The 249,692-nt window shown below is 49.3% G+C and overlaps 3 protein-coding genes across 11 annotated transcripts; 2 read left to right on the forward strand and 1 right to left on the reverse strand.

Moving 5' to 3' along the window:
• The first annotated feature begins 1,781 nt into the window (after nt 1–1,781).
• On the forward strand, nt 1,782–136,863 carry LOC108398545 (guanylate cyclase D-like). The gene is made up of 19 exons (XM_037010621.2): nt 1,782–1,919; nt 100,604–101,362; nt 104,499–104,794; nt 106,617–106,971; nt 111,035–111,119; nt 111,784–111,880; nt 111,972–112,100; nt 113,381–113,461; nt 115,718–115,894; nt 116,126–116,282; nt 116,578–116,727; nt 120,083–120,231; nt 123,105–123,268; nt 123,680–123,872; nt 129,874–130,048; nt 130,822–130,920; nt 131,758–131,852; nt 133,466–133,551; nt 136,548–136,863. Exons 1-19 carry the CDS (start codon nt 1,910–1,912, stop codon nt 136,654–136,656), a joined length of 3,366 nt encoding a protein of 1,121 aa, XP_036866516.1. The 5' UTR covers nt 1,782–1,909; the 3' UTR covers nt 136,657–136,863.
• TSKU (tsukushi, small leucine rich proteoglycan) lies at nt 30,128–44,790 on the reverse strand. 4 transcript variants are annotated; one of them, XM_017662633.3, is made up of 3 exons: nt 43,965–44,790; nt 36,208–36,302; nt 30,128–32,661 (listed from the first exon to the last, which is right to left on the reverse strand). In XM_017662633.3, the coding sequence occupies exon 3, from the start codon at nt 32,651–32,653 to the stop codon at nt 31,592–31,594; it is 1,062 nt and encodes a 353-aa protein (XP_017518122.1). In that variant the 5' UTR covers nt 32,654–32,661; nt 36,208–36,302; nt 43,965–44,790; the 3' UTR covers nt 30,128–31,591. The 4 variants fall into 4 exon arrangements, with proteins under 4 accessions (XP_017518122.1, XP_017518123.1, XP_036866517.1 ...); XM_017662634.3 differs by lacking the exon at nt 36,208–36,302 and having other exon boundaries at nt 43,965–44,786; XM_037010622.2 differs by lacking the exons at nt 36,208–36,302; nt 43,965–44,790 and adding an exon at nt 43,174–43,934.
• Nucleotides 136,864–152,203: 15,340 nt separating the features above from the next.
• LRRC32 (leucine rich repeat containing 32) lies at nt 152,204–165,822 on the forward strand. 6 transcript variants are annotated; one of them, XM_037010702.2, is made up of 4 exons: nt 152,286–152,427; nt 152,586–152,826; nt 157,079–157,169; nt 161,432–165,822. In XM_037010702.2, exons 2-4 carry the CDS (start codon nt 152,774–152,776, stop codon nt 163,334–163,336), a joined length of 2,049 nt encoding a protein of 682 aa, XP_036866597.2. In that variant the 5' UTR covers nt 152,286–152,427; nt 152,586–152,773; the 3' UTR covers nt 163,337–165,822. The 6 variants fall into 6 exon arrangements, with proteins under 6 accessions (XP_017518120.2, XP_036866597.2, XP_073072092.1 ...); XM_017662631.3 differs by lacking the exon at nt 152,586–152,826 and having other exon boundaries at nt 152,204–152,427; XM_073215991.1 differs by having other exon boundaries at nt 152,287–152,826.
• Nucleotides 165,823–249,692: the final 83,870 nt, after the last annotated feature.

Genomic DNA, 249,692 nt, shown 5'->3' on the forward strand with positions numbered 1-249,692 from the left:
AGCTTCTCCATTTTGGAACCAGTCAGGTTTTTTTTTTTCACCAGCAATTCTGAAGTATACCCTGGGCCAGAGGAAGGTCAGTTACTTTTTTAACAAATGTTTTTATTAAAGTATCATTTATATACAATCTTATGAAGGTTTCATATGAACAACATTGTGGTTTCAACATTCACCCACATTATCAAGTCCTGAGCCGCCCCCCCCGCCATTGCAGTCACTGTCTAGCAGCATAGTAAGATGCTATAGAGTCATTATTTGTCTTCTCAGTGCTGTACTGCCTTCTCCTACCAGTGCTATGACCTACCTATATTGTGATTGCAAATCACAGTGCCCCTTATCCCCTTCTCCCTCCCTCCCCACCCACCTCCCCAATCTCTTCTCTTTGGCAACCACTAGTCCCTTCTCAGAGTCTGTGAATCTGCTTGGAACCAGTCAGTTTTGGCAGGTCTGTTATCTATACCCTCCCTCCCCACATTCCACAGAACAGTTTACATGGAATGTTTAGAATATAAACAAGCATCTAACCAAATGTAAACACTGGCCAAAGTCCCCAGCCTCCTCCCTGCTAATGTCTGGATATCTACTTACTATAACCAGGGCAAATTACTGGATAAGGATTTTGGTCTCATCTGCAAAATGTGGATCCTGACACCTGTAGCACTGAATGGTTACAGATCCAATGGCTTCGACAGCACCACTTAAACTTGAAAGAGTGATGTGATTACTAGTGCATGTTGATAGGGGCTAAAATTTTAGGATGTCTCTGAAGGAGATTGTGCCCAGCAAGGTACCAGATACAGGACTGGCCTTCTGCTTGAGCCTAGAAAGGAGTTGGAAGGAGTGGCTTGGCTTGCCAAGAGCAGAGGCTGTGCACAGTATTTAGCATTTTAAAGTGAAAAGTAAACATTAACTGAAATTAATCCAAGCATGGCATGGGAAGTAGTTTGAGTGAAAATTGATATTTTCATTAAGTATTTGTTACACATTCTGTGAAAGGCCCTGATCTGAGCCCTAGGGAGATGAAGGAGAATAAAACAGGTCTTTTGTAACATGAGGTAAAGGATGCTAGAGAAGTTCTCTGGAACTGCTGTGAAAATAGATATGGAAGACCCAGATCCTTGCCCAAAGAGCTCCCATCTGGGAACGGGAACAGGATATGCTGCATCCAGGGAACAGTAATCAGGGTCACAGAGTGAGGCAGAGCTGTGGGCGGTCAGCGGGGGAGGGGAGACGCCTGCCTTGGGGAAAAGGGCTGAGAGAGAGAAGGCGAGAAGCAGTGGATGGAGGATTAAGATCCTTGGTTCTTGGTTCTAACTCAGTGGGTGACCAGCATCAATTTGAAACATGGACAATGGTGGGTTTTGGGGATGGAGAGGAAGGGGACAGGGACAAACGAGGCTGGGAGGGGGTACTTGTGGGATGCTGTGAGAAATGGGATGGGGGTCTTTGGGGGGAGATAGGAATTGTCCAGGGAGGAACTCTCCATTTAGAGAATGGTCAGAGGGTAGATTTTGTGGGGGACCGGCCTATGGCCGAGGCTGAGCCCCACTCTAGCTGGACAATGCCCTAAAGATGGCGCCTGCTTCCTGCTCATCACCCTTTCCCCTCTTCCCTGTTGGGGATTGGCCCAGCAGACTTCTGTACCCGTGCACAGCTCGTGCTGCCCGCTTAGAGTGGCGCGTGACACCTATCCGCTTAAAGGTCACGCATGATACTGTCCCGGATTGGTTGGGTGACTGAATATAAGGGAGCCCGCAGGGAGGGAGAAGAGCTGCCCGACAACTGCTGTAACCGCCGCGAGAGATTAGACAATAAAGCCTAGAGAAGAATCAAGACCTTGGGCGTGTTGCCTCGGCCCCTGAAGGGTCGCGACAGATTTCTCTTCTGAAGGACCACTTCATGACATGGGATGATTCAAGGTATAAAAATCTTGCACTTCTTATTGAACTCTTATCTTTAGTCATTTAAACTTCTCTGGCTTCAATTACTTTATCTATAAAATGAGACTAATTATTTGTACCTCATACAATTGTTATAAAGAATGAATTAGATCAATTCCATAGCATGTGTACCCTAAGAAACATATCCAAGAATGTTTCTAGCAGCACTATGTGTAATGTGAAAACACTGGAACCACCTTAATTGACCCTCAACCCAATGGATAAATAAATTATAATGTATTCCTAAAACAGAATACTATACAGCCAAGAAAATGAATGAGTTCAAATGCTACACATCAACAAGAATGAATCTTAGGAACATAATGTTGAATAAAAGAAAAAGTCTTAGAAAAATACAGGTACTCTAGTTCCTTTTATATAAAGTTCAAAAACACACAATACTAAAACCAAATACTCTTTGAGGATACAAATATGTAACTAGAAAGAAAAGCAAGGGCAAAAGGCAGAAAATTTAGAAGGGTGATTGTGGTGTGAAAGGATAGAGGGGGGAGAGGGAAAGACAGGAGGTTCCCAAGTTAAGGGTGATGTTCATTTTTAAAGACTGGTTTTGGGTAGAGGAGTTTTGTTGTATCATTGTTTTTATACCTTATGCAAACTTTCTAAGTATTCTTTTTTACCTAGTTAATGTTAATACGGTTTTTAAAACCTTTCCCATCTAATACCAACTACTATAAATAGCCAAACAGTTTTAAAAAGAAACAAATTTAGGGAATTCACTTTGAATGATTTGGCTTTTGGTGAATTAGCTTTTGGCTTATAAGCCATTTGGTTTGAGGAATTATTCACTTGGACATCTGGATTTCTGTGATTTAAAACTTTGCTTGCTGGAAAATTAACTTAGAAGCTGATGTTTGGTAAGATCAGGGCTACTAGAAGGAAGCAAGGCTTGGGCAAACCAGAGAAGGGCCCCACACCCTGCCTAGAGGAAAAGGGTAGGTTTATTGGAGGCCTGGGCTGAATCCAGAAGAATGAGTAGGCGCCAACCAAGTTCTGTCAGCTCCCTTAATAGCTCTCAGATATGTTCACTTTTCTCCACCACTGCAGCCACCCCCACATCCAAGCTCCTGGCAGCTTGCCTCGGACCACTACTTTTGAGGCCTCCCAGTAGGTCCCTGTGTCCTCATCTACTCTGACCCCCTTCAGTGCTCCACACGAGAGCCAAAGGGAAATTTCTCATATATTAAGTCTGATCGTTTTTCTCTACTTGACACCATTCAGTAGCTTCCCATGGATCATCATATAATAATCATTGTTATTAACCTCATAGGTTATTGGGACATTAAAGGACTTAACTCACATGAAATATCTGAAAGTGTGCCTGGAACATAGTAAGCTCCACGCAAATTCCAGCTGCTGTTAGAGGGCTGCACCTCTCGCCCCAGGTTCACCTTGGGTCTATTCCCATATCTCCGGTACTCCTCACTTGTCTTCTTTCTGTTCCTAGAATGCACTGTGGTCCGTCTTCTTTCAGGAACTTGCTCGCTGGGACTTAGCCACACGCTGACTTACTCCTTGAGGGAAGTGTCTTTGGAGAACACTGCCTGCTTCCCCAGAGAAGGTGCTTCTCCAGGGCAGGAACGGTCTAATTTCTCTCTCTGTCCTTGTGCCAGGCACAAAGCAGGCCTCAGCAAGCTTTGTTAAAGAGAGGAATGGACACATGGAGGGCCTGAACAGTTGAAGCCCTGATGGTTTCCTGCCACCCTGATGGTAACAAAGCCACATTTCTCCCTGTGCTAGTCTGTCAGCAGCGTGTATGACCTGTTCGCTGGCCCTGCATTTGGTGAGTTGCAGGGTAGTTTGGAGGACTTTGCCGCTGAGAACCCCTCAAACAAAGCCTGAGCAGGAGCCCCAGGACAGCCAAAGCTGAACCATCTTTTTGCTACTGATCAGCAGGGTCCTGGATTCTAAATTAAGATGCAAGAGACCCTGTCAGCCTAGGGTCAGACCTTCACAGTTGTCCTGCTCTATCCCCCACTTGACTTCCTCCCCTTCCACACCCTCCCCTGCATGCAGTGCAGCTCATTTATGAGTCTCCTTATTGTGCTGGCACTGAGTGAGCTCTTGGGGAGAGAGCCAGGAGTAGCCTGGACCTCAGGCTCCAGGTGAGCAAGTGAGGCAGGTAGGTGCACATTTCATGTCAACACAAGGTGATGACTACAACCACGGGAATGTGACCAGCACGGCAGCTGCCTAGAGGGTGTCTGGCGCCCAGTGAATGCCCAGTGCTTGAGGGGTATGTGTGTGTGTGTGTGTGTATGGTTAGTTGGGGGGGGTCAGCCATTTCATCTCACAGAGGAAACTTCTGGCAAAGCTGAGTTTGGAGGCATGGGAAGTTCTTTATCAGATGCTGGGGGTCCAGGAGTGGAGGCAGGGTGTCGTCTGAAGAAAAGGAAACAGCATAGGCCAAGACAGAGGCCTGAGATAACACAGGCCTGCTGTGGTATTATAAGTAGCTCTGGAGCCTTGTCAGGAAATATGTGTAGGGGGAGGGGGATATGGGGAGCAGATTAGGCTGAAAGGGGAGGCAGCCAAGCCTTTATCCTGTGGCAATGGGGAGTAAGGAAAGGTTTTCAGCAGAGGAAAGGCATAGTGAGATTTCCATTTTAGAAAGACGTCTCTGGTAATCTGTGTGGGGCTTAGAAGGGAAGAAGGGAAGCTGCTAGGAGGCTGTTGTAAATGTCCAAGTGAGAAATGATGAGGTCTGACTTAGGGCAGTCGGTGGGACCGAGGAAAAGAGAGTGGACAGGCAAGGCTGGGTGACTCATCTAGGAAACATGTATTATGCTCCTGCTGTGCTCCAGGAAACATGTACGTGTGTGAGAGAGGGGAGGTACAGGGATGAAGGAGACAGACCTCCACCCGTACAGCAGGGAGGCCAGCATGCATTCGTCCACCATGCTGAGTGCCCACTTGGCTCAGCACACAGGTAAACACAAGAAGGTATCCCCGTGTTTTGAAAGTTTGGGTTATCCCACTTTGCTTTTACAAAAGACCAATATAAGTACCTATTTTCACTAACTGAAAGAAAACCCAAGAGGATTTTGCTTTTACAAGAAAAGGCAGAAAGCAAAAATGGGTTCAGCTTTTGTGTTGCACTCAACCCATAGGGGCAGCATGCACTCCAAGCAGTGAAACTGGTGCTGCCAAGCTCCTGCCCCAGGAACCACGCTCAACATCTCAGCATCAACCACCAGAGCTTTGAACTGTGAGCATCTGTGCTTTGTCTCAAGTTATTTGTGCATCCGTTAGCAAGGTGTGTCCTAAGGTATCAGGAAAGCCTAGAGAGGTAATTTTGGGGGGCTGAGAACACTCAGAAAAATTTCTGTATAAATTAATGGTAGTCACTTTTTTACTTTCTATCATTTCCCTTATGAAAGGTTTCCTAGGAATGCTCTACTTTCAAATGGGGGGAAACATGTGCAAGGTCCACAGCAGCAAGTGTGCAGGGAGCAGTACCCTGAACCACTGTGGAAACTTGGGTGCAGGAGGGACACTTCCAGTTTGTGGACTTGGGTGACTCCAACTGGCAACAGAGTGGGACCTGGGGATATGGGGTATGTTATGCTTTGAGATGTCACTCCAGGCAGAGGGAACAGTGTAAGCAAGGACACAACTATAGCAAGGCCCAAGGAACTGTGATTCAGATTAGTGTCCATGTATGGATGCATGTAAGTTAGAAGGGGGGAGAAAAAGAATATGGCAAGGGCAGCCAGGGATGGACTGTGGGAGCCTCAAACACGAGCTTAAAGAACAGCCATTGAGGGTCACAAAGACTTCTGTGCAAGGCAAAGAGTATGGCCTGAGCTGTGCTTTAGAAAGACAAACCTTGTACTGTGTTCAGTAGTACTGGCAGACAAGCCATTCCCTGAATGGGGAGATCTGTGGGTCATTGGCAGAGCCACTGTGAGAGATGATGATGCTCTGGATAGGATTTCTGGTAGAAAATGATGAAACTGAGGGAACAGATATGTGAAGGCAGCCTAATTAGCAGTCTGCAAGTGCCTATTGTTTATTCACTGTTTATTGTCTGCTCACTGGGCCAGGCTCTGTGCTAGGCACTAGGGTGTGGGCAGATTTCAGACACAGAGAACAGGATTCTGTGCTTGGCGAGCTCACAGGCCAGTGAAGAGAGAAGGGAACATTTGTTGCCTTTGAATTAGGTGCCAGAAGCCTGATACACATGATCTCACTTCACCTCAAAGCTGCAATCAAATGGGGTAAGATTATCTCCATTTTTCAGATAGACTTTGAAGGGTGAATGACTTGCCCAGGGTTTTGCAGCAAATTAGGGAGCCCTCCAAAGGCGGTGCTTTGTCTCCCTCACCAGGAGTCCCCACTGAAGGTATCCGGGCCTTCCTTACATTCATGTTCCTCACTGCATCTATAGTCATCAGCAATGGTATCAATGATAACAGCTGAAAGGTACCAAGAATTGTTCCAGGCACATTGTGCATATTAACTAATTTAATACTTGTGACAATCTGAGTTAAATACTATTATTATTCTCATTATATAGACAAAGAAACTAAGACACAGAGAGGCTAATAACTTATCCAAGGTTAAACCACTGGTAAGTGGAAGAGACAGGATTTGAATTTAGGCAACCTGGCTCAAAGCCCGTGCTCTTAACCATTGTGCTATACATAAATAATAACCAGATAGCTACATGTACATACACATAAATGAAATCACCTAGTCTACTTGTTTTTCAGGATTTTATATATGCACACGTTTATTTACTCAATCAGCAGTTGTTGCGCTCCATGTAAGTGCCAAAGCTTATGTTTGGCACACTAAGTATCCAAGGCTATCTGAGACCATGGCCTGCCCTCAAGTCTGATGGGGAGTCACAGCAATGACCAGGTACAGTGAGATATAGGGAAGCCATTGGAGGGGTTGAGTAGAGGTGTGACCTGATGTACATCAGGTTTTAACACAATCATTCTGCCTAATGTGTAGACAGTAAACCTTAAAAGAGTAAGAGTGGAAGTCGGAAGCCAGTGAAGTTTGGTGCATTTGATCAGGAGAGAGACACAGTGGTGACCTGGGCAGCTGCCTTATAGCCTGGGTGTCACTGGCTAGGCTGAGTTCGGTTTTGACACCATGGGGAATAGGGAGACAGGGTCTTCCACTAACTCTTGGCTCCACCACTAACTGACCTTGTTGGGTCTCTGGACCAATGTGAGGTACTTGGGTCAGAGTGTCTCTGAAGTCCTTGTCATCTCTATGGTTCATTGTCATTACCCTGCTTACTTCTGCCCATGACTTTCTCTAGCTATCTGAGCTCCATACCATGGCTTCCTGATCCCATCTCGCAGGGTGGGTAGTTTTCTGCCACTTTCTTTATCATTAATCTACTCCAGCCACACTGACTTCCTTTCTGTTCCTTGGATAATCAAGCTTGTCCCTACCTCAGTGCTTTTTCACCTGCTGTTCCCTTATCCTAAGAACAACTTTCCCTAGATCATCACATGCCTAGGTCCTTCTCAACCTGATCTCAACCCAAACTTCATCCCCTCACAGAGACCATTTCTGACTACCTTGCTTAGATGGACCCCCTGTCTGCCATATCAAATCTCCTAATTTACATTTCTCCTAGAACTTATAATAAACTGAAATCATCTTATATAGTTGTTTGTCTTTATCATCTGTCTTCCCAATACATTGCCAGTTTCATAAGCATAGAGATCTTGTCTGTCTTTGTTCATTATGATTATCCAGAACTTAGAACAGTGTGTGGTCAGTACATAGTAGGCAGTGAGTGAATAACTGAATGGATAAACGCACCATCTTTCAGCTTTTTGTAACATAATAATCTAGAAGAGGACATTATCCATTTCATGAATCAGTAAAAAAATTGTTTAATTTAAATGATTAAAAGCACAGACCTAAGGAAGAAAATGAAAATGCATCTTCCTGAATTAATTATTTTCTTTTTTAGACATCATGGAGTCACAGACTGTTCAGGCTGGGTGGGAACCGTCTCAGTCTTTAGAGTCAGGCAGACTTGGGTTTAAATGCCAGCTCTGTTGCTAACTAGTTCCACAGACACATAGGTCACTTCACCTCTTGAAACTTAGTTTCTGTAGCTATAAAATGGGGGTAGTAGTGCCTACCTTAGGGGAGGCATTAAATTAGATATTAAAATATCTGGGACACATCTGGTGCTTAGTACATGTTAATTCCTCCTTCCTCTTTCCAGAGGGGCTACATGGGTGTGAGCCTGTTCTGCTATCTAGGCTGTGACCTCCCGAGGGCAGCCTGTCTTCATCATTTCCTCCATGGAATGACACAGGTCCTAAAGATCAATACATGTTGAACAAATGGTGGAACTGATTCTAAGGCCCTCGTTCTACAGGTGAGGAATCTGTAGCCCAGAGAGGCAAAGTGACTCTACCAGTCACACAGCACGTGAGTGGGAGAGTGTGGCTTAGAGCATGACTTAATTTACTGCCCAGTGCTTTTCTTTATCCTCCCTATACTCTGTGGCTTCAGTTTTACTCATTGTTCACACAGCATTCTGTGTCCCGTCCTAGGTGTTGTATGTATCCATGCAGCTCCTCAAGCCTCAGGGGGACTTTCAGGCTGCGAGGAAGCTGTGCCAGAGCTAGTAAACAAAACTGAAACACTTCACAAGCTTTATAAAAGTGTTTACATACAGATTTGCCACCAGCTTACAGTGATAAACTGTCTCTGAAATAAGTTCTCAGTGACTGGAAGTATAGGCAGAGAGTCCTCCTGTGGTCAGGCAGCTGCGTCTGGGGAGGTCTCTCCCTGTGTACTAGGTGAGACTTCAACCCAGACAGGGGAGGATTTTTGACTCTGACAGAGAAAGAATTCTCAACCAAGTAGTTGAGTGTAGGTAAGGAAGGAGTTCATTAAAGCAAGAGTAGAAGTGGATGTCAGCAGGCGTGCAGGCTGCAGAGAACAGGAAGAGCAGAGGGAGGAAAGAAAGTTCATTGAACTTCTGCTCAGCATAGGGCAGATCCCTTGCCAGCTCCTAAAGCCAGGGTCATCTGGTGTCCAGTGTCTGCTTGAATCTACACAGTGTGGGAACTAAGGCCCTACCACCCCAGGATTTGGGGGAGCTGCAGAGCACTGGATGGAGGTTCAATGTCATTATTATTCTCATTATATAGACTTCCTGCTGATCTGAAATAAAACAGTGAGAGAGAAAAGGATTGTGTTAAGACTAGAAAACATAATGAAATAACAAAGTGACAGACACTGACCACCAGAGGTGGAGGTTGGAGAGTTCTTGTCTTTATCATGGAGAAGAGTTCAGAGACAAGTGCAATCAGCTTATGCAACAAGAAACTTTATTTGATATAAGACAGTACACACTCAGATGGGAGTGCAGGTGACCTCAGAGGACATGTGCTTAAGGGTTTAGGGTTTGGGGCTTTATAGGGTCTTTTGGGTAGGGATCAGCATAAGGTATGATGTATACAGGTGGTTCATAATTCCTTGGAAGTTTTGTCTTAAGAATAGTGTCATTTAGGAGACTGTGTTGATGGAGATCTCGGCATTCTTTATCTACATAGGTTCATTTATATTTCAGAGGTCTATCTCTTGTCTGGTTACAAAGTTACATAACTGATTAAGGGGTTGGAAGAAGAGGAAGAACAGCATATAGATTAAGTTAAAGAATAAGCTGGGCCTTTTTCACAGGCTAAGTAGATTTTACAATGGCATGACTCTTGTTGCATTTCCATGCCTTATCTCACTACTCTTATATTTACCAGCCCCCAAATGTGCTTCTGTATCATTCTGTTCAGCTCACAATGCTTGATGATACCCCAGTGCCTTGCTTTGTGCTGGGCCCTGGGCCCCAGAAAGACCAGTGAGACCAGTTTGGGGGATGGGAGCAGACATAGACATAGCCACATATGATGTAATCTGAGTTGAGACAAAGAAATGCAGGGAGGTGGGGGAGACCAGAGCTGGGAGGCCTAGCCCAACCTGGTAAAAGTCTGCAGGGAGGGCTTCCTAGAGGAAGTAATATTTAAATTTTATTTTATTTTTCTATGTGAGGAGTATTCTCTTATTCTGGTAATGTGGCTTTCACCAAACCTGTGAAACATGTGGTTGAGGGGGAAATGAACTACCCCTAAAACACTTTAATTTTGCTTCTTGGAGGCTTGGGTAATCCTGATTTGCCCATGGGACCCTGATGTGGTCATTTCTGCCATAATGACATTTGTATAAACCTGAAAACAAAACAAAACAAAGTAACAAAATCCTCTTGCAAGGTCTTGGGGTATAAAAATTATAGGGCCTAACCCCCCCAAAAAATAATGTTTGGAGCAGATCACTTAAAACCTATCAGTTTTGTAAGCAGGACTCTAACAAGGACAGAACCGATACTAATAAAACAGCAGCATGGCTAAGTCACCACCAGCGTCTCCACCCAGCTTCATGGTTACTCAGGGGCACTCCGTCCTAGCAGGCTTCCACCTGAGGCTTTGTGCTCCTTTCCAGATGTAGGACCTTTACAGCATCACCTTTACCAGAGACTGAACTGGCCAAAGTGAAAAATATGATCTAAGGTTTAGATTTCTTCAAAAACAAACAAAAAGTTTTTTTGTAAGTACAGAGGAAGTATGTCTACAGCTTCGTCATCTGTATTCTCTGCTTCCCCAGAGAGCCTCACACAGTTGAAAGAATAGTGGTTCTTGAAATCACTAAATCAGTGATGACTTGCACCAGAGAAAGGCACTTCTGGAGGATTTTCAGCCGTTTTGTAAGGTCTTCACAAAATGCCACAGTTTCCTTTTTAGTTGTGAGAAAGCTTACTCCTAATTGCTTCAAGGCATGAACATGTTGGAATATATTGCCTATGAATCAATATGACTTCCACATAATATGGACCCTGTGCCCCTCTATCCATGTGTGTGAGCTAGTCCCATAAGAGAAACACACATTTCAGCAGAAATATTTTGAATCTTCCTTGAGGGAAAGAAAGTGGCTTCTTCAGGAAGTTTTCCCAGAACTTCTTGCCTCTCTTTTCTTCCTGCTAATGGTCAGAATCCACTGACCCTATACATGCATGCAATCCTTTACAGTGGACACTCTTGCACACTCATTTCTTCAACTGTCACAGCAGTTTAGTGGATTAAGACATGTAGATGAAAGACACCACCCCCACAGTTCCCTCTCAGTGGGGAGGATGAGGGAATTAAGCACTGCTGAGGCGCCACAAGGCTTGTGCCAGCCATCTGCCATATGCCACCTTATTTCACCCTCATTAACAGTCCAATGAGGCCAATGAAGGGTTATATCTGAGACAGTTTGATTTTGTCTTCACTTTTCAGGGGAGGAATAAGCTGAGCGATGGTTAAAGTCACCTAGCTGAGAAGTGACAGGGCAGGAAGGGAAAGCCACCTACTGTGCCTAGTGCCCTGTAATACCCTCTCTCCAAACTTCTCTCAAGCTCTGCAAAATGAAAACTTTAAAACCTGGCTTGCAAGGGATAAGCCTGAGGCCAAGTTCAACAACTTGCCCAAAGGCTTCTTAAGCAAAGGGTAAGGATCTGAATCCACATCCCACTGACTCCTTGTGGATCTAGCTGGTGTTGGAATGAGTGAAGCCTGGCAGAGCTGAGACAAACTGCCTGTTTGTCTTACAGTGTCCACAGAGGTATCAAAACCCAAGGGCCAGGCGACCTACATGAGACATGCTAAGAGACTAGACCCCCCACTGTGAAGGTACAAGAAAGGCTGAGACTTTGGCAGAGAAAGAAGGGGGTGGTGTGGGTTTCCCTGGGGAGTAGACAGTGTTGTCCATCCCCCTGCCCACCTGCATCCCACCCTGACCCCAGTGTGGGGTTAACAGGAGCTTCTTCCTTACTTAAGCAAACTGAGGAGGGCTTCCAGGAAACCAGAGAATGTGGCCTGTGTGCCTTTACATTTAATGGGTGTAGGGACTGGTCCAACACCTGAAAATGTGTATGGGCCAGAGGCTCGGATAGAGCGCCCACTGGTGGCCAAGTCATGAAATGGGTGTGTTTTTGGTTGCAGCCCAGATTGTGGCTGTGGCCAGGATGCCTGAGGTTTTCCCATGGGCCAAAGGTGTCCCCACAGACAGAAGCTGGATTAATAAGACCATTGAAAAGGGCAGGTGACCCTTCAAAGGAGATGAATGGGAGCTGAGCTGAGGGAAAAGGCATAGCTTTCAGCCAGAGAAGGTAAAGGCAAGTCAAGGGATTTCCCTGGGGGAAGGGCTGCGAGGGCCCCACAGATCCTCCCATAAGACAAATGCCAGGGATTTCACACAGTTATCTTGAAGATGACTCAGTGCCAGGCTGTATCTTGTCTGCCCCTTATCTCTCCTCCTGTCCACTTGCACCTAAAAGGGGATTAAAGGGCAGGACAACAGAGCTGGAGAATGGCGATGGGGTGCCCAGCCCACCAAGGGGACCCACTCAGGGACCACTGAGCTAGCTGTCACACCCCTTTGAACACTGGACTCAGTTACTCACTTCTCTCTTTTTTTGTACTTGAATAACAGTTATCTACATTATTACATGCTTACCCCAGTAAGAGTCACTCCCTTCTGAGGCCAAGGGGATAATTGCTCAAAACAGTTAATTTTCTTGTAGTGAGGAAACACTCCACATCTGGAATGAATCATTTTATTTTTTTTTACATTAGTAAGGTTCAGTCTAATATCCCTTTAAAGACCATCATTCCTTTGCCCTGGAATAGGAGTGGGAGGGGCCTGTTGCTTTAAATTAACATCTAGTTACACTGTAGCCACTCAGTTCCATCCTTCACCTTCTGTGAGCACAGGTTTCCTGAAGAAAAAGCCCAGCACTGGACAAGAATCTGCATCTGCCACAGAGGGAGGAGGCGATGGCACAGTGGAACCCAGCACTGCACATCGGCTTTATGCACTGAGTAGGGACTTCCCCTGGCTTCCAAGGAGATGGCTGAGGACTGCTGTGGGCATGAAGGCAGGAGGGAAAATACCTGCCCTTCAGGCAGGGCTCATGGGTAGCTGACCCCTACCAGGTACTCAAAGGAACTGTGCCAAGCTAACTAAGACCAAGGGGACCCCAAAAGAAACGTCACTTACTTTAGGATGAGTGGGAGGCATATTGCTCTTACAAAAAGAGTTTTTTTTCCTATCTCATATCTGTATTCATTTATTAATGGACATTTATTGGTATCTGCTATAAGCTAGGCCCTGTGCTCCATTCTGTGTACAACTTGCAGATTTAATAAAAGCCTTTAGGGAGAACAATCATTATGAGTACCGGTGAATTTCCAGATACCTCTCAACTTCAAAAAACAAAACAAGAAGGACAAAGCATGACATGGAGTGGAGGGCTATGGCAGCTGTCTCAGGTGGGACTGCTCTGTGCCATCCTGGCTCTCAACAGGCCTCTCTCCGGAGCTGGACTCTGCACCTGGTCCCCCCACGCTGGCCAGGCTCCAGTTCCAAAGCTGCCCGGAACCCTGGGAATCAAATGCTCAGGACTCTGCCAAGGCCCTGCCAGGCCGTCTGGGCAAGCCCTGGATGACAGTACAGGGTGGGGACCGTGTCTCCAGATGACGCCTGTGAACAGCTCAGTCTCTGAAAGCAGCCCGTAGGCACTGCCCCACTGACACACCAGGCAAGGACTGCTGGGCACGACAGGATTTGCTGGGACTATGAGATTCAAGATGGATGATAATGAACTACAATGAATTCCTCTTAGAATTCTTTCTTTTTATTACTAAGTCATTCTTTTGCTTGTTGAAAAGTTGAAAATACAGAGAAGGCAAAAGAAAAATATTACTAACCCCATCAGCCAGAAATAAGCACTTTTATTATTTTGGTGTGGAATATGAAAAACTGATCCACCTTCTCCCTCCCTGCCTGTTGTCCTCCCAACACACACACACACACACACACACACACACACACACACACACACACACACCATATATGCACACACACATTACAGACCTCTTCCCCCGCCCCCCCCCCCCCCCAACACCATGAGGAGAACTAAAGAATTTGATGAAATCCTTCCAGAGCTGTCAATCTAAGTCCTTCCTTCACTGGAGGGGCCAAATTTCCCAAAACTTAAAAAGCCTAAAAGCCTCCTGGGACTCTGTTTAAAGCACAGATTGCTGGCCTCACCTGCAAGGATTCTGATTCAGCGGATCTGAGGTAAGGCTTGGGCATCTTCGTAAGGACCCTGGTGACACTGACACAGGATTTAGGGGACCTTCCCTAAAGAGACACTGTGTTAAAGGGTGACAGACAGGGTACATTTTGGTTCTGATAGACTCCCAGATATGACAGGAAATAAACTAACCCTTCCCAGCAAGACCAGGGGTGGAGGCTTGCCAGCTGGGCCTGCTACTTAAATAAGAACCATTTCCTCTCAATATGTGTTTAGACTGTGCTGACAGTTTCTCCCTTTGGGATGTTGTGCTGAATACAGAAAATTCCATGGTTAAAGACAAATGAGTATCAAAGAGGAAGTCCACCTGAACCCAGGCCTCGGGTTTCTGAGGTTGTCTATTCTCCTCACTGTTCTCAGGCAAAAACCAGCTGACTGAGGGCTGCCACATGCAGGTGTGTGTTTCCCATGTGACAGCGCTTAGAGTTGGGCACTTAGAGTAGGAAAGCCCTGCGCGACCTGCCTGTTGGGGACAGGACACTGCTTCTGAATGAATGGGGCTGACTTGGGGAGAAGTACGGGAGGGTGCTGGCTGGCTGGATCCAGGCTGTGAGACCTCCCTTCCTGTGGTGGGGACTGCGTTTCTGTTGGGCCTGCAGTAGAGGTGAATGGAGGCTTGTGAAAAGGAGAAAGAGAGAGATGACTCTCAGGGCAAGAGAAGGCATGTCAGAAACTGGGGTGTGCCCTGAGGGAACCTCTCCCTTTATGAAAGAGCCTGAGTGCTTCCTTTTCCATATGCTGGGAAATGTCAAGAGAGTGAGAGCTTTAACCTTCCTCTCAGACATCGTTGTGCCTTTTAGGATTGTCCCAATCCTTCCATGCAGAAAGGTTTATCCCCTGCCTGATTAGTGGGTATGTAATCTTAGGGGGCGGAAGGGACAGAGTATGTGGAGGAAGGGGCCCTGCTCCTGCTCATTGCCCCATGGTTTCTGTGGAGAAGGGTGGTCACCAACCCAGTGAGGGGGCTGCAGCCCAGATCCCCAGGCAGAGGCCTGTGGCCCAGTGGGCAGTCGCCCAAACAGGCAGGAGGGCTTCTGGGTGGACAACTGAAGAGATGCAAGAAAACTGAAGCTCCTCCGCCCCCTGCCTGTTAGCAAGAGTTTTACGTTTGAAAGAAAAAGAGAATGCCGTGGGTACCAGATCACCTATAGCCCACTTAGTACCTTTGTGAAATTCAAAAAAGGGCAATCTTCCTCAAGACACTTAACTTCTATCTGTCACAAATTGTCATCATAGTTTGAGAAAGCAAGCACTTGATTAGACCATACACTGGAAACTGTTGTAACAAGTGTACAACTCTAAGTTCATGCTTAGGAGGTGCACCGTAGCACGCTGCCCCGCTGCGTACGACAGCCTTGCTCACAGTGCCTGAATTTCACAGATGAGGAAGCTGAGTTGAGAGAGGATGAGTAACTTGTCTAGGATCACAAAGCCAGTTATAGGTGGATTTAAACTCAGCCATCTGACTCCAGAGCCCAAGCTCTGTACAATTAGGCCACTTTGTTTTTGTTGGAATGTTTGTTACCCCCTCATCTCCCTTACACACCCTTGACTATCATCCTTGAATTGTCAAATTGTGAATTCCAAATATCACCTTGTCTTATGATGCTTTCTTTGATCTGACCAAGTACAATTGGCCATTCTCTCCTCTGTTCCATGCTCCCCACTCCTGGACTTTATCCAGCCCTCTATTGTGGTCTTATCTTACTAAATGAATTAGTAAGTTTATAGTCTGATTCTGCCTTGAAGCCATGAGCAAATTCTTCAAGGGTTTCTGGGGAGACTGAGGAGTACCAGCTTTGTGCTCTCAGAATGTGGCACTGGGCCTGGTACAGAGGAGCAACTCAGTAAGTGGCTGAGAAGAACTGAAATGAATTCACACATGAGAGGACTGGACCCCATCCTCTCCCAGGACCTCTCCAGCTCTAACCTTCATGAGGTCATGACTCAGCATTTGACCTCTGCCAGTGCTGGGGGCAGACACCATAGTAGTACAGAAGAGAGGGAGGCAGAGTGAACAATAATTGCCAAGAAATAGCAACCATGTCTGTGCAGAAGATGTTAGACTGACTTGATGGGGACTGGTCCAGAAGCTGTGGGGCTTTTTGGAAGGCTCATGTGAACCCAGGAAAAACCACTGAATGCCTGAGGGCTTCCCAAGCAGAGTGACAGGAGAAGCTGTCAAGGTCATCACCAGCTGTGAAATCCCCCAGATGCTCTACATTAATAGGTTTTCAGAAAAGGAAGAAAAAAAACAACGAGTTGTCATTCTGGAGTCAGAGAACATTAATAATGCTCTTGCTAAGAAAAGGTCAGGGACTTTCTGCCAATTTCAGTCAAGTGTCTAAGGACATTCCATGTGTGCAGAATTTCTGGAGAAAAGTGTTAGAAACTAATGAGCTCAGAGGGTGACACAGTTAATGAGACCCCTGGTTCCATCCCCTTCTTTTTACTTAGTGGAATGTAATTGAGCTGCCCCCGTGGACTGGGCCCTGCCACAAGGGAAGAACAGCACCTGGCTGAATATCAAGGGGTCGATGATGTCTCTCTCCCATTGGATCTTACTAGGACTGAGCTCTACTAATTCTGAGGCAGCTGATATACAGTGACTAGCATTTGGTGTTGGAATTAATTTCTTTATAATTCTGTTAAATTCACTTGTCAATTGAAAAAAAGAATTCCCAATATATCCAAAAGATTCACCAAGTTGCTCTTGCCCCTTCATTAATTCATTCAATAAATTTTTATTGAACATTTATCATGTGCTCCTGCACCAGCTCAACAGCACCTTATTTTTGTCCTTTTCCTATTCTAGAATCTGGGCTTTGTCAGGTTGGCGTCACCTGGCTTGGAGCGAGCTCCTGGGGGCTCTCCTAGGCCAGAGATCCTGGTGTAATTTATTGGTGGCCTCTCTCCAACCTGAACCAGAAACCAAGAATCAAAGGGGATTGTGCCACTTGAAGCAATATTCAGCAGCTGCTGGGCCCAAGGGGCTGCTTTCCCCTGTAACACCCAGAGTAGGGTGCATACACCTGGGGGCAGAAGAGTCCTCAGACCTTTTGTCATTGCTCTAAGGGACTGTCAGTCCAGACTCCACATCTTCTTCATAGCAGAATAACATTTGTTGTTTTATGAAAGAATGGGGGAAAATACACAAAAATGGTAGTTAAAGAATCCCCTGTGATTCATCACCAAGAGCCAACTACTTTTAACATTTTGATGTTATTAAGTTAAAAAAAATTCATGTATAGACATATACATCTATTTTACAAAAATAGGATAATTCTGCAATACTATTTTATGACCCATTTTCAAAACATAAATTATTGTGACTATTTCCCCATGTTTCATATTTTATAATATAGCCCAATATGGATGAAACAGTTGATTTAACTGACTTCCCTATTGACTAAGTTATTTACAATTTTTGTCCTATTATGCAAAAAGTGAATTTTTAAAAGAGATGATGGGTATTTCCTGTGAACTCATTATGTATCCCTTCCCCTGGTTTTTCCCTCTGAGTTCCTACCACCAACTTATCAGCCAAGCCAGAATCTGGAGTCAACCCTGAGACCTCCCTGTCATTTGCCTCGCATTCCAACCAGTCAAGTCTTGCGGTCTCTTCCTTGTCTCAGATCTCATCGCCTCTCTCTGGACCGTCACGAAGGCCCAGCCTCCTAGATGTCTCACTCAATTCCTCCTTCTCTCCACTCTGAATTGCCTTAGAACCAGGACGATATTCAGTTTACTCCCTGCCCCAAATCCTCGTCTTGGCAGAGGAAGAGAACTGTGTTTCATTGGGATCCCTGTACCTCTGTTTTGAGGGGCAGGTCTCCAGGGGATGAGGAAGAAATTGGTGACTGGGCATCAGAATGAGAAAGGACCTCTGTATCACCTGGGTGCCTGTTGGAAGTCCTGGGGGTCTGGGCGCAGGCTGGGCTGGCTCTGCTGCTGGGAGCTCAGCCTCTGGCTGTGGCCAGCAGCCCTTCCCTGGCCCTTTCCCTGTGCACATGCTCTTTCCCAGGTCCTCACTCTGGCAGCAGGTGAGGAGCCCAGGCCCTCCCTGGAGAAGCTCAGAATGGGATGCTGAAAGCTGGGTTCTGGGAAGGCTAAAGTCCTCAAGGCAGGAAAGACTGCGCATGTTTTAAGTTGCCTGCAATGCACCCAAAATCCCACTTGTGAGTTTTGTGATTGTGTAACTTTGGCTCAAGATCCTTCTTCAGTCCTGAGATGTGACATTACCTCTTGAGGGCAGAGGGGAAATGACCTTATGTTTTCCTTCTGATCTGTGTCCTCTCAGGTCTTAGAAAGACCTGAAAGGCCTTTTATTCCAGCCTCTGTTCTCTTCTTAATGTTGTCTCTCCAGAGCATTGCAAGGGAAGCCACTCCTGCTTGTGACCTTCTTTCCCAGGAAGACTTCTCCATCTTTGTTAGACTCTACAAGGCTCTTTTGGACCAGGTGGAGAGGCCCTTTCTCACATCCACGTCTTTCAGTAGCTCCTGTAACACCTTCATTATCCCAGGTCCCTGATTTTCGTCAGCTCTCCCTACCTGGTCCTCCTAGAGCCTCACAGCAGCCCTGACAAGGCTGAGGGTAGGGACCCACACCCAGCTGGCAGATGAGGAAGCTAAGGTCCTAAGACGAGAAGTAACTTGCCTAAGGACACCTCAGAACCCCTGTGGGAAACCAGGAACCCTTTCTTTCCTTCCTCACCTTCTCTTCCTCACCTTCTCTTCCTCAGCCCCTCCCACCTGACTCATTTCTCTCAGGGCCTTAAGAGCAGAGCTGGGATTCTGGTGGGATCTGAGGGATTTTGGAGGCCTGGAAGTAGTTCTGCACAATGACGTATGTGGATGGAGTACATGCAGACTACCTTGTTTGTGTTTGTGTGTGGGTTGAGGGGGAAATGTGGAGGTGATTATGGCTTCTAGAGGACCCCAGGACAGGTTTGGCACCGAGATATCTCCTATGTCTTCTTTCCACTCCCTATTCCTGAAAGGGGGATCCCAGGTGGGCCCCCAGTGTCCAGGTAGCTCCAGCCGTATCAGCAGAGTGAACAGAGTGCTGTGCCATGGCAGACACTCAGTAATTATCTGTTGAAATTGCTTTGTGACCTTAGGTAAGTCACCTGATTTCTCTGATCCTCAGAGTTGGGATCTAAAAAATTAGAAGCTTGGAATCCTATCCCTAGGAACTAGGGTCCTAGGGGCAGTGACAAGCTTGTCATCTCCCAAATTCTACAGCACTGCCCCCAGGAAAGGAGGCAGACTTGCTTGTGTAGCCTGAGGGGCAAAAGTCAGATAGGTGAAGGAAGGTGGAAGAGTAGGTGTAGGTTTGGGGTCAGTGGAAATGCTGGGCAATTTACTGAGCACTAGAGCAGCTCTAGAATGGAAGGAGTGGCCTTAGCAGACAATGAGCTCCTTGCTGCTAGAGGAATGCAAGTAGGGAAGCAGGCAGCCATTTGGGGGCATGATATAGAAGATGGAAGGATGGGACGGGATGACAGATGAGGCCCAGCTCAGAGAGCTGGGATTACGGTTCCCACTGAAGTCCCCTTTGTGCCCAGCATAGTCTTTGGCCCATGTTAGCAGGGTAGTGATGGCAAAAACTCAGGCTCAGAGCTGGGAGACCTGAGTGCTAGGGTCACTCAGATATGTAACTGTGGTGAGACTTTCGGTAAGCGGCTCCCCCATCCTGGGCTACCGGTCTTTGATCTTTAAAATTGGGATAATAATCTCTGTCCTGCCAATCTTTCTAGGAACATGGTTATTAAAAAATACTCGAAAGCTAGGAAATCCCATACAAATATCAAAGATTATCATTTAAAACAACTTTTTTGTGTTTGTTTTTTAGAAAGGTAATATATATTTATCAAAGCAAATACAGAAAACACAGATAAGGCAAAGAAGAAAATTTAGAATTACCCATGTCCACCACTCAAGCACAGCCCTTGATAATAATTTGGTGTATCTTCCTTTAGTCACTTTTCTTTGCATATATACATTTATATAAATTTAAACCAAATATGTGTCAACTAATATATACTATTCTGTATGCTATTTTTGTTTCTGCTTAAGATATATATATATATATATATAAAACATATATATAACATCATCTCACATCCCTAAGTATTCCTCTGCAGGTTTAACCTTAGAAAAATCTTTTTATGGAAGTATAATATTGGTATAGAAGAGCACGTGTATCATAAAGGCCAGAAGCCAAACTCAATTGTGTAACAAGCACTCAGATCAACAGAACAGAATATTACCGGTCCCCCAGAGGGTGCCCTCAGGTCCCCTCCCAGTCACAGACAACTCTCCTGTCAGGCTTACAGCTTTATTCAAACTTTTTATTTTGAAATAACTGTAGAGTCACAGGAAGTTGCAAAAAAACTATGTACAGGGAGTTCCAGGGTACTTCCTGCCCAGTTTCCTCCAATGGCAACTTTTGAATATCTATAGTGCAATATGAAAACCAACAAACAGACATTGGTATCCTCAGTTGAGTACTCAGATTTTGCCAGCTTTAAGTGTATTCATTTGTGTGTGTGTGTGTGTATGTTCAGTTCTAGGTAATGTTATCACTGGTGTAGGTTCATGTAACCAGCAGTTCAATAAAAATACATACTTGTTCTATTACCACAAGGCTCCCTCCTGCTACCCCTTCATAACCACACCCACTCCCCTCCCCCAACTCCCAGCCCCTAGCAACCACTAATCTGTTCTCCATCTCTATAATTTTTTATGTCAAGAATATTACATAAATAGAATAATATGGTCTGTAAACTTTTGTGATTGCCTTTTATTACTTAGCAAACTGCCTTGAAATCCATCCAAGTTAATGCATGTATCAATAATTTATTCCATTTTATTGCTGTGTAGCACTCTGTAGTATGGATATACCATAGTTTATTTAACCAGTCACCTGTTGAAGAACACGTGTTTCGACTTTTTGACTATTATGAATTACTATTGCAAATATTCGTGTACAGGTTTTGTGTGAACATAAGTTTTCATTTCTCGGGAATACATGCCCAAAAGTGTGGTTGTTGGACCATATGGTGGGTGCATTGTTTAGTTTTATAACAGATCATCAAACGGTTTTTCCAGAATAGCTGTCCCCTTGTGTGTTCCCACCAACCATGCATGAGTGATTCAGTTTCTTCACATCCTTACCAGTATTTGTGTTGTCACTACTTTTTATTTTAGCCATTCTAGTAGGTGTGTAGTGATATCTCACTGTAGTTTTAATTTGTGTTTTACTGATGGTCATTGATTTTGGACATCTTTTCATGTCTTTATTCTTAAGTGAAATGTCTATTTATGTTCTTGTTCATTTTCTACTTGGGGTGTCTGTCCTTTTTACTGCTGGGGTTTGCCAGTTCATTGTATATTCTAGATAATAAGTTCTTTGTCAGATATGTGTTTTCCAATGATTTTCTCCCAGTCTAAATCTTGTCTTTTCATCTTCTTCACAGTGTCTTTCATAGAGCAAAAATTAAAATTCTGATGAGGTCTAGTTTATCAATATTTAATTTTATGAATTGTGCTTTTGATATCAAGTCTAAAACTCCATGCCTAGCTCTTGATCTTGAAGGTTTTCTCATGTTTTTTATTTTTTTCCTTGGAAGTTGTATAAATACCAAATGTTTTACATTTGGGTATGTGATCCATTTTGAGTTTATTTTGTAAAAAGTGTAAAATTTGGATTAAGGGTTTTTTTGTGGTTTTTGTTTTGCCTATATGCAGCTTATTTTTTTATAGTAGGCTAATATTCTATCTTTAAATATATCGTAAACTACTTAAACAGCCACCCTATTGTTTAATCTTTAGATCTTTTTGCTATGTTCAGTAAAAAGTGAATATCGTTGTATCTAAACTTTTTACTTCTCTGTGTTTCCTAAGAAGAGCATTTCAGAAGTAGAATCACTGGCAATTTTTAGGGCACCGGGTATGTATTGCCAAACTACTCTTCAGTAGAGTTTGTGCCAATGTTCTCTTTTTCAAGCTGGGCATGAGACAACCAACTTAGCCAGCCTTTCCTCTAAGGAGAGACCACCTCCTAGAAATAAAACAAATGGTGCACATGGGATCTCCATGGTGACTTAATCTATATTCCTTTGGTTACCAAGGGCAATTTTTGGGAGCAGATATAGGTGGATTCTATGGTCCCACGTCCTTACCACCTTCCAGAGTCTCCCCACTTACTAGTTCTCATCAGGCCAGAGCACCAGGACCACAGTTTATGCTCCTCTCCGTCACTGGATGTCTGGCCCTGGATAAACCACAGACCTCCTGTCTGATCCCCCGTTTCCTCTTTTGTAAAGGGAGCTAACATTGTCATTCTAGCTCCTCACAAGATTTTTGTCAACTCTGCAACAAGGCAGGAAGAAATGGGGCAAATGGGTGGAGAAAGGTCATGCCCGCTCGTGGAGATGGCTCTAGGCAGCTCAGAGACCTGGCCTCTGCTTTGAGCTCTGCCTGCAGCTCAGTTCTCGCAGGGGCCCCATTTGTCCTCTGTCAGAGAGGAACTCTAGCTCCAGTGCGGCTTACGGAGCTGCTTGCCACCTTGCACTGCAGTTGGCAGGGAGCTACCAGGGCTGAGGCTGGGTTTGGTGCCCTGTGGCCTGGACTGTGGGGTCTTTCTGACAGATGTAGAGCTGGAAGTGTGAGTGTGGGCTGATGCTGAGCACACAGCCCTGGGCTGCCCTAATCCTCTGAGTCACTCTCTCAGCATCCTGTTGCCTTTGCCCCAGGGGTTTATTATTCTTGTCATCTTGCCCCCATCTCCTAGAGAATGGGCTCCCCACCAAATGGTTTAGTACCCTGCCAGGGCTAAGTGAGCTCTTTGGGCAGCCAAGGAATTATAGTCATTCTTTCTTTTTCTTTTCTTTCTTTTTGAAATTTAAACACTCTGTGGAGGAGTGGGGAAAGGACAAGAGTTTGGAATAGAGCATCTGTGTACAAGTCCCAGGTTCTGCCCCCTACACTCTGGGCATCAATTTCCCCATCTGTGAAATGGTTATTGATAAGCCCTGCCCTCCTTTCTTCATGAGAAGGTGGTGCAGAGCAAACGAGGTATGTGTGTGAACTTCAAACTATTGCCCAAACCCGATCATGCAGTAGAACCATCTGGATTTGTTTTTGAAACCTGCAAATTATCACCACCACCATCCATGTGCACACATGTGTACACACACACAATAGTAAAAGTTCACACACACAAAAGTAAAAACATGTGTAAAGTTGAAGTAAATTCTGGTACATTTGGAAAAAAAATGAGATTTCTGGACTTCTGTGGTGCTTGGTGAAGGTATGTGCTTTGTGCCACACTGTAAGTGCCTGGAGCACATGCACCAGCCCTTTTCATTCTTTTCATAGGGGTTCACAGACCCTCAGTTAGAATGAGCCTCACTGTCTCTTAGGCAGACTCATCTTACAGCTGGGGAAGCAGGCTCAGAGGGGTGGAACTCTCCTTTCCATAGCCAGTGGGGCTGCTGTGGGGGTGAAGTGTCAGACTTAGTCACTGGGAGGAAGTCAGAGCAGCGGTGGGTCCCTGCCAAAGACCTGGAGAGGAGGAGGTGGAACCTCACAGGGGAGGCCTGTCCCCTCCCAGCTTCAGGCCTGTTGGTGCACACACTAGTCCTGCCACCTGAGCAAGATAGGAGGGGGCAGAGAAGGAGATTCCTACTGATGAGGAACCACAAGTCTCAAGAGCTGGTTTCTGCCATGAGCTTGCTGTGTAGACTTTGGAAAATCATTTAACCTCTCTGAACCTTCATTTAGCTGTCAGTAAAATGGATGTAACAGAGCAATTTATTCATTTACTGGGTATGTATTAACTATCACCTATGTCCCAGATGCCAGCCTGGGTGCTAGGGACCCTTCGGGGGGCAAGGAAGGCATAGTTCTTGCCCACAGTGTAAAGTGGAAGTTGGAAAAATATACAGAAAATAAATGATCAGTGCCACTCTGGAGGGAAGATGAGGTATTGGGTTAGCACAGAAGAGGAGCATCTAACCTTGCCTGGGGTAAGATGGGGAAAGGTAGTCAGGGGAGACTGCACAGAGGAGGTGGCATGGACCCTGAGACAGAAAGGGTAAGTGGGAGGTAATCAGACTGGGGGGTGTGAGGACAGGGAAGCATTCACTGCCTCCTCTCCTACTTCCTTTAGATCATGTTAGCAAAGGGAAGTTCTGTGTAATCACTCCTGAGAGGTCTGCGCAGAACCTGAGACCACTCCATCCCAGTCCCTCCCCGAGCCCCAACATGCCCCATACCATGTTGGATTTTACTGGTGGGCGGGGCAGGTCAAGGGAATTACAGTGTCTGTGTCTGTGTATGGGGAGAGTATTTTTAAAGTTTGCACTAAGTATGACTTTGTCCACAGTCTGCAGAAAGCACCAAAATGCGAAGCCTTCCCCAGGGTCCGCTGGGACTGCCGCTGTGTTCTAGACCAGCTTTCCTCTTGCCCCCTCTCCTCTGGGCAGCTCCCACCTGTCCCCACCTGACACTGGCCCCATCCCAGCCTCAGTGCCCCTCAGTCTGGAGGAAAACTGCTGAGGGAAGGGGAAGGCCCCTCGCAGGTCTTTATCCCTCCATTTCCCAGCTGCGCCCAGGGGGAGAGACCAGGGAAGTCCCAACACGAGAGGTGACTCTGTCTGGGGACTTGCAAGTCATTGGTCAGGGCAGGAGAGGGGTTTGGTAGGAGAGTGTGAGGCTGAGGGAAGACAGGCCAAGCCTGTGAGACAAAAGTATAACCAGAGATGAGCTCACAAGCGAGGCAGCACCTCAGAAACTTTAAAACACGAGGTCCATTTGTCTCCTTTCAAATGTGTCACCTGCCCAGCCCCTTCAGACTGGCCATCCTCAAGGAGGCTGTGGCTCTCTGGCTTTGCCATCTGGTATCTTTGCATCTTTTGCTGCTCATGTCCTATGTCCAGGTTAGCAGTTCTTTGACCAGGGAAGCCAGAAAGGGTGGAACCGGGTAACAGGGCTGCGGGGACATGGGACTGCGGCTTGTTGTTTTGGCTCTCTATTGCCATGTACAAAGTCATTCTAAAACACAGTGGCTTAGCACAACAATCATTTATTTGCTCATGATTCTGCCATCAGGGCTGGAATCCGCTGGTTGGTTCCTTTGCTGGTTTTATTGCCCTCACTCAAGTGTGTTAAAGATTGGCCTGGTTCTGAGATCTGCTGGGACACTGGATGGTTGAGCTTTTCTCTCTCCATATAGCCTTAGGGCTTCTCCATACAGACTCACCAGACTCTGTACCTGACACCTCTGGTCTCCCGAGATCGAAAAAGTGAAAGGCCTTCTTAAGACGTAGGTGTAGAACTAGCCCAGAGCCACATCTATGCATTCTATTGATTCAAGCAAATCAAAGGCTCAGCCCCGATGCAAGAGGAAGGTCCTACACAGGCTGAAAATACCAGGAGTTTGGGTCACTGGGGGCCACCGATATAACAGGGTATCACGTTGTTTGGCAGAGAAGGCAGTATATGTAAAGGACCGCTGTTCTTCATAGGTCTCAGAATCTTGCCTCTGGCATCAGTCTCAGCAATGGTCATACCTCACATTTGAGGACGTAGCCAGGTCCCCCTTGTTCCCCACTGATGAATGGCCTACTCCCACAGACCCTAGTCTCCACGCCCCAATCACACTCCTGGGGCCCCAAGTCCCTGCCTATCTAGAAACGACATCAGGCAACAATCATGGCTTAAGCTGAAGAGAAATGGAATTTCAGACTGAGTGACGCTGTCAGGGAGAGTGGGGAGAGTGGGAATGGTGGAAGGTCTTCCCTGCATCTCAAATCACAGCAAGTGGGTCATGTCATCTGTGACTGCCAGGCCTGGGGAGGGCAGTCACGAGGTTATTTCCTAAGCCTTACTGCTATTTCCTGTGTCCTTATGAGTATTGGGTCAGAAGGAAGCTGTATGGAGATGCGATTTTGAAATGTACTGGTGCAGGGAGTAGAACATCTTAAAATTCCTAAGCATAACAGCTTCTATGAGATCAGCTGCTGATAGCTCCTGAAGAAACTCTGCCTGAGAATATTTTGAATCACAGCATGCTTGGAAGTTTGACAAAAGAATTTTCAAAAAAAAAGGGGAGGGATTTTCATATTATTTATTGTATGGCACTTATCATATGCCAGGCACTGTTCTAAGGATTTTATGTACATTGACTTACCACCCACAAGAACCCTGTGAGGTGGCTACTGTTGCCATTTTGCAGATGTGGAAACTGAGGCTTGAAGAGAGGTTGAGTGGCTTACCCCAGGCCACTTAGCTATAAGTAGAAGAGCAGGCAGCCTCCCTTTGGAGCCTCTGCCCTTATCACTGGTTGTGCTGCCTTAAGGAGCCCTTATGTCATAACTTACCTGAATTAGGGAACCTGGCTTCTTTCAGTCCAATGTAGGACTCTTTGTCCTATTCTCCAGAGCAGGAAGCCTGCTCCCTCAAATTATCACCAGCTTTGGAAATGTTGCTGCTTCTAAGACTCAACAAATTAGAAAATTTTTCCTGGCTTGACACTTCTAGCCTCAAACCTGTTTCTCTTTTTCTCTGTCTTCCTGTATCATGTATATAATTTTTTATACATGTTACCTATTCATATGTGTACATGTTACAGAACTTAAATGTATGTTTGTATTCCTCATTGAGAGTATTTGACTAATGGGTAAGTAAAATAAAATAATAAAGAGCTTTTGGAATTAAACAGGAAGAATTTCCCACCTCGCTCAAAAAACACAATAATCTCCCTAAATAAAACTGTTGGTACTTAAATAAATATGAGAAGAATAAACTCAAGGCGCATGACTGAACTGGATAGCTATTAGTGTTGCTAGATGGTGAGCAATGGATTGACATTGGGCTTTGATGCACAGAGCAATTGTAACTGTTAGCTACCTACAAACCCTGGGCATTGGTATCTACTGGGCAGCAGTAGATATTGCCACCACTGGACATTTTCCCTTTGTGGACACCAGCCATTGTGAGGGCTTCCTTAATGGATGTTATGTACTGATTAATGTTAGATACCAATGGACATTTGCTCCCTGATGAACATCAGCCAACATGCAACATTGATGGGCAAGGCCCTATTAGCCTGCGATGACCTCTGTTGTCTTGGTGGGCATTAGGTTTGAGCAGAGGGTAGGCCTCTGTCACTCATATGCCTGAAAGTCTTGTCCAGAGAAACCTCCTTTCAGCTAGTTTGGAGGCAGTCGGTAGGTGCTAGTATCCACACCTCCATCTGCCTTCTCTGAGACCCTTCAGCCATGACAATCTGGAGAAATTGGGGGGTGGTTCAATAACACCCACGAAGGGCATTATCTTGGGTTTGAAAGAGTCTAATTGGCTCCTTGAGCTGCAGAGAGATTGGGTTACACACAATCCACATGGACTCCCCTGCCATCCTGACCAGCACTGGGTGTTTGCCCCTTCCTGCTCTGTAAATGGTAGGATCAAAGCACAGCTGGCTCCATGGGACCTAAGAAGGGTCTCTGCTTGGTTTAATGCTGTGCTCTTACCATCTTGAAGTTCTTAATCATTCTGAACAATTATTTTCATTTTATGCTGAGTCTCACAAACTACATAGCTGACTCTGAAGCACAGAATCCTGGCCACCTGCCATGTGACCTTAGGCTGTTTCTCTCTGGGCATGTCTGTGCATCTGTGAAATGGGGCCAGGAGGGGAAGGGCTTTGGTTTGATCTTTGGCTTCTCATGTTCTAGGATCTAAAATCAATGGTCTGATTGGAGATATTTAGAGCTGCCTAACATCTCCAGTTTATTTTCAACACAAAAATGAGTGGAATCCTGGTGGTTTTGGTTTCTCAGAGTAGCTCTGCCCTCTCAGACACATGGGATCTGCACAGCAGGCTCTGCCACTGAGGTGGAATGGGCAAGAATGAAAGACTCACCATCTGATGGATTAAGCCAGGCCCAGGCTGGTTTCCTCACCTATATGGTGACAATACTACCTGGGGCAGCTGTTGCGAGGAGGAAATGACAGCACGTACACCAAGCCCAAGGGACAGGGGACCCAGCAAATGGCAACTGTATTATTACTGGCATGCAAGGAGACATTTATGACCCAGCTTATGCCATGGCGGCAAACTGTGCCTTAGTTGTCTCACATCTCTAACACTCCACTGCCGTGAGCACTGAAGGCCTGTTCCACGCGAGGCACACAGTGAAGATCCTCTGGACTAGAGTACTGTTCCACACTTCTCCATCCTAAACCTCTAGGAAATTCTTCAGTTCCGAGGAAGTTACCAAAAAATGAGTCTAAGGCTAACGTTCTGTAGCCTATTTCATAATTCTACAGCTGAACGAGGGAGGAAACAAGCATTTATAGGGCGTCTGTTTTGTGCCAGGCCCTGCACTCGATTCTTTACCAAACTTAGTTCATTTACTCTCCAGGCAGTCCTGTGGAGGGAGATATTTTCATCCCCATTTTCCAGGCTCAGAGAGGTGTAGTGACTTGGCCAAAGTCACACAACTGGTTCATGATGAACCCAGGATTTTAACCCTCACCTATGAACTCCAGAATGGAATCTTTGCATTCATCTCTGTAATTCTGTTAAGTTTCTCATTCTTGGCCCCATGATTCCAAGAGGGAGAAGTGTGGCAGCATGAAGGTAGTATGGCTAGGGGAAGAAGCGGCTGGCCCCACAAACTGCAAATGGGCTGCACTTCGGGCCTGTAGGAGTCCAGGGCCTTGTTCTGGGACCTCTAGAACAGGGTGGGTCTGGCCATGCGCACCACTAGGTGGCACTGCGGGCTGGGAGCTTCTGGAGTGGCTGTCTGGGTGCGAGGCCTGCTGCCTCCATGGGCTTCTGCTATCCTTAAGGCATGCAGGCCAGGGCACCCTGCCTTCAGCACTGCTTTGCCCCCTATCTTTAAGACCCCTATGCTCTATGGCCTTCCCCAAGGACTCCTTCTTCAAGCAGGGCTGTAGGCTGGCCCAGCGCCCCAGGTGAAAGTCCATGGAATCCCTCTCCTACCCCTGCATTTGAAGCCTCCCTTGTCCAAGGGATTTTAGGAGGGTGGAGAACCAACTCGAGGACTGTGAGGACTGGGGTCTCACCCTGACCCCCACCCCCACACCTGTCTCTACCCCTTCCCATTCTGACCCTTCATTGCTCAGGGAGCCCAAGCCCTGGGAGGGGCCTAAGTTACACAATGGGCGAGCTCTCAGCCATACCTAACTGCTTATCCAGGACCCTTCCAAGCGCTAGCCCCCTCTGTCTGGGTCTAATTGTCCCCTCAGCTCTGTGGTGAGCCTTCTCCAGGAAGCCTTCCTACCACCATATGGCTCTCACTGTCCCCTGTGCTGCTCTTACATGCAGGCATCCTCCATGTGTCCTGTCCACTCCCATCACAGAAACGTAAGTCCCTGGGCACAGAGCAGGTATCAGGAAAAGCTTGTCACTGTTGGTGATGGTGACGGATATTGCTGCAGACCTCGGCCAGTTAGAAGAACCTGCTGACAGCAGAGCCATTCAGATGACTGGAAGTGACTTGCCTGTCCCTGGAAGTATCCAAACAGGAGTTAGGGTACTACAGCTGTCACAATGCCAAGAAGGAACCGAGTGCTGTCGGAGTTCAGAGGAGGTGAAAGGGGACCTCAGCGAAAGCTTCCGAGGACATGAAGCAGGAACTGGGTCTATTACAAGGAGGAGCTGAGAGGCAGGGTGAGGACAAGGTCCCAGAGAAACAGCCAGAGTCAAGGCAGAGATGTGCAAGGGCCTGCCAAGTTCATGGAGGTGAGGGGTGGCAGAGAGAGGGGAGGTAAGGAAGGTGAGTGGTGCAACCTGCTCCTGAGTAACTCCATCCCTCCTGTCATCTCACTCCCCAAATCATTGGCGGTTAATGGTTAATGCCCAGGGAAGGGTTTCTCTCGATTCATTCCTGTGACCCCAGGGCCCAGCCCAGGGAACATCAGTGGATGCTGGCTGAAAGATGGAAAGAGGGACTCTTTGTATAGTGTTTATTAAACCAAGGACCAATTAGGTGCTGGGTGGGGCTCGCGGCGAGGACAGAGCTCTCACTGTCCTGTGGGCGTCTCTTTGGGACAAGCCTCTGATGCTCACATGGCCACATATGGCTGGCTTCCACCCAACACCTCCTCCCTCAACACATTTCTGGGACACAATATTATAAAAGTGAACAAATGCAGTTTTTCTTCTTTTACAAAAGACACATTTCAATCCCCTGCCAGCAGGGGTGAGGGGGTGGTTGAAAGTGACAGTCCATTACAAAGACAACAACTTTTATAAAACTAATACTAAGGAAAGAGCCCAGGCTGGGAAGCTGAGATGTCACCCCTGTGGTGGAGCATAAAGATGGGTGGGGGCTACCCTGACTCCCTCTGTGCATTCTCAGCAGGATGAGGAGGGCTGTTGGACTCAAGGCCTGTGGGGGTTGAATCCAGGAGGCCTCTTGGAGCTCATGGCCAGATGGGGTTGCAGAAATGCCTTATCTTATTGGGGAGCATCTAGAGGCAGTACCTCAGGGCTCAGTGGGCACATTTCCAGTCTGGATGCTGGGAACCCCACCCCAAATGGGAAACTAGCAGGGCTGGAACTGGCATTCCTGAAGCTTCCAGAGGCTCCAAGGTTAACTCATTTAAGCCCATGCTATACAGCTGATTACTGGTCCAGCATCCCGCCTCTGTGGCCCCTGCCTGTCCTCCTGGGGGGTAACAGGGGAAGAGCATAAATGGCAGGATGGGAGAGCCCAGGAAGGGGAGAGGACGGCATGATTTACAGAAGACAGGAAAGTGCAAAGGGACCCAGCTAGGAGGACCCTGGGGGCCAGTCATGTCCCCAGTAGTACCTCAGATTAGCGATTTTTCCTTCTCTAGGCCTGTTTCCCCCTCTGTCACATGAGCAGTTACACTTGATTTTTTCTCCAGTCCCTTCTATAACTAGTTTTACCCAGGGTTCTAGGGGAAGAGAAAAAAATGCAGTGGGTCTCATGTGCCCAGAGCAAAGAAGGGACCACCTTGTAAAAGAAACCCATGCCCCTGAGTGACTAGGTGGTGGCCCAAGGGGACACTCAGCCGTGGACCTGACCTCTGCCTGGCAGTGAATCTCCCTCCACCTTCCTCCTGTCACAGGCCAGGTTGGCCCAGGCCCGAGGAAAGGCACTTTAGGAAACAAGTGGGGAAGGACAGCAGAGGACTGTTGTTTAATCTGGCATCAAAGACCCTCTGCTTATGGTTGGAAGGGCAACCTAGACAAAGGGGCAAGACTCTGCTCCTGGGTGTTGGTCGCAGGTCCAAAGCCTCTTCTCAGGCCCTTGGATCTCTCCTGATGCTGCTACCACATAGGCCTGAACAGTCCCCACTGGCACTGGCACACGGAAATATAAATTACCCAAGACCTGAGTAAGCCCAGGGCAGCAGTCTGTTATGTGGCCCTAGGCTACATCATTCGTCACAAAGTGTTGGGGCCCTTGACAGCCGATGCCCGCGTGTCTGCACAGTGCAGGGCCACCTTGGGGCTGGAGCCAGGCTGGCGGGGGTAAGCACCCTCCCGCACCAGACGCCGGCACAACACACCCTGGCCCACGCTCATACTCTGCAGCGCTGGGAGGTGGAAGAGCAGTATCTCAGGCAGGGGCATCAGGCCTGTGCCTGACAGGTCCAGCTCCTGCAGAGAGCCCAGGCCAGAGAACACCTCGGCCCCTGCCCACTGGAGCTTGGGGTTGCCTGACAAGTCCAAGACCTGCAGGCTCTGCAGCTCATGGAAGCCATAGGGTGCCAGCTTGGGGAGGCTCTGCAGACTGCCCAGCGACAGGTGTGTAAGTCCTGGCAGCCCCCTGAAGGCACCTGGGCTGATGGCAGTCAGCGGGTTTCCGTCCAGGTTCAGGTAGCGCAGGGGTAAGTCCCGGAGGTCCGGTATGGTGCGCAACTGGTTCCAGGCCAGGTTCAGGCTCTGAATGGGGGGTGTGGGCAGGCTGGCCAGCACGGGGTGTGGCATAAGGCGATGGATGAGGTTGTGGGAGAGGTCCACGTGCAGCGCCCTGCCCTGGCTGTGGGTAGTGAAGGCAGACACTGAGACCACGTGGAGCCGGTTGTGGCTAAGGTTCACGTCATTCAGGGGTGAGCTGGTGAAGCCCTTGGCTGGCAGAGCTGCCAGGCCATTGTGGCTGAGGTCGAGAGACTCCAGGTAGCGAAGGCGGGAGAAGGCGGTGGGTGAGATGCTGGTGAGCAGATTGTGACTGAGATCCAGGCCAGTCAGCGTGGTGTAGCCCGGCCCTGCCAGCACTGACTCATTCACCGTCTCCAGCCGGTTGGAGGACAAGTCCAGGTGGGCTGTGTCCAGAGGGATGGGCACGGGCATGATGTGGGGGCCCAGGCTGCTGCAGTCCACTCGTGTCAGGCTGAAGCTGTCAAAGAGGCCGAAGGTCTCCACTTCACACTGGCACCCGGGGAAGCACGGCCGGGTTGTCTGGGCAACGCTCACAGCCAGCAATAGCAGCAGGGGCCACGGCATGGTGGGGACTAGAAAGAGAGCCACAGGTGAGGGTTGGCAGCACGGACCCATTCCAGATGGTTCTATCCCACCACAAGCCATGTGCGGAGGCACAGCTGAAAGTTGCACCAGCCTCACACTCTTCCTGGAACGCTTCCCCTGAGCACTCCTCCTCAGATAACTCCTAGTCCCTGTTCCTCTCTGGCCTCAGTCTCCCCATCTGTACATTTGGTAGAGTGGATTTCAAATTGGAAGCAGCTGAACCCTTTCCTAGATAAGATAAGCAGATGAAAGTGGGCCTGTTCTGGCTGAAGGGAGGGTAGGAGCCTAGAGCCCTCCATGCCAGCCCACCATCCCTGCCATGGGTTGTAAGGAACCCAGGAGGAACCCCACTGGACTAGATGGATTTTGGTTGGCCTCTCCAGCTCTGAAGGTCTAGAGTCCATGAGCTGGCCTTGACCCAGGCCCTATAAGGGAGGGCTCACAGCTCAGGGGTTAGGGTTAGCGTGCTCCATTCACCTGTGCTGAGCATGTGCTATGTACTTGCTGGGTGCTGGGCACACTGCCTTACTGCCTGGTTTCACTTAACCCTCACAACCACAAAACTCTCAAGGCAACAATTTCTGTTGCCACTTTATGAACAGGGAACTGAGACATAGAAGGTTCAGAAAGTTATACATGGTCTCAATACGCAGGGACGGAACCAGGTGGAGTACAGAGCAGGCATGGCTCACTGTGGTGCTCTGGCTGTGGCGGAGCCAACCCTGAGACCCACACTTCAGCCTCCCAGACAGAGGCATCTCCCTGCAAGGGGGCCCTGCAGTGACTGTCTCCACCTCACCGCCTTCATGAGTGACAATGACTGAGCCCACAGTCCTAAGCCCCCTCACCTCATCTGCCTCCAGAGGCAGGATCCTTCATTCTAGTTGGGGACTGGGTGTCTAGACTCCCAGACAGGCTCTGGGGACAAGCCCCTTCCCCTTGCCTTGCCCCAGCTGACACAGCTATGACACCTCTTTGGCCCTTTCTTTAACCTTGCACAGGCAGCTGGGCTGGTTCCCCCATTATATAAACGAAGAAAGAGAGGCTCAGAGTGAAGAAGGGTTTTACCCTGAACTAGTAAAAAGCAGGGCAGGATTAGAGTGCAGGCCTGCTCAATTCCAGTTCCTGTTTTCATCTCCCATCTCTTGCAGGACTGGCAGGGTGGCCCACGGGGAGGCAGGGTCCAAGGGGGCTTTTCCCACTGATACATGCTAGGATGAAAGCCACTTCCCCTCCCCCGGCCTCAGTTTCCCTCCCTGCACAATTATAACTAGTGACAACACAGGAGTTGTCACTAGTGCTGGGCACAACATATGCAGTCACATTCAGTCCTCATACCCACTCACATCTTTCTGACCCAAAGCCTGTGTTCGTGCCCATTATGTGGCCACAGCCCGGGAGATGGAGGGCACCACACCTCACTTGACCAAGTCTTCATCCGGGATGGCCCTGCTCTGCACGCCGGCCTTGTCTCCCACTACCCACCTCTTCTCTAGGCTGGGGGTGGGTGCGGAGGGTGCAGCAGGATAGGATTACCAGCCCTACATGAAACTTGAAAGGGTAGCCACTCGATCTGCACTCTGGCTCTGTGCAGGGGCAGGGAGAAGTGGGGCTTTTCTCCCCGCTCCCCTGTGGGGGCCCCTCCTCCTCCACCCCTTTCTTCTGTAGAGTCCAATTTGAGGATTAAGCCAGGCCCAGGTGCATCCTGGGCTTGGTCCCAACTGAGGCAGGACAGAGTGTTCCAATATCTGGAACCAAAAGGAAAATATTAAGTTGCTTCAGGCTCCCTTTGTTCCCCAGGGTGAGCTTCTCACCGCAGGGGTTCATTACCACTTAGGGCCCCACCTTCTCCGCTAAGCCGATCTGCTCACACTCACCCTTCCTGGGGTTAAAACAAACACCATACACACACACAAAGGCCCCGAGATTACATTTTTGGTTCCCAAAGGTTATTATACAACATGCCTATTAAATGCCAAGTGGCCCCTCATGAGCTCCTGCTTATGTAACAGGCAGTGGGGACGCAGCCCAGATGCTCCCCCTCCAGAGACAGGGCCTCTTGCCAGCCCTCTCCAGGCCTCAGCCTTGTCCTATGTACCACAGGGCAGTAATTCTTGCCCTGACCTCATCATGTAAGTTGATTTGACTTTCACAGAAGTCCAAACTGTGAAGAACTGTGCACATATGCAGGGTGGCCATCACCAGGCCGCTGGAGCTATGGAACTGAGGCAGTGGTGATGTAAAGGGAGCAGGAGCATAGACTGAGACCCAGCTGGATGGCTGTGCTGGTGAATGCTCCCAGGGCACTCTGGGCAAGGTCCGTGCTCGGCCCTGCAGAGCAGCCACCCCTCCCTGGGTCCCTGTTCTGTGCCAGGCCTGGACACTTGCGATGGAAAGGGCTCACAGTGACAGTCAGAGCCAGTCCTCGCTCTGTGCTAGTGCCGGACACGTGTTCTCTCACACATCCTCAGCAACCCAAAGAGGTCAGCAGCCTTATGTCCACTTGGGTTTGGGGGGACAGGGCGAGTAAAGAAGGTGGCAGAGTCAGGAACTGAACTCAGGCCTTTGAAACCTCATAATTGGTCTGGTTCAAGAGGAGCATGCATTTCTGTGTGTTGCTGAGAAAAGAAGAGCTGAGCTCCCAAAGTCTCAGGGCCAAGGCCCAGCTGCCATTGACGGCTGTGATCAGGTAGATGTCTGTTTTTTAAACACTCATTGGTTCTGGGGTTTTCCTGAGGTCACAGCAAGAGCTCAGAGGCCTCTCAGGGGTGTCCCAGGCTGATGGGGAAAGAAAAGGGAGAGAACCCTGAGAGGCCTCACAACTTGGACCAGGAGGTGAGGGTGGGTAGTCTTTGAGAGTCAGTCAGTGCCCGTTCTGCTCAGAGGAAGTGTCCCCTTGGGGCAACATGAGGGATGCCTTTGTGTGAGCTGCCTAGGCATAGCACAACTGCTCCCAGCCCCAATGGAGGACAGCGCTTTCCCAGGAGACTGAGGGAAGGTAAGGAAAGCTCCTGCAGGGGGCACCGCCCTTCACAGTTCACAAAAGACCTTTGCTCAGAGAGGGCTATGGAGCAGGGTGTGCAATCCGCACGAGAGCGATGAGGAAGCTGAAGTCCAGAGGGATGGCAGGGACTGGTCCTCGGATCTCCAGTGAGTGGTGGCAGCCCGTGCACAGGCCCTGGCCCCTTGACTTCAGGCCTAGGGCTTTCCAGCCCCTCAGATGGCTGTTGAGCTCTCCTTAGGAGCCAATAAGAATAATGCCGAGGAGAGTCTGCAACCTCACAGATGGGGCTGATGCCATAATGGTAGATACCACGAGGCTAAGTCACCTGTCTAGGAAAATGATGACTGCATTAAAAAAAATCCAGATCTTAATTTTGGAAAGTCCAGAAGAAAATGCATCAACACATCAGTGATTTTTCTTTAGCTGGTACAACTTGGAGGGATTTAAACAGGTCTTAATCTCCTCCACCCCCCCACCATTTATATATACATAAAACACACTGAGCAACAGGAGCTCCTAATAAGAATACCTGGTGGCCATCTCTGCTTTCTCTGATCTTGGCTCGCCACAATCTCTGCTTTAGTTTCCCCATCTGTAAAATGGACATAGCCACCTCAGAGGAGACTGCGGTGGAGACAAAACAGTGGTAGAAGTCAGGCCCTAGCAGGGCTCCCAGCACGTGGTACGGTGCACTGCCGGCTGTCCTGCCTTTCTCCGTAGACAAGAGCAATGGGGTGGGGATCAGCGGGTGGGCCTGACCCCATCTCCCTCCCGCCTGCCTTCAGCAAGCATGTACAAAACACATCAAAACTCTTACTCTCCTGGAGAATAGTTCTTTCCTGGGAGGCCATACTATGCTGTTTCTCAACAGGGTTGCTAGATCTGGGAAAGGATGAGTAATGTGAGTTCCTCTTCACAAGAACCACCAGCCTCAGCTCTACAGTGAAGGCCTTGGACACCAACCTGCATTGTGAACCGGGCAAGTCACCACCTCTCTGGACTGGTTCCTTCAGCTGTGAATCTGGGAGGGTGGTGATGACCCCATCAGCCTCAGAGAGGATGTTTGTGAAGAGAGACAGAAGCTGAACACTCCTACAGAGAAACAAGGCCCCAGGTGGTGGAAGCCACATGCCGGAAAAACTGTGCCTTTTCCCTGTACCTAAAACCTTGCCCACTGTAGGCATAATTCATCAAACTCAGAGCCACTTCCTGGGGAATCTGCACAGGACCTCAGAGCTCTTCTCAATACGGACCTCTAGGAGGCCTCTACCCATTGATCAGAGGTGGCCCTTGAGATAGAAATGGTCATTCTGTGACCAATTCTCTGATGTGAAAGAGTTCCAAAACTGGAAACAGGAGTCACCTGCTAACCTGGGTAACTTTGGGAAGCAGACTTCCTCTCTCTCTCAGTCCATTTTCTCATGGAGACAACCACCCCTTCCTCCAACGGAGGACTGGAGATGGCAGTGCCAGGACATTGACAGCTGTGCAGTGGATGGCTGCCTGTCTCTCCAAGGTTACATGGTGGGAGTCCCCCCAGGAGGCTGGCCAAGGGCCACCCCACCCCCTTCACCACTCTGCAGGGGGCCAAAGGGGAGGTGGCAGGCAACTGTGCATGGGACACAGGTCAGGAGCCCCAGCCCCAGTCCCTGCTCTGCATGGCCTATTTACATCTTTGGACAAGTCCCCTTGCCTCTCTGAGCCTCAGTTTCTTCAGCTTCATAGTAAGAGGTTTAGTCTAGACAATCCAGCCCCAGCATTTCAGGATTTCAAAATTTATTAAAAGCATTTACTAAATTTCTACTAAATGCCAGGCACCGTGCTAGGCCATATGACACGTTTATCAGGATTGGGGTGGGGCGCCAGGGCCCCTCTCCTCATGGGGCTCACAGACCAGCAATTGTTACAAAGACCAATTCATAACACGATCATCAACCCCTGCCTGGGACCCAGGAGACCAGGACTCTAGTACTAGGTCTGCCACTATCCATGTGACCTTCGCAGTTTTCTTCATTTCTTTGAGCCTTAGTTGTCTGATCTGTTTAACAGTATCAACTCTGCCTCCTTCTGGGTCTGGGATCTACCCGCAGGAGAAAGGGAAAGGCCGACAGGTGGCCACCATGGAAGGCTGAGGGAGGAACAGGATCTTTGGCCCAAAACACATCACTTCTTTTCCAAATTCCAACCTGCAGTTAAGATACCCACTGAATAGCCAGGTTACAGACCACAGGGTGGGAGGGCAAGGGCTTGGAAACCGCTCCCCCCCGTGACCTGGGGGACAGAGCAAAAGGTCCTCTGGGCAGAGGCCATGAGTCATTTCTTGTTGGGCCCACTGTGCCTCTAAGAACAGTTTGTTGACAGCCTGTGAGGTCAGAAGAGTAACTGGAGTAAATGGTGTGGCTATTTACTAACAGGCTCCATGCAAGTCACACCACAGAGACCCCCAGGCCCTGCTAGGAGAGTCTCTAAAACAGATTTGGCCACATCACTCCCCTTCTCAAAAACCTCTTGACTTCACTTAACCTACAGAGAAAGTAAGTTCTCTCTGGCATGGAGGCATCTGCAAGGGATCCTCACCTTCCTCCCTCTCCTGGCTAGAGAAGTCAAACCCCCACCCCCATCTTGATTTGAACCCACAGTGATGGCCTCTGACCAGCTCTCTGCCTCTGCTCACACTTCCCTAAACTCAGGAACCCCGGGGCTGGAGAGCTGCCCCAGACAGGGGCAGTGGTGGCAGGGACACGGCAGAGTGGATGCAGGACCTGGGTCCTGATGCTTCACATGCTGTCAGCACTGCCTGCATCCACCGGGCCAGCCCTGGCCCCACCAGCGGAACAAGGCCTGTTCTGTCCACTCAGGCTCCTGCCCCCAACCCCCACTCCTGGCCCCTCTTCCTTGCTCCCTGGGCCTCACACCATACCATGGGCACACCTCCTTCAGACACAGGAGTCAGTTCTCTACCGTTATTTACCCGCCCAGTTCCTGACTTGAAGTGTGAGCAGCTCGAGGCAGTGACCCTGCCTTCTCCACCTGTTCACCCTTTCCCTGACCTGGGGCCGGAGCCAGGCCTGCTGGCACGGCAAACATTGCTAGACGAGTGAGGAGCCCAGCAGGTAAGTGTCAACAGGGCACTCAGGTGGGACACAGACCAGGTGTGAATCCAGCACTGTACCTGCTAGCCTCAGGCAAGGGTCCACCTTGTGGATTCTCAGTGTCCTCAACAGGGACAAGGCAGGGTTGGCAAAAGCAGAGAGGGACAGTGTGGGAAACACGCAGCTCATTATCTGCCACATGTTAAGTGCCTGATTCATGATAGACCGTGGTGGTTATGATTTTTAAGCTTCCTGAAGGCAATGATCATGTTATTCTCTTTGTTCCACCCACATAAATACCCAACACAGTGCCAGGCACCCAGCAGGTCAGTGCCTTCTTGTGCTAACATTCTCTGTCATTGTGCTTGTGTCTGTTGGCAAGGCTCCGATCTCTCTCCTCCTCTGAGAAGACCTCTCTGGTTACGGGTTCCAGCTCAGGCCCTCTTGGCGCCAGCTGCCTGCCCCTGGTGCCCCACCACAGCATCTCTAGCCCATGGATTTGCCAGCTGCTTCCCACAACTTCAAGAGGGAGCCTCTGGCATAGGGGGGTGGGCAGGGGGCTGAGCCTCAGGCTGGACGAGGGCCCTGCACCTGAGACAGGCCTTTGCCTCCACCAGCTGCTCAATGTTGAGCCTCCCACCCTGTTCCCCTCATCATGAGCTCACTTAAACTCATGCCAACGAAATCCCCAGGTGGAAATTCCATTAATGTCCTGCCTCCAACCACAGTCAGCTCTGAAAACGCAAGGCGAAAAGAATTTCATGGCCAAACTCCCAGAGCCTTGAGGGCCAACTCTCCCAAGAGAATCGCTCATGCTGCACATCTGTACAAGCATGTCAGCTCGCTGTGCACTTCCCCACTGCCATCTCATTCCTGCCTCCCTGCGGTCCTTCACTGGGGGTTACTACCCCTACTTTGCAGACAAGGAGCCTGACATTATTCAGCTGGTAGTAAAGGAACCCAAATCCCAATGTCTGAGCTCCAAACCCAATGTTCTTTACACCACTGTGTCTCAACTTACAAATGGGCACATGTAAGGATGACATCCAGAGCTGAACTGTGGTGAACTATACTTACATTTAGTTGTCTGTCCTCTCATGGGCAGGGATGGGGTAAGATTCATTTTTCCGTCCCTGGACCTAAGAACTGGGCCTGACACAGAGCAGCTACTATGTGAAGATCTCCTAGGCAGTTAGAACACTACCACATCAATAAAGGACACTTCTCAACCTTTCCAATGCCTTCTCAAATATTACCTGTTCAGTCGCCCTGCAAGATCAGCAAGTTGGGTGGCATTGTGTCTATTTTAGAGCTGCATAAATCGACCCAGACAGGTTTGGTGATCTGTCCAGTCACATAGCTGAGGAGGACAGGGAGTGGGCTTGGGGTCCAGGTGTACTTACACCCGGTGCTTAGCCTCCTCCATTCCAGGTACTAGTGGGCCTTGGGCTCAGTAATCTTGCCCATGCAAGATAATCTACAGGGAAATAGGCAAGGTTCCCTACCATTTACTCCTTCCAATGTAGCTTCTTCCAGAAGCTTTTCAGGTTCCCTTCGATGGGAGGCTGCCTGTGGGGACACATGGGGAAGAAGTGTGTTCTGGGCAGGCAGGCTGGGATCCATCACCACAATGCCTCACGCATTATGAGGCTTGCATGCGCCCCCACTCTTCTGAGTCTGAGACTTCATCTGTAATTGGTGAGAATCCCAGCATTGCTCCCAGGTCACTGGGATGATTACACAGGTCAAGTGAAGACTCAGCCCCGGCCAGGCACACACTGGTGCTCACTGCATGTGGGTTCCTGCCCCCTAATGGGTAAGTTCAGGGGCCAAGAAAGGGAAAGTTTCTGTGACACCAGCAGATCCAAAGGCAAGGCAGCAGCAGAGGATAGAGAAGACTCCAAAATGCATCCCCTGAGGCCTTGCCTTCTCTCCCAGTGCACCGCCAGGGCCCCACCTCGGCCCCAGGTGCTCCCCAGCCTCTACCAGAAAATTGGTAAGGGGGTTCGGAAAGGTTGCAGAGGCCAAAGCAGGCTGCAGTTGTGTCACCTGTGACAGAGGACAGGACAGCAGCTCCCCCTGGGCAGGTGTGTCTCTGTCTTCCCATGTCACTAACCATCCCAACCCCAAGCTGGGCAGTCACCTCACACTGCCCAGGTGGAGCTCAGGAGGCCTCCCAGCCTGGATTGCTGTACCAGCCTTGTTCCTGGCCACTGCCTCCAACTGCCAGCCTTGCTGGGCACCAGAGTACAATCCCAGCAGAAAACTAGGACCCCACCACTCCTCCCTGTTTAAAACCCACCACACAAAGACAGCTTGCTAGTCTGGGGGCTTATCTTGCTCCTAGGGCCCCACGCCTTTGCACAGGATATTCCCTCTGACAAAGATGACCAAGAGGCCCTCCTTTTCTTTGTCTACCATGCAAACTCCAATCATTCAATTCCAAAGACATCTCCTCTGTGAGGCCTTCCCAGTTGAACCTGCCTCTCATCCAGCAAAAGCTTACTCTTCCCCTCAGATCCTGTGGCCCCTGGGCCACCCCTGTTAAGGTACAGCTCTATGGTCTGTGGCCATCTGGATCTGGTTGTGTCCAGCTCCTCTCCTGTGTGGGACCAGGCCAGAGAAATGAAATGTCCTAGACAAAAAGCTTCCCTCCCCTGGCAAGGATAACAATTGGGCCAAGGCTGCAGGAGACTTAGGGCTTTGCCACATGGTGAAATCAAGTTTAGGACCATAGTTAAGTGCTGTCTCTGCCTGCCTTCTATTATCAGTGCAATCCGATCAATGTCTGCATAGTGTATGACAGACTACAAACCTCATCTCATTTTATTCAAAGCATGTGTAATTCATTATCCTATTTAACATTCACAACAGATCAGCAAGACTGGAATTAACTCTTCTCATTTGAAGGATGAGGAGAGAGGATCAGAGAGGTAAAGTTACTTGCCCAAGGCCACAGAGCTGGGAAGTTGTGGAGTGGGAGTAAAATCCAGGTCCTTCTGACTTTTAAGAGGCAGTTGGCTTCCAGATTGGTCTCCAGTCTCCAGCACTACCCATAAGCCAGAGCCTCATATACCTGCATAACCCCCCCACCCCCACACAGCACCTCTCCACTGCCTACAGGTGCAAATCCCAGCTCTAGGCCTGGCATTCAAGGCCCTCATATTTGGCCCCTGCCTTCTCTCCCAGCCTCAAGTGGAATTCCAATACCCCCTTCCCCACCACCTCGCATCTGACAGTCCACAATGTTGACCCTCTCTGTGCTGTTGTCAGAACACACAAAGCCATACAGCTTTGTTTCTTCTGTGCGAGACACTTCATACCTCCTGGGTGTATTCTCCTGGCCTCCCCAGGCTCCTGCATTCCAGCCCTCCCTTCCTGGGTAGCAGGGACTCCAGGCCCACCAAACTTCATCCCTCCCTAACTTCAAAGCCACTTCCCCTCCCCCTCCTTCGAAAGAGCAAATAGCGCCTGGGAATTGGTCGAGTCAGAATGGTGGGCTGTGTTAAACATCAAAGTGTTCTCAGGTTCTGGTTTCCCAACCAGTCAGCCAAAACAGGAAGGGATGAGATTGGCTGTCAACACCTCCATTTCCAGAAGGGAAACTGAGGCCCAGAGAGGGAAAGGCAAAGTGCCCACAGTTGCCTCCTTCCCAGATGAGTGGCCTGTGCCTCTCATTCACTTTAGCAGCGTCTGGTAAAGTTCTCCGTGAAAGGGCAGGGTCGGAGGTGGGGGTAAGGGAGAGAAGATGTTAGGGTTATCCTTGCAATTCCGGATCAAAGGCCCAACAGGCTCCCGCCCCCAGTCCTGCCGCTCAGGTCAGTGCTGGGCTCTGCAAGTCTGGACTTATAGGAAGCACAGAGCAGGCAGGAAGAATGGAAGAAGCTCCTTGAGTCACCTCCTCATCCTGGCCAAGTGTGGGCGGGCACTGCCCTTGCCCAGCGGGTTATCTTCACCGCACGCTCTGCGCAGAGAGGGAGTTCTCACCCTGGTCCATAACGTGGTACAGGGTGACAGCGACTCCGGGAGGCTGATCGACCTGGCCGGTGCCTCACTGCGGGCCAGTGGCCTTCCTATCCATAACCACTATGTGCAAAGGTTCCTACTTCCCGCAACCCAGCTCGGGGTCCTGGCGCCGGCACCGTGGGCAGGCCCGGATCCGAGAAGCCGTTACCTTGTCACCTACGGGACCGGAGGGCTGGTCCTCCCCACCCAGGGGGTGGGATGCAAACTTAAAGTGGATGTCAAAGCGGAGCGTGGGGCTGGAGCCGGCCTCTCCGCCGAGCAGACACGTCTCTCTCGGTCACATACTCTCTTTCTGAGAAGCGCGGGGCGGGTAACACCCGCTGCCCTCTCCCCTCCGCTCTTCAGCCCGGGGCCGGTGTCCCGAACCAGTCGCTTACCTCTGTCCTAGCTGGTTCAGCTAGGGTATCCGACACGCTCCGCCCAACTTTGGCTGGGGCCAGTCCCCAGGCGCTGCCGATCCCCCAACCCCCCACCAATTCTATCCCACCCCTCGCAGCGCTAAGGACCACACGAGGTGGAAAAGGGGCGGACTGCCAGCGCCCCCCGCTCGGGCTGCAGCGGGAGGACGAGGGTTTTGCCCAAGGAACCGGGAGAAAAGTTTGAAGCCAAGTAGGGGGCCGGTGGACAAGGCAGCGAGGAGTTGGGGCGGTGTCTGGCTCTCGGCGCGCACACACTCCCCGGACACCCAACCCAGACACGTCGACAGGGACAGACCACGTACGCGGACACATAACGATACGCCCACCAACAACCAAGCACGGGCCCACAAAACATGGACACAGGCGCGAAATGGACACGCAAAGTCACGGACACACAAAGGCGCAGGCAGAAGCTAGTCCTCGGACCGAAATCCACAAAGACCCGCAAACTCGCGATGCACGTGTCTGCACAAAGACCCCAGAGGCACCGGCCCACGCCCACGGCCCCGGCCAAAGCCTTTGTCTCCTGGAAGCCCTCTCCCCCTGGTCCAGCTACTCCACCCCGGCCGAGCCCCGGGCGCCCAGAGGCCGCTGTCGATGCCCTGAGTCCAGCAAAAGTTGAGGGGCGCAGGGTCCGCCCCTGCCTCCAGCGCCGTCCGCCCGCCGGATGGGGCAGCAAGGCTGGAGTTGGGGGCTCCGGACGTTCGCCGGCGGCGCGGACTCCCGCTCAGCCCGAAACCCGAACCTACCTAGAAGCCTGCGCCACAGCCGCCTCGGCACTCTCAGCCTGGCGGCCCAGCCACCGGCCCTCCGGCCGGCGCTTTTCTCAGCGCGGCGCGGCCCGCCCCCCGGTCCCCGCCCGCGGCTGGGCGCACCACCGCCTGCTCAGCGCCCAGTGGCGGATCGGGCTGGCAGCCGGCGACCTAGGGAGTGTCGCTAAAGTGCGGGCCTCTCCTGGCGCGGTCCCCGCCCCTCGCCCTCTCGCCGGGCCCGCGCCTAGGGTTCCTCCCTAGGGAGCGTCTCAAAAGTGCGCACGCAGCTCCCTCCCACTCCAGCCGGCCTCGCTGCTTCCTGCCACCGGGATCCCTGCCCCCCTCCCCCGGAGTGCCTGAGCCATCTCAGCAGATGGCCGCACGGTCGGGAACATCTGGAGGTCGCTGGAGTGTGTTTGTGTGTGTGTGTGTGGTGTTGGATTGGGTGGGCGAGGATTCCCTCTTCTCGAGGTCAGCCCTCTCCCCCCAGTTTTTTTTGGATGGGTGAAAGAGGTTCAGAGACGTTAACAAGAGGGAGACCAAGAATCTGAAGCAGAGGAAGACTGGCAGGAAGACTGGCTGAAAGATGAACCCGCAGAGAGGAGAGAGAGCTGGTTTTAAGCAGAAAAGCTGGCAGGAGAGGAGAGAAAGCAACAGACTTATTTTTTTCTGGAGGGAACCATGACTTCTGGTTGGATTTCTAAGACAGAAAACTGCCAGGGTGACTAGGCAGGAGTTTACATCTACTGCTCCCTCTGCAGCTCATCCTCTCTCACCCCTCTTTATTGTGTAAAGGGCAGGAAACCATCCAAAAAAACTTTTTAAAATGGGGGCTGAGGGAGAAATTGCCTGCCTGGTGGATGCATTCTCTACAAGAGTTTGTGGGGGGTGGGGGGTGGGGTGTTGTGAGTTTGAGTCTCACAGTCTACACACTCAGACAATGGGGGCCAGGTGAAGGAGGGTGCAGTTAGGCACCCCAGAGGCATCTGGCCAGGGGGTTGAAGGAGAGTTTGGTCTTAAACCCTGGACCTCCCAGAAGCTTCCTGCTGTGGACAGGGCCCCTGGGTGCAGAGACGGGGCAATGTTCCCCTTGCAATAGCCCAAATTTGCATACCCAGTCTTTTTGCTTCTCCTTTCCTTATTACTTTTTATTTTTAATTAAAAAAATAAATGTTGCTTGGGCTTGTGTGTGTCTGCCTGTCTGTCTGTCTGCCTGGGGAAGGAGGAAGGCAAGTTGGGAGAGGGGGATGGAGGAGGAGAAGCCAATACCCCAGGCCTCAGGGCAGCTAAATCATATCTGCTCCCCAGGGAACAAAGTGCTCCTGCAAGTTCCCCCCCCCATCCCCCCCTGCACTCAAAGTCTGTGTGTGGTCCTGGTGACTCTGCTCCACTGGCTGAGTGAGCTGAGACCTGAAGACCCTGCCAGTCAGAGAGGGGAGAGGAGAGGGGAGGGCTGGGAGCCCAGTCTTACCAGGGTAACACAGGGAGAGCTCCCATTCTCTCATCTCTGCCCACTGTCCTCCCCGTCAGAATCCCAGCTTCTAGAACTGGGAAGTCGGTGGGGCAGACCAGCTCAGACTTCTCATGAATCAGTCTTTGAAATTGTGCTAGACCTTTTTTGCAACTAGTCATCTATCTCCTCACAGTCAAGCTTAAAATAAATGGGCTGCTGAGATTCAATTCCGAGTACCTTAATCTGGGGCCCTCAGGAGGAGTCAGGGCCCTTCTGGAGCCACCTGGCTCCTGGAAGGGAGGGATAACCAAAGACCTGTTTGGTGAGGGCCCCACGTAAGCCTGAACAGGGTTCAGACTCCAGCCCTGCCACTTACTAGTTCTGGGTAATCTTAGACAAGTTGCCTAACCTCTCTGAGGTTCTGCAACTGTTGAAGAGGCTATTGTGAGGCGTAAAAGCAACAGTGAAGCATTAGTCTGGCTCTCCAGCTAAGCCCAGCAGGCCTGCGAGAGGAGGAGACAGGAATAGTTACCTGACCCTTCCAGCCCACCAACGGAGGAGGGGCTTTCTTTCAAAGCACTCCCATCTCTGCCCTAGCGGAGAGACTCTCACCCTTGCCTCCTTTGATGTGGAGCTGTTGGGTGAAGCTCAGGTCAGCATCTGAGAAATGGAGACGAATACTCAAAGTCCCAGGGAACTGGGGGATGCTAACTCCTACTGCGCTTTGTATGCAGCATTAGGCCAGCTGGGTGTGGGGCTCCAGGCCCTTTTGGAGGGCCTCTCCTTTAACATAAGCTTGACAAACAGCCCTTCACACCTTGGCTGGTGGCTGTGGCAGTTTCTGAGCACTTGCTACATTCATCACTTCCCTTGATCTTCCCGAACTAGGAAGTGGCCTCCAGGGGCTTTGGATAGGGACTCTATTAACCCTGCCCACCTTCCCTGTCTGCTGTCCTCACTACAGCAAAAATGACCTTTCTACACTGCAAATCTGCAGAATGTATCATGACACTTGCCTGCTTAAAAACCTTTCAATGGCAGAAGCCAAACTCCTTGGCTTGGCATTATCCCCCAACCCCTACCTCGTCATCCTCATTTCTGGCCACCCCCTCACATGTCCCAAGCTCGAGCCTTCTAGTCACATGGAACTAGGGGCAGGGAGGTGAGGGAGGGATGTGCCTCTGAATTCTTCAAGTTTCTGTCCAAATTCCTCTCCCTGCAAGAGCCCTCTGCCTGGCAAAGTCGGTCCCTCCTATGATGTTGCCATATCTTTGTACACATGCACTATCCACCCTTGTGTTCATCTTGTGGCCTCTACCACATGCCAGGATTGTTCTGGATACTTTTAAGGCCTTTACATCATTTAAGCCCTATAACAACAACCCTAGACTGATAGTGGTGAGGTCCAGAATGGGCAAGAGATCTGCTCAGAGTTACACCACATGTTTTCTGCATAGCTGGAATGGCAGCTAAGGCTCTGGGGCTCTTGCTGCTACCTTAGAATCAACAGAAGCAGTAGAATATAGTACAGTAGAGAGGCCTTGGAGCCTAAGAGCCCCAAATGCAAATCATTGCTCTATCCCTGTTTACCCATGGACTTTAGTCTTGTTGCTTCCTCCCTTGAGCCTTAGATTCCTGACATGTAAAATGGGAGTAAATAAGAACCTACTTTTAGCGATATAGGAAGGATCTAATAAGTTAATACAAATTAATACAGATCTAATGAATTGATGCAAACAGATCATAAGCTGTAGGGTGCTGTGTACTTTTAATTGGTTTACTTGACTAGCCATACTGCAATGGAGGGTGATTGGTTGAGGTTTGTTTTCCCTCAAAACTCTTCAGCCTCGAAGTCAAAGGCATCTTTAGTCCCTTTGGCTGCCTTGCTCATTTCCCATGTTTTGAAAAAGCTAAAAAGGTCTTTCTTTTTCTTTCCTTTATCATAACTGTCAAGCCCTGATCAGAAAACTCTCCAAATTCAATGTATTTCTATGAACCTCCAGGTTCCCTAACCATTTTTCTTACTGTATTTTCTACTTTCCAATGGTCAGAAACCGGCAGATCTCAAGTTAATAGAGCATCAGGACCACTTGAGGAAATAATAGAAAAAAAGAGCTGGAAGAGAATGGATGTCTATAAAAGTCCCCTTCTGATTCTGCAGATTGGAGTTGGCCTGTGCTGTGTCAGTACAGGGATTGAGGGGCATGGCTGAACACCTTACGGCTTACAAAGTCCCTCCACACACCTTTGCACTTTTAAACCACTGAGCAAGCTTCTTCGGTAGTGACTTATCACCTCCACTTTACAGATGTGGAAATTAAGACTCAAGTGACTAATCTAGGGTCACACAGCTAGAACTGAAAACTGGCTCTTTGAGAGAACTCTGGCTATTCCTCCACAGGGCAGAATTCTGTGCATGGGCTTTGCTGGTGTCTCAGCAGTCAGTGTACAGTGAACATTCCTCTTCTCCTGCCAAAGCAGATGTTTCCCTAAATACTTCTCTCCCACTCTCCCACCTCCATGCTTTTTCCCCTGCCTGAAATGACTTTCTCAGCCCAATCTACCAGCTACAGTCTTCACTATCACCTAAGCCCTGATGCCTCCTCCACAGTCATTTCCATTTCCCACACTTTCTTTTCCTTTGAGCCTGAAATCTCTCTGTGCAAATCCCTGTCCAGTCCTGCCTTGAAGCCCAGCATCCCTAGCTGTTGGGGTTCCCTACAGATCCTGGTAGTTCCTTGCTGCCTCCATGTCTTTATTCCTGCTGTCCTCTCTACAGAAGCGCCCCTTGCCCCTCCCCACTTCTCACTTATTCACAATCAGTTCAATTATCATCACCTCCAGGAAGCCTCCCCTGATTTTTCCAGACCTTACTACTACCACTGGAGGCCCTTCCTTCATGCTTCTAGGTACAGTGAGGATATTTCTGTCATGAACAGATTGCTCATTCATTCATTTGTTGCCTATGGCAAGGTGCAGATTTCAAGCTAAATTGCCCAGGTCTGAATCCAGCTTCAGAGTTGTCAAGTTCTTAAACTTCGTTTTCTGCCTTACATTTCTTATCTGTAAAATGAGGAAAATAGTCCCTACCTCAGAGGTTGTTGTAAGGACTAAATGAATTGATCCATGTAGAATTCATAAAACAGTGCTCAATATAGTGAGCACTTGATGAATATTGGCTACTACTATTATGATTAATTAATTTATTCTACAGCATAGGAAAAACATTTGTAAAACTGGACAGGGAAACAGTCAGGAGCCTAATTGTGTGCCTAGGAGAACACAGCTAGAGGTGTGGGAGCTTGGCAGGCACAAAGGTTTTTTTCCCTCTGCAGAGAATAAAATGAGAAGTGGCTTTGGTCTTGGGTGCCACACACAGTAGAGAGGGAGACTCCCCCAGCTGGAGTCAGGGGTCTCCAATTGGCCCCCTGGGCAGGAGGCCCTGCCTTGCAAAGAGGCCAAAGGCTGTTGGTCACATATGCCAAGGCCTCACCCTCCAAATTTCCCAATTTGGTGGTGGCTGTAGGGGGTCAGGAACAAATTGTTTCCTGAGCAGCTGCCAGAGCTGATCTCCTGCCAGAAAACTGGATCCATATTTCAGGCACTGCCCTTCCCTGCTCTAGCTTCCAGGCCTCCTCTGATCCCAGAACCTCTGCTCCAGTCCCTGCATCCAGAAACCAAGGTGAACTGTGTGTTCCGACAGAATGTGATATACCTGCCACCACAGAGTCAGAGCAGGAGCTGAAGGGCCCTTGCAGGTCAGGTATCAGACAGTCTATGCTATTGCCTCCCTCATTTTACAGGGGGAAGACTGAGGTCCAGAGGGGTGGAGGACTTGTCCGAGGTCACAGAGCTAATGAACAGGAAAGCTTCCAGACTCCCGATCAAGAGCTCTTTTAATGTCTCTACATCGCCACTCTGTGTTTGCCCATGCAGTCCTTCCAGGCATCTGTTCTACTGTGTTTTCCCTCTGTCTGTCTGTCCATCCATCCATCCACTCATCCAACAAATGTTTATCTCTTGACCCTCTGGCACATGTCTGGTCCGGTGCTGGGCTCCGGAGACTCGTAGTTGTGGTGAGGCACTGACACAGAGAGCTCTTAGGTCCTTGAGAGTTTTGGAGGCACTGATAAAAGTCTGTGCAGAGCAAAGAAGTAAAAAGCTAACCTTTTCAAAGACTATTGCTTCTCTCTCACTTACCAACTTTACATTTCCCTGTATGGCCCCGGAAGATGACTGGTTAGCCAGAGACGGGTAATATTCCCCCAAGGAGGAACAACCTAAGACAGGCACAGTCGCAGGGGGGCCATCAGGTGAGAAATTGGGGATCAACAGAGGTGAGGCTTAGAACCTCACCCCCACTGTTTTGAGAGAAATCTTCTGCATCTGTGGATGTTTTGTTGCCCTTGTCTAGCTTGGATTAATACTTAGTCTATAGGCACACACCTGATCATCTATATTTGCCCTCTTATAGCACTAAACTATGTTTTCTACCTTTATCTTGCATCTACCTACCACTTCAGCATTTTATTAATAATAATAATAATAATAAGGGAGAAATGTGGGATTCACATATAAATCAAGTATAAAAATCAAACGAATAATCATATCTGACTTGATTGTTTATAGTTCATGATGCGTGATCAAAACCGAAAGTTTCTGTGATATGACTGCCCTTGCACTGTTCACCATGTAAGAACTTATTCACTATGTAAGAACTTGTTCACCATGTAAGATCTTGTTCATTATGCTTCAGAAGATTGGAGACTGTTGAGAGTTAGGCTTGGGGTTGATTAATGATTGTGCATTGAGTCCCCTATACAGAATTTTATTGTTGTTAACAACCATTTGATCAATAAATATGAGAGATGCCCTCTCAAAAAAAAAAATCTGTGCAGAGAATTCAGAGCAGAGAGAAGCCAGCTTCTAGCTGGAGCAATGAGAGACGAGCATCACGGAAGGGCTGGTTGAGAGGCCCTACCAGGCATAGTGGGGTTGGGAATATGGGATTAGGGAGGAAGTTAAGGGCATTCCAGCTAGAAGAAACAACATAACCAAGGGCCAGAGGGAAGGGTGTGGGACAGGGGGCTCAGTGTGGCTGGGTCACAGGGCATGGGCATGAAGCGGTCCTGCAGGGGAGAGGTCTGAAAGAAGGGGTACAGGCGCCCTATGGAATGGCTGAGGCAACAGTCCTTGGGGTCCTCAGGGGTCTCTTGTATTGCCGGGTGCTTATGTGGGAAACCCAGATGAAGGGTGCGCAGGCAGGAGGGAAGCGCTGGGAGGCTAGCCCCCCTCCTGTCAGCCTGTCTGTCTCCTGCCTGGGACCTGGCAACTCCCTCTTACCTTACTCCCCTCCCCCACTCACTGCCCATCCCTCCTCCCTCTTTGCCCTCCTCTGACCCTCTCTCTCTCCTCTTAGCCTATCAGTACTTATCAACTACCTGGATCCTCCACCCTTTCCTCTTTGTCCTGTTTTCCTGATAATAGATTATATACTGCCACTGCACTGTGCAGGCAAAAAGCCCCGACTGAAGGTCAGGACATAGGATTCTAGTCCTGGGTTCATCACCAAATGACCCAGGCAAGAACGGCTTGTTAATAACAACATATATGCAGGGTCATTTCCAGCTAACAAAGTCTGTCCAACTGTTGTCTCTTTGGCCCCTCAGTACTCCGCACTTACTGGGGAAGATATTTCATTCACACTGTGGTACAGAAGCTTTCCTGACTAGGCCTAGTCATTGAGGGCCAATAAACTCCAGGAACTTTGTTATCAGGCGGGTTGCATAATTACATTATTGCTTATTGCATGCCAAGGGCTGTGTGCTTAATTTTTACCTTCTGTCCCAGGACAGACAGAACTACAGAATGCTCCCCTCATAGAAACTGACTCTCAGAGAATATCAGAATCATTTGTATCCATGAACAAACAAGTTCTATCAGGAGGTTTTCAGATTTTTTTTTCTGATGATAGCACATAGTAAGAAATGCATGCTATTCACACAGCTGGGAACACAGGGCACACAGGTACATATACATATATGTAAAGCTGAAACAAAAGTTTGACAGAACAATACCCTTACCACAGTTAGTACATTCTGATATTTTCTTTTATGTCCTATTCTAGTACACTAGGAATAACAATGGCAGGCACAACCTTGTACCTTGATCTCATGTCCCACTAACAAGTTACAATGGGAAGTTTGAGGGCCTCTGTTTTTAGGTCTTCCATGTTCAAGCAAAATAAACCGAAAGAACAAAAGACTGCCCACCCCAGCCTAGTTGCTCTGCAGTCACTGATCTCTCTTTCCCCAACCTTTTCTCTGGAACATTCACTTAGGAATATTTACTGAGCATTTACTGAGTTCCTCTCCTTGCATCAGTTAAACTTCAACTTAAAAGATGGTCTAGATTCATTGTTTCCACTTCCCTGCTTCTCATTCATCCCCTCTAGAACACTGAAAATGGGCCTTTGCTACTCCTAAGCTGCCCACAGTTTGCCAGCCCCTCACTGTGAGATGTTTGTTGCGGCTGACTCTCTCTCCCTGGCTTCCCTCCTCATTTTCCCCCATTCAGTATGCTGCTCCCTTTTGGTCTCCTTTGCTGGTGCCTCAGTGTTCCCAGTCCATACATGACTGCTCCCCAGGCTGTCCTCTGCCTCCCCTTCTCCTCTCACTCTGCAAACATTTCCTGGGGCTGCTCATCCAGACCCGCACCATGCCTTCGGTTGCTCCCTGATGCTGAGTGGGTATCTGTACCTCTAGCCATCACCTCCTGTGACAGCCTCTGTCAGAATGCTCTGGCCACCTGCCTGCTTGTCATTTCCACTCTGGAGTCCCACAGGCCTTATACTTAATTCTTCTGAATCAAGGATTCAGGTCTTACCCAAACCTGCCCCTCCAGAGTTCTCATCTTAGGGAAAGGGGCCACCATCCACCCAGCTGTATAAACCTGGAATCCACGACTCATCTAAGACTCCTCTCTCTTCCTCATCCCCACAGTCAGTTCATTCCCAAGCTTCTCAAATCTGTCCTTTCTCTCTGTTTGCATCACCTGATCCTAGTCCTGGTGATGGCATCTCTTGCTTAGACCAGGGAAATCACTTGCCCAACGTCTCTCTGCCTGCAGATCATCACCTTCAGACCAAGCTCTTTGAAATAGTAAGAGGGTTGCTTTCAAAATGCAATACTGAGCTGTCTCTACCTGGTTTAAAATATTTCCACAACTTTTAGGATGAAGTTGTAATTGTTTATCATGACATAAAGAACACTGCATAATCTGGCCTCACCCTCCATCTCGTGCCTCACTTCTGCTCTGTATCTCTGCATTCCAGACACATGCAGCCACCTGTAGTTCATTGCACAAGGGGCCCTCTCCCCTCCCAGGCTTTGCACCTTCTCTCTAACTGCCCACTGTTTCCTCCAGTCTCAGCTTGGCAGACAACCATTCAGGAGGCCTTCTCTGACCCACTCTGAGTGGATCCTGTACTCTGCCCGGTGCTTCTGCAGCGCTGTCTGCTTCCTGTGTCATTGTCCACTCCACACTTTGTCATACTTGGCTCACACTTGTCAGGCCTATAAACCCTGTGGACCTAGGAACTCCTCTGTGTGTGTTGCTGTGTCCCCTGCACTATGTTTGGGACCTAGCTCCTAGTAGGCATGCAATGAATATTTGTAGAAGAATGGACTTTTGGACTTAATGAACATTAGAATTATAACAGAACCACCAGGTTAGGGAGGGTCAGTAACCAGATGTGTAGAACATATACTGTTATAATCAGAGTTATAGGATGTTGAAATCACGGAGATACAGTGATTGGCTTCACAAAATGTAGATACATGGAACTAGAGACTATTTCAGTTCCACCACTTTCTAACTGTGATCTCAAGCAAGTTGATGATGGCCCTTTCTCTGACTTTATATTCAATTTCTTATAAAGTGCCTTTAAGAGACCCTGCCAGCCCAGTCTAGGGGTTGTGAGCAATGAGATCCTGGAGCCCAACTGTGAATGGGCACATCTTGCTCCCTCTGTCATAGGGAGTTGGGTGTCTGACTTGAGTGAATCTCTCTGTAAACAAACAACTGTCCTGGGGTTCTGAAGGAGAGACCTTAGATGGGTTATTTTACCCAACCTGACCATGCTTTGGGTCTATTTTCCTGGGGGTCCAGAGGGCAGAGCCCCTGCCCTGGGCTGGCATGCATCAGTGCACAGAATAAGGGCCTGGGGGAGAGGACAAGCACCCTTCAGGGGAGATTCTTTGCAACCAGCACAGGTTGAACTGCCTTAGAAGCCTGAATTTTACAGATGGGGAAACAGGCTCAGAGAGGGTAGGGGCTTATCCAGGTTCACACAGCATGTTTGGAAGAGCCACAGCTTTTGGCCCTGAGTTAGCTCCTTCTTAAATTTCCAACCTCCCTAGGTCTAGACTATCTGGAGGCATTTACTTTTAAAAGTTCTAGAACAACAGGAATGATGCTTGGAATTTCTGAAGACAATGATGTCCATTCTTCAGATGGTACTTGACTGTTACATTCTGGGTCTTCCAGCTAAGCAGAGTTCTGGTTAATTATTTCTTTCATGTCCACAGTTAAGTCATGTGCACAAAGTAGTTCTCATATTTCTGAGAGAGATGAAGAGAAGGAAAGAGGCATTTAGGTCAGGCTCTGGGCTGAGTGCATACATTCACTACTTCATCTTATCTCTGTTGTTTAGATGAAGAAACTGAGGCTCAGAGAGGTAACACAACTTGCCCAAAGTTGCTCAGCTGAAGCGTGGAAGAGCCAGGACCCAAGCTGAGTCTCTGATTCTGAGGCTCATGCTGTTTCTGCTGCACACACTGACTCCCCTAGGCACTCACTGCCCCGTGTCCTACAAGTAGATGGAGCAGGGAGGCTGCTGGGAAAATGGGTGGACCAGAAAATATGGTGGGAACAGTAAGAAAATATGGGGTAGTGCTCAATTCTTCAACCACACAGACCTGGGATTGAATTTTGGCTTTGCTGTTTCCTTTAAGCCCCTTAAAAACTCCATTTCCTTTTCAAATGCAGAATCTCTTATAATAAACATTTTAGAAGTAGGTTTAGTAAAGCCTCATTGAATAATAGGGGTGATTCGGTTCACACACCTGCCCTCAGAGCTGAAACCAGGGTAATGGAGGGAACTAATATTTACTGAGCTCCTGCTGTGTGCCAGGCACTGTGCTAAATGTCATCATTGTTGGTATCACCTCTATGAATGCTCATGACAAAGTAGGTGCAATTATCAGTCTGATTTTATAGTTGGGGAAACTGAGGCTCAGAGAGGCAGAGCACCTGTATGGTTTGCAGGTGGCAAATGGAGAATTAAACCTTGAGCTGTTGGACCTGAGAGCCCTTGAGCCCTGGGCTATGTCCCTCCACACTCACACCTGCCCAGAGCTTGGCTCAGAGCTGGTTCAGCTTTAGCTCACCTGCTGAGCTGTCCCCTTTACCATAGCCTGGGCTGGGCCACACCAAGTGGGATCTGACCCCAGGGAGCACACCGGCTATAAGGGCTTTGCCCCATGGCCTCTGCCAGTCTCCACCTCTCAACATTTTGGAGGGACTATGAGTTAAGTCCCATCTGTCCGTCCAGCTTCATTTCCTACCACACATCTGTTTGCACATAGGTGATGGTCACCTGTGCTAGACACTTCAGCGCTTTGCATCCTCTATACCTTTGCTCTGGCTTCATAATAACTGCTCCCCTGACCCCCAAAGATTAAAATCCTGAGTGTCTCTAATGAAAGGTCTTGTGCTGGGAGGTCAATGTCTGTCCTCAAAACCAGGGCCTAAGGGAAGTAAGTAGGACAGTCTGAGTTTGGGGAGGCAGGAAGTAGAGTACCAGAGGCTAAAGAGGAGGGAGGCAGGGGAAGGAGAGAGAAGAGTGGGGACAGAGCAGGGCAGAACCCCGTGTGCAGTTACAGAAGGGTAACTGTGTGCCCAAGGCCAGGGCATGGTAGAACTCAGGTGACCTGCCAGATAGGTGAAGACAGTTCATCAGGCGTGGGCCTGTGCTATCAGAACAGATATCCCAGGAAGGATTACGCAAAGGAGGGATGCTTCAGCCCAGGTGAGAAGCCAGGGCCAGTGAGCTGCACATGGCTGAGGCAGGGGCCTCCCTCCCACCCCAGCCAGCTCTGAGTCCTACTCTTTGGAGCTGTAGGGCAGGCCCTGCACCAAAAAGAAAAAGGGATACTTGTCTGTCAGTGTGCTTGCATTTTAATTTCCGGTGGCAGTCATGGGGATTAAACATTCATAGAGTATTTACCAGGGTTCATGGCACGGTCACCTTTGATGTTCACAATGACTCTGGAAGGTGGGGACTCATGCCTCATTTTACAGACTGGGCCTCCGAGAGAAGTGGTTCTCCAAGGCCACACAGTAAGAAAGAGGCAGAGCTGGGACTTGAGGTTAGTTTTTGTGCTATTGGCAACTGTGACACTGTCCCCAGTAACTGAAACTGAAACAAGTTAATAGCTTAGCTGAAGTTTACAATGGGCAAGATGCAGTTCTTGTCTTAGCTCACTTAATCCTCGCAGCTCTATGTGGGAGACTCTATTGTTATCATCCCTCTTTTACAGAAAAGGAAATTGAGGCATAGAGAGAAAGGTTGAATCATTTACTCGGGTCACAGAGTTAGTAAGGGTGGAGCTAATACTTGAATCCATGTCCTCTGGTTTCAGAGTCTGTGGCCTTAGCCTCTTCACTCTGGCCCAGCTCACTGAACAAACCCAGGCAAATCTGTGTCTTGGGCTTCAGTCCTCCCAGCTGTGCAGTAAGGGGCTTAGACAGTGTGGTCTCTCAGGCCCCTTGCAGCCCTGCATCCTCTGCTTGAAGTTGTAACTCCTTAGATGAGACTTTTCTTCTTAAAGAAAGGAAATTGTCAAGTACCTTCTAGGTCAGGAGGAGTTCCTGGCCATTTTTCTGTTCCCACCAGTTACATCTGGCTTTAAGTGATGGTCCTAACTCCCAAAAGAATGACTGACGGTGGAGGATTGGGCTGATGTGCAGACTGTACCCATCTGGACAGCTTTCCTTTCTTGTAAAATGGTTGATAAACTTCTATATTGGTTGGTAAATAGCCATTTCCCTTAACTTCCCTGGTGTTTCCCATTCTGTCTGGGTATTTGGCAATTAAATGGTTAATGCCTGGCAGCCCTATGCCCCAGCCAGGAGTTCCAGCATCCATTCGGCCATTCTGTCTTACCACAGTGGCTGTACCTCTGTCAAGTACATAAATATCACCCAGGAGGAGAAGCCGTGTGGCAGAGTAGAGAGGGCCAAACGGGCAAGTTCTTGCCCTGCCTCAGCTCGGAACACCCTCAGCCATTTCCCTTCTCTTAGCTTCAGTTTCTTCAAGGCACCTGACTTAATACAACAGGGTTGTTGTCTTAAATGAAATAATGGGGGCAAAACACCTAGTATGCAGTGGACACTCTGAACATGTTAGCTCTCCTTGCAGTAGGCCAATGAGAAATGTTTGGCTTCAGGGGAAAGGAACAAGTGTAATATTATATGATAGAAAGAGAGAAGATTTTCAAGCCAGAAAAACACAAATTCAAAGTCTGGGTCTGCCACTTACTCATTATTATAGACTGAATTGGCTCCCTGCTTCCTTAGTCCATATATTCAAGTCAACCCCCAGGACCTCAGCAGGTGCCTGTATTTGGAGATACAATCTTTAGAGAAGTAATTAAATTAAAATGAGGTCCTCAGGGTGAATCCAATTGTAATAAGACTGGCATCCTTAGAAGAAGAGAAAATTTGGACACAGGCATGTACAGCGGGAGAATGTCATGTGAACATGAAAACAGCCCCTACAAGCCAAGGAAAAAGGCCTCAGAAGGAGCCAACCCACTGACACTTTGGTCTCAGACTTCTAGCCTGAGGAACGGTGAGGAAATGTGAGAAAATAAATTTCTGTTGCTTAGGACACCCAGTCGGTAGTACTTGGCTAATGTCAGCCCCAGCATGCTAAGACACTCATGTACTGTCCAGCTAGTGCCTGAACCCTTTGGTGCCTTCACAGTTGAGTGAATCAGGTAATGACTTGGAAATCAGCAGCACATAGTAGGCCCTTTGCACATGCTAGCTTTGTCGCTCCTCTCAGCTTGGGAACTGCAGCTGGCTCTCTCAAGGGGCAGGGTGGACATATGACTGAGTCATCCTGTCTCAGCATGAACTTGCAGGACACCTGACCCTCGACCTGACCTTCATCTTTCCCCGATTGGCAATTATGCTCTCAGCCCCACCTCTGGCCTTGACACTGGTTTTCTCTCTGCCAGGCACAGAGGTGATCAGGGTTCACAGAAGCTTGTGCCTCCACCCATGCTCGGTGGCAAACCTGCCGTGAGTGGTTGGCCAGCTTGGCTCAGGCCCCAGCATCAGGGCAGGGTTGGAGGGAAAGGAAGGGTAGCCCAGGGGGTCTTGGGGCAGAGGGGCTGACTGTTGTGTTGTGGTGATATTTCTCAAAATACTTGCTACTTACGTGCTGCGTCTCATCTGATGCTCTCAGCAGCCCTTTCAGTGGGGCTGGCCTAATGTGCTCCTCTTGACACAAAGAGAACCTGAGGCCTGGAGGTGTTGAGGGGCTCCTCCTAACTCAGCAATCCCAGACCTATGCTGGGACTGGGACCTTGGAATACAGACTCAGGCCCTGGCTCTTCCCAACAGAAGGACCACTTGGTTGCCCTCCAAGATTCTGGGGGATGTGGGGTGTGGTGGGAAGGACATGGACCCAAGAGTCACCAGACTTGGGCTCAAATCCCAGCTAGCCAGGGACAGCTGTGTGACCCCACTTACCAGGCTGTGAGAGAGGGAGGCCGTCTCTGCTTCTGGAACTCTCAAGGCCTGCAGTAAATAGCAGCTATTGTGACTGTTTCATAACTAACTGCTCAGTAACCCTTGCTGAATCAAATTCCTGGAGACCCAGGAAGTATGTCTGTAGGTGGAAGAGATGTCTGGCACTTCTATTGGGGCCCCAAAGCTTCCTTCCTACATGCCTTCTTCCCCCAGCACCTGGCAGCCCTTGACAGGGGATGTAACAAAGGAACTTTACTGGTGGGTGGGTCCAGAATTTACCTTTCAGCCCACTGTACCAGTCTGAGATCCCTGTCTCCTATCTGCAGTTCTTCATTCTTTCTTCATAGCACCTCTCATCATCCAGATTTATCTGGACTATTGTATTTTCACTACCACCTCCCCACCCTCCCCCCAGCATAGAGTGATGGCCATGCAGCAAGAATTTTGTACTGTTCCCTGCTCTATCTTCAGCACCTAGAGCACTGTCTGGCACATAGTCAGTGTTTAGAAGTTCTTTGTGGAATGAATGAATGAGGTGATCTTTATGGTCAGCCCTTTGCTGTGTTTGGGTATGTTGCCTAAGTCAGAGACCAGTACTGTTTTCTAGAGGCTTCCAGTCTGTTGGGGGACACAGACAGAGTGACCATGGTGTGACCTGTGCTCTGACAGAGGGAAGAAGGCCCCTGGGATGGAGGAAGCTGGAACAGGTGGCATCTGATCTGCTTTAGGGAGCAGGGAAGGCCAGATAGGAGAGTCTGGGAAGCCTTTCATAGAAGTCTCAGTTGAAGCAATAAAAGATGAGTAGGAGTTAGAGGGACAAGGGATGGGACAGAATTCCAGGCAGAGAACAGCATGTGCAAAGGCATGGAGGCATGAGAGATCATGTCGAGTTAGAGTGTCTGATGCTATAGAGACAGGGCAGGGCCGATGAGTACAGTGAATGGGATCTGTGCTGAGTGATGCTGGGGGCAAGGAGGTGGCACCTGAGGGGACAGCAGGGGTCTAATGGAAGCACAGCTGAGGGATGTGCAAATCTGAGCTGTTGCTTTGCCCAATTCTCCAAGGCTTCCACCTGTGGTGAGGTAGGACTGCCCAGTGGCTGCCACTGTTTGCCAAGCAGTTGCAGGTGTTTCCCCCATGCCTGACCTTCCCAGTTTAGCTCAATTTCCCCTCTGAGCTGGAGTTATCTCTGCCTCTCTCCTGAGAAAGAATGGGCACAGGATGCAGGCCTGCATGGCCAAACCAGGGTGGTGGTGGTGTTTTAGAGCAGCCAGTCCCCTTTCTGAGCCCTGTTTCCTCCTCAGACTCTGAGTGGCTGGGTAATAAGTGTCTTGCTGGCCTCCCTCCCTGAATTTTGGTGTTTTGGTGGATGCAGCAAGATCAGGGGAGTATGTGTAGTTTTCCAGTGAGGAGACACTGCCCGATGGCCCAGGCAGTGTGACTCATTACAGCCTCATGAGGGGCGGGGATCAGCCTCTGGCTCCTACTCCTCCAGCCAGAAACCTTTTGGCCCAGTCAGCCATGAGGGAGCCCTAAAGCCACAGGGATGGATCCTTGTCTGTCACAGACTCTCCTGGTGACCTGAGCAAGTTTCTGTCTCTTTCTGGGCCTTGTTCTCCTCTTTTACTAAAAGAACAAAATAGTGCCTGTCCTGTGTCTGCAGAGCCCAGAGACCTGCTCCTCATCCTGGGCTTGCCATTGGCTCACGTTGGGCAAGTCTGTCCCCTTTAGGGGCCTCAGCCTCCCCATCTGTATGTTGAAGGGGTTGACTTGAGGGTCTTTGAGTGGATTCTCAACACGGACATTCTCCTGAGGCTCATAGGTTCTATGAGTCCAGTAGGTTCTTGGTGCTCACACCACTGCCAAATACCCACCCAGGGTCTGCTCCCTCCCAGGGCCTCCTCAGAACCGATACTGGCTGCTCTCTCCTAGGACTAGGGAGCCAGGGCAGGTGGCTCCCTGCTGGGGTAGAGACTTTGGGCCTGACTCAAGGGTCAGGAGGATCATCAGCCTGGAGGGATGCAGGCAGCCCAGAAGCCTTGGGAGGTGTGCCTTTGTGTGCATGAGGAGGGGCTCTTCCCTGGATCCTCAAATTCCCCCTTGAAGATGGCTTTTGCTGCAGTGGCCTGGCAGTGAGCAGGGCGCTGATCTGGACCCCAAGTCCAGCCTGTAGCCCTGGCTGGGCCCAGCACCTGGTATATACTATACACTGGATAGGGCTCTTCCCCTTCAGGGCTTCAGATTCCCTATTCAGACAGGAGGAGGGAACCCTCAGAGCTGTAGCCAAATCAAATACTGTCTTGGTCTGATCTAGAAGAGCAGATGTGATCCTGAGTGCGCTCCCCCACCCCCTCCCAAGACTCTTCCCAGTTCTGGTGGGGCAGCGGCTGGGCCCACCCTACAGCTTCTCAGTGGGGACCTTTCACTGGGGAAGGAGTCCCCACCAACAATGATGGGCGGGGTTGGGAGGCAGGACGGTGGGGCCATAAAATCAGCATGGCCCAGCTGCCTTCTGGGGAGGTGAATGGTGCCCTTGGTTCAGACAGACCATTAGCCAGCTGCTCGGCCCTGGGCACAGCTCTTAACCCGCCTGAACTTAGTAATAGTACCACTGTTGGGGTTACTAATAGCGAAGATAAAATAAAGACTAAAGGGAAGCGTGCCTGTAAAACACTCGGCACAGAGCCCATTATATAGTAAGCACTCAGCAGTGTGGCCTTGATGACAATGAAGATGATGGTGATGATGGCAGTGAGCAGAAGGATGGAGACAGCAGCCGAGCTGGGCATGATGAGGCCCTGCAGGATCCTCCTCCTGCACGGCCATGCTTTCCCGCTTCCAGGCTTTGCGTTTGCTGTTTCTTCTCTCTGGCTGCCATTCCCTGAGACTCTCCTACTTCAGTTCCACAAACGTGTCCTGAAGAACCGAGGGCTCTGTAACACCAGGCCCTGTGGATCTGGGCCTGGACAAAGAGCTCATGCAGATCAGTGCCCAACAGCTGTGCCCTGGGTCTGGTGGAGCACCAGGCATGGAGGAGCTGGTTGGCCCCCCAGGGGAGGCAGAGTTGAGCCGGAGTCTTGGTGGAGGAGTAGAAATGGGCTGGAAGAAGAGAATAGGATTTCTTTTTCCATCTAAAGGCATTCCAGGCAGAAGAAATAACATGTACAAAAGCAGAGAGGTGTGAAATAGCTCTCAAATAGAAATGTTGAGCTTGGGGAACTGCAAGAAGCACAATTTTTGGTTAGAAAGTTGGGAGCGAGTGCACAGGGATAAGAGACAAGAACAGAATGGAGAGGATGTTTGGGGTAGATCTGAAGAGGCTTGTATGCTAAATAAGACACTTAAAATTTATCTCAAAGGCAATAGAGAGTTATTTTTTTTCATCATGTAACAAACATTACCTTCCAAGGATCTATTTGACCCAAAGCACCTTTTTTGTGGGCACAGCAGTACACTTCCCAGGTGCCAGTGCCTCCTCCCCAGGACTGGAGCATTCACCCTTCTGAGGGCTGACGGCTCACAGCTGAGACCCCCACTCCCTGCCATTGCCCTTGGCTGAAGAGACCCTCCTGCCTAATGCTACTCCCCTTCCCAGGACCGGCCTGCATCTGATGACCAGTCCATCTGGGGGGCATAAAGGCCCAGCCTCCTTGTTCCACTCTGGCACAACTGGGAAAAGTCCTTCCAGCTCCAGAGCTTCCTAGGGGGCGGGCTGCGGACTCCCTGGGGCCTGCCTCAGAGTCCAGCGTGTCCCTGCCTCCTTCGCCTCCTCCACCCAGGTATGGATCTGAGATCAATCCCCAGTACCCTTCCTGCCAGCACATATTCATCTCAGAATCTCCTTCCCCAGGAACCCAACCCATGACAACCCTCCTTGAGGCATGTCAGCAACGGATGACATCTCACTGAGGGGCCTAAGAGACACCCCCACTTTTGGAAGGTGGCTCTGCTGACAGTGTGAGAGAAGTGGGGGAGAGACGGGAACTCAGAGGCCAGCGAGGTGGCTGTCCCAGTTCAGCAGAGGAATGATGAGGCCATGAGGTGGGTGGTGGCAGGAAGGAGAGTTGGATCTGGGGGACTTGCAGGAAACAGGATTGCCAGACAGGAGACAGACTGGGCATGGAAGCCGTCTGGCGCAGCTGGGCAGAGGTGGAGCCAATTCCTGGGTAGATTTAACAGGACTCCGTTCAGTTTGGGAATGGAGTGTGTGCCATGCTCATGAGACATCCAGACGGAGGTCCAGGAGGCAGAGATGAATATCCATGAGCAGGCGATGGATCTGAGCTGGAGCAGTGGGTCTAGGGCTTAACCAGCACCTGGCCGTTTACAAAGCATGTACTCATACTCCTTAGTTTAATATGGGCACCAACCAATCAGGAGGGTCACCAGAGTGGCATTAACCCTTCAGTTGCTGAATTTAGTAGTTGGGGGTGAGGGGGGTGCTGTGCTGGATGGGAGGGCACTCAGGGGGCTCTGAGAAGCAGCTATTTACCAAGCAGCAAGTTAGAATTTTGCATGGCAGCTGAATATCAGTCCTACTGGATCCTCCTATAATCCTCACAGGAATCTGCTGAGGCAGGTACTAGAATTCTTTTTTAGAAGGAAGAAACCAGGGCTCAGTGAAGTGAATGACTTGCCAAAAATTGGACAGTACCTGCATAATAGAGCTGGAGTTGAACCTGGGTCCATCTGATCCTGCACCCCAGGCCTGTAATTGCTGGACCAGGGCTCAGAACCTGGAGTTCTTGGCTCTTCAGGCAGGGTCCTTTCTCCTTGTTTACATGCCACTTCCTATTGTGAATTCCAGAACTTCTGATCGTGAGCCAATGTCTCCTTCCAAGAAATGGTGCTAAGAATGTCCAGACCTGTGGCAGTAATGGGAAGTAATGTGGGGTGTAATGGGAAAGCCCAGTGCCAGGCACCAGGGAATTTCCAGGCCTGGGGATTCCCCAGTTCCTGGTTTGGAGCCCAGGCACGTGTGGGAAGCTCTGTGGCCTCTCCAGTGGAGTGCACCTCCCCAGTGGCAGGAGACCTGGGGGGCCAGCTCTGCCTGTCTTGGTTTGGGCCCACAATTTCAGCCTGTTCCCTTCAGGAAAATGGGCTACCTGCAGAGCAGCAAGCATCTTGTTCCCAAAAATGTTTCTGTGGAGCCTGGCTGGTCTTTCATTTGTTCACCCACTCATTTAACATTGAACAACTCTGTAGGGAGTACGCCTCACATGCCCTGTGCCACCTGCGCCCTGCCTCACCTGGGTCTAAGCTGGTGGAGGACTGGGTGCTCAACAGGCAAGGACAACCTAGTGAGTCAGACTGGGGAGTGAACAGAGGTTGTTCTGTTCATGCCTGTGTCCCCTGTGCCAGCACACATGAAGCCAGCACAGATATGTTGTCAGGGGCTATTGATTGATGGATAAAGGGGGCAAAGGCTGAGGCTGAACCCAAGGAAGTCCTCCTGACTGGCATGAGGGAAAGCCCTGCAGGGAATGAGGGGTAGGATAGCATCTCCATCCCTGAAGGGCACCAGCTTCTGTCCTCAGGATATTCTAGCTATTTGCTCAGCTGTGACCCAACACAAGGCACTGACTTGCTTGCTAGATCCTGCTCACAGAGTCCAGAAGTGTGCCAGCAGGGGAAGTGGGGGAAGGAGGGTGTCCATCTGCCATGCTCTGGTCTCCTGTCCCCATGACCTGACATCCCTGGCATGCTTGATAAGTGGGCAGTGGGTCAGGTTTTTAAAAACATCTCTGTTTTTGCTTTTTTTTTAACTTTTTAAACTTCTTTGAGAAGATGATTTTAGAGGCCAGCACCTTCCTCATCCCCCATTCTGGATCACAATTTCATCTTCATCCTCATGGGGCTGTGGTCCTTAGAAAGGGGCCAGGTTCCCTGGTGGCCTCCCATGGAAGAAGTGACTGCCTAAGGAAGGGAAGGGGCAGGAGGAAGCAGCTCTGGTGGACACGTATTATGTACCAGGGCTTCCACAGCTTGATTTGCATACTATCTCCAGTGTTGGGGATGAGGAGACTGAAAGATAAAGTAATATCTATTAATGATGATTATGCTAATACTAATAAAAATGATAATTATTAGGTGAAACCATTATTTGAAAAACTGACAATTTCTTATGGTTCAAGCTAACACATATTATTTAGGCACCTAGCAGGATGGTCTATCTGTATTCTTGCATAAATTCTCTGCAAGGAAGGAGTTATTCTGATTTCAAAGCTGAGGAAATTGAGCCTGAGAGAGATCTGGTGACTTGCCAAAGACTCTCAGTAAGTCAGTAGTGGGGCCAGCCTTGAATTTGGGTCAGTTTGCAAAGCCCCTCATTTCTCTGGCCTCAAGTCACAGCCCACTTATCTCCCTTCCTTAACTCGTGCGGACTCAGAAGGTGGAAGGACACTGGCCTGGTGGTTGGGAAACTGGCTGGAACAGACTCCGCTCCAAAACAGTGGGTGGCCTTGAGCAGTTGTCTCCCCTCTCTGAGACTCATCGCCCACATCTCTACAAGGAGGGCTTGAACTCACCCATTTCCCTCTGTGACTGCCACTGGATATGTGCTGTGTGCACGGAAGGCTGGGACCATGTCTGCCTCACCTGAGCTCCCTACGCCTGGGGTAGCCCTTGGCTCGGAGGGCCCCCTGGGTGAGCTCTCACTGACTGCAGGACCTGTGGGTGTGCATGGCTGCGCTCGCGGTGGGCAGCTTGCGGGCACCAAGGGAGTGGGCAGGACGATTCTCACGGAGTGGGAGGCTGCCCTCCTGGTGACAGGGAGTCCTCCCCACCTGGTCTCGAGCAGGCCTCTAAAAGGGGAGATTCTGGGGACCCCTCTCGGCCTCACTGGAGCAGTAAGGTTTAGATGACCTAGAACCTCACTGGGGGCTCATAACTGAGGCTGCCCCTCAACAGAAAGGCCTGTGGCTCTTGCTCTTTACTGGGACTCCTGCAAGGTGGGAGTGGAAAGCTTCCTAGGGGCACAGTGTCCAGAGGCTTCCTTGGGCTGCTGTAGTCACTACATCACAGAGTACTCAGACTTGCCCCACATGCCCACTCTAGAGAAAGAGGACCAAGACATGGGAATGCCCAGCAAGAAGCAGACAGAGCTGTTGGCCCACTTCAGATTACTGCCCACCCAGCTCAGAGGGGAGCAGTGAGAACAACACCAACACTTTCTGTGCAAGCTCGGGAAAGGGCGGGAAGTCTGGGGCGCCCAGGAAAGAGCTCACAGTTTTACATCATGACCTGGGTTGACCTCCTCCTTCATGAACTTCAGGGCCTCAAGCTGAGGGAGGCATTGTGGGCCTTCATCTTCCCACCCATAGGAGCTGCAGTGACCATTTATTGAGCATGTACTGTGTGCTGAGCAAGATGCTTGACTCTTTGCATTGATTATCACATTCAACCCTTAACAGCTCTGTGAATAAGTTATTATTTTTTTTCCTGTTATAGCTGAGAAAACAAAATATTAGAGATATTACATAACTTGCCCAAGTTTAGACATCTAATAAGTGGTAGTTCTATGATTTAAAGCCAGGTTACAAGATTTGGGCCCTTAACTACTACTTTATACTAGCTCTATCCATCCATACATCTATCTATCCATCCATCCATCCATCCCACCAGTTACCCGTTTGTATATGAAAGGGTCCCAGTAGAAAACAGATTCACACTTAAATTAGCATAATTCAAGGTGGGCATAATAAAGGGACTATTTGCAATGATGCGGAGGGGGCAGTATGCAGGGAAACCACCTGGACTGCTGCAGTACCTAGAGCTAGGAGCAGTAAGGTTTATATGACCTAGAACCTGAAGGGGTGAGGGAATGGAGAAGTTAGTGGAACCTGGGGAGACAGAGGACCCAACAGGAGCAGTGCCCTTTGTCAAGAGATGGCACAGAGAGGGTGCCTGAGGGCAAAGTACCCAGCCTTCCCTTTCCCATCCCATTCTGCCTCCTGCTGTGCTTCCCCTTCAGTGGACTGACTGATGCCTGTTGATGCAATCCCTCCAGGGCAGCCTCTGGGGCACAGAGCGGGGTGCAGAAAGGTGGAGAACATTGCTGAAGGGGCAAAGGGGAGACATCCAGCCAGCCATCCTATACTCGCCCCTGGTGCTGTGTTACACCAGGCTCTGCTCTTGGCATGGGTAAAATATTCCAGGCAGAACAGATGTGGTTCATTCCTTTATCAAGTGCTCTTGAGGCTCTGGTGAGAAGCTCCATGCTGCGTGCTGGGGACCCAGATCCTGCCCTTGAATTGCTCACAAACCACCGATGGATCATCCTGAGATGTGTCTGGGCTGCCTGCTTCCTTGTGTGGGTCTGGACGGTGACTCAGATGAGTGGAAAGCAGTCTAACCACTAGAAAATCTATCTCCTGAATGTGCTAATTTGACCAATTACGTTTAAGATTATATTTGTCTTTTGGGGCTGGGAGCTGTAGTCAGCAGATGAAAGGCCCAGCTTAGGGCCAAGGTGAGGCTCAGTGCCTTGGTCTCATTAACAACATTATGTTAGGAAGAAATGAAGCCTCAGCCGCGTAGGAGCACATCATAGCCCTAGGATTTCCACAGATCCTGCAGTGCACTTGGAAGTAGGCAGAGCCCATTTATCCAGACTTCTATTCCAGCTGAGCTGTATGCCCTTGAAAGAGTCCCTGCTTCCCTCCGGGCCTGCCTTCTCAGCTGCAGAGAGGCTGCTGGGCCCTCTAGCTTTAAGGTTCGGCGAGTCTGGGAGGAGGCCACAGATGGAGACTCCAGCCTCTTCCCTGTGCCATTTCCCAGAGCTTTGGCCAGGCCCCAGTGAATGCCTCTGTGCTGTTTTCCTTCAGGACCTTGACGTTGCTGCCTCACTTCCCCGCACTAAGTTACCACTCCTCCGCTTGGCCCTGACTTAACTATCACACCAGTGCCTGTCCAAGGGGCTCAGGCTTGAGGGGCTAATGGTGCTGGTAGTGCTGATCGAAGGGGCCCAGGCATGCTGGGGGCGGCCAAGAGCCCACCTGGATGTGCCAAGGGGTGAGGCGTCTGCTTTTTCAATGCTCTTTTGCCTCCTGACACATCAGTGTGTCTGGCACAGGAATGTCTGATGTTTGCAGTAATGGATTCTTGGTCCTGGGGCCACTGCCTCTGCTGTGCTGGGGGCAATTTGTCTCTTACTTCCGTCTCTGGTCTTAGTATTTGCTCAGTTGGTTAGTGGACTTCAAAATAATTTCTTACAAGACTATAACTGCATACCTGTACCTATGTACCTTTATTTTAGTCTTCATGATATGCAGGTGCCTCTAAAGTGCAAGGCCCAAGCAGGGGCCCCCTTTGCCCTGATCTAAGATGGCTTTGATCAGCTAGGAGGGTGGGCCCTCAGCAGACACCAGTGGAGAGGGAGGCTGGGACCAGAGCCACCAGTGGGAATGAGGCAGCGGTGGGGCTGCTATTATCGACTGAAGATGCCCAGAACTCACCACAGGTAGGAGGTGAAGGGGGCTCCCTGTACCATCTCAGGGAACCCTGAACTGGCTGGGGTTGTGTCCATCAGCAGCAGAAGTTAAGCATGAAAGTGACACTGTGAGCATGGCTACTGCTGCCCATCCCTCTCTCCAGCCTGGGCCCGTGTCACGGGTCTCTATGAGGAGCACCTTCTGCTTGCTGTATTCTCAGGAGCCTCAAGCCCCTTCCAGTTGAAAGCATCACTCCCTTCTGGAAGAAGGGCTGAAACAGAAACCCATTTGTGCAGGACCATGACATCTCCCAAGTCACAGACTTCTGTATCCTGCCCACTGACCACACCTCCCAGTCAAGTGGTAGTAGATGACTCCTGGCATGTATATCCTTGTCTCTTAGTATGTGCACTTGTTCATATATCACAGCGGAGACCATCACTGGATCCATCCATGCAGACAGACAGCCCTCTGGCAGGAAAGGGATGGGGGAGGTCCAAGCGTGGAAACTGGAGGAAGGAATGAACAGAACTCACCTGGATGGGTCCTTCACTCTGAGACACCTTCACTCGGTCCTACATGTACAGCTCAGTTCCCCTTCTCCACCACCTTGGCAGGTTAAATTATTATCCCCACTTTCCAGAGGAGGAAACAGGTGCTCAAGAGGTGGAATGACTTGTCCAAGGTCACCCAGCCAGTAAAAAACTCCTCCCTATCATGGTATCCCCTTAGTTCCCTAACACACAATAGAACTCCAGTTTGGGCAGTGAAGAGGAAAGGGTAGGTCTGGGCTTTCCCAGAGGATGGAGCAGGCGGTCAGCATGACTCCGAGGTCTGAAGAGCCAGGTTTAGGACAGACGGACCAGATGGCAATGAGAAGCCTGTAGAGGCTTTGGAGTCAGTGTCTGCAGCCTCCTGGTCAGGTAATTGTGGCCAGGTCATTTCACTTTCCCGAGTCTCAGTTTTTTCACCTGTAAAATGAGGATAATGATACAACTTTCTTTATCAGATTGTGTGGGAGCTTAGCACAGGGCCTGGCTCAATACTCCTCTGTGGCCATCAAGCCTGGCTCAATAATCCTCTGTGGCCATCAACATTAGGGTTGGGTTAGAGGTCCCCTGGGGCTAGTATGAGGGTGCCACACCCAGGGAAAGCGCAGGGCAGGATGTCCCCAGGGAGGAGAGGCCCTGGACAATGACAAGAGTTGCTGTGTATCAGAAAAAATGCATGGAGAATTCTTTGTTCTCATTCTTATCCCATGAGGCTATGCCCAACTTCTACACCCTCTAAAACCTTTAAGCTTCAGATAAACAATGGGATTCTTGAGACAATTGCCTGGCCTTCAGACTTTTAAGCTTCTTGAATCATTATGTTCTACGCCACACCCCTCCTGCACAGCCCGCCAGGAGAGGCCTGTATTAGTTGGAAGAGTGGGACAGCTCCTGCTGAACCTGGGGCCTGGGAGGGTGGGTGCTGGGGAGGGGCAAGGGCAGAGGGAGGTGGGCGCAACCTCCTTGTGGGATGACTTCAGTAGGAGGACATCATGCTCACTGATGCAGAGCTGAGCTCTTTAAGCCCGCCCTGATCTCCCTCCTGCTTCTTCCTGTTGCAGTCTGCTGTGCACCCCAACCCCACAGACCATGCCCTCCGCTAAGTCCTCTGGAGGCTCCTTGTCAAATTCGGAAGACAGCTATCAGTTGGCCTAGACCTGCTGGCCCTCTTCATGTCTTTGTTGCTCTGGAACTGCCCTTCTTCAGAAACCCCTGCTTCAGTGCCTATGACTGGCCTCCCAGGATGGTTCTTCCCTGACTTGTGCCTTCTCAGTTGCCTCTGAGGGCTCCTCCATCTCCATGGCTATGTCCAGAGGCTGACCCTGGTCCTAGTTTGAACCCTCCCCATGTGTCTGCATCCTCCTTTCTGACCATTCCCAGATCTCCCTTTCCTGCCATAGCTCTACACCCCCCACTCACCAGCCTCAGGACTGCCCCACCGGTGTGTCCCTACACCCTTCACTTTCAGCCTGCTCCAGGATGGACTGTCTGAGCCTGCCTCCTCCTTGCTTAAACTCTCCACTGCAAACACTTTGGAAAAACTGTTTGGCACCACATGTTAAGCTGAACATGTGTACACTCTCAGACACAGCAATTCTGCTCTTAGGAATATACCCACAGCACATGAGCAACACAAGATAATACAGAACTGTCATAGCACTATGTCTAATATCCCAGACCTGCAGACTACCCAAATGCCCATCAACAGTAGAATAGAAAAATAAATAGTGGTATATTCACACACCCTACTGCTACAGCAACAATATCAATGAATCTCACAGTCATATTGTTGAATGAAAAAACAAAACAAAACAAAACACAACAGAATTCTGACTGTATGCCCCCACTTACATAAAGTTCAAAAACAGGTGAAACGAGCTATGGTGCTGAAAGATAGGGCACTAGTTAACTGTGGAGTGATGTAATGACTGGCAGGGGCCTGGGATGTCTAGGTACTGAAAATGTCCCTATTTCCATCTGGATGCTGGTTACTTGGTGTCCTTGTAAAAATTCATCAAGATGTGTACTTATGTGTCAATAAAAAGTCAAAATAAGTCAATCAATCAAATCTTCTTGATTGCAGTCATGCTAAAATTCACAAGCCCCTCTCCAGCCTGGTTGGACGCGCGGCCCTTCATGACCCAGCCCCTGCCTTGCTGGCTCCCTCCCGACCCCTCTCTGGTCTTAACGGTTCCAGGGTATTTGCCATTCTCCAAAAGCAAGATGTCATCTCTGGCCTCTGGGATTTTGCATAGCTGTCCCCTCTGTCTGAAATGCCCTTGATAATCAATTCCATCTGGCTATGCCCAGAGGTCCTTCGGGACCTTCCCCATCTTGTCTGACACTTAACTACCCACCCTGGCTTGCTCCCAAACGTTTGGGTCAAGCCTAGGTTGCAGCATTTCTGTTCCGCTAGGTATGGTTGTCGCCCACTTGTCCTCCCGGTGGCCACAAGCCCTGTCTTGAATCAAGGGACAGTGTCTGTTCTTGTATCCTTAGCTCAGAGCCTGGGACAGGGTTAAATGTCAATAAGTTATAAAAATTAAATCATATGTAGTCATATACTAAGCAAATCATATCACTGAAAAGAACGGAATGACATTCCCTTTAGGGAGTACAAATTTTGGTGGTACAGATATCAATTAATATAATATTTTAACATTTGGAATCAGGATATCCCTGGAAAGTGCGGGCTGCCTGGTTGCCATGGTCTTTCTTGTCTCAAGGGAACTCAGTGATAATTGAATTCCTACTAATGCATGAAGAGCTGAATGTATTTTTGTATTTAAATGTTTGTATTTAAAGGAAGACCCCTGAAAGGCAATGTTTTACACAGTGGAACAGAATATACATATGGTGTCATTTCAGGCACAGTGGCTAATGGGTGCTACCCTGAATGTCTATGTACACTTTACTGGTTGCCCTAGAATTCAGATAGTCAGTCAGTACTTTATCAGAAGGACTGTCCTGTAAGAAATTGAGTTACATTTTCTTAATAAGAGGAATTATAGGCAAAAATGCCCTTGGAATCCCTGAGTGTGGGCTTCCTCAGAAGGCTGCTGTAGGGAAGGCCTCCGAGGTCCCAGGAGCACAAGGGGCCCTTGGTGGGAGGGGGCTGTGGGTCAGCGTTCTCAAGAAGGCAGACTCTGGAAACACCCTGGCTCCCTAGCTCTGGGGTTGCCTGGGGATGAAAACTGAGAGAGAGGACCCCTGATTGCTGCAGCACCATGGACTTGGGCTGTCAGGGAGCAGGGCACTGTGACGCAGCCAGACAGCCAGGGGTGCACTCATCTGCCCAGCTCTGGGAGACGGCCACACAAGGCGCGGAGAAAGGCCATCCTGGGGGTGGCCAGCAGTGTGGTCACGGAGAGGGAGTGGGACTAGAGTGTTTTGTGGGCTGAAAAGGGAAAGCTGCCAGATCCTGGAGAAGAAAGGGGGAACAAAGTCTTATCCAGACGAGGATGGAGGCCAAACCCTGCCCTACCGGGCCCTGGGCCAAGCAGGCAGACCTGCTGGGCAAGGAGCCGAGGTGCTATATGCCCTCATCTGAGCTTGGTGTGGAGGCTGATGGATGACCCCTCGGTGGCTGCCAGATCAGGAGGGGCCCATTTCTGTGAGATGATGCTGGGTGGCAGGGAGGAACAATGGTGGCAGTGGCTGCTTGCACACAGTCGCTCTCTCACTGGCTGAGAAAGTTGGACTAAGTCCATTGTGGGTCATGAAGGCCCTTGTGTGGAGACAACTCAGGAGACCTGAGCAAGCTTTAACTTTAATTTTAAAAAAAAAGCTCAACAAGATAAATTTGCTGCGTTTGACCACATATCAATTAGGAACTTCTGTGTAAAAAGAGACAGCTTATGATGGACAGTGACTGTAATGGGGAATGTAGGGGGGACTTGATAATAGGAGAAGTCTTCTAACCATAATGTTGTTCAAGTAATTGTACATTAGTGATACCAAAATAAAAGAAAAAAAATAGACAGCTTAATGTTAAAACACAAAAGACAAATCAGTAGAACTATTCGCATATGTAAGAAGAGATCAAAGTTTTGAAAATAAAAAGAACTTCTTACAAATCAGCAAGAAAAGACAACCCAATAGAAAGCTGGGCAAAATGTTTGAACAGTCACAATGTTGAAAGCCACCAAAGAGAAAAAAAGAATTCATGCATGCGAAGACACCTGCCTTGCTGCTCCTCAGGGAAATCAAAGAGTAAAATGAATGCTTTTGCCTCCAAGATTGATAAATTTTGAAAAATATCAATGCTATCCAATGTTGATAAAAACTGCTGGCAATGTAAATTGGTATAGCCCTTTGGGAGCCAAGATGCCGGCTCTATCAGAATTTAAAATATATGTACCTTGGTATATCTGACCCAGTGATTTACATTTTGGTATCAGTGAAGTAGCTGCAATATGTACATGAAGAGGAAGGTACAAAGATATTTATTATAGGATTGTTCATAATGGTGAAAAATTGGAGGAAAATGTACATGAATAGGGGATAGCACATTCATTCTCTGCAATGCCATGCAGAATGGGGGCATGCAGCCTGTAAACTTGGACTTACATTGGGTTCCAAGAGAGGGAGTCCTGAGTATTTGCTTCCCTGGGCTCTTCTGCATTCCAAGTGACCTGGAGGCTAAATTGAGAACCTGTGAGCTAATAGGCCTGGGAGGGTAGAGGACTAAGTAAGGTAACAGCGGCTGAAGGGGATGCTGGGCAGGGTCGTAGGTGGGGAACAAGGCAGGTTCTACAGGCACCATGAGCCAAGGGGTAGCCATTCAGCCAGGCCACTGCTGGGGACATAGCCTGGCCTGAAGATCCCCTACGAGGTGCCCAGCATCACCCTAGAGAGGCAGACATAGGGGCCGCCTCTGCTCTGGGGCAATCCCGTACCTGCTGGTGGCTCACCTTAAAGCCCCTTCCACACTCACAGTAGGGGAGTCAGGTGGAATTGGAAGTGACCTGAGGAATGGAACATTTTTACACAGGACACAGACTGAATATTAGCTTAAAGAGACTGTTGAAATGATCAGATCAGAGGAACTTCAAACCACATCAGATGACACTCTATAATTTTTTCCTGCTATCCAGCAGGGTAGTGGTTTGGGAGCAAAGTCAAATTACTAACAAACACAGTAACCACAGCTTCCTTGTGCACCAGAGAGCGCAGCAAGCTGATTTTGTGCCCCTGTTGCAGTGTACCTTGTTCTCTCAGTTTCTTCTCCCCGGCATGCTCTCCCCTCTCTGTTCTTCCAGGTCAGCTCCTGCTCGCCTCTCAACTTAGCCTTAATACCCCTCCTCAGGGAGCTGCCCTTGAACCCCCACATGGGCTTCCTCACCCCAGAGTTTCCCTTTATCCCAGCATTGAGTGCACTGTGTTGTCATGCTTGTTTCCCCATCAGACCGTGAGCTCTGGGGAGCCGAGGCCATCTACTGCTCATCGATGTACTCTTAGTGCCCAGCACAGTACTTAGCACACGGCAGCTGCTCCGTTTATGCTGGTTGAGTGAATGAGTGAGTGAGAGGGGCCGCATTTATACAAGACCTGGCAACTGTGACCTTGGGCCTCTGGTTTCCATCTGCACAGAGGTGGGAATGGTGGGGGCTGGGCTTCTCTCTGACAACTCCACCCTCCCAGTCCCCTTGCAGAGCCCAGGACTGCAGAGAGCTCTGTCCTCTCTGCCTACTGAGAAATACCAGACCTGAGAAGCCAGTCTATGCAACCCTCCAGTGCCTGCCAGTTCAGGCCTTTGCAAAACTCTGCTGCTTCCTCTTTCCAGACACGGCTCATGTCTGGCTTCCTCCCCACACCCTCCTCCTTGAGGAACCAACTGCTTCTAGATGGGTGCGGTCCCTGCCTGTCCCAGAGTGCAGCCAGCAGGCAGGCAGCCCAGCCCCAGCTGCGATGCTGCCCAAGGCCTCCTCACACCCTGAGGGTGCGGGGGACCCCCTCTTCCCTTCTCTCAGAAGTTCTCTTTCTTCATCCTCTGCTTTCTCTCTGTGTGTCTGTCACTTGACCTCTGGGCCTCTGCCTTTGTTTTTTTTCCCTTTGCCTTCCCTTCTCTACTTGCCCTTTGCATCTGTTCCCCTCTCTGGCCCTCTATCCTTGTCTCGGGTTTTCTGCGTTCTTCTCTCCTGTTTCCTCTCTCTAAACCCTTTCTCACCCTGTGGCCCCCTTCCTCTCCACAGGCCTTAGCCTCCCCAGCCTGGCTACAGGGGCCTTGGTTTCTCCCAAAGCTCCTTCCTGGCTCCTGCCCCAGGCCTGCCCCAGCCCAGGCAAGCCTGAGCCCTCCGTCAGGAGGGAGCTGCAGCACAGCATCTGGCCCAGCACTGTCAAGGGAAGGGTGCTGGATCCATAACACCAGGCACTGCCTTCCCAGGGGCGGAGAGCGGGGCTGGGACCCACAGCCAGCATTGTCTGGGCCTTTTCCAGCGTGGAGATCCCCCATCTCCACCCTATGTGAAGCAGCCTGGTGTCTCCTCTGGTGCCTGGGCTGAGGAGCAGCACCCCGGACAAGGGCTGCACTCATGGGCTCATCACGAGGGGCTGCTCTCCTCTGGGGGCTCCTCCTGCAGAGCCTGCTGGGAGCCTGCCTATTAGATGCCAGGGCTGCTTCAGTTGAGAGGAATTAGATGCCAGGACCAAGGCAGAGGGATGTAAGGGAAGCCAAGAGCAAATGTGAGGTGGGAATGTGAGACCTGAGGTAGAATCCAACAGGCCAGATTCTACCTTGCTGGCCCCCAGCTCTGCCTGAGAAATACCAGACCTGAGAAGCCAGTCTATGCAACCCTCCAGTGCCTGCCAGTTCAGGCCTTTGCAAAACTCTGCTGCTTCCTCTTTCCAGACACAGCTCATGTCTGGCTTCCTCCCCAGTGGGGTGGTCATGGGCAAGTTCTTTCCCTTTTCTGAGCCTCTGTTTTCTTTCCTGTAAGATGGGATAACAGATTCCCTCTTGGTGCGCTGATACAAGAGTTAAATGTTAAGCCATGGGTCAAACACCCAGTGCTGAAGGATTACAATACATGTTACCTGAGATGGAATCTGAAGGCCTGACAGAAGAATGAGCTCAAAGTCAGGAAATCTGCATCCAAATCTCATCTCTACCTTCTCAGGCTGGCCCTAGGGGTAGGGGAGGAGGATGCTCAAAAAAGGTTGAAGAGTAAATAAATGAAGGGACGAGGAGATGAATGACTGAATCTCAGTCACCAATGAATGAGGGCCTTGCATCAATCGCAGGCCCTTAGTAAAACGGGGAGGTAAATCTTACCTTGCAAGGTGATTATGAGAATGAAACTTAAAAGGAATGTAAAAGTGCATCGTTAATGCTCAGTCTTATCCCTTATATAAATTATACTAATTATAGCACAAGAATTATAAGAAAAAATTCAGTATATAAGGATAAATCCTTATCTTTATATACAGGAGCAGTTGTGCATCAAAGCCCAAACTGCTAAGAAGCATGGGCGTAGGCCCTGGCTTGCTTTTCAGTGGCCTTCAGGCTCACTGGGCATGGACTGAAGGTCCTGGGAGTTTTTTATGCAGGCTCTTGACCAAGTGGCCAGCATGGCTGCTGAGAAGCCAGAGCTCCAACCCAGAGAAGCTGCAGCCTGGAGCAGACCCAAAGAGGCCAGGGTCAGGGGGCTAGTCCTGCCAGTGAAGGCAAAAGCTGGAGGTTGGCTGTTCCCATTACTGCAGGCTTTACCTTGTTTTGGTAATGAGCGTGGGCACATCCTATCCCTGGGCTGGGCACCGGAGCCCTGCCCCACCTGAGCATGGGCCACAGATAGATATGCCTTTCCCTGACCCTGCTGCCCTTGAACCCATCCTACATGTCACCACATCTGTGCTCGGGCCCCTGCTGTCCTTGCCGCCTAGGATGTGCAGTCCAGCCTTCTCTTTCTGTTGCTCTCCTGCCCACCCTTCAGGGTCAGCCCTACTGTAACCCCCAAGATCTGCCCGGGTCAGAATGACTCCCTGAGGGAGTGGTGAGCTTGGGCAGGTTACCTGATTTCTAACCCTCAGTGTACTCACTTGTAAAGTGGGGCTGTTCACAGTTTATACCTACCTATCGGTCCTATGAGCATTTAATGAAAAATCTATGAAAGTATACAGCACAATTTTGGCACATAAATTCTTCCTTATTGTGACACTTTCTTTCCATACCAATAAAGCTCTTGTCTCGCTGTCTCTCTTGTATTATTGGCTTGTGTTCCCCATCAGAATGGAAAGTCCTTGAGGACAGGGTTATCCCCATCCCTGGTGCCCAAAACAGAACCTGACCCAATGCAAGGGTCAAGGGAAGTGGCTGCAGTCCTGGCCATCACAGGATAAACATAGTCACACTGTCTGAGCACTTGCTGTGTGCCAGGCAACATGGGGAGCATTCTCTGAGCATCATCCAACCACTCAGAGAATTCTTAGTGTCAGGTTCTCTCAAAAACACTAGGAAACATCAGTGAACAAAGGTCACAAGTCCTGACCTCCTGGAGCTTGCCTTCTAGCAGAGGGAGCAGATGACACACAGCACACACAGTGGGTATTAGAAGGTAACAAGGGCTATGGATGAAAATAGAGCAGAGCAAGGTGGAGAATGTGGGAAGAGGAGTGGGTGACAATTTTAAATATGGTGGTTGGTATAGGGCCCCTTTGAAAAGGACCTTTGAGTCAAGGCTTGAAGGGAGTGAGGGAGCCATACAAGTGTATCTGTGTGTGTGGAGGGGTGTGTTCCTGGCCAGGGCAACAGCCCGGGCAAAGGCCCTAAGGTGGAGTCTCCCTGGCTTGCTAGGGTGGAGAAAGGGAACGGAAAACGTTAGGGCACGAGGCCAGGGTGGTTACTGGGCCAGGTCACCAGGCCTTATAGGCCATCGTAAGAACTTTGATTTAAGCACAAGAATGACATGACTTTATTTATTTTTACTGAGATATAATTGACATATAACATTGTATTAGTCTTAATTGTACAACATAATGATTTGATATACATATGTATTGTGAAATGATTATCACAATAAGTTAATGTCCATCACCACACAGTTACAAAGTTGTTTTTTCTTGTGATGAGAACCTGTAAGACCCATTCTCTAAGCAACTTTGAAATGTATAATACAGTATTGTCAACTATAGTCATCATGCTGCATACTGGATCCCCAGAAGTTGTTTATCTTATAACTGGAAATTTGTTTATTTTGATCACCTTCACCCGTGACTTCATTTTTGAAAGGATCACTTTGCTTGGCTATTTTATGGGTTCAAATTCCATCTCTGCCTCTTTGTAGCTGCATCACCAGGCAAGGCATTTTACCACTGAGCTCAGTTTCTTTTCTGTAAAAAAAACAGATTAAGAGTATGTGTCTAACAGATCCTTGGCAGAGATTCCTGTCTGCTTTTAGGCCTAAGAATAGCAGTCCTCCTGAGCAGTTGGTCTGTTTCAACCTCATGAACACTGGTAGCGTTTCTCCTGCTCACCAGCTGCTGGGAAGCCAGAAGCAAAGGGCGTGCCCTACGCACAGCAGACGTACCAGCCTTTAGGCCGCAGTAGCTTTACTCATGCACTTGTTCCTTCCATGCCTGCTTCAGATTTAAAAAAGAAAAGTGATGCCCTTTAAATAATTTCTGCACAGTAATAGTTTTTCCTCAATCACAAAAATAATACATTAGTGTTAAATATTTTTGGAAATGGGCATGTAAAGCACCATGAAGAAAATACATGTAATCCAAAGATAACCACTTTTAATCTTTTTTGTAGTATTTCTTTTGATTTCATATATATAATGATATATATAAATATATAATCATATAATGTGCACAAAAAGCATATGTAGTATACATATATAATATATGTACACATAAAACAATATATATACATATAATACATATTAATTTATATAAAGACATGCATAATATATAAAATATACACTAATAATATATATTATTAATATAATATATAATATAAAGATTATATAATATATATTTAAATATATAATATATATGTTATATAAAATTTTTATATATAATTGAACTATTGAATGTTTATTTTTCCTTCTTCCATAGTTCCTTTAACCCCATGCCTTTGCCCTCACCCAGGCTGCTGGGGGATTGCATCTTCATGCCATGGTGGACTACAGATTCTAAAGGAAGCTTTTGAGGTTTGAGTATAAGCAACACATTTGGAAGAGTCAGGCTACTAGATTCCAGACCAGACAAGGAATATTCTAATGGAGAGCAGACGGAGAGAGTTAGAGGGAAGGGGAGGAACTGGGGGTGCTATGAAGGGGCTCTGCATCATCCTGCCTCCCATCCTACTTTGTCCCAGCAAGTGGCTGTTTGGGGACAAGTCTCAGAGAGGCAGAGAGGTGCTGTGGGACTCAGTGAGCAGGGAAGACCTGTGTCCTCCCTCTCAGCAGGGCCTAGAGGCCGGGGCACTTGACTTCCTTGCACCCTGCTTAGGCTCTGGATGACAGCAGAGATGAAGGCAGAAGTCCAAGCAGAGAGGCTGAAGGAGACTCACAGATGCTCCACAGCCCTGGGGAAGCTCAGGGCAAGGGAGGGAGGTCCTGGGCCGCTGGAGAGTTCTGAGGAAAGAAAGAGAGCTCCCCAGATCCCCTCGGCTCACACACAAGTGGAACAATCAGAGTGTATCCAATGTGTGGCTCTATCAGTTTCCTGTGGTGGCTGTAACAAATTGCCATACAATTGCTGGTTTAAAACAGCAGAAATTTATTCTCTCACAGTTCTGGAGGCCAGAAGTCCAAAGCCAATGTACTGGCCTGAGATGAAGGTTCTGGCAGGGCTACACTCCCTCTGGAGGCTCTAGGGGTGAATCTTCTTGCCTCTTCCATCTTCTGGTGGCTGTTAGCATTCGTTGGCTTATGGCTGCCGCCTTGCTCTGTTCTGTCTTCATGTCTGTCTAATCTCCCTCTGCCTCTCACTTATGAGGATACATGTGATTACAGTTAAGACCCATCTAGATAATCCAGAGTAAGCTACTCCTCTCAAAATTCTTACCTTAAACAAAAGCAAAAACAAAAACAAACAAGTGAGGCTACATGAAACTAAAAAGCTTCTGCTCAGCAAAGGAACCATCAATAAAATGAAAAGGCAGCCTACCAAGTGGGAGAAAAATATTTGCAAATCATGTATCTGATAAGAGGTTAATATCTAAATATATTAAAAAACTAATACAGCTGAGAAAAATAAATCTGATTAAGAAATGGCCAGAGGATCTGAATAGACATTTTTCTAAAGAAGACATACAAATAGCCAGCAGGTACATGAAAAGGTGCTCAACATCACTAATCATCAAGGAAATGCAAATCAAAACCACAATGAGATATCACCCCACACCTGTTAGAATAGTTATTATCAATAAGACAAGAAATAACAAGTGATGGCGAGGACGTGGAGAGAAGCAGAACCCTCTTGCACTGTTGGCAGGAATGCAAATTGGTGCAGCCACTATGTAAAACACTATGGAAGTTCCTCAAAGAGTAAAAAATAGAACTTTCATATGATCCAGCAATTCCACTTCTGGGTATCTATCCAAAGAAAACAAAAGCACTAACTCGAAAAGATGTATGCACCCACATGTTCATTGCAGCATTATCTACAACAGCCAACACGTAGAAGTAACCTAAGTCTCAATCAATAGATGACTGGATACACAAGATGTGGTGAATATATATATATACAATGGAATATATTTAGTCATGAAAAAGAAGGAAATCTTGCCATATGTGACAACACGAATGGATGTTGAGGGCATTATTTTAAGTGAAATAAGTCAGACAGAGAAAGACAAATACAGCATGATCTCACTTACATGTAAAATCCAAAAATAAAACAACCCCTCCCTCTCACCCCAAGCCAAATTCATGGATACAGAGAACAGTCGGGGGTTGCCACAGGTGGAAGTCAGGGATGGGAAAAATGGGTGAAAATGGTCATAAGATACAAACTTATGGTTATAAAATAAATAAATCCTGGGGATGTAATGTACAGCATGGTGACAATGGTTAATGATACCATACTGCATATTTGAAAGTTGCTAAGAAAGTAGATCTTAAAAGTTCTCATAATAAGAAAATAAATATTTGTAATTCTGTAGGGTGATGGATGTTAACTAGACTTCTTGTGGTGATTGTTTTGCAATATATACAAATGTTGAATCATTATGTTGTACACCTGAAACTAATATAATGTTATATGTGAATTATATCTTAATAAAACCCTTACTTTACAGAAAAATCAGTTAAAAATAATTCAACCAAACTTTTAAATAAGTAAAATGAAAAGATAAACAAATGCAAACTAATAATTTAAAATAAGCAAATCACACATTCATAAATAAATAATAATTTGAATACATGGATTTATTTATTTCCTAGGTGGGAATAAAATAAAGATCTCTTGCTCTTTACCGCTGTCTGCCCATGTGTGCCTACATGTACATCATCCCTACACAGCTGCCTGTGAATGGGACCAAAGAAGGGCTGAATGAGGTGGGGCTCAAAAGTCACTGCTGTTCTTTTTGTTTATCTCTGCCTGAGTTAAGGCACCCAATTTAATGCACTAGCTATGTGCAGAATAAAGGAAAGAGAACATTATAGTCTCCAATGGGATGGATATGTATATTTAGAGTTTCTGGAAATAGGAGATTGCTTTAAAAAAGATGAAGAAAGAGTCCTTCCTTCCACTACAACCTGAGCTCAGTGAGGCAAGGTCCTCCAGCCCCAGGGCTCGGCAGAGCATTTGGTGCGCTGGTGTTCAGTGCTCCCTGGAGTTATGAATGAATTCAGTGTATCCTGCGATAGCACTTTTCTGTATTATCCGGCCCCGTTACATTTTACTGTGATGTGAAGAAAAGAAGAGGAAAAATCAAGAGCTTCTAGGGGGTGATCTGGAGTAAGGGAACTTCTTTCTTTGGACCTCAGTTTCCCTCTTTTTGAAATTATGGGATTAGAATTTTTTTAAAATCTTACTTTAATCATGTATTTTTCCACAGAAGGCAATACTCCTCTTTTGCATATAAGGCAATAGTCACAGATTCTGAGGACTGGAAGCGCGTATGTCTTGGGGGAGGGAGACGTTTTTTCTGCCTACCGCAGGAGGCCTGCAGTAGCCAAGGGAGGGAAGTGTCAAGTGGTCGGAAACCAGGCTGGACCAAGCAGCACCCAGTGAGGGGTGACAGCCCGGCTCCACAGGCTGATGGGATGCCTCAGGGGGCGCAGCTGTGGACAGGTGACACTTGAGGACCTACCTGCGGGAACAGGGAAAAGGATGTGGGGGTTCCGTTGTGTGGTGGGCAGCCCAGAAATGGCAGAGATTAACTTTCCACATAACACAATGGGGGTTCATAACAGAAATTAAATTGAGTCAGAAAAGTGAAGTTATCCCTTTTTTTGTACATCTGAGTGGTCTGAAATTGGAATCTATTGTCACCTGTACCCACGTATATACATACTCCCACAGTTAGCGCTCATCTGCACATACTCTTGTAGGCTAATTTTTTAAGTTAATAAAATGCTGCAAACATCTTTCCATGTCGCTAAATATTCTTTTATATCATTCTTTCGACCACCGCCTTCAACACTCCATTGACGTGATATGCGATCCTATATATACACTATCTTGTATTTTTAAAAAATCTCATACGCCACCTTAAATCCCGTTTTTCTTTTTGGGAAGGAAAACATGGGAAACGAATATCCTTATGAATATCTTACAAGGTTAGTATGGGGATTAACTGTAATACATGCAAAACTTGAAATTGTAATCCATTTAAATCTGGTCATACTTTCTTTGCCAAATTTTACTTCTTCATCTTTTCTTATCACAGTCAAGGTACCGCTTAAAATAGAAATTCGGGTGTCATCCCTGCCTCCTTCTTTGTCTCACCCTGTCCATATCTGATCAGCTGCCAGGTCGCACCCATTCTGCCTCTGAAATCTCTCTGGGATCAGGCAGTCCTCCGCATCCTCTCAGCGCTCTCCTGGGCAGGCCTTACCACCTCGCCCACGCACCACCTCCTTCTTGGCTGTCTTTGTTGGGGTGCAGACCCTGAGACAAAGGCTTGGGTGCACATGGTTTATCTGGGGGATCTGATCCTAGGGGCAGACCGGGCAGTGGGGTAAGTGAGGAGAGGAGAACAATAAAGCCCAGCCTCCCGGGAGCTGGAGCGTCTGCAGGGCTGAGCGAGCTCCTGGGAAAGCCCTTTCCTTCCCAGGCAGGGGCGAGGCTACCCGCATGCGTGGGAACTGTTCCCTGTGGCTGCCTGTGACCTCAGGGGTGGCCCAAGGGGGATCCAGGGTGGGACAGCATAGCGTCTGGACACCTGGTCTCCTGCCTCAGTCTCTCTCCTTCTCCTGCCTGTCTCCCCTCTGCGGCCAAAGAGGCCTTCTGAACCAGCGTCCCAGGCTGAACTGTACGACAGTGAGGAAGCAGGCAGAGGGAAGTGGGGCAGATGGGCCCCCACCCGGGGCTCACTGAGAGGCTTCAGCCTGGCCCACAGGCTGCTTTGGTTCTGAGTTCAGTCCACGCTGAGCTGGACTGGGCTGGACTGAACTAGAAAAGACCAGAGGTGTGTAAGCAAACCTCAGAACATTCGATTCTGTTTGGTTCAGGTTAAATTGGAAAGATGGAGCCCTTACATCAGATGAGACATTACGGTGGCCCAGGATGCCCAGGGAAACCACCTGGGTGTCCACAGTGGCCATGGATGATCCACTTGCAGATTATTGAGTGTTTATTCTGTGCCTCCTGAGGCATGAAAGGCACCAAGGATGCATTTAAATCAACACTGATGACAGTTAATATCCTCATATATGTCTGTAGATCTTACCAGAAAAAAAGTATGCCACTATTGGAATATTGCCACTTTTGGAAATTAAATGAATAAATGAGCGACTCATGTGTATCATGAGATCAGCTGAGAAGGCAGCTGTCTGGAAGCTGGTGACTTTCCATAACAGCCCCGTGACTGGCCTCATTCACAGGAATCTCAAAGAAGCCTAGGGACTTGGTTTCCAGTCTGGCTGGTAACATGTTCGGCCAGAGTAGACCCTTCTGGGCTTTCTTAAAGGAACAAGTTTTGATATGCGCTAATTAAATGTAGTTTTTCTGGTGCCTGCTTGGTGCCAGGCCTTGGGCTGCATGCTGGGACACAGAGGTGGTTCAGACACAATTTCTGCTCTCAGAGCGCTCACAATCAGGAATGCCTGAGATGGGAGACAGGGCTCAGTACCGTGACAGAGGGAGGCAGGAGAGCCCCAGGTGACTTGTGAGTCAAGGGAGACTTACTGAGTGGGACTTGGGAGGACAACACCAGGCAGCTGGCGGGGCCACCCCAGCCCACTCTGGGTTTACCATGTGCACTTGCTCCAGGCCACCCTTTTCTCCCTGACTACTCAGTGCTGATGGACGTTGGATATGCCTTTGATTTCTGTTTCCTGTGCCTCTCTTCACACCTCAGATTGATGACTGTGAAAGTTTATGTCCCAAGTAAGGCCAAGGCAGGTTTCTGGGCCAAGGGGTCCTGGGGGAGGTCTTGCTGAAACAGCTAGGGAAGCCGTGGCCAAGCAAACATTGGCATATCGATGGGATAAGGTGAGCGTCTGAGCCAGAAATCAGCTCTGTGTCACCTGCAAAGTACAGTGGGGAGGGAGGCAGAAGGCTAGAAGCAGGGGATGGAGGTTAGCGTATGGGACATTTTATGACCTTGGAAATCACACAGCATCACTTTGGCTGTACCCTGTCGTTCAAGGCAGTTACGGGTGCCTGCCAGACCCAAGGCGAGAAGAGAGAAACTCCGCTTCTGCATGGTCTGGGGCAAGGTTCTCAAAGAGCATGTAAAATGGGAGATACTGCTGCAGCCATCTTTGGAAAATAAAATCTGCCACACCCATTTGCAGCTTGTATTTTCACTCTCTTTATGGAATCTTTGGATGAACAAAAGTTCTAAATTCTGCAGCGGGTGAACTTACTGCACTTTCCCCTTTACATGTGCATGTTCAATGTCTTGTTTAAAAAGTCCTTCTCTATCTTAAGTTCATAAAAGAATGTTTCTCTATTTTCTCCAAAATTTAACACAAAAAGTTGGCTTTTGCATTTAAGTTCTTAATCCATCTGGAACTGATTTTTGCCTGTGGTGTAAGGTGCAGATTACATTTCATTTTTTGCAGGAGGATAGCCAGAAATATAAGCACCATTCAGGGAATAGCCCTTCATCTGTGGGGCAGCTGTCAGATACTAAGTTTCCGTATATACGGGGGCCTATTTCTGGGTTCTTTATTCTGTTCCATGGCTCTCGTTGCTTACCCTGTGACAGTACCTACATTTCTTAATTTCTATGGTTTTATGATAAGTCTCAATAGCTGGTAAGGCAGGCTTCTCAACTTATTTTACCTTTTTGGGAGTATCTAGGCTTTTTGGCTTGTCTATAAAGAAAAAAGCTAAAATGGATTTGCAAAATTCTCTGAAAGACTTGCCAGAACTTTTATTGGAACGATATGAAATCTACCAATTTGGAGGTAATTGACACTGATAATTGATCACATTTAATCCATGAATCTTACATATCTCCCCACTTTTTAAAAGGTCTTCTTTAATACTTTTCAATAAAGTTTAAAATATTTCTCCATCAAAGGGTTTGTGTATCTTTGGTTAAATTTATTTCAAGGTACATTTAAATTTTTGTTGCTGTTGTAAATGTACCCCTTTTAAAAATCACATTTTTGAACTTTACGTTGCTAGTATATAAAAATGCAGCTGCTTTTAATGTATTTATCTTCTATTTACCCATCTTACTAAACTCTATTGATTATTTGAGGATTGTTTGTAGATTTTATGTAGACAATAATATTATCTGCAAACAATGAAGGTTTTGTTCTATCCTTTCATATCTTTACACTCCTCATATTTTCATCCTTATTTTATTGTGCTGGCTAGAGGCTCCAGAACCTAATTCAATTGAAGCTGTGATGGCAGGAGTCTTATTTTGTTCCTGTTTTTAAAGAGGATTAAAAAAAAAACTCACTATTGAATATGATGTTTGGGATTTCATAGGTGTTCTTTTTATTTAATTGAAATTCAGTTGACATACAATATTATATTAGTTTCAGGTAAACAACATAGTGATTCAATAAGTAAATATACTGAAAAATGCTCACCACAATAAGTGTAGTTACCATCTGTCACCATACAAAGTTATTACAGTATTATTGACCACGTTCCCTGTGCTATACTTTCATCCCTGTGACTTATTTATTTGACAACTGGAAGTCTGTATCTTTTAATCCCCTTCACCTATTTTGTTCATTCCCCCAATACTTTTCTTTTCTGGCAATTGCCAGTTTGTTCTCTGTATTTATGAGTCTGTTTCTGTTTTCTGTTTATCGTAGGTATTCTTTATGAGGCTCAGGAACTTTTTTTCTCTTCTGAGTTTGCTAAGAGTTCTGTTTTGTATTTTAATCATGAATGAACACTGAATTTTATTGAATCCTTTTTTTCCATCTATAAAACAAAACTATGGCTTTTCTTCTTTAATCTTCTATTGTTGAATATTCATTAACATTCAGCTGTGAATGACAGAAACCTCCAAATAGTAGAAGCTTAAACATAAGAGGAGTTCATGTCTTTCTCACATACAAGTCTGGGTACAAGACTCTGGATACAAGAGTTTATGTCTTCCTCACATCCAAGTCTCACCTTCAGTTCAAGGGTAGTTTGGCAGCTGGGCTCCAGGAAGTCCTCAATGCCCCAAGGTCTCAAATTTTGCACTCTGTTGCCTCCCAAGGAGGGCTCGCACTCATGGCCCAAGACAGCACCCCAGGGAGTAGATGACCACTGGGGCACCGGCGAAGGGCTGACTAGCTGGCTCTCAAAAAAGGCTCTTAGAGTCCGGTGCCCTATATTTTGCTTGTATTTTATTTGGAATATTTACACACACGTCCATTGGTTCTATAAGCTTACAGTTTTCCTTTACCATACCAACTTTGATTTTGGTATGGAAGAGTTGTATGAGTTGGGGTTAGTCAATCCTTGCAAGTTTGGCATTGCTCATAGGAAAAAGTTCTTTATCTTGGGAGTTTTATGGTGGGAAGGTTAAACTCTGTGCCTTAGTGGTTAGTTCTACAGACACTGTCGGGCCTGCCCAGTTGGGGGCAGTGGGGTGGGAGGTGGGGGGGAGGGTCATGGAGACTAATCAGCAGCGCTTCAAGCAGCGCCTGCTCAGCCCCATGCCCTCCAGGCACTGGTGGGGCCCATCTGACATGTGGGCTCACTTTCTCAACACACTGCTGCGCACAGGCTTTCTGGGTTCTTTCATCTCTTCCTAGCTGTTTGCTGCTGGCAGGTCTCCACCAGCCTGCCCTTTATTGCCTCTCTCCTGCTCCATCATTTTGCTGGAGATTGGGGTAAAGCAGCAGTGGACAGGCTCATCAACACCCCTGGGCAAGAGGAGGGATGGGACTTCCATTCACCAGACCACAGGCTCAGTCCCAAAGCCATTGTTCCCACCTGCTTTTGTGCCTGCATCCTCCACCAGGCTGCAATCCTCTGCCTCCCCCAGATTAGAGTAGAGGCTCTGGCTTAGTTACCCTGCGTCTTGCTACTAAGGACAGAGCTAGCCTAGAAAGAGGGATCAGAAAATGTGGAAGTCACAGATGAATGAAGGGGTAGATGTCAACAAGCAGACACATGAATGGGAGGCACCCCGAGGAACTTTATCAAGAACATATGCTAAGGCCCTGCTGGAGCCAGGACAAGGAGTCAGGCTGTGCCGCTGGTGGGAGTGGCAGACCCTCCAGGTGGCAGAGGCTGTCGACTCACCCTGGTGAGGGGCACAAGGGCTGCCTACACCTGAAGGTGCTCTCAGGTCCCAGCAGGAGCAGGTTTAGACCAAGGTGGGTACAGTCCCACCTAAGTCTACACTGGCCTGCAGCTCCTGGGCAGGTTCTAGACCGGGTTTATGGGAACAAAAAGGGTGAGCAAAGCACCCCCACTGCCCTTTGGTGCTCCTGCAGGCCCAGAGAGGCCTGCCCCATGCCAGCCTGTTGCTGAGGCAGGAGCACTTCAGTGTGGATGACGTTCCCCTCAGGACCAGGGCCAGTTTACCATCCAAAGCCTGATGAATGTCACTCTGAGCCCGACACTCCCTCTGCCCAGCGAGGCTGCTTGATCCAAGGAAACATGATGTGGGTTTTCTGTTTATTTTTTGAAGCGGTGGAGGACTGGGCTTGGCTTTCTGCAGGGCACCGCCAGTGGACAAGCTCATTCTGAGGCAATGCAAGCCAGGCCCGGTTCCTGCTCTAAATCCTTGGCAGGAATCAGGAGTGACCCCAACACATAAAATAAACACCAAAGAAAAAATTGCAGCCTCCCCATTAGATGGCAAATTCATGCCCAGCTGCTAGAGGACGTGCAAGTCAATTCCACCCCCAAATGCTAATTGCCCACATTACCCAGGTGCCTGGAACTCCTGGGGTCTGTTAAGTGGGTATTTGGTATTACCCTGGGTGGCAGGATGTGCTCACTTAACTCAGCCAAGTGTCTCCAAGAACGTCCCAAGCCTCATGGTGGCTTCCATCTCCCAAAACCTCCACTCTCACCTGCAACTCTCTATTCCCCAGAGCCACTTTTATCCTAATAGACCTTTCTCTGTTCTCACAAAAATCTCCTGAAGGTCACTAGAAGCCATCTTTACTTCCCACCTTGTACTAGCTGGGTGGCCTCAGGCAGTCAGACCAACCTCTCTGAGCCCTGAATGCCTCGCCCCTAGGTGCTGAGGCCTCCCGTGCACTGAGGGCTCTCTGGAGTGTACCTCCTCCAGTGCTCTCGGCCAGCCTTGGAGGTACACTGCTTTCCTTATTTTACAAAAGACAACAGGCTCTGGGTGTGAAAACATTCTCCCTGAGGCCTCGGTTACTGGAGCTGGGCTCTGGGGTCTCTCTCTAAGCTGTGATCCTTAAGCCTCACCCCTGAGCCCCACAGACTCTGATGTGCTCTTCTGTGGGCCGAGCCGTTCACCTGTCAGAGCTGCCAACAAGTTACAGGCCAGGCCCAGGGCTGACTGGCTGCAGTGCCCTCCTGAGGAAGGCGTTTTACTCTCAAGAAACGCAAGTCTAGGCCAATTAGTGGAGCATTGGTGTCCCCTGCTGGAAGAAGCTGAAATACCAGTCTGAGTCCTCTGTGGCACCTTGCAGTCTTTGTCAAAGGGCCATTTATTTCTTCATCCACCTGCCCACATGTCTCCCATACACATACCCACTCATCCGCTCACCCACCACCCGCCCATACATCTGTCCACACACCCACCCATCCCGTCTCACCGACGTCCTGTAGGTATCACCCTCACTTGGGGGCTCCCACCACAGCTCCCCAGCTCCTGCTCTACACCAGGCCTTGCATAGTCCTCACTGATGCAGAGGAAACAAGAAATCCCCACATGTGTGCCCATTTCCTGTTTGCAGAGCACCTTCATATCCGTTGTATCCTTTGCCTCCACAGCAACCCTCCAAAGCCTTAGGAGATCCCTGTTTGCCTGATGCGGAAACCAAGACCCAGAGAGGCCAGGCCGCAGGGCACAGTAGAGACAGTCTATAGGGACTGAGACTTGTTTCAAATCAGTGCTCTGTCACTCACTCATTCTGCTCTCTGGGGAAAGTTTCTTAACTTCTATGAACCTCAGTCCCTCATCTGTAAAGTTAGCTCCCCAACTTTTATTTATTATGCATATACTATGTGCCAAGCTTGGCTTTACGGGTGTAGGAGGGGACAGGTCCTGCTCCTCCAGACCTTACACTGTAGAGGTTATAATGAGGCTTAAATGAGAGGATATTAAATCACAGTGCTGTATAACTGCATGTATGTTGTGTCATTGTTATTACCTGTCTGAGGAACATGAAATGATTTAGAGATGCTTTCCTAGGAAGAGAAAAAATGAGGGAATGGTTGACATTATGTTTACAAAATGCACATTTTGGAATCAAGGGCATGGATTCTGGAGCTAGCCTGTCTGGTTCTAAATCCTAAATTTAAATCCTAGCTCTTCCCCTTAAGAGCTGTGTGATCTACAACAAGTAATAACCTCTGTGCTTTGGTCATCAGCGAAATGGGGATAATAATTCACACATACTTATTATGTATCTAATAAGTTCTGGGCAGGGTCTTGGGGACCCAGAAATAAACACATCAGGGAAGGTTTGTCCTGTCTCATAGGAACATGGTGATTAAGTGAATTATTACATCCCAAGCACCTGGAACAGTCCTAAACACAGTGTGCACTGTGATTGCTATTTTGATTATCCTGACTGTAGTGAAGAATTATGGATGTCATTCATTGTATTTGGTGACAGTTCTTGACTATTTGGGACTGATGAGGATGACAGGGGGCAGGCTCGCTCTGTGGGCAGAGAGGGTAGAACAGGAACAGGGTGTTGTGGTCAGAGGGAGGCAGGTTTCTCAACTCCACAGGACAGAAGCCTTAGCAGCCAAGCAGCCCACAGGGGGGCAGCAGCCTGGGAGCAGTGAGCGGCCCACCAGTGGGGGTGTGCGAGCAAGGGGGGAGATGCCACAGGGGGTCCTTCCCTATCTGAGGTGGCAGAGAGGCACTTAAAGCTCCTTCCTTGGCAAAGGGCTTCATCCTTCTGGGGGACAGATGGAGTGAACTGTAGCAGCCCTGGAGTGAGGCCCCAGGGTGCACAGGAACTAGGCAGGGCAGTACTGCCTCTTGCTAATGCTCACCAGATCATCTAGCTGCCGCCCCCTGGGCTCAGCCCTGATGCCAGGAAACTGCCCTCCGCTTGGGGCTCAGGTTCCACCAGGACCTAGGAGACCAGAGGAGACCTGACCACCTTTCCCAGGAGCTGCCTCCTGGTCCTAGACTTGCCCCCACCCCACAGCTTCCTCAGGCAAGCTGCCCCAGCAGCCCTGGTGTGGCACAGAGAGCCTCCCCACCAAGTCTGCCCACACTGCAGATTCATGAGCAAGATAACTGGTGGAGGCTGTGATAGGCCTTCAAGTCTGAGGTAGTTTCCCAGCATTAGGTAACTGGAGCATAATACCACACTCCTTGTCCAAGAATTCAGAGATAATATGCTTCTAGAATGTATGGCCTGTGCCTTGCACAAGTTAGGTCACTTTGTGTAAGTTACATACTTCCCCTCAGTTTCCTCATCTGTGAAATGATGACGATAATGATAACGTCTTGAAGGTACAAATGTTCTTTCAATAGCAAGGTCTTGAAAATGGACTCTATGTAAACTCCCTGATATTTGTCCCTTGCCTTTAGGGTAAAATCTAAACCCCTGAGCCTGGTATTTGAAGCCTTTTTCATTTGTTCCTTGCAAACCCTTCCAGCCTTATCCCTTGCCATGTCCCCAGCCACAGGAAGACCGGCCTCTCCAGATTCCCATGCCTCCAGACCCTTGACTATGCTGGTCCCACTGTCTCATATGCCTTCCTCTCCTATCCACCTGGTGAATGGCTACAGAAGCTATAGACATAGAAATCATGTCTTACTGCAGGCTGGGCACTCAGGACAAGTTGGTCAAAGGTTAAGTTTGAGCAGATGAACCATGGTGACAGAAGGGCGCAGAAGGCGTGGGGCCCTAGCTTGACATATCAGCTCTGGGTGGACCAGTGTGAGTGGAGCCTCTGAGAGTCTTTCAGATGAATGGAGGTTTGTGTCTAGGTTTAAGCCTGGGTCTGCCTGTGAGCTGTGCATGTTGACCACAACTTTCCTTCCAGGTATGCAGCCAACATCTGGATTTACCTGTCACTCTCTGGTCTCTGTACTGTTGTCCTCCAGTTGCCTGCCCAGATCAACTCTGTACCCTTACCCACCCCTTCTGGGCTCTAGGAGGCTGGCCTGTATGGACAATATCACTGGGGACTCTTGCCTCTGGATTCTGGCTGGGCTTGTCCATTGAGAAGCTCTCCCAGCAAACCAGAGAGTGGGACTGGGTTTCTGCTTCCCTGGATCCCTCCCTGCAGTGGTGTGCAGTAAGGGTACACCCTTCCACTGAGGCAGTCAGCTGTGTTCTGGGCTCCAGAAAACTCTCTCCTCTCATCTCTTTGGGCCTAGAAAGGCAAAAGTTCTGCTACTATTAGCCTCAAGTTACTTCAATTTTCTTTATGGTACCCCTACCCCTATTTTTATAATAGGCCTTTGTAACAGGCCCTCTTAGAATTATCCTAATTTGAGCATACCCTCAGTTTCCTGCTAGAACAAGGAGTGGCCTTAGAAAATAGACCTTTCAAACAGGATTCTGAAATTGGGTTGGTTCTGTAGTTGACCAATGTAATCACTGCGTGAATGCAACACCTCTTACCCAGCTCCCAGACTGAGCAGTTCACAGGCTCAGAGCCCTGAGCTGAGGAAGATTCTGGGTCTCCTTAAGGAAAGCGTATGCCATAAATCTTCCTCCAAAGGGTCCTCCAATGGCTCCAAAGGGCCATTTACCAGGACAACTGCTCTATGGGGAAAGGAAAACACCCAGACCATGCAAGAGGTTACTAGATGCTGGCTCTGGCTGTCACTGATGCCTCCAGAGACACTGGCAAAGGGTAGGATGGTTGGAGTAAGATACGCAGTCTTGGTCTAAGACTTTCCAATGGGAGGTCATCTGGACCACAAACCATCCTGTAGCTATATCCCCAGTCTCAGAATGAATTATGGGAGTAGGCTTACTAGTAACTAGCAGAATCCATACATTGGCCCCCTGGCCTGTGAATTGAGTGTTTTATGGGAGAAGGTGTCAGTAGAAGCCCTGAAACTGCTCTCCAGCCAGCCTTCCCCTGGGCAGAGAGTACACTACAGTCATGCTATATTGCTCAGGGAATTTCAGGAATTACTGCCTCCATCAAAGACTTGAGAATTGCAGGGATAGTAATTTCTGTCACATCCTCATTTAAATTGCATTTTGAATGGCACAAAAGCCAGATGGTTCCTGGAGAATAACAGTAGATTATCACAAACTCAATCAGAGGGTAATGTCAATGGACGCTGTCACTCCAGATACCTTTGCTGGAATGAATTTGCACAATCCTTGACACCTGGTATGCAGCCATTGGCCTGGCAAAGTTTTCTTTTTCATTCCTATCAGTAGACATCAAAAGGTTTTCAGGACAACAGTATGCTTTTACTGTTTTATCCCCAGAGCTATTCCACCTCTCCCATTCTCTGTCATAATATAGCTCAAAGGGACCTTGAATCAGCTCAGTATCCTACAGAACATCATGCTGGACCATGGTATTGATGTCATTTTCTAATTGGACCTGGTGAGCAGGAAGTAGCCAGCATCCTAGAAGTCTTAGTGATACATGCCAGAAAGTGGGAGATATACCTGCAAAAACTCAGGGGGCTGTCATATTGGTAAAGTTTCTAGGGATCTTGTTGGCCTAAATCCACGTTTGGTTATCCTAATGACACACTGTAGCACCTATCATGTAGAAAGGGGCATTGGTGCTTTGTGAGCCTGTGTGGATGTTGGAGGTAATGTGTGCACCACCATTTATCAGACAGCCTATAAAGCTGCCAATTTTGAGTAAATCTCAGAGCAAGAAAGGGACTCTGCAACAGACTCATTCAAATTTTCCTACCACTGAGTCTTAGACCCAACAGACCCATTGGTATCTGTGGCAGGCAGAGATGCCACATAGAGGTTCTTACAAGTTCCAACAGGAGAATCACAATGCCCACCACTAGGGCTTTGGAGTAAAGCCATATTCTTTTCTGTGGACAACTTTTATCCATTTGAAAAGCAGCTTCTGGCTTGCTCCTGGTCTTGGTAGAGACTGGACATTTGACTACAGACACCAAGCAACTGTGCCACCAGAACTGACTGCTGAAGCAGGTGTTCCCTGGTCCACCGGACTGTAAGACTGACATGTACAGCAGCATTCCTTAATAAAATGGAAATGGCAAATATGAGACCAAGCAGGTGGCTCAGACTCCTGTACACCTACCCCTCTGTTTTGCTACTTCTCTCTCAACCCATACCCATGACCTCATTGGGAATTCCTTACCACCAGTCAGGGGAGGAGGAAAACATTGGCCTGGTTCATGGGCAGATATCACGTATGGAAACCCCTGACAGAAGTGAATGGCAGCTGCATTACAATTCCCAATGAAGGTGGGCTCTAAAGTACAAGTGGTGAAGGGAAATCTTCCCAGTGAGCAGAACTTTAGGAAATACATCTGGTTGTCCATTTTGGGAAGAAGGAGAGATGGCCTGAGGTACTATTTCAATTCAACTCCTGGGTAGTTGAAAATAGGAGAATTGGTGCCAATGAGGTGTGTGGATGAACCTCTCAAGAAAAGTCACAGGGTGTAAAGATATGCACATCCTACCTGAGTGCTCCACCAGAGGGCATCTGTGACAGAGAAGCCCTCCATACCTAGGTGGATGAGATGACCTGTGGCTACCAGTCACCCTCCTCCTAGCCACGCCAGTGCTTGTTCAATGAGCCCGTGTACAACGCAGCCACAGCAGCCAGAAGGGTGGCTGTGCTTGGGTTCCATAACCTTCACTTCCACTCGCCATGCCTCATCTGAATCACCACACAGGTGCTCAGTGCAATCATGGCCTAGATTTGAAAATTAAGGTTTTTCCATACTTCATTTATCCCTCCCCTTTTTGTATAACAACTTCAAACAAATTGCAGACATCATTTTATTTCCATCTACATGCATTCAAGTATGCATATTTGAAAAAAAGAGTCAATTTCTTACATAACCACTTTGCCATTATCACACTTAAAAAACTTGAGAATAACCATGAATCAGCTAATGCTCAGTCCACATTCAAATGTATCTAATTATTTAAAGAATATCTTGACATTAATATGTTTTCTGGAACTTGCAATATGAAGTAATAAGAAAGAAGAGCCTTAAAAAGTGTTCCTGTTCTTTAATAGTACGGCTTTTCCTAAGGGTTTATGACAAAAGCACAATATCTATTAAAGAATTATTCATAATGGTGAGAAATTTCAAGCAACTCAGATATACAGTGTCTCAATCAGGGTGCACTCTGGAAAACAGAGTCTTCATCAGTATTTTAATAGTGGGAAGTTAGAATGGGGAAGTAACCACAAAGGTGCTGGGATATGAAACAATTCAGAGATTGGTAACAGTAGGAAGCCTCTCCCACCCCTAGTAGGGGAGGAAAAAGGGAGAAAGGAGGTGGTGGTACCTGAGCCCAGAAATTGGAGCCACATAGGAAGGGGAGTCTGTTGAGAAGTCTGATGATAGCCTGATGGGTTTTCCTTTGTAGGTGACCTTTTTTCTCTCTCTGGCTGCCTTTAATACTCTTTCCTTGTCTTTGATATTTGCCATTTTAATTATTATATGTCTTGGTGTTGTCCTCCTTGGGTCCCTTGTGTTGGGAGATCTGTGGGCTTTCATGGTCTGAGAGACTTTTTCCTCCCCTAGTTTGGGGAAGTTTTCAGCAATTATTTCTTCAAAGACACTTTCTATCCCTTTTTCTCTCTCTTCTTCTTCTTCTGGTACCCCTATAATGAGAATATTGTTCTGTTTGGATTTGTCACACAGTTCTCTTAATGTTCTTTCATTCCTAAAGATCCTTTTATCTCTCTCTGCCTCAGCTTCTCTGTATTCCTGTTCTCTGATTTCTATTCCATTAATAGTCTCTTGCACCTCATCCAGTCTGCTCTTAAGTCCTTCCAGAGATTGTTTTATTTCTGTATTCTCCCTCCTGACTTCATCCCTTAGCTCTTGCATATTTCTCTGCAGGTCCATCAGCATGGTTATGACCTTTATTTTGAATTCTTTTTCAGGAAGAATGGTTATATCTATGTCCCCAGGCCCTCTCTTGGGGCTTGTCTGGGTGATTCTTGACTGGACCAAATTCTTCTGCCTTTTCATGGTGATAGAAGTAGCTGTAGGCAGGTGGTGCATGTGTCAGCTGGGAGAACAAAGTCCCTTTCTGCTTGTTGGTCACCTTGCCCTTCTCTGCTGCCTGTATCTGTTACTGCACCCTGGGAGCAGCCTCCAGATTAATCCCCTGAGCTGCCGTGGGTGGGGCAGCTATCAGAGTGTCCCAGAGCCCTACGGGGAGGGGCAGATGTACCAGGTGTGCTCTCCTGCAAGAACGGCACCCCTTCGTGCCTTGCCCCAGCTTCCTCTGCCTGCGCTGGGCAGCTGCACACCGACGGCAGCCTCTGGGTCTGGCCCAGGTGGCTGTGCACTGGGAGAAGGCTCTGGGTGGCTGCTGTGGGCTTGGCTGCTCTCTAGCTGCTCTGCTGCTGTGGTGGGGCTGCACTGGCTGAGGAACAAATGGCAGGCTGCTTATCACCATGAGGGGCTTCAGAGCTGTGTTGCCACCCAGGAGTTTGGGGCACCTGAAGTTCCTCAGGATTCCCAGCCTGCTGGGCTGAGTGTGCTGGGATGATTCTGTCCATCTGTGAGGCCCCTGTCCCTTTAAGACTTTCAAAAAGCACTCGCTTTTCTTTTGTCCCAGGGGAGCTGGCTGTGGGAACCCATTCGCAGATTTTACTTTTCCATTTCCCTAATATCCAGCACATCATGCAATGTGTGTCTGCACTCCCAGTGCGGATTACTAGGGCTGGTTATTTAGCAGTCCTGGGCTCCCACTCCCTCCAACTCCTCTCCTCCTGCTGGGGAGCTGGGGTGAGGGGAGCACTCAGGTCCCGCCAGGCCACGGCTTGTATCTTACCCCCTTCATGAGATGCTGAGGTCTTGCAGATGTAGATGTAGCCTGGCTGTTGTACTGTATCCTCTGGTCTCTCTTTTAGGAATAGTTGTATTTGTTGTATTTTCAAAAATATTTATAGTTTTGGGAGATTTCCGCTGCCCTACTCACGCCGCCATCTTGGCTCCTCCTCTCAGGAAGGGGAGTCTGAAGAGACCAGAACCAGAACCAGAGGAGAGACACAATCATTGCTGGGACACTGTCGAAAGCTGAGGGAAAGGGATAAATCTCCCAGCTTCTCTCTTTCTCCCTTCCTCCAGTCTCCTGTGAGTGTCTCCTATTGGCTGAATTGAGCCAGAAACCAGTGGTAAGGGATGCTGGGAAATGTTTTTCAGGGTCACTCCTGGGGGCAGGGGTCACTTCCTAACCTTCCTCTTGGGAGCCCAGTTAGGTTGGGAAGGTCAAGGAATGGATCTGAGAGCAAACAGTCATATATATGGCACATCCATAGAGACCCTAAAATGCTTCCAAAAAAAGATTGAGGACTAAATAAAAATATCCAACAAAAAGATAACTGATCTATGACACAGCCACTCAGTGTGTTCCTCGGCTATTGAAATTACAAATACAAAGACTGTGTGCAAGATAAAAAATACTAACCCTGAATTATAATACATTATTATGCTTCTTTAGTTTTTTTTATACCATTTATCATGTTCTAACATAAAAGTAATCTAATAATTTATCATGTTTTTGGTTTATTGACACATACTCCCCACCCCTGCTAGAAAGCTAGCTTTGTATGGGGAGAGAAAAAGCAAAGATTTTCTGTTAACATGTATCTCAAGTGAACAGTGCCTGAAACATGGTAGGTGCTCTGTAAATATTGTTGCATGAATAAAATAGTGTAAAGAAAGCAAAATACAGCACCCATTTCACAAGTTTGTGAAAAGTTTAAATGAGATGGGATATGTATGATCCCCAGCACATATTACTTAGTGTACTGAGTATATGAGAGATACCAAGCTAGGAGAGAGCAGGTGGAGGAGGAAGAGGTAAAAATCCACTAGATTGTGGTATCTATCACCATATAAGGGTCCACCCCAAAATGGAAGATAGAAAAGCCTGTCACAATTCCCAAAGAATCCATGTGATGAGCGGAAGCCTGGACCCATAGTTAGCCCTGTCACTTAGTAGCTCTGTGCCTTTGGTCAAATTACCTAACCTATTACCTAACCTAAGATACTTCCCTTATCTATAAAGTGGGAATGATAATAATGCCTGTCTCAGTGGGTTGTAAGGAGTGCAGCTTGGCACACAGTGGATGTTTGGTAATGCTGGTTTCTTTAATGCTCACCACCCTTCCTTCTTCTGGGAGTGCCAGCCAGGTCTGGAGCTGTCCAGAGTGCTGAAGATCCTCCCTCCCACCCTTCCCCCTCAGCTCGTTTCTCCTTCATTCTCTCCTTCCTTTCTGTGCTTGGCTCCCCAGAGCTCCGGGGTCTGAACAGATCAAATTTTCCAAGTGGCTTCTTCAGGCCCCTGAGGAGGATAGAGAGGGAATGAGCCGCATATGAGGCACTCCCCAGGCAGGAGTCCTGGGAAGCAGACAGGCAGTTGGAGTGTTGACTGTGCAGGCTGTGGTGGGAATGGGAGAACCTGCTTGCAGAGCCTGACATCCAAGGACCCTGGTGAAGGAAACTTACGATCCTCAAAGAGGCAGTGAATCAGCCCCTGAGGCACAGCATGGCAGGTGGGTCACTGGGGAACGTGCCTTGAAGGAAGGCAAGAAGGACGGGGCTGTGGATGAGGAGGGTGGCCCTTGCCTGCAGGCTGAAGGGGCCCTGGCTCTGACAAGAATCTTCCATCTCCCTTCCTTGGATTCCTAGCACCTTCCTTAATTTGGCCATTTGTCTGTTAATGCAGCTAAAGGTATTGCCATCTCTTTGGGTTATGATCCTATGGAGTTGACTAACTCCATGAGCTTAGCTCTGTGGGCCAGGCAATCTGTGTCTCATCATTGGCATTCATCTCCTTGAGTCTAAAAATAAAAATCGTTTCTCCCCAAGAAAGTGGCACATTAACCCATTGTGCTGGTGGTGGGAGCACTGGCATCTCCTACGCTCCTGAGGGAAGGGGTGGGAGAGGGGATGTGGCCAGCTTCTGAGACAAAAATCACCTTTTTCTTTATTTTTATTGATAAGTAGAACATCAGAGCTTAAGGATCACTGGAGACCTACACATCTCAACTAAACCTTCTGTGTAGAGATGGGGAAACAGAGGCACAGAAAGGGGAGTTGACTCTATTCCACAGGTCAGTGGCAGAGCTGGGTCTAAAAGCAGCTCTTACCCAGGCTTGGAAGCTGGTTTTGCTCTGAGCCTGATTCTCTGGGAGTCCTGTAGGCCCCCAGCTACAGAATTTCTGGCCACTAAGGGCAGGCAGCAGGACCACAATGCTAGGGAAGCCTGCTGCTGCTTTGTGGGAACAAGGGAAGTCCATAGCCTCTCCATGATTCAGTTTCCCCATCTGTACACAGAGGAGTTGGCTTAGATGTGGAGGTCTCCAAGGATCCTTTGGCTCTGATGTCCTAGGTATTCAGTAAAAACAGATGGTGCTTGTCTATGGCTGGGAGGTGAGCAACCTAGCTGCAGTCCCATTTCAGCCCTACCTTTTGGTGAGACCTGGGCTAGGTTGCTGTCTCCCACCCAGAGTCAGTTCCTCCTCTGAAAAATAGAGTGAGATTTCCCTTCTTGGGGTCTCTGAGAGGACCAGGCAGAGTGCTGGATCACAAGTGCTCTGGAAAATGCAATTTGAAGGGAGGGGCAGCTATCATTAGAATCAGCTGTGCACACTTAAATTCCCAGCCAGAAATTATTAGTTCTCTGTGAGCCCAGAACAAGCTCAGCTGCCCTAAGTGTTCCATCCCAAGGGCTGAGGGTGCTAGGAGACCGCTTGGAGCAACGCAGCAGAAGATATAGGAGGGTACAGAGGGTCCCTCCGAGGATGGCAGAAGGGCAGCCCTCCCCGCATCACTGAGCCCTGAGCCGGGAGAACTGCAGCTTTACAGGCCCTGAGGGCCCAGGGTTGGCCAGCCCTGCAAGCTGGCTACAGTCAGGGAGGCTGAGGCTTCCAGCAGGGCAGGGACTGGGGCTGAAACTCAAGCCTCTACCACCCCACCCGGCTCTTTTTACACCACAGTACACCTGCCTCCCCTCAAAAGATTCCAAAATGGTGACGGTAATGATTCCATCTAATAAGTACTACTCACTTACCTATTACCACAGTGAATATCCACCTTGTAGATACTCTACACATTTAGGTCTTCACCACAACTCTACCAACTCTACCAGGTAGCTGTTCTCATCTCCATTTTACAGATGAGGAAACTGAGGCTTACAGAAGTTAAACGTCTGGTCCAAGGTTAGTGGCTAGTGAGCAATAAAATCCGGGCTGTGTGGTTGCAAGGCCATTCTTATTCCCCTACAATGAACATAATTTCTAAGGAGGCACTCTACACAGACCCTTGCTGTTGGCACAGGGAGTGAGGGGTCCTCTTATTCTCCTGATCCACGCTCCCGAGTGCAGCTTGGTTCCCGCGTGCCTCCTCTGGGAAGCCTGCTATGGGCCCTCCTCAGCCCACAGGGTCTCCCTATTGGTCCTGCCTGCTGTCCACATTTGCAGGTAGCTCTTTTCTTAGCTGAGACCTGCCTCCCTGCTGGCCTGGCAGTTTCTTCAGGGTGAGGTTGGATTTTGTACCTTCCTGGCATCCAGAGTGGCTTGCTGCTGGCTGCTTAAAGAGTGTGGGAGGATTCGGCTGAGGGCTGTGCATGGGGAATTGGCAACGGCAGGGAGGCAGGCAGAGGCCAAACAGGAGATGCAGGGCGGAAGGATGAGCATCAAGGTCCTGGAAGAGCAGGACGGAGTGGGAAATGCCCCACTCCAAATGTTCTGCTCAAGAAGGCCCTCTTTGGGGTGGGGGATGGGCTGAAGAGGCTTGTCCACACCCTGTCTCTCTGCCAACTCCAGTCCCTCAGTTTCTTCATCTGTACAGTGGGGATAGAAAGGCCTTAGGCTGAACAGGGTGGAGAGGGATGTGCAATGGGACTGTGCACGTGCATTATAACCCTCTCACCACAAACATGCAGGGGCAGCTCCCCATGCCTAGGGCCCTGGAGTCCAGCAGAGTCAAGGGCTGTGGGATGGCCTCGAGGGAAGGAGGTGGGGAAGGCTCAGAAGGACACCAGGATAACCTCAGAGGATGAGTGCAGGAAGAAATAATAGTAATAGGTTGAAAGAAATAGGCTTTATTGAGTACCTAAGTCTAGGATCTCTGCTCAGTACCCTACATTATGTCATTTAATCATCACACTCTGTAAAGTAGGTTTCATTTTCCACATTGTTATAGAAGTGGAAAATGAGGCTCAGAAAGTTGAGAGGTTGGCCTCGGGCCCATCTCTGGGAAGCGGCGAGCCAGGGCTGACCAGCTCTGACTCTGGAGCCCACACCCTGAGTGTCTGAGCTCTAGCCCGGAACTGTGTATGGGCAGTGAGGCCCCCAAATATGGGGGCTTCGGATGTCATGGGGGCAAATTCCTTGTTTTACCAATGAGGAGGGTGACATTCCAAAAGGAGGTGTCTGCCTCAAAATCAAGTAAGAAGTGCTGGCAGAAAATGCTAGAAAGCAAACCTTGTCCTTATGCTCCTTCCCCAGGACTGCAGGGGGGCTTGTACCATGAGGATTTGTACTGGATGCTGCCACACAGGAAGAGCTGCCCGCCCTGCCAGGGACTGTGGGGTTCTGCTCTTCATCACCCAAGGACGGCCTCCTTTCTGCCGCTTCTCTCTGTGGTGCTTTGGGGCGCCCTGCTGTGGGCCGGCTCCTTCCCTGACCTGGCCCGGGGAGCAGGGACCTTCACCCTAGGGGTGCTGGGCCCCTGGGACTGTGACCCCATCTTTGCCCAGGCCCTCCCCAGTGTGGCTGCCCAGCTGGCTATAGACCGAGCCAATCAAGACTCCTCATTGGTGCTAGGCTCACAGCTGGCTTCCGTGGTCCTTCCCACAGGCTGTGACACCCCTCATGCCCTGGCCACTTTCCTGGCCCACAGGAACACCGTAGCTGCTTTTGTGGGCCCTGTGAATCCTGGTTACTGTGCGGCGGCAGCCCTGCTGGCCCAAGGCTGGGGCAAGACCCTCTTCTCCTGGGTGTGCGGGGCTCCAGAGGGAGGAGGGGAGCTGGTGCCCACCTTGCCTTCGGCTGCCCACGTGCTGCTGTCTGTCATGAGACACTTTGGCTGGGCTCGTGTGGCCATTGTGTCCTCCCACCAGGACATCTGGGTGGCCACAGCCCGGCAGGTGGCCATGACTCTCAGGACGCATGGGCTGCCAGTGGGGCTGGTGACTTTGCTGGGACCTGGGGAGCAGGGGGCCACGGAGGTCCTGAGGCAGCTCTGCAGCGTGGATGGCCTGAAAAGTAAGTGTACTGGGTGTCTTCCGCCTGCGGGCTGCATGGACTTCATATGGCTGCTGACGGGGAGTTTCCTCTGCATAAGACTCTAGGCTAAGCACTTGGCAAGGACCCTCCATTTAATCTCACAGTAGCCCCAGAGCTAGTCCTGCTGAGGTCTGTACTTTGCAGCTCAGAGAAGGTAAGTAACTTGCCCAAGTCATACAGCTGGCAAGTGGTGAGACTGGATTTTGAGTTCTGATTAAAGCTTTAGTTGCAGGGGGGCGGGAGGCAAGGGCTTTCTCTCATCTTGCCTGGTACAAGGAAGGAAGGAGAGTGAAGCAGTACCTGAGCCAAGCAAGGGAGCTGAAGTCAGAACCTCCACACTGTGGCCCATTTGGGTCAAAGAAACTAATTTAGTGAATCAGGACTAGCATTATAGAAAAGAAAGAAGGAGTATGGAATAGAAAGAGAGAAGAAGGGAACTCAATAGTATAGAATAAACTAGAATGGAATAAAAGTAGGGAAAATCAAATTCAGTGCAGGTATTGGGGAAGTGTCACTCCATAAAACTTCCAGTTTTGTGAGTGTGCTTAAGTCATGAACTCAGCTTTGTGAGGTAAACGAGATAAGGTGTGTTTCTCACTGTTGGACCCTGGTAATACCATTAGCTAGCCGCTGAGGCCACATGCTGTGTTCTGTGTTTGAGGGACCTGAGGCTAGTGCTGGTGAGGAGGGGGGCAAGTGGCCAGCCTCTGAGCTTGTGTGGCCGGTTAGCTGGGTAGAGCTGAGTGGAGAGTGAGATCTGGCCCGGGTGGGCCCGCCACCCCCTCAGGAATGGTGCCTCACTTCTCTGAGCCCCAGTTTTCCTGAAGGTAAAATGGAGATAATGCAAGCCACCTCACAGGGTCATGAGGAGCAGATGTATATGACCAAACACTTTGTAAACACTTGATGCAACCTCAAGCCACAGCACTGCTCTGGGTCTGACGCTGGCTGGCTCTGGGGATGTGGGGAGGAACTGGCCAGGCAATGGGGAGCTTGTGTCTGGCAGGAGCTGTTCTCCATGGGAGTGGGGAGGGCTTGACAGAGGAGGTGACATCAGGGCAGGGCCTGGAAATGAGGGGAAAGGCATTCCAAGCAGAGGGAGTAGCTAGTGCTAGGTCGCATGTTAATGGGACTAAGAGAATGCATGGTTCTGTTCTGTGCACCTAGAGCACAGTGACAGTGGGTGGAAGAAACCTCATCAGACTTTCTCCACCCCTGTTGCAAGGGCCTGAGTTTCAACCATGTTGCTGGCTTTCAGAGCTAGGAAGCAGAGTGGTTAGAGACACATTCTCTGGATTCAGGTTGCCAGAGTCTCACCTCTTATCAGCTGTGTGACCTTAGGCAAGTCACCAAACCTGTCTGTGTTATAGTGTCCTCATCAATGACATGAGGCTAATAAAAGCCCTTACATCAGAGGGTGAGGAGATGGACTAGTGCAGTAAAGGGCTTAGAACAGTGCTCAGCACACAGTGAGCATGACTTGCAATCAATCAGTGCAAGCTTTTCCCAGTCAATGGCTTCCTCCCCAGTTGTGTGGACCAGCTTGCCCTTGTGGCCAACTCAGAACAGCACCTCCAACTCCTGAGAGGGCATTTTGCTGAGAAACCAGAGCTAGCACCAGGCAGAGCAGAGGGGACAAAGAAAGCCCTAGTCTGTTTTCACCAAGTCCTAGTGGGTGCCTCTCCAGGGGTCCTCTCACTATTCTTAGATGGGGAGGGCTCATGGTCCATGGCCCACATAGCGTGACCACCCAGGGGCTCAGCAGAGGCTGGGGTTCTAGGCTCTTGCACATGACCAGGGATCTTCAGGCCCCAGCAAGGAGACCCTCAGCCTTCCCTTGTGGCTCCATTTTCCTGGGTTTTCTGGAGAAAGGGATTGCAGTAGGAACCTGGGCCACATACAAAACAACTGTGGCCCCTTTTTCGCTGCAGTTGTGGCCCTTGCCAGGGACCCAAGTGGGGAAGAGAAAAATTATGCAGAGGACTCTTAACCTTGGGTAAAGTGCTCTCTTCTGCTCTGGGTGTCTGGGGGTGAAACTGGCTGCTGTATCAGTAAGGGCCTATTTCTCTTACTAAGGCAAAGGAGAATGTATTCAGGTCTGCTTAGACCAGGGCCACAGTTGAGATTACGAGCTGGTGGTGAATGAATAGACAAAATGTGGTTTATCTGTACAGTGGAATAGTATGCAGCCATCAAAATGGATGGCATACTGGTAGATGCTACTACAGGGATAAGCCTAGAAAACTTTATGCTAAGTGAAAGAAGCCGGACACAACACACAATGTAGTATATGATTCCACTTATATGAAATCTCCAGAACAGGTAAATCCATATGGACAGAAAACAGGTAAGTGGTTGACTGGGGCTAGGGGAAGGGAGGAATGAGAAATGACTGCTTTGTGGCACAGGGGTTCTTTTTGAGATGATAAAATGTTCTAGAATTAACAAGTGGTAATGGTTGTGCAATTTTGTGTATATGCTAAAACCACTGAATTGAACCCTTTTTAAAAGGGTGAATTTTATGGTATATAAATTATCTTGTTTTTAAAAATCTTAAAAAAAAAAAAAGGTTTACAAGCCAGGTTCAGATCCTGGCTCCACCACCATAGTGGTTTTGTATCTGGGGGCCACTTAGCCCCTCTGTGCCTTGGTTTCCTGATCTAAAGTAGAAGTCATGATAATCATACTTCTTAGTGCTATTAGATTGATTAACTAAATGTTCATAAAAGTACTTTAGGACAACAGAGTAAGCTATCAATAAATATTAGCAACTGTCAGAGCCAGAGGCACAGAGGAAGTGTGGGAAGTTGGTCAAAACTATTGGGTGGGCAGGCTGGACGGGACATATTGATCAACCTATCCTCAGTCAAGGGGATTTTTTTTAGCAGGTTGAAGCTAGATTTGGTGACCTTGGCTGTCACTCTAACGGAGGGAGTAGGAGCGAATGAAAGGGAAAGTCTGCCTTTCCCCAGACTGATAAGGAGGGGAGGGGGCTGGGAAGTGGCAGCAGAGTCAGGTAGGGGGTGGACCTGAGAGTTCCGAGCAGCTCTCCAGGGCCACAGAATTCCGGGCCATAGGGAAGGCCTGAAGGCAAGTCTGCCCCCTCTGCCCCCAGTTGTGGTGCTGTGCATGCACTCGGCACTCCTGGGGGGCTCCGAGCAGACCACCCTGCTGAGCCGAGCGGGGGCCCAGGGCCTGGCGGATGGGAGGCTGGTCTTCCTGCCCTACGACACCATGCTCTTCGCCTTGCCCTACCGCAACCGCTCCTACCCGGCCCTTGGGGACAGTGGGCCCCTGCAGGAGGTCTATGATGCAGTGCTCACCATCAGCCTGGAGTCCGGCCCTGTGGACAAGGCCTTTGAAGCTGCCAAGGCCAGTGGAGAGGTGGCTGCCCACCTGCAGCCAGAACAGGTAGGTCAGTGCAGACCCTCACAGGTCCCAAAGTGTGTGGCCACAGGCACTGTGTGTGTGCCCCTCACCCACTCTAGGCCTTCCTGGCCCAGGCCAGCCACCCACCTGGCCAACTAGTCCCTCCTCTCTGGGCACATGAGCTGTCCCTATGGAAGGATGCATCTCTGCCTAGTCCCTGGGTGCACTCTCTCTCCATCTCTTTCCACTGCTCATGTGCGTGTATGTGCGCGTGCACGGGTGTGCGTATGTGTATCTCTCTCTCTTCCTTCTCACATTATTCACTCTTTTGGCCTGCCTTGAGAGTTCACCTTTTCTTGTGTCTCTTTCTTTTGCTTCTATTTTTCTATCTTCAACTTAATTCCTCTAATTCTCATTTCTGGCTCAGCTATTCTTTCTCTTGCAGACATTCTTCCTCTCCTTTTTCTGCACCTTTGTGGCAAATTGTGAAAATCAGAAGGAGAGAGTGTCAGGAGCCCAGGAGAACGGGAGTGTCTGAAACCACTGCTGTGGCCTTGTGTTGACGGTGATGGCTGCCCACTTGGTTTTGGCTTGTGGGACTCAGCTGCTTGAGTCTCCCTGTGGATGTCAGCTTCTCGGTGATGAGACAATAGCGTCTGGAGTGGGTGACAGGGATGCAGATGCTGAGGGAGGCTCATGCCACCACTCAGTCCCTCATGTGTGCCATTGCACCAGGCGTTAGGGGCAGTGATGGGCAAGGCAGGCCTGGCCTTTGGGGAGCCTCCATTCTGTGAGGGCCAGACAGACAATAACCAAGCAACCCAATAACCGAATTCAAATAGTGATAGTGTCGCCAAGAAAATAAAACAGGATAAAGTAACGGAGAGTGGCCAGGATGGAATAGGTGTCAAGAGCGAGGGTGGGCAGGCAGAAAAGCCCACTCCGAGGAAATTGCACTTATGCCAAGCTCTGAATGATGAGAAGGCAGCCAGTTGAGCATCTGGAGGAAGAACAACCAGGCAGAGGAAACAGCAAGTGCAAAGGCCCAGAGGCAGAGTGAGCGTCAATGACTAGAGAACAGGAGGGGAGTGTGGAGGGGCTGGGCTGTCACAAGTGATGGGGAGAGAGATCTGACATGAGCTTGGGGCCTGATCGTGTGAGGCAGTATAAGCCGGGGTAAGGAGTCTGAATTTATCATAGTGAAATGAGAAATCATCAATGGGTTTTAAGTAAGAAATGATTTGATTTATGTTTTTAAAAAGTCACTTGGTCTGCTGTGTGGGGAGTGGCCTGAAGAGGGTCAGAGGAGGCAAGGAGGTCAGGACCCTGAGGAGGCTCCTTGTGGTCCAGGTGAAGAGGGAGGGGGGCTTGGTTTCAGGTGGCAGGAGCAGAGGTGGTGCGAAGTCACCTGGGCTGGGAATAAATTCTGAAACAAAGCCAAAATTTTCGATGATGAACTGGAAGAGAGAAAGAGAATAGTTGGGAACCAAGCTGAGGCTCGAGAATCCGGGCAGCTGGTAGTTCCATTTCCTAAAATGCAGGAGTAGGGTTCGGTGTGGTGGAACCAGGCAGACCTTTGTAAGACCAGGTTTGGACATAGGAGATTCATCAGAGCTGGTGGCGGTGGTGGCTGCCACCATACTGATGGCTGTGGAGGCTAAGTCTGCTGCCAGGGGACCAAGGCAATGGTGGGACCACAGAGGGGACTGTGTGGGGTGCTGCCAGGGGACCAAGGCAATGGTGGGACCACAGAGGGGACTGTGTGGGGTGCTGGGGGTGCTGGGGGATGATAATCCAGACAACTGCTGCTGGCAGGAGAGCTGTGCCATGGGGCTATGGAGTTGAGGGACCTTCTCTCCCACAGGTGTCCCCACTCTTTGGAACCATCTACGATGCTGTTGTCCTGCTGGCCCATGCTCTGAACCGCTCAGAGAGCCATGGGGCAGGACTTCTGGGGGCCCGCTTAGGGGCCCGCACAGGGGCTCTGAATGTGGCTGGCTTTAGCCAGAGGATCCAGACGGATGAGAAAGGCAGGAGGCTGGCTCAGTATGTCATTTTGGACACAGACGGTCGTGGGAGCCAGCTGGTCCCCACCCATATCCTGGACACAGGCACATGGCAAGTGCAGCCCCTGGGCAGGGCCATACACTTTCCAGGAGGGGCCCCTCCTGCGCGCGACTCCAGCTGCTGGTTTGATCCCAATACGCTCTGCATGAGAGGTAACTCATCATCCATCCACCATTCATTAAGGCTTTCTATGTGGACAGTCATGTGAGGCGCAGGAACAGGTGCAAAGAAAAGAGCTGAGACCCGTTGGGAAGTCTGAGCCGACAGTTGGGAAGCGCTGGGGAAGACTAGCTGAGCAGGGCTAAACCGCAGAGCACAGTCCCATCTCTCAGCTCTCCTAAACTTCCCGGCAGCCTTATGATGAACCATTATCCTCCACAGCCCCAGAGGAGAACAGAAGCTCAGTAAGGTTTAGTGACTTGCCCAAGGGCAAACAGGGAGGTGGTGTCTGATGGGCAGCCCAGACTTTGATCCCTCATGAAATTGCACTGACGTACATGTGCGAGGGCACATCGAGTGAACACACAAACGTGTCAGCAAATGTAACTGCACTGCCTGAGGCAGCCCTAGTTACAGTCACCACCACTTACCAGCAAATTCAGGTTTGGTCAGGCTTGCCTAGGTCCATGCCCCAGACCTTCAGTGGCCCCCCACCCCACTCATGACCTAGGCTCTACCCGTTCTTCCAGCCCCATCTCCCAACACTCCTCCTCTTTGCTTCTCTCCAACCATATGCTGTCCTTTCAGGCCTCCCCAGGCCCATGTGGTTTCCTCTTCTTGGACTACCCCCTGCCTTGTCTGGCTAAACCCTACCTATCCTTCTAGAACAGCTCTGCAGTCAGGGCTGGAGGCCCCTCCTCTGTGCTCCCCACAGCCCCTGGGTTCAGGGCTCTGTTCATAGGATGTGTGTCCTGTGCTGAGGAGGGCCAGTGCCAACTGTCCTCCACACTAGATGGCAGCTCGTAAGAAGCAGCCTTCACCCAATTGTTTCTTTGCCCTCTTTTCTTTCACAGATATTGAGGACCTACTATGTACCAGGCACTGTGCTCATCCCCAGCACAGGGATATAGGAGTGAATGAGACAACACAGAGCTGCCCTCATAGAACTGATTTTGATGATCAGCCCTTGGGCCTGTTCTCCAAGGGCTTCTGTCTGGTGCAGAGACAGGGACAGCCAGAGACAACACCACATGGTGTGGTCCCAGCCATGACAGGGGCAGCCAGGGGCTGATGGAGCCTACAGATCTTTACAAACTCCTTCTCCATTAGCCCTGGCTTACAGACTTCACTCTTTGACACGTTCTAATGAATTTATTCAACAAATCAATCAGCCAACGTTTATTGAGCATCCACTGTGTCCTAAGCTTGGCCCTGCAATGGCAGATAAGATTCCAGGCCACTGCCAGCCCCTGTGATGGGGGCCAGGGCTGAGGGCAAGTGCTCTAAGGCCCCAAGAGGGGACCCCAAGGGGTGGTGGGAACCTGAGCAGCAGCACCAGCCTCAGGATTTCTCTCCTCTCAGGGATCCAAAAACAGCCACTCACCCTCCAGCGCAGGACTGTCATGGGTATCACCAGAGCGGCTGGCCGGGTACCGTGGATAGAGAGACCAGACAGCATATGCTTAGGGCTGCAGTCTGCACTGGTGCTGACTAGCTGTATGACCTTGCACAAGCTGTGTACCCTCTCTGAGTCTCCACTTGTCATCTGTAATTAGGAACAAAGACCCAGCACCCTCATCTGCCAGCCCTTGCACGTGGGATGGGGCAGACCCCAAGACCAGGCCTCATATTTCCAAGGGAATGGGAAGGGGCTACACGGTCACATGTCCTCAGTGAGCACCACTGCTCCAGGTGGCGCCTAGGAACCCAGGACCAGCCGGACGTGTCCCGCCCAGGGCTGGCTTCTGTGCTTCCTATGGCTCGGGGTCTTGTTGGCTAGAGGATGTGCAACAGTCTTTGTTTTCTCTGTTTCTATCTTAGAATGTTGCACCTTAAAGATTCATTTATTCGCATCTCCTTCAGCCTCTGCCTCATTCTTTGGTGCCCTTTGGCAACAAGACCCCTTGAAACAGTTGTCCAGCTCATGGGACTGAATGTTACCTCCCTTCTCCTCTTGAATCCTCCCCACTGACCCTCCCACCACTCTCTCAACATGAGCTGTCCTATCAAGGCCTCCCGTGGCCTCCACGCGGCTGGCCGGGGCCCAGGGCCAGCTGTTAGTCTTTGCCTTGCTTGGCCAGAGAGCTGACCTTCCTGGGGCCGCACTCAGAGCCTCTCCAGGGCTCCCAGTTGCTGGCGCTCTTTCTCAGTTACCTTCTTTGTGGCTCTGACCTGTTAACATCAGCTCCTGTGGGCTCGGTGCTTTGAGCTTTGCTTCTGTCTGCACTCACTCCCTTGGTGTCTTATTCATTCTTGTGGCCCCAGAATGACTGCTCCAGCCTTGTTACCTCCTAAACTCTGTTATCTGGCCAAACTCCTACTTAATATGCCCTGAAGGATGCTACTAGATACTTGGATATCTAGTTGGCATCTCAAACTTGACATTGTCTGAAGCTGAACTCCTGACCTGCTCCCTACCCCGCCTCCCACTGTCTCCCCAGGGCAGGTCATGGCACCCTGTCTTCCCTGCGGCTCAGGTACCCTCTATGTCTGCACACCCCATGACTGGCCTGAAGGCTCAGTCTTTAGAAGTTGCCCAGAAGCGGAGCCCTCGCCCCACTCCACTGCCTCCCCAGGCCCTAGAACCCACCGGCTCTCATTAAATTGCTGCGGCAGCCTCCCAACAGGTGTCCACGCTTCTGCCTTGCTCCAGCACCTCCTGGCAGGGTGGAGGATCCTTGGGAAACAGTCAGACCTGGCATGCCCCTGCTCAGAACCCGCAGAGGCTCTGTGTCACCCCGAGTCGAGCCAGAGCGCTTTCCTGCGCAGACTTCGCTCCCCGCCCTCAGTCTCCTCCCACTGTCCCACGGTGCTCTGCCCTGCCCTCTGGCGCCCCACACGCTCCTGCTGTGTATCCTTTGTGCTTGCTGCCATCTAGGCCTGGGCACAGTTCTGCAGCACCCCTGTGCTTGTTCTCTCCCCTCCTCACAGCCAGACGGGAAGCTTCCCAGTGGGAAAGGCAGGATGGGGCAGAGGTTAGGAGTCCAGATGCCAGTGCAAAATTGCCTGGGTTTGAACCCAGACCCTACCACTCATGGACAGTTACTTATCTCTCTGTTTCTTCTTCCAAAAAGTCGTGATCATGACCGTACCTACTTCTAGAGGTCATTGTGCAGAATAACTGAGTTGAAATATAGAACTTCCTTAGAACAGGTGCTCAGTGCCATACAGGGAACACTGCTATAACGAGCTCTATGAGGTATTTGCTGCTATTATTATGATCTGGGCTTAACTCAGACAGGGGGCTTGAGCAGGGGGCAGACAGAACAGTGTTATCTTCCTACAAAAGGGCAGGCAGGAGGGAGGAAGGTGAGGAAGGAAGGAGAGGGCCCCTGTTCTGCGGCAGCAGAAGTCAGTGTCCTCTCTCTAGCATGGCTTTGGGCATTTTGCCACGTCACCAGTTCAGGCTGATCCCAGGGTTGCCCATGCAAAGTAGCCCTTCCCATCTTGACCAGCTGTCCCAAGCGGCCTCTTTACATTCACTTCCTGGCATGAGGGCTGGAAACTTGGATCCCGTGCAAGGAGGGCTCTCCTACAAGTCAGAGTGAAGGACAGACACTGAAACTGGCTGCCAAAACAGGTAGAGAGCTGGCCAGCATGGGGGTGTGTAAGGAGAAGTAGCTTAACAATTGACAAGAAAGGAGTTTTTATTCAGCTCCTGCCCTGTTCAGGCCCTGTGTTAGGAGCCAAAGACACACACAGGCCCTGCTATCTGGCTGCTCTCAGTCTGAAGTAAGGGGCAGACAAAAGGCCATAGTGTGACTAGGACTGTAGCGGGGTCTGCGCAGGGTCCACTGGGTCCGGGACAGAGAGCCAGAGCCAGAGACCCAGAGAGCAGTCTGTGAATCAGTATCTGTGTGTCACGAACAGTGTAGAGGTAGGACCTTCCCTGCAGGGGACCATTCTGAACCTCACTGGGGAGAGTGCTGGACTGGGGTTTGTGTCCCCATTTCCCAGAGGAGGGCCAAGGAGCAGGTGCAGGAGCTCAGGGGGGTGTCTATCTTCCTTGGGTGGTTGTTACCATTAGGACTCATCTCCGCACTGGCTGCCCCACAGGTGAGCAGCCCCCAGGCAGTCTCCTCGCTCTGGCCCTGACCTGTGTCCTGGTGCTAGCTGGTGGGGCCTTCATGTGCCTTATCAGGTGAGAACCTGAGCCTTGTTCTGCCCTTCTGTCTGCTCCCATCCCACCCCACAAGCCCCCTCCTGTGTGCACAGGCTTCAGGGGGCTTTCTCATCCTCCATCCCAGGACCTCAGGACCACCCAGCATCCCTGTCCAATCTAAAGCCTTGGTAGGGCCCTGTCAAGGTTGGGGTGCCTTCTGAGGAGATCCATCTGAGACGTGGGGAAGAAGCCTGGGGCCTCAGACAAGTCTCTGTCCATCCCTGAGCTTCAGGCTAAGCATCTGTACAGTGAGGGCTTGGCCCGGATGACCCCCAGGGCCTCTCAGCTTTGAAAACAATTCTCCCTGGATCTGAAGTCCTCTGAGCCTTGGCTACATCCAGGAGAGTCAGCGTCCCAGCCCCAGCCTTCACCCCAGGCTCTGGCTACTCATTGAGGCCTCCAGGTGACATGGGAACACAGAGGCTGGGGACCAGCAGGCACATCAGTCCAGGGGGTCCAGCCCCTGTTGGGGGGGCAGGGCTCAGTGATGCTCTTTCAGCCAGACTGGGACTGCTGGGGAGACAGGAAGGGGAACAGGGAGAGGAAGGGTGGGGCTCTGCGTAAGTCACAGGTCCAAGGGGCTAGACCGAGGAGGGAGTGACATTTATACTGTCCCCTCTGCCCTTTACTCTCTCACCTCCAGATTGGGCATCCAGCAGCTGCAGCTGGTGCGGGGCCCCCACCGGATCCTGCTGACAGCCGAAGAGCTCACCTTCATCCATCAGCCCCTGAGCAGACGGGTAGGTGGGGCAGGCACTAGGCTGGGTGGGCAGGCAGCTGACTGAGGCCTGGTCTCGGTTCCTGACCATATCTGCACCCCCCCCCCACCAGAGGCTGCTCATGGACAGTGTGAGTGAATCAAGAAGTGTGGTGGATGGCGGGAGCCTGAGGTCAGCGGCCCAGGGGTCAGCAAGGAGCCTGCCGGCCCCCCAGGAGCCCACCAACGTGGCCCTCTACCAGGTGAAGACCTCTGCCCACCCCCTGCCTCAGCCTGAGGAGCTGTAGTCGGTTTGGGAGGAGCTGAGGGAACCCACAGCCTCCTGGGCCTCTGTATGACCCACTCCTGTTACAGAACGGGAAACTGGCCTGAAGAGGGGCAGTGACTTCCCTGGGTCCCACAGCAAGTTGGCAACAAGGTAGAAGTGGGAAAGAGGACCCCCAACCCCCATGGTTCTCACCTTGGGGAGCCACCAGTTCCTGGCCACTTAGGCCAGGGCACTGCCAGCACGTCACTCCAGGGCCTCTCTCAGCACTGGGCTGGCCTAGGTCCACCACCTCCTGCCTGCTTCAGCAAGGGATAGTGAGGTCCCAGATTCCAAGGCCCTGCTGTGGGGGACAGGGCCTGGGCCACCAGCTAGCAGGGAGGCCAGAAAGTCAGAGGTTAGACCAGCAAGATTCTAATGTTTCTGAAGACACTGTGATTTCTCAGGTGCTATGTTCTCAAATTCTATACTTGGCTCATGCTCCAGTTCTCATATTCTGTGAGTCATATTCTGATGAGTCAAGCTAATTGCTTCTACAGGAAGTGACATGAGGCTCGTGCACCTTCTGTTCCACCTTCTCCCCAGGGGAATTCCATCTCTCTTCTATTCTGCTAAAAGGAGGCTTTAATGATGTACAAAGCATGTTTTGTCTGCATCTCTGACTTAGCTGACAGGCTGTGAGTGAGAGTGAGGAGACAGAAATCCATCAATGACAAGGGGAGAGAGGCCTAAGGTTACAGTGAGTCTGGGGCTGGCTGGGGCTTGGACAGAGCCCCAGTCCAAGGCTTTGCCTCTCCCACCCTCCTGCCTCCTACCCTAGAGTCCCTGGGTCACAGAGCCTGGCTCACTTCATGTGAGTTTGGGGTGGCATGGGTACCTGAGGCCTGCAGTGTAAAGCTGACCTTGATATCAGGAGTTAACATGCTTTATATCCATCATCTCATTAGCCCATCAGATGTGGGTGGGGGTATCATTCTCACTTACAGAATTGGAATAGGAGGCTTAGAGAACCGAAGTCACTTGCCCAAGGTCACAGAGCTAGGCAGTGGTGGGGTTTGGGTCAGAATTTGGGTCTGTCAGCCAAAGCAAAAGTCTAACATTTGTTTCTATTGGTCAGGCTCTACCCCTCTTGAATTGGAGCTCACAGAAAGAACACATTTATGGGGAAGCAGCTGAGGCTGAGAGAAGCTGAGGGATTTGCCTGAGGTCACCCAGCTGGGGACCAGCAGTCTTGAACTCTTGCTCTTCCTTGAACAGGGAGAGTGGGTGTGGCTGAAGAAGTTTGAAGCTGGCACTGCCCCTGAGCTGCGGCCAAGCTGCCTCAGCCTCCTGAGGAAGGTAGGGCTGCGGAGATGGGGAAAGGGCTGCAGAGGGGGTGCTGTCAGGAGACCCCTACTGGCCTAGAGTGGTCCTCACTCCATGTGGAAGCCTCTGGCTTCAGCAAGGAAGTCCTCCCTGTATCACCGTCACCATCCTCTTACAGGCACCTCAGTCAGTCATACACCGCACCGTCATTACGGCACCCGGTGTCCCTACCAGCATCACTACCGCTCCAATGTGACCGTCACCATGGCCACCAGGGACACGATCCCCCGTTAGTATCACCATATGCACGATCAGCACCACCCAAGGACTTCACCCTGTACCTGCCAGACCTCCACACATCCACCCATGCGTTCGTGATTTATTGGGCGCTGTCTATGTGTCAGGCTGTGTTCTGGGCTTGGGGAGACCTGTGGAGAAGCAAGACACAGTTCCTTCCCTCAGGGAGCTTCCAGTCACTTCCTGCTGTCACCACTGCTTAGTGTCATCACTAATCACATAAGCCCCTTCACCCTGAGACTGTCACCGTCCCAAGAGGCACTGTGGGATGGAGGATGAAGCACGGGATTCACATCAGGACAATCCCAGGTGGAATTCTGCCTGTGACAGATACTTAGCTTTTTTGTAAAATGGAGCTCTACCCTAGAGGAATTATGAGGATTGGAGAAAATATATAAATTACCTAGAACTGTGCTTGGCCAAGTAGTGTGCCTTTGATAAGCGGTAAATTTTATCGTTATTTCCAACATGACTGCCATCTGAAATCAAGTTCAGAGAGATTAAGTAACTGGAGGTTAGGTTAGGCATTTCCTACTGGGCAACCTTGAAGCCAAGTGAGTAGATGTTTCTTAAAACATTTACATACATGGCCAAATAAATTTGCAAATTGCTTGGGTTAGCTATCGGACTTCTCAGAATCATTAATACGCTATTCTTATTATCTATGACTGTGTAACAATTTACCCCAAAATGTAGTGGCTTAAAACAACTGTTTTATAGCATCTTACACTTGTGTGAGTAGGAAATTTGGGCACGGCTCAGCTGGGCAATTCTTCGTTCCACTTGGCCTTGTTTGGGGATCACTCAGTGGTATTCAGCATGTAAATGGGCTGCCAGAGGTTGGCAAACAATGGCCTGCAGGCTCAATTAGGCCCATTGCCTGTTTTTATGAAGTTTTACTGGGACACCGCCATGCTCATTTATGTATTATCCATGGCTGCTTTCACCCTACGATGGCAGAGATGAGTAGTCCTGGTGAAGACTGTATGTGGCCCAAAAAGCCTAAAATGTTTGCTACCTGGGCTTTTACAGAAAAGTCTGCGGACCCCCAGTACAGCGGGCTGACAGTGGCTTTACTGAATGCTCAGTGCCTTGGCAGGGCAGGTGGGGAAAGAGTCAGGGAGACCTCCCCTCCCACTCTGTGTGGCCTCAGGGCCTCTCCACATGGACTCTCCAGGATCGTGACTCTGCACAGGACTAGTTACAGCAGTTCAGGGCTCCCAGTGACAGGAAAGAGAAGCTGCCAGTCTCCTAAGACCCAGTCCGAAATGCACAAAACCACTTCTACCACGTTCTGTTGGTCACAGTAGTCACAGAACCTGCTCAGACTCAATTGGAGGGAGCAGAAACCCCACCTACTGATGGCAGGAGTGTGAAAGGATTTGACAGGGTTCTTAACTCACACATATGCTAATATGCTTGTGAATCTCTAAAGGGGGAACACTATTCAGGTCTCCCTGACATAGGTGATCCCTGAATTGTTTTTATAAGAACCACACCAGACAAGGGTTCCATCTTTCTGTTTTGGGCAAATGTTAGTATTATCGATTGGGTTTGAGCTCTCTGACCTGCTTGGCAACCTTCAGGGAGGCTGCTTTCTGTTTGAGCCTGATCCTTTCTGCTCCTCTTCTTCTCCTCATGTCTCTGGGGCCTGGGGGAGAGAATTTATAGTTTTCAGGTTCATGATGCCACTTAGGTTAGGAAACAGGCCTAGATCCCTATGCTGTGGAGCTGGCTGCAGCTACATTCTCTTATTCATTCATGATGCTTCCACTCAGTCGTTCACTCACCCCTTCATCCATCCATCCACCCATCTACTCATCCATCCACCATTCATCCATCCATCATCTATCCATCCACCCAAGCAATTCTGATGCCTCTCTGTGCTCAGCCTTGTGCTGAGTGTAAATACTAGGGGCCCAGATTTGGGTGGTACCTAGCCAAGCACTGAGAGGCCCCTGTGGACTGCTAAGGTGCCCGTTGCCCCAGCAGATGCGGGAGCTGCGGCACGAGAACGTTGCTGCCTGCCTGGGCTTCTTTGTGGCCCCTGGAGTCAATGCTCTGGTGCTGGAGCACTGTGCCCGGGGCAGTCTGGAGGATCTGCTGCGGAATGAGGCACTGCGGCTCGACTGGACCTTCAAGGCCTCCCTGCTGCTGGATTTGATCCGTGTGAGAACCCTCCCTGGGCCTGAGCTGTGGGGGCAATGGGGTGGGCAGGGAGGCAAGAGATGCTCAGATTTCCCATACCTGGGCTCTTTCCAGTGTGAAAAAAATCTGAACAGTGTGGGAAAAAGTGAGGTGAGGCAAAAAGGTGTTCTGGGGTCCATGGGAATTCTGAGAGGATCTGGAGTCCCTTTCATTCGTAACAGGCCTAATGGACCCCCATTATGTCCATTCCAGGGTGTACGGTATCTGCACCATCGACACCTCCCTCACGGCCGCCTCAAGTCCCGGAACTGTGTGGTGGATGGGCGCTTTGTACTGAAGGTCACCGACCACGGTTATGCAGAGCTCCTTAACGTTCAGCGGGCTCCGTGCCCCCGGCCAGCCCCTGAAGGTCAGTTCATTGGTGGGCAAGGAGCCGCAGGAGGTTCTGAGGCTGCTGTTTAAATCGATGCTTGTGAGGCCAGGGATGAGGGGGAGACCTCCCACCCCCTGGCACTTCCTGAGTGTAACCTCTAGTTGCAGGCTCTTCCTCTGAGTCTCAAGCCTCTTGCCTGCGAATGGGGTGACCAGAGGCACATGCTTCTCCCAGGGTTGGAGGGATTGGGCAATGACACCACTTGTGTGAAGCACCTGCCCATCTCTGGCCAGTTTGGTGACGATGGTGTGGCCCTGCCCTGTGATTGCAGAGCTTCTGTGGACAGCCCCAGAGCTGCTGCGGGGCCCTGGGGGCCCCGGGCGGGGCACCCTCAAAGGGGACGCCTTCAGCATCGGCATCATCCTGCAGGAGGTATTGACTCGAGGTCCGCCCTACTGCTCCTCAGGACTCTCAGCAGAAGGTACAGCATGCTCCTCCTCCTTCCCCGAACTTTCCTGGGCTGGAGTCCCCACGTAGTTGGGGACTGTGACCCACAGGAGGTCCAGGCCTGAAAATAACCACACAGGCACACTCGCCGGTGTGACCACAAGAACTGGGTCTCCTCGGCTAACACCAGGCAGCCTTCAGCCCCTCTGCCAAATGGCAGCTGAGCAGCTCCAGAGCTAGAGACACTGGTTTCTGGGTGAAAGCCTAAACCCCTTGCTGCCTCTCTGTGTCACTGCCATGTGGTGCTCCGGCTCTAACCACCCACCACCCTGCCCGAAACAGACTGCACCCAGCAGACCTCAGTTCTTCCCCAGTGGTAGCATTTACTTACTGTACACAAATCACTAACCCTCACTGAGTCTCAGTTTTCTCTCTTTAAAATGGGGGTCAAATTAAAAATGCACCAGACATCCAGCCCATGTGTGATGTGGCCAGGCTGCTCAGTATCTGGGGGCTTTGTTCTCTGACTGGGTGGGGCTCCTTCAAGAGTATCTTTGTCCCTACACTTTGGGGTGTATGGGATAATCACTCAAGCTTCCCATCATCGCTTGGTATTAGACACTCTTTTCTGACCCTAGTGCCAGGGCCCAACCTCAGAAAGGTTTCCTCCCCTTCCATGTTGTCTCTCAGGGCTCCCTAGACCCTATGCTGCTTTCCCACTTTCCCCCCTGCTGCCTCTGTCCAGTTCCAGGGACTTGTCCCAACAGATACCCTGCAGTGACCTCAGCCCACAGAGCAGGGCAGTGATGGAGCCCAGCCCGCAAGCCCCTCCCATCCCCAGTGGATGATCTTTAACTCACAGGGAGGCCTGGCCCCACTTCCTTTCTCCACAAAAGCACTTCTCAGTTAATAACAAGCATTCCAGGCTCCAAATTTATGAGGTGGGGGAGTGGGAAGGAGAGGGGTTTTGTCAGGCTATTTGTTCAACACTCCTTGACCGTGCCTCCCCCGCTCCCCAACGTCTGCCTGCTGAGAGAAGGAAGACCAGCCAGGTGGGGCCATGAGCCATGCCACCAGTGCAGGGCCCTTTCAGCCAGGCCTCCATCAGACTTTAGGCACAAAGATTAGGCCTAGACCCCTATGGCCACCTAGGACCGGGCTGTCAGCCCGGGGCCTGCTATCTCCTGGTCTCAGGGAGTAAAGTGGCAAGAGCACAGGTGTTGCTGGACACTGATCTGAGCCAGCTCCACATCAACTCACCTCATGACTATGAATGAATCTCTTTCAGACTCTGTGCCTCAGTTTCCTCATCTATACAATGGGACTGTGATGCCTGCCCCCCCAGAATAGTTGTGAGGGATCAATGAAATGCTTTAGACAAAGTGCCTGGCACATGGTGGGTGCTCATTAAATATCTGCCTGGGTGGTTTTAGGGGTGTGCTAGTGGGAGATCCTAGGATCTCTTCTGACTCTCCCACTTGGAAGCAGACTCTGCTTGCTCTTTGAAATACCATCTTTTTAAGATTCTGTATGTGGAGGGCACTTGCAGTTTCCAAAGTACTGTTACACGCATTATTCCACTGACAACCCTGTGAGGTGAGTAGGTGCACCCTTTGCAGAGGTGGTGAAGTGAGCCTCAGAGAGGGAAGGGACTTCTCAGCGGAAAACAGCAGGTTTGGGACTTGAGCAAGCTCGGTGCTCTTGTCCTAAAATCTCTTGGAGTCATCCATGGAGAATCTTCCCTGTGCAGCCTCCTCCCTCAGCCACCAGCACGGCCCATCAATCGCAGTGACACATGGGGTGTGGACAGCGGGCCCAGCACGGGGAGGGAACACAAGAGCCGGTGTGGCCGAGGCCAGCATGTTCGCATAGGGAGGACTCCATTTTAATGTCCGAAAAGGTTGGAGCCTCACATACTACAATTTGACTGAGAAAATACACAAAGATAAAATCTGCTCTGAAATCAGCAACACTTTGCAATGGATTTGTATTTTATCCATCACAACACCATCTGAACACTTTTGAAAAGTGCAGAACATGTGTGTATTATGGGTTCCATCTGCCCACACTCCTTTGTGAGCACATATGGCTTCCCCCATACTTTACTCAGAGGCCCTAAGCGTCTGACGCCTGCAAGCTGGGAACCTCTGGGCAGAGAAAACTGTGCAGGTTGGGAGGTGATCAGACCCAGTTCTAGAGTTTTCTTCTTATCAGCACTTTGGCTGTGGCTGACCTACTTTACCCACAGGAACCTCTGATTCCCTGTCTATAAAACAGGACAGTGACAGGGGCTCTACCTCCAATAAGGAGGCCAACAAACAGATAGGAAGGGGATCCAGAAGGAAGCGTCTCCTGTCTGGCTGAGGGCCCCCACCCCCTCCCCCATGAGAGGAGGAGCCCGGCCCTCCGCAGATAACAACCTGCTGCAGCTCTAACAGCTCTGTGAGGTCTTACTATTATTATGCCCTTTCCATAGGTGAGGAAACGGAGGCTCAGAGAGGTGACTTAATTCATACAGAATGTAAATGGATGATTTAGAAGTCCCCTCTATAGCCACTGAGAGCCTCAGCTGGGTACCCAGCCCCTCTGCCTCCTAGTCCTTGAGAATCTCCCAGCTCCCGCCGGCTCACAAAAGCTTCCCAAGTGGAGGTTTTTCCAGCAGTCGTTGGGTGAGGAAACTGAGGCTCAGACTGATGGCAAGCAGCAAAGCCAAAGCTAGGGCGCTGAGCTATGTGACTTGGACTTAGCCTAGTGGCCTTCTCACATGCAAGGGGGACAGGAAGGTCCAGGGCAGGGGGTGTCCTGGGAAAATACTACTAATGACGATGATGATGAAAAGCAGAGCCTTGTTCCACGCCTGTGGGGAGCTGGCCCCAGGAAGCCCCCGGTGTCAGGGCTGGTGGAGCAGCCCAGCCAGTGCTGAGGCTTCCAGCATCCTGGGGGGGCAGCCGCAGTTGCTGCAGGGTCCGCAGGTGGGGGAACCTGCGAGGAGCCGGGTGCCTGGCACCTGTCATGTCCTCCCTCAGACGCCTCTCAAGAAGGCAGTTTATTAAGCCCGTGGCACAGATGGGGAGACGCAGGCCCAGAGAGGTCGCTGTCTGTTCCACCATCTCACAGAGAGGTGGGGGCAGATCCAGAATTCAACTTCTCAGCCCATAGTTGGAGACCCTTTCCTTGGCCACACCCTGGGGTGAGTGGAGGAGAGCGGCTCCCTGGGTGCACCAGCCAGCATGGTCTGGGGCTCAGAGCAGGGGGGCTGAGAGGTACTCTCGGGGCCTGATCCTCACATTCCCACAGGCCTACATTGCCCTTCCTTTGAGGACCCCAGGCGTCCCTCCCCAGAAGCCCCCCTGGGGACCTCGGGCCTACTGCCCACATGTTGGTTGCAGAAATCATCAGGAAGGTGGCTTCGCCCCCTCCCCTGTGCCGGCCAGCAGTGTCTCCTGACCACGGGCCACCTGAGTGCATCCAGCTGATGGAGCAGTGCTGGGAGGAGGCTCCGGAGGACAGACCCAGCCTGGACCAGATCTACACACAGGTGAGTGCTCCCCAGAGGAGCCAGGTGCTCACAAGAAATAGCTGGTCAGTTCACCTCATTTGCCCAGTGGGAGCCAGGCACTAGCTCTGGGGCCTAGAAACCCTGTAAGGGAGTGATGGGCCAGCACCAGCACCCCAAGGAAAGCTCTCCCAGAATGCTGGGTCCCAGGGATGTTCGCTGAGTGCCAGGCCCCATGTGAAGTGCTGTTCTTACTTCATTTGACCCTTGTGCTAGCCCTCAGAAGAAGCATTGTTATTATCTTGGCTTTAGGGAGAGAAACTGAGGCACCGAGAAGTGAGGGAACTAGCCCAAGGTAACTGAGGTTGGAGTGAGAGGTGGGTCTGGATTCCAAACTCAGGTTCGTCTGTCTTCAGGGCTGATGCTGTGACCCTCAACCCTGCACTGGGCTTCCTGGAGCCAGAGCAGAGAGGTCACTTGTGGCTGTAGAGGCAACGCTGGTTCTCTGCATCAGTGAGTGGAAGATGTGAGGGGCACTGGTGACCAGGCCTGCCTTGGGGACTGTAGCAGGAGGGGTGAGGCAAGTCTGTACGAGTTTGTGGGGCGGTGGTGGAGCCTGTGGGCCTGACTGAGCTGGCTAATGGTTCCCACAGGGCCAATCCATCCAGCCTGAGGTGACATCTTTATGCCTCCCCTTCCTGCCCTCCACTCCCCAGCCACAGCAGAACGTTGCCCAGGAGAGGTTCAGTGGGCAAGAGGGGCGTCCAGGCAGGTGGCGAGGGAGTGAGAGGCAGGAAGACAGATGGAGGATGAACAGCCAGGTGTCCTCTGAAAAGCCTTCCTCAGCTCTGGTGTCAGGGCTGCTGTCCCTTTTCACAGATGTGAAATTGGGACTTCAGAGGAAATGAGCTCCCAGTGGCTCCTGGTGGGCAGGGGTGGGCAGAGCTATGGTGAGCAACCATTTCTTTAAACAGTAGCCTGGAATGTTCCCAGGGACGAGAGGTTGCCATAGCCAGGATGGTCGGGGAGGAGGCTCTTGCCCTGAGTAAGGAGTGACTGAGGGAAAATATCCTTCCAATGCTCAGTGGCAGAGCAGGCAGAGATGGCACATGACATATATGTTCAGCACCAAGAAGGTGGGAATTGCCTCCCACTGTGGGGAGGCTCAGGCTTGGAGTGCCTGCATTCAGATCTATAGTGCCACTTACCTACTATTGGACCTTTGGCAAGTTGATTGCTTTGTTGAGCCTCAGCCTCCTTAAAAGTTGCCTGGAAAGATGAACTCTGGCCTAATTTGCCATACTGGAGTGACTATCAAGTGAGATACCTAAGTAAAAAATAAAAAGTAGTTCTCTGAGGAGTGAATAAGGTATTAGAGAAAAAGCACTAAACTTAAAGTCAAAAGACTTAGGTTTATGCTCACTTAATATTGCTCTGGAAGTACTAGCCAATGCAATTAAACAAGAAAGTGAATATTAGAAAGGAAAAAGAAAATGACTGTTATTTGCAGATCCTGTCATTTGTGTTCCTGGGCACCCCAAGCAAAATGTGGAAAAAACACTCTGAATGATAAAATAATACAGTGGGGTAGCTGATGATATGATCAATACATAAAATACTTAAGTTTAAAATTCAGTTCCATCATTATGAGGTCCTTGGTAGTTATTTCATTCAGATCCTTTTTTTCTTCATTTTTAAAATGGGGACCTTCCTTGCAAAGGTGACCTCCTAGTCAGTTTGTGTCCTTAGCGTCTCAAAGTCAGCATCCATCATGCCCACCCCCACTGACCTTTAAAGCTTGTGCCTCTGCTTTTAATGAGCAATGCTGAATAGGTGCACTTTAAGGGCTGCTGCCTCTCCCCACCTTTCAGACATGTGGCAGACAGAAGGGGCACTAATGGAGGTTGGATGTCCATACCTACACACATACACACGCATGCATACATATACTGGAATGGGCTGCATTCACTTTGACCATCATTAATTTGCTTCTCCTACTGAGTTTGGGAAGAGGCAAATCACACTGGGGAAGGTTTTAGTAAGTCACCTTAGGAAACACACTGCAGTATTTCCAATAAGGTTATTATTGAAGGCATGATTTATGATCGCACAGGAATGTCCTCTTATGAAGAAGTAAGAGGCACTTCTTTGCTCAGCGCCAGCAGTACTATTACTTTTAAGCAACTAGTTTAATGCTCCATTGTCTCATGGACTCCATGGATTGGTAATACATATTTCCCTTTTTGTTTGGTTGCTAGGAAGCTCATATCCAAAATGGTGACCAAATTCTAGCATTCATTTTGCATATAGACCTCACTCCTGGATTAATTTTTTTAAAAAAACTTTTATTCTACTTTGGTCCCAGTGTCCTTACGTATTTATTACTTTATTTCATGAAAAACATTTCTTGAACAAGGAGAGAAATAGAGAGGTAGAAATAGATTATGTACATAAATTATCTACACATATTCTATCTACCCATCTATTCACCTCCCTATCCATCTATCTATCACATCTGTCTATCCACCATCTATGTATCTATCTATACATCCCCCCATCCCTTTATCTTTAAGAAGAACAAAGCATGCCTATGCCTGTTCCAGTGTTGTTGTGAGAACCAGTGCAGTAGGGTTTGTGTTTGTCAGTGGTAATACTATGCTGGACATGGGTTCCTTTGAAAAGTTTTCTCCCTGCCTGCCTGCCTGCCTCACACAAAAATAACCCATTTTTCCTTCTAGTCATCTGTGCTCCTTGTCAGAGCCACCATCCTTTGTCTATTACATATTTTCCCACCACCAATCCACCTCCTCCAGGCAGGGACTATATCTGGTGCATTCCTGTGACCCAGAATCCCACCTAAGGGCCAAGTGTGCTGACCTTCATTGAGGAACTGGGATTTTCATTCTACTTTTCAGTTCAAAAGCATCAATCAAGGCAAGAAGACCAGTGTTGCTGACTCTATGCTGCGGATGCTGGAGAAGTATTCCCAGAACCTGGAGGACCTGATCCAGGAACGCACTGAGGAGCTGGAGCTGGAGCAGCAGAAGACAGAAAGGCTGCTCTCTCAGATGCTCCCTCTGTGAGTGGCCCCTTAGGGCTTGATTGTGCCTCCAGCCTCAGCGGCTCTGAACACAGGACCTGGGACACAGTAGGTGCTCAGTAAATCCGGGTTCCATGAATTCATTCAATTTATTCATTGTTTACCCAACCTATTTTCATAGAGCCTTTGTATGTGCTTGGCACTGTGCTGGCACAGTAGCATGGAATTTCTGCTACCTCCCTTCCTTGGAAGCAAGGAGAGGGAACAATTTCCCCCATTCAGAGAAAGTAATGTCCAGAGAGGGACAGGTGTTTGTTGGAGGGCAGCCAGCGCACAAGTAGACTGTCCCAGATTCCTTGATACTCTATCCAGGATTTTCCCCAAAATCCTTCCCAACTGTGGAATGGGGGCCCTCGCACCTTGTGACTCTGGTCCTTCCCATCCCTTCAGATCTGTGGCTGAATCTCTGAAGATGGGGGCTACTGTGGAGCCAGAGTACTTTGACCAGGTCACCATATACTTCAGTGACATTGTGGGTTTCACCACCATCTCAGCCCTGAGTGAGCCCATTGAGGTTGTGGGCTTGCTCAACGACCTCTACACGCTGTTCGATGCTGTGCTGGGCAGCCACGATGTGTATAAGGTGAGAGTACCAGGAGGCTGGCATTCCCCCTGTCCTTCCTTTACTACTGTGTTGTGTCACACATTTACTTCCAGTCATTTATTTATGTTTTTTTTATCAGTTAACTATTGCTATGTAACAGGTAATGCCAAAACTCAATAATATAAAACCAAAGGCGTTTATTATTGCTCACAAACCTATGGGTCAGCTAGAAAGTTCTCTGGACTCAGCCGGGCTTCCTCATCCATCTGTGGTCAGTGTGGGTGAGATAGGAAGTTCTGCTGATCTTGGCTGGGCTCTCTCAACTCTCAACAGCCTTCACTGGGACAACTCAGTTCTGGTCCACATGGTCTCTTGTCTTCCAGCAGGCTAGTTGGTGTTGTTTACATGGTGTGGCAGGGTTCTGAGAAAGAAAGCAGAGGAAGAGAAACCTCTTGAGGTTTTAGTTGAGATCAGGCACATTGCTTTTCCTGACATATTCTACTGGCCAAAGCAAATCAAATGGCCAACCCAGATTCAAGAGGTGGGGAAGTAAACTCCACCTGTGCTGGGCAAGGACAGACAGATGGCTTCCTTTGTGTCCCATTCGTTATTCCCTTTCCAGCCACAGTCCTCCAAGGAGGTGGGGACAGGGGAGGGCCACGCCTTGGCCTGTGCCTGCCCTCAGGGAGCTCTGCTTGTTGTTGGTAAAGGATGGAGACAACCCAAGTGAAGTGATCAGAGGAGGCTGAGAGGACCCACAATCCAGCCAGGGGTAGGTGTGTAGAAAAAAGAGCAAGAAAGCCTTCCTGGAAGAGATGTTGTGTTCGTAGCACTGTCGTCTGGTTGCAGTTGCTCCAGCCAAGCAATGTGGGAAAAATGTGCCAAAGCTTGAGGCCTGGTGAACATGAGGATGCTGAATGGGTTGTGATGGCTGGACATGAAGTGAACCAATGGTGAAGCAGGTGGTGGAATTGGCGGGTCACTGAGAAAGCAGCAGGGGCCTTGGCAGCCATCAAGACCCTTCAAGATCTAGTCCCTGTGTACCTCTCTGTTCTGAATTTGAGTTCCAGTCTGGCCACCAGCTTCTGTGTTGCTTTGGGCAAATAGCTTCCCCTCTCTAGACCTCTGGTTCCTCATCTGTAAGGCAAGAATAATGACCCCAGGCCTGGGGGCTCACAGATGGATGGGTGGATCCCATCCCCCTTACTGAAGTGCAGCAAAACTGTGAGATAGCGAAAGTGAATAGCCTCCTGCCCCTCTATGCTGGCTATGAGGACCTTCCCCCCACCCCAGCCCTGCCCCTTATTCTGACCCCATCCATTGCTAGGGACCTTGGGTCAACATGAGACACAGTGGAGGAGTGGAGGAGGGAGGGAGGCCGCTCCCAGGAAGCAGCCATCCTCAGGCTCCACTGGTCTTATCCTTCTTTGTGATCCATTCATTATTCCCCTCCCAGCCACAGTCCTCCAGGGAGGTGGGGACAGGGTGAGACTCAGCCTTGGAAGCCAGGATGGAAAAGATGTGGGGGCAGAAAATTCAGAGAGAACAAGCTCTTTATGGTGCCAGGCAGTCTGCTGATAGCATTATGTGCACTATCCCAGCGACAACATCGCCTGTACTTACTGAGTGTTTATTGTATACCAGACACTGGTCCAAGTGCCTTACAAGCATTAACCCATTTAATCATAACAATCTCTGAGGTTGGTATAGATGAGGAAACAGCTGACTGAGTGGCTTGTCTAATTGCATGTCGCAGTAGGATGTGAAGCTGGGATTTGAATGTGGGCATCCTGGCCCAAGGCCCCTTTTCATGGGCGGTCACCAACTGCATGACATGGACGTCCTCAGTATGAAGCCACAGGTTCACAGTGGTGCATAAGGCCCTCTAGGAGCTGGCCCAGCTACCTGCCCAGTGGCATCTCTGGCCACTCCTCCTCTGCAGACCTCTATTTCTCACACATACTTTGCTCTCTCTAGCCCCTGGGCCTTTGCAATGCTGTTCCCCTTCCTGGAACACCGCTCTCCCTCCTCCTCACCTGGTTCTGTGCTGGTCACCCTGCAGTCTGAGGCTAGCCTCCTCCCCCTCCCAGACATGGGTAGGAGCTCCCGTGTGATGCTCTTACATCTGCCCATGGACAACACAGCTGCACCTTACCGTTACAACCTGAACCACTCTGTCCCCAGTGCCCGGCAATGGGCAACACATAGTAGGTCCTCAGGAAATAAATGTAGACTGAATGAGTAGCTCAATGAGGCCCAGAGAGGGAAGTGACTCGCCTGAGGCCACCTAGCTGGTAGCTGGCAGAGCCAGGACAGGAACCTAGTGTCCACTACCGCCACCTGGCTTTGCCCACCACACGCACTGGCCAGCACTGACCCCCAGAGATTGGAGCCACTGACACCCCACAGGCACGGCTCCCCTCCCACTCCTTCCCCACTCAGGACGCCATGTTCCTGCCCCAGCCCATGGTCCCGAGGTGTTGTTTCTCATGCTGACTGCATTGCCCTCTTGTCGCCAGAGCCGCCCTGGCCCCACAGGCCCCAGGAAAAGATGCCTCATCTCATCTCGCTGAGCCCTGCAGCTTTGATGTACCCTGAATCACTCCTGGCCCTCGTCTCTTCCTCCCCTGTTAATCTTTTCTCACACATGTGTCCCTCCCAGCTCTGAATCACGCCTTCTGATCTGCTCTGAACTCTGGCCAAGAGGTCTGCATCTTTCTGGCAGAACGAAATGAAATAAAACAAGGCCCGCACAGCCCTCCAGATGTGGGGAAACAGGAGGCCCAGTCCTCGTGATGTGCGAGTGTGTCTCTCATCACTCACACCATCCGCCTTGGTTTCCCCTTTGTCCCCAGCAGGATCTGGTTACCGCTCTTTAATCCAGTCTGGGTTGGGAGGCAGCCAGACAATCATTTCCTGGTTCCACAGGGGTCTGTGATTCCTTCCCAGCACACGCTGAGTGTGCACTTTTATGGACATAACTCCAGAGCAGAGCTCATGTGGACTGCAGGAGAGAACTTTCCCCAGCCACTCAGCCCCAGGGGGTGAGTCTGGCCCCAGCCATAATGCCAAGTGACCCTGGGCAAGTCACTTCCCTTCTCTGAGCTCCCATTTGTAAAACAGAAGTGAAAGTGCTTATGGCTCAGGATCACTCTGCAGATTAAGCAACGTGCGAGGAAGTGCTATCATGCAGTCATTCACCAACACATTGACTAGCAGGAGCATGTGCAGGCGCTAAGGCTTCCCCCGAAAATAGAACAGGGCCGGGGCAGGGACGTGGGCACCAGCATTAATAAGGTATCTTCAGAGGACTGGTCTGGCTAAGGGATTGTCACAATGCAATGCTCCTCACAGGGATAGATCGGTATCCCTACTGTACAGATGAGGACACAGGCTGAGAGAGGTAAGTGACACACTCAAGGTCACACAGCAAGCCAGGAGTGGAGTTAGAACTCACATCTGTGTTTGTTAGTATGGAAACCTTTGCTCCTGCCTCTCTTCTGGCTGTGTTCTCCCTTCTGCAAAAGGACCACACCAGTGTACAAGAAGCCATAGCCATTGCTTGCTGCTGAGTGCCCACTGCAATGTGAGTCTTTGAGTGATCAACTTTATGAGTCTGAGCTCCTGTAGAGTGGGGCCTGTGCCTGGTCACCTTTCTGTCACTGGAGTAGGGGTGATTATTAGTCACACTGAGGTCTCCCTCACAGCTCAGGTGGCAGGCAGGTCAGGGGCCAGCCGTCAAGTTTAGCTTGGAGAATGTGGTCTGGATGCGCGGCCATCATGGGGCTTTCCACTGTTCCTCCCCAGTCTGAACCTTGGGTCATGCATCTGAGGCAGCACTGGGGCCCCAGACAGGTGTACTATCCTTGAATTGCAGCTGCACACCTGGCGGCCTGGTAGTGGGGCTAGGGGCAGTGGTCTCCTGGGCTGCCTCTAGGAGGCAGGACCCAGCCCCAAAGCATGTGCTGACCACATGCAGGGCAGGAGCAGAGAGAAACCCCATGCAGTAGGCAGATTCTCCCCAAATGAGAGGGAGAAAGGGCCCAAGCTATGTGCATCAAGAGGCAGCATAGCATCCAGGCTTTGGAGCTGCACTGACTGACTTCAAATACTCCCTGTGTGACATTAGTATGTGACTTAACCTCTCTGGCCTGGTTTCCATCCACAGAATGGCAATGGTAGTAGCACCCACCTCACAGAATTCCTGTAAAGGTCTAACATGTTAATATTTGTAAAGGGTTGGAACAGTGTCTTGCACATGATATATAATTGCTATGTAAGTATTTGAGGGGGCACTTAGTCGTTCCTCTAATCTTGCCAGTCAGATGCCTTCTTCATCCTGTGGGGAAGAAGGGAGCAGGCAGAGGGAAAGCCAGAGCTTGCTCATATTTTCCCTCCCAGGGCAGGTCTCTCTTCCCTCTGGAAATGGGCACAGTGGGAGACAGCCAGGCCTCCCGTTCTGCCACACTGACTGCCAGTCCATGAGTGCTGGGTGGACAACAGCAGGTAACAGAGGGGCAGACAGAGGTCACAGCCCTAAGGAGGATTTTTCCCAGTTAGTGATTATGGACTTGATGGAGCATGAGCTGAGCTGATGGAGGGCTTAGAAGTCAGCAGGTAGGGACTGGGGAGAGCAGCTCAAGCCGAGGGCCTGAGGGATAAAGGTCTGGAGGAGAGCAGGCCTGGCTGTCTCTGCAGAGGTCTGTTGGCTGAAGCATGGGGAGCCACGAGCAACTGTTAGGATTAAGTCAGGACATTCTGCAAATCATGGGAGTCCCTGATTACTAGGCCATGGGGTTTGAATTTTAAGCCATTGACCACAGGGAGCAAATTTAAGTATGTGAGGAGAATGTGGCATAATTAGGGCAGATCATTTCCCAGCATTGGAATAGAGATAGCCTGGGTAAGGGAGAGATTTGGGGGGCATAGGTAGCAGGGCACAGGCCATGGCTCATGTGTGAAAGAGATTTATTGAGTTACAGCGCCCCCTGTGAGCAGGGAAAGCATCATTATTATTACTGCCCCCAGGTGCCGTGGGAGGGCGCTGGCGCCAGTGCCTGCCGGCTTGTGGGAAGGGCAAAGCAGGAGCCGGGGGCCTCAGCCTGCGGAGGGCAAGGCTTGGGTGTAGAGAGTCACCGTCCTCACCTTGGCTGGCCTGACCTGTGGCAAGGAAGAAAGCTACAGTACACATCTTTGTCCCCGGCACCTGGAACAGGGCCTTCAGAACAGAAGGTGCTTAGGAAAGGTTTGTAGCTTGAGCTCAGGAAGTAGAGCTGGAACCAGCAGGTGAGAGGCAGTTGTCAATTCAGCTCAACTTTTGAAAGTAAGACTTGCCTAGAGGGAGAAACGGCGACCTCAAGACAACGGGACCTTCCTATCAAGAGGCATAAGTGGGCCAGGACAGCCTTTAAAGTCCCTCCCAACCCTGAGATCCCAGGATTCTATTGTCTCCAAAACCAATTAACTAAGGAAGCAATGATGATGATAAAGACAGAAGTCTGTGTTTATTGAACATCTGTGATAAGCCTGGTTCTTTAAATACACTAATACGCATGCCACATAAGAGGATGCTGAGGATGCACTGAGGCCCGCGGAAGTGGTCTGCCCCAGATAATTGGCAGAGCCAGGGTTTGAACCCATATCTGATTCTAAATTCTGCATTTTTTTTCCAGTACACCTTGGAAGGACAGCAGGGTTTGGAAAATAGGGTATATATTCGATATTTATGTGCTCTTCTCCAGATGAAGCCCTGCTCTGCCACTGTGGCATTGTGCAGACGGGCACTCAGGCCTACTGCCAAGGTGCTCATGGCCTGGAGTGAGGGAGACAAGGCAGGGACAGTCACCTGCAGTTCAGACAAAGGTGACTGAAATGTGGAGATCTAATCATTGCTAGAGTGCCTGGAAGGAGACCCCTGGTAGAGATGGCACTGTGACTCAAGGGGTGGGTCGGGTTCGCCCAAGAGGCGGCCTTGAGTGAGGTGTGGGACAGTCCAGGGGGGATGTGTCCTTGCGGTGGGGCATAAAGGCTGTACTTCTAGGTGGAGACCATTGGGGACGCCTACATGGTGGCCTCGGGACTGCCCCAGCGCAATGGGAGCCGGCACGCGGCAGAGATCGCCAACATGGCCCTGGATATCCTCAGCTCTGTGGGCGGCTTCCGGATGACGCACGTGCCTGACGTGCCCATTCACATCAGGGTTGGTCTGCACTCAGGTACAGACTCGGGGCTCGTCAAGGACATCTGTGGGGGTGGCGTCTGTCGAGGACACCTAAATCCATGCTGAGGAGCTGAAAGCTGATGGAAGAGGCAGGGCAGAGCTCTTGTGGTCATGCAAACAACTAAAAGTTTGCTGAGATGGCTTTAATTTTGCTGCTCAGGGTGTCCCCAATAAAGCCTTATGCCCCACCCCTTCCTCCCTCCATAGCTTCACCTGTGAGATAAAGTCCAAACTCCCTGCCCCCACAGCTTCCAGGGTCCTTGCTAATCCCCCCAACCTCATCTCCTACCACTTCCCACTTCATCTTTATTCAGCTGCTTGCAGTTACTCACAGACATATGGGCTCTCTGCCTCTGTGCCTTTGCACCTGCTGTTCCCTGCCCACTCATTCTCTCATCCTTCGAAACACTTCATGCACTACTCCTCCAGGAAATCCTCTGGGCTGGGTTAGGGTCCCCTTTCTGGGCTGGAACAGTCCTGGTGCTTCCCTCATCACAGCACTGATCACAGTCTCCGCCCACTAGGCTAGGAGCAGAGATGGGCTCCTATTTATCTGCTTTTCCTCTCCCCTGGCCTAGAGCCTAGCACAGATGTCATTTCCTTTCTGGGTCTTGTTGGGGTCTCCAAATAGCTTCATTCTCACCCTCCACCTGGAGCCTAGGATGTAAGATGGGGATGGCAGGGGGGTGGTGATGAAGGGCAAGAAGGTTGTGGGGGCCTCTCTGGGGTAGGACCTGCTGGAGCTCACTGGGCACACTTGAGTTTCAGGGCCCTGTGTGGCAGGGGTCGTCGGTCTCACCATGCCTCGGTACTGCCTCTTTGGGGACACTGTGAACACTGCGTCCCGGATGGAGTCCACAGGGCTGCGTGAGTGTCCCCTAGTTCTTTCTTCTCTGCAGAAGGACTCTCTCATTGACCCTAAGCAGCCTGGTTGTTTGAAACACTGCTTAGTAACCGAGGCACCACCTGGTGGCAGCGTACCCTACTTGTCAGTAAAATGACTGTAAGGAGATGCTGTGTCACTGGTTCTCTTCAACTTTCACAGTTTTTGTGATGGTCTCCTGAAAGAATTAACAGAAAACACAATGATTTGAGAGGCTGGAAATCTGGGTCCCAGCCCTGACTAACTGGCTTGCTTAGTGTCCTTAAGCAAAATACTCTTCTTCTAGGTCTGCTTTTCCCATCTTCATAATGGAGAGACCCTTTCAACTTTTAAAATGCCATTTTAAGCAGGAGTCACTCTGCTGGACTGGTCAGAGCAGCTGGAGAAGTCAGAAGTCTGGAGCCTCTGCTTCTGGCTGCACAGGTTGAGTGCTGCCTAGCATCTTTCAGTACACAACCCGCATAACCAGACAGGGCAGCCCTGCTGGGGAGTCCTGCTCTTAAATGGAACACAGCTGCTTATCAGCTCTGATTCAGCCTTCATGGACTTTCCACAAGTAGAAATGATGTTCTTAGGAGCTCTGACTTCACCTTGAGTTCCTCTTTTAACACTCAATCTATGTAATTTGCTTTTCCTTGAGGCCTCTATTTTAGTGACCAATAATCTACTAGAGGGATACAAGAGCCAGGTGAAGGTATTGCATGAATCAGAATGGTCTGTATTACTGGCTAGAACTCAGGCTTTTACAGGCTCCTAATGATTTTTACCAAACATGGTATGCTGCCACTAGACTGGGAATTGATAACTACTTTTCTTGTCAGCATACAGAATTCACGTCAGCAGAAGCACTGTGCAGACTCTACTCAGCCTGGATGAAGGCTATAGAATTGACATCAGAGGCCAGATTGAGATAAAGGTGAGAGAACTTCTTTCCTGGGATTGATGGGGACATCCCCTAAAAATCTAGTTTCTGTGGGAAGCTGGAGAGATTCTCCTCTGATTGATGTAGCTGAAGGACATGCCTGCCTGGAGTCAGGGATGGAGCTGGTCACCCTTAAATGTCCTCTTCATTCCCCAAATTCTAAAGAAAGATTTCTTCCTAGGAGCCACTCGCTCATTTGGGTCCTCATGAAACGAAGGGTCAGGGCAGAGATTTACTTCTGTTGGTGAACCTACCTGGGCTGGCACACATTCATTAACATATTTATTACCAGAATAATAATGAAAGGAGGATCAATGCCCCCATTTCATAGTTCAGGAAATTAAATTAGAGGCAAAGTGGCTTGTTGAAAGTCACACAGCTTGTATCACAGGTCTGATGGCTGCAAAGACTGTGCCTTCTCCATAGCACTGTTGGGCTCCTACTCATCCCTCAGAACCCTAACACAGACATTATCTCACTGCAGCTTGCCCTGACCCAGAAATACCCCTCTTCTTCCTTTTCCCCAGCAGTAAATATCATGTTTTCTCTCTGCACCCACCAGTCCTACTACCAGCCTTCTGCTATTGTGTGTGACATTGGATTATACTTACCCATGAGTGCCTCTGCATTCTTTTTTTAATGTTAATATCCAATAGAGCTAATGGTACAATATTCCTATGAATGATTTTTCTTCCTACTTTACCCCCTCTCGTTCCCCCAATTCTTCAACTAGAGCCAGGCCTGGTGGGGTAACTGGAGCAGCCTAGGCATTTAAAGGTCCAGGGCTGTGGCTGGGCCCCAGAAATTGAATGCTCCACAGGACTCACTTCATTCTGCTGTGGAATGTCAGAGCAGGAGGGTGCAGCTCAGAGAGGAACAGCAGCTTGTCCATGAGCACACAGCCTGTGGCGGCCAGCATGTGTGGAATCCTTTGCTCCAGAGGCCGAGGTTATGGGAGAGCAAGCTGGAGTAAGCTAGGGCAGGTGTGTCCTGTTTGGGGGAGTGGGCACTAGATGTCCTGAGGAACACAGGGTTCTGCTGACAGAAAGGGATGCAGAGAGGGAGTGGGGAGGGCAGCACGCCACCCTCGGGTTCTTCAGGCCGGTGGGGGGCTCCAAGGGGCAGCACCCATCCCTGGCCTAGGGAAGCGTGCAGAACCTCCAGGCCAGCCACCCCGACCTCAATGCCCCTCAGGCCCCCTCCGTGCCCAACCTCCAGGCAGCTGCATGCCTACTCCAGGGGAGGCCACAGGGTCCCTCAGTTGGGGAGAATCACAGATCATAGAATCCTGGGATCTTAGTATTCCAGATCTGCTGGTCATAGAACTCATGATTCATGATTTATTTACTTCTCTAACAGATAAATAATTAACTCATTTAATCCTCACAACAACTCCATGAGGTATTGAGGAATCTGAGGCACAGACAGGTAAAGAAAGTTAGCCAAAGTCACACAGCTAGGAAGTGCCAGAGCCAGGGTTTGAATCCAGACGGCCTGCCTCTAGGCTGTCAGCTGCCCTCCACCGAGCTGTTGGCATCATGCCCTCTCCTCTGTCCTTGCTATCTGCTTGGGAAGATTTGCTGGATCCCCTTTTCTCTCTCTTCCAGGGCAAGGGGATGGAGGAGACCTACTGGCTGGTGGGGAAGGCAGGCTTCCCCAGACTCCTCCCACCACCTCTGGACATCAAACCTGGGTGAGTAAGAGGAATTTCCCCAAAAGCTTGGCCTCTTTACTTTGAAATTTGGTATTTGTTATTTTTCTGATTACAAAAGTATTACCTGCCTAGCGTGGAAATCTTGGAAAATACTGAATTCTTTAACGATTAAATAATTGGCATCTTTCCACTCTGGAGAAACAGCCACTGTAGCCCTTTATCATGACCCCTGCCAGCCTGTCCCAGACGTGTTTGTCATAGATGAGATCATGTTGCATTCATAAGTTACCCTGATCTGTGCTCTCAGCTCCACATCCTGAGTGCCTTCCCGTGTTGTTCAGAGCCCTTTAGAAACACACGCTCCTAGTAACAGGTGGTTACAGTAATGCAACAGTAAATACGACTGGGCATTTGTGGCCATTCAGACTCTTTCTGCAGATCAAAGGGCACTCACATTTTAGGGGCCAAGTGAAGCAGATTCTCAGAGAGCTGGTGCCTGCCCAGTAGTTTGACTTTTTCCTTTGTCCTCCGTCCCTTGCAACCCCATGACCATCACAGAGGACTTGCATGGGTGGGATGGTGGGGGAAACAATAATATTTTACTGCACTGTGCTGTTCCTCACTCACTTCCACCCAAGCTCTGGACAGTTCACTGAGGGACAGGGTGAGGGGCACATGTGTTGCTGATTGCCAAGAAGTACGGTTTCCTAGAAACGAGAAGGCGCTGGGGTCCCCTGGGGCCCTTGGGTTCATTCCCCCAGTGGGGAGGCTGAGGCTGGGGCTGGGCAACCCCCACAGGGGCCCACAGCTAGCCCCATCAGAGCTTCCTGCCTAGGGCTTTTCCTTCACCAGAACTTCTGACTGGCTCCCCTCAGCTCTTCCAGGATGGTTCCCCACCCGAGGCTGCCCCCTCTCATCTCTCAAAGGCTAGAAAAGTATGGGACACACATGGGCCTCCTGAACAAAGACCAGCGCTAACGCAGCGCAGGCTGCCGGGGCTGCACAGGACTCCTCTCTGAGTTCCCTTCCTGCCCGGACGCTAATGACCCACCATGGGCCTTGGGCCCCAGCCCCCCTCTGTGGGGAGGGCCTGTGTAGCTCCCACTGCCCCTCAGTTCCTTCTGCAGTGCTCATGGCACCTCAGACCCCCCAGGGCCACCTGGCTGCTGGCCGTCCTCCAGAGCCCTCCTCTCATGGACGGCCTTGCCAGCCTCCAGCAGAAAGCCGGCTGCTATCCAGAATCCTCAGCCCGTCCCGCAGCTCTGCCTCCGTCACACCTCCACACCTCTCTCCTGGCCCACCTCAGGGCCTCCTCATCATTTCCCCTCTCCACTGGGCCCCTACCTCCATCTCTACCTGGCAGCTACAGTGATCTGTCAAATTAAGCACGAACATGACTACTATGAAAGTCCTCTAATTAACACGCTCTGGATCCTCCTGTGCTCTGAGGCTGGGCCAGCTGCCTCAGGCTGCTCTGAAGCCTTGCTTCTCCTGGCCTGGGCCTGCCCCTTGGCCTCACTCTCTGGCCACCTGCTGCTCTACACCACCTGCTCAGGGTCTCCTCAGGGTTCCCTAAAACACACTGAGCTTCTTCCTACTGCAAGGCTTTTGCTCTTGCTGTTCCCTGTTCCTGAACCCCAGCAGAGCCCTGCTGTCACCCCTCTCTCTGCTCTCCCAGCACTGCTACCCCCATTGCACTTGGTACTCCCTGAGAGTTCTCGGGGAAAGTTTTGTGGAACGTTCCTCTGCCTGCACAAGCCCAGGAGATCCTGGCCGACAAAGTGTCTGCAGGTCTCCCAGTGCCAGGCACCCAGAGAAGGCGAACTCCAGAGCTCCTGCTACTTCCCCAGTGGGGCACCACCACACAGGCCCTGGGCAGCCCAGCTCTGGCCCACCCCTGCCCGCCCCATCCTGGGAGTGGGAACTGGCAGGCCTGACAGCTATTCGTTATCCTGAACCCCCACAGCTGATGACTCCCCCACTCCCTGACAGACATTTTAGAAAGTGCCAGAAATGTCTACATCTTGGCTCAGTGAGGGAGGAGAGTGAAGTTCAGCCCCAGTGAGCACCATACAACGCGGGAGCCTCCCGGGCCTTCAGGGGAGAATCCAGCACCCACTTAGGCATGGACGCACAGACACATAGACAGACACACAGTCTTTGCAGGAAGGGCTTAGTGTGCCAGTTGGATGAACACTTGTCTTGCTGAGTTCATAAGGAGTTACTGAGCTTTTACTGGGACAGCTATCCTGTAGCTTAAATTTTTTTTAAAGCAAGTTTTCTAAAGATGCTTTTATCCTCTCTTTCTGCATTTACCATCCTGCAGGAGTTCTTTATCATTACGTTTAGGATGTTTGGAGAAGCTGGTGGAGATCAGGGGATGGGGACAAAAGCCCTCTCCTGTGTCTTGGTGTAGCCACAACCTTGGCGGCAGTGTCCTGAAGTGCCTTCCGTCACGTGTCACAGAGACACACCACACCATGGCTCTCCTCTCCCCTCTGCCCTTGCTAACCAGGCTCAGAAGTAGCTCTGGCCAGGTTGCTGTGAGGCCCCGGCTGTCACTTAGAGCCTTGCTCCCTTCTTTGTGCAGAGGCAATAAGCCTGCTTTATCCTCCTTCAGGCACATGTGGGAAACAAATGAGAAAATGAAAGTGTGTGCAGGGCAGGAGTTCAGTGTCCCTATCCCTGCTTGGCCTCACACCCTGAGAGTCAGAGCCTCTCACCCGTGGCTTTGTGGCCTTCAGGGTCATGCCCAGGGTAGGGGGAAGAGCTGGGGTCAGCTCCCCATCTCCTGAGAGACCTCTGGACCAGAAGGCACATGTGCAGATGAGTGAGCAGCACTTGGCCTCTCTGAGGCTTGGTCCTCTACTGTTCAAAGTTGGAAGGGTGGTGCTAGGCCCCAGCAGGGCAGCTACAGGGATCGAGAAAGCCAAGGAGGGGAAGGGGGCCCCCTGTCAGCCGCTGTGGGCCCTAAATGCTCACTGCCGGTGTTCTGGGAGGTCGTTTTATTATTCTACTTTCTCCTCTTCCCCTAGGGATCCCTGGCAGGACCTCATAAACCAAGAAATCAAGGTGGCCTTTGCCAAAGCCCGGCAGAGCACGGCCAGGCCCTGGAGCTCAGGAAAGGCCTTGGCTGGGCTCTGAGGAGAGGGACAGCACGGCGCAACTGGACACCCCCAACCCCAACCTTTCTCCCTGCTCCACTTCCTGATGAAATTTCTCTTGCAGAACTCACTAGCAGCCAACTGGGTGTTCATTAATCAGTGCCCAAGAGAAATATTAATTGATGCATTTCAGCATGAATCCTGTGGGTACATTTGTCTCTTGACACCCAAACAATAAAAACAGAAATATTCCTCTGATTTCAAGTAGCTGTCTGTTCTTGACAAATTGTTTTGACTCTGAGAGCTTGTTATTACAGAATATATTACCCCTCCCATCAATAATGCTGTATCCACCATGCATCCAAGGAGCCTAGACCTGGGAGAACAGGTCATTTGCCCTGACTGGCACAACTGCCCCTGGCACAAGCAAGACAGGGACGAGGAACCAGAGCCAGGCAGACAAGGGCTCCAGGCCCAGCTGGGCCACCTACTTATGTCCCATCACTTCTCCAAGACTGTTCCACCATCTCTAAAATGTGCATTGAGAGGTCCACATGAGGCCTGTGCCTAACCCAGGGCTGGGGCCACAGCAAGCGCTCCAAGTATGCTGCCTCCTTCCCTGACTCCCCTCGCTGTGCTGGCCTGACCCTTTGTATCTGTGAGCACTGTATTGGGAGTCCAGGTCTTGGGCTCCTAGAATTTCAGGACCAGGGAGTAGACTGATAATTCCTTGGTTCTCAGAAAATGAGACTTTTTCTTACAAAAAAACCAATCAACCGACAATCAACTCATTAGACTGGCTTCCGACACCAAAGGGTGCACAGCAGAGCCGGATGCTGTTTGGCACAGGCTGGCCTGGCATCGGGGGAGAGGCCAGTGGTGGGGGGCAGGTTAGGCCCTAGAGGAACTTGTCCTTCCAAAGACCCCTTGGGAGGGGAGCTGGCCCTGAAACTGAACTGGGGTTAGTGGGAAAATGTTCTGCTGGGTGGGGTTGTGCTCACAGAGGCCAGGCTGTGTGTGTCTGTGGGTCAGAGAGGGATGTGGTGATGTGCACAGGGGGCCATGAGCTGCGTGTGGCAGAAAGCACTAGGCTTGACTTTGGGAGATGCAACTGCTGGTTCTGACCTGCCCTGCTTTGGGCCTAATCCTTTTACCCCTCAGCTTCCTCAGATGCAAAGTGGGGCCAGTCATCCTTCCCTCCCAAGAGGACTGTGGAAATACCATGCCTGGCCCTGAGTGAGAAAGGAAGTTCTGTGGGCCGTGCCCGTGGCTTTGAGCATGATTTTGTCTGTGTGTGTGGTGCAGCCACTGGGTGGAGGGACAGAAGCATGGCCTGGTTCCTTCACTGAACTCTGTGTGGCCTGCATCAGGCCTGTGGATTTTTCTCTCCGGGCCTCAGCCTCTTCATCTGTAAAATAAATGCTTTGATCAGATGACTGTGAGGTCCCCTGGGCGTGAGGCTTTGCATGCCATGAGTATGCATGAGCACACCTGTAAGTAAATGGAGATGTGGCATGGTGGGCAGATGCAAGGAGACAGGAATTCAAACCAGGATTCATCTTTCCTACCCTGAGCCAGTTAGAGGGCTGCGGAAGCTCTCAGCTCCTCACTACACAACAGGGGCCAGACCCCTGCACCCATGCTTTACAGGGCTGCAGTTAGCTCAAAGGAAGTGATGGCCATGAAAGCATGCTGTCACTTGAGGAGTGTGTGTGTGTGCGAACAGGCCTGCGTGGCTCCGTGGATGTTAAGTGGACGTCAGAGCTCAAAGCCCTGAGCAAGTGACAGTGTTTCCATGCAGGTGTCTGTGTCCACATGTTGTCTGTGGGTGTCTGTGGGTGTGGTTCCTCCTGTATATATGCATTTGTGTGCCTCTGTGAGCCTGTGTGCATGCATCTCTTTATGTGGGCCCTGGTGCATCTGCATGTATGCTGCTTTAGCTGTGTATGTCGTATGCCCAAGTGTATCTCTCTGGGCACGACGGCCTGGGAGCAGGAGCAGATCTGATGTTCATGTCTGTGCATATAACATGTGTCTACATGTGTGGGGCAACCAAGTGCATGCTTTGTACATTTGTGGGTTGTATATCCGGGTGTGCCTGGAATCAGCCAGAAGGCTCCTCGCTCTTGGGCCCTCTAGAGTGGTGGTGTGGGGAGAGTGGCCCTAGCCTCTGCCTACCCTCTGAGCTGCCCACGCTGATGATGGCTGAGGCAGTTCTCTTCTCAGAAGCCCCTTCTCAGAACACCAGGGCAGAACTTAGAAACTTAGGGGCTCCCAGAGGGAACTCTGTCTCTAAAGCTAACACACTGCATGTGAATAGACCCCTCAGCCCTGGAGTCCTCACCTCTCCCTCACCTTCTGCCATCAGCCAAGGATAAGGTCATTGAGTAGGAATGCCTACACCTGCCCGGCTCTTTCGGCTTGGCCCTGCATGGATCTGAGTGAGTTTTCCCCCCACTAGGAGGCTGTGGGGCCCATTTATTCCACATTTACCCACTGCCTGCTGTGGCCAGGCCCTGTGCCTGAAGCTTCTACACACATTTTCTCAACTGCAGCCACCCTCTGAGACAGGAGCTATCTACCCACTTTCTAGATAAGGAAATGGAGGCCTGGAGGGGTGAAGAGACTTGTCAGTGTCAGCCTCTGTCTGTTCATCTGAGGTGGTCACACAGAGCTACAGAAACCCAGAGAAACTGCAACTGATCCTGGAGGGCTCCCAGAGGAAAGCCTCAAGGGGCACGCGGCTTTCTCTGCTAGCGGGGTGAGAACAGAACCTTCCCGGTGGGGTTGAGAAGGCTCTCAGAGCTGGCCCTCTTCTCATGAGCTAGCCCAGCATTTGCATGGGGCTTGCACATACACACCCAGGTGGAACCCCAGAGATGGGGCCCCAAGTCATGACTTTCATGATGAGTCAGGGCCAGCTGGTCCCCATGAAGTCCCTATCTTACCCCATCAGCCTGGGGCCATCCTCCTGCCCCTTGGGGATCAGTTCCCAGCAATGGGAGACTCCTGGCATCTCTAAGGGGTGGGGTTCTTGCTATGGTAGATGGGGTCACAGGGCCCCAGAGGTCCCCACAGGGCCTGGTGATCTGCAATTGTTTGGTCTGTGGTTCTTCGGGCTGGTGTAATTTGGAATGGATTCCTTGGAAAAGCCAAACACTTTAGCCTGGCATTCAAGGTTCTACTCATGCCAACTTCACCTCATTTGTCCCCTACACACCCAACATTGTGGCCATGACAAACTATTTACTCTTCCCTAAACACCTCATGATGTCACACCTTGCTCTTGCTATTTTTTCTATCTAGATGACCTTATCCTTTTTACAACATTTGGTGAACTCCTACACATTCTTCAAAGTCCACCTAAAAAGCCACCTCCTTTTGAAACCCTTTCCCAGTTGCCCTCTAGATGTAATGACTAGTTGCTACTATGCCTGATCCTCACTTGATAGCAGGAATCTTATCCAGCTGTGCATTCCTTTTGTCTAATGCCGGAGAGGAGGCATGTCCTGGGAAGCTGAATTGATGAGTGAATAAACAAATGTCCTAGTGAGCCCCAAAACTTCAATGAACAATCTCCCTCCTGCCTTGCCAGCTCCTTAGGTCTCCTGCCTAGTTTCTCCTCTGCTGAGCAAGTCATCTGCATCTGGACTTGCTTAGTCTAATGCTTAGTTGGGAATCTACATGCCAGGTGTGGCCAGCAGGCCAGCCTCTGACTTCCTGGGCTGCCCTATCTCTCTCCTCACCACCACCTCTCCTGCTGCCAGGGACACTCTCATCTCCAGCTCCTGCACCAGCCTGGGTGCTCTTCCCCAACCCCTCTGCTTCCCAACCCTCTGACCAACTCCTCCTCACCCTCCACCCCTCTGCTCCTCACCACTTCCTCCAGGAAGCCTTCCCTGAAACCCTCTCTTCCACTCCTGCATACTGCAGGAGGGGTGCCTCCTCTGACCCCTCAGCCCCTGGATCCCCATCCCTGTAGGCTGAGGACTCCTTGAGGGCAAAGCTGAGGCTAAGTCCTCTTTCTGTGACCCTAGTGGGAGAAGAAACATAACAGGGCAGGGGAGGTGGAGGAAGCCACTGTGGTGGCAGGTGACCTCACTTTAAGGAAATCTACCTGCATACAAATCCAGATTTGCTCAGACTGTTACAGCAAGACTATACACTTCCAGGGAGAGGTAAAGTAATGTAGAGCAGGAGGAGAGGGCCATGTTGTGTCTACTGTCTCAGGGAGCTGATCTAGCAGCTCTAGAAGTGGGTGCCATCATCCCCTTTGCTGCTGAGCTCACCTGGGGCTGTGGGACTCCAAAGCCAGGGTTGTTTCCTGAGTGCCGGCGATGCCCCCTCTTGTCCCAGCTCTGCTCTGGCCTTGCTTGAACAAACCACTCCTGCTCAAGGGCTCCAGTCTCCAACATCAGGATGTGGATGGGGCTGACTGAATCTTCAACTACCCTTTCCAGATTTCCATGAGTCCTGGAGACTCTTCAAAAGTCCACTAGGGGGCAGGCAAGCTGTTCCAGAGGGAACCGGGAACCCCTCCAGCAGCCCCAAGATTGCTGGCCCTGCCTCTGAGCCAGGGCTGCACAGATAGGCCAGACCCCACCCCACAGAGGAGTCTCGCTTGGGAAACCCCTGCCCACTGAAGGGCAGTGAGAGGACAGCAGGTCTCAGTGTCCTGTGTCTCCATCCAGCATGACCCCAGTGGGCATGTGTCAGAGGTTTGCCTGTTCTCAGACATTTGCATTTCCTATTAAATAATAGGTAGGCGATGCCCAGTCTTACCCACTGCTTTCTGGCTGCTGGCTCACATGGCCTACCACACCCTCTCCTGGGAGGCAGGTGTAATGGTCCTCATGCACATTGTGGCCATGACAAACTATTTACTCTTCCCTAAACACCTCATGATGTCACACCTTGCTCTTGCTATTTTTTCTATCTAGATGACCTTATCCTTTTTACAACATTTGGTGAACTCCTACACATTCTTCAAAGTCCACCTAAAAAGCCACCTCCTTTTGAAACCCTTTCAACACAGGAGAATTATCAGTTAGGTGCATGGCCTGGGGGAAGCCAGGCCAAGGGGGCAGGCTTTGTTCTCCCTGGGTGTCCCTGCTGAGCCCACACTCAGCACTTTGGCAGCCCTAAACCCAGATCCAACCTCCCAGCACGTCAGTGACAAGTGGAGAGTTTGCAGGAGATGTCTGAGGAGCCAAAGAAGAGAGTACATCATAGCACATCATGCAGTCAAGCGATGTGAACCCCCCCAAACCTCTCAGTCCAAACTCCCAGGCAGCTGCCCCCTCATCCCCCTCTACTTCCCCACCACCCCTAGCTTCCCAAGCCCCCTGCTGTCCCAAGTCAACCAGCACCCAGAAACACCCTGAAACACAGGAGAATGTGGCTCTTGCTGGCAGCTCTCTTCCACTGCTCACTTAGACCCTCCTGGGCTCTAGGCCCAGCATCTGGCTGCCTGCCAGGCATATTCCCAATGAGCCACAGATCATCCAGATTGTGCTCTTCCCTGTCACCTATCCAGAACCATGGGTGATCACCCTCTCTTCCTTGTCCTTCCCATGACCTCCTCCCCTCGCCTCCCCGCAGTCCAAAGTCTGTCCCATCCCCATGATGGTCTTTGCCTTTATCCAGGCCCCATCATCTGAATCCTCAGTGACGGTACCAACCCTTCATGCCACCCTCCTGCCTCTATTCCCCACTGGCCATCCATCCCCAGTCCATCTGCAGCAGAGACCTTGCCAAGTCGCTTCCCTACTTGGCGCTCTCCCCACTGCTGGTAGCCAAGCCCCTTTACTGTGGAGCTTCTGCCAACAGTCGCTCCCACAGGCTACCCCCAATGTCCAGCCCTTTCCCACCCCAATGCCTAGCCCTATCTTGTCTTGTGAGTTTGCTCAGGTCCCCAGTTTCAACCTAGAGGATTTTTATTATAAAATACTCCTATTAGTAGCTAATTCCGTAAGACCTGGAACCAGTGGCTGGAGTCTGTGTAACCTTCCCCTGTCACCATGGGGTCCAGGTGCAAAATCCTTCCAGCTTAAGTAACATTACGACAGCCACCTGGTCCAGGTCCGGAATTATCAGTTAGGTGCATGGCCTGGGGGAAGCCAGGCCAAGGGGGCAGGCTTTGTTCTCCCTGGGTGTCCCTGCTGAGCCCACACTCAGCACTTTGGCAGCCCTAAACCCAGATCCAACCTCCCAGCACGTCAGTGACAAGTGGAGAGTTTGCAGGAGATGTCTGAGGAGCCAGAGAAGAGAGTACATCATAGCACATCATGCAGTCAAGCGATGTGAACCCCCCCAAACCTCTCAGTCCAAACTCCCAGGCAGCTGCCCCCTCATCCCCCTCTACTTCCCCACCACCCCTAGCTTCCCAAGCCCCCTGCTGTCCCAAGTCAACCAGCACCCAGCCTCAGCTTCCTGCTCTGGGGGTAGTTACCCAAAGAGCAACTACAAGATCAAAGGCCCAGGAGCCTCTCAAAGGGCTGATTCAGACCTGGGCCCTGGCGCTGGGCAGGATGTCTTCAAGGCTACCCCTGCGGCAGCCCATGGAGAGTCTTTATTTCACTGAAAAGCAGGAACCAATATGGCTGGAATATCTGCACTTTAATCCTCACTACAATCATGCAAGGCGGACAGTATTCTCTCCATATTTTCCATGAAGCTACTGAGACTTTGTCCAAGGTCACCCAGCAAGCCAGAGGCAGAACTGGACCTAGACTCCAAAGCCCCCACAACATGCACCATCCTGGCTGCCTTGTTGGCCACAGCTACGTATTACATGGAAAAGGTGATGCAGACACAGCGACAGCCTCAGTCACCAGCTGCAGGGTGGGCCCAGCCAGAGGAAATGCGGTGAGCTCCAGCGTGAGGTCTGGAGTAGAGGCAGGTGAAGCCAGGGCCCGGGGCAAGCCAAGATCAATATCCAGATGTCCAGATGGTGATGGGGTTGCTGAATGGGGCAGACATTAGAATGTGCTGTGGACAGAGATCAAGGTCGGAACCTGCAGTGCAAGTGGGACAGTGAGACAGTGAAACAGCAGTGAAGCCAATTAACTTGACCGTCCAGGAGACTTTGAAAGGGCTGATTTGGGCCTTCCAGGCACTGGGCAGGCTGCTTCCAAGGCTTTCACTGCTGGCAGCCCAAGGGAGGGTGGCTTTCTCACTCCAGTGGCCACCATCACCTCTCTGCTGGTCTCCCAGACTTCATTAGCACAGACATGAAGAGCCCTTTTCGGTGAGTGTTATAGGAGCCCTGTAAGTTAGTTCCTAAGACCTCACCTCTGGCAACTGCACATGGAGAGAGACAGACAGGGGGAGAGAGGAGAAAGGACAGGGAGGAAAGGGCAAGGGAGAGCGGAGGACAGGAGAGGGGGTCTGATGATTGAGCGCAGTTGGGGGAGGGTGGAAGATGGAGAGGTGCAGGAAGTATGGGGGGGGGTGATATGGAATCTGGCCCTGCAAGTCCTGAAAGAGATAGGAAACTGGGAGATGGGATATGTGCTTAGACCCCCAGGGACATCAAAGGGTTTTAACAGGGAGTGACAATGTCAAATCTATGTTCTGGAGAAACTCCATCTGGCTGCCACGTGGAGGATGAATGACTGACTGGATGAACAGAAAAGGGGGACCCTGGGCAGGAAGCTTTCCTGGAAGGATGGGGAAGCAGGAAACAAGGTAAGGGACGAGGGAGACCAGGGAGCTTCCACCTTTAAAGATCAGGTGGAAGAGGAGGAAGAAGGAGTGGAAGGGGCCAGAAAAGGGTCCTGGAGGAGACGCTGGGGAGGGCGGAGAACCAGGAGAGGGCGTCCAAGGCGCCGCAGGAAAGAGGCTGACTCAGGAAGGAGGGAGCGGGCATCTATGAGAATGTAGCCAAGTGACCAAGGTTGCTGGGGGTCAAAGAGGGTCCATGAAAGTTCTGGATATAGAGGCTGGGGAGGAGCTGGGATGATGGGGCCAGGGACAAGCAGGGGGAGAAGTGAGGAGAGGGAGGGTGGGAGGCAGCAGGAGGAGGCAATGGCGTTGACAGGCCTGGCTGAGAGGAGGCCAGAGGGTGGGGTAGTAGCTGGAGGGGGCCTGGGAGGCCTGGGGGGTTCTTGTGAAATCAGGGAGTGGCCATGCTCTCGAAGAAGCTGCAGGGAAAGGGGTTGCCAGGAGGTTTCCCAAGAGGGGGTCTCTGCCAGCAGGAAGCACAGCTGTCCACCAGGCCAGGAGGGCCCTGATGCAGGCAGAGGTGGGGCTGGTTTTAGGGGGTCTCAGGGGTTTTAAGGATGTGGTTCAGGCCTTAAACCCAGAGGAGAGGGAAGGCAAGCAGGCAGAAGTCACATGGCCCAAAAGAGGCCTGAGAGCGACAGTCTGGAAGGTTGAATACCCATCCCTGAGCTTCCAGACCTAGAGAGGAGCTGGTTTGGGGACAGGGCCCAGAATCCACTCCTCAGGAGACAGGATCCAGCCCTCTGCATTCTGGGGCCCCAGCCCAGCCTCCAAGCTGCAGGGGTCCCACACTCAAGTGTTCCATTGGGATTAATCATGGGATCCCTGGGAAGCCACGACAGTCTGTCAAGCTATGCCCTTTCTCCTTCCCTTTCACACCCCCTGAAATCAGCCCAAGGGGGAGCCACTCGACTCCTGTGTGTCCTGCTTCTGAAAAAATCAGAGTCACAAGCAATGTGAGATCACAGCCTGGTCCCCATTAGTGTGTGCACATGTCTGTGTGTGTGCACGTCCATGCACAGATGGCATGCTTACCCATGCCCTGGGTCTGGCATGTGCGCACTGGGTTGGGGAGCCCGGGTACTTTAAGTCTTCACTGTACATATGGGACACAAAGTGTGTTTGTGGGCAATGGTGTGGTGTGTTTGTGACTGGCATTTGCACGGGATATATACACTGTGTGCGTAGCATGTGTACTCACTGTTCATGCGCTGCAGGGGTAGTATATGTATGAGTTGAATTTGTGAGGGTGTGTATCTATGTGTGGTGACTCTGTGACTTTTGAGGGTGTCTCTGTGAAAGGTTTGAAATGTGTGTGGCTAGTGTGTGTGCCTGTGTGAAAATTTTGTTTTTTTGTGAGGTCGATGCATGTTTGGTGTTTTCATGTAGCCTGGTGTGTCCTGTGATGTGTTTGAGGACATATATGAAGGGTGTGTGTGTGTGTGTGTGTGTGTGTGTGTGTGTGTATTGCAGGGAGCATGCAATGTGTCTGTGGGGGGAGCATGCATGTGTGGAGGGATGTTGTGGGGGGAGGCATGACTGCCAAACAAAATGGAGGGTTAGCATTCCTGCCCCCACTGCCGCATCACCTGGCTCTGTGACAGGAGCTAGTGCCCCGCTCAAGCCTCAGAGCTCCCCGAAGGCCAGTATTTGAAGCATTCTGCGAAAGCCCTGTGGTTACGACGAGGACGACCGTGGGAGAGGACAAGAAGTGTGCGCTAAAGAGGATGGTCCCGGTGGGAGCTGGGCGTACCCAGGCCTCCACCCCTTGCCCGTTCAGTGGGGCTGCACCCCCACCCCCGCAGAATGGGAGCACTGCCCACTTTCACTGCTCGAGGGGCAACCCCAGCTACACCCACATCCCCCAGCACAGCCAGAGGAAGCTTCACAAACCACTTCATTCCTTCCCTGAACTAAACCAGCCTGAAGAAGATAGAGCTACTGCCAGAAAAGGCCGACAATGACCAGCCAGAAACCACAAACAGTGCCATCCGCTGGGTAAGCACCCCAGGCGTGCCCTTCACACAAAGGAGCTCACTCTTTGAGAAGCCCTAGTTGTCCATTATTGCTCTACTTTATAGACAAGAGTGGGTACAGAGAGGCAAGGCCACCAGCCCAAAGTCACACAGCAGTGGGCAGCACTGTGAGGCTGGGAACCCAGGTGGGTCCTCGTCCGAAACCTGGACTGCTTCTCTTCTTAGGCTAAGCCCTTCTTGCGCCCTCCTCAGGGAGAGGAAAATGCTACTCTACACACAGAGGGTGTCATGACAATTTAAAGAGTTTTCAGTTACATCTTCGTTTGGATAATTAATGCCCTATCATGTGACAATACAACAGAGCATTAAGTGGGTAGGTATTGGAGCCTTACTGCCTGGACTCCTCTGTATTGACTGTGCAAGCTTGAGTTAATTCCTTAACCTCTCTGGGTTTCCTCCTGGGTCATGTGATAACAATGATAATGATAATAATAATAATGCTATCTCTGGGTTTTAGCTCACTGGGTGTTATAGGATTAAATGGGTTACAACATGAAAGCTGCATCAGAAAGCTGCCTGGGCCAGCCTATCCCCTTCCCGACTTGAAGGCACACAGAGGCCTCACACTGCTCTCAGAATGTCACTCACGGCAGAAAAGATTCCTAATCCTGTTAACCATAGCCTTTACATTTCATCCATTCATTTCTGCAAGTCAGTGGGGAAAGGCTGGGTTCTCTCCACTTCATGGAGGGTGAAGGCTGCCCTCCCGTAGGAGCCTCACCACAGGCCCGGCTGCCCCACACCCTCAGGCTCAGCACTTCTCAAGGTGGCAGAGGGCCGGCAGCGTCAGCGCCTCTGGGAGCCTGCATGTCAGACCCAAAAAGCCAGACTCCTGGTGGTAGGGCCCAGCAATCTGTTGCAACAAGCCCTAGGGAATTGTGTTATCCTCCAAAGTTTGAGAGGAACTGAGCTATGCCTCTGTGACCCAGGCCGCGCCCTCACACTCTCTGGGCCTGGAATCTGCTGCCCTTCTTGGAGTGGAAGTATAGGAGGCAAGCAGGATGCTCTTGACACTTCAGGAAGGGACTGTTTACCTGTGGAGATCACCAGGTACGAGTGGGCCAGCTTCTGGAAGCTCTGCCAAGGCCTCAGGCTATCAGTGCCTGGAGAAAGACAGGAGCCCACAGCCTGCTGGGAGCTGAGCACAGTGAGGAACCCGGAGTTGGGAAGGGTTGGGAAGCTGGGAAGGGACCTTCAGGGAAGCACTGGGTGCAGGGTATGCCCACCTGGGATGTCCTGCCTGGGCCTCATGGGAGCTGGGCCTTGCCTGTGGAGCCCAGGACCCACCACTGCCCTGGGTCCATGGGGCCTGCATCACTGGGGGCCCTCCAGCTCAGCTCCGTCCTAGTCATTGTCTTCCTCTACCAGGTGCTCTAACTGCCAACAGGTCCCTTCAGTCAGCCATAGAGTCACAGCCTTTCACGTAAGGAAGACGATATCAATAATCCTATCAACTCAGCCCCTACTCCTTGCAGCTTTCCAGGGTCATCATCCTAGCATCACTTCAAAACTGACAGAATGACTGTCCCCCTTTCACAGAAGAGAAACTGAGACTGCAGGGGAGAATGACTTGGCCCAAGACCGCCCTGCTTCCTTGCGGTGGGCATCCCCAGGCAGGCATTCCTATAACTAACGCTGCCCTCAAGAGCACTCCTCTGTTTGGTCTGCTGCTGTCTCACCCTAGCCTGGCTCTGTTCTGTTGTTATGAACTTGCAGATTACACTTTGCGATATCAGGGACTACAACCAAAGCCCATACTAATAACCCCAGATCATCAAGAAAGGTGTGCACCGGGTATAACCTTCAAATGGTTACAAGAGGAAAGTGTTTTGTTTCTCCACGGATCGAAACGTCAGCTTCCCAGCAGCCTGGGTGCCGCAAAGCGCTGTGGTTTCATGGCCCGTGGCACGGCACAGTCAAGCTGTGGTGATGCTTCTGGTCCTGTCCTGCCCGCTTCACCAAGTCTTGAATTTTCTCATGTAACATCCCCCCTCTCCCTTGGGGCCCGCGGGAGCCTCCAGACTGCTCAGCCCCAGTGCTCAATGACCAGACTCAAGAACCAGGAGCCTCCTGTGTGGCGGCCGAGGGGTGCTGGCCCCGCACTGGTTGCTCCAAGTAAGGCTCCCAGCAAGACCAGTAAACCAGCCAAGCCTGTCGCAGGCCGTGCCTGAGGGCCTGGGAGTCTGCGGACTCAGATGGGAATGGCTGCTATGTCTTACCCTGTTAGCTGTGTGACTGTGGACAAATCATAGAACCCCTCAGAGGCTTGGTCCCTCTTCTGTAAAAGGGGCAACAACAGTTGCAAAGACAGTTGCTCCTCAGATGGCTGTGAGGAAGAGATAATTCAAGTATACCTGGCACCAGGTTCTGCAAGTCCTCTTTATTCCCATTTAACACATCAGCTATTCCTCAGAGTAAGGGGCACACCCCTATTCCTTTATAACTGTGTATTTCCCAAGCACCCGATGTTGGCTTTTGGCTCATAAACTCCTTACAGCTGACATACAGCAACACGCTCTCCTCTCCTACTGTCCCTCCAGGAGCTGCCCCATAGCTGGTATGGTCTGAGCCCAGTTACCCTAGGGAGCAAGGGAGGGCAGGCAGCAGAAGAACTGGAGAACCCAGGGGTCTGCCCCAGAAAGCAGGGCCCCAACAGGGGCTGATGAGGGAACTCCCTGACTCCCAGGGGCCCACACAGGTGCTGGGCAGGGGCAGGGAGGGAGGACAGTCACATCCTTGCACTGAGATCTGGCCTAGGAGTCCAAAGACCTGGGTTCAATTCCTGGCTCCAAAGCTGTGTGACTTTGGCCAGTTAGTTACCCAATCTGAGCCTCAGTTTCCTAGTTAGTGACTGAGAATAAAGACACCTAACTGGAAGGCAGTCTGTGGCTGTCTTTATCCTGATTTGCCACATGAGATGAAGAACTGGCCCACTGTAGGTATTCAGCAAAAAACAGTGGAAATTGAATTGGGAGTCCACGGTGCCATGGGTCCTTCCCAATCCAGTTAGAGAGTTAAATGAAGACAGCAAGGCTCAGATGCTTAGAGACTTGTCCAAGGTCACACAGGCTGTGCAAATGTCCTTCCTGGACCCCTTGTTCCTACCTGGGACCCTCGGGTTCCATTGTGGCCTGAGCTGAAACCCTCCCAGGGAGCCTTGAGCCTGAGAGGGTTTTCTCATCTCAGAATGGTAGTCCTGAGGACCCAGGAAAGATGTGTCTCCTATCTTGACTGACAGATACATGGAGAATGGAACCATTTCCACAAAAATGCCAATACAGTGAAGACTGAGGTGCCCATTGACGGACGGCCCAGGAGAACTCGCCGTTCCTGGAGGTATGTAAGCCAGAGCTAAGCAACACCAGATGGAAAGGTGGCCTAGGGGGCCTTTAAGGAAAGCAATCCCCGCCACAGCTGCCAGGTAAACCCCACCCTGCTCAGTTCCAATCTCTCCTCCTCATTCAGATCAAGCTCAGACTTCACAACTTGGCCTTCAAGGCCCCTGGTCTAATCATCCCATATTCTCATCTGCCTCCCATCTGGTCTGGAAGCTCCACAAGAGTAGGTCTTGGACATTCTTATTCATCAGCTACCAGGACTGAGCAAGTAGCATGAGCCAGGCCCACACCAGGTAATTTACACATATTGTTGCATTTGATCTTCACAGCAAGTCAGGACATTAGGTGTCCTTATTAGTCTCAATTTGTAGATCAGCAAACTGAGGTCAGAGGATCAAACAATGTGCCAAAAGCCACAGAGCAACATGACTCTGTGAAGAGCTGAAGGAAGGGGCGCTGAGCACGTGGGGTCCCCAGTGACAGCCTACAGTCCCAAGAGACATCTGCAGCAGGTGGGCACACTTGGTTGCCCATCTGTTTTCAACTCCTGGGGAGCCCCATCCGGGCACTGAGGTAGAACCCCATGAACTACCTGACCACAACTGCAGCCTCTAGGGGCACATGGGAGAGAGGCTGTGGTCCCCAGAACACTCTGCCACAGCCCCACCCCACCAGCAACCCCCCAGCCCCGCTGCCCCAGCCCCGCCTGCTCCAGGTCAGCAAAGGGTGAGGCGATGCTCAGCTGCCTGGGCCTGGACGTGGGGAGAGCAGGCTGAGAGGGAGAGCCTGGGAACTGCCTGAATCCAACACATATGCTCTGCCCAAGCTGCAGGGCGGCTGCAAAGCACTTCCTGTACATCTGGCCCCTTGGGCAAGGATCTGGGAGAGGAAGCCCACAGGGTAGAGCAGAGGTAACCCCTATCACAATAAAGACAACAAGGAGTTACCTAACACCCACTGGGTGCAGGCTCCAGGCTGTGCCCATTATACTTATTTTTGGCACCAGCCCCAAGAATTAGCTACTCTCACTTTACAAACAGGGAAACTGACCAGATGAGCATTAGAGCACAGAGAGGGGGCTGGGATGACCAGCTAGGACCTCCATGAGCAAAGATCTGCAGCCCCTCGTAGCTTGGATAGAAGGGGTTGGTTTGGACACCCTTCCCAGGTCCTGCAATCTTTTCTACCCATGCCTTTATTGTAGCTCGGTCCCTCCCAAGGGATGCTTTCCCTGCTCTCCTCCTCTAATGCTAGAGTAGGCGCTGGGCCACCCACTAATAACAGCTTGTAGTCTCTGGGCTGCTCCCATCTACCCAGGCTGGCCTCAAATGGGAGGAAGCAAAGGCATCAGCCACCTAGGATTCAGGGAATCCGGTTTTACCCTGATTCACCACAAGGCTTTGTGTGGTCACTTTCCCATCTGTAAACTGGGGCACATGGTGTCACTCTCAGGGCTGGTGACCATCAGGGAAGAGAAACATTGTGGAAGAGGAATTCTCTGCTGCCCTTGGAACCCAGGACCCAAGGGACAGCCATGGCCCTCCTCCCCCAGCTTCCCCATCGTCAGATCCACACCCAGCAGGGCAGGGTACCTGTGATCTGCGATCCAAAAGAGCGGGAAAGACATCTAGAAGAGGGAGTGGCTTTGGGGAAGATGTGCCTCAGTCTTTGATATGAAAGACAATAATACTGCCATGCAACTTTCGCACATTTTAAAACAACCTGAGCAAGATGGAGCCTGGGAAAGGGCACCTGGACCGGCCAGGACTTGTCTTGGTGGACAGATTGGGCTTAAATCCTTGGCCCTTATAGGCTGTCTGACTTTGGCTGTGCCATTTAATTTCTGAGACTCAGTTTCCCCAAATATAAATGGGGACTTTATTAGTCCCAGACAACTGGTTTTTATTTATACTCTCTGTTCCCATTCCTAGCCTCAGTTTCTTCATCCGAGAAGTGGGGACTTTGATGTGACCGTTTCACAGGGCTGATGAAGGAAGGGTCTGAGAGATGGTGGAGGAGGACGGGTCTGGACACTAAGAGCACAATCCAGAGAGGGGGAGTGACTCTCCTGGAGTTGCTAGAGGGGATAGCCGAGGTGTGGGGAACCCCCTCTGTAGCCGCCCCAGGGCCAGTGAAGGGTCATTTCCTTCCGCGTGCAGTCCCGCAGTCACCTCTCCCATTTGCCCCCCTCCAAGTGCGGCGGAGCCGGCAGCGGGGGACATCGGGGCCAGGACGGATTTCCTCTGCGGACTTGCGGCTCCTAGAACCTCCCGGCCCTGGGGACCCCGCGGGGCCACGAACTGCACGTGCCCAGGGCCCTCCGCTAACACAGCGCTTCCGTAGCGACCCCTCCTTCGCTCGGCCCTTCCACCCCGCCCCGCCCCTTCTCAGCCGGGGTTCCAGCGTCAGGAAGATGCTCACCCGCTCGCGGGTTCCAGATAAACCGAGTCACGCGGGACCGTGCCTGCCGGGCGCTAGGACCCCGCAGCTTGGCCGAGGGGGGGCGTGGTGGGGCGGGACGGCGGGAGAGGTATTTAAATTGGAGGCCGAGCCGCCCCCTCGCGGGTCGGCTCCCGTGGGGCGGTGGAGCAGTGGTGCGCCTCCTCGGGCCGCGACCCCGGGCTCTGGCGCGGGGTGGGACCGGGGTAGGGGCAGATCTGTGCAAAATGTGCCGGGGCTCCCCGGGAGAGGAGCGGCGGCCACGCTGAGCAGGTAGGAGTCGCCCAGCGGGCGAGGCCGGACAGCGCCCTCGGGGAACCGGCGGTCCCGCGCTCCTCGCGAACACGGGGAGCGGAGCGGGGCTGCGGCTAGTCCATCGGGACGCCAGTTCCCCACACCCCCAGCTGTCCTCTCCTACCGCCGCCCCCCAGTTTGAGCGTGGAGCCAGGGTTGACCTCCACCCCAGAGGTCTCCAAGGCCACTGTCAGCGGATCTTCACCCCCCAAGGGCCAGGCCGGCTTTCCAATTTGACAGAAGGGAAAACAACGCCAGAAAGATCGGCACCTGCCCGGGAACACACAGCTAGTCAAGGGCAGATGAGGATTTGAATCCAAGTCTCATGTCACCCTCTGACCCAGGCCAGTCGTGGGGCTTCCCATCCCACTGCACCAGGTAGCCTACCCATCTCTGGGGTGGAGGGAGCACCCACCTTTCTCCGATGGGCTCAGAAGCCAGTCTTCTTCATGAGTGGTAGGATGAGGGACCCCCACCCCCACCCGGAGCTGCCTGAAATTCCTCCATCACAGCCACATTCCTTTGGGTTAAGGTCTAATTCCCCCGTGGGACGCACATGTCTCCAGAATGGGGCTTGCCCTTAGTGATTCACTGTTTGCTGTGAACGTCCACAGCAGCTCTCCCAGGACCCCATTCTGCCAGCACTGGGAGCTGAGAGGAGGGAGAGGAGCACCCCACAGCCCAGCCTGTGAGCCTGTCTGCTTTGGGGGTGGTGGGGGTACAGGTGGGGCCATTGGAGGGGGTTAGGGAGGGAGCTCTTGGCCTGGTGTACTGGAAACAGTTGCTTTAGAAGCAGACAAATTGGATTCTGATCCTGACCCTGCTATTTACTGCTGTGTGACTTTGGGTAAGTCACCTCTCTGAGCCTCCTTTTTGTCATGGGCACACACTTTTACAGGGAGCAAGCAGCTCAGTGCCTGCTGGGGAAAATGCAGCATTTGGGTCATGTAGATCTGGGCTAAACCCCAAAACACTTATGAACTGGGTAACTGTGGGTAAGTAACTTCACCCTACTGAGCCTTAGTTTTCTCTTGTGTAAAATGGAAATTATGGCAACTACTTTATTGGGTCGTTGTGAGAATTAAATGCGATGATAGAGGTCAAGTGCTTTGAAGACTGTCTAACATCCTTAAATAGTAGGGATGGGCTTATTATGATTGTAGGCATTACCCACCACCCCCATTTCCCTCTCCCTCCCTCTCTCTCTCTCTCTCTCTCTCTCTCACACACACACACACACACACACACACACACACACACACACACACACACACACCGTGGATATTCTTTGGAGCAGCCCCTCCCTGTCTGAGCCCTAAAATGTCTCCTGCTTCCTCTTGCCTAGGCCACTGCTCTGCGGGCCTGGTGCCTCCCTCCTCAGTGTGCCTTTCCTGGGCTGCTCAGCTCTGTGGGTCACTGTCCTGGCTGGGAAAGACAGTGTGTGTCCAGGGCTCCTTCAAGGACATTCACAGCGTGATCATCACAGTGGCTGGAGCAGCCAGTGGCAGAACAGGAACCAGGCTCTGTGCACTACAGATGGGACACTGAGGCCTGAAAAGCTTAGGGACTTGCCCATGGAACAGAGCTGATGAGCAGTAGCTTCTGGATATGAGTCTGGGTCTAAGTGACCACAGTCCTCCCTCCTGAGAATGAGTAGCCCACAAATGCTGCACAGGATGTCTTGGGCACTGCTGAAGGGTGCACACAGCTGGGGGGCCCCTTGCTGTCAGGTGCCAGGGCAGAATTCCACATGCTACAGGGACAATCCCAGCAGTGGTGCACCTTGAGAGGAGGGTGGAATTGGCAGGCAGAGGAGAGGGAAATGAGGGCCCCTTGGGGCAGCAAAACCTAATCCAGGTCCTCCCTTGCCCTCACCTCGCACCCACCACACAACCCACTGCAGTAGAGCCTCCACCCCTCGCTTTGCCATTTGTTCAGTAAATCTTTAGTGAGCATCACTTAATAAAACCCTATTCTCATAGAATAAGAAACAAATTATTAGGAAGTAATCGGTGCGAGGAAAGCACATGTAAGGATCCGGGGAAGAGCATTCCAGGCAGAGGGGACAGCAAAGGCAAAGGCCTGGAGGCAGGGCCCCACTTGGCTGTGTTTGAGGAATGGTGAGAAAGCTAGAATTTGGTAAGGGAAGGGCAAAGGATAGAGTCAGAGAAGAGATTGTGTAAAGCCTGGATTTTATTGGAGGTTTTCAAGCAATGAGATTTGTGATCTGATGCATGATTTAAAGACATACCCCTCACCCCCTGCTCTGTGAGGACAGACAGAAAGAGGTCAGGGTGTTGCTGGGATCAAGGCCAAGGTCATGGCAGCTCCTCAGCCTGAGGCAGTGATGGAGGAGAGACAGAGGCAGTTCCAGGAGAGCAGACAGATCTCTGCTGATGGACTGTGTAGCAGGGGAAGGAGTGAGGCAGGGAGGTAAAGGGGAAGTCAAAGAAAACAACTGCTCCTGCCAGTGTTACCCTGTGACTAAGGTGCCTTGTATCAATTCTCACCACTTACCTGGCCTGTCTGGTGGTATGAGGTGGGCGCCAGAGAGTGAGCCCCCTCTGCCCTGGGGGCACTTCCTACAGGAGAGGGGTGGGCCAACCAGCCACGGAGGGAGGGCAGGGTGCTGTGCTCACTGGAAGCTAAGGGTCTGTGGGAACCTGGATGAGGTGCCACACATAACCCAGATGTGGGGAACCAGAGAAGGCTTCAAGGAGGAAGTGACATCTAAGCAGAGACCCAAAGGGTAAGGAGATATTAAACATAAGAGAGGGGAGGAAGTGAAGATTTGGGGCAGTGAAAAGGTGCTCAGAGAACTGAAGGAAATATGAGGCTTCCAGAACCAGAGTAAGGGGATGGTAAGACATGAAGCTGGCATGCCCCCCAAGGGCCTTGAAGACCTCACAGAGGGGTCTCCACTCAATTCTGAGTATGCCAGCTTTCAAATGGGTGGTTATGTTCTGCTTTTCAAACAGCAGAACAGAATTTCCTGTGAAAGCCCAACCTGTAACACAGGTGAGAGGCAAGCAGCTGTGGGGGCATGGCCTACCTGAGGGGACCCAGGGTTTAAACGACACCGTGAGGCCTTTGCATGCTTGAGCAAGAAGGCCTTTTCATTTAAAATTCATCACAAGGACCCTAGTGGGTTCCAAAAGTCAAAGACCCAGCCCTCAGAGGTCCCATACATGCCTCTTCTCCTAACCTGTACTTCGGAGTCACAATTCAGCTCTCATTTAATGAGCACCTGTGGAAGACCTGACCATGTAGAGGTTAAGGGCACAGACCCAGGGCCAGATTGCCTGGGCCTGCCACTTGTTACCTGTGTGACCTTGGACATGTTACTTAACCTCTCTGAGCCTCAGTTTCCACATCTGCAAAATGGGAATGGTGATCATGAACTAAGTCCTTAAATTACTGTGAGGATTAAGTGAGTTAATACATGTAAAATGTTAAAAAAAGTGCCTAGGTCATAATAGCTCTCTCAGTGGCACTTTCATACAATATATCTCATTTGATCTTTAACAAAACTTGGTGAGGTTGGCATTAACCTCAGAAGAGGAAACTGAGGCTCTGAGAGGTAAAACGACTTGTACAGGGTCACACATCAGGTAAGTGGAGGAGACAGAGAACAGTCAGATATGGGTGACTGAGTCCAGTGCTATTGGATGGCTTAAGTGTCCTTTCTTGTTAGAACTCTGTGTGTTTTGTGGTCAATTCTGTGCGTTTACTTGCATCCCCAGTTCCCAGCACAGAGCCAAGCATTTAGTAAGGTGTGAATGAATGAATGAGTGGATTTGATGGATTGGTCTGGGTATTCCTAGCACTTGGCCCAGGTCTTCAGTGCGTGAGTGCCTAGCAGCACTGGAATTCAACCCTGCTGAAGGTCTCTGTGGTTCCCTCAACTCCACCCTGGCTGCTTTCAAAGGAGGGCTGGTGCAGCAGGCCTGAGTGTCCCCCTGCACTGGCTATGGCTTCAGTGAAAGTAAAGGGCCTGGCAGCCCGCTCCTGGGGAAGTCCACAACAGTGCTGGGGGCAGGGCAGGCCTCCTGGTGGGGCTTCCTGTCAAGGCTCCAGGCCCAGCCTTCAAACAATGGCAGGGACTTGAGAATCAGAAAATCAAAAGAAAAAGGGCAAAATAAAAGTCAAGGGGAGGGGGGATTGAGGAATTCCGTTTGGGGCCCAAGGAGCTAGGATTGGGGACCTGCTTGTGGCCTGGGTAGAAATGTAGTCATAGGCACAGGTCCCTACCTCACCCATCCCAGCCCTGAGTTTGGTCCAGAGCAGCCTTTAGGATCCCTCTGCATCCTGCTCACCCCCTCCAGACTGTCTTCTATCAGGTGGGGTCTTTTGAAACCCAAATCTGACCATGTCACCCACTGCTTCAGAACTCTGGCTGCTTGGGGTAATGGCCTAACTCCCTGGCCTGGCACTAGAGACCGTTTGTGATGGGCTACAGCTCCATTTCCCATCCCCCTCCCCGCCCCATTCACAGCACCTTTACTGCAGCCCCAGCTGTGACCTGGGGTTCACTGAGGACAGGCACAGAGAGGATGAGAGTGGTGGGAGCTGGCTGTGGAAGGGAGCCGGTGGTCTCACAGCATTCCCCTTTCCTCCCCACCCTACACAGAGCCATGAGCCACCAGATCCTGCTACTCTTGGCCGTGCTGACCCTGGGCCAGGCCACCTCCCAACACCAAGACAAGATGCCCTGTAAAATGGTAAGAAGCCCCGCCCAGGCAAGATAAGCCTGCCCCCTACCCTGAGTCGACTGCCTAAGGTATCCCACTGCCCCAGATCCAGGAGCCAGAAGCCAGAAACCAGAGAGGAGTCAGAAGAGGAAAGGAAATGCATTTAAAAACTTGTATCTAATGAGCACCCACTAGGTTGTTTAAACACTTTATGTACTATTAATTCTGCCAGGTAAGTACCATTATTCCCATTTTACAGAGTTGAAAGCTAGGGCTTGAAGAGGTTATGGGACTCATCCAAGGTCTTTCAAATGGTACCAGTGGGGCTAATATTGGACTATATTCCCCAAGCTATCCCCCACCAATCCACTCAGAGCAGTAGGCCCAGCTAGGTGATGCAGAATATGAGAATTTGGAGTGGGCTAGATGGTAAGGGCCTTTCTGTACCAGGTCCCTCCTAGGGCGAATCGTCTTCTCTAACTGGGCTCCTTGACCTGGACCCATTTGCCACTTCTCAACACTGCCCCTCACTCAATACTGCCCAGGTCAAATGCTGATTTCTCCAGGAAGCCTCACCCAACCCCAGGCTGACCTGCTTCTCTTTGCTCCCTCTTCGGGGCTCTTGCACTGAGCACCTGGGGTAGTTGGTGAATGGATCTAAGCCTGTTTCACCTACCAGACCAAGAACATCTTGAGGTCAGGGACCAGGTTGGATTCACTTTGTTCCTTTTTCTTGCCCTGAGTCAGAGAGACTAGACCTGTAGTTACTGTGACCTTGCAGGATACAGAGAGAAGGGACCACCTGGGTAAAGCTGGGCAGTCTCTGAGGCCGAGGCCAGAGCTCAGGCTTGAGAAGGGACAGGCCCTCCAGCAGGCCCACTTGGACCAGGACTGGAAGCTCATGGCACAAGTTGGGCAGTTGTTTCCGGAGTCTGAAAGTACTGGCAGTCAGGTGCTATCAGCCCTCACCTGGGGTCTGCAGAGGCCTGCTGTTGCCACCTCACTTCTTGCTCCTCAGAGCCCTTCTGAGAGTCCCAGAACCCAAGAAAAAAGGAGAAGGCCTCAGACATCCCCAGATGGAGCCCACATCCTACTGGGGAGATAGGCTGAGAGGTGAAGGGCCTGGATCCCCCAGCAGGCAGAGGGAAGTTGGGTAAGCTTTGGATTCTGGGCAAATGAGATAACAGACAAGAAATCACTTTCTGAACTACCACAGAAGGTGACTACAGGAGTCACGACGATTTTCAAAACAGTAAAAATATATTGTCACATGCTGAAGGTTCACAAAGTGCCTGCACCATGCTAAGGGCTTTCTCTCATTTTATCCTACCCAGAGATCCCCTTTTCAGAAGAGGAAACTAAGGCTGAGAGAAGAGATGTGACTCACCAGGGTCATGCAGATAGAAAGTAGTAGGACTCGAACCCAGCTCTCCCAAGCTTAAGTTGTCCACTACCGGGTGCCTCCTCCCTGATTTCCTTCTATGTGCAAGTGGCAAAATGGAGTCAGGTGCTAAGTCTTCTTCCCTCCTAAAAAAAATAAAGAAGAAAAAAAGCTAGGCAGTGGCCTCCCGGAGAACATAGGTAGCAGGTGGTCAGGGGAAGCTCCGAACTTAGCTCTAAGTCAGTCATGCCAGGGGCTCAGAGCTCACGGAGCGGTGGGCAGCACCCTAGAAATGGAGGTCAGAGAGTTGCCCAGGCCTTCAAGCTCCTTCCTGGACTGAGCCCAGAGAGCCTAGCCTACCAGAAGCCCCCTCAGGGCCCCTCACCCAGGGAATGCTCAGTAAATGGTGGCCAGTATTATTTACTGGGCTGGAGGAATCCACGTGGGTGCTCAGCCAGCGGAGGGCCCAGTAGTCAGAACTCGGTTGGCACTAATAGGAAAATGAACCCACAATGGCATTTTTGAACCTCTGGCTATCTGATTTTGGGGCCGCCTAACCCATGAGCTTGGTTTCCTTAGCGGGTACAGTGAGGTAAACGATGCCTGGGGGATTATATGAGGCAAGGGATCCATGCACTGAGCCTCGGAGCCTGCGGCAGAGTTTGTGCTCCGTGATGCGGTGGACATGGTGCTCATTTTGCTGCTCCTTCTCTAAGTCAGAAAGGTCCTGGGAGCTGAGGACAGGGAAGAGGAGGCTTGCCTAAAGGCCCCAGCGGGCAGAGAGGTTGTGAGGGAGGAAGGGGCAAGAAGCCAGGCAGGACTTGAAGGTGGCAGGGGTGGGTTCCCTGTTTCCTATGGGTGTCCAGCTGCAGGGGTATCCCTGGGTCTCTGAGGCCTGGATGAGACCTGAGGGTGTTGGGCCAGTCACTGTGCTGACAGAATAGGGAGAGTCACACAGGTGCCTGATGGATGGCAGTTCTGTTCCTCCTCCCTTCTCACCTTGGCGCTCCGGGGAGGAAGCCAGGAGCTAGGCCAGGCTGGTGTTCCTGCGCTGCTGGCTCAGTTCCGACTCACTGGGGCCTCACACAGGTCACTGCCATCTTCAGGCTCAGTCTCCCCATCTGGGAAGTGGGCGGGCTGGAATCTTTCTACTCGAATTGTCTTTGACTCTCCAAAGAGAGAGTGATCAATTCTCTCTTAGAAAATGTCTCAAACACTTAATAAGCCAGTGATGTCTGTGATTCATTAAAAAAATTTATTGAGCACCAAGGCATCTGCATCAATCACACTAAGTCCCTGTTTGCTTTGAGCTCATTGTCTAGCAGGTCCCCACACAGACAGTCATAATTCAGAGGCCAAAGCTGAGAGAGAGGACACACAGGGGCAGTGAGAGTCCAGAGGAGGCCCTGAGCTGTCTGGCAGTCAGGGAAGGCTCCCTGATGGAGGAGACACTAGAGCTCAGCACACAGAGTTCACCATGCAGATCTAGCATGGGAGGGCATGATGGGCAGTGGCTAGGCTGGAGTGAGTTGGGAGGAGAGGGAACAGGTTGGCAGGGCCATAGGTAGCCTTGAACCCTGCTGAGGGTACTGGACTTTGCCCTGCAAGGGTTTAAACAGAGAGCAGCACAGTCTAGGTGAAGTTTTTGCCCAGGTTCTAGGCATTTGACTGCTGGAAGGGTCAGAAGGGGTCAATAGAGGCAGAGGCAGGGGCAGGAGTGGGCCTACACTGGGTGGTGTGGAAGTCAGACCCTTTGCTGGGAAGGGCTGGAGTTCCTGGGCTCCTAGAAGAGAGGAGAAGGAGACTGCATTTGCATGAAAAGAATTCTGGCCCCAGAAGGCACATGTGGTGGAAAGACAAAAGTGGGGTCTTTGGTGTTAAAAGACCTGGGTTCAAATCCCAGCTCGACTCCTCACCACCTGGGTGATCCTAGAGCCTCTACTCTCTCTGAGCTTGGGTTCCTATAAATAGGATTTGATGGGGTGCTATTGTGAGGATCAGTGAAACCATGGGCCTAAACATGCTAAATAAAATGCAGAATGCCAAGTGGGTGTTGGGGAAGGATGAGTTACTTTGTGGATAAGACCAGAGTGGTAATGTGATTTGATGGGGCTCACACAGCAAAATCAGTCTTGTCACCAAAGAAAGTAGCTTGGGACCTTGGCCACTTTTTCCCCCTGCCCTCAACCTCCTCTCCCATCTCCTGGGGCTGATCTGGACATGGGATGTGAGGCCACTGACAGGTGGGGGCGGGTAGCAGCAGAAAGGAGGTCACATCTGGGGAGCATCAGCGAGGAGGGCAGGCTCGGGACTCAGAGCTCTGCCTCATGGAATGAGGGCTTGAATGAGGTCTGGCGGTAGAGGCCGAAGCAAAAACTGGTGACAGGAGTGCAAATTGCATTTTCCCTTTTGGAAACATTTCTCCTGAAGTGGCTTCTAGTCTAACACCAGCCAAGTAAATTTAACTATCTGAGCCGAACAAGGAACCCAGGATGTGAAACCAGGAGACCTGTATCCCAGCTTTGCCCTGCTGCTCCCTGGTTCTGGATCATTCTAGGTGATCTATGGTTCAGTTTCCTCTAAAATGGGATAATAATCAGCACAGATTTTTTTGTTAGTTTATTTGTCCTTCTATCTGTCTGTCATCTCTGCCCCCTCTACCCATCAAGGCTTCCTTGAGTCCCCCACTGGATGCCTGGCATTGTAGTGGGTACCAGGGATGAGGGCAGGGAACAGTCTGAGGGTCATCCAGGGATGGGTGATTAGGCTGGAGTGGAGTGATGTCAAACACCCGGGAGCCAAAGGAGAGGCCTAGCAAAGCTGGGTAGGGTAGGGGTCAAGTCATACTTCCTAGAAGTGCATGTCTTATTCTACCCACTGCTACACCTACTAATGCCTTCCCCCTCCCCAGGTGGACAAAGAGACCTTGTGCCAGGGCCTTGGCCTATTCCAGGTCCCGTCAGACCTCCCGCTGGACATTGAGATCCTCAACCTGTCTGGAAACCAGTTGCGGAGCATCCTGACCTCACCCCTGAGCATCTACACAGCCCTTCGTCACCTGGACCTGAGCACCAATGAGATCAGCTTCCTCCAGTCGGGAGTCTTCCAGGCCCTGCCTCACCTAGAGCACCTTAACCTGGCCCGCAACCGCCTAGCAGTGGGCACCATGCTAAGCACGTCTGGTCTGGGCCCCTTGCCACACGTGATGTCCCTGGACCTGTCTGGGAACAGCCTGTACAGTGGCCTGGTGGAGCGGCTGCTGGGGGAGGCACCCGCCTTGCGCGCCCTCTCGCTGGCAGAGAACAGCCTGACGCGCCTGACCCGCCATACCTTCTGGGGCACACCAGTGCTTGAGCGGCTTGACCTGCACAGCAATGTGCTGATGGACATTGAGGACGGTGCTTTCGAGGCCCTGCCCCACCTGGCCCACCTCAATCTCTCCAGGAACTCCCTCACCTGCATCTCCGACTTCAGCCTCCAGCACCTGCGGGTACTTGACCTGAGCTGCAACAGTATTGAGGCCTTTCAAACGGCCCCCAATCCCCGGGCTGAGTACCAGCTTGCCTGGCTCGACCTGAGGGAGAACAAACTGCTCCACTTCCCTGACCTGGCCTCGCTCCCAAGGCTCATTTACCTGAACGTGTCCAACAACCTCATCCGGCTCCCTGCAGGGCCGCCCCAAGGCAGTGAGGGCATCCATGCACCTTCTGAGGGCTGGTCAGCCCTGCCCCTCTCAAACCCCAGCTGGAACACCAGCACCAACTCCCTCTCCCAGCTCTTGAATCTGGATTTGAGCTACAATGAGATTGAGCTCGTCCCTGAGGCCTTCTTTGAGCGCCTGGCCTCCCTGCGCTTCCTGAACCTCAGCCGAAACTGCTTGCGGGCCATTGAGGTTCGGCGCATGAGCTCCCTGCCCTGCCTTATGTTCCTGGATGTCAGCCACAACGCTCTGGAGACACTGGAGCTGGGCACCAGAACCCTGGGGTCTCTGCGGACGCTGCTCCTACAGGAAAATGCCCTGCAGGACCTGCCCCCATATACCTTTGCCAACCTGGCCAGCCTGCAGAGGCTCAACCTGCAAGGGAACCGGGTCAGCCCTTGCGGGGCGCCAGGTGAGCCTGGGCCCTCAGGCTGTGTGGCCTTCTCAGGCATCTCCTCCCTTCACATCCTGAACCTGGTGGACAATGAGATGGAGGTGCTCCCAGCAGGTGCCTTCCTCCACACACCACTTACTGAGCTGGACCTCTCTGCCAACCCTGGGCTGGATGTGGCCACTGGGGCCTTGGCAGGCCTGGAGGCCTCCTTGGAGGTCCTGGCCTTGCAGGGCAATAGATTGGCTGTTCTGCAAGTGGACCTGCCCTGCTTCAGCTGCCTGAAGCGGCTCAACCTTGCTGAGAACCGCCTGAGCCACCTGCCTGCCTGGACACAGGCTGTGTCACTGGAGGTTCTGGACCTGAGGAACAACAGTTTCAGCCTCCTGCCCGGCAGTGCCATGGGTGCCCTAGAGACCAGCCTCCGGCGTCTCTACCTGCAGGGCAATCCGCTCAGCTGCTGTGGAAATGGCTGGCTGGCAGCACAGTTACACCAGGGCCGTGTGGATATGGACGCCACCCAGGACCTGATCTGCCGCTTCGTCTCCCAGGAGGAAGTGTACCTGAGTCATGTGCGTCCTGAGGACTGTGATAAGGGGGGACTCAAGAATGTCAACCTCATCATCATCCTCACCTTTGTACTGGTCTCTGCCATCCTCCTCACCACCCTGGCCACATGTTGCTGTGTCCGCCGGCAGAAGTTCAACCAACAGTATAAAGCCTAGACAAGTTGGGGGCTGCAGAACAGCTCGGCCAGGAGCCCCTTCCAGGTCAGTGGGGGAGCCAAGGTCACAGAGAAGGGTGGAGACTGACCTGAGGTCACACAGTGAGCCAGGGTCAGAGAAACCTGGTCTCTACGTCCCAGCTTAGAGCTCCTTTCCCTGCATCTTGCTTCATCAGTAGGTGACCCACTTCTCAGGGTGCACATATGGTCCAGCTGTGGAAGCCAGAAGTTGGGCAGTTTCAGGAGTAACAGAGAGTGTGTTTGACCCATTGCATCAACAAATCTTTGCCAGGCATCGTTTTGGTGCCACACCCTGCTCTGGGCACTGGGGATACCAGTGAATGAGACACACCCCTGCCCTCAAGCATCTCCCAGTCTGAGGGGAGGTGGTCGCAGAGCTGTGCAGTGACCGCTCAGTGTGGAAGCCCAGGGCTCCGAAGCTCTGCATCCCCAGCTGACTGAGTGTGGAGAGCCCAGCCCTGGCCAGGCCGTGGTAAGGGAGGGGCAAGACCAAGAGGATTCGTCTGAGACATTTCCAAGCAGACTGTTTGTCACATCTTCTGATAATGACTTTCAGCTTTTCTGGAACATGAAGAGCTTGTGACCGGAAGAGAACTGGAACCACATGAGCATGTCTTGGATCCAGTGCTGTTGGGCGGGCTGCAGCAGCTCCAGGAGGCCCTGGCTGAGAGGCCGTCGCTCTGGGCTCCAGCCCAGGGCCGGCCATTCTGTTTCCTGCTCTAAACAGACTGTTTCCCTACCTGACACTCTCATGTTGCATGTACTGGCCGAAACACTGTCCTAGCCAACGCCCCCACCCCAGGTCCCTGCCCCATCACAGCTGCACTCTGGCTGGGGAGCCAGGAGTTTGCTTCTGAGGTATCTGGTTCTATTTTGCACCAGGCTTGGCAGCTGTAACAAGCCCCAAGCCTGTGTCTGCCTCTTTATGACAGCCCTCTGAGGTTGGTATTTTATCCCATTTTACAAAGAGCCTCCAACAGTCTCTCTGCAGGGTCCTCTGGCTAAGAAATGCCATAACTAAGATTCAGCATCATATCGTCCTGACTCCAGGGCCTGAGCTTTACAGGCTGCTAAATGGACAGGATGTGGCCCCACATCGTGGGAACAAGGCTCAGGAGCATCCTATGCTACACAGCCCCACCCTCTCCTCTCCCCCGTCTCTCCCGAGGACCCGCAGACCCAGGCCCTCTCCTCCTTCTCTGCCCTACGTCTCCCTTATTCCCTCCTTTGTGGACTGGTGGGGGTTCCCCTTCTCCTCTTCTTGCTATTATGTTCTCCTGCCTTCCCTCATCCTCCACTGAGTACAGCCTGGAATTTGAGACCATTGAATCCTGCCTCCCCATTGCACAGGGAAACTGAGGCTTAAGAAGAGAATGGGATTTACTCAGAGCCTCACAAGTCAGTGGCAGAGCCTGTGGAAAAAGGTGGATTCAGACCTCATGGGGGGAGGGGGCAGCGGGGTGCAGTGATTGAGGGTTGGACCTGAGTGGTTTCCTTCTCTCTCCGTTGTCCTATCACAAGATAATGCTGGCTTCAGACTCTTTCTGGTTCTCATCATGCAAGGGTGATTTTTCCCCTAGAAAAGTGGGTAGAAAACCCATTGTCTTGCCTGAAGTTTTCAGCTCTGAGAAAGTTCACTATGGATTCAGGGAAACCGAGAAATAACAATGGAATGTTCTTGGGGCTAAAGAGTTTATACCCGCTTTATTCTCATGACGGTAGATCAAGCACTAAATCACATCTGCATCCAACAGTCTGCAGGTCTGTAATCCACCTCCATCTCTGCTTCTACCCAAAGCACTGGGCAGGGCTCTTTATATAGTGACTCAGTCAGTAATAGCTTATTGCTTATGGGTATGGAAGCATTAGTTCAGCAGCAGGCCAGTTACATCATCAAGTAGTTTAGGGTCAAGTGAGGATCCTGGCCATAGGAACTTCCATTTTCCCCACACCCATCTAGGTATAACCCCTATCCTTCATACCCATAGAATCAGGGTCTGTCCAGGAAGAACAGAAGCCCTGGGATTGGCCCCAGACCCTGTTACTGTCTTTACCCTCTTGACTCACAATGGTGCTTGGTAAAGAATGAGACAATGAAAAACACCCCTCTTTTCCCCTGTTTCACAGTTGAGAAAACTGAGGCCCAGAGAGAGTCAAAGACTCAGGGAGTCAGTGACAAAGGCAGGGCTAGAACCTAGTGTCCTGGCCCCAGCCTGGGGCCCTGGGGATGCGCAGGGCAGCCAGGGGGATCTAGTCCTGATTGGGGTCGTGACCTCAGGTGCTCACTGCCCACACACTCTTCCTCAGGCCCAGAAGGCAAAGTATGGGCCCCTTCATGCCTAATCTTTGAAAACACTACACAATGCTGCTCTCACTGCCCAGAAGACAGGCCACCACCCAAGCCTCAGGACAGCTCTTTGTATAACCCACATGAATGTATTAAAAAAAATAATTTTGGAGAAGCAATGCAGGCTGCCAGCCTCGTCCTTGCTGCACATCGTCAGCATCATTGCATCCACTTGAACCCTGCCCTCCTCTGTGTCCATCATGCTCCTTGATTCCTCAGAGCAACCCCCTGGGGAGACAGGCTGAGGACCGCTGGGAGGGATGCTGAGGTCATCACCACCTTGGGGCCTGTGCCCCTGTCTTGGGCCCTGCCACACCTCTGTCCCTTGCCCTCAGCAAGCCCTGCTCCCCAGCCCCTACCCTCCACTGAGTACATGGTGCCTTTCCTTCCTCTGCAGCTCTGGGTCTCTCCCCAACTCGCCCCTCACTTTCCCCTCTCTGTAGCCTCTCCTCTTGATTCACTTCTTCCTCTCAACCCTCAGCTGTGCTCAAGTCTTACCCATCTTAATAATACTAAAATGACCCTTAAGCTATTTTCCCCTTCCTTCTCCTGCTTCCTGAGTAAACTTCCTCTCCCTCCCTTCCACTCACCCTCCCCAGGCCGCTTCACCCCTCTGCACCTACACTTCCCTCGCTAGTCACTGAAGGTGTCCTTTGCCAAACATGGCACACTTCCAGGACTGCGTCTCCTTGGCTCCTTGGCTGCAGGGACCGCTCACCCCTGTCCTCCCTGTCACCCATGCCGTCCCCTCAGCGTACTCTCCCCAGCATGTATGACGCATCATGCATGGGTTTCTCCTTCTCAGCCTGCTCCTTCACAGGCTCCACTGTGTGCTCGTCTTCCTGGAGCCATCTGCATGGCCATCAGCAGACCTCTGTCCTAGGCCCTCTTCCCTCAGGAATGTCATCACCCTCAGCCACAACTGTGTCTCCAGCCCCAGCCCCCTGTGAGCATCCAGCTCTGATACCCTGATACCTAGAGGCCTCCCCAGCTAGAGAGCTCAGGGTCTCCCAGGGGCTAGGGAATTAGGAATGAATGGTTAGCCTGCAGTTTTGAGGTTGAACTTGGAAGAAGAGACAGATGGGGCCAGAATAAGAGCATTCATGGCTCCTGGAAGGGTGTTGGAGGGTGAGGATGTGGGGCAGGGGCTGGGGAGGGACAAAAGCCACCTCACTGTGGTTGAGGGCCGGGGCGACGTGAGGAGCTCTGAGGCAGAACCCGGAGGGCATGGATTGGTCCCCTGGCTCCCCCACCCTTCACTTTGCAGCCCCCTTCCTTGTCCTCATGGGGCCCCACCTCCCATTCCAGCTGCCTGACACCCAGACACGGCCCCCTCTGCAGGTGCCAGCCTTCACTTCCCCAGCTCCCATCCCACAAGTCCCAGCCCAGTGATGCCCTGCCTGCCCCACCCCCAAGCATCCTGGAGATTCTCCAACCCGGAGCCTTCCCTGGGCTGTGACCTCTCACCTCCGAGTTCCTGCTCTGAGCTCCTACTCTACAAGGGAAAATTTTAAATGCTTATTTTCATGGGTAGGGCTATGGGTGGAGAGGCATGTGACTCAACACCCCCGGCGTATAGTAGGTGCTTGGTGAAGGTCTAAAGGAAGGCAGTAGCATGGGCTGAGCTCAGCGTGGGGCTCTGTGGACCTCCAGTCCAGTCGGGAACCAACCTGGCCCCTGACCCCTTTTCCTGGCAAACAGGAGAGTTCACTCACCTGGCCAAGACCCCCAGCTAGGCAGAAATTCCTGTTTTCAGCCAAACTAGGACACAGCTGCCAACTAGGTCATCAGAGCATCCGGCAAGTTCCAGGGAGAGGAGAGGCCGTGGCCTGCCCCTGCCACAGAACGCCTGTGGTGCCAGGTGACTGGGCCCACTCAGGTCAGGGAGCTGTCATGGTGCTTCTGGGCACAGGGCCTGCTGGGACCCGGCTCGCAGGCAACGCAAGAGGCGGGGAGGCAACAGCCACGGCCCAGCCGTGGCCTCCCCTCTCAGTACTCTGTGCTGGGACACCCCCAGCCTGGGAGGCCGCTGTCTGCTTTCTGTGCCCCCGTCCTTTGGGCAGCTCTGAGGCCTGGCAAGCCCAGGCCCTTGCATTCCTCCAGCCTCATCCCTCTCTGGCTGCCTCCTACATTGTGTTCACAAATGACAATTACTGAGCATTCTGGGCAGTCTCTGCACTGAGCACTGAATGCACATTGTCAAATGAAATTCTAACGACCTTTGAAGAGATTTCTGCTATTATTATCCTCATTTTAGAGAAACTCAAGATCCCACAGCTGTAAAGCTGAGGCTCAAACCCAGGTTTGCCCCACTCAGGAGCCAGCAATCTTAACCATTTGGCAGCAGTGCCTCCTGACCCTCCCCAGCACCAGGCCCTCTCCCACCTCCTCCACCTGAATTGTCTCACCCATGCCAACCCACCTGCCAAACTCCTCTTTCAATTTCAAACCCTGCCTGCATCTCCTCCTTGGGGTTCCTCCCCAGCTGCCCACAGCCCCTGCTGCCTCAGCCACAGCACTGAGATGTTTTCCTGATTGGGCACCAGGCCGGGAGCTCCCAGAGGGAGGTCCTGCCCAGAATCCCTTCTGTGTCCCCACGGCCCATTAGCCAGTACAGAAGGTGAGTTCAGAAAAGGTTTCCTGAATGGGTAGCCCCTGATCTGCAGGACTGAAAAATGTGTGAGGATTAAGACCAGCCGTCACACAGAGAATGGGGTGACAGGCTTCTCAGAGAGACCCAAGGGACAGAGGACATGGGTTTGCAGGGTGTGGGCTGCCCGGTGGCAGCAGTGGCTGGTGGTGAGGCAGAGCGAATTTTCTCTCACCACCTTCCATTTCCCTCCAGTTTCTTCCTGCATGTAGGACCCCCCTCTTCTCTTCTCCTTTCCCTCCCTGTCCCCCTACCCAGATCTCAATGGAAACAGTTGGGGCTGTGGTGGCTGAAAACATTGAGGGCTGGAGGGCAGGGGTGGAGGGAGGGAGGCTCAGGCTGTTTATAGGAACTGGAGCAGCTCCATCCATCAGCTCTGTTTGGAGCTGGAGACCAAGCATAATAAATACCTTGGCTCCTCCCCAGCTGTGCTTTCTCTGAACTTGGCCATTCGCACTCCCAGTTTCTCTGGCCTGCGGGTTCTCAGGACCCAGCTCCCGCCCCACCCCACCCCACTCCCACCTCCCACCAAGCTGCCCAAGAGAAGTCCTGCTTTTGGGACCAGGAATCGAGGGCTGAGTCCAGGCTCTGCCACAGCTTGCTTTGGGAGAAAGGGCACGGATTGGTCTCCCTGGCTCCCCCACCCTCCATTTCCCCATCTGTAAAATGGGGTCATAATCATTGACCCCACCAGTCGCATAGCTCTGTTTATGTGAGGCCAGAGTGGCTTGAACATCAGCCCTGTGCTGGGCCCTGGGCCCTGTGGGAACCCTGGGGACAATCAGACAGAGCCTCTGCCTATTGGGTGGCAGGGAGGGTCACACCACAGCGCAAGCAGGAAGTGGTCAGCACCATGAGGGAGGTCCAGATTTTGAGCCTGGGGAGTTTGTTTGCAGCAGGGAGTGGCCCTTCCAGCTGGAGGAGTGAGGGGAGGCTTGGAGGACATCTGGGCCGGCTCTGCAAGGAAGGGCAGGATTTCAGCATGTGGAGATGGGGAGAGGCCCTTGCAGTCAGGGGGAATGGCAGTGGGAAGATGCTATCCGAAAGGGAGCAGAGAGGAGTCTGCTTGTGCCAGCCTCCACCCCGTCACTCCAATTTTGTCCTCTCTAAGCCTTCAGCACCTTCCTCTCTGAACTTCTATCCTTCTGGAATCTGCCCTCCTTCCCTGGAGTGCCTCCAACTTACCCAGCTCTCCCAAGTTGTGGATGTATTCTTGGAACTCTACATCAAGCCCCCTCCTGCACCACCCCCGCCCCCCACCACAAAAAAAAAGCCACCTCAGAAAGTGGAAGACTCAGATCATGGGAAAAGATCATTGACCAATAGCACATGCTCTGGAATGAGTAAGAGAATAAATGAATAAAGGAATAAATAAAAGAGTGAGTCAATAAAAAAGAGAGTAAGTGAGCAAATAAATTACTGAATTCAACTGACATTTCCTAAGCCCTATGCTAAGTACTGTATATACAAGATCTCTCCCCTTGTGGTGCTGACTTGTTTATTGGGGGAAATGGACATTAAACACACACACACGAACACCCAAAGACAAAATGGCAAGTTGTAAAGAGCACAATGAGAGGAAATAATAGGGAGATGAAATTGAGATGGGCAGACTGGAAAGTCCTCTCTGAGGGGATCTATAAGCTCAGACTAAAGGAGGAGTTAAGTTGAATGAGTGAATCAATCTCCCTTCTAGCCTCTTTCCCTCCCATGAATTTGCCAAAATGCCTGTGGAAAGCAAGAGCTGCCCTCTAGACCCTGAGCTCCATTCTCACACACTGGAAGCTGCCCCCTCCGCTGAGGCTCTCCCTGCGTTCCCTCCCCCTCAGGGCCTCGGCTGCCCTGCTCTGGGATCATGGAGAAAAATACGGAAGGCCACATGCAGGGTGGTGGGAGGGATCCCACTAAGGGAGGGTCCCAGAAATCACGCACTGTGGGGCTAGGGGACTAGTGAGGCTGCAGAGTAAGTCCTCCCGAAGGCTCCAATGTTTTTTGGGGGGTGGGTAGGATAGTCTTGGCTCCCTCCTCCATTCCTGCACCACCCAAGTCAGCTTGCACCCTCCTCTTTCACCTGAGATAACTTATTAGCATTCTTATTTCAAACCTTTCATCTGTTTCCTCTATAATCAAGTAATCGTTGATAGACATTTAAACATATACAAATACAGATAATGAATATATCATTGTTTTATAAAAAAGGTATCATAGTGTATACATTTTTCTGCATCTTGCTTTTTTTATTCAATAATACTTCAGGGAAATCCCACCAAACTTACATACCTCTGATTCATTTTTAACAGTGCATAATATTCCACAGTGTGGAAATGCAGGTAATAGCTGCAAATGTCAAGTGGTCTCTCATTGTCTTTAAATTGCATTTTCCTACTTCTGGATCTGGGCAGGTTTTCATTTATTTGTTAGCTATTCGGATTGACTCTCCATGAACTGTCCATTTTTGTCCTTTTCCCATTTCCTGTTATCTTTCCCTTCCAACCTGTAAAACTTCATTGCACATTATTACTAAACTTAAGCATTCTTACAACAAATGTTTTCCAAATCTCTCATTTGTCTATTGATTCTGCTTGTGTATCTTTTCCCATAATTCTTTTCAGGGGCTCCCTTTTCCTTTATAGCTTCTCAGTTTGGTTGTTTCCTTCAGATTGCTCGTGTATCTCCTAATTTTTCTCATTTTATCTCTCTTGTTTTCTTTTTTACATTCAAATCTTTAAATAATCTGAAGTGTGTTTTTTATTAAGAAATTGAAGAGTGGCCAGATTTTAATTTGCTTCCAGAGGGACAAAAACTGTGCCAGTGTCATTTAGTAAATAATTAAAAGTTCACTCTGTCAGTATTAAATTCTGATATATATTTGGGTCTATCTCTGGATTTCCTATTTGTATTTCACTGATCTGTTTCTCTATTATATCAATACCCTATGATTGTTTTTAAAGTTTGTTCTGATATATATAAGGCAAGTCCTCTTGTTATTATTTTCCATAACTTTTTGACTATTTTCAGGCATTTATTCATCCATATCAACATTTTGCTCTATTTGGAATTGATCTTGGGAGTTTCAAAATTTCTCTGATATTAAGTCTTCCCATCCAAGATCATGGTATGTCTTTTCATTTGTTCATATCTTGTATTCAATCTTTCTGCAAGATTGTATAGCTTTCTTCATACAGGCCCTAAATCTGTCTTACTAAATCTATTCCTATTTTGCACTTTTTGTCAATATTGTAAATGAAATTTTTTTTTCTGTTTCCATTTTTACTGTGTTTATTGTCAAAATAGAGAAAAGTTAATTTTTTAATATATTTGACTCATATACAATAACCTTATTAGTTTTTAATTCAAATGGGATATTTTGTTCATTTCTTTTATTTTTGATTTTACTTTTTGTTCCTCTGCTAGAGGCTCTTGGGTTACCCAGGTACATAATCATTTAATGATCTCATTAGTCCCACAGCTCCCCTGATGCCCTGGCCACAGCAGCATCTGCCTCCAGCCAGGCCTCTCCTCAGGGAGGGGGCGGGGGCTGCAGCCAGGTTGCAGGGCCCCCACCCCACCCCACCCACCACACAGCTCCTTCTCCCATTTGCTCTTTTCCCAAGGCCAGGGCTCTAGTCCCCCATGTTCCTGGCTCGCAGGAACTGAGCAAGGTGTGGCTGGGGGCTCGGAATCCCTGCTGCTTTGTTCCGCCCTAATGGGCCAGATTCAGCAATCAGGCATGCTTTATTTGGCCCACACAGTGGTTTATAAAAATATGGTTTAATTGCCAACATTTAAAAATTGGAAGAGTTGATTGAAGTGGGAATGTATAAAAATCTGGATTTCTGGTTTTTCTTAAACTCCAGGAAACTCTGAGAACCTGTGCTCCCAGCCCACGGGAGCTGTGAGATTGCATCTCCCACCTTGATTGTGAACTCATCAAGGGCAGGAGGCCGTCCTGTCTCCTCTGTACCCCAGCACCTGACACAGAGCCTGGCTCCAGGGAGGCATCATGAAAGTTTAACTCCTTTCCTCCTGTGTCATGCACACATTTCAAAGACATGTGAGTTAGGAGTCACATACAGTAAGGGTTCTGATCTTTATTGTGCCATGGACCCCTTGGCAATCTGGTGAAATCTATGGATCCCATCTCAGAATAAGGTTTTTAAATAAGCAAACCAAAAAACACATGTGATTACAAAAGAAATCAGTTCTATCAAATAGTTACCAAAATATTACAAATAATTGTAATTCAGTAATACATTTTTTAAACACATCATGAACTCTAGTAGCAGGTCTAATAACTATTGTAATTTTGAAGCACTGATGAGCATGAACAATGTTTGCAGAGATCTGCAACAATTATTAACAAGGCATAAACACATCTGATTTCTGTTGCTGAAGTGATTACTAACGTCACAGATACTGCTAACGCCACAGGGATTTGAGACCTACATTTGTGATGGAAGGAGATACTACATTTCAACTGGAGGCTAATGATGAAAATTAAGATATCATTTTTTTTCTCATCCAAGCTCACAGACCCCAAGAATTCTGCCCGTGGGTCCCATAGAGCTCAGGTCAAGACCCCTGTTTTGGGGAGAAGGTGTTAAGGGCAGCTACAACTGAGCCACAATAACAGAGAAATACAATCCCATAGAAAACACCCGTCTGTGTGTTCTCATTCAGAGCAGGACTGCAGTGTAAATTAGATCACTTTTTGTGGAGGGCTCTTAGGCAATATGTTCCAAGAATCTTAAAAATGTGCATCTGCTTTAACCCAGCTAGTTGGTTTCTAGGAGTTTATTCTAAGGAAATAAAGATGTAGCCAAAGGAAGATTGAGTATGAGGATGTTTATCATGGCCAAGGGCACAGCCAGCTTTTGTGGAACCTGAAGCTTATACAATTCTGAAGGCCTCTTGTACAAAAAGAAGACAAAAGTATGAATATGAAATTGCTGGATGCCTCCTGGGCATGTGGATAAGTCCTAAGCAAGTAAGGGACCCTGCAGCTAAAGCTTCATCAGCTTCACATAAATTGGCCCAATCATAGCACTATTAATAATAAAATTAGAAATAACCTATAACTGCCAACAAGCAGGGTTTGATATAGTAAGTTTTATTATATCTATAAAAGGGAATACTGATCATTTTAAATGATATGAATATAGAGGTCTACTATTGACCTGGAAAGATGCTCAAAACATAGTATGAAGTGAAAAAGCAGGTTATAAAATATGTGTAAGATCCCTGTATTGTTAAAATAACATAATAGTTATGTGTACTGTTAAGTGGAACTTTTCCTGTCTCAGAAATGCTGCTGTCCCCAAGGCCTCAGAAGCAGCACTGGCCCCAGCCAGCAGGACGACAGCAGAGGTTGTCTGTCCCCACCTTGTCACCTGCCTGCAGCTCACAGCAGGCCCTGGCCTGGAACAGCTGAAGCTTTCCGTGCAGAGAGACGCCCAAGTGTCACACGTCACCTCACATGGCTCAAGCCAAGAGACCAGGGCTGTCCTGGAGTTTAGAGGACCCAGAGCTTAAGCCCCCCTCTCCCATGGGAAAGTCTGAAGATGAGAGGAGGGTGGAGCTTCTCTGGGGGTAGCCAAGCTGGGTATGCCAACCTGGGCACAGGGGCTGCTGTGGGAGCAGCCTTGCTTCCAGAGTGGGGCAGCAAAGAGGGAATGCTGTGTGAGGGGACAACAGGACACACGGCAAGGTAGCCGGGCATGAGCCACCCGAAAGACCCCCGCCCAAGGAGTCTGTCCCACCCCTACAAGGAAGGACTCCTTGGTGCAAGCGGGGGTCAGCCCAGGTGCTCAACCAGAGGCACGTCCCCAAGAGCAGGGGCCAGGAGCAGAGACCACAGAGGAGGTTCCTCACCACCGGAACGGCACTTGCCCCGTGAGAGCCCCGGCGTGCGTCTGGGCACGTGCCACCGGGAGGGGTCTAATGCCAGTTTAAAATGCCTCCGTTCGGAGCCGACCTTGCCCTGCCCTTCGCCTTCCCCAGCCCCCACTCAACCCTGAAGCTGCTTCCAAACACTTCCTTTCCCCACCACAGGTTTCTGAACCATGTTGGGCTGAACGTGTGAAGGGAGGAGAGAAGCCTTGGGAATCGAGTTTGTTCCTTTGTTTGCCTGTGTAATTGAGGAACCATTTACATAGGGTACGATTCACCCTTAATGGACAGTTCTGGAAGTTTTGACGAACACACACACAGTTGTGTAACCACCACCACAGTCCAGACGGAAAGCACTTCCAACAACCTGAAAAGTCCCTTGCGCTGCTCTACCTACCATCAACTCCTTTTTGCATCCCCAGCCCCTAGGGATCACTGGGATGTTTTCTGCTACAGTTTTGCCTCTTCCAGAATGCCGTATAAATGAAACCACATATAGGTAACCTTTTAAGTCTGGGCTCTTTCACTTAATACAATGCACTCGAGATTCTTCCAGGTGGTTGACAGTATCACGGTTTGTTCCTATTAGTGGAGTAGTATTCCATTGAACAGATTTCCAGTTTGTCTAACCATTCTCCTATTGAAGTCCATTTAAGCCATTTCCAGTTTGGGCTGGAATTATAAACAAAGCTGCTATAAACGTTTACATAAAAGTTTTGGTGTGAATGTAAGTTTTCATTTCTCTTGGGTAAATACCTGGGAGTGGGTGTTGGGTCCCACAGCAGGTGTATGTTTACTGTCAAAGACTGTAAACTGCTTTCCAAAGTGACTATTCAGTTTTAATTCCCACCGTCAATGTCTAAGACTTCAGCTGCTCTTCATCCTCGCCAACACTTGGTATTATCATCACCATTCACCCATGTAATGGGAATGTAGCAGGAGACCAAAGGCTTTTTTGTTTTTTAAAAACAGGCTTCTGTTAAAGCAATCCTTTATCAGATATATCTTTTGCAAACATTTTTCTCCCAGAGACTGGGGTTTTATTTGAACTGGACTGGAAATATTTTTTGACTTGTAGTTTCAGAAAAATTGCAAACTTACAGCATTTCAAGAATTGTACATTGGACTCCCATATATCCTTCAACCAGATACACCTGCTGTTAGTAATTGTTAACATTTTGTTTTGTCACTTTCTATCTCTATATTTACACATTTTGCCCCCAAACCTTTTGAAAGTTAAGTTGCATACGTCATTACCCCAACTATTTCAACCTAAAGTTCCTAAGAAAAAAAAGACACTATCTTATATGATTACAGTACAAATCTCAATTCAGGACATTTAACATTGCTGTAATATTATTAGTTAACCTTCAGGCCAGATTCAAATTTCACCAAATGCCTAGTAATGTCCTTTATAGCAATTTCGCCTCTGATGTGGGATCCAATCCAGGATCACACCTGCTACTTGGCCCCATGTCTCTTTCATCTCCTTCAGTCAGAAACAGTTGCCCAGTTTCTCTTCGTCTTTTACGGTACTGACACTTTTGATGAGTCTGGGCCAATTAGTATGTAGACTGGTTTTCAGTGTGGGTTTGTCTGATGTTTCCTCTGTCAGGTTCTGTCCTTTTTGACAGGAATACCACAGAAGTGGTGCTGTGTCTTTCTCCAGTCACTCACCACGTCAGGAGGCACTTCGTAATCCACTGAGTAGAGCTATTACTATGAAGTAGGGTGGGAGAGACTGGAAGGAACGTATTCACAAAAACATAAGATCTGGAAGAGGATTTCAGGTGATTTTACTTTTTTCTTTGACTTCTCTGTGCAGTGGACTCATACCCCACAAGCATCTAATCTAACCACCTACCACCTCCAAACTCTGCCCTGTCACCCACTTTGAACTAGACCTTGGCCCTGATGTTCCAGGGAAAAGGTCACAGTCTAGAGGTAAAGACAATTACACAAGGTCACCTTTGTCTTCTGAATATCTAGTATCCCAGGGCCTTCCACTTAAGAGATAATCCAGGGTCATTTTTACTGACTGCAATTTTCACCTTATATTTACAAGATCCAGTGCTACCATATTTTCAGATTGTTTATACAGTTAACTTATATTGCTCATGAGCAGTAAGAAAGAAACCATTGATATTTTTAAAAGGTGAAAAATTACTTGCTTCCATGAATTGACATTTTTAATTGTGAAACCTCAGCAGCCTGGGGTGGGGGTGGCTCATTCATTTGCTCCCTCACCAAGACTGACAGCTGTCAGTAAGGGGACCGGGGGTGGAGAGATTTATATGTCACTGCAGACATCATGGAAATTCTCAGTATGGCATCTTCAGAAGGAGGAGGAGCCTGGAGGCAGGTACCTCAAAGAGGACAGTGTCCCCAAATCAGTCATCGGGCCTGCACTGCTTCCTCCCAGATGTCTCGCGTCTTCCCTCCAGACCTTGGGCATCTCTCACCAGGGCTGGGGCCCCGGCCACACACCTTCCTGGTCTCCCTGTCTTCAATCTGTCCTGAGGCTGAATAATCTTCCTTGCTGTCGCTCTACCTCCTCTTCACGACTCCCCACCACCTGCTCACCTGCCCGATTAAGTGCATGCCCCAATCCTGATACCCTGACCCCAGCATTTCCCCCTGCCGGTCCCTCCCTGCCTCTGCTCTCTACCAGTGTCCCACACCCCAGGCAACAGTGCGCTGCTCACTCACTTTCCCACTGCTCTTTCCTGCCTCTTTGCCTTTGCCTCCTTGGAATGCTTTTCCTGGATAGCTCTGCCTGTTCCAAGGGACCACATTTCCAGGAAAAGCATCGAAATGATTCTTTCAGTGAGTCTCCAGAAAACCTTTACTGAATGGCCCCTGTGCCCAACCTTAAAGATACAGCAATGAGAATGACACAGGCCCCACCTCCAAGGGGCTCACAGTGCATCAGAGAGTCTTGAAAGACAGACACATAGACAGAGACACAAAGAGATTAGAAGGGAAGGATAGGTAGCAGAAAATGAGGTACCTTTTTAGGATATGTATTAGATTCCCAGGGCTGCTGGAAGAGTTCAGGGCAGCAACTTCATGAGGGAAGAAAGAAACAGACATAACTTGTATTGGACAACAGACTCTGCCACATGCATTCATTTCTGAGGGCACATTTGATTCTCATAAACACCTTGTATCAGAAATCATTGTCCTTATTTTATGACTGATGAAACAATGGCTAGGGATACGTGGTCTGGTCTGCTAGAGGTCCCACAGCAGGTACCAGCCAACATGGATTTGAACCGGGGAGTCCAGCAGCAAAGCCTGGGCTCCTGCCAGAGCTCCCAGCTGAGCTCTGACCACAGCCTCCTCTTCGGCAGCCTCATGTGTGAACTCCAACTCGCCACATGTATGCACTGACTGAGGCGATGGCCAATTAAGATGTCCTGACAGACTGCACAGCCACCTCCAAAGCTGTTGTTACTTCCCTTGGCTCACAGCTGATTTCAGCCGAAGTTCCCATGGCTACCGTCCTACCCTAAGCTTGAGCCGCGAGGAGTTTCTGATTGGCTATAGGCTCATCAGCACTACAGGACCTTGCCTGGGCAGGCGATGCAGCCAAGAGGCCTAAAGGTCCTCACCCCATGGAGCGGGAGTCAGCAGATGGCCTTCCAGCTTCCTGTCCTGCAGGCAGATGATTCCAGGAGGCATTCTGTAGGGTTGGCAGGTCCTGGAGCAGTGCGGCCCTGGAGACAGATATAACACACCCAGGGTGGGCTTTCTCCTTCTCTCTGTCATTCTCCCCACTCCTACTTTCTGGGATCGCCGCCCCTCCTTATGCCTGGTGCCATACCCTGCTTTTGTAGGAACCCAAACCAAGACAGCAGTGCTGGTGGGAATGGGGAGGAACTCTTTCCAAGGGGGCCATTCTGAAATAGACTCAGAGCCACACAGGAAGAAACCAGCAAAGGCTGATGGATTATGGACCATCGAGGTAGAGTTGGAGAGGGGGCCTGGGCATATCACAGTTTAAGGAATCTGGGCTCCATTTAAGCAAGGAAGAGACATGCTTAGATTTCTGGAGGACCACCCAGCTGCAAAGGGAGGATGGACCGGAGGGAGCAAGACCGGAGTCAGGGAGACAAGTGAGAGGCCATTGTCGTAACTGACTGTAGATGACAAGGCCCAGCCTGGGCAGTGGTGATGGCCTGGATAGATGACAGAGGCAAGAGCTGTTTAGAGTTGAACTGCTGGACTTGGTGAGAACCTGGCTGAACCCAGAGGTGACCCCAGGCTTCTGGTGACTTTCCCTGGTGGAGGGGACATGGGGAGAGGAGTAGGGAGGAAGGGGACGTGTCAGGTGTTGGTTCTCATGGGTTATGGAGGTCTCTGGAGCACAGAGAGGTCTGTGTGTGGCCCTTAGAAGGGATGTCAGGCTCCAAGAAAATGTGGGAGGTGTCTCCTCAGTGACTTCGGTGGCATCCCCCATTCCTGGGCTTGTCCCTGCTGCAGAGCCAACGGGGGCTGCCTGGGGGCAACTCTAAGGGCCCCACAGCTTAGCAGGAGGCCTCGCTACTTCTCTTCCCCCTTCGCCAGGACCTTCCTCACCCTCAGCCCGGGGCTAGGAGCAGACAAGCCTGGGCCCAGACCTCTGCTCTCCCAAGACCCCGCAGTAGGACACCCTGCTTATTCTAGCCCCAGAGCCCAGGAGAAGCAGCCTGTCCCAGGAAATGGGAGACGTGGAGGGATCCAGTCCCAGTCCTTGGAAACCTCCCTCTCATTGTTTCCACAGCAGCACCAGAACCAGTTCAGGAGGCCCAGGGGGAAGCAGACTTGGCCAAGCCACTACCCTGTCTCAGGCGGGTGTGGATGGGGCAGTGAGGGGCACCCAATGGAAAGGGAACAAGGCAGGAATGTGGGAGAGGGTCCAGCTCAGTCCTGGCTGGGATTCCAGCAGGCAGAGAGGTGAATAAAAGGATGGGCCCAGCAGACGGAGCCAACAGAGGCGAGGAGCTCCCAGACTAGCAACATCAGGAAGTGCTTGCCTCCTAGGCCTGCAGGGTCAGCAGGCAGCGACGGTGTTCCCAGAGCCAACAGGGCTTGGAGCTGCAGAAGGGGGAGCTGCTGTGGCTGTGGCCATGCAGGGAGGAATGGGGAACCGAAAGCTTTGACCTCACTCCTCTCTCGCTGGCCGCCTGCCTCCCGCTGACCAAACCCAAACCTAATAGAAAGTTGAAGCATCCACAGAAGTCAGCCTCCCAGGGCACAGAGCCTGAGAGAGGACTGGATCCCTGGACAGATGGAGAATGACTGGAGCAGTGCTCAACCTGGGGGCTGGCACCAACTGCACTGCTTTCCAGGTGCTCAAGGAGGCTTCTTGCCTCTCCTCTTCCCTCATTGGGAGAGGGAACGACCACACTGGCTAGGTACCCACCACAGAGAGAGCACGCGGTATCTCCCTCCCACCATCTACTCCCCACCACATTCTACCAGCAGCAAGTGCCCCTGCTCCACAGACGCACACACCCACAGCATGTACAACCCTATGCATCTTCATAACATGGATCGGAGGCTCTTTGAAGCACCTTGGTGTGCAAGGCCTAGAGTCTGAAGATCTGGGGCAAGGTCCAGGCTCCATCCTGTACTATAGGTAACTCCCTTTACATATCTGAATCTTGATTTTCTTATCTATTAAAAAAGTCACCAAAAAATCATAAACATTCATCTTTATTATTTTTACCTACTAAGCCATAGTACCCCTTGCCCATGTGCCCTGAGACATTCCTTCAGGAAGGAGCTATGTGCACTAATTCACACAAGTGTGTAAATGACTGACAGCCAACTTCGTGCCCTTACAAGGCACTGGGAGGACAAATGGATGAATCAGTCAGTGATACACAGCATGTAGCTTATTCGTATATACACCACTGGTACCTAGTACAATGTCCTACTCCTCATGGATGTAGGATAAATGGTTGTAAAATTGCTAAACTCTCGTCTCATGTATCTCTGTGTTCTGGGTACCCAGACAGAGCTTGGCAAACAGAAGGTGCTCGTGTTAGTGTAATCAGCACATGAAGGGATTACTGAATTCAGTGGGGCCCAATGACCACATCTGAGTGTGGGGTTCCTGACTGGGGGAGACCAGCAACAGATCCCTGGTGGCCAGTATCTCCTCTGCAGGCAAGAAGTCAAAGCCTTGGCAACAGCTGCAGCCAGCTGGCACCAGGTCCTGGCAAGTCATTGTTTGGCCCAAACAGGAAGCTGCCCGAGGGGAAGTATGACTTTGCCTCAGTGAACCCCCAGTGAATGGCCCCTGAGAAACTTGGGGACGTGCTGGCAGGCACAGGCCATGTAACAGCCACATTCCCCCCCCTCAGGTCAGGGAGAGGACTTCAGTCTGTTCTTGGGGTCTGGTGCAGGGAGGGCAGGGCCAGCTGCCAGGGGACTGAGTTCTAATCCTATGTGACCTTGGGCAGGGTACTGCCTCTCTTTGGGCCTATCTCCTCCTCTATCAACTGATGGATTCAAACTGTGCATATGTGGTTGAATGGATCCTGTCAGATTGTCTCATTGGCCCTTCTGACAGCCTGTCCCCTGACTTGTGCCAGTGCAGACCAGGCCTATGGAATGACACTTTCTGTCAGGAGAGGAGAAGCCTGATGGCTCCACAGAACTTCACAGCATCTCCTTGTTTCAACTGATCCCTCCAATAGTTATGCCAAGATGTGAACGTGGGGCTCATGGCCCCATCTCACAAGGGCAGACATGGAAGCTCAAAGCAGGACTTGAACCCACACCCCTGGCCTTGGATCCTGGAACTCTCAGGAAGCCTTATGCAAGGAGTGAGGCCACGGAGAGGGAGGCGGCCATCTCCCACTGCAGAGTGAGCTCTGAGACAGAGGGCCAGAGGGCCGCTGGTGGGCAGCCACTGTGGAAGCACGGAGGACGTGGCAGGCCTCTTGCCACAGGGAACAGGGTCAGGAGCTTGACTGGAGGGCTGGCAGCTTGAAGCCAGTTTGTTGTGTGCTTATTTTTCTCAATTCAGGCTCTGCCACTTGCCCACTGTGTGACTTAAACAAGCCACTACACTTCTCTGTGCCTTGTTGACCTCAGTGGTCATCTAGAGATGACACCTGTCCTGCTGACCCCCAGGCTGGGTGGGGATCGGATGAAGGGAATGGGACAGAGGCTCATCATCATTTGGCCCACCCAGCATCTATTCCTCTCTTCCTTCCTCATGGGACCCCAATTGTGCTCATTCTCCCCGCCTCCAGTTTTAATTCTAGCTCCCAAATATCTAAGCCAATTGGCACATGGCATTCCCCACAAGACTGCTATTGATTGGAAATATGACCCATATCATCCTATTCAAACCAGAGGAAAGGATTTATAGCCCAGGGTTTGGAGAAAAGTCCTCTCTCCCACTCTCCCACTAGACATCCACATGGAGGCGTGTAACCCCCTTTGCAGCAGGTCGCCTTCTTTCAACCCCAAGGAAAGGGACAGCCATCCTGGGGCCACAAGGGGAACTAGCTAAGGACAAGAGAGAAACAGAAAAGCCTGTGTCCTTGACATGAGGAGCTGCTGCCAGTGCTAAACCACCCACTCCACACTTGCAGTGGTGTAAGGTGATATGATTTCTTGTTTTATTTAGACATTGGAGGCAGGGTTTTTTTCTCTTACTTGCAGCCAAGGCCTCTCCAGTGCCCCTCATCACCTTGCAGTCTCTGATGCACTGGGGCAATGAGCTGCCCTCCCGCTTGGGCTCACTCTTGATATTCAAGCTGGGAGGACAGTTGCAAAACCTCTGGGCACCCAGCCAGGGCTGACGATTTGTTCACGGCTTTTTGGGAGCTCTGCATTCTTTCCTCTCTGCTACTCGAGCCAGAAACAATTCCTCTCTCCCCACAGCTGGCTTGGGCCCAGGCCTCCCCACTGACATTAAGGCTGCAAGATTGATGGGGTTGGGAGACGGAGAGCCTGAACCCTGAGACCCCAACCCTGGCTGTTCCCTCTACTCAGCCTCTGGTTATCTTCCCTCCTCTTCCCTCCAGGGATCTCGGCTGCTTCATACCATTAAGATCACAAGGTTTTCAGAACATAAGAGTCCTCCGAGATGGCCTAGTACACATCCTTACTGTAAAAATGTGAAAACGGCACCCAGGCGAGGTCGAGGCTGGTGGAGGCCCACATACAGAGAAGAGACTCGCCTTGGGTCACATGGAGCTGGGACCGGGACCTAGGTACCTTGACTCCCAGTCCAGGAGTCTTCCCCGTAGGCTACGGGAAGAGCATAAATTGACACACTCTTTTTCTGTTCTGAGTATCTGCTGCGTACCCAGGGTCTCTGGTCCCCATCTTCCTTTTCCATCCTTTGGCCACAGCTCTTATTCAGTCTTCATGGTCTTTTACTTGGGTGTTGGCCTCATTCTAACAGTCTGTCCAGTTTCCATCTGCCATCCTGCCCCCAGCACAGCAGCCAGAGGGACTGTCCTTAACACAGACCTGGCTCTGTCATCCCCTGCTTCACTGCCCATAGGACACGATCCATTATCTATAACCTGGTTTACAGGCCCCTGAGGACTGGCCGCTGCCCAACCTCACCTGTCAAACAAGACCTATATTCCTTATTACTAAACTCAATGAATGCCTCCTCTAAGCAGCTTTCCTAGAACCACAGATCCTCCATCTGTGGCAGGTGCCATGTCTGAGTCCCTCATAAGTCCTTCTCAGGGTGGGAGGGTCTGAGCCCAGCTCCTGTGGATGATGAGTGCCTCCAAAGTAGAGACCATCATGTTCTCTCAGCATTGCTGTCTGCCTGCACCCTCCCCAGGTTCAACCTTGCCCAGGGGGCAGTTTCCTCTTGTTGGCTGCACAGCCCTGGGAAGGCAAGCAGCCCAGGAGGAAATGGAAAGAGTTAGATCCCTCATCCTGAGCAGGCTCCATCCTGCCTAGCTCAGCTCATCCCCTGATCTTGTGTGTGAGTGTGTCTCTACTCAAGATCACAAACAGTGAGAACCGGGCCAGGCCTGAGACTCTGGGAAATCATGGGAGCGAAGCTTAACAAACAGTCCCCTCAGTGCACAGCCAAGAACATCCCTGAACTTGGAACTCAGTGCTGGGATTCTAGGAGTGCTACTTCCAGGAATCAGTCTTAAGGGGGGGAAATCCAGAATGTGAACAAAGATGAACATGTTAGGATTTGTTTGTAATAGTAAAAACCTAGACACAGTCTAAAAGTCTAACAGTAACAGAAAGGATAAATTAACATATATTCCAATAGAGAAATATCATACAGTCATTAAAATTATGTTTGCACACTAAGAAGGAATCTGGCAAAACAGTTTTATGCTCACCAGCATGGGGCGCTTTTGATTAAATTTCAAGGGTTCAGTCAATTAACCTTTTTTTTATCCAGGTATAATTTTTAAACAGTTATGTTTTATTCAGCTTGGAAAATCTACCTTTGTCAAAATAGGAATAGATTATTTTGGTGTCCAAAATTCACCTGAAAAATGTCGTTGTTTACATTTTTGCGTCTGGCATTAATAAAAGAATAATTTCAAAAAAAGTTATGTTTACAAAGAGTTATTATTAACATGGAAAGTGTTAAGCAAAAGAGAAGAGAATACAAAACCATATATTTGGAGTGATCAAAACTGAAAAAATACCTATAGACTAGGAGGAAATAGGTTAAAATGCTAGAAAAAGGTTGACTTGGGGTAGAAAGATTAAAACCTTTTCAGGTTTAACTTTCCTGTAATTTCCAAACTTTCTACTATAAACTTCTATTCATCTTATAGTTGGAAGAAAATTAACTAGACAAAGGAGAGAAAAGATCAATTCTAGTCTAAGTTCTGGTGATAATTGGGCACATGACCTTCGGCAAGCCAACCACCCTCTTCAAACTCGATTTTCTCATTTGTTTGCTTACCTGTACCTTTCTTCCTTCTTTAAATCTCTAAGGACCTCATCTGTGCCAGCTGGATTCTAAAAGAGTGAGTAAGAACCCTTATGAAAAGTGATAGCCTCATATAAACTTGTTCATACTCAGAGAAATACCAATTAAAACCAAGCCAAGATACCATATCTCACCTATCAGATTGTCAAAAACCTGAAAGTTGGTAAGAAAGGCCTTCTCATACATCATCTGGTGGGAATCCAAAATGGTGCAGGGCTTAAGAGGAAAGGAATTTGGCAATTTCTAGCAAAATGACGGATTGTTTACCCTTTGACCCAGTAACTCCACTTGCAGGAATCTATCCCAAAGATACACTGGCAGAAAAAAGACAAAATGTATGCATAAAGTGTTTTGTGGAGGCACTATTTGTAATAGTTAAAAGCTAGAAAGCACTCAAAACGTCCATCCATAGGTATCAGTGACTGCACAGTGGATGACCGCAGCTAGGACAGAGAATAAGGAACAGCTCTACGTGCTGTGGTGACATACTCTCCAGGGTACAATGTTAAGTAAAAGAGCAAAGTGAATAGAATGTATAGAGTACATTATTATACCAAAAAATGCGTATTTTCTCTAATGAAAGAAATTAGTTAAAATACAAAAAATAAAAGTGTAATCTATTGGATGAGGGAGGAAATAGGGTATGGAGGTAGAAGCTAGACTTCTTTGGATCCACCTCATTTTTTTTTTATTAAGGTATCATTGATGTACAATCTTCTGAAGGTTTCACAGGAGCAGCATTGTGGTTATTACACTCCCCCATATTACCAAGTTCTCCACACACACACCCCATCGTCGTCACTGTCCCTCGGCGCTGGGTCTACCTCATGTTTGTAGATTAACTTTAGAACCAGGTAAATGCTCTACGTAAAAATAAAACAAAATTAAAATCAAAATCAAATGCAGTGCCCCCAAATCAAAAGCAAAATGAAGTAAATGAGCCTGTGTACTGAGTGGATGGCCTCACCATGCAGAGCTGAATTATTTGGGTGATTTAGAGACCTTGTGACTTGGATACACATCTCTGGTAGCAGATAGATAGATAGATAGATAGATAGATAGATAGATAGATAGATAGATAGATAGTAGATGAGGTAGATAGATGGTAGATAGATGATGATGATGATGATGATGATAGATAGATAGATAGATAGATAGATAGATAGATAGATAGATAGATAGATAGATAGATAGATAGATAGATAGATAGATGGTAGATGATGATGATAGATAGATAGATAGATAGATAGATAGATAGATAGATAGATAGATAGATAGATAGATAGATAGATAGATAGATAGATAGATAGATAGATAGATAGATAGATAGATGATAGATGGATAGATAGATGATAGATGGATAGATAGATAGTAGATAGATGATGATGATGATAGATATATAGACAGATAGATAGATAGATAGATAGATAGATGATAGATATCTCGCTATGTATACCTTCTATATAGGTATATATATATGTATATACTCTAAGGTCGAAAGAACTACAGCCAGGTTGTAAAGTGCTTTCAATCTTCATATTGTTAACAATGTAACTGGTTTTGTTACTCTGAAACTTTTAGAATATATGGAGAAAGTAGGAGAAAACAAATCAGTAATCATGTTAATATTGTTAGGAGCATATAACTAGGCTCAGGCCGAAAGGACTCAAGCCAATAAATGAGATCCCCACCGGCTAGACATGGGACATTTGAATGACAACAAGGATAATAACTAACTAGTGGGTTGAGATATATTTTAGGTTTTACTAAAAGAACCTTCCTCAGGAGTGAACTTAAGCAGGAATGTGCATGTAAAGAGAGGAGTTCCCAGGAGAGGGAACAGCAGGAGCGAGTGCAAGAAGGTTCCAGAATCTGGAGGTGGCAGGTAATCTCTGCTTTGAGGGAGCAAAGGGGCAGATCGGGAGTGGTGGCTGAGGGGAAAAGAGGGAGTATCACAGAGAGCCTCAGATGCCCAGCCAGGAAGCCGGGGAGGGGCTTAAGCTGGTGAATGACTTCGTGGGCACTGTGTTTTAGCAGCTGGACAGATTGGAGAAAGGGGCCTGGATGGGTGTGGGAGACCTAAGCTGAGGTTGGGCAGTGGTCCTGGAGAGAGACTGGGGCGTGGCCTGGGGCTAAACTGGAGGAGGAAGGTATCTGCAGCTAGGTTGGGTACTGGTGGGAGAGGAGACCACGCTCAGGCCAGTTTCTGGCTTAGGCAGCTTGGTGGATGTTGGTGCCATGATTAAATGGGGTTGAGGAGCAGATTAAGGCCCTCCGTCTAGAGCCCTGGTTGGGACAGGCAGGTGCCTGGGTTCTGGCCCTAGCTCTGCTGCTTGGCTGTGGACCCCAGGGCAGGTCTCTGCAGAGGGGTCCCCATCTCTGCAGCAGGGAGTAGGAGCCTGGATCAGGGGCTTTCCTAATCTACTCCTGGACAGATTTGTCCCCAGCCCACGTGTGCATCCTTCTCGCCGGCAAGGGGATCACGAGTTCTCATCTGGTCTCACTGAAAATCCAGTTGTGTGATGTCAATGGCATTTCCCTTCAGAAAAAGGAAATGAGGTTAGCAAGTGTGTTACCAGGAAAGGAAAGTTAGTTGGGCCCCACCCTTTACAGCCCCATGCCCTCCTATCCGCCTCCCTCCCCTCCCCCAGAGCGCACCAGTCCCTCTGCCTGGAGCTGGGGACAGGCCCCAGAAATGTCATGGTTCAAACAGTGGCACCAGCACTACATGGGCAAGTACTGACTGTTACAGCTTTGACTTCTGAGCAGGGCTCGGCCTCCCCTACAGAGTCAGCACCCTCTCCAGGCCTGTGGCCCAGACCCCCGCCTCACTAGAAGACTGAGGTCACAGGAAGTTCCAGGGTCTCAGCAAATATCAGCAAGGCCCTAAAGATGAGTTCTTTGTATGTGAGGAAGCTGAGGCCCAGAGGAGAAGGGAGATAAAAACAAGGCAAGATAACAGGGCAGGTCAGGACTGCCTGGGTAGGTCCCATGGCACTGGGGTCGGGGTGGGGGGTTCTGTGGTCCCAGAAAGCTTGTCAGACCACAGGACTCCCAGAAAACCTTGCTCCAGGTGGCTGTCCTCCCAAAATCCTTCTCCAGGTACAAATATTAAATGACTTAACTAAACTAAACCACTCCCTGACCCTTAGATTTGACCATCTAAATATTCCTTAAAACGCAGTTATAAAGGTAAAACAACAAATTCAAATCCATCTCATAAACTTGCTGTATACTTTTGAACTGAAAGTAAAAATTAATAGTAAATTGATAAATTTGATGTGTTCAGAAAATTGGTCATTTGAAGGATTGATCACTTGGCAAACTGGCCATCAAGTGAATATATTTTAAGGAACTTGACCCAGAGCATCCCACTGATCCCAGTCCCCACCCCTCCTCCCTACTGTCCAGCCCCTCTCCCGGGTCCAGCCCCTCTCTCTGCTCCCAACCCTCAGCCCAGAGCCTGGAACAAAGTGGGGTCTTGTGGAAGAGTTAATTGCTGAATGAACAAAGGATATGGAATTCTGATGTTGGATTTGAATGTCCTTGAAGGTTGAAGGGTGATGGGAGGTGGATTAATGGTGGTGGCCCTGGTCAGCCCTGACACAGTGAGATAACAGGGTGGAAAAAACCCCAGTCTTTGCTTTTATTGCAAAAGTCAACTTCGGTCATACTTTCCACTGTGCCCCCTGCTGGGAGGGCGTCTGGTTCACCCTCCCACACACCCAGGGGCTGGGGGTTTTCAGGAGAAGTGGAACTAGGTGCTTGCGCCTCTGCACCTTTGCAGGTTCGCTCAGCACAATGGAACCAGAAAAGGCACTGTGTACACTTAATATGCAAAATTGGTGAGTCTGTGTGTGTTCACACAAGGGTGTGTGTGTGTGCACATGTGTGCAAGCGTGCAGATATTCAGACATGCATTTGTGGACGGCTGTGCCATAAGGCTTTGTTATGTAGCTACAGATGTTTATGTATCTGTGTGTATTGTTATTGTGTCTGAATATATATAAATGAAGTATACATGTATGTTCACATGGGCAGACATGTGTTTTGTGATCATTTGTATACAAGCTGCCACAACACAAGCATAAGCATAGTAAGTCTGTGTACTTGTGTATCCACAGAAGTGTATGATGATTGGGTATGTGCAAATGTGTGTATATTTGTGTGTATGCTTTTTGCATAAACACATACTTGTGCATTTATGTTAATCCATATGAGTGTATGAGGTAAGCATGTCTGTTTGTGTTAGGTGTGCATAGTCTATACATGCATCTTAACATAGGAATATGAATAGGTGTGATGTGTGCGATGGGTGCCTGTGGAAATGAGTGTTTTATGTGTGCCTGTGTGAACAGGCATGTGTGGAAATCTACAAATGTGTGAGTATAGATGAAGCTGGGTGTGAAGCCTGCAAGTGTGCATATGTGATACATGTGGTGAGTGTGAGTGCACATGTTTGTGGGTCTGTGCACATACAAACATACCCTTGTTGGCCCTTTTCTTTCTTTTCCTCTTGGGAAATTACAGAGCTTCTGAGTCCTACCCATGGTCAGTGGCTCTTCCGGGAACATGGTTTCCTGGGCCTGAACAGCTGACGTCCCAGGTGAGTGAGAAGTGGGGGCAGGTCTGAGGCCTGGGCTCCTCTGAGAACTGGGCAGAGGCCCTGGAGCCACTGATGTAGACCAGGCTTGTGAAGGCGTTGGGACCCCAGGCCTTGACCCCCACACTGTGAGCCCTGGGAGATGTCTCTGCCCCCTCTAGTCTTCGGTCCACCCCTCAGTGGTTTTCAAAACCGTTTTTTTTTTTTTTCAGTTAGTAACGCCAAAGCAAAATCTTACAAGGATCCCCTCCACGGAAAGCAGACGGTTAAGGGGAAGATGCTGTGGCTGGAGGCTGTGGTTGGGGAGACCATGGAGCACAGTTCTAGCTCCAATGCTAGGTTATCCCTGGGACTGTTCGGTTTACATTCTGGTTTACAGTTTAAAAAACATACCCACATCCATAATCTCAGCTAATCCTTGTAAACTCTAGTCTGTTTGGGAAGCTGGGAGTAAAGGGGTAAAAAATACAGGCCTGGTTCCACTCCTACTCCCGGCTCTATCTGAGCAGCTGCGAGAGTCATGTGAGATCACCCAAAATGACACCACGACAAAATCGGTGAGCCTGTGCATGTTCATGCAAGGGTGTGTGTGTGCATGTGCGTGCATGGTGCAGATGTTCCACAGGCATTGGGCATGCGGTCAGCAGCCCCAGGACTCGGACCATTTACTTGTGATTGTCCTCACTTTGCAGATGAGGCAATGGGGACCTGGAGAGGCTCTCCCACTTTGAAGTCACCTGGACATGCTGGTAGGACGGAGGCCCATCTTGACCTTGGATGCCCACCCCCTGTCATCAGAAATGTATTCTTGTTCTTCTGGGCTTGGCCAGGCCATGGTAAACCCCACATGTGGTTCTGTGGTGGCCCATACAGGCCTAAAAATAGCCAGCAGGAGCCCAGGGGCTCCCCCTTGGTGAGTGGCAGAAGGCCCACTTGCCAGGCGGCCACAGCCCCGCTCTGCCCCACACAGGCACAGGTCCTGTCTAGGGGAAGCCAGATGGTTGGGTACATGTATGGGGTGCTAGAGGCTGTGCCAGGCATGTAACAGAGATGAGTTTATTGTGTTTTGTTTGTTTAAAGTCTGCAATATCGAGTCAGTGACCCCACTGGACAGATATAGACACTGAAGCTTGGAGGGATGAAGTGACCTGCCCAAGGTCAGGGAGCCTCAGTGAGAATCCAGGCTGTTCTGATCCCAAGGCCCATGTTCTTCCTCCCTCACCCTGTCATCCCTTCTTTATCTGGAGCCTGGGGACAGCTGGTATGGGGGCAAGAGCAGGACTTTTAGAGCCACACAGATGTGGCTTCCATCCCAGCCTCTCTGACAATGCTTTGTGGCCTTGGTAAGTCACCTCACCTCTCTCAGCCTCATTTTCCTCACCCACAGAACAGAGGCTGCTTTGCCCATTGCACAGGATCAGAGTGGGGATCAAATGAAGGGAGGCACAAAAGTGCAGCGGATAGGGCATGGCATGTAGTAAGTGCTCGGTAAATGGCCATTCACTGCCTCTCTCCCTTCTACCACTTAGGACCGTGCTTCCAAAGCTGGGGTAAGAGGGGCTGTGTTGGCTGAGCCTCTGGAGGTGTCTTGCCAGGTTAGGGAAGTGGAACTTCTGATGAGAGGTCCCTATAGTACAGTGTATTTTCCAAAAGTGGCCTCAGGAGTATTTCCAGTTCTGCACACTGGAACCTTGTCATTCTCCATCAAGAGATAGAGTCTACTGCCCTTCCCTTTGAAACTGGATGGAACTTTGTGACTGCCTCAATAAACAGAATGTGGCAGAAGTGACACTACATAACTCCCCAGGCTAAATGTTAAAAGGTGATACAGCTTCCACCTGTCTGTCCATGTCTGTCTCCCTCTCTTTCTCTGGAATCCAGCAACCATATTGTGAGGGATGCTCTGGCCAATAGCCCCAATTGAGGTCTCAGCCAGTGGCCAGCTTCAGCTGCTGGGCCTATGTATGAATGTCTTCAAATGATCCCAGCTGCTGAGGGCTATGTTCCAGCTCCCAGGTATGGTCAAGTAGAGCAGACATGAACTGTCCCCTCTGCACCCTGCCCAAATGCATATCTGAGAACAAAATAAATGTCACTGTTTCAAGCACTGAGTTTTGGGTACACAGTGCTAGGGGTAGCAGCAACAGCCTGCCTCCTTCCCCTGCAGCCCTCAGAGTCACCCCAGCCAGGTACAAGTAAGCTTCTCCCAGTGACCCACTCCTGCTGCCACAGGCAGACCCTGGAGTCAGTCCTCTGCCCACTGCTGAGCCCGGCTCTGTGGCCTGCAGCTGTGTGCCTGTGGACAGGTCCCCAGCCTCTATGATGCTGTTTCCTCTGGGTCAGACAGCAGTTATAATAGCACCTCTCAGGAGTCTTGGGGGTAATTTAAATAAAGTGCCCAGCACATAGTAAGTGTCCTTTGGGAGGTGCAGGAATGTGAGGCTGGAAGAAAAGAAGAGGTCAAATATGTGGCCCCAGTCTCTGATTTAGTCAAGGGAGAGAGGGGCCCAGGGGTTCAGGAGCCTGAAAAGTGAAGTTTTCTTGGGCAGTGAGTGTGAGAAGCCAGCTCAGTGTGAGGATGGGCCCCCAGGAGGTGCTGCCCTCAGGCTGCTCACAGATTGACTCAGATAGGAGGAAGAGTTGGGCTGGGCCCTGGCAGGATCTGGTCAAGGGTGAATGAGGTTGGGGAGTGGCCGGCACAATAGGCAGGAGGGAACCAGGGAGGGTGGCCCTGGGGAAACCCGCCAGAGCCAGGTGGGCTCAGCGGCACCTGTGCTGGGCTCTGAGGTTTCCGGGAAACTGAGGTGTACCTTCCCTCCCCCAGCCCAGCCCAGCCCGGTCCTATCTGGGAGATAAAGTCATTGCCGAGGCTCCCAGACCAGAGAAGTCCTTATCAGCCGCTGTCGTCTGGGGTGCTTGGGAATGTAAACACGCCTGCCATGCAGCCCTGAGATGAGCCAGCCCTGGAAAGACACAAAGCAGATGTGCCTGCCCCCTCTCCCCACCCCACATTCCCTCCCCACCACCCTTTGAGGGCCCAGAAGGCAGCATCAGCTTCACATGGGGCAGGAGGCAGCTGGGCCTCCTCTGCTGTAACGCAGGCACTGTTCTGAGTGATTAATGCGGATTCACTGATTTAACTCACACTCAGCCCTGTAAAGTAGCCTTGTTACTATTTCCACTTCCCGGAGGACAAGATGGTGAGGGTGCCTCCACTAATCCCCAGAGCTGGGACTCAAGCCTGAGAGGTGTGGCTCTATAGAAAGCCCAGTGAGGGCTGTGATCTGGGGCTTCCATCCTAGTCTCTTCTGGCTGAGCTAGAATGAGCTGTGAAGAGACAGGAGCTGGGAAGGGGTCAGCGCAGAGGGGGTGACCCACACGCTCAATCCCCACTGCCTCCTTCCCCGCCGTCCTGCTCCTCCAGGTCCCCACAGGCCCTGTTGAAATGGGGCCTATGGTTGGGGCTCTGGCTCCCCGCAAGGCCTTCACAGTGTTCTCCCAGGATCCAGAGGTGCCAATATCAGGCAACAGAAGCAGAGGAGGGGGACAGGATTTGGGGTCAGACAGATGGGAGTTTAAATCCTGGCTCTGCTCCTGAGGGACGCTCAGTGGTGCCTGCTCATCCCTGGACCTCGTTTCCCTCGTCTGTAATGCAAGGTGTGGTCCAGACGGTCTTCTGGGGCCTGGGGCTCAAACATTCCAGGCTGCGTCAACCCTGGTAACTGACTGCGCCAGCAGAGATGCGAGCAAAGGGCCCAGATGGCCATGACCAGGAGATACCATCCACCTGCCAGGCTTCCCGGGAGAGGAGGCCTTGAGTGGCATCAATACAAATTCCTCCCTTTCCCCTCCCTCTCTGCCTTCCTTCCATGCTTTTCTCTGAGCCCAAAATATTTAGGCTCAGGGTCTCCCAGGTTGGGCAGGAGACTGTATACTCCATGTCACAGGGCCTCTGATCAAGATCTGCACAGGGTATAGCTCAGGAGAAGGTATAGAGTAAGGGATGGGGCAAGGTTCCTTGTGGGGAAATCTCTGGGGACACGATCTTTGAAGAATGGGTGGGTGTTTCTCAGGCCCACCAGAGGGAGAAAGAAAACAGCCTCAGAGAGGGGAAGCTGGGGACCAAAGCTTGGAGGTAGGAGGCCGGGAGTCTGTCTCCTGTAGGAACGGCTGGAGCAGCGGAGCCCACAGGGACAGTAGGAGCCAGTGGGACACACGGTGAGTCTGGGGCACCAGGCTGAAGAGCGTGGGCTTTCCCCTGAGGGTGCTGGGAGCCATAGAAGGGTTTTGAGGAGAGGAGGGTGATCAGAACTGCATATCCAAAATGTGTCTCTGGCTCCTGGGAGGAGTCAGGGCTAGATGGGGGAGATGGGTAGGAAGCCAGGTATGCAGGCAAGAGAGAAGGAGGCCTGATCCAGTCAAGATCAGTGGGCAGGGAGGGGCTTTTTCAGAGATGGAGGGATGGTCTTGGATTTGAGTAATTGTCAGGGGAAGGAGGAGGCAGGTGACCCCAGGTGTCTGGCTGGCTTGGGCACAGAGTGGGCAGTGGTGTCCATCACTGACAGAGGGTGGAGGGTAGAACCAGGCCCAGAGACAGGTTCTGTTTGGGACACACAAAGCATGGTTATATGGTGGCCGGATCCTGGGCTCAGGGCCTGACCCCTGGAATGCAGGCTCCAGATCAGGTATCAGAATGGGAGTCAGTGATGCAGAGGGGTGGGGAAAGCTGTTACAAGGGAGGGGAGGATGGGGTGACTAGGACAAGGAAGGAGACATTGGGAAGATACCCATGGTGTCCTACTATTGAGGGTCTAGAAAGGACCCCTCAGAGGCTGAGACCATAGAAACCTCATGGGCAGCGTGAGTGATCCGGCCCATTCCTTTGTCTGTAGGCAGGCCTATCCCTGTAACAGTGGATAATTTGAGCTTCGTGGGCTTCTGTTCTGCGTGTGTGGTGTGGGAGTTGGACCAGAAGATGTCCAAGCCCCTTTCCTTTCTGTTTTTTCCCATTTTTAAAATTTTCCTCTGCCCTTTATTGACCGTGTGGCCTTACGTAAGTCTCCCCGACTCTGGACCTCAGCTGCCTCTAATCCAGAGTCTGTATTAGACAGAAATGATCCCTAAGGTTGCACAGAAGGCTCGGTGTTTGTTCAAAGAGCAAGCTGACAGATTCCAGCTGCCAAGGCCCCAGGGTTTGCTTCTCTCCAAGGAGTCAGCACGAAGCCCTGCCCAGCAGCCTGCTGGCCTGCCCCCTGCCCTCAATTAGTCAGCTCCTAGGGCATGGACTGCAGTGGGCTGCTCCAGCTCTCCCTCTCCCTGACCCTCCTGGAACAAGGGAGGAGCTGCCTGCAGCCTGAGGCTTTCCCTTCAGTCTCAGGATTAGAGCCAGCTCTGCAATAGAGCCCCAAGGGCCCGAGCAGGGGGTGTAGCAGCCCAGCCAAGTATCAGCAGACACTGGAATTCAGAAAGAAGGCATCTGGAGGCAGATAGATAATGACCTCGTCTGGGTTTTTAAACCTTCTTTACAAAGCACTGGATGCCATCACATGGGCCACCCACCACCATGGCCCTGTGAGGAAGGTAGAACAGGGACAGATGTTACTGGACAGATGCAGGGGGCACCTGCCTGCAGTCACACAGCACGTTGCAGAGCCAGGACTTACATGTTGGCTCTGCCACAGAGCCTATTGTCTGTAGAGACCTCTGACTGTGACGATTCCCACAGTTCCCCCAGAACTCACATCCCATCCTAGGGTCCTTCAAGCAGATGGGAAAAGTCTGGAAGAGGGGAAGTGCAGGACAGCCTGAGCTCAGGGAGCTATATGCCATCACCTGTCCCATTGTGAGAGCCTCACCCTGCTCATTCTGCCTTCATGTGGACCTAAGGCCCTGCCATAGCCCTCAAGGCCGCTGGTTGTCCTGGCCCCACTAACCCTCCTGCCTCTTCCTTTGCCCTATAAGCTCCTGCCACATGGTCTTCTGTGCTTCCTTAAACACACCAGGCTCCCAGCCACAGGGCCTTTGCACATGCCTTTCCCTTAGCTTAAAAGGCATGTCCCAAGCCCCAGCCCCTTCCCTGTCTATAATTAACACCTTTATGTCCTTCTATCTTTTTTAAATAACAGCTTTGTAGAGATGTAATTCATATATCATACAATAAGCCTACTTAAAGTATATAATTCAATGGTTTGTAGTGTACCCACAGATTTGGATACCTCTCACCACAATTGATTGTAGAGCATTAGCATCATACCCCACCCAAATCCTGTACTCATTGGCAGTCAGTGCCCCCACCCCCATTTGGCAACCACTGATCTAATTTCTATATATATAATTTGCCTCTTCTGGGCACTATATATGAATAGAATCAGACAATATGTGGTCTTTAGTGACTGGCTTCTTTCACTTGGCATAGTGTTTTCCAGATTCATCTGTGTTGCAGTGTATAGTAGTACATCATTCCTTTTTTACTGCTGAATAACATTCCATTGCATGGAAGATACCATATTCTATTTATACATTCATAAGTTGATGGACATTTGGGTTGTTCCCAAATTTTATATATTATGAATAATGCTGCTATGAAGATTCTTCTATACATTTTTGAGTGGACATATGTTTTCATTTCTCTTGCATATATTCCTAGGAATAGAATTGTTAGATTATATGTAACTCTATGTTTAACGTTTTGAGGGCTGGCCAGATTGTTTTCCACAGAGACTGCAACATTTTCCATTATAACTAGCAGTGTATTTTCCAATTTCTCCAGATCTTTATCAGTTCTGTTTATTTTTTGTCTTTTAAAAATATACATAGAGCCATTACAGTGAGTGTGAAGTGATATCTCACTGTGGCTTTGAGTTGCATTTCTCTGATGGTAATGATGTCAGAGCATCTTTTCATGTGCTTATTTGCCATTTGTGTATCTTCTTTGAAGAAATATCTATTCATATCCTTTCCCATTTTTTAAATTGGGTTGTCTTTTTATTATTGAATTGGAAGAATTCTTTATATTCTAGACACATGTCCCTTATCAGATATGATTTGCAAAACTTTTATTTCAATTGATGTTTTTTGAAGCATGAAAGTTTTTAATTTTGATGATGTCAGATATTTCTAATTTTCTTTTTGTTACTTATGCTTTTGTTGTCATAGTCAAGAAATTATAACCTAATCCAAGGTCACAAAGACTTATTTTCCTTTGAGAATTTTAAAGGTTTAGTCTTTACATTGAGATCTTGACCCATTTGGAATTAACTTTTGTGTATGGTGTGAGGTAGGGGATCAGTTTCATTCTTTTGCATTTGGATATCAGCTGTCCCAGCACCATTTGTTGAAAAGACTATTCTTTCATGGAATGGTCTTGGCACCACTGTCAAAAATTGATTGCCTGTAAATGTCGTCTTTCCATCTTAACTCAAGCACTACTTCCTCCTGAAGATTTTGCCAACAACTCTCTCTACCTAACCTAAGCTTAGTCAGGTTCCCCTGTGTATATAAATAAAGCACACAGATGGCACCATAGGTTATAAACTATATTTACCTGCATAGCGTAGCAGTCATAATCACACACTCAGGAGCCAGAAAGCTGAGGTTCAAATCCCAGCTCTTCCACTTCTTAGCTGCCTGGTATATTGTTTCACCTCTCTGTACCTCAGTTTCCTAATCTGTGAATAGGGGATTTACTTACCTCATAGAGTTGTTATGAGCGTTGATATGTGTTAAGTATATGGCAAGTAGAATGTATGTACTCTTACATTAATCAGTGTTATCTCCTTAGACATTAAACTCCATTACAGGAGTCCGATCTATTGTGGCTTGCACAGAATCCTCATGGTCAGCACTATGCCCGGCACAGAGAGGGCATTCTTGAATTAATTAGTGAACAAAAGCATGTGTTCGTGAGTGAGCAAACTCTGGAGTCAGGGTTCTAACCCCACCTTCATACTGTCTGGCTGTGACTTCTCCAGAACTCTAAAACCAGCCCCTGGGACACACGGCTGGTTTACTCCCTTTCTGTATTTGGATGCAGACCTCTCTCTTCACTTGAAATTAGAGGCACCTAATATATAATGCAAATAAAAGGAGTTACTGCAAGAGAAGCCAGGGCAGGGCCCAGAGCCCCCCAAGAGCCTGCCAGACAGAGTGTGAAAATCACTGTCCCGGATGTGATTCTACGTGCTCCCCCAGCTCAGAGCAGCCCGTGATTCAGAGGCAGCTGATGTCTGAGCCTCTTAATTCAGCCCAAATGCTGGAGGTCTGTGTCTTGCGGCATCGGGGAGGCGGAGGGCCACATTCCAAAGGAGAAAGCTCTTTCTTCTTTCTACCCACAGGAGGGGAGCGATGCAGCCTGATGTAGTCCAAGTACAGATAAGCATGTCTTTGCTCTCACGCTGTCTGCTCCCCTCTCCTGGGCTTCCTGACCAAGACCTGGAATGGCCTGGCCTCCTGGGCCAAGCTTCCTCCCACCTCCCCTTCCCACCTGCCCCTCACTTCCAGTGAGGCCCACTATGCTCCTGCCCGAGTCACCTCCACACCCTCATTTCACCTGGGAGACAATCTCTGCAGACTTGGAGAGGCAGTGACTCATTCAAGGTCATGACACAGCAAAAATATAGCAGAGCAAAGATTCAAACCCAGGCTCTTACTTCAAGTCCAGGCTCTCTCTTCAACAGCTGCCTCCAATACCCTAATGGGGCACCACTGTCCATGTGACCACAGGGCGGGGCCTGACCCGGAGGTGCTGGGGTTAGACACGCTCTGCAGCCTTTGGGAAGAAGGAGAGCCTCTAGAGAGGCCCCCCCAAGGAAAGTTCCCTGGCAAGAGACCTAATGCTTCCCCCAGACAGAGGTCCATGGCCATGGTGAGAGGGGCTGCCCTGGGAAAGGAGGAGAAGGGTGTCCCCACATGGTAGGTTATGAACATGAACTGTGGGGCTAGGCAAATCTGTTGGGGTTACCAGCAACCTCTCTTGCTCTGCCCCATGACTTAAGGATAATGGTACCCACGTAGCTAGGTGGTTGTAAGGGTGAAATGAGCAAAGACCTCAGTCCTCTTAGCCCTGGGAAGATCTAATTACTGCTCCCCTTAGTGCTGGGAGACGTCCGCTGGGCCCCAGAGGAGTGACCCAGAGTCGCTGTAAGGAGGCAGATGCAGGCTTGTGAGCAAGGCTTGTAACTGACTGCCATATCTTTGAGTTCACTGAGAGTGTTTCGATCTAGGAGCTAAATTTCTACCAGAAAAAGAAGTTTATTAATGCTCTTAGTTTAGAGGAACAAACTTGGGAGAGTCACTGTTGATTGAAGAGTTACTTTGGATTAATTTTTATTTTTTTCGACTCATATTGCCTTCAGGGCATACCTTCACTTGTCTAGTGAAGATGAGAGTAGAAATGAGAGTGTGCATAATGGGTGAGAAAGGCACAGGGGCTTACGTGTCACCTTGCCTCAAATCCTAGCTCTGCAAGTTACCCTGGGCAAGTTATGCAACCTTCCCAAGCCTCATTTTCCCCATCTGTAGAGTAGAGGAAGATGAGATGCTGCATGTTAAGGGCCCACACTGAGTTGGAGCACCTATTTGGGGCCTTTAAAGAGACACCTCCAAGGCGCTGGGAAAAAGGTCCCTTCCGGGTGGGAAACCTGAAACCCTTCCCGGAGGCAGCGGCTGGGTCCAGAAGAACAGAGAAGGCAGTCTGGGTGGAGGGAAAGCTTGAGAAAGAGTGTGGCAGCAGAAAAGCAAAGGCAGCAAAACTGAACAAGTGGGGCCACATCAAACTGGAAAGCTTCTGTGCAACAAAGAGCACCCTCAGCGGAACAAGAAGGCAGAAGATATTTGCAAATCACATATCCAATACTGGCTAATACCCAAAATATATAAAGAACTCATACAACTCAATAGTGAAAAACAAGCAATCTGATTAAATACTGGGCAGAAACTCTGAATAGGCAATGTTCCAAAGAAGACATACAAATGGCCAACAGGCACATGAAAAGATGCTCCACATCACTAATTATCAGGGAAATGCAAATCAAACCACAATGAGATATCCCCTCATGCCTGTTAGAACAGGTATTATCAAAAAGACTAGAAATAACAGGTGTTGGTAAGGATATAGAGAAAGGAGAACCTCACACACGGTTGGTGGGAATGAAAGCTGGTGCAGCCACTATGGAAAACAGTATAAAGATTCCTCAAAAATTTAAAAATAGAAGTACCATATGACCGAGCAATTCCTTCTGAAATTAAACACTTCTAGGTATTTATCCAAAGAAAACAAAAACACTAACTAGAAAAGATATACGCACTTCTGTGTTCACTGCACCATTATTTACAATAGGCAAGATACAGAAACAACCTAAGTGTCCATCAATGGATGAATGGATAAAGAAAATGTAGTATATATAACAATGGAATATTTTCAGCCATAAAAAAAGAGTGGTATCTTGCCATTTGTGACAACATGGTTGGACTCAAGGCCATTATGCTAAGTGAAATAAGTCAGACAGAGAAAGATAAATACCATGTGATTTCACTTATACGTGACAGCTAAAAATAAATTTATATTTTAAAACCCAAGCTCATAGATACAGAGAACAGATTTGTGATCACCAGAGGCAGGGCGCAGGGTTGGGGAGGGAGGGAACGGGCGGTGCTGGACCGAACTGTTTTGTTTTTTGTTTAAATGATTTTTTTTAAAGAGTGGGTATGGCAGCAGGAAACCACAGGGCCCAAAGAGATGGTGGCAGTTGGGACAGTGAGAGTGATTCGTGGAGGGATGACCAAGAAGAAGGCAGGGATGAGAGTGCCGCCGGGGAGGGGGGAGCTCAGGTGACCTGCTCCAAGTCACCCGCAGAGGCAGGATTCCAACTGGGGCTGTCTGCCTTTCCCAGTGCTCAGGGCTGCTTCTGGGAAGGGCTCCTGGATCTATTCTCAGAGCTCCCCAGGGATGGGGAGGGCCGAGTGATTCAGGTCTGCTCTGCTGTTTGACGCCGCTTCCTGACATCATGATGAAGGGCAGGTGCCAGGAGGGCGTGTCCGCCTCTCCCCCCCACATCAGCCATGCAGCCCTTCAACCGCAGCACAGTCCAGGGAAGTGGGGTCTGGCCCATGCCCAAATTATTCATCAAACAGCCCAAAAAAGCCAAAAAGAGACACCCACAATAATAATAATAATTCCTTAAATGTGATCAGAAGCATGGGAGCTAACTGCAGCGGCACACCTTCCTGTGAGGTCACTCTCGTTACCCTCTTTCCACAGACCAGGAAACTAAGACTCAGGAAGGGAAGTGGCTCCACTGAGGCCAGTCATTCAGAGATGGTACCCTGGGGGTATCTGTGTGTGTGTGCTGTTGGGGGGGGGGCTGGGCACAGCAAGGAAGGAACCCTGGGGGCATCAACCTAGTGGGTGCCCAAGTCGTGGGATGGGGAGGAGCAGGGGTAGCTGGGCCCAGGGTCTCTCACTGCCATCATCACAGGTCCTGCATCAGGAGCAGCAAACAGGGAAGAGCACATGCAGTGATGTGGCGGGGAGACCGGGTGGTGTGGGCAAGGCTCAGTGTGGATGGACTAGGGGCTTGTAGGGGCTGGTCGGAGAGGCTAGCTCTGAGGATGGAGGTGGAGGCAGGCCTCCTGGGCAATCTGCTGGCAGACCATGGGCAGACTGGGGCTCAGGAAAAGGGGGCTTGTCTATTCCAGGCTAGATCAGAATATACCAGCCTGAGTCTGAAGTGTGTTCCTTTCCCCTGTGGCTCTGAAGCAGGCCCCACAAGAAGTCCTGACGTGTGGATGCTGCCGCCACATCACGGGTGTAAGCGCGGCAGACTTCCAAGGCCCCAGCTTTAGGGGTGAGGCATATTTGGAAGGATGCAACCTTGCTGCGCTGGCACCACCCCTGATATTCCATCTTGCACAGTAGACAGGTACCCTCCTCCCCTGAGGGAGGGCAGGGCCTGTTTTACCTGCTGTCTGAGCACAGTTTGTTAATGGAGCCTAAACTGCTTTTTGAATCCCAGTCCCTGCTGGATCTAGCTCTCCCATTCTGACCAACTGTTCTTCCCCTGGCCTAGCAGCCCAGCCAAACAATGGTCAGTCCTTGGACCACTCCCAGGCATGTTCAGATTTGGCCTGCTGGCCTTTCAGGGCCAGAGGGAACCTTTCTGCACGGCTCTGACTAACAGGCGCTGGCTCGGTGAAGCATCACAACAGAGCCTGTTGCCAGGGCGACCTCCAGACTCAGTGGCCTGGGATGTGGGGTTTTGGTCACCCCACACTGGTGACTAGCCCAAGCACTCATACAGTGCAGGAGAATAAGGCAGGAGGAGGCGCTGTCTGGGCCCTTGGGGCCGGCTCAGCCTGCAGGGAGAGCAGAGAGGAAATAGAGTCCTTGGCTTTTCTCTCTCTCCTGCTTTCTCCAGCAGGGACACCGCATGGCTACTTCATTGCATGGACAGGGTCCTGGGAACCTCCCAAGCTTTCCCCATGCCCTCATTCTGTCTGTCACCCCAGCCTGCACTTCTGCCTTCTCCCAAACCTCTGATGTTCTCCCCTGACCTCTCCTCCCTGCCCTCGGCCCCAGGTCCAGCTCAAGCTGCTCCTGGGCCCAGTCTGGATCACAGCCCAGCCTCCTCTCTAGACTCTGGACCTCCAGTTTCCAGTGTCCTGGAATGAATCCTGAATCCCTTCCTAGATTCCACACCACTCCCAGCCCTGGATGAATCTCACCCTCCCATCAGCAAAAGCAAGGTTCATGCAATCTAACCAGTATTTGCATTTATTTACTTATAAATCATATGCACATGCCACCATACAAATATATTGGATAAATTATAAAATATATACCAAGAAATAGAAACTGAATCAATAATGAACCTGTCTGCAAAGTGGTCTCTCTGCATAACATGAGTTTCTTTCCAAAAGCACTTCCTTTCTTGGTCAATCTTAAAACATCATCTTTACTTATGCTATGTTATTTGTTTTAGTATCTGCTGGTAGCCTGTACCCTTGTTGTCTCATAAAGAGCCGGCACATTCGGATCATTTGTCTTTTTGTAAAAGAGAAAGGTAAAACTCATCTTTAAGGTATTTTACAATGAGGCAACCAGGAAATTTCTGAATGGCACAAAAGATTTTCACAGCCCCTGCCTTTGTCAAAGATAAGTTTTCTAACGATTATACAATTTAAAGACTTTGTTTTTATAAAATTAAGTGCCTGGGTGGATCCTGTGGCAGGCTGCTGAAGGCATCACAGGAGGGTGGGGGCGCTGTTGCCAGCCCAGCCCGCACAGTGACCCACACTGCTTTCCTCAGGAGACCTGGGATATGGGATACATCACCTACCGTGACACGGACAATGCGAGGCCACTGATGTCAGTCTTTATTAAATACTAGTGGAGTTTAAATTTTTCATTTTTTTAAAGGTAAAGGCAAATAAAAGTTCTAGAATGTTCTTTCTACATGGATGGCTCACCTTCTGTACCCCATTTTGGACACCTCTGGGCTGCATAACAGGGTCCTTGGTGGTGTTCACAGATCCTCAGGGTCTGTTCCAGTCTTCTTCCAACCTTGGCTCCCTCAAAACTAGATCCAGTGTTCCTGAGCACAACACATATTTCTGTGCCTTTCCAATGCAAGTCTTTTTGCCCAAGGGACTGGCTCAAAAGTCTACCCTTTCTGCCAGAGCCTGCCCCAGGCCACCCCTCCATAAAGCCTGTTCTGATTCTCTAGGCAGAGTCGTTCATTGAGCTAGTCAACAAATATTTATTGAGCACCTACTGTATGCCAGGCACTGATCTAGAGGCTGGTGGGTATACAGCAGTAAACCCAACACACAAAATTTCGACCCTCTGGGAGCTTGCCTTCTAAGGAGGTAGGCAGTGATGTTCTGGGCTCCGCTCTTATCCCACAGGTAGCTGGCCGTTTATTAGTTTGTTTCCCTAGGAAAGCTTTTGTTCTTGAAAGCAGGGACATCTGAGCCTGAGCTGCAGACACAAGCCCTAGCCCAGAGCAGGGGCCCAATAGAGAAGGTCAGAACTAAGGAATAATGTAGGATATAACCCATGCCACGGCCCCAGCCATGGGTGAAGATCTGACACCAAATCCAGACTGAGGTCCTCCAGGCGACCTGAGCCCGCCCCTGGCTGGGCCCGGCACCCGGAGCTCAGTCTCACCAACACTGTTCCCAAAGCCTCATCGCTGCTCCTAGGAGAAGGAACTGGATGGCCCCCTGAGGCCAGCAGGAACCACTTCCACCTCTGAGTGTTCCTATATTTAGCCATCTGCTGTGACTCTGAAGCCCTCTCCTCTCCAGGGCCGGAGGGAATTGCCAGGCAGCTCTGATGACCTGTTTTCCCAGGCCCTGCTCCTGCTTCCCAGACCCCTGGCTTCCCTGCAGGAGGTGGGGCCCTGAGCCCAGGCCTGCTCAACTGATAGGTTCTGCATCCCAAAATAGCACCAGCGCTTGGCAAGGAGAGATGCCACCTACAGCAAAAGTGCTGCCTGGGGGGTGGGGGGGGGTGGCCTGGACAGAAACCTCCCACGTAGCACTCCTGTGCACCCTGATCCCTTCCAAACACTAAGCCCTTGGCCCCTAATTCTTTCTCTGTGCATAATAAGGCCTTAAGCCTCATGTGCCACCACTGCCCCACCTCTACACCCAGTCAGGACACCAGCCCCCTGTTCCACATAGTTCCTGAATGAGCTTCCCACTGTGAAACTTGGCTTAAGCCAGCCTCTTCACCCCCTGCCAGGAATGCTTTCATTATAGGTTGAAGCCCAGTCAGACTGACCGCAGAGGCCCTCCAATGCCACGGCTCAGGGGAAGCAGCTGTGTTTCGGTGCTCTCTGTCCCTGGTCCCCCAGGCCCGTCCCCCCGGGAACTTCTGCCTGGTTCAAAATGCCCAGACTGATGGTTGAAGGATGCAGGTTCCAGCCTCAGTTTGTTGTGCGACTTAGGGGGCACCAGTCCCCTGTGTGGCCCTCAATGGTCCTTCCTGTGAAATGGAGAAGCGGTATTACATGACCTCTATGGGCCCTCCCAGGGTTCTGAGTCTGGGATTTAGCACCTGTGGGAATAGGTCATTGTGGCAGAGAGAGAGAGAGCTCTGACCCTCAAGCTGTTGGGGGTGTGGTCCCCTCCTCCCTCCCCACAAAGCAGGCAGGTGTGGACTCCTAAGGGGTTCTCTTGCTGCCCCTGATGGGAGGGGGTGCCATGGTGAGGCAGCCTCCCATGAGAGCAGGCTTTTCTCTCACCATCCAGCTGGTTTCTCCGTTTTGTCTCAACTGGAGCCCTCAGCCCGCAAATCTCGTCAACTGGATGAAACACCCCAACCACAGCATTTCCATGTTACTTATCTCAACAAGGCACAGGCCCAGGGGCTCAGTGCAGAGCACCAGTATCTCAGCGGGAGGATAGGAAATCCCAGCAGAGGTGCCCTGGAACTTAGAGAGGGAGCCAGTTCTCACTGGGATTGCAGTAAGGCAACAAAGATTCCAGAGGATGCTCGCATGTCACTAGGCAGTGGGCCCCAGGGAATTCTGAGGTGCACCCTCTCGCCTTTCAGTAGAGATTAGAGGCAGCTTCCAGGGACTTTCCATTTAAAGAGATCAGTGAGAAGCCATGTAAACCAGACTCTTGAGTTCCATCAGGACAAGGATGGTAATTATTCAATGGTAATTTCTTTAATAAATGTCCAATGTATGCCAAGCACTATTCTAGGCACAACGTACAACAGTGAGTAAATAGACACAGTCCCCAGCCTCATGGAACTGACATTCTAGTGCACACATAAAGGGAGGGAAGGGCACAAATTAATATATAATATTCCAGGTAGGCATAAGTGCTATGAAGGAACACAGTAAGGCAAAGGGACTACAGGGAAACTGGGGGGTTGAGGCTATTTGAGACAGAATGGTCTGGAACACCTCTCTCTAGAGGTTGAGATTTGAGCCAAGACCAGAAGAAATGAGAAAGGGAGCCACGGGGAAGGCTATCGGGGGCTATCGGGAGGAAGAGTGTGCCACCCAGAACAGCCAGTGCGAAGCCCTGAGGCACGAGTGTTCCTGGAGCCATTCAGGAACAGGCTGCAGCCCGAGAGCGAGGGAGAAAGGGGAGAGAGTGAGGGGTCAGAGATGCCGCATGGGGAGCAGACCGTGCTGAGCGGTTTCTTGCTGATTACAACCCACAGCGAGAAATAAGTTTTATATTGCAATCCAGTATAAACAGACATTTACAAAAATAAAACTCAAGTGAACATTTCAAGAAACATACCTTTAGTATATGTATGTGCTCTTATGTATTTTATTCTCTTTCATCTAAAAAAAAAATGCTGGTCATGATCCTTAAATTGAGTTCCTGACCTACTAAAGGGTCATGACCCGTAATTTGAAAAACATTACGTAGGACCTTACAGGCCATTGTAGAGAGTGAGCTGGGAGCCATTGGGCAGGTTTGTGCAGAGGGGTGATAGGGTCTGTTCTGCCTTTCTGTTCCCTTTTTAAAATTAGCACATAATTTACCTACAGTAAAATACACCCTTTCTAGTGTATAGTCCTGTGAGTTTTGACAAATGTGTACAGTCATGTAAACCTCACATTTTGCTTTCAAAAGGGCTCACACAGCTGCTGAGTCAAGACAAGCCTGCATGAGGCAAGTGTGGCCACAGAGGGACTGGCCCGAGGCTCTTGAAACAGCCCAGGTGAGAGGTGGGGGGGTCCCAGAGTGGGGTCGTGGCTCAAACCAGCCTCAGAGGTGGTGTGAGGGAAACTGAGGACCAAGAATGACCACAAGGTTCGTGGGCTGAGCAACGGGAAGTTAGGGAGGCAGAGGGGGAAGATATTTGAGGGGGGAAATCACAGGTTCTGGTTTAGACAAGGTAAGTGTGAAAGTCAATGAGACCGGTAGTCAGGAGCGGTGAGGAGTCAGGGAGAGACCCCGCCTGGAGGTTGGAGCACGGGCACCTCTGGTATCCGAGGACATTGACGGCCCCAGACCTGCCTGAGATGGCCAAGGGAGTGGCATGGATGGGAAGAGGCCGTGGACACTGTCACATGGAAGGGGTGGATGGTAACAGTCAGGTGTTCCCAGCAGGAGGGGGAGAATCCACTGCCTGTAGGGCGGGCAGACTCCCAGGGGCCGGCGTACAAAATGCCTCTGTATCTAAGAGGGTGAGTCTGGCTGGGCCAAGTTGAGTAAGATGAGGGCAGAAATTTATCACTCTAGCTCTCTTGGACTCATTCAGTGGACACTGGGGGCCATGGTAGGTTTCTGAGCAGGGAGAGGCTTGAGCTGAGTTAGGAAGATTAACAATAATTATTATTGATTATCATTGATTGAACTCTGGCTCTGACAGGCCCTGTGCTAAGACTTTATACATATTAACTCTTGAACCCTCCTGTCAACACTTTGCAGAAGGTACTGCTATTATTTCTGACTTACAGACCAAGACAGAGGCTCAGTGACTTGCCCAGGGTCACACAGCCAGGAAGGGGAGGAGCTGGGCCTAGAACCCAGACAGTCAGGCTCCAGAGTAAGACTCTGCAGAGGGGGACCAATTACCTCCCAGAGGCGGAGCCTGGATTCTGACTCCAGCTTTCTGTCCTGTTGCCCAGTCACCCGTGCCCCTGAGAAGGCTCCTGGAGGGGCCTGGACCTTATTTCTGGCTTGTGAACTGGGGGCAGGACTACTTGAGGTCCAGTAGCCCTGCTCCTTTGCCTTTGGTTGCCTCTGGTGTCTGTGCCCTTGGCCCCCAGCACCACACCCCATACCTCCTGGCCTGGTGGCTGGAGCAGCCAAGAGGCTCCTGGGTGGGGGTTGGCAGTTGCAAGACTGTGGGTCTTTGCTCTGTGGTTGGCTGGGCCTCCCTTGGGGCCCCTGTTCCCTTGCCCAGAGTGATTAGCTTGAGGAATCTGTCCCCATCTGGTCCCCTTGTGCTGCCTGTGGGTCTGTCTGGGACTCTGGAGCATTCCACTGCAGCCCAGAGTAATTGTTACCAGAGGTGGGCAAGATGGGGTAGAGAGGGAGGGGAAGTGAGTGGGGTTCTGCCCAGGGCAGCCAGCGGACTTTTGGTGACTCGAAAAGAGGGAGTTCGAGACAGGCACAGAGAAAACCAGAGACAGAAGTGGCAGAGAGGAGGGAGACATGGAGAGAGCAGAGCAAGACAGAATGAGGCGAAGCAAGACGGGGGCAGAGGCCGAAGTGACGGCATGCGGCAGTCAGATGACGTGAGAGGGACAGAGAGCAAGACGGAGGAGGAAGGACTGAGAGAGGGACCCTGGGAAGGGCAGAGACTGCAGAGCGACCAGCACCGGAGAGGAGGCTCAACAGCAGGGTCTGAAGAGATAGAAAGAGAGAAAGAGAAAGGGGAAGGGGAAACAGCAATAAAGGGCAAGAGCAGAAGGCGGAGAAAATGCCAAGACAGCAGGAGCTGGCAAGACTGAATAGTGGGAATTTCAGCACAGCTGGAGGCCCAGAAGCCAGACCGCCCTGCTGCTGCAGCTTCAGGGTCCTGGGGCAGCTGAGGCCACACTGGGAACCTTGAGCTTTTGCTATTGGCCTCTCAGAGCCCAGCCCCTGCCCTGCACTTCCCGACCAGGGACTCCCTCCCTCCCGCCTCCTCTGGGGCCCCTGCTCCCAAAGTCATCTTCCTACTTGGCTCTAGAAAACCATTTCTCCAAGTAGACTTGGGAGGCAGATGGCCTTGGTCCTGTCCCTGCCTTCATTCACAGAGCAACCTCGCACATGCTCCCTCATCTCCCTGTGACTCGGTTTCCTCATCTCTAGAAAGGGCCAGGTTTGCCCAACCAGCTCTATGTTCTGCGCAGCAGCTAAGTATGGACTGCTCTCCACATGGCCTCTGCTCCCACCCTCCCAGGCCCACAGCCCCGTCTTTTCCTTCCTTCCTTCCTCTTTCCATGTTTGTCTTTCTCTTTTCCTCTCTCTCTTTTCCTTCCTTTCTCTCTTCCCTTCTCACTGAGTGCCCCTCTTTGTGCTGACCCTGGACTGGGCACTGATGCCTCAGAAGTAGACTCTACAGGGTCCGTGTGTCTCATGGGACCAACACAGGCAGAGCAGACTCCAGGCATAAATGCCCCTGCCTCAGGCCAGCTGGCCCCAGCTAAAGCCACTTAGCCCAACCCCATCCTGCCTACACAGCTGTTTTGGGCAGTTCAACTCTGGACACTGACTCCAAGAGAGGCAGAGGCGAATACTGACGTAATCAAACATTTCCCATGTTAGAGTTGGGTGGGCTGGCCAGAGAGCCCGGAGGGGAGCAGCGACTTGCCCAAGGTAACAGAGCCGGTCACAGCCTGACTCACTTTCTGTTCTGCTTTGGTCTGTCCTGGGGGGCTGGAGGCTGTTCAAATCCCACTCCCAAGGTGAGGGTAGTCTCGCCTCTGCCAGACCTCTGCCAGGCCAGGGAAAGTCTCATGGTGGGCAGTCAGAGTGAGGTCACTGATGGGATCCAGGTGTTCAGGTCCCACATTCCCCACCCAGCCCCAGGAGGCCTGGGGGGAAAGGAGGGAGGGGGCTCTGATGTGTCAGTCCAGGCGCTGTGCCTGGAGACAATGAACACTGAGGCTATGCTGAGAAAGTGGCCCCCCTGCCCCCCACGCCACCTTACATGTGGTGTAGGGGAATGGAGGAGGTGGGGGAGGGGCTCTGGAGGGACTTAGCCCCAGATCAGAGTGGGGCCAGCTCCAGGCAGCTGGAGGCTTGCAGGCTTCATGGCCTAAGGCGAGCCCCGACTCTGGTCTCTGAGTCCTTCAGACTTGTCTTGCCAGCCCCTACATGCTGTAAGCCTGTTCCTAGCAATAAATCTCAGAAGTGTGTGTCTCCTACCGTTTCAGCTCTCCTGACTGGCACCCTGACTGATGCACCATCCATAGTAGAGACCATGTACATGTGCCATTTTTTACTTAACATTCCTCCTCACTTTCCCACATTGCAACAATCTTCTGTTTGGACTGCAAAATATTCTTTCTTGTTGATACACCATAATTTCTTTAGACAGTCTCCTCTTGCTAGGTATTTTGGTTACTTCTAAATATCTACTATTATATATACATATAATTCTTTTTTAACTGTCCTGAATGTTGTCATACAGTGTGAAAGTCTTTCTCAAGAGGACTATCCAGGCATGGGGCTCTGGCTGACCCCATGAACCCCTGCCCTTACCAGCCCAGCTTCAGCTTGTTTCTCTCCTCCTCTCTCTGCCCAGAGCTGCCTCCAGCACCAACGGACCCTACTCGCCTGTGCAGGGAAGGGCCAGAGATTCCACACCCCCAGGGACAGCCCTCAATCATGACCAGTGGAAGCTGGAAGAACACTCCAGGCTTCAGCTCCCAGGTCGAAAATTCTGTGTCCTCTACACCAGCTCAAAGGCCACCCAGGGGGCCTGATCCCGGTGCCGCAGTGGTGACCTGCTCATCACCCACACTTTCTTGGGCTCCCTTCCTCCCCCGTCTCACTTTGCTGCCCCTCACTGTGTTTCCTGGGGTCCCCTTCTGAGTGAACTACCTGCATCCAAGTCTTTGGCTCAGGGTCTATTTGGGGGTACCCAGTTTAGGACAGGAATCGTGGACACTTTCAAAGATTCAGTGTCACCAGTGAGAAAGGGGCTATATTAGCTCAAGTTTCTCTTCATCCTATCTCGAGTCCACTAACCCGACAGACCTCTCTCAAACTCCATGAGGCAGTGTGGGAGAGCCCGCAGGTTTTGGAGACCACGAGCTCCAGCGACAGCCCCTCACACTGTCCTTGGGCAAATCACTTCACCTCCCTGAGTCTCAGTTTCCTCATCCAAAAATGTGCCAGCCATGCTACATGTCAGGCTCCATGTAGCCCAAGGTCCCAGGTCCCACTGCCTCCTGCCCTCTCCAGGCCCTGCCCTCTTGGCACCTGCCACTTTCTGTGTCTGGCTGACAGAGGATGTGGCCAAAAGCCATTTTCCTAATTCTTCCCTGTCTTTTCACAATTACCACTTACTGTAAACCAGGCATTATGCTGGGGGCCATGCACTGATAACATCATTTAATCCCCCAACAACTCCATGAGGTAAGTGCAATGATTATGCCCATTTCATAAATAAGGAAACAGAAGAGGGGACTTGCTCCAGCTACACAGCTGGTATGAGGCCGAGGCCAGACTCGCTTCCAGACCTCTGTGACTTACCCTCGAGCACACACAGGGCTGCCTCTCACTCCATAGTCCTCTTGGGAAGAGAGGGGCTTTCTTCCAGCTGACTCAGGGCCTGGGGCGAGAGCGCCGCATGCCTGGAGTTCACCGGGAGAAAGTGAAGCCAGGGGAATTCCCGCACAGCTCCGAGGTTCTCTCCAGCCCGACAGTTGGGGTTTGGAGGAGGGGCTGCAGGCTTTGTCGGGCTACACTTGTCCTGAGGGCCTGGTGTGTCTAAGGCCCCTGGCAGCTCGTGTGGCATGTGAGAAACTGCGGAGAAGTGAGGGAGGGAGGCCACCCTGAGTAGGTTCCAGAACCCAGGGTTGTCTGGGAAATGAACATTCTTCAGTGGTTGAGGTTGAGTGGAATTCAGTGAGAATTCCAAAGGCTGCTTTTCCTGGGAGCCACCAGGAAGATGCCCTGGAAACAGCCTTCCCAAGTTGTAGAGCAGCATTATCCAATAAAATATAATGTGAGCTATATATGTAACTAAGTTTCTCTAGTAATCACATTGTGAACATAAAAAGAAACAGATGAACTTCCTGATAGCATATTATATTTAACCAAATATGTCAGAAATACTAATCATTTCAGCATGTAATTAATATTAATATTTAAAATCATTAGTGGTATGTTTTACATTCTCTTTCTGTATTAAGACTTTGAAATCGGTGTGTATTTTATACACACAGCACATCTCGATTCAGGCAAGCCACCATTTCAAATGCTGGATTGCTGCTGGTGGCTAGTGGCTACTAGATTGCAGAACACAGTTGTGGAAGCACAGAGGTGATCTGAGGATGCTGCCTTTCCAAGCAGGAAGGAAGAGAGTGAGCCACCGAGCCAGGCGCTGGGCAGGCTGGGGACCCAGAAGTAAACAGGAATCGAGGTACTGGTCATACATCATTGAATCGTGTCAACAATGCTATGAGGTAGGTATTAATATTCCTGGTGGTTGGATGAGGAAGCCAGCTCAGAGAAGTCAAATGACTCACACAGGGTCACACAGCAGGATGGGAGTTTAGTCACCCCCCCAGGACTGAGAGGATGTTGCAGCTCACCCCAACCCAGGGGCACAGACAAGCAAAGGAGGACCTCTACCCCCGGGTGACTGGACTCACTGATCTCCCTGGCTCACCAGATGAGGGACAGGCACCACCAGGGAGAGCCTTCAGTTCCCCTTCCTCCACATGGAAGTGGGGGACCAGGAGGTGGGGGGGTAGTAACAGCTGTTTTCTCCTTCATCCTGCCTTGTCAAAGGCTGGTATGGGTGGTGCCAGGTGGGCCCACCTAAGATGTGGCTTTTCTCCTTCCTTCTCCACTTTTCTATACACACATACACATACACATGCACACACATAGCAAAACATGGGGTTTCATTCACCCTGAATACAGGGCTAGGCAGGCAGCCCTGTTCAGCAGATGGAGAAACTGATCACACGGTGAGAGAATCACATAAGATCAAAAGTTCTTTGACCACCTCTCAACTTCTCAACTTCAGATACATAGCTTCTGTGCCCTGAGCTTCCACTCTGCTCCAAGCCTTATGTGGGCACTCAAGTGTGGCAATCTGGCCAGAGACTGCCCCTCCACTCCCATCCCCCCACCACCTGCACTGCTCTGGCCTGGAGCTTCCAGCATCCCTGGAAAGTCCTTCTTAAAAACTCTGGGATACCAAAGACCAGCCAATCCCACCCCAGCTACTCAGATGGGGAAGAGCCTTGCCAGCTGCACAGTGTGTCCCGGAGGCAGGGGATGTCTGGGCCAGAACCTTCCTGCTGAAAGCAGCAAGAGGAGAGAGGCCCTTCGAGCAAACGGAGAGCCGGAGGGAGCATCCTGTGAGTCCTGGATCAGCCAGGTCACTCAGCCCCTCTGGCTTGTCCAAGTCACCACTCACAGCATCTCGCCCCGCCTCCCTCACCCTAGCCCCACATGCACACACTGTTCAGAGCACTGCCATTCACATCCATTAGCTCAGCCAAGGTAACCTGGGAGGTTGGCCTGCAAGGATTTGTGCCCATTACACAGGTGGCAAAACTGAAACCCAGAAAGGGAAGGGATTTGGTGCCCTTGTCACTGCAGGCATTTGTCCGGGGAGCCTGTCCCCAGCCTCCTGTTGGCTCTCACTGGACAAGTCATGCAAGGCCCTCCAGGAGGGGCGCAGCATTTGGTGGGCACAGAAGAGAACTGGGGTCAGTCTGGGAGGCACGATTCTGGAGGGGCCGGAACCCTGGGTGAGAGCAATGGTGCTGGGAAGGTCACCTTCTGGGTTAGCCTTCCACACCACCCTGTCCAAAACCCTGTCCCCTCCACACTCCCCATGTCCCTCCCTGCCTCATTTTGCCCCGTGGCATTTAGACCATGCAACATACTCTTGCCCTATATTCCACATACTTTGTGTATTGCCTATTCCTTGTGGTGGCAGGGGGTGTCCATTGTTTGTTTTTCTGCTGAGCCCCCTGCTCAGAACATTGCCTGCCTCCAAGATTCATGGGTGGGTGAAGGCCTGAAGACCTGAGGGCTCAGGACTGGGGATGGGTGTGGTGAGCGTGACTATCAGCACTGAAGAGGCAACAGAGAAACAGGCCCCAGTTAGCGAGGTCCACTGTGCCCACGTAACGTTGGGAAAGTCACTTCATAATCTCGGTAATCTCATTTGTAAAAAAGGAGACAGACCAGTTTGCTAGGGCTGCTGTGACAAAGCACCAACGGAGCAGCTTAAATGGCAGGAACGCACGGCCTCACAGTGGGAGCTGGACGTCCCTGTCAGGGTGTCGGCAGGGCCAGCTCCTGCTGAGGGCTGTGAGGGGCCATCTGTCCCCTGCCTCTCCCCTCGCACCTGCTGGTTTGCTGGTGACCACGGACATTCCCTGGCTGGTGAGTGCACCACCCCAGCCTCTGCCTTCATCTTTTTTCTTTTTTCTTGGCTTCTCTTTTTTTTTTTTTTTTTTGAGAGGGCATCTCTCATATTTATTGATCAAATGGTTGTTAACAACAATAAAATTCAGTATAGGGGGGTCAACGCTCAATGTACAATCATTAATCCATCTCAAGCCTAATTCTCGTCAGTCTCCATTGGCTTCTCTTTTTTATTGAAGTGTGGTTGATTCTGCCTTCATCCTCACGTGCCACTCCCCCTGCTCAGGTCTATGTCCAGATTTCCCCTTTATATAAAGACACCAGTCACACTGGATTAGGGCTCACCCTAATGACCTCCTTTTACATTGACTATTCTGTAAAGAAACTATCTCCAAATAAAGCCACATTCTGAGGGACTACAGATTAGGACATCTTATGAATTTGGTTGGGGGAGGGGACAAAATTCAACCCACAACATTAAGATGATATAAAACTTGTTTAGGGAAGATCTGAGTGTCAGTGAAAATTACTGTCCAGGTCAGGCCCCTGCGATGACCAGGGGGACTGCGTCCTGGCCCATTCAGATGGCCCTGGCTGGACAGGGAATGCCACTAGGAGCTTTCATAAAATGCCTAGGCCCGGGCAGCACCCAGAGATTCTGGTTTACCTGGTGCAGGGTGGGGCCCTGACCTGGGAATTTTGTATAAGCTCCCAGGTGGTTCTGACACACAGGCAGGGATGAGAGCCCATGCCACAAACCTGAGGGTACATGGACTCGTGGACTCGGCTGCCTCATCAGCAGACCCACGCACGTTGGCACAGCTGTTGTGAGCCTCCCATCCCAAATGCAGGCTTCTCAGGGTGAGGCCATTTTGGGGCAGACAAGGAAACAAAGAGGCTTTGTCCCCAGCCCCGGTATCCAGGGTGGAGCCGGTGTTCTTGGGCTGTACCTGAGCAGGAGGATGTTCCCAGGCTGTGGCTGTGGGAGAAGTGGGGATCACCACGTTCCCACTCTCTGGCAGATTACTCCCAGGAAGTCCCTGGGGCCTGCGACAGGGAAGGGGGTAGAGCCTTCCAGCCCCTGGTTTTAAAGTGAAACCAGGAGGAGGTCAGAGATTAGGATGATAAAAGGGAAAGTGGAAAGGGCGGCTGCCCAGAAAGGAAGAGAGAGAGAGACGCCGGTGAGGCAAAAGAGTGTGGTGCAGTGGCCTCTGATGTCACACGTAGGGCAGCCCAATCCTCACCTGGCCACCTATTGGCAGTGTGATCCTCAACAAGTAGGTAACTTTTCCAAGCCTCAGTTTCCACATCTGTAAAGTGGAATTGTAGATACAATACCTAAATCGTGGGGTGGGGGGGTACTGGGGGGATGGTGGTGGTAGTACTGTGCGAATAAACATCAGAACTGGCCCAAACAGTCCTTTACCTCCATTTCAGTCCTGTCTTCCATCCATGAATTGAGACAATCCCTCTGCTCACTGCCTCCCCACCCTGCTAGGGGCACGGTCCTGGGGTCACACCATCTACCCCGCACAAGGCAGGCTGCTTGCAGCGCCACACCTGTCCCCTCCCCACAAGACCTAGGATCTGGAGGGAGGGGCCTGGGTCTTAGCTTCTGTGACCCAGACCCAAAGTGTACGCCCAACCAACAGGTCCCTTCTGAGAACCACAGCTCAGAGGAGATAAGCATCTCTACAGGTTCTCAAGAATTACCTTGCAGAGCTGAGCAGCCCACTTTGTGTGAGGTACGCAGCACTGCACCTGAGATGTGCTTTGTTCTGACAGGTGCTAGAAAGCGTTTGGCTGAGGGTGGATGGACATACACATGCAGCATTTCCCGCTGGGCCCACCCGCAGTGGGGTGTTGGCATGTGGCAAGCTTTGACTGAGCAGCTGTGCTCAGCTGTTTACATGCACCCCCTCATCTGCTCCTCACACCAACCTATGAGTGGGTTAGTCACACCTGCTTTGCAGATGAGGAGGCAGAGCTTGAAGTAGAGGAGCACCAGCCTCAGCATGTGCACACCACGGGCACCTACCCTCTGCAGGGCCGAGGGCACCAGGAGTGTCATCTCCCTGCAGGCCAGCGTCATACCCCAAGCCTGTGCCTGATCTGAACTCCTGCCAGACCAGGAGCCCCTGCAAGGCAGACACTGGGTCCTACACATCTCTGTGGCCCCTGGGCCAGCCCAGGACAGGGCCTGGCACAGACAGGGTTGGTCATGTACATGAGTGAATTAATGAGTGAATGCATGAATGAGAGAAAGCCAGGATCCCTGTACTCTTGGGTCTTGCAGCCGGTGGACAAGCACATGACATGTTCAGAGCCTTGGGGAGCACCGGCTTCCTCCTTCAAACACAGAGGGACCTTCTCACACCGCCCCTGGCCCAGGTGAGGTGAGTACTAGGATTGACAAGAGAGAAGGGGCTTTGGGCGCAGCGAGGGGAAGTGCCCCCCTTGTGTACTCCTCCTTTGGTCAGGGAGAAATCTGAGGCCCAGAGGGGTAGGGCCTTGGCTAAGGCCACCCAGCTAGTCAGTGCAGAGCAGGTGAAGGGCCCAGGTCTCCTGGCTCCCCTCTGCCTAGGATCCTCTCCTTGTCATCTCATTGTCATGGTTGTGCCATAATTACTGTCATCATTACATGCAATCTTGCCCTTTAGGAAGAGTCCTTGAGGGGCTGACTGTGCCAATGTGGGAACAATACCAGCCGCCCCTGGGTGCCCCCCATCTGGTCAGGGAAGCATGGCCCACCCCATCTCCGCTGGTCCCGCAGGAAGCCGTGAGGTGTGGTGTGCTCCTGGCGTGTGGTGTGTGAATGAGCACACAAGGTGCAGAGGCAGGGCACTTACTTGCCTGAGGGCACAGGGCCAAAGCAGCAGAGGAGGTGAGTTCCCAACGATGGGGAAGTGCTGGAGATGGATGGTGAGGGTGGTTGCAAGGCAACATGAAGGTACCTAATGCCACTGAATTGTACTCTCAAACAGGGTTACAGTGGCAAATTGTACGTTAATGTACATTTTACCACAATTTGAAAAAAAAATCGCCAAGGTGGATTTGCATCTGGGGCCACAGGGTATCACACTTGGCATTCTTTCTGTCTTCTGTCTTCACTCCTCGGTTTCCTTGGTGTGAGGCAGGCTCTGCTTAGGTTTGTGAGGATTTTACCCATAGACATAAACTGCCAACTCAAACCTGAATCATCCCTCCCTCCGCTGCCCCTCACCCGACCCCAGTCCCCTCGAACTCCTGCCCCTCCACCTTGGCCCTGTCTCAGCTTCAAGAGCCCACCGAGCAGATTACACCCACTCGGGTTACTTGATAACCCAGGTCATACTTCCCCGCTACGTCTCAGCAAGACTTCCCTGGGTCCTGCTCCAGGCTGGGCCCTGGGTGGGTGCTACCAACACAGGGATGAGGCAGCATGCGTCCAGCCCTCCAGGAGCTCAGCCCAGAGGCCATTCCAGGACACAGACAGGCCTGGCCAGGGAGAGGACAGGGGCCACCATGCATCTGCAGGCCTCCAGGCTGGCCTGGCAACAAAAGATGAACTGATCAGGGATGAATGACATGTTCAAACACGCAGCGGCCCAGGGCAGGGCAGGCAGGACCAGCTTAATCGACCCCAGGGCCATGACACTGTGAAGGAGGTGAAGGCCGGGATGAAGCCCCAACCTCGTGCAAGACAAGGGCATGAACACAGGGTCCTACAAACCTGGACTTGTGCCGCCCAGCTCTGCCATTCTTCTCATTTCCTCTATGAGCCTCGGTTTCCTTGGTGTGAGGCAGGCTCTGCTAGGTTTGTGAGGATTTTACTCATGCACATAAACTGCCAACTCAAACCTGAATCATTCCTCCCTCCACTGCCCCTCACCCGACCCCACACCCTTCAAACTCCTGCCCTCCATCTTGGCCCTGTCTCAGCTTCAAGAGCTGCCGAGCAGAAGTGGGCAGGAGGGCTGCACCCAGCTCAGGCTCCAGCCCTGCTGACCGTGCATTCCCACTTCCACTGGCCCCTCGCACACGCTGGCCCCACCCTGAGCCCCTCGTATGTGCCAGGGGCTTTCCTGGTGTGCTTCATCCTCTGGTGAGGTGGGGATTATTAACATTTATTCCACAGAAAAGGAAACAGGGGCCCAGAGAGCAACTCCCCCAGCATGTCAGGGCTGCCTGGCTCCCAAACTGTGACCTTCCCATCTCACCATGTCTGCAAATGGGGTCGTTGCCCTCCCCCCTTCTGCCACGCTTCATCCTGACATTTAGCCATGCAGCTGGCCTGCTGTCCAGGCTGTTAACTGCATGAGCTTCCCCCAGCTCTCCTGTCCTGATACCACCCACTATACCCACCAGACACACCTGTGGGTGCCCTAGCTCACCTGGACACCGCTAGGTGCGTAGGTGCTGCCGAGTCCTCTGCTCCCTGTTCTGCTGATAAGCCTTAAGCACGGAGGGAACTTACCCATTTTTGTCATGCTATATCCCAGTGTGTGGCTCTATAATGTTTCAGTGATTCAAGAATGAAAGACCCAGTGAGATAAAGCTGCCACCTAGAGCCAACACTCTCTCTGTAGGACCATGCGACCCCAGGGCCAGGGCCCTCCTCAGAGCAGTGGCCAGGATAGTGTCTGAGTAGGGTTCCATGGGTAAGGAAGAAAGTGGAGGCCTGAAGCAGGTCCAGAAGAAGGGGCAGGAGGCAGAGAGTTCTGGAAACATAACCAGGGAGAGCCCATCCACTCCACCCTGCCCTGGGCCTGAGTGTTTGAACATCTCATTCATCATTCCTGAGAGGCTCCTCATCTTTTGTCTCCCAGCCAGGCTGGAGGCATGGGGATGCGGGGTGGCAGGAAATTATCCTGGACAAGACCCCAGAGGGACCTGCTGATTCATTCATTCATTCATTTCATTCATTCCTCAGTTTGTTCAACAAACTTTTCTGAGCAGTCTTCCCAGACCACACTCTGACCTGGACGCTGGGCACAGAGATGAATCCATCCCATCTCTGTGATGGAAAATGCCAGAGCTGGACAAGCCCTCCCCACACTGCTGTGAATGGGGACTGGACAGGGCTGGGAAGCCCAGCCCAGGACACTGTCTGACAGCCTACCAAGACTGTGCAGGAGGAACAGTGGTGCCCTTCATTCTGATTAAGCAGCGGGTGGACAGCAACAGCCCTAGAGAAAGGGAACACTGGGAAAACATAGGAAAGATAAGAGAAGATCTGCGTGGGACTTCTGGGATTTGAGGTGCTGGTCAGACTACAGGGGGGACTTCCAACAGGACCAGATAGATGGGTCAGGTGATCCACAGAGGGGTCCTGGCCAAGAACAGGTCCTGGAGACTGTCAAGGCAGAGATGGCTCTGACGCCCCACCAGCTGAGCAGGCAGGGCATGGAGCATGTGTGGGGACAAGAGTTGACAACCCTGAGAGGAAGCCCCTCCCCCAGGGGAGCCCAGGTCACTTCCTCCCTCTGCTTGGAGCAGGGTGGTGGATAAGGGCTGGCCTCAAGCCTTGAGGCAGTGGGGCCTTCCTGTTCAGCACTGCAGCATACGAAGGAAATAACTTTATTAGCTCGTGGATGAAAAACAGGAAATGTATGCTGTGACTCGGGCACCGGCCGAGTTTCACTCACATCTAGTTTCTAGGAAACAGTTATGTGGCCTCAGACTAGGTTGGGGTTTTCTCAGCCAAGTCTTTCTGGAAACGCCATGCTTTTCTCAGGAAAACCATGTCCTGTAAGCCCCCAGAACAAGGGTAAGAGTGAGAAGAGGCCTCACTTCCCTTCCCAGGCCTCCACCCCCAGCAGGCATCTAAGAGACTAGGGGTTGACAATGGCTGATTTCCTGAGCACCTACTACTTGCTGTCTGGAAGAAATAAATTGACTATATCAGAACCACAATAACAAGATGAAGATCATTGAAGTAAGTAGAAAAATGTACCTCTAAGAGCACGGAAAAGTTGAAAATCAAAAGATGGAATAAATATTAACCAACAGAAATCTGGTGTAGCTGTATTAATATCAGATGAAACAGACTTAAGATGGAAACATTTCTAGAGATCTAGAGATAAAGTGGGTCATTACAAAAATTTCAATTAGCCAGGAAGATATGAAACTGTTTAATCCATACATATATAGTAACACGTCAAAAAAAACCCCATATGCATACACACACATATGTATCAGACAAATAGTGGAAGATCTATCAAAATTTGATAGATTGGCTAAGAAAAATCATCAGTAAGACCTTAGTGACCTAATTTGCACCCATAGAACCCCTCACCCAATCATGGGAGAATAACCCCAACTTTAAAGCACATGTACACCACCTGCATACTGACAACAGACTAGGCTATAAAGCAAGTGTCAACAAATTCTGAAGACTCGGTTTTATACAAACCACGCTCTCTGACCACATTAGAAAAGTCTGTAAGTGAATTACTTTTCATTAACAGATTAAAGGGAAAAAATTAGAATTGTTTCAAAAAATATATAGAAAATGCTTATAAAATTCAGCATGTATTCATGGTTAAAAATAAAACTGTTAAACAAATTAGTAATATAAACAAACTTGCTAAACTTGCTAAACCTGATATCTAGCAAAAAAAAAACCAAACAAACAAACCCTAAAGAAAACATCTTACTAAATTCTGAAACATTAAAAGTATTCCTTGTAAAAACAGGAAAAAGATAAGGTTGACTACTATTGCCATTTCTATTCAAGACTGCCCTAGAAACTCCTGAAAACACAGTGAGATAAAAGAGAAATAAAATGATAAGAATTGAAAAGGAAGAAACAAAACTGTGTTATGGTTTAATATGATTTCCTACGTAGAAAAGCAAAATAATCTACAGCCAAATTATTAGACTTACTAAGAGTTTAGCAATTTGTCTGACATAAAAATCAATATACAAAAGTCGATTGCACTTGTGTCTGCCTTTTTTCAGTTAGAAAATTCATTTTATAAAGGTTATTATTTGTACTTACAGTAAAAATATACTTTACTTGGAGTAAATGTAACAAAAGATATGCAAGATTGTTAATAAAACTTCACTGAAAGACACCAGAGGAGGTCTGCATTGCTAGAGGTGTCCGCCACCTTCACCAGTAGGAGGGCTCACTACCTGGAAGGTGCCGCTTCTCCCCAAACTGACCTGTAGATTTGATGCGATCACAGACCCAGCTCCCAGTGACTTTTTTCATCAGGAAAAAACCTGGTTTGGGTTTGTTTCCTCTTGTTTCCTTATGCTTAGATTCACATGGAAGAGTAAAGGTCAGGCTCCCACTGACCAAAAATGGGTTCATTTGAACATCAATAACAATAGTGACAAATGGGCTGAAACGCATACAAATAAATAATTTCATAATAACACTTTTCTAAAACCTTACTGATCACGTTTAGAGGAGGCTAGCAAGCAAACACATTACTATGAAAACTGGCAAGTTTTCCTGATTTGCTATTTAAACTGTACCTCAAGGCAATGAACTAGTGCAGTTGATGAAAAGGAAGTTTTTGGTTTTGTTTTTGAATAAAGGAATACTAGCCAATAAAGAAAGAATAATAGAATTAGAATACCATCATTTTGCATTTCCTTTGAGAATGCTTGGTTACAAGATAGGACTGGAAAAGGAAAAGATGGGCCTGAACATCTTGTTATGCCAGACAGTGAGGAAGTATTCACAGAATGAGGGGGACTTTTCAAAGGGATACGGGCCCAGCTTGAAGGGACTCTTCCCATTAGCCAAACTGGGGACAGACAACAATAGTATGAGGTTATACTCCATTGAATAAAACAGAAAGCCGTTAAGTCCAGACTGATGTAAACAAATGAATAAATTGAAAGTTTGATGAGGGATGAGATACTTGCATAGTTTCAGAGTTTCTCTGTAAGAGCACATGAGAGAAAAGAGTTACTTCACCATGGAAGAGACTGGCCAACATTGCCTTACTCATCATCCGTAATGGGATCGCTGAAGCCTGCATGCCACCTGGAGATGCAGTGAGAAAAAACACAGGGTCCCTTCCATGATATTCCTGCTAAAGATGCAGACCAAGAGGGAACCTCAGACAAACTCAAACTGCATGGGATCTACAAAGTAACTTGCAAAATGTCAAGGTCTTAAAAGCCAAGTAAAAGTTGGGGAACTTTTCCAGTCTGAAGGAGCCCAAGACAGGGCAATGAAACATAGCGCCTGTGTCTGACCTGGCACCTGTGGTGATACGAGACACCTTCGGGGCAACTGGCCACTTGAATGGGGCCTGAGGAGTAAATGATAGTAGTGATTCCATGTTAACCTCCTGGTTTTCATGGTTGTACTGTGGTTATAGAGAAGACAGTCCTTGATGTAGGAAACACTACAGATTTGGGAGTGGTGGTGAGGGAAACAAGGTCCACAACTCACTCTCAAAATCCTCACTTGAAAAAAAATTCTTTGTAATGCTTGCAACTCTGCTGTGTTTGCAGTTGTTTCAAACTTTAGAAAAGAATTTTAAGAGACAATCAAAGGCAATGTCTGGATCTTAATTTGGATCCTTAATTCAAGCAAAACCACATACATATAGATATATGTAAGTATGTATGTATGTGTGTATGTATATACAGATATACATAGACATATGCATATATGTATATAAAAACAACCAGGTCAGAAATGGAAGCACAACATAGAGAATATAACCAATAATACTGTAATACCTTGGTATGGTAGCGGGGTAACTACATTTACTGTGGTGAGTATCTAGTGATGTATATAATTATCAAATCCTTATGTTGTACATCTGAAACCAATATAATATTGCATATTGACTATACTCCAATTTTTAAAAGAAGACAACTGGGGAAATTTGATATATTGGATATTTGATTATGTGAGAAAATCACTCATTTTTTTAAGGTGTGAAAGTCTTTATCTCTTGGAGAGACTTGCCAAAGGATTTATGGATGCAATTATATGTCTGACATTTGTTTCAAAATAATTTGGAGTTGGGAGGTTAGATGGAGCACAGTTAGCCATGAATTGATAATTGTTGAAGTAAGTGATGGGGTTAATTGTAGCATTCACTCTACTTGTGTATGTGTAAAATTTTCTTAATTAAAAAAATTTCCTAGGCAAACGTAATAAAAAGCTAATGTAAATAGGTGGCAAATATGGGTGGTGGATACACAGTGCCCATTATGTTCTTTGCTGTATCTGTTCATTTTTTCTTAAAAACACCCTGTGTTGGTGACTGTGTGATCCAACAGGAAAGGTGACCACAATGCCAGTGAGGGTGACAATGGCTGTAAACTTTTGGGATGTAATTTGTTTATTGAAGTTGAACTGATTTTTAAAAATGAACTGTTGGTAACACCAGTAAGGAGTGGGCTGACTGTATTAGAGTACTTTTCTAAAATAGAATACTCTGCAGATTTTTTAAAAATAGGCCAGTGCTATTTTTCTAACATGAAAATACGTTTGATATATTTCTAAGTGAAAAAGTCAAATGGCATAACAGAACATGAAGAATTACTCCATTATAATGTATACATAGAAATATTATGTATGTCTGTTGGTATCTACAAGGAAAACTTTTTATAAACATATATGTATCAAACTGTCAAACTCTCACTTTCTCTGACACACAGATTTTTAAGTAAATCATTCAAATTAATAGTGATACTAGTACTATTTTATGGGAACTTTTATATTAGATGAATGCACTAAGAATTTTTTAGAAGATATAAAAAAAAATATAGCAATGGCATTCCAGAAGAAGAATAAGATGACAGTGGGGGAGTTCTGCTCTGCTAGACGATTAGACTCACTGTAAAACGCTTTATAGGCTGTGATGTGTTTGTGCAGACACAGAGAGAAGACAGAGACAGCCCTGCAGATCCATAAAGGATGCTGCTGAGCAGTTGCTTATCTACATTTTAAAAACAAAAGTAGTACCCTACCTCACATCTTACACACAAAAAAATTACTTCCAGATGAATAAAGACATTTGTATAAGGTAGTATTTTTAATTTTTAGAAAAATACAGGAGCCTCTCTTATGACCTTGGGATTTAAAAAGGTATTTTTCAAAGCAAACATGTACTTCTTAAATCCCCCCTGCTTGGCCCTGCAGCTGACCATCAGCGTCACTATGTCTGAGAGGAGTGACCCCTGGGAAAGGGCAGCCTGACACCAAGAGAAAGCCAGTCACCACTGGGAAAGCCGTGGGAGTCCCACAATCATGTCATGAAGCAAAGTCTTGACCCTCAAGAAAGGAACTAAAAGGACAGAAACCGGACTTCTCGGTAGGCGGCCAGGCATGTTCTTGTTCCCTGTGTCCCCTCCTTGGAATCTGGCCCCATTGAGATTTGGGAATGTTTATTTATGTTATTTTTTTGGTGGGAAAACAGAGTAGGATAAAATATTTCCTTGCATCTGGAGAGCTATTTCGAGCCAGGCCAGCCGGGTGATGCTCCTGGTGATGGACACTGGCTGACCCCGGCTGGGCCCTGGCCTTCCGGCCTCTCTCCCTCCCAGACCCCAGAGTACTGGCAGCAGCACAGCCTGGGTCCCAGCCTCAGCCCAGTGACTCCTCCTGGGATGGTCTTGCCTTTGGTGCTCCTTGGACCGTACCTCCCAGAGGGGACACTGAGGCCTGTGCTGCCCCTCCTGGGAATCCTGACAGGGGAACCCAGATCGTGGATATGTACGCGCTATAGAGATATTTAGGGTGTAGCCAAACAACACGACTGTCGCACAGCCTGTCCAGCTCAAGATCCCAGAGTGGAATGGACCTCCCTGGAGGCCCTTCAGACCCCTGCCAGCTTCCACACATCCAGCCGTGCCCCCTCCCGTCTATCTCCGCCTGGTGGCCATGCTGTGCTTCTGGAGAACCACTCTGATTTGGCCCCGCACTCGCCCAATCCTTTACCACCTCCCGCAGCTCTTAGAAGTCCAATTCCCCACAGAGTGCAGGCCCCACCTGAGCTGAACACCGGCCCTCTTTCTCTGCTCCGAAGCCCTGTTGGCCTGACCGCTGCTCAGACTGCTGACGACTCGCCCAGGAGCTTCACAGGCTTCATCTTATTTCATCCTCAGTGACTCTCAAGGCAAGGGCACCTTCCAGGGCAAGTGGTGGGCGGAAGCAATGTTTGTGAATGTGCCTGCCACACAATAGGACCTTGGTTTTCTTCCTTCCTTGTGAAAACACACCCTCTTTTCTTTACAAAACCTCAGACTCATCCACATAAATCACAGTCCAGCAACTGCTGCTGTCGGGCAGGCGTGGGGGCGGGGTGGGGTGCACAGGAAGGCCCAGGCGGCCCCTCACGAGCAGGTGAGCCAGGCCTCCAGGACGGGAGGCTCCTGGGAGCCCTGCTGCCTGTTGCTTGCCTGGCCTTCACCATGGGGCTGGGCAGCTGCGCAGTGAGCTACCCACATCCTCCTGAGGCCATCCCGACAGGAGGAAGGAGCAACCTGAGACTTCTTGATCCTGAAAGTAAAGCCGGAGCAGATAGAGGGGAGAGTCCCAGAGAAGGGAGGAAATGTTTCCAAGGAGGAGGTTTGGGAAACTTTGGTCGACCCCATGGTGTGGAGGGATGAGGAAAGAAGGCATCCTGGAGCCCCAGCAGCTCACTAAAGAAAGCCCTTAGGACTCCACTAGGCCCTTGCTCTTAACATGTGGTTTAACGACCAGGAGGTTCAGCAGATTCTGGATGCTTGTTAGAAATGCATTTGCCCCAGACCTGTTGAATCAGAAACTGCCTTCAAGATCCCAGTGATTGACAAGCACATGGAAGTCTGAGAAGCACTGTTCATAGTGATGACCCCACCTTACAATAAAGAACAGAAGCCTGAGAGGAGAAACTCTGCCCATTTTCCCACAAGTTGGTGACAGTGTTAAGCCTGAAGCCCAGCATTCTTGGCTCCAATCTAGGGTTTTAGGATTTGTTCTGCGTCATCCTCGTCCCCCACACAGGAAGCTGTTCTCCCTCCCTGGTTATGTTCAAGACAGAAAGGACTAAAACTGAGGTAGAAGAATCCTGGTTGGTGAGGCAGGGAGCCTGGGATCTGGTTCTAGCTCTGCTACCAACTCAGGGTGTAAGCTCTGTTCTTGGGGGCCTGAGCTTCCCCTATGACTCTCGCAGAGGGGCTGGAGCAAGCAGTACGATCAGGAAGTACACCAACCACATTCGTTATCTCACAGATGCCTGGTGAGGCAGGCATACCAAGAAGTATCTTCCCTATTCTACAGAAGGGAAACTGAGGCCTGCTAGGCAGTGGCTTACCCATGGCTGCCAGCTCTGTTCTACACAGCTCAGGCAACTCTGAAACTTGCCCCCTCAACCCTGCCTTCCTCTCAAATGCTTCTTTCAGCTCCTGTCAGTTATCAGGGGCCCTGGCTCGGCTGACAGCCAGCATGTCTGCTGCTTGGATGCCCACATTCCTGGGCTGTGACGGGGAGCACACCAGGAGCCTGGGCTGGGGGCACCCAGAGGGGTTCCACTTGGCTGCAAGCCTTGGGGCCTGGCTGTCTGGGGAGTGTCAGGAAGCAAAGAACTTTCTCTCCTTCTCACTGACGGAGGTAGGGGGAGATGTCTCTAGAGGCTGATATGGCAGGAGCTGGTGTAGGCTCAGCCTGGCACTGAGGCAAGGCCTGAAGACTTGAGGGTGGAAGGGGCAAGGAATATGAGAGAGCCAGGAATGAGCTAAGGGTCAGTGTCTGATCAGGGGAGAGCTATCTGAGCAGCAAGACTGAAAGACCTCAGGCTAGAAAGCCAGACCTGGCTGGACTTTGGTCCGAGCTCTGACATTTCTTAGCTGTGCTACTTGGAACAAAGCATCTGTCATCTCTGACCCTGCATTTCTTCATCTGTAAAGTCCTTAACATAGCCTGATACATACATAGCAAGCCTGCAGTGTAATCCTTATGAAGCCAGAGGTGCTCACGGGTCAGTGGCATTGCATTTGAGAAGTGCACCTAAACAGATAAAACCATTAGGGTAATCCATTATTTAATTGATTTTCTTGAAGAGAAAAATGAATGTAAACACAGTCCATACAATGCACTCAGAACCCACTTTCTCCTCCTGTTCACTTCTTGCCTTTGCCTGATTTGGCTCCTCTCTCCTCAAACACCCCAAAAACTTACCCAACCCTGAACAGACCAATTACCAGCAAGGAAATTGAATTGGTAATCAAAAAACTACCTAAGAACAAAACCCCTGAACCAGATGGCTTCACTGGTGAATTTTATCAAACATTAAGTGAAGACCTAATATCCATCCTCCTTCAAATTTTCCAAAAAGTAGAAGAGGGAATACTCTCAAACTCATTCTATGAGGCTAACATCACTCTAATACCAAAACCAGGCAAAGACTCCACAAAAATAGAAAATTACAGACCAATATCCCTCATGAACATAGATGCAAAAATACTCAACAGAATATTAGCAAACTGAATTCAAAAATACATCAAAAAGATCATCCATTATGATCAAGTAGAATATATTCCAGGGATGCAAGGATGGTACAACATTCTAAAATCCACCACATCAACAAAAAGAAGGACAAAAACCACGTGATCACCTCCATAGATGCTGAAAAAGCATTCAACAAAATTCAACATCAATTCATGATAAAAACCCTCAACAAAATAGGTATAGAGGGCAAGTACCTCAACATAATAAAGGCCATATATGACAAACCCACAGCCAACATTATACTTAACACCGAGAAGCTGAAAGCTTTTCTTTTAAGATTGGGAACAAGAATTCAGATATTTTCTTTTAAGATTGGGATGCCCATTCTCCCCACTTTTATTCAACATAGTTCTGGAGGTCCTAGCCACAGCAATCAGACAACACAAAGAAATGAAAGGCATCCAGATTGGCAAGGAAGAAGTTAAACTGTCCCTGTTTACAGATGACATGATATTGTACATAAAAAACCCTGAAGAATCCTCTCCAAAAACTACTAGATCTAATATCTGAATTCAGCAAAGTTGCAGGATACAAAATTAATATGCAGAAAGCTGTGGCATTCCTATACACTAACAATGAACTAGCAGCAGAAGAAATCAGGAAAACAATTACATTCACAATTGCATCAGAAAGAATAAAATACCTAGGAATAAACCTAACCAAGGAAGTGAAAGACCTATACCCTGAAAACTACAAGAAACTCATGAGAGAAATTAAAGAAGATACCAATAAATGGAGACACATCCCATGCTCATGGATAGGAAGAGTTAATATTGTCAAAATGGCCATCCTGCCTAAAGCGATCTACAGATTCAGTGCAATCCCTACCAAAATACCAACAGCATTCTTCAACAAACTAGAGTGAATAGTTCTAAAATTCATATGGAACCACAAAAGACCCCAAATAGCCAAAGCAATCCTGAGAAGGAAGAATAAAGCAGGGGAGATTATGCTCCCTGACTTCAAGCTCTACTACAAAGCTACAGTAATCAAGAGAATTTAGTACCGGCACAAGAACAGACCCATAGAGCAATGGAATAGACTAGAGAGCCCAGATATAAACCCAACCATATACGGTCAATCAACATATGATAAAAGAGCCATGGATATACAATGGAGAAATGACAGCCTCTTCAACAACTGGTGTTGGCAAAACTGGAAAGCTACATGCAAGAGAATGGAACTGGATTATTGTCTAACCCCATACATAAAAGTAAACTCAAAATGGATCAAAGACCTGAATGTAAGTCATGAGACCATAAAACTCTTAGAAGAAAACATAGGCAAAAATCTCTTGAATATAAACACGAGCAACTTTTTCCTGAACGCATCTCCTCAGACAAGGGAAACAAAAGCAAAAATCAACAAATGGGACTACATCATGCTAAAAAGCTTCTGTACAGCAAAGGACACCATCAGCAGAACAATAAGGCATCCTACAGTATGGGAGAATATATTTGTAAATGACATATCCGACAAGGGGTTAACATCCAAAATATATAAAGAACTCACATGCCTCAACACCCAAAAAGCAAATAATCCTATTAAAAAATGGGCGGAGGATATGAACAGACACTTTTCCAAAGAAGAAATTCAGATGGCCAACAGGTACATGAAAAGATGCCCCACATCGCTAATTATCAAGGAAATGCAAATTAAAACCACGATGATATATCACCTCACACCAGTTAGGATGGCCAACATAGAAAAGACTAGGAACAACAAATGCTGGCAAGGATGTGGAGAAAGAGGAACCCTCCTACACTGCTGGTGGGAATGTAAATAAGTTCAACCATTGTGTAAAGCAAAAAACTAAAAATAAAAATATCATTTGACTAAGGAATTCCACTCCTAGGAATTTACCCTAAGAATGCAGAAGCCCAGTTTGAAAAAGACATATGCACCCCTGTGTTTATTGTAGCACTATTTACAATAGCCAAGAAATGGAAGCAACCTAAGTGTCCATCAGTAGATGAATGAATAAAGAAGATGTGGTATATATACACAATGGAATATTATTCAGCCATAAGAAGAAAACAAATCCTACCATTTGCAACTACATGGATGGAGCTGGAGGGTATTATGCTCAGTGAAATAAGCCAGGCAGAGAAAGACAAGTATCAAATGATTTCACTCATCTGTGGAACATAAGAACAAAGCAAAAACTGAAGGAACAAAACAGCAGCAGACTCACGGAACCCAAGAGTTACCAAAGGGAAAGGGACTGGGGTGCAAGGGTGTGAAGGGAGGGGGTAAGGGGAATAAGGGCCATTACAATTAGCACATATGATGTGGGGGGTATACAGGGAAGGCAGTATAGCATGGAGAAGACAAGTAGTGACTCTATAGCATCTTACTACGCTGATGGACAGTGACTGTAATGGGGTATGTGGTGGAGACTTGATAATGGGGGGAATCTAGTAACCACAGTGTTGCTCATGTAATTGTGTATTAATGATAGCAAAAGAAAAAAAGAAAACAAACTTATCCAACCACAAACTGTTCAGTTCCTTCTCACCTTCTCTTCCAATTCCCCTCTCCCACAATACTTGACCATGTGGATTAACTTGGCTTCTCATCCAGTAATAGGGAAAATGAAGCAAGAAACTGCAGGGTCCTTCAGAGGATTCCCTTTGGTGGGATGGAGATCCTGTGTAGTGACTTGTGTCCCATCCCAGTTACTACTATTATTTAAAACTGTGACAGGACAAAAATTATTAACAAATGTGTATTCAGGGGCTTATCCTAACCCCTTCCTACTAACAAGACTGACTTTTCCATTAGGTTTCTTGGCATCCTTGTCTTCTTAGGAGGGTCTTGCAATGCCAGGTAGAATACTTTACTTTGAGAATGGAAAATGGAGTTAGAAGATAGCCAGAAAGGAACCAGATCAGAGGGCAGTAGGAAAGGGGAAGGACTTGGTCAAAACAGATTAAGCCTGTTTACTTTATTGAGAATACAGGAGGGAATTTCATTACTGCCCAAGAGGTAGATAGCTGGAAAGACCATTGCTCTCATCCTCACAAGAAAAAGCCAGATAAACTATAAATAAGAACTTTTCTTGAGCCCATCAGAGATCTGAATTCAGAGAATGACCAAGTAGCCTGGATCTCCAGGATGGACAAGCATCTTGAAGGAAAGTTGAAACCATGGATTAGCTCACCTGTGACAGGTGAGCACAGACATTGTATGGCCACCACACATGCAAATAAGAAAACAGCTACAGTTTAACAACTGCCAACAGCTGAGTGTTGGTTAGCATGATAGTACAGAGCCCCTAACTCAAGGAGAGTTTGAACATATTTCCAGGCTCTTCTCCATGGATGTCTACCAGGTACTCATTAGAAATATTGGAGGAATGGTGAAAGATGTAGAGACCCACCTTTGAGAGCACAGAAGTGCACACTAGAGGGAAGGCACACAGTACTGCCCAGCCCATCTCCCATATGGAACAAAACCCTGAAGAACTACTTGGACAAAGGCAACAAACCTTGTTGTCCCCAACTGCACAGGCAAAATCCTATTGCTGATGAGAGAAAGATTAAAGAAAGAGCCTCTACCTTGATAGATGCAGAAAACTGTCCCAGGCCCAGAATCCTAAACTAATATCACTAGAGGTCTCCTACTGCTGGAGGATGGCAGGAAATCCTATCCAGGGCAAGCCACCACGATACAAGGCAGAGAGTGGCTTCCATGGGGAGGTAGGGCAGGAATGCTTAGAAAGCTCCATTCTGAGGCACACAGGGCCAGCCTAAGACTGATGCTGGAACATAATAAATAGAACACCTCCCTGTGCCCACAAAGAGCCTCTTTTAAACACTGAATATTGAGCAACATCAGTCTACTACCAGGGGTGAGGGAGAATGTGGAGAATGACCCCTTCTGGGTAAAGATGTGCATGGATGAAATAGTGTAGAAGCCTGAGGAGGGATCACTGAAAAAATCCCCCAGTGTCCCAATTCCAATCTTAAGCATGAGGCAATTCTAGAGGAATTTGAAACATGTAATTCACTGAAGAACCATAGTAACAACAAAATGCCAAACCTAGCTCAACTCCCAACTAGATTGACTCAATCCCACACACCAATCATCCGACAGAACAGGAGACCTGTCTATTCTCAGGTGTAAATATTTTTATCTCAGTATATATTGTTCTACAATGTCTGACATACAATGAAAAATACCAAATACACCAAAAAAAAGCAAGAAACAAATGACCCATTGTCCAGAGAAAAAACAATCAATAAAACCAGACTCAGAGATGATCCAGATGTTGGAACTATCACAGGAGGACTTTAAAATAACTAAAAGTAATATGTTATAGTATCTGGTGGAAAAGGTGGACAATACACAAGAACAGATGAAGGAATTCCAGCAGAGAGATGAAAATTATGAGAGTGAGTCTAATGGAAGTCCTAGAAATAAAAATCATAGTCCCAGAGATGAAGAATTCCTTCAATGACTGCAAATGGCAGAGAAATGAATCAGAGAAGACAGGCTAATAGAAATTACCCAAACAAAAACACAAAGAAAGCAAGAGTGACAAACAAAAACAAAAAATTCAAGAACTATGAGGAATATCAAACAGTCTAACCCAAGTGTAACTGTAGCCTCAGAAAGGGAAGAAAACAAGAGCAAGAGGTCTTTTCATTATTCAGGAGGAGGGCAAAAATATTAACTACATTCGATTTTTGTAAATTCAAAATTATCTTTTAATTTGCAAAGACACAACTAAGAAGATAAAAATAGAATGTACATCTTTCAGCAATAGAGGGAAAAATGGAATGGCACCAAATAATCCAAATGAAGGTCAGAAGGAGAGAAAAAAAAGTGAATGGAATAGATAGAAAGCACAAATGATATAACTGTATTTAAGTTCAATATAAATAGAATAAATGCTGTAGCTCAAACACAGAGGTTTTCTATTCATGAAAAGACATTATAAACAGTGACAAACAAGCCATAAAGTAAGGGAAAACATGTGCAATACATTCCACCAGAAAAGAACTTATACCCAGAATATATAAAGTTCCAAGAAATAACAAGAAAAGATAAGAATGAAATAGAAAATTAGACAAAAAACTTGAACAGGCACTTTGCAAATAGAAAAATCAAATGGCCAATAAATATACGGAAATAAGCTTAACCTCAATAACAACCAGAAAATTTTTAATTAAAAGATTATTATACTCAAGATCATTTATCATTAGGGAAATACAAATTAAAATGACAGAGATTCTACTATACACTTACTAGAATGGCTAAAATCCAAAGACCTAACAATATCAAATGCTGATGAGGATGTGAAGCAACAGGAACTCTCATTCATTGTTGGTGGGAATACAAAATGGTATACTACTTTGGAAGACAATTTGGTACTTTCTTATAAAGCTAAAGATAGACTTACCATACAACCCAGTAATCAAACTCCTAAGTATTTACTTAAGTGAATTGAAAACTTAGGTAAATACAAAATCCTGTATGTGAATGTTTATAGCAGCTTTATTCATAATTGCCCAACAGGAAATAAGATGTCCTTCAATAGGTGAGTGGATAAATAAACTTCATGTAACAGTCAAGGTTCTGCAGAGAAAGAGAACCTATAAGAGATGTATAAATATATATCACCTGGGCCTAGAAAAATTTGCACATGTACAGAAATATTTCTAGTATAGCAAAAAACTAGAAACCATCCACCTTCTATAGACTGGAAAATAAATTGTAGTATATCCATTCAATGGAATACGATACATCAGTAATAATGAACAGCCACATTCATCAACACAGAAATATCTTAGGAACATAATGAGTGAAAATACATTATGGAAGAATACACTCAGTATGACTCCATTTACATAAAGTTCAAGAACTGAAAAATACATTATTTAGTCATGACTATAAATGAAAATCAGGAGAGTGTTTTTTGTCTTGAAAGAGAGGAGAAATGTGATCAAGAAGGGTCACACAAACTTGAGGATGACTAGTAATGTTCTATTTCTTAACTTGATTTATTTTATTCTTTAAACTGTACATAAATGTTTTATACACTGTTTTATGGATACTATGTATTTTTAAACTTAAAAATTATTAAGGAGGAGTTTAAAATCATCTATTCCTCCAGCCACTTTTGTCTGCTGACCTCTAGAGAGCAGTCAGCACTGCCTCCCTGCACTGCTAGAGGTAATATTAGTGTCCCTTAGGTATGACCTTTTGACCACTCCTCCTATCCTTCATGTCTTTCATCCTAGTGTCACTATTTCTATTACCACTGCATATTTCTGGCAATTCTCTCTGGCATGGATTGTTCTTAGTCACTCAACAACCATGTGCAGGCACTGTTCTGTGAACTGTGGATACAGCAGAGATGAGATAAAAGAAATGTTTTCCTCAGCAAATTTACATTACATTCTAGTACAGGAAGACACATACATCAACATACAAGAAGGTGGTTTTAGGTACTAAGTGCTATGAAATAGATAAAACAGGATAATGTGGAATAAGAAGTAGGCTTTTGCCAGGATAGTCTGGGAAGACCTCTCTGAGAAGATGATATCTGAGATGAAACATGACTGCAAGAAGGAACTTCTTGTGCTTGAAGAGTCAGTAGACAAGCCTCCTAGGCAAGAGTAACAGCAAATGCAAAGGTCCTGAGACAGGGATCAGCTTGACATGTCCAGAAGCAGAGAGAAGACCCCAGGGGCTAGAGCATGGTGAACAGGAGAATGGAGGAAGATGAGATCAAAGAGGTGGGCAAAAGTCATTCACACCAGGGTAGGGGTTGGGGTTTTATGCCAAGTGCAATGAGAAGTCATCAGGTACTATTTCAAAATTTAGAACTACTTTTTAATAACAGCCTGTGATACAATTCACAAACCACAAAAATTCACCTATTTAAAGTGCAAAATGCCATTGCTTTTGTGTAATCACAGAACTGGGCAATCATCTCAATTTTAGAACATTTGCATCATCACAACACAAAAAAAAAAACCCTCACATCCACCAACAGTCACTCCGTCCTACCCCAAATCTACTCTCTGTGTAGATGTGCCTATTCAGTACCTTTCACATGAATGGAATTACACAATATATGGTCTTCCATGCCTGGCTTCTTCCACTTAGCATGTTTTCTTTCTGTTTTTTTGGTTTTTCTTTTGGCTTTCTTAGCTCAGATATTATAATTTTCACACTGAGAAGTTTGATTTGGATCTTTTCTTTAGATCTGTTATGCAGCATATATGCAGTCATAATAACTTTCGAAATGTCATCATCTTCCAGTTTTTACGTCTATGGCAATCCTGGGTCTGTTTTGATTGCTTGCTCTTTCTTATTGTAAGTTGTATTTTGTGCTTCTTTGCATTTCTGATCATTTTTATTCAATGCTAGCAATTACGAATATCACTTTGCTGAGTGTTGGATATTTTTGTGTTTCTATAAATATTCCTGAACTTTGTTCTGGGATGTGGTTAAATTAGTTGGAAATAGTTTGATCCTTTTGGGGGTATTTCTTTTAAGATTCATTCATCAGGACCAGAGCAGCATTTACTCTAGAGCTCATTATTCTCCCCTACTGAGGCGAACTCCTCCAAGTACTCTACCTGAGGCCTTGTGAAAAGTAGTTTTTCAGACTGGCTGGTGGGAACCATGATTCCAGGCCCCATGTGAGTGCCAGGAATCCTTCCAGGAATCCTTTCCTCTAATCCTTCCAGGCGGTTCTTTCCAAAGTCTGGGTCAGTTCCCTCACACATTGATTAGCACTCTGTTGAACAGTTGAGAGGTCCTCCACAGATCCCAGGAGTTCTCCTCCCGTGAAGCTTTCTCCTCGCCAGCACTTTGTCCTGCACATTGGATCCACTTTAGTCTGGCTGATGTTTAGTCCAGTCCCCTCGACTCAGGGAATTCCCCAGCTCTGCCTGCATTGTCTTCCCTGTGCTGGAGCTGTCAACCCTCTCCTGGGCTTATATCTCTCTCAAGAACCACTGGCTTTGTTACTTAATGTTGAGTATCTTGAAACCACTGTTTCCTATGTTTTGTTTAGTTGTTGTTGTCAGGCAGAAGAGAAAATCTAATGCTTGTTATTCCATATTGGCCAGAATCAGAAGACTGTGGCCTGGGGGGTTATACAGAGGCATGTTTGCAGGTTGGAATGGTCTAGGGGAGGGGTGGGGGAGAAAAGGCGAAGGAGAGATGATGCCGCAGAGAAAGGGATGATAGCAGGAGGGTCCCTGGCAGAGGTACCACCTCCCTAAGGAAGTGGAATACTTTCTCCATTCTGACCAGAGGAAAGGCAGGTATGTGGATCCAGATGTGAGCAGATCAGTAGAAATAGTAGTTGGGAGAAGTGTCTAAATCTGGGTTCCCCCAGCAGACCCTAAAATGAGAAGTTGCATGTAAGTCATTCATTTAGGAGGGATCCAAGGAAACACTGTTACAGGAGAGGAAAAGTGAGGTGGGGAGGGGAGAGCAGCAAATTAAGGCAATGTCAGCAAGCAAGTTACCATTGCAGGTAACTGGGCCTTAATGTGGAGAAAATGTCTCAGAATTAGTCCAAAATATGAGGCAAGAGAGCTGGGCTGCTTGTACCTCAACTCCCATCAGTCTCTGGTTGACTGAAGACATAAATTCCCATCATTCCAGTGCCTGCGAGGGGCAGAGCAGGCACTGTGGCCAGAGAAAGCCCTCAAGACCTGATGGTGGCGGGCAGTCTGGCCAGCTGCCCTGAATGGAAAGGCCTAAAGGGCCAATGGTTGGGACATTACCGCAAATGCTATAGATGGTCATTTATGCTTGTGATTCTAGTATTTAGTCTGTACAGCATTCCACCCCCTCACCTGGAGGTGGAGGAAATGTCACTCTCAGTCAGGGTGTCCTAAGTGGGGCTGCATGGGCCCCATGTGCTACAGCTGTTGATACAGGTACACCGCTGTGTGCACACATGCAAAAATTTCCTCACTGCATTCCCACGGTGCTGAGTCCACAGGGACAGCACAGATGTGGAGGAGGCAAGAAGATATAACGAAAAGAGCAGTAAACACGGTGCCATGAGCCCTGGCTCTGCCGCTTAGGGAGCTGCGCAATGTCAGGAATCAGTTGGTAAAACGGTACCAACCTACTTGCCGGGACTATGGTGAAAGTGAAGAGAATTGGAGAATGTGAGATGACTCCGTAAACCTTTCAGCACTATGCACAGGGAGGAATTACCACTACCAGAGGCCACCGGTACTTGTAAATGCCCTGGAGAAGAGCCACTAATGACACGCTTCCCAATAAAACCCATCCAAGATCACAAGGAAACCTCTGGGAGGTCAACTGAAGACTTGATATTGAAAGGGTGGTCTGTGCTCCAGCAGCGTGGCCTGGGACCTTGTTAAAAATGCATAACTCAGATCCCAGCCTAGGACTGAATCCAAATCTACTCAATCAGAACCTGCATTTTTAACAAGAACCCCAGGTGACTGGAATGCACACTGAAGCGGGAGACCCCCTCATCCTACCATAGCAGTTAGGGCCCACCTCTTTTCCCCCTCTCATTTCTGGGGCAGCTCAGCGGCCTCCACCTCAGATTTCGGGCTCTTGTCCAGATCTGCTCCGGAAAGAGTCTGAGCCTGAATTATTCCTCCTCTGACTCCTTTGACCAGCCTCTGCTCTGTATTCTCACTGCTGAGCTGGAAAATTGTTTATAGCTATGTTCATAATAGTGATTCTGAAGAAATAAAGAGATTGTAGGATCACGTTCAGAACAGTATGATAATGCACTTCTGAAATTTACAATCCAAAATGGTTAAAATTAACAACAACAACAACAACAATGTCCTGTTGCTTGATTTATTTGAACTGTAGCAATCCGGAAAAGCTGTCAGTACAAAATGACTCATTCCCTGATGTTGCTGAATAAGATTCTAAAATCACCACCCATGGTTTTCCTGCACTTTGAAGTGACAGAACAAATGACAGCAGAGATGGGCACTGTCCTCTTGAGTCCAGAGTAGCTGATATACAAACATCTCACAACAATAACATCCTCATACAAAAACAACCTGCAATAAGGATGTTATTTCTGGGATTTGCTTGTACATATTAGTTAATAAGCATTTTTGCACCTGAGGCAGAGCTCTCAGACAGAGATGATCTGGGTTTTTATATAGTCAATCAACAAACTTGTTGATACCACCTCTGTGCCAGGTCCTGTTCTATGGACACAAAGATGAAGACAGGTCTCAGAGCAAACCTTTCATGGAGCAAAAACTGAGGGCCATAAAGGAGATATAGAAGAGGAGGCTAAAGTGGGAAAGAGTCTGGAAAAACGGCCTGGGAGATGACCTTGGGGATGCATGATGAAAAGGGGTTTGACCAATAATCAGAGGTAAGTACATTGTATAAGGAGGGAACAGCATGCGTCAAGGCCAGAGGGTTAAAGGCCTTTTAGGGCACTTCTTCAAGGAGGACAACAATGTAATGCTATGGAAGAAAAACTCAAAATAAATAGCCCTTTGGGTCATTAACAAACTATGGATTAGTCCATGGGATCCTGACAGAATGCTTTATTGGCCTCTGGGTGTGTAACAGCCTCTAGGGACTACTCTGAGCTCACTGCTCCCTAAGCTGCCCCACACCCAAGCCCAGCTTCCCACCCCACCTTTGGGTGCTCTGCCTCTTTCATTCTTCTACCCTCTTGCCCACAGAAGATGTCTACCCTTCATCCAGCCTCAGCTCTGGGGTCACCTTTTTAGTAAGACTTTCACTTCACCCAACACCTGACCCTTCCTCTTCTCAGCATGGACGGCAATGCCACGCACAAGCAGTAACACAGCAGACAGCATGAATCAGAAGAAAAGGGGTTGATCTTGAACAACTTGAAGCTGAAGTACTTGTAGGAAACCCAGTCAGGGATGTCTCAAGGCAGTGGGTTTTGGCTCAGGGAAGAGATAATGATAGTAGATATGAATTTGAGATGCATCAGAAAATTGAAACAAATGTATCTGCATCCACCTGATTCTATCCCTATCTTTTTCCTCTTCTGTTATAATGGATGAACCCACCACCTCCACAAATCCCACCCCTTCCCACTATCAAGAACAGAGCACCAGCAACTCTCCACTCTCCTGCATTATAAACGTTCTATTTTCCATTGGATCAATTCCATTAGGAATCCCATTTCCTTACATTATAAAATAAAAACAAACAACAAACCTCTTGACCCCACTTGCCTTTCCAGCAACTGCTCCATATCTCTGCTCTTCTTTATAGCAATTCATTAAATTAACTGTATTCTCAGTCTCAATTTCCTCTTAACATTATCCAATAGCATTTTTCCCCAACTTTATCAAAACTGCTCTTTTCAAGGTCACCAATGACATCACATGGTTAAATCCATGAGTACTCACCTAATTTACTTAGTAGCTTTTTTATCTGTTTCCAAGATAAACTTCAGGTGTTTCTAAAGACACTACGATCTCAATTTCCAGCTTTACCCGCTACTTCTGGTCATTCCTTCTCAGTCTCTTTTCTGGTTCTGTCTCAACATCCTGACCTTTATGTGCTGGACTGCTCAGGGATCAGCCCTTGGACCTCTTTTCTTTTCTATCAATTTATTCTCCACTTGGTGTCTAATAGGCATCTTGAATTTAATTTATCCCAAACTGAGCCCTTGCTATTCTCCTTCAAAATTAGATCTTCCCACAGTCTTTCCTACCTCAGTTAATGGCTGTTCTTACTCTTCCAAGTTGTTCAGGTAAGAGTGATGCCAGCGAAATGGCAGAGTAGACAGCTCCAACCTACTATCCTCCCACAGAAAAACAAGCAGAAACTGTCAGAACCAACTCTATCAGAACTCTGAAAAATAGTCAAAGGTTTACAGCACCAAATGCTGAATCAAGAAAAAGGCGACTTCAAAACGGTAGAGTGGCTAATAGGGGCTGCAGGAGATGAGAATGGGAGTTATTGTATAATGGATACAGAGTTTCAGTTTGGAATGATGACAAAGTTCTGAAGATGGATAGTGGTGGTAGTTGCAATATGAATGCACATAATGTCACTGAAGTTAAAAATGGTTAAAACTTTATATGTATGTTTAACCACATTTTTAAAAATTAACAGAAAAAAAAACTGTAGGAAAGCTTTATGGCATTTTTACTAGCCTTTAATTATCCTCTCCTTGGTTCAGCAGCAGTTTTGAAGATGTCCATGTTAGTGTGAGACCAGGGGCCCTCGTCCCAGCTTTTGGGGGGAGCACAGCATTATTTGCAAATTATTGTGTGCTTTTGTTCTAACCTGCCTCGGTGCTGGCTGAAGGACTGATGCAAGGCTTTCATCTCTGTTTCACCTAAATCAGACTCACAGAGGCTGGATTAAACAGTATACACTGCTTAAAGACATGGTAAAGCAGACAAACAACCTGCCGACACCTGGGGCAAAAGATTGAGACGTACAATAGACCGGCCACCTAAAGCCTGGCAGGAAAAGCCAGAGAGATAGTTTAGGAAATTAGGGCATTCAAAAGCACTGGTATATAAGGAGGATTTTAGAAAGCCATATACATGCTTAGAAAAGAATTGAGAAGACCTCAGCTTGCACCTCAGATTGGTCCCTAGGCTGACTGGAAGTCTGGGTAAGTATTAAAGAAGGACCACAGGATAAAGTGAATCTGCAAAGACCAGAAGAGGCGCATGCACACGTGTGTGTGTGTGTGTATTTGTTTGTTTGCTTAGCTCCTGGTGATCAAGTAAATCTGTTAAAACAGTTGAATACATGCTGAAGAACAGAGACTTCAGAGACCACACATAAAAAGGAAAATAGTCTCTGGAAAAAATAATTAGGAGAAGTCACTAGATAAATGAATCACTACAGCCTTGAACAATAAAAAAAAACAAAACTAAATCGAAACAAAACCCCCAGCAAACCCTGGGGTGGGTGGGAGAGGTGGGGTAGGGTGGGGGGAATCTGATTTCCAGAATCACCATACCATACTATTCAAATGTTCACTTTTTAACCAAAAAAAATCACAAAGCATATAAATAAATAGGAAAGTATGACCCATTCAAAGAAATAAAATTGACTGAAACAGTCCCCAAGAAAACACACTTTGGACTACTACACAAAGACTTTAAAGTAAGTGTCTTAAATATGTTCAAAGAACTAAAGAATAAACATGGACAAAGAACTAAAGGAAATAAGGAAAGTTATGTATGAACAAAATGAGAATATCAATAAAGAGAAATTATAAAAAGGAACCAGATGGAAATTCTGGAAATGAAAGATACAATTATTGAAAGGAAAACTTCATGGAAAACAGTATAGAGAGTCCTCAAACAGTTAAAAATAGAACTACCATATGATCCAGCAATCCTAATTCTGAGAATATATCCACTGGAAATGAAATCAATATCTTGAAGAGATAATCTGCACTCCCATGTTCACTTTAGCATTATTCATAATAGCCAAGTTATGAAAACAACCTACATGTCTGTCAATGGAGGAATGGATAAAGGAAATTTTTATATATGGAAGATTATTCAGCCTTTAAAAAGAAGGAAATTCTGTCATTTGTGACATATGGATGAATGTGGAGGACATTATGCTAAGTGTAATAAGCTAGACACATAAAGACAAATTACTGCATGATGTCTCTTATATGTGCAATATAAAAAAGTCAAATTCACAGAAGCAAAGAGTAGAATGGTGGCTGCCAGGGGCTGGGGAAATGAGCAAATGTTGGTAAATAAATTAAAACTTCACTTGAGGGATTCAACAGCAAATGTGAACATGCAGAACACAGAATTAGTGAACTTGAATATAGGACAGCTGAAATTATCCAGACCAAGGAACAACAAGAAAAGAGAATGAAAAAAGAAATGAACAGCACCTGTGAGACCTGTAGGACGCTATCAAAAGGTTCAATATATGCCTTATGGAAGTCTCAAAAGGAAAGAAAGAGAAAGAGAAATAGCAGAAAGAATATTTGAAGAAATAACTGAACACTTCCCAAGTTTGTGGGAAAACACAAATCTATACATTCAAGATGTTTAATGGGCTCCAAGTAGAATAAACTTACAGAGTACATGAGACACATTATAATCAAACTGTCAAAAGACAAAAATAGAATCTTGAAGGAAGCAAGAGGGTATCAATTCGTCACATACAAGTGCCCCTCAATAAGATTAACAGCAGATTTCTCACCACAAACCATGGAGCCCAGATTGCAGTGGGATGACATATTTAAAGTGCTGAAAGAAAAACTGTAATGAAGAATTCAATATCGAGCAAAACTGTCCTTCAAAAATGAGGAAAAAATTAAGATATTTTCCAATAAACAAAAGTTCAGGGAGTTCATTACCATTAGATCTTGACTAAAAGAAATGCTAAAGGGAGTACTTCAGGTTGAAACAAAAGCCCACTCAAAAGTTACTTGAAGCCATATGAAGAAATAAAGGTAAACAGTAAGGGTAACTAATATAAAAGCCAGTATTATTCCATTTCCAGCTTGTAAATACACTTTTAAATTTCTTCCACAACTTAAAAGACAAATTCATAAAAATAATTATAAATCTTTGTTATCAGGTACACAATATTTAGATATAATTTGTGATGGCAACAAAAAGTGGGGGATGAAGAGTTTTGTATGTATTGAAGTTATGTTGTTCTCAATTCAAACTAGACTACTATAAAGTTAGGATGTTCAATGTAATCTCCATGGTAACCACAAAGGACATACCTTTCTAAACAATTTACACAAAGGAAATGAAAAGGGAATTAAAACATACCACTACAAAAAATCAACTATAGTTGACCCCTGAACAACATAGGCTTTGAATATGCCAAACCCCTGCACAGTCAAAACTGTATATAACTTCCGGTTCCCCCAAAACTTAACTACTAATAGCTTACAGCTGACCAGAAACTTTACTGATAACACAAGCAGTCGATTAACACATATATTATTTGTTATATGTATTATATACTGTATTCTTATACTAAAGTAAACTGTGACAAGAAAATATTTTTCAAATTGTCTTATATCTCCAAAAAATTTTCCAAAATATTTGCTGAAAAAAAATCCACGTATAAGTGGACCTGTGCGGTTCAAACCATGTTGTTCAAGGGTCAACAGTGAAGACAAAAGAAGGCTGTAATGGGGAAATGAGGTTTTAAAAAAAGTGTAAGACATATGGAAAACATCATATGGCAGAGGTAAATCCTTCCTTATTAGTAATTACATTAAATATAAATGGATTAAACCTTCCAATCAAAAATCAGATTGGCAGGTTGGATTAAAAAAACATGATTCAATATGCTATCCACAAGAGACTTATTTTACACACAAATAGGTTGTAAGTGAAAGGATGGAAAAACATATTCCACAAAAATGGTAACCAAAAGAGAGCTGAGGTAACTATACTAATATAAGACAAAAACAGACTTGAAGACAAAAAGTGTTGCAAGAGACAAAGGACAATATATACTGATAAAAGAGTTGATTCATCAAGAAGAGGTAAGATTTATAAATATCTATGCACCAAAAAAGTCCCAAAATATATGAGGCAAACAGTAATAGAATTGAAGGGAGAAATGGGCAGTTCCACAATAATGGAGATTTATGCAGACTTCAGTATACTATTTTGACTCATGGACAGAACACCTATGGAATGAAGACAGAAATCAGTAACAGAAGAAAAACTGGAAAATTCACAAATATTCACAACTGGAAATTAAGTGACACTCTTAAACAACCAATGGTTGAAGAAATCACAAGACAAACTAGAAAATACCTTGGCACAAGAAAAACCACAACATACTAAAATTTATGGAATGCAGCAAAAGCAGTGCTAGATGGAAATTAATAGCTGTAAATGCCTACATTAAAAAAAAGAAAGATCTCAAATTAATAACCTAACTTTATATGTTGAGGAACTAGAAAAAGATGAAAAGCTAAACCCAAATCTAGCAAAAGGAATGAAATAATAAGAATAGAATGTAAATAAATGAAATACTGAATAGAAAAACAATAGAGAGGATTAATTAAACCAAAATCAGTTCTTAGAAAACAGCAACAAAATTGAGAATCCTTTAGGTACTGACAAAGGAAAAAAGATAGAAGACACAAATAACTAAAATCAGAAATGAAAATGGGGATGTTACTGTTGTACTTATAGAAAGAAAAGGATTATAAGAATACTACAATTGTACACAGGAACAAATCACACTGCCTAGATGAAATGGACAAATTCCTAGAAACACACAGACTACTTAACCCAACTTAAAAAAAATAGGAAATCTCAAGAGACCTATAACAAGAAAAGAGATTGAACATTCTAACAAAGAAAAGTTCATTGACAGATGACCTCACTGGTGAATTCTACCAAACATTTAAAGAACTAACACCAATCCTTCTTAAACACTTCCAAATATTAAAATAATAGAAAAGAGGAGGCGAAGCCAAGATGGCGGCGTGAGTAGGACAGTGGGAATCTCCTCCCAAAAACATATGTATTTTTGAAAATACAACAAATACAACTAATCCTAAAAGAGAGATAAGAAGACACAGGACAACAGCCAGACTACATCCACACCTGCGAGAACTCAGCACCTGGTGAAAGGGGTAAGATACAAGCCCCGGCCCGGCAGGACCTGAGCACCCCTCACCTCAGCTCCCAGCGGGAGGAGAGGAGTCGGAGCAGGGAGGGAGAGGGAGCCCAGGACTGCTAAATAGCCAGCGCTAGCCATCCTCACCAGAGCGCAGACACAGTGCATGCATGGGGTGCTGGAAACTAGGGAAACAGGGCAGCAAGATCTTTGAGCAGGTCCCGAAGCCGGCACCCCTGTGACAAAGAAAAGCGAGTGCTTTTTGAAAGTCTTAAAGGGACAGGGATGCCACAGCTGGAAGGAAGCATTCTGGGCCACAGTCCAGAAGCTGGAAATTCCAGGGAACTCCGGGCGCACTAATCCCCTGGACAACATCTCTGAGACCCCTCACGGAGGTAAACAGCCAAACAGCCCCCTGTCCATTACCCCTCTGGGGCCCCGCCATAGCAGAGCAGGAGCCTGAGGCTGGCCACGCCCACAGCAAGGGAGCTTCCTCCATACCCGCCAGGCAAGATAGAGACCCAGTCTGTACACAATTGCCCAACACAAGCCACTAGGGGTCGCAGTTGTCCCAGTAAAGAGGCCAGAAGCAAGTGGAAAGCCTTAGCTCTCCCAGCTGACAGAAAGCCAATAGCTCACCACTGCACCTATCAACATGAAAAGGCAAAAAAATTTGATCCAGACAAGACTAACCCAGACAGCTTTGACATCTGCTACATCTTCCCCTGAAAAGGAACCCGGGGAGATAGATTTAACCAGTCTTCCTGAAAAAGAATTCAAAACAAAAGTCATAGCCATGCTGATGGACTTGCGGAGAAATATGCAAGAACTAAGGAGGGAGAATACAGAAATAAAACAAGCTCTGGAAGGACTTCAAAACAGAATGGACGAGATGCAAGAGACCATTAATGGACTAGAAAACAGAGAACAGGAACACAGAGAAGCTGATGCAGAGAGAGATAAAAGGATCTCCAGGAATGAAAGAATTTTAAGAGAACTGAGTGACCAATTGAAATGGAACAATACCACAATACAGGGGTACCAGAAGAAGAAGAGAGAGAAAAAGGGATAGAAAGTGTCTTTGAAGAAGTAATTGCTGAAAATGTCCCCAAACTAGGGAATAAATGGCCTCTGACCACAGAGGTACACAGAACTCCCATGACAAGGAATCCAAGGAGGGCAACACCAAGACACATAATAAATAAAATGGCAAAGATTAAAGACAAGGACAAAGTATTAAAGGCAGCCACAGAGAAAAAAAAGGTCACCTACAAAGGAAAACCCATCAGGCTATCATCAGACTTCTCAACAGAAACCCTACAGGCCAGAAGAGAATGGCATGATATACTTAATGCAATGAAACAGAAGGGCGTCGAACCAAGGATAATGTATCCAGCACGAATATCATTTAAATGTGAAGGAGAGTTTAAACAATTCCCAGACAAGCAAAAGTTGAGGGAATTTGCCTCCCACAAACCACCTCTTCAGGGCATCTTACAGGGACTGCTCTGGATGGGAGCACTCCTAAAAAGAGCACAGAACAAAAGACCCAACATATGAAGAAGGGAGGAGGAGGAATAAGAAGGGAGAGAAATAAAGAATCATCAGACTGTGTTTATAATAGCTCAATAAGCGAGTTAAGTTAGACAGTAAGATAGTAAAGAAGTTAACCTTGAACCTTTGGTAACCACAAACTTAAAGCCTGCAATGACAATAAGTATATACCTTTCAATAATCACCCTAAATGTAAATGGACTGAATGCACCAATCAAAAGACACGGAGTAATAGAATGGATAAAAAAGCAAGACCCATCCATATGCTGCTTACAAGAGACTCACCTCAAACCCAGAGACATGCACAGACTTAAAGTCAAGGGATGGAAAAAGATATTTCATGCAAACAACAGAGAGAAAAAAGTAGGTGTTGCAATACTAGTATCAGACAAAATAGACTTCAAAATAAAGAAAGTAACAAAAGATAAAGGACATTACATAATGAAAAAGGGCTCAGTCCAACAAGAGGATATAACCATTATAAATATATATGCACCCAATACAGGAGCACCAACATATGTGAAACAAATACTACCAGAATTAAAGGAGGAAATAGAATGCAATGCATTCATTCTGGGAGACTTCAACACACCACTCACTCCAAAGGACAGATCCACCAGACAGAAAATAAGGACACAGAGGCACTGAACAACACACTAAAATAGATGGACCTAATAGACATCTACAGAACTCTACATCAAAAAGCAACAGGATACACATTCTTCTCAAGTGCACATGGAACATTCTCCAGAATAGACCACATACTAGGCCACAAAAAGGGCCTCAGTAAATTCCAAAAGATTGAAATCCCCTACCAACCAACTTTTCAGACCACAAAGGCATAAAATTAGAAATAAACTGTACAAAAAAAGCAAAAAGGCTCACAAATACACAGAGACTTAACAACACACTCCTAAATAATCAATGGATCAATGACCAAATCAAAATGGAGATCCAGCAATATATGGAAACAAACAACAACAATAACACAAAGCCCCAACTACAGTGGGATACAGCAAAAGCAGTCTTAAGAGGAAAGTATATAGCAATCCAGGCATATTTAAAGAAGGAAGAACAATCCCAAATGAATGGTTTAATGTCACAATTATCAAAATTGGAAAAAGAAGAACAAAAGAGGCCTAAGGTCAGCAGAAGGAGGGACATAATAAAGATCAGAGAAGAAATAAACAAAACTGAGAAGAATAAAACAATAGCAAAAATCAATGAAACCAAGAGCTGGTTCTTAGAGAAAATAAACAAAACAGATAAGCCTCTAGCCAGACTTATTAAGAGAAAAAGAGAGTCAACACAAATCAACAGAATCAGAAATGAGAAAGGAAAAATCACGATGGACCCCACAGAAATACAAAGAATTATTAGAGAGTACTATGAAAACCTATATGCTAACAAGCTGGGAAACCTAGGAGAAATGGACAACTTCCTAGAAAAAATACAACCTTCCAAGACTGACCCAGAAAGAAACAGAAAATCTAAACAGACCAATTACCAGCAACTAAATTGAAGCGGTAATCAAAAAACTACCCAAGAACAAAAGCCCCGGGCCAGATGGATTTACCTCAGAATTTTATCAGACATACAGAGAAGACATAATACCCATTCCCCTTAAAGTTTTCCAAAAAATAGAAGAGGAGGGAATACTCCCAAACTCATTCTATGAAGCCAACATCACCCTAATACCAAAACCAGGCAAAGACCCCACCAAAAAAAACTACAGACCAATATCCCTGATGAACGTAGATGTAAAAATACTCAACAAAATATTAGCAAACCGAATTCAAAAATACATCAAAAGGATCATACACCATGACCAAGTGGGATTCATCCCAGGGATGCAAAGATGGTACAACATTTGAAAATCCACCATCATCATCCACCACATCAACAAAAAGAAAGACAAAAACCACATGATCATCTCCATAGATGCTGAAAAAGCATTCGATAAAATTCAACATCCATTCATAATAAAAACTCTCAACAAAATGGGTATAGAGGGCAAGTACCTCAACATAATAAAGGCCATATATGATAAACCCACAGCCAACATCATACTGAACAGTGAGAAGCTGAAAGCTTTTCTTCTGCGATCGGGAACAAGACAGGGATGCCCACTATCCCCACTATTATTCAACATAGTACTGGAGGTCCTAGCCACGGCAATTAGACAAAACAAAGAAATACAAGGAATCCAGATTGGTAAAGAAGAAGTTAAACTGTTACTATTTGCAGATGACATGACATTGTAAATAAAAAACCCTAAAGACTACACTCCGAAACTACTAGAGCTAATATCGGAATTCAGCAAAGTTGCAGGATACAAAATTAACACACAGAAATCTGTAGCTTTCCTATACACTCACAATAAACTAATAGAAAGAGAAATCAGGAAGACAATTCCATTCACAATAGCATCAAAAAGAATAAAATACCTAGGAATAAACCTAACCAAGGAAGTGAAAGACCTATATCCTGAAAACTGTAAGACACTCTTAAGAGAAATTAAAGAGGTCACTAACAAGTGGAAACTCATCCCATGCTCTTGGCTAGGAAGAATTAATATCGTCAAAATGGCCATCCTGCCCAAAGCAATATACAGATTCGATGCAATCCCTATCAAATTACCAACAGCATTCTTCAATGAACTGGAACAAATAGTTCAAAAATGCATATGGAAACACCAAAGACCCCGAATAGCCAAAGCAATCCTGAGAAAGAAGAATAAAGTGGGGGGGATCTCGCTCCCTGACTTCAAGCTCTACTACAAAGCCATAGTAATCAAGACAATTTGGTACTTGCACAAGAACAGAGCCACAGGCCAATCGAACAGAATAGAGACTCCAGACATTAACCCAGACATATATGGTCAACTAATATTTGATAAAGGAGCCATGGACATACAATGGGGAAATGAGTCTCTTTAACAGATGGTGCTGGCAAAACTGGACAGCTACATGTAGGAGAATGAAACTGGATCACTGTCTAACCCCATACACAAAAGTAAATTCGAAATGGATCAAAGACTTGAATGTAAGTCATGAAACCATAAAGCTTTTAGAAAAAACATAAGCAAAAATCTCTTAGACATAAACATGAGGGACCTCTTCTTGAACATATCTCCCCAGGCAAGGGAAACAAATGCAAAAATGAACAAATGGGACTATATCAAGCTGAAAAGCTTCTGTACAGCAAAGGACACCATCAATAGAACAAAAAGGTATCCTACAGTATGGGAGAATATATTTGAAAATGACAGATCTGATAAAGGGTTGACTTCCAAAATATATGAAAAGCTCACCCACCTCAACAAACAAAAAGCAAATAGTCCAATTAAAAAATGGGCAGAGGAGCTGAATAGACAGTTCTCTAGAGAAGAAATCCAGATGGCCAACAGACACATGAAAAGATGCTCCACATCGCTTGTCATCAGAGAAATGCAAATTAAAACCACAATGAGATATCACCTCACACCAGTAAGGATCAACACCATCCAAAAGACAAACAATAAGAAATGTTGGTAGGTTGTGGAGAAAGGGGAACCCTCCTACACTGCTGGTGGGAATGTAAACTAGTTCAACCATTATGGAAAGCAGTATGGAGGTTCCTCAAAATGATCAAAATAGAAATACCATTTGACCCAGGAATTCCACTTCTAGGAATTTACCCTAAGAATGCAGCACTCCAGTTTGAAAAAGACAGATGCCCCCCTATGTTTATCGCAGCACTATTTACAATAGCCAAGAAATGGAAGCAACCTAAGTGTCCATCAGTAGATGAATGGATAAAGAGGTGGTACATATACACAATGGAATATTACTCAGCCATAAGAAAAAAACAAATCCTACCATTCACAACAACATGGATGGAGCTAGAGGGTATTATGCTCAGTGAAATAAGCCAGGCGAGAAAGACAAGTATCAAGTGATTTCACTCATCTGTGGAGTATAAGAACAAAGGAAAACTGAAGGAACAAAACAGCAGCAGAAGCACAGAACCCAAGAATAGACTAATAGTTACCAAAGGGAAAGGGACTGGGGAGGACGGGTGGGAAGGGAGGGATAAGGGCGGGAAGAAAAGAAAGGGGGCATTACAATTAGCATGTATAGTGTTGGGGTGCATGGAGAGGGCTGTGCAACACAGAGAAGACAAGTAGTGATTTTACAGCATCTTACTATGTTGATGGACAGTGACTGTGAACGGGGATGTGGGGGGGGACTTGGTGAAGGGGGCAGCTTAGTAAACATAATGTCCTTCATGTAATTGTAGATTAATGATACCAAAATTTAAAAAAAAAAAAGTACAAAAAAACAATAATAGAAAAGAGAACACTCCATAACTCATTTTATAATGCCAGTATTAGCCTAATACCAAAACTCCCTTAAGGACATCACAAAAAAATTACAGACTAGTATCCCTCATGAACATAAATACAAGAATCCTCAGCAAAATACTAACAAATTGAATCCAGCAGCATATTAAAAGGACTATATACCATAACCAAATGGGATTTATAACAAGAATGCATGAGTGGTTCAACATTAAGAAAATCAGTTCACACATTAATAGAACAAAGAAACCTACATAACCATATTGAGGCCTAAAAAGCATTTCAGAAAATCCAACACTCTTTCATAATACCCATTTAGTCTGATCCTTTCTCATCATTCTTTGAACACGCCAGACACAGATGCCAGGGACTGTTTGCTCTTCCCTCCGACTCGCTCTCCCTGCAGAAATCAGCCTGGTTGACTCCCTTACTTCCTTCAGGCTTTTTCCAAGCCTCTTTCTTAGTGAGACCTTTCCCCTCTACCCTATCTAAAATTTCACACCCATAGACCCTGGAACTTCATATTCTCTTTCCCTACTTTATTTTTTTTCTCCTTATTATCACTAAGATAGCATTTTTATTTGTATTTATTGCCCATTTAGAATGTAAATTACATAGGGCAGGGTTTTCTTTTCCCCCTATTTTTTTCACTAATATCCCTAGTGGCTAGAACAATGCCTAGGACATAACTGCTCAATAGATATATATTCATTGATGTAATTAGTGGGTGGAGGTTGAAGCCATGACATAGATGACAGCCTCAGGATGACTGCACAGAATGAGAAGGGATGTGGGTTAAGCACAGAGCCTGGTGAACTTTACTGTGCAAGGAAATAGCAATTATCCCACAGAGAACCAAATAGGATGCTAATGACTAGAATATGTGACTGAATCTTATCAAGATTACCAGTGATATCAACTAAACCAACTAAATAAGACCAACTAAACTCTTTACAACA

The sequence above is a fragment of the Manis javanica genome, chromosome 11 (genome assembly GCF_040802235.1).
Source record: "Manis javanica isolate MJ-LG chromosome 11, MJ_LKY, whole genome shotgun sequence".
NCBI classification, from domain to species: Eukaryota; Metazoa; Chordata; class Mammalia; order Pholidota; family Manidae; genus Manis; species Manis javanica.

Coding starts and splice junctions, on each gene's coding strand:
- LOC108398545 (XM_037010621.2), top strand. Junction 106,972..111,034: donor CAATACGCTCTGCATGAGAG/GTAACTCATCAT, acceptor GCTGCCCCACAG/GTGAGCAGCCCCCAGGCAGT. Junction 123,873..129,873: donor GCAGCCACGATGTGTATAAG/GTGAGAGTACCA, acceptor CTGTACTTCTAG/GTGGAGACCATTGGGGACGC.
- LRRC32 (XM_037010701.2), top strand. CDS start 154,845: ATGGACTGTGTAGCAGGGGAAGGAGTGAGGCAGGGAGGTAAAGGGGAA. Junction 155,198..157,078: donor TCTAAGCAGAGACCCAAAGG/GTAAGGAGATAT, acceptor CACCCTACACAG/AGCCATGAGCCACCAGATCC. Junction 157,170..161,431: donor ACAAGATGCCCTGTAAAATG/GTAAGAAGCCCC, acceptor CCCCCTCCCCAG/GTGGACAAAGAGACCTTGTG.
- TSKU (XM_017662633.3), bottom strand. CDS start 32,653: ATGCCGTGGCCCCTGCTGCTATTGCTGGCTGTGAGCGTTGCCCAGACA.